Source organism: Tinamus guttatus, unplaced genomic scaffold (genome assembly GCF_059628265.1).
Source record: "Tinamus guttatus ecotype Peru unplaced genomic scaffold, ASM5962826v1 Tinamus_guttatus_pri_ptg000125l, whole genome shotgun sequence".
NCBI classification, from domain to species: domain Eukaryota; kingdom Metazoa; phylum Chordata; class Aves; order Tinamiformes; family Tinamidae; genus Tinamus; species Tinamus guttatus.
The window spans coordinates 1,230,691-1,519,048 of record NW_028288659.1 but is presented as its reverse complement, the minus strand read 5'-3'; the positions used below and the strand labels follow the sequence as shown (position 1 = coordinate 1,519,048).

The 288,358-nt window shown below is 44.9% G+C and overlaps 6 protein-coding genes across 6 annotated transcripts; 2 read left to right on the top strand and 4 right to left on the bottom strand.

Moving 5' to 3' along the window:
* The first annotated feature begins 2,637 nt into the window (after positions 1–2,637).
* On the top strand, positions 2,638–30,886 carry WASHC1 (WASH complex subunit 1). Its single transcript, XM_010225211.2, has 10 exons — positions 2,638–2,833; positions 20,729–20,840; positions 21,541–21,687; positions 26,555–26,691; positions 27,589–27,724; positions 28,175–28,379; positions 28,588–28,755; positions 29,085–29,243; positions 29,728–29,796; positions 30,398–30,886. Exons 1-10 carry the CDS (start codon positions 2,655–2,657, stop codon positions 30,547–30,549), a joined length of 1,464 nt encoding a protein of 487 aa, XP_010223513.2. The 5' UTR covers positions 2,638–2,654; the 3' UTR covers positions 30,550–30,886.
* Positions 30,887–32,014: 1,128 nt separating this feature from the next.
* On the bottom strand, positions 32,015–51,062 carry DDX11 (DEAD/H-box helicase 11). The gene is made up of 26 exons (XM_010225209.2): positions 50,931–51,062; positions 50,247–50,510; positions 49,769–49,855; positions 47,243–47,391; positions 46,042–46,087; positions 45,383–45,490; positions 44,750–44,837; positions 44,056–44,261; positions 43,172–43,324; positions 43,028–43,074; positions 42,168–42,247; positions 41,055–41,099; positions 40,874–40,941; positions 40,318–40,356; positions 39,733–39,853; positions 39,118–39,252; positions 38,524–38,636; positions 37,179–37,251; positions 36,826–36,929; positions 36,044–36,193; positions 34,086–34,154; positions 33,807–33,907; positions 33,302–33,386; positions 32,788–32,863; positions 32,451–32,605; positions 32,015–32,324 (listed from the first exon to the last, which is right to left on the bottom strand). Exons 1-26 carry the CDS (start codon positions 50,994–50,996, stop codon positions 32,295–32,297), a joined length of 2,658 nt encoding a protein of 885 aa, XP_010223511.2. The 5' UTR covers positions 50,997–51,062; the 3' UTR covers positions 32,015–32,294.
* A 1,438-nt stretch (positions 51,063–52,500) lies between these two features.
* LOC104577718 (uncharacterized) lies at positions 52,501–54,133 on the bottom strand. The gene has a single exon (XM_010225210.2). The coding sequence runs from the start codon at positions 54,062–54,064 to the stop codon at positions 52,538–52,540; it is 1,527 nt and encodes a 508-aa protein (XP_010223512.2). The 5' UTR covers positions 54,065–54,133; the 3' UTR covers positions 52,501–52,537.
* Positions 54,134–58,403: 4,270 nt separating this feature from the next.
* On the top strand, positions 58,404–63,525 carry LOC148595270 (uncharacterized). Its single transcript, XM_088521675.1, has 4 exons — positions 58,404–58,560; positions 61,764–61,973; positions 62,367–62,461; positions 63,025–63,525. Exons 1-4 carry the CDS (start codon positions 58,404–58,406, stop codon positions 63,523–63,525), a joined length of 963 nt encoding a protein of 320 aa, XP_088377801.1.
* A 39,545-nt stretch (positions 63,526–103,070) lies between these two features.
* OVCH1 (ovochymase 1) lies at positions 103,071–126,849 on the bottom strand. Its single transcript, XM_088521674.1, has 21 exons — positions 126,834–126,849; positions 122,565–122,696; positions 121,493–121,611; positions 120,436–120,533; positions 117,950–118,122; positions 117,653–117,748; positions 116,733–116,890; positions 115,597–115,789; positions 114,353–114,473; positions 113,544–113,677; positions 112,552–112,692; positions 112,224–112,354; positions 111,043–111,136; positions 109,235–109,363; positions 108,707–108,775; positions 108,080–108,260; positions 107,662–107,734; positions 106,759–106,951; positions 105,971–106,128; positions 104,988–105,144; positions 103,071–103,210 (listed from the first exon to the last, which is right to left on the bottom strand). The coding sequence occupies exons 1-21, from the start codon at positions 126,847–126,849 to the stop codon at positions 103,071–103,073; spliced, it is 2,706 nt and encodes a 901-aa protein (XP_088377800.1).
* A 1,765-nt stretch (positions 126,850–128,614) lies between these two features.
* Positions 128,615–259,242, bottom strand: TMTC1 (transmembrane O-mannosyltransferase targeting cadherins 1). The gene is made up of 20 exons (XM_088521558.1): positions 258,905–259,242; positions 247,956–248,133; positions 246,132–246,205; positions 244,753–244,929; positions 242,910–243,122; positions 207,322–207,403; positions 205,977–206,080; positions 193,579–193,768; positions 177,412–177,533; positions 166,916–167,080; positions 159,934–160,047; positions 146,568–146,711; positions 140,040–140,148; positions 135,620–135,722; positions 133,112–133,247; positions 132,696–132,840; positions 132,099–132,236; positions 131,567–131,689; positions 130,548–130,625; positions 128,615–129,882 (listed from the first exon to the last, which is right to left on the bottom strand). The coding sequence occupies exons 1-20, from the start codon at positions 259,240–259,242 to the stop codon at positions 129,742–129,744; spliced, it is 2,874 nt and encodes a 957-aa protein (XP_088377684.1). The 3' UTR covers positions 128,615–129,741.
* Positions 259,243–288,358: the final 29,116 nt, after the last annotated feature.

Here is a 288,358-nt window from a genome sequence, read left to right as displayed (position 1 = left end):
GTAGAGGTGGGAGCCTGGAGCTAGTGTGAGAGTCCTGTTGGGAGCCTGTGGAACTGCAGTTGCTGAACACCCAAAATGTAGCAGCACAAGCAGGAGCAACTTGGGCTTTTCCTGCTTTGCCCCACTAATGTGCATTCCTTTCTCTACAAGACAGCAGTGGCACCTGAGGGACAGTTTTTAGCTTCTGAGTGTTGGGGAATAAGCAGTTTGGTAGAAGGTAGGGCAGTGCTGTTTCGGGGTGTGAGCACCTGTCAGTTGGCTGCTGGCCTGAGGTTTGTTTAAGAAAAGTCACAGAGCCGGTTGGTGGGAATGTGGGAGACGATACTGGCCCTGCATCATCCTCATTTGGCCTCGAGAGGAAAAAGCCTCTCATGGCCTTCTCATGCCATGAGCCAGATTACAATGATTTTGCTGGCGAAGGTAGTTTAACGTGTCCTGTTCTTCTTACCCTTTCTTCCCACTCTGTTCCACAGCTGGACAGTTACAGATGTTTATGCAGCTGTGATAAATCAGGTCACTAAGTCCTCAGAAGGATCTGAGTTAAAAACAGGCATCCTGAAGACCAGCTGTATTGCTGCACCAGCAGGGTTGCGACCTGTGCCATGAGGATCGTGAGCTGGCTCTGCTGTGGAAGCCGAAGCCTCCTGTATCCGCACGCGCAGTGAGTCAGCCTGTTGCTTTGCTCCACTCTGTCAAGCAACAGGGTTCAAGCTAGGTTATGGTCAGCAGATCAAAAAATGCAGTCTCAGAATTAGATGTATTCCTTCTCAGATGCTTTACTTTCTATAGCATTCTCAGATGCATACTTTCTGTCTGCTGAATACTTGCAATCAAGAAATCTAATAATGTGCAAACACCACCATGAAAGACTATGGTCCTTGGCTGCCAGTGATGCATGAAGCGAATCAGAATAGGGTCTGGCTCTCCTACAGCAGTGCCAGGTCTTCTGTTGGCTGGGCTTGTTTTCCTGAGTAAGTCTCTTACCTGTGGAAAGGCTTCTAGGTTTCCTCTCCTCCCTTTCCCCCTCATATGACTCATTTCCAAAAGTAGGAAACACCTACGCAGTTCATTTACACAACATCTTTCCTAATCTGCTGTGGTAGGAAAAGCAGATCAGAAAGGACAAATTCAGAGTGGCCGAATGTTGTTATTGAACATGCAGGAATGGCTGTAGGCCATACTTGTGTTTTTTTGCAAAGCAGGATAGGGAATGTAAAGAACGTGCAAAGACTTTGTAATCTGTATAATCTTCACCTCTTAAACTGTTGTGTTGTGCCATAGTTACCTCTTCAGAGTGCTGCTATGTGAATTCCTGCAGTACAGACGTGTTTCTGCAGTCCTAGCAGCCCGCTCTGCGGCAGGGAGCACTGCTCCCTTATTAACAAGGGTCTGGGTACCTGGGGAGCCCCTTGCATGCAGGGCGCTCCCTGGGGTAGATCCTGTGAACCTCTGAATGCCAGCAGAGGCCATGTGCTGTATCCCGAGGTGTCTCTCCAGCTACAGTAGCTTTCTGATCCTGCTTAGTGTGCTTTTTTTCAGCCTGGGATGTCCTTATACTGATATTTAGCAGCCAGCTTGGTGAAACCCTGTAATGAGCAGTTGTCACTGATTCTTTTTGCAATGTGGGGTTGGGAGGGAGTTGTGTGGGCTTAATGGCAGAGTTGTGGTTGGAAAACTCTGTGGACACTCTGCTGTGGTCGTTAGATCAGGCTCTCCTAGCAGGAACACATTCATGAGTGCACAATTTTGAACAGACTCAGTGCTATTGATTTCTTCTCTCTTCCCTTCTCTGTGTGTGTGAAGTTTTGCTGTTATTACTACGAGCAAAATAAATGCAAGGACGGCAGGCTCTATGGGAACAGCTGAGGGATAGGTGAGCAGAACTGGCTGGCTGAAACATGAATGATGCCCAACCTTGGCCTGACTGGGGTGGGAGGAATAGTGTCATATATCCACCTGCATCTAGGAGTCCATATGTGGTTCCAGTTCACATGCTGAGTACAACTGAAAGATTGCAGTTATCCTTCAAGTTTTGTATGTGAAAAGATCCTAAAATGAGGTTTCTGTCAAGATAGTTGCTGGGGGAAAAATCCAGTCACCAGAAGAAATGAGCAGCTCCTGGGAGTCTGAGAGTGGACTGCTAGAATGGAGTAACCCTCATTAACCTACTTGGAGTAAGGACATGAATGTGCATGCGTGCCCTCTAATGTCACAGCTGCCCTTCTTGGAAGGGAGAAGTGGTTGTTCTTAGAGCAAAAGTGTGAAACAGGATGTCATGTTTCACTGTTGAATGACCTGAAATGTATCCATCTAGAGTATGAGGATGGAAGAAGGGACAGCGTGATCTCTGAAGAGTTTTATCACCATCTTGAACTAACTTTATTCCAAAGTGTCGTCGTTGTTTTCAGCGTGACACCGAGCTGAGATTTAAGTATCATGCTGCTTTGTTTCCCAAGAGCATTCATGTAAGCAAAACTTTCACGTCTCTGTAGCTGCCTGAAGTTTCTAGAAAATCCAGTATGTTAACTTTACTGCTCGTTTCTACCTATAACCTTCCTGATTCCATTGCAAATACTTTTCCAAAATAATGTGGGGAGCAGAAGGTTAAAGTCTGTAGGTAAACGCTGTAATAAACAGGAAGTGTGTTTGTTGTAATGACCTATTTGCTCTTTCTTTTAGGCAGGATGGCTACAGTGGCCCAGAAGCGCTTCCGGGAAGGGCAGACGTACTCGGTGCCCCTGATCCAGCCGGACTTGCGCAGGGAGGAAGCTGTTCAGCAGGTGGCGGATGCCCTGCAGTACCTGCAGAAGGTGTCGGCTGATATCTTCACCAGGTCTGCTGCCGTCGCGCTGGGGCGGGAGCCGGCTCCGAGCAGCTGGTAGTGGGAAGCAGAGTGGTGTGACAAGGCTGCTGCAAATAGAAATAATAGCGAACAATCTCTTCCTAACAGCAGCTACTTGATTATGTTTAACTTTGACAATACATGATCAAGTAAACTTTTAATTCGGTGGCGGGCTCTCATAGATCGCAGTAATATTTCAGCCATAGTTATACTCGCATCCTTCTTTTTCGCGTTTTAAGTGGGAGACTTTATTTATGGTATCTTGAAGATGTGTCTTTTCAAGTCATGGCACTTGAAGAAGTTGAGCAGAAAATGTCTCTCTGTTTTGATGTCTGGGGCTCAGAGAGTGGTTTGTCTTTAGGCTTTTTGTGTTTTGTGCTTTTTTTGTACACTGGGAGGCCTAAGTGCATGAGAGTGTCTCTTCTTCTCACTATGGTCTATTCAAAGTAATCTGTTCAGGAGCCCAGTCCAGTTTTGCCATTTCTTTCATACACTTTTGCTTCATATTTGGTCCATAAGACTGCCTATATAGCAGGTCAGGGCAATTCTTGTGGTTGCCTGAAAATGGTAGCAGGTAGCATGGTGCCTGTTTTCAACCCATGCCATGTTTGATATCCCTGAAATGGCTTGTAGGGAAAGAGGCGGTCAGCATTGTTTTTTCTCATAGACTTGTAAGCAAAAGCACTTGCCTTGGTTTCAGTGGGCATTGTGCCTGCCTAGAGTGATTTGTTTCAGTGTGAGCAGGGCCATGGCATTTTCTCCTTTGAGTCTTCTTAATGGCAATTAAAGTTCTTCAGTTTTTGATGATGAGGCCATTAAGAGCCTGCCCTAGAAAAAGGGTGGGCACTGAGGCTGAGCTCAGGTCATTGAGATAAAGTATTTTCATTGGAATAGGTTTTAGCTGGAGTCACAGACAAGGGCTCTATGTAGGCTGAATTGCCTTCAATATGAGGCCTCATTCTCTCATACACTTTTCAGTATAGGAATTCTTCTTGATCCAAGGCCAGGAGAAGGCTCTCTGGAGCTGCCAGAAGCATGTGGAAGGCACCCATGAGACTGGCTGGCATTGCTGTCCCTGTCCAAAATCCTCTTTGTGGGACAAATAAAGGTACAAACCAAGCAGGAGTGTTGCTTTCTTTCTGTCTATTTTTTTCCCCTCTCTTCTCCTCACTCGATGCTTTGTAAAGCAGCACCCTGTAATTTCCCTGGAGAGGCAGGCCTCCTATTTTGTATTCCAGTCATTCATGAAAGCTGAACACTGGCTGTGATGCTGTTCCCTCTCTCTTCAGTGCACTCATGACTTTTAATTACCAATTTTTTCCAACAACAGGGGAGGCTTCTTCGGGTTCTTTGTTTGCTTTGCCTTTCCTCCGAGGTCTCAGCTCTCTGATATAATTAATAACGATTTAGTAATTATGCCGGTGGCTGATTAAAAGTTCCATGACCTTGACTGTTCCAGGCCAATCAAGGGGAAAAGCTCTCAAGGTGAGAATTTTGCCATGTAATGAAGAGTGACCTTCTTTCTTCCCTTTCCCTGAGATAAGGCAGCTCTCTATCCCATTTCCAGGAAGGAGCAGCCTTATCTGGGGAACCAACTGTTCTGATCCTCAAAACAGTAGCTTGGAGTGCTGATGGAGAGGAAACTTGCTCCATATGGCAGACTCAGCTGAGTATGTCAAAACTATTACTTTGGCAATTCAAAGATGCAGATGTTTTTTGTAGGAAGAATTGGATAGGTGTTATGCTTTCAAGAGAGGCAGGCCAGTTTGTAAATTATTGAAGATAGAGGGAAGGATTCTTTCACTTCATGGAAAGAAGATTCTTTCAGTTACCAGGTTTCACCTTTCTTGTACAGTGAAGTAGGAGTTCTTAAAATGAAGCTTTCCATCCTGTGTGCAGGGGAGGTGAGCTCCTGCATTTTTTGTTTGGAAACCTGCCGAGGACAACTGTGGTATTGTTGTGGCAATAGAGAGAATATGCCCTGGACTGGTTAGTGGCCGTTCAGGAGAAAAAAAATACTGACAAGTGTCAGTGAATTCAGTCTTCTCAAAGAGACCCAAGAAAGACATCTTTCAGTTTGGGGTATTGGGAGAAAGAGGATAAGAAGTCCTTTTGTTTTTTTTTTTTTTTTTTTTGTTGTTGTTGTTGTTTGGCTTTTCCTTATTTTTCTTTCTTTCTTTTTTTATTTGTTTGTTTTCCTCCTGTATGGTGAGTTTGGGAAATAATGCACAATTTTTTGCCATTCTCTCTTCTTTCCAAATGCTCTCAAACAAGCCAACCTGATAGTCAGTTAAGCTTTGGACAAGTGCACAATGACCAGTTTAAACACTCTGTTAACGAGTAGTTTCTATTTGCTTCCTTAGACAGTATTTTCTGGCTGGGAACTTGCATTGGAATTATGCTGTGAATTTTGTCATGAAAACATTGTTGTAATATCTGCAACAGAGAGGTGATGGGTCAAGTTTTCTGCGAAGGCCCTTGGTTGGCTCTGTCTGAGGAGAGCTTTTGTTGCCAGGAGATGTTAATAACCTCTAACATGTCGGTGCAATGTTGAGCCTGTACACTGTTTCGTAATAGACTTGTGGAAAATTGCCTATCCAAGTTATCATCTAGTGTTAACAGCAGGACAAAGAAAACCGGTGCTTGGATTTGGAACGTTCTGACCAAAGTTGTCATTTCCTTTGCCTGTAATCCAACCACAAGTGGTTCAGCTTCTTGTTTGTGCTTCTCTTTTTCACTTTAATGAGGAGTTATGTTTTAATTTTTATTCACTATCTACTTGTCTAGAGTAATATTTTGAAAAACAGGTATTTCCTTCTCCCTTTTTTCCCCAAATTGATTCTAAATCAATTTCATGTTAGTTGTTTGAAAAGGGCCTTAATATTAAAGCAATATTTAAATGAGAGGCACATTTCTGAAAGCAGTAGTTAGAAAACAAAAGCGCTGCAGAATGCCTCGAAGCTTAGAGAGGATGTCAGGTGAATGTAGTCACTCCGAATAGAAGGGGTGACTGACTGGCTTCTAGAGCTGTTAGGGATGTTGAGGGCAGGAGCAGGGTTGAGATGTGAGTGGAAAGGGCTCTGCAGGGTGTATGCACTGCACAGAGCTTTGACATCCTTTGTATGGCAGTCTGGCCCAAAACTGAAAATGCAACCAGCAACTTAATAACTAGGTGCATGTGGGTATTCCTGCCTCATTTTAAGTTGCTAATGTAGTTACTCACACTGCTCAGTAGTGGAAATGGATGACTGAACATCTCTGTATGTTTGATTGAGGATGTCTATGAAATGTATTCAGTGTTTTATGGGAATTTCCAAAGAAGAGCCTCACAGTAAGCTGTATTTTGCACTTTGTGCACCATGGCTCTCGGGTGCAAATTCGATGCTTAGGGATGCTTGGCCACTGCATTACGTTTGCTCCTTTGCTAGCTGTAAGGATTTCATCTTAACGGTGACAGAGATGTCAAAAAGTCTTCACCTTGATGGGTCTCTATTTGGATGATTTCACCCCAGGAGGCTGGTTGTAGCAGAGGATAACAGTTTTTCTCAGATGCTTTTAGAGTGACAGGACTCCTCTTAAGCACTGCTCACCTGATGGTGCTTCAAAGATGTCCCATCTCAGAGAGGATGTTAGAACTAGTTCTAGTTTCAGATATCTGTCCTTACGGAATCTAAGAGAGGTCACTCATTTTTAGGAATAATGGGCAGAAAGGGTGAAGGAGTGGGTGGATGGTCTTCCAGGTGTAAGGACTCACAGCACGAGGAAACCAGGGTAAGGAATTTTGCCTTTGGATGTTGATTACTGTTGTAGAGGCTTTCAACTGTCTTTCAAGTAACGTGTTTTTTGTTGTTGTTGTTGTTTTAAATGTAACACAGGCTTCATTGGGAATCCTTCATTTGCTTTAGCTCTCATACTTGTCTGGAAACTAAGTTTGAGGTGGAACCTGAGAGAGATCATTGAACTTGTGGGAAGACTTTAAGAAGTGATATATGAGAGACATCACATAGGATAGTGTCTGTGGAAGGCTGGTGGCAATGGGCAGTAGCAAGCATCCCATTCCTTCAGGAAGAGGATGAGTGGTAATGAGTGTTTGCAGCAGTCCAGATATAAGACAGTTTCTGGATGCTGCTAAAATCCCCAAGCTTAAAATCTTTTGGGGTCTGAAATCCAGGTCCAGTTCAGCTGCCTTGGCAGCCCAGAGGAAGGGGAGTGCTCAGTTAAAGCTGTGACAGCTTAAAATGAAAAGGAAATAGTAAGAGAGAAGTGACCAAATGATATTGTCATTTTTTTAAAAAAAGATAGATTTTTAAAAATGAACAAAACAGTGGAGAGTTAGCAAGACAGGTTTCTTGCTCATCTCAGAAAGTGTTAAAATCTGTGTTTTGGATTTACAGAGACTAAATGCATCTTTTGAAGTAGAACAGAAAGCTAAATTTGTTTCTTCAAGGGAGATACTGCTTTTTGGCATTGTCATTGAAATGTAGTGGTGGTGACTTTAAGCCCTTGTTCTGAGTCTACTAGCAGCTCTTCAGCATCAGTTTCTTTTCTAGAGATCTGTTTATCTTTGAATCCCATTCCCCAAAATGGGGATGATCAATCTGTTCTGCCTTAAGTGATTAAAAGGCAGGCTTGAACTTGATAAGAGACTCACAGCCTTCTTTTTTTGCTAACAAGGCCTTCAGCATAGTTTCAAGTAAGCAATTTAAAGAAGTGATTGAAGTACTTCACCCTCAATATCCTCCTCCAAGCAGACTTAAAGTTGTCACACGTAATAGCAAGTCTGCAAATAGAGGTACATTTTAATGAATAACTAAAAGACTCGGTGCTAGCGTTAATACAGAATGTTGATGAAAGCTGGAGATGACTTTGCATTAGCTACAGAAGGTGTTCTTTTTGGGGAGAAAAGAGCTCTTTGTGCTTGATTCTATCTCTGAAAAGAAAATGATGGAATATTGTGTCCAGGCTGCTGAAGTGGCCATTCAGATGCAGAAAAGAAAACACAAGTCTTAGCCATATCCTCAATCACTAAAAATAAAATGGGTGGTTCAGGTGGTCATGCTAAACTGCTGATATATCAGTTTGCTCCAAATAGTAAAGAAGTGAAGCAAAATGCAGAAGTTACAGGAGAAGCATTTTCTCTCACTTTTTGAATTGGTCTAAAGACTCGTTAGAAAAAGGAGGCAGGGAACAATTTTTGACTTAATGGAGCTCTTGAAGACTTTCTTGACACTTAAAAGGCCTTTCATGGTTCTGAAAAGTCTAATGGAAACATGACAATTTCCAAGTACCATCCCTTTTTATCAATACAAAAGGCAAACTGTAAGGAGAGGGTCTGTGTAACTTTGTTCCGTATGTTTTTTAACTCTGGCAAGGTAGTCGCTTGTTTGTACCATGTGCCTTGGTGGCAAAAACTCAATTTTGAGTGACAGTTTCAGAGTTCCAAGGGATTCTTTTTCCCTGCTTCTTAAAAATGGGATAAGACAGACTCCTCAAGAAAAGCATGCAAGAGAATCAAAAGTAGGAAAAATGTAAGATGTAGCTAAGTACAGAAGAGTAATTCAGTAGCTGGAAAATTTCAAGTAGATTATGCAGTGAGGCCCGCGCTTGAGTCCAGCATTTGTTCCTTCATCCTTGGACAGCTATTTTTCTTTTTTCTTTTTTTTTTAAACTTTGGGGAGATGAAATTCATTCTACTGAGAAGTAAAATTTGCCATTTGAAGGATAAGCAAGTCTGAATTAGGGCTTGACTTTTGAGTTGTTCGGTTTATATCCTTTGAGTCACCAGCAAGGGAAAATCCTACCTTAGCTTCTAGAGGATTTGTTGTGGCAGTGTTGATCATTTGTAACAAGAATGGTGCAGACTACAACAGCATGAGTTGGATTTCCCAAAAAGATGTGTCCCAGAAGTAATAGTTGTAGCAAACTTAAAAATAAGTTCTTGATAGCATAGGAACTTCTTGCTGTGTTGATTCTGTTTGTGTAGCAAAACTATGCATCTTGAAGAAAAATCACTGATGAAAAATTCATTTAGTCCAATCACATGTAGTTCATATTGACTTTTTGACTTAATTTTCTTTGCTCTTTGTTTGTAGCAAGCTTTTCTATGCCTGTAGACTAAAATAGACTTCCTATCATCTATGCTCTCCCTATGTCATAGGAAAACCATTTAAAATGTTTAAAGAGTTCTGATTTTCATATGAGAGATGCTATCTGCAGTAACTAATGCAGCTTACTGTTCAAAGGCCATGTTCCAAAATGGAAAAGCCAGTTTCAAAACAATTTATGGAAATCAAACCTCAAGCAGGAGCAAATGTTAAATCCATAGTTGGAGGTGAGAAATAGTCAAATTGATGGCTTCCTTCACCAAAGATTAAATTAAAGCACAGTCAGTTTGAGGACTGAGCTGTGAGCAATTTGAAGGATAGGTCATTTTGTCTACACCCCACTGCTCTAAATTGGCTTAAACTTTCACGAGATTTCTCATAACAAGAAGTAGAGAGGTATAATTGCCCTTGCTGCTTTTGATTTGAGATGCGGCAACCCAGGAGGACCCCTGCTATAGGCAGGATGTAACACTCTGCCTTTTCAACTGATTTTTCAGTGTACAGTAGCCCGGAGTCCAAGTGGAGAGCAATAGTAGTGAAATACCCTTCTCTGAAGCGGAGCACAATGGGGCCTGAGCAAGCTGCTGAAAAGCCCTCCCAAGTCAGCTTTTCTGCATAGCAAGAACACTAAAAATCTTTTGAGAAGGAAGGGAAATAACTTGCCAGAGGTTGGAAATACTGGTGATCTGTCATCCTTAGCGCATGCCAGTAGGACCTGTTTTGGCCTTTGATGGGGCTTGCCTCAGTGAGAGGGTGATGGGACCGTGTAGAGGGACATTTATTTCAGAGGGCAGGAGACACTTGGGTTACAGTGTGTCTGTTTTGCCAGCAGTCCTGGTGCTGATTTCTCAGGTCAATGGGATGGCAAGAACTATCTCAAGTCTGGAGTGTGACTGGGCCTTAAGCACAGAAGTAGGACTGACCTCCATGCCGCATCTGTGAATAACTGATGCAAAGAGCACCCATGGCTGCTGTTCCTGTGCTGACTGGAATACACAAGTTTTAAAGGTCCTTCCCTGGCACGGTCCCACTGTTCTTATGCCTGGAAAAGCTGTGAGGAATTTCCCCTATCCCCTGTGCTCCAGTTGTCCCTGCCTATACCTGTCTCTGTATCTGTTCCTGAGAGCTTTCTCCAGGACTGGTCCAAGTGAAACTTGGAGCCTCCTGAAACTCTGTTCGTTGTGCAGCCAGGCAACCTTTCCTTCCTTGAGCTATTCCTGATAGCTGTGGGCTGGAAGCATCCAGATCCACTTGTGGGGAGATGAAATGGCTGAGATCTGGTCTAGCAGTGGGTTATTTCTATAAGCTGCTGAGCAGGAGTTTGCTGTTAACAAAGGTTTGGATAAGATATTAGCATGTTTTCCCTCCAGGCATCTCCTCACCAGCGCCCATCCCAAGTGGCTCTAACAATTACCCGTCTCTGATAATATCCAAGAAGAAGGCAATTTGACAGCAAGTCAGTGTGTGCTTCGCAGCAAAATAAACTTGTTTTAGGCTGTGGGTTTGGCCATACTGCCTGAACTGGCCCCAGTTCCCACTCACCTCAGCACAGTTGCCGTGTCATTCTTATACAAAGCGATAGTTCTATCTTCTCAACCAGCTTCCACTGCTGGACTCTCATGCATGTGCTAGAGTTCCTTTCTCTTCCCATGGATGAGTTTTGTCTGCTCAATCAGCCCTGGAGGAAGAGATGCAAAGAAGTCACTTTGTTTTACAGGCATGACTTCAATCAGGGATCTAATGTGGAGAAAACTGTCTGGAAAATAATACTGAGTGGCTTGAAATGTGTATTGCTTACTCCTCCCTATATAAATGGGAATGTGCGTGGGGGGAGAGCTGGGGGAAGAAGCAGGAGTGCCAAAGGTCTGTTCTTCACCCTTGGCTGGCAGATTATAAGCTCTTTCTCTCTGTGGTCCTTCCTTTTGACTAGATGTGATGCTGTCACTGGGCTTTTTCAGAGTGGGATAGGCTCAAGTTTGGGTATAAATGCAGCTGACAGTGAGGAACGGAGTAGCAGTTTTGGGGGCAGCAGATTCATTTGCAGGTAATAACAGAGGAGTCCCTCCACTCCCATCTACATTCTCCAGAAGATCATTTTTATTGAGGGAATCTACCATGCTATGTGACTGGGGAGAGGAGAGGATAAAAATACTTTTGGAGTTGAGGGTGACAGATTTAGGCATCAATTCTGTAGAAGAGAAAGCCCATCTGGACAGTGTATTACCTTTAGAGTTCAATGCCATTCTGTATTTATCCAAAAATATGATTCTCATTCTGGATTAGTACACATTTAAAAATGCATGTACCTGTTTCTATTTTACTTTCAGGACTTTCATTTTACATATGTCATAAAAGCTGACTAAGAAGTGTTAGATGGGCCCAAGAGGCGTAAGAGGACATTTCTCCTAAAAGAGAGGGTAAAGCTGTGGCGCTTCTGCTCTGTGTTTATACGGCAAGAAGAGCATCTCTCATTATCTATGGTTTATGTGCAACTTGCCAGTCCCTCTGATAGCTCAGCACCAGGTCTAGCCAGGAAGTTCATGGTCCCCATAGTTCAGTTGTCTGTTATTTTGACTGGGTCTCTTTGTTTCTGCTTAGGCCACAATACTTTTCAGAGGGGCATCCTGGAGTTTTTTACCAGTTCCAGACCCAAATTTAGACTTTGCCTGTAGTTTTTTTTTGAGAGAGAGAGTTAAAAGCTATGTTGTCCAGCCCTGCAAAACCCTGATTGGACTACTTTCTAGGGCATGGACAATTTAAAAGAAAAAATAAAACCTCAAAATCTTGCCTTTGTTATGCTTCGTGCTTATTCTGCTAGTTGGAGTGAGGATTAGCTGCTGCTGGAAGGCACAGTTGGTCTGGAAGAACATTTCTTACATGGTGTGTTACAAGGAGAGAAATGAGGCTTCTGCAAATTGGACCGAATTTAGGGTCTTGGCAGGTTGTGGAGGGGAACTCTCAGCATGGGGTAGGGAGCTGAAAAGTATTTTGTAGAGATTAGGTGTGGTGGTGTTGTGGAAGCAGTAGTGCTGTTCCCAATGGCTATTCCGGAATACTTCCAGAGTTGCTACCTGAGGAAGGTGACTTAAAATGGGTAGTGAAGAACGTGAATTTGTGTGTCTATAACCAGTGCTTGATTGCTAATGTGCCACAGACTGTGTCATTGAAATGCTAGGGCGGCTGCTAGTCCAAGCAGGAAGACGGCTGCTTTTTGATGCTTTTAGATGAATCCCTGCCTGGGCCCAAGTCTTTGAGTGGGAAGTAACTTGAAATGTCTCAAGAAAGTAAGGAAGTGCTGTAATCACTCAGAAAAGGTGCTGCATGGGGAAAATGTCACAGAGTTATTCGCTTGTTGAAGAAGCACTTATGTTCAAATTAGCTTGTTGATGGGCATATCATAGAAGGTGCCTTTTGAGATTTGAATGAGCACAACTGATCCTAGGAAAATAGGAGTAATGCAAAACAGCTCCCATTTATGAAGAGGAAATACTTGTGAAATGAAAAGATTCATCTGCATAAAATAAGAAAAGAAGTCTCTCTTTTACAAGGAAGAAGCTTTTTTTCCTGTGTTACCGGGATAACTTCAAATTTGAAGTTCAGTTGAGAAAGGGAAAAGATGTGGTTACCACGGAATCTTCTTACCTAGCAGAAAGCTGAGAAAGAGTTAATCTAATTTGTTTGGGCTTGTTTTCTTTGTGGGAAAATTTGGGGAGGATCTTGGTGGGGGAAAAAAGCACTGGCAGTCACAGGATAGTGAGAAGGATCACAGAGGCACTGCATGGCAAAGCTGGCATTGACAGAAGTATTTGAAGGAATAGTGGAGGCAATAGAAGAATTTTGGTAAAGAAGAAGTTGGGGTTGTGAGATGTTTATTGCTGCAGCAAATATGATGAGCAGAATTGCAGTGTTGACAGCAAACAAAATAAGCTGCATGCTCTGTGAGTCAACCTTTAAAAGCTACGTAGGTCCAAATATCTTATCAAATATCATGACAAACTCAGTAAGTCAGGGCGAAGTGAGGGAAGACCAGAAAGGGAGAGCCTTGCTAGGCAGTGGTAGTTAAGGAGGAAAGTAAGAGGTGAAATGTAGGCTTTCGTCCTCCTGAATATGCTATTTGAACAGTGTGGGGCAATGGTGTTATACAGACTCATTCCAGTTAACTACTTGCTCTGATCAGCGTGCTTACTGTTTGTGGCAGTGCTTGTTCTGATTAGTGGCGATGCATGGACTCAGAGCAGCTTCTGTGCTATGAGCCGCATTGAGGTAGGAAGCCTCCATCCCAAGGAGCAATTAGGAGCTCAGATCCCCTGCTGTGTTCAGCTTTGCTTTAGTGTGACCCATGTGGTAGAGTCTTTGGGAATGTTCATTAAATCAGCTGTTAACATGCTTACAAAAGTGGTTGCTGCTTACCTCAATCAAGAAAACTGATTTAAAATCTAGGCAGAGCTGGGAATGAAAAGGCCCTTCCTAGTCTTCTGCTGCAAAGCAACCTGTCCTCTTGTCCTGCACTGCTCAGTAGGTGTGGACTGCTTGCTGACAGGGGGAAAGGCATTGCAAGTGTCCTATCCTTCCACACTGGCATGTTGGGGCAGTAAGGTTGAAGTGAGGCAGAGGCTAAAAGGTCTGGGGTAGTTGCCTGGGCTCGTTTGTGCTTGGTCCCTTCATTTGCTACCTGCAGATAGCCCAGAAGATACAAGCTGGTGGCTCATTCTCTTCTGTCTCTTCCAATCCCACTTAGAGAAGGCATAGATTAAACGTTTAAATTCTGGCTGATGTGTCTCTTCTGACTCTTGCTGATGAGAATTATGGAGTTTAAGAGGAAAGTAATAACAAGTGTTGGTTGTGCAGAAACAACTACATAACAAGCTGCCCAAATGAAGCCTGGGTAGGCTTCACTCATTCATTCATAGGCTTCTTTTACACTTGGTGATCCAGAGGAAGACAAAAACCCTTAAGTGGCTCTCACTAACTCCATGTATCATTCTCTACAGGGTTGCCTGGATATTTCCCACTGCTTAAATTTCCATGACTATATGTACAATGCACATTTTCTGTTCTTTGCGGACAGGGAGAAAAAAAATGGGGCTGTTCTGAGCAATGAGCTGAAGAGAAGGAGCTCCTGAGAAGGAGCAAGAGTTTCTGTGCACGGTTGATTAAGGTTAAAAGGTGCCACAGCACCTTCTTAAGCCATTTGCTTGCATTTGACCCGCATTTGCAGTCTACAGATCGGAAATAAGTTGGTGATTTACTTGTGACAGCCTTACAGTATTCTGTCTGAACAGAAACAAGCCTTTCAATAGTGACTTAATCAACAGGCTTGTTTGTTTGTTTTTAACATGGCTACTCCCTGAAGCACTAATGTTTTGTAGTAATGAGTAGTCATGAGAGCTCTGCAAGGATGAGTTACAACTACACAGATGCACAAACCAGTTACTGTTACTTCAGCCATCTTCTGCCTAATATCTTGAGACTATTTCCATAGCTGTCTTTCTGAGGAACAGCTTCATAGTGACGTTCAGTATCTGTGTCCCCAATGCCGGTGGAAGACCTAGGAAGGTCACCTATGAGACTATAGAAATATTGGTAGGAGGAGTGTTTTATTTACCTTATACATCTTATAGGCCATCTTTCCCCAAAACTGCCTTCTTGAGGATGGAACTTACTGTGTTTATGTATCACAACACTGATCATAGAGAAGTAGTTTGACCAGAAGTAGCCTGTAAGGTTAAGCTACAGGATCTAATTCTGCAATTTGTTCACAAAGTCTTCCAAATTACCGTATACTTCTTCTAAATAAAAAAACACCTATTGGCTTTTAGATCAGTCAGTGGTGGGAGGGAAATAGAAAAGTTAAAAGAATACGTTGTTTGTGACCTTAAAATAGAAGCTGTTTTTCTGGGGAAGAGAACAGTGTTGCAGGGGATGTAGGGGAAGGTGTTGCAATGATGGTTCAAAATTGTAATAAAGTTAATTCACAGTGGTGGGAACACCTTGTAAAATAAGAGATTCATAATCAAAACGAAATTATTTTTGAGGGAGAACATGACCCCTGGAGAGTGATGCATAGCAGATCACGCTGAGGATAACCTCACAGCCTTGATCACCCTCCGATCTGAAAAGCAGTTCGGCATGGCAGGAGTGGGGCGGTATATGCATACTGAAACACCTGCAAATCAGACTCAAGGAGCAATCAAAGTGTGATAAACATTAATTAGTATAATACCCAAGTCCTTAATGGAGGAAGAAATGTTGATTATGCCTTCTCACTTGGGATTTCTTTCCATCAAGAAAGGTGTACGATGACAGTTTCTGATTACATTTACTCAAACATGAAATAAGACTTTAAAAACTGCTTAAATGTGGACGAGAGAGAAGAGCAGAAGGCAAACAAGTTGATTTGTGCTCAAGTGACTGAACTTGCTTGGCTTTTCATTAAAGCGTGCACTTTTGCTTTGTGTCTTTCAAACTTATGAGGTGAATTGTCATTTCGAACTGACTTTAAATGCTTCCCTGGATTGCTGTAATCTGCAGATGTCTTATCAGCTTTTCTTTTTCGCCTCCCCATCTTTATTGTAAGTTGCTGGTGGCTGCTGGGGTGGAGGTGGTGTCGGTGGGTGGCAAGTGGTGCTCAGGCTTCTGACAAACCATTTCTGACCATGCCAGTCACTGCTGCCGGCCTGCCACTGCGTGTAATGACATCTGTATGTGGTAAGGCTCTTGTAAAGCACACTCAAGTGTCTTATAAAATATTATCCTTTTTAGCCAGCCGGAATACACTTCGTCTAGCCTAGCTCTATGGGCCTGTTTTCACGTAATGAACTTGAGTCTTGAGTTATGGGCACCAGGGGTGGTGCACTGATATTTCCCTGTGACTTGAGCAGCTTGTGGAGCTGTAAAAGTTCATGGCCTTTCTCAAGAGGATTTTCACAAAACTTAAAAGCTGGAAAAGTTTGAGCTTTTCTCCTTCTATGCAGCATAAAGCCAGGAGAGAGCAGCCGCATGTGTGCAGGTCCCAGGAGAGAAGTATGTGGCGAAGGGACTCTAGCCTAGACTCTACAGGAGCCATGAACTCAGTCCCTTCTAATGCATACCTTCTGCAGTAAGGAAGGAAGTCAATAAAAGCACTTTTTAGAAAAAGGCAACTTGACTTTTAGGAGAAAAAAAAAAAAAGATTTACAGGACAAACTTTGCCCATGTACCTAGAACGACTATGAAATGTCTTAACTGCGTGAGCCTAAGCTGGGAGGAGACCAGAAACCTGACTTGGTATGTGTATACAGGCCTCTCATATAAGGAAAAAGTCATTTAATACCTCGGCTCCCTTCAGCTCCTTTATCCTCCTGTGCAACTTCATTTCTCATTCTGCCCTGTAATGTTCTTTCTCCTTGGCTGATCGCTTACTTTTGTGCTTCAGATGTGAAATTGAAGTTCTTTGGTATTCCAGAGAGGTCTGTTCCCCACCTCTGTCTCATGGCTTTCTCCTCCTCCTTGGTATGGAGTTCCTCTCGCACTCCCAGCCTCTCCTCTTCGGCCTGTGCTCCCCATTGCTTTGGGGAGATGGTCACGTTCAGCAGGGACAGCGAAGTGCCGTAGTTCCTGCATGCCGTGTTGTGGCCTCTAGCTAAATTCAGTTGTTCCTCAAGCTGCTCTGCTCAGCTCTTCTGGGAGTCCAGCAGCCTGCCTTTCCACCTACTCTGCTGATCTTGTCTGATCAAATATGGGTAATGAAAATATCGTGGAGTGTGGGTGTTTTTTTTTTTGGGGGGGGGGTGCATTTTACTGTGCTTGGAGACCCTTCCAGGAGTACAGTGCTGGCAGTCCACAGGCTGTATCTCATGCCCTGAGCACCTCAAGGCTTGTCCCTGTGGGATGAGGCAGCAATCATTTTCCCCCTGTGATCAGGCACACATACAGCACAGGAGCTCTCACAGTAACTAATGGTGAGGATTATCAGAGAAGTTGCAAGAAGGTAACGGGAGATGATCTGCTGCGTGGCTGCAGGTGGGGCAGAAGAAGCAGAGTTGCCAAGATGCCGATGCGGTAGGAGGAAATATTCCTGAGAATCCTGTGGGTGCTGCAAGGGCATCACCTCAAAGGGACAGGAGCTCAGGGTGGGAGGTGAGAGTGTGTTCGGAGAAATGAGATCTAAGCTGAGGGAGAGGCGGGGGGGAAAAGCCTTGGCAGCAAAAAAGAGATCAGAGCGGCAGAGAATTTGAAAGCTTGAGTCAAAGCAGCTGAAAGATTGGCTTTAATATCTGCATAAATTAAAAAAAAAAATCTGTGTGGATTTAAAGATAATCCACTCAATAGATTTAATCTACTGCATGCATTACTTGCCCAAAGAAAAGCATGGAGAGGGGAAGGCTAGCTTGGCCCTGGGCCTGGGGTTTGAAGGCCGGTGGTTTTGTGTCTTGCGGTCCCTCCACGCTCCGTCCCAAGCACGCACAGCGCCCAGGGTTGTCACTGCCGCCTGCTCCCTCGTGCAGCTCCCCAGTCACATTGAATCTGGCTGAAGGAGCTTCTCGAGCAGAAAAGAGCACCCAGAGCAAAACAGCCCCGTGATGACTAATAGGAGAGGCACAGGGTGGGTTCACATGCTAACGGCACTCCACGCTGTCTGAGCACAGGCATTCAGAGGTAGGCTCTGGTTTACGCTTATCCCTCCTGCCCTTCCTGCAAGTGTCTTTCAGGTAAAACCCCTTTATTAAACGGAGGCTGAAGTCTGAATGCAGCCCTGCCCCCAAAGCCCCTGAATTCCTTGGGAACAGGCCTCGCCATCCCTTCATGTTTCTTCTCGTTACAAACCCCAAGGTGACTGCTTGCCCTAAGTTGAGTTTCCAAAGCAGTAGAAATAGTGAAGTTGAAACACCCCTGAATACGAGTCTTTTTTTTTTAGTATATTATTCTTTTTTTCCAGTATCTGCATAGTACATTGTCCCTTCAAACTAACATGCATGGCAGTAATTTGAACTGTACATGCATAAGTCATTTTTTTTTAGGACCCTGTACACATGATGGGAATTTGGTGGATTAGTTGGATTGAGGGGACTTAATCATTTTTTTTTAGTTACCTTGGTCAGCAACAAATAGATTAATTTCTATGCTTGTGTGTATTCCTTCTGTGCTGTATGTCTGCGTTTATACCACCACAGGTGAAGGGTTTTGGCAGATCTCCTAAGCTTGCTAGGATTAGACCTGGCAAATCCTAGGGTAGGAAATCAAAGGAGAAAGTACATGGTGCTGCAGGGAATAGATGTAATGATTTGAAACACCTAAGCTAGTTCTGAACAGCTTCCCCTGCCTGTGCTGAGAGCAGTCTGGTTTGGGGTGAAAACAATCACTGATTTGGGGGAAAGTGAGGGAGGAAAGCATGGTACAGATGGATGAAGCTACATATGTCCTCCCTCTCTTCCCCTCCTCTGGTTGTAGCATTATTGATACAGCTAGGGCAGAGAGTAAAGGGTTAATTACACAGTAGTGGTCAGTCACAGCCTTTTTCTTTTTAGGGGATGCTTTTTTTTTTTTAAGAGTGATTGCAGCAAAGGTTAAATGAGCGGGATGTGCAGCCCTATGGGCTCGGAGGTGTCTTGCTCTGTGTTCTCCTCTGTTCCAGCCCTGTTCCTGGGGGTGCCCGGGGAGCTGTGACCCTGCTCCTCTCCCCAGCCAGGTGACCCTGGGTCTAGTAGGAGGGATGGGAAATGGAGAAGTGGTTGGGGTGACAGGTATCTGGGATCTTCACCCCTTCAGGATCTGGGGAGCAGAAGGTTATGAGCATCTCTAAAGCAGAAATCATCTGTAAACCAGCTTTTGCCACACTTCTATGTATTAAAGTAAGGAGACAATTTGGAACATGTCCCATGCCGCAGACATGCTGTGTTGGATCCTGACAAGACCATGGCAGAAGTGGGCAGTCTCAGAACGCTCTTGCCGGCCACTGACTAGCTCTGCCCTCAGTCTCCTTTGGCGCTTTGCAGGGCTGCTCACAGGGTTGCTCTTGGTGCGCAGGGTTTGGGGCCTGGTGCTCTGTTGTGATAGCTCCTTTGCTCTTCACAGCTGAGTGTGGGAGAAGAGGGGGTGCCACACGCTGAAGCAGTGGTGATTGCGTGGGATAAGAAAAGGAGCATTTGACCATCTCATTCCACCTGCTCAAATACTTGAGTTGGGGTGACTATCTAATTAACTTTTCCTTCTGGGAGAGAAAGTTGCATCATGCATTTGAGAACAAAAAGCAAAGCAGAAATAAAGATTTTTTTTTCTTTTTTGTTTTCTTTTTTTCTGCTCTTAAGAATGTAAAAATAGGCAGGGGCCCTCAGGAGCAGTGCTAAGAATAGTGTCAATCAATACAACAATGAAACGTAGAAAAGAGATGATTTGTGGGGAGGGAAAACTTGCTGGGGGGAACAGTTAGGAAAGACTTGCATCCTTTTGAAGTGTCTCTCACGTAGAACTAAGCAATGGGTTGACACTGTGGCACACAAAATCGCTGCAGACAAGTGCTAGGAAATGCGCACTGAAAGGAACAACTTAAACGATCCTGAGAGCCCATCAAGTGTGTAGGGACCTACCCTGCTAAGACAGAGGGAGGGTGTGGGAAGGGAATCATGAGCAGGCTTGTACTTACTGTTGGTACAAAGTACAAGCTGTTAGGATGTATTTAGAATGAAAGGATGGAGAAATGGAGAACACTGTGAGGTGGGATCACATGAAGTTCGTTTTTGCTCATCTCCCACTCTAAAAAGAGTGAAGTAGAACAGGTAACTTGCTCTTCTCTTGTATCCTTAAGAAAGGGCTCTTGTCTCCAGAGAGGGGGGAGCATGATTATAAACAAACAAGAGCTCTTATAGTTGGTCAGAGCAAGAAACTGTAACATTCTGAGGAAGCTCCAAGTGAATAGGGTGCTGCCACTTTTTTTTTTCCCACGCTACATACGATCAAAGAGGGCCCTTTAGTAGAGTCCCTTTTTTACTGTAATAGTGGATGTGTTGCACCAAGTGAAAACACTTAAAAAGACAGGTTTGGTACAGGTTGAAAATAGGAATCAAGGATCACTGCTGGTGTCAAATTGATTGCTAGAAGGAATTATACAGATAGAATAAAGAAAATGGGGGCTCAACTACTTCAAAGCAAAGAGAGACCTTTGAAATTTAAAGATAATACTTGCAATTGATTTTTACATGCACAAGGAGAGCCTCTGGAACTAATTCCTACAAAATGTTATTAAAGTGAGTACCAGCTCTTTGGATCGATCATACAGCTAAAATGTATTCTTTGCTGTTTTTATTAAGAGGGGTGAAGATTCAGAACAACTGTCAGTCTTTGAGTTTGGAGCTAGGGAGCACCTACGAGTTATGTGAGGGGAAGAAAGGTCCTTCCTGAGCAGGCAGCTCTGTAGTTAACCTGCTGTTGATGTCTGGACCTGGTGCCACCTTTTCCCAGATCACCTTTGTTAGAAATGCATTGGCAGATGATACTAGCTGTGCCCTTCTTGTTAGCAGTATACACAATGAGGTGTAGGGCTTGCAACTCTCCAACTTTCTCTGCCTTGCCTCAGACGGTGAGGGGAATGTTGTGCTGCCTGTCACTGGCTAAACCCCATTTCGTGAGAGAACAGAAAACTGTCCAGGCAACCAAGATAACAGTATCTTGACCGGTGCTAATCTTACCCTATGAAACAATGCAGACCACTGAGATTCATATCCTTGCCCTCAGGCCTGGACATTGGCTGTTGCATAAAACCTTAGGCCCTGGATTCTCACACTTAGGAAAGGTGCTTGCTCTGCAGGATCTCTCAGCGGGTGGAGGCCAGCCGGACACAGCTGCAGACCATCAGCGAGAGAGTCACGCTCGCCCAGGCAAAGATCGAGAAGATCAAGGGCAGCAAGAAGGCCATTAAGGTAGTGACCCAGCTAACAGCCTCTGGAGACTGCAGTCTCCCTTCCACCTCCTCTCTTTTCTTTTTGTGGGAACTCTGCAGAGAAGGTGCTTGTCTTTCCCGGTTGCACCCTGTTCACCTCTCTCTGCCTTGCCTTGCTGCTGAGCAGGAGCCATGATCGAGTCTTGGCAAACTGGTGACTTTTTAGATCTGTGAACTGCACATCTGCTTGACCTAAAAGGCCTATATAAATTGTCCAAAGAGCTTTTTGAGAGAAAGAGAAGGCATGTGCTGTGCTAAGCCAAACACACTCTCATTTCAGTCTCTTAACCTTTTGGCTATTGGCATGGAAGGTGCTTTTGGAGAGCCTTCCCTCAGTGCATGTTACTCCTGTTGAACCATGTAAAACTCTGGGGGAAATGCTCCTTTCCCCTTTCCTCCTCCATTTATTACAGTATCTACACTTAACTTCTTGTCAGTGGGAGTGTTTTTGCCTGTGACAACCTTTTCTAGAGGGAAGTTCTGGCACTTGGACTTTTAGAAGTGAGAGCCCCATGCATGGCCAGGTCCAGCCGTGCAGCCCTTGGCAGCCTCTTGACTCCAAAGCAAGGTGTCCATTCCTGCTTGCAGGCTGTATGCCTTCTTAGGCTCTTTGTACTTATGTAGCATAGGATTGCTTAGTTGTTGGGATTTGTTTTCAGTTTCTCCTTGTGTCCCTACAGGTATTTTCCAGTGCCAAGTATCCTGCCCCTGAACGCTTGCAGGAGTACAGCTCAATTTTTGCTGGTGCAGAGGACCCAGCTAAACAGAAATGGCCAAAACACAAGATTCAGAGCAAACACCGAATGCTGGATGAGAAATCGCTGCAGGTAAGGACCAGAACAGACCATGAGATGAATAAGTAAAGAAAAACTAAGAAGCTGTGAGTCTCTTGGATGAAGTAGACCAGGGCTTTAGGACATAGGCCAAGAGCAGAGTGTGTGTTGCATTTTCAATGTGACCTGCTGGGAGGTGTGTGAGAGTGGGCTGGAAAGCTTGCAGAGCTCCTGTGTTGAGACCTGTGTCAGAATAAGACCTTGGTTATGGGTTGACTAGTGGAGCTGGGTGCCTGTTGGCTGCTGAGTTATCAGGATAGATCCATTTTCCTAAACGTGGTGGTTTCCTGCAATTCCTGCTAGGGGCTGCTAGTGCCTCTTCTCAAGACTTTGCCTGTGCATAGCAAGGCAGCTGGGATCAGGCTGATACTCTTCTGAAAAGTAGTTTCTGAAGGTTCTGCTACACAGCAGCGATGAGAAGGGAAAAATAAAAATACTCGTGAGGAGAAAAAGGTGATACTGGAGCATTTTTCCTGTCTCAGAAAAGGATTTCACTCGGATAGCTGTTTCCAAGCTAAGCTTTGTGATACGTGGGGATGTAGGAAGGTCATTTTGCTTTTTTTACATCTTGTTTCTGCTTGCTTGTCCTGTGCCTTGCCTTCAGCAGTTGAAGGTAACAAGCCCTTCAGGTAAGGCCTGAAATTGTCACTACCCAACACATTTGGGGCTTCTAGGTGATCCCATAGCATGTGAATGTAACTGGTGTTGCTGAGGGAGGAGCTAAACTATTGAGTTCTCTTTTAGCCTATGGATTGAGTGACAGATTCCTCTTAAGATCTGAGAAGTAGTGAGCTTTGCAAGAGATGCTACCAAGGGACTCTCCAATTTGGGTCAGTGCTCCCTTACGAGGGTTGGAGGAAGGGGAGGAAGAGTCGTGTTCCAAAGATGCTGCGTGCCTGCAGTGCCAGGTGTAGCAGATGTGCTCTTCGTTGACATGATCAGCTGGATGACTTCCCTGCTTTCCACCCCTATAGAGACTTCCCATCTCATCCTTGTATGCCTTGGCCCAAAAATAAAGCTGCCTCTGAATAATTGATAGCACAAAACTTTCCTGAGTTTTAATGGAGTTGAGGCCTCTTTACAGTGAGGTAGTTATGAATATTTCAGTCAGGCCAGGAAAGTGGAGTCGCTGGCCAGATGGACAGCAGGCAGACTGCAGTGGAGGTTGTGCTTCTTGTGAGGCCTGGCGGTAGCCTGGGGCTCGGTCGCATGGGATCTGCTGCCACCCAGCTGGGACAGACCTGTTTCAGCTGTGCTGTTGGGCTGGTGGCCCCAGCCCCTCGGAGAGCCCGGGGAAGAAGTACCTGGGAGGAGGGTGGGCGAGGTGCTCTCCCTGCCGGAGCTGAAGGGCACAGACTGATGCACTTGCACAGTGAGGGCCTTGGGCTGCGGATCAGCTGGTGAGTAGTAGAGCCCCAAAATCCCAAAAGATGTTCACGTTCAAGTGCTCAGCTGTCTCTGTAGGCTCTTCCCACTCTTCTCTGCTCAGCCCGTCCTGCCCTTCACGACCAAAGCTGCCTTTGCCAAGGGGACTTACAAGCATCCCGTGGAGCCTGCAGAATTTCTCCCTCTCCTGCTATGACTGCTGTCTGGATTCTCCCTTGGGATTGGAGAGTTCCCTTGGGTCCCTGGCTTTGTCGACTTCTCCCTCCCCACTCAATTCATGCAAAGCTCTTGTTGCTCCTGCCTAGCTCACGCGCAGCGTCCCCGGGCGGGAGCGATGCCGCGGTGCCAGCGAGGGGCTGGCGGCTCCCCCGCGCCAGCAGTGTGTGAGCGCCGGCTCGCCAGCTCCGCGGGACCTGGGGCGGCCCAGCACTGACCTCCTTACGGGGGGACGGGCTGCTCCTGTCCGCAGCTGAGCAGGGAGCCTGATGCACCTTACAGTAATGAAATGTGGCAGAGGGAAGTCTCCTGTTTGCATTTAAGCTCTCCTCAATTATTCAGGGCTTTCAACCGAGCTCTCTGCCTGTTTTCACTTCTAACAAGGGCCTCTTTGCTGGGAGCAGTCACGGTGGCCTTTGCGCACACGCACATGGACAAACTCTGCTCATGTCAGTTAGAGAAGTGCTGCCTGTGCCAGATGCTCAGGGTTTCTGCTCTGGAGGGGCTGTGGCAGAGTTAGAGATGTATGTGGTGCTGTGATTCTGTTCATAAATGCTTCCCTTCCAGGATATTTTCCTTTCCCTCCAAACCATAAGCAAGTGAAAACTCGTCAGTTACACGATGTTTGGGCTGGTAAGACAAGCACTTGAGGATAAGAATCCCAGGAACACGGTCCTTATGGCAAGCCTGATTGACTTGCTTTGCACATTGCTGTGGCAGGAGGAGGGCTGTACTGAACTGCAAGTCAGCTCTGCTGGGCTTTTCAGATGCCGGATGCTGCCTTTGCAGGTGGGAGCTGTTCTTCAGGGCTGCAGCTGCCTCTCTGGAGGCTGGGAGAGGTGGGAAGCTTCCAGTGGGATATGGGAGACATGGTCCCCATCTCTGGGGTTTGGAAAAGCTCCAAGCAAAACTTGCAATCCATCACTGGAATAATCTGGATAGTCTTCTGAAATATTAAAGTGTCCTTATGAATTCTGCCTCTTTCAGAGTTCATGATGGGTCTGGGGAAGTTGAACCAGCTTTCTGGTACTTCCTAATCCTCAAGTGTCCGTATTACTCAGTGCTCTGAGTGGGAATGTCACCCAAACTCAAACAAGAGTGGATATTTAAATTTAAGAACCAAGGTGACTTCAATAAGAGACAAAGATTAAATATGTGTGTGTGTGTGTGTGTATAAGTGCCTGGAAATGTAGCACGTGTAAGTATGTGATCCTGGCAGTTGCTGAAGCACTAATTCTTTGAGGTGCTGAGTACTCGCAGCCCCCCATGACACCAGCATATAGAAGATGCTGAACCCTTGGCTTGGGACGTGTAGTGTCGCTAGTAGAAAGCACATTTCTGACTGTTACATTAACTTGTGGCACTCTCAGTTCTGTGATATTGATGGCACATGGCTATTCTGGTTTTCAAAACAGAAGCAGGTATTTGTGTAAGACTAGTACTTCAGTAACATTTATATGAGGGAAAAAAAAGATTATACTGAACCTTGTATACAGAGTAATACTTATGCTTAGTGCTTTTGTAGCTGCCTTAAATTAGTCTTGTAAGTAAACGTAGGTAATGGCTGGTGTCTCACTTAGTGGCATGCAGCCTTCCGGTACTAATTGAAATCTGCAAGGAGAGAATTAGAAAAAAAAATATGGCTCTAGGGCTAAGTGTGTGTGAACAATTCCAGCAAAAGTGTCAGTACTCCCTCATGCTTAAAAATTAAACATTAGGAAATGAATATTAATGATCAAAAGAATCATTATTTCTGAATCTTTGCCTCTGAAGTCTCTAAATAAAAATCTATGTATTTTTGGCTACTTGCTGCTGCTGCAAAACTTCAAGATGTTAATTTGAGTGTATTTTTCACAAGTTAGAACTCATTACTAAAACCAAAATCAAAACCTCCTCGGTCTTCTCTTATAGCACTTACGTTCGGAGCACCATACAGACTCTTGGTGGATTAGCTGAGCTGTGACTAAGCCACTTCCTAGGATCTCTGGCTGCCAAATACAAGCTGGAAATTTCAGTGAGCAGAAACTGCTGGTGTTGCTGAGGTACACTGTTAAACTGAACCAGCAGCACTGTCTCTGCTCCATTCCTGGTGCTGGTATGGGGAGAGTAGAGATGCTGGAAGTATGGAGGCAGTAGGAAGTGGTGGGTAGTGTTTGAAACAGCCCATTTGGTCATCACCTGGTGGTGGAAGAAAAGTGTAAAAGTGGACAGATCATCTCCGGAGTGCTCTGCTTTCTTGTGGTCTGGGAATTTATCACCTTGGAGCTGTGAGGCTGCTGCTTATCCCTGTTTCTCGGAGAAGAAAGCACAGAGGAACTGGGAACAGGCTGAGGAATGGAGCAGGTCTGGGATGACCCCCCTGGGGTCTGTGGTTTCTTATACTGTGAAGATCAGTCTGTCTCTGGGATTGGGAGCTAACTCTTCTCCTTCCTCTGGTGTGGTGCATAGAGCAAGATCTGTTGCGGGCACAGGGCAGCATCCCCCAGAGCATCTGGCAGCAGGTGCTGCTGCGCTAGCAGGATGGTCTGATCTGGGGTGACAGCTCCTGTGCTCTATAAAAGTCAAGCAGTTCAGATGTAATAAGTCCTTTTCTAAAGGGAGTTCTATATATTATGCATGAAGTTTTAGAACTGAGAGAGAGGAGATTTCAGTTCATTAGAGTTGAAAACTCCTGCAAATCCCTCAGGCTTTGCAGAGCCATCTGGCATGCGTTCTCCCCTGCACATTCCCGTCTGCCTGATCTTTGGTGGAGAGAGCATTCTTCCGACCTAACCTCTTTTTCTTTCACCTTTCCAGCATATCTCACAGGTGGGATCACGTCTCTAAAATATCTGTAGAAGGCAGAAAAAAGGGTGGCAATGTAGATGTTTGGGGGAGTCTTGGCTGCCGGTAAATGCTCTAGAATATCCCTCTTGGAGACACTGTGGCAAATGGCTTTGTAGGCTGAGATGCGGCATCTCCATCTCCGGCTGTAGAGCCTCCTTGGGTGTTTTGCTCTGGTGGATCCTTGCCAGGGGAGCAGCTGTTAAGGATGGCCCATCCATGGCACTGACCGCATGTGTCATGAGCAGGAAGCGTGGGGATTTGGCGTGCCTGTAGGACTGTGATGCTCTCTGTGTGCCCTTTGCTCACAGCGGGAGCAGGAGCAGTAGCATTTCCAGACCATGCAGTGTATCCAGCAGCATGGGCTGTGGTGGCTGGGGAGGGCTATTGCACTGCTTTGTTAGTCTCTTCCCACCTGTAATCTCTCTTCCTGCAGGAGAAGCTCAAGTACTTCCCTGTGTGCGTAAGCACCAAAGTTCACCAGGAGGATGATGCAGAAGAAGGTCTTGGCAGCCTCCCCAGGAACATCAGCTCCCTCAGCTCCCTGCTGCTCTTCAACACTACGGAGAACCTGTGAGAGATGGAGCAGCTCCTTGCTGCTCGCCCACCCCTGCACAGTTCAGAGGAGCGCTGCCCTGCCTTGGGACAGCAGTAGCTGCTTGCTTTCCCGAGACCTTGCATGCCGGGCTCCCGGCACAACAGGGTTTGCCACCTCTCCTCTGGCTTCTGGCTGGCAACCCTTTCCTTCTTTTCCCTTCCATCACTGGGTGGAAGGAGGTTTTTCTTGTCTGCATCTGTTCTCCACTCACCTGCTTCTCAGCTTTGTGCTTCCTGACTGTGATTTCCTCAATTTTCTCATTTTTTCCTGTCATCCTCCTATGTTTTTTTCCTGCCTAGAGAACTGCTGTCCTGCCCTTCTGTTTTTTACATGTCTGTCTAGATGTTGCACCCTCTCCTGATAGGTGGTAACTCTCAGGGGCGCTTTAATGGCCCCACTGCCACAATTGCAGATCCCCTTCCTGTTGGGCTTTGCCTCATGGTTCCTCCTCCTGCCTTTGCTGAAGAACTTCTTTGTGTTCATCCCCCTTGAGCCTTCACTTACGGAACCTCCTCTTCCTTCCCTTAGCCACAGTTTTCTCCTCCCACCCCATTTTTGCTGCTGTTCCTTCAACATCATGTCGCCAGGAGTGATTGGTGTCCTGGTGCAGGCGGATGGGACAGGCTTGTGCCAGGCAGAGGAGAAAGGGGTAGAGCTGGGGAGCGACGGCTGCACAGCTGGGCTGCAGCATGGAGGGGAGGTAGAGAGCTCTTGGCTATTGAGAGGAGAGGCAGAGCGAGGCCAGGATGTGCAAAGTGTAAGGGCCAGCCCTGTGCCGCCTCTGTGGGTGAGCCATTCACCTCCAGGGTTGCCTTGGCTATGCTTACTCTGGCCTTGCCTCTAGACATGGCATCGCTTCCTCTGTGCCCCAGGTACAAGAAGTATGTCTTCCTGGATCCTCTGGCTGGAGCAGTGACCAAGACCCATGTAGCTCTGGAAACGGAGACAGAAGAGAAGCTCTTTGATGCTCCTCTCTCCATCACCAAAAGGGGACAGCTGGACCGGCAGGTGAGATGTAGCTGTGGGGAAGGAGGGAAAGGATTGTGCTCAGCCCTGAGGGGAGAGGAGGGCTTCTGTGGGGTAGGGAGTGGAGAGAGCAGGTAGGGCAATTGCCCATCACAGGGCTGTGGGACATCTTGCTTGCCCAAGTAATCATGCCCAGTTTCTGTGCTTGAAGTCCTGGTCTGAGAGAGGGTGAGGCTTCCTTGCAGGAAACCAGGAAGATGGCTGCACCTCGCTGCCCCTGCAGCCTGTTCTGCAGGGGTGAGTTCAGGGCCTGGGGAGCTGGCCCAGGGCAAGAGCACAGGCCTGCAGGGCCACCTGAGGAGCCAGCCCTGCACCGAGGCACATTAGCCCAGCTCTTGACTGGCTCATGCCCTGCTGGCAACGCCCTGCTTGCTGCAAGGGAAAGCAGGTACCCAACTGCCACCTTGTCTTTTTGCTTTGGTTCTCCTTTAGGTGGCTGAAAATTACTTCTACGTGCCAGATTTGGGCCAGGTGCCTGAGATCGATGTGCCATCCTACCTGCCGGACCTGCCAGGCATTGCTGCAGATCTCATGTACAGCGCTGACCTGGGGCCCGGCATCGCACCGTCTGCCCCGGGCAGTGCTATTCCAGAGCTGCCCACCTTCCACACGGAGTCAGTGGAGCCTTTGCAGCCAGGTACTTCCTAGCCCACTTCCCAGGGCTCAGAGAAGAAGGAAGGAGCTCTGCCTGCTGTGAGAGATGCTGCCCAGGAGGGGAGCATTCTGCGCATTTCAAGTGCTGAAGACTGTTCCCCGCTGCTGCAGCAAGCTGCGGAACTCAGAGCTGAAGCTCCGGGTGCAGCATCCTCCGGGACTTGTCATATGTAACTTCCTTCCTCTTTCAGACCTTCAGGACGCTGGACTATTGCTGCCTCCGCCGCCACCACCGCCTCCGCCGCCACCCCTGGTCGTGCCCATGACGGTGCCTCCCCCGCCGCCCCTGCCGCAGCCCGCAGCCCCTGCTGAGGCGGGCTGGCCCGCGCGGGAGGAGAGCCATGACACGGTGCCCGCAGGTGAGCGAGCGCTGCGCGGTCCAGCCCCACTGCCGCGGTCCAGCCCCGCGCCTGACCGCCAGCCGCTCCTGTGGTGTCTGCTCCTGGGCCTGGCCGGCCGAGGAAGGTAGCCCTGCTCAGAGGGAAAGCCGATCCGGGGAGCTGCAGGCCTGCGGTTCCCGATGGCAGGGCTGCTCTAGGTCCATCACTGAGGGAGGTGCCTGTGCTATGCTCAGAGCTCCAGAGCAGAGGCAGGCAGGGTGCTGGAACAGTTTTTTCTGTGGGGATTTGGTTGGTCCCATAGCCTGTATGCAGCCCAGGGCTGATATCTGTCCTTCCTGTCGCTGCAGCTCTGGTGCAGGGAGCCCCAAAGGAGGTGGTGAACCCCTCGAGCGGGCGTGCCAGCCTCCTGGAGTCCATCCGCCAGGCTGGGGGCATCGGCAAAGCCAACCTCCGCAGCGTCAAGGAGAGGAAGCTGGAGAAGAAGAAGCAGAAGGAACAAGAACAAGGTGCCGAGGCTCTTGGTACAATCTACCTGGGAAGACTGGCAAGCCAGGAGCCAAAGGTTTTCCGGAGGGAACCCCTCTTGTCTCAGGGCATGGTTAGACATTTCACAGGTGCTGTGTGGAGACAGACGCTGAAAGGAGAGCTTGAGCGGAAACTTTGGTCCAAGAGGGCCTTGGTGCTGAGCTGGTTTGATTTAGGGAGCTCTTTGGGGTTACTGACCTAGTTGGTTTGGTAGGAACCTTTCCTGCTCCTGGACACATTTGATGCTTGGCTTTCCCCAGAGGGGTGCAGATACCCTGCAGTGCCTGGTGTTTCCCAAAGCGACACTGAGCTGTGGTGAGAAGAGGGGTTAGCACTGGGATGCAAAACTGGACGGTGCCATTGGTTCTTCACCCTGAAAGCAGTGCAGCAGAACACTCTCCCCTTAGTGCTGGGGTCAAGCTGACTCTCTTCCAGTCTGATTCATGGTATTTTGCTTTGTTTCAGTGAGAGCTACGGGACAAGGTGGAGACTTGATGTCAGATCTCTTTAACAAGCTGGTGCTGAGGCGCAAAGGTACTGTTTGGTGGAGTGGGCTGCTCCTCCCCTCTAACATCCCTCGGCATCTCTACCTGGATATCAGCTGCTGCTCTAGTCTGGGAACAGACACTTCCCCAGCCTCGTGTGCCTCATGGTGGCTGGGAGTGTCTTCACAGGGACATCAAGGGTATCCAAGTCAAATTAGGCTGGAGATACTAGAGTTTGTGCAGCCAAGGGGCTGTGAAAACTGCCATCGAGGGAGCTCATCGAGGGTGGTGAGAGAGGGACAGTAGCATCCTGCTGGGGGGGTGGCTCCTTTGTTCTTCAGGGCACCCATGTCACCCATGAAGCCCTGGGCAGCTCTCTGGTGCGTTTGGGCCTAGTGCTGCTCCCTCGGAGCACAACACGGAGTTGACCTGCCCTGCTGTGGGGCAGGAGGTTGTGCAGGTGGAGGTTTAGTTCAGCGAGCTCTCGGGTGGTGCTCTGGAGGAATTTAAGCTTGCTCTCAACTCTGTGTCCTGCCACCTGGGCGCTGAAGTAGCGGTTGGGCGAGGGGGAAAAACATGAGTCTTGCTGACCTTTCTTGTTCTGCAGTGCCCAAGTGTCACTCACTTGTGCTTTTCTTTCCCCGTCCCAGGTATTTCGGGGAAAGGGCCAGGAGCCTCAGGAAATCCTGACACTCCTGGAAGTCCTGCTGGTGCCTTTGCTCGTATGTCAGACTCGATACCACCCCTTCCACCCCCACAGCAGCCCCCAGGTGAGGAAGATGAGGATGACTGGGAATCGTAGATGTAGCAGTTGTGCATAATCTATCAGCGTGAGTCCCGTGACTCTTGAACTAAGGCACCTTTGAGACAGACCAGCCCCTGGAAATATCCCCTGGAGGGTGGGCACTGTCCTGGCAGAGGGACCCTGTCATTTCCTCTTAAAGCTGAGCGGGAGCAGCAGGAACGAACAGCTGCTGAACAGAGTTATCAAGGAGTGTTACTTCTGCTCTGGTTGCTCTTCCTCACCCCCAGCACTACATTCATCTCGTGCTGCTGCTCACAGGGGCTCAATAAATCCTGCCTTAGCTGCAGGGCAGCGAGGTGGCTTGTGCTCAGGAGATCCGAACTAGCATCTCTCCCGATTTAAGGGGCCTTCAGTCTTTCCTAATGTGATTGGTGACGACTGCAAGAGCAGCTCTTGCAGGCAAACAGCCTCTGCCTCATCTTTCTCCATGCTGTTTGCTTGGGTATTGCTGGGTGTGAATTGCTGAAGAGGAGAGCAGGCCATGGAGACTGAGTATGTGTGTTTATGTCCCTCTGCCCCTTCAGGGGAATGTGCCTCTCCCCTTAATTGTCTTTGTACTTGGCTTACCAGCAGTTCTTTGGTTGGTTTCTGAAAAAAAAATGCAATAAAACTGAAGAAAGCAGGGTCCTGGAGCCTTCTTTCTGGGAGGAGAAGGGTGCTCAGTTACATGTGGCTTAAGGGAGGGTCCAGCTGCCCCTTCCCCTCTCAGGCTGGGGCGAGGCAGAGCACCTGAAGCCAGGGGCTGTTTCCAGCAGGCATCGCCCACTGCTGCTGCTGCTTCCACCAGGGCTAAAGCAGTATTGGGCACTCAGAGGGGACTCAGTGCCCACTGAAGGTGGAGGAGGAGCAGCAGCAGCGTTTCACTGCCTGTGGGGCGGGTTCCTTAACCTGCCTTGTGGCTAATAAAAAGTATTTATTGTACTGAGAAGAGCCTCAAGAGGCAGCATCCAGCTCCTGAAATGACCAAGGAGACAAAGCAGCACTTGAAAATGTTTGGTACTGATGACTAAGAGTGGGGGATAGCCATAGGATGGCAACACTGCCCTCTACCACTGACCCAGGACTTAGGGAAGAACCTCAGGCCAGCTGCACTAAAAATAGAAGAATTACAATATTTTCCAGGGCAAGTTTACATTTTAACTCAAAAAGCCTGTGCCATAAGAAAGAGAGAAAAGATCATAATTCTATGATTAAGAAGGAGTAGAGGACAAGTGCTGCAGTGCATTGTGGCCATATCCTTGTTTCCCTTGAAAGGAGCCTGGCCTGAACTTATCAACTGCTGGAAGCAAGCTGGAGAGGATAGAAATGGTACACCAAGCTTGCTCATCTCCCTGGCCTGTTAATATAAAATTTTTGTGGAAAAGCTTTGCTTTCACTGGTCATCAAGCCCCTCCAATCTAGATGTTGAAGTTAAAAAGCAGCTGGGTTCCATCAAAATAATTGAAGCGTGTCCACACTTAGGTGTCTGGGTTGAAAATGTTTAATCAGTTTAAATGAAACTTGAACTGTTATAAACAACTTGGAGCCTGCTGCTGCCTTCACCAGTGTCCTTGCTGGTTATGGTGCTGAAGGTGCAGGTCTCACCACTGCAGTGCTCAGATACTGAACAAAAACCATCCACAAAGGAGGCAAAAGAAGAGATTCACAAAATCTCTGGTACAAAAAAGTAGCAAACAAACAGCTGTCCTTCAAAAGCAGTAGCTCACACGGAGTTGACCTACAAGCCCATCCTATGGTCTTCATCATGAAGTGTCCAACTTCCCTCGATGGAACTAAGAACAGAAGAAAACTGACAGTTTGATCCTGCCCTTACTTACCTAAGGGCTAATATGAGAGGCTAATATGAGTACTAAGGATAGTTTCCATAGCAGTACATGCGAAAAGGTACAAACTCTGACCTTTCTCAACTCTGCAAATGCTGATCCAAAGGCAGCTTTAACCTGGGTTCTCTCCTTGATCCACTGTGGCAGCTTATTAAAGATGGCAGGGCGTGCATACCTGTGGTCCAGGAGCAGGATGCTGGCAAAGTCCCGCTGGTGGCGAATGGCTCTCCCTAACAGTACCCAAGCACAGCAAACAAGCAGGCTCAGTCTCCGTTCTGTTCTCCAGCCAGTACAATTCCCCTCTTCCATGTCTTGAGGGACTATGTAATGCCTCCTTGCCCCCCACTCTCCTGCACCAGGGCAGGTGCATTTGTCCCCCCAGTGCTGGCCTGCCCCAGGAAGGACAGATTACCTATTGACTGGTTTACTGCCTTCATGCACAGGTTTTCAATCAGCACTCTGCTCGGGGCCTGGCCAGCAGCTCTTGGCTGGAACAGAAAAACACAGACAATGAGGCAGGTGTAAATCAGAGTGGAGACACAAATACTTTTATCCGTGCTGAGTGTGCAGGTAGCTACACAGCCCCAAAGTGGAGGCTAAGAAGGAACAGAGGAGAAGCTGCAGTTAGGAAACTTGTTTTGAGCATTCACAAAGAGGCAGCCCAGGGCCTTGAAGGCAGAACACTTGTCCCCAGCTGCCCAGACTCTTATAGTTGCCCAGCCAAGAGAAGTGATCCTGGCTTGCAGCCTCTGCTCCCCCTACCCCCTGTTCTGGGCTGAAGGGCCTTTGTACTTCAGCCTGTGGTGCTTCTGTACCTGTGCAGAATCCCTCAAGGCAACCCTAGGACTCCCATGCCAGGAAGGGCATCTAGTTTTGCTACTACAAAACAAAAGTGTAAGAAATGGAGGTCTAAGTCTCCTTTTTACCATTGTTTTGTCAAGCCAAGTCATTTTTTCCTGGAGCTCTGGAGCTTTAATGTTGGGGTAGGGCATGCCCACCATGATCACACACCTGCAAGGGTCAAGGAAAGATGCATTATTTAAATGTCCCCTGCTAGAGCACTTTGCCAACAGCAAGATAAATTAGAGAGGTCATTGCACCCCTGAAAGCCAGCCAGCCCTGAAAACCAAAGGCAGCAATAAAGCACAGCAGTTTGACAAGCACATACTGAACTGAAAGCTGCAGCGGGATTCTGGGTGCCAGGACAAGTTGTTATCCAGCACAGCAAGCCCAACTGCATTATTCTGGACAAGTCACTAAGCAGCAGTTCTACACAACCCAGCAGACCTGGTCCCATTAGCTTAGGCCTGGGCCAAAGAAGTCATGTGTTCCCCAGGGTTTTCTATCCACGCGAGTACCAATCCCTCCATCCTGCTTGGCCTCACAGCACCACAACCCCAGTGCCCACCTTAAAAGGAGTAGCCCTCTTACCTGCCCAGGTCATCAGAGAAGTTGATCCCTTCACTCATTTTCCCCCCAACTACAGAAAACAGCAGGGCTCCGGTCATTTGTCCTCCCCCATGGCTGCAGCGCTGCAGGACAGGAACCAACACATTCAGCCAGAACTGGGAAGACTTTGTGCTTCAGAAACACTGACACACACGGATGAGAACCCCCTTTTCTTCTTAAAGTCTTGTTTCCTTGTTAAAAATGACACTCCTAGAGGGAGCTGGGATGCTTCACTCCCAGCAGGCTGCTGCCTCTGCTTACCTTTATGCACTTGGCATATTCCACAAGAACCTGGTCCACCTGGTTGGCCTTTTTAGGCTCCTGAAAGATCTGTCAAAGGTGCAGTGTGTTAGTTGCAGCAATAGGAGCAAGCAGACTGAAAAATAACCCCAATGCTAATCCCATCCTATTAAACACCGCAGGGTGGTAAGATGGGGGAAGGACACACCCAGCCTTCCCACACAGCTTAGCCAGCACCCTGGAAAACCCTGCATGTCCATGCTGGCACCTTGCCCCTGGGCTCTGAAAGGAGCAGCAGCAGCAGCAGGAAACGTTCCCCTTGGTCTCAGGCAGGCTTGTCCAAGTCCATAAGAAGTTAAAAATCATCCTCATGCTGGAAGGCAGGAAAGTGCGATGGAGACTGTCTCCATCTAAGAGTAGAGATGTAGGGGGACCCTCTGGCTGCAAGATCTTTTGGGGACAGTGAAAAGATCAAACTTTGAATCACCAACTAATTGCAGGTAATAGTTCCCCTTGCCTGGTGAAACAATTAGCATTCTCTCTAGAGAAAGAAAATACACTGAATAATATTGCCTGGTATTCAATTTTTCAAGTTGCAGAAAACTCTGCAATTAACTGAGCTACTTTTTGATAGGTGCTGCATCTTGACCAAAATCACCTTTTTTTTCCCTCTAGTAAACAAGAAGTGCAACTTCTTTCCTATCTATGACAGTAAAGAACCCAAAAGATATGTTTCCCTTTGGTTAGCAAGAAGCAATATGAGTTTTAACGAGCCAGAATTAATCTTTCAGTAGGAAAAATAACTGTTAAATACAAACGTAAGCCAAGACCGTTTAACAGTAGCTATTTAAGCCTGTGGTTTAAATTAATCCTCCCTTTGTAATTTATATATAATCTCAGTGTGATCTCACCACAGCCACCTCCAGGAAGACTTTAACCTCCCTCCTCTTTGATATGATCTTGTGTGTAGGCAGCTGAAACTCATACTTGTTACGCTTCACCAGAGGCTTTGCTAACACACACTCAATTTGAAGGAGACTGCAAAGCCTGAACTAGAGCAAATCAGTATTGAAAAGCAGAGCAAGTTGCATGAATGTGACATAAACCCCTGGCAATGCTAGCTGGACCCTGACAGAATGCACCGTGAATGCTACTTGTACAAATATGCAGAAAAGCTGAACTGTGGTGATCCATCAAAAAACAAACATGCAAAGAAACAAACACACACAACAGGCAGATCCATGTGGCAGCATCAAGGCTGTGAAACATCTGGGAGTCTGCTCTCCTGAGCCATCTGGTAAGCTCTTTAGCTTCTGGTAAACAGAAGTCAACCTATAGCATCTGTGTTTCTATTTTTTTTTTCTGGTGCGTGATCCAAGATCTGCCCAAGACAACCAGGCTGCCTAAACTTCAATATCCAACGTTCAAATACTTGTGATGGCCACTACAAAGATTTCATGTTTGCAGGGACCTTTCTGTCTTTTCATAAGCCTCCCCCAGCTTGCACAGGGGTCACTGCTTCCACCTTGCGAGGGAGAAGATGGATCAGATACCTCAGTCAAGGTCACACAGGCAAGACCATAGTTCTCAACTCTGCACTTTCAGAGCCTGGGAAATAACAAAATCCCTGTAAGAGCCCAACTTAGACACTCTAAGGCACAGGGGAACAAGCCTGCAGGTTGTGAAAAGGGAAGTCTGTCTCCCTCCATGTCCACCACACAGTTTGTGCACTTAACAGAATCTATAGCAGCATTTAATCTAATCTAGGTCCCAGCTCAGTGATCAGCTGCCTGGGAAGCATCATTTATTCATTACTGGAGGGATTGGCTAGATAAACATCCACTCTGCTCTGCTGTGCAGAGTATGAGAACAGCTCAGTGAGAAAGGCCTGTAATGCAGAGATAATTGTGTGACTTGTGAAACCTCCATTTTGAAGTACCAACAATGTACCAAATACCTGCCCCTGGCTGCACCATTACCTTCTTTTTAGCTGCCAGGCGGGCAAGCAGCCCGGTCTGCTCCCAGCGCGCATACACGTGCCTCTCGTACTCGTAGGAAGGGAAGAAGCACACCACGCCGCCGGGGACCACGTTGCACACATTGCAAAGGATCCGGCCCGTCTCATCCATCTGCAAGCGAGACAAGAGCACAGAGCAGCTCACAGCAGCTCCAGCTAACGCTGCTCCAGTGCTGTGCCGGCCCACAAACACCTCTCCCCTTAGTCCTGCCCTGGAGAGAAAAATGCAGGAGATGTGCACAGCCTTACTGCTGGTAAGGAGTGGTCCCTCAGGGAAGGAATGATTATGTCCTTTGCCTAATGGCTGGGAACTGCCACCCTGGAACAGACCTGCTTGTTTGCTCTCCACATCTGGTGGGGACAGAGCAGACCGAGCATCCAGTGCCAGGCGCTTACTGGCCACCCCAGAAAGAAGAGAGGAATGAAGGAAATTGTGCAGAAACATCTGCCACCCGTCTCGCTGGCAGGCTGCACTCTGCAGGGCTGCACACTCCAGTGATAGAGCCCCCTTCAAAGCACGAAGCAGTCGGAGATCGCGCTCTGATCTCAGCACAGTTAACAGGAGACACTAGTCTCCCTAGTCTGCAATAGCAAGCACTGAGCGGGCAGGCAGCTCAAATTCCCCCTTGCTGCTCATCTTCCCTTCCTGTTGGCATCATGCCTGCCCTGAATCCCCCAGGTTGCCCCTCTCGTGGCTTTTGATGAGCATGCCTCTCAGACACAGGACGCAAACGGGAAACGCACCATTTGGGGCAGGTCTCTCGTCTGGTAGGTGAACTCCAGCTGCTGGCTGGAAGGGCCACTGCACAGGATCACGGGCAAAATGTTTTCTGGGGGAATCACATGACCTGGAGACAAAAAACGGGCAGCAGAGTCAGTGTCAACACTGCACACACGAATACAGGGAGCGGGACAGCTTCACCTGCACATGGCAACACGAGCCAAGCCGCAGTACACAAGCCACTCCGCTGCTGGTAGCTGTTCTCCAAGCCTGACACGGGAGCAGGACACTACCCACCAATTATGGCCGAGACCAAACAGCCACAGCAACACTCGCACCCACACTGCAAGATGATGGTGCCTCCCCTCACACTCACCGCAGGAGAACTCCACAATTCGCGCAGGGTCCACACCAGCACAGGACAGCAACTGCTCTCGGAAGTCAGACACCTACAGAAACAAGCCAAGGGGAGCTGGAGCAGCAGCATCCCCAGAGACACAGCCCCGGCAGCTCTGCTGCTGCCTCCAGCCCAGTATAGTGGCCGCTGGCACCGGTGGAGGGACGAAAGGCAGATCCATGCGCGGGGCATGCAAACCCAGGTAGGAGGTGTGTTGGAGAGCAGCAGCAGGAGGAGGAGGTGTGGAAATGCCCTGGGGCTGCTACCAAGCACAGGGCTCATCTGTCTGCCCTCGTGATCGCTGGCCCTGAGCTTGTGTTTTCCAGCCGCTCCAGCCGGATGACTGTGTGGAGCAGCAGGTAGCCATATCTTAGCACCTGCCCCAGGCAAGGCTCAGCCCCTGTCCCCCTGCGGCACTGCTCAGGCAGAGGCACAGCTCCGCTGGTGACAGGGCCTGCTCCCAAGACCCTGTGCATCCCAGCTTTGCTCCCTGCTGCTCAGGCAAGGGCCAGATTCCCAGGGGGGATCTTCAAGCGGGCCCAGGCAGAACAGGCAGTCTCAATGCAGGAGGCAGCTGCTGTTTCAGACTTGTTGTGATCCTGGGGCAGGTTCTGTGCCTGGAAACCATTCCCTCCTGGCCCATGACGCTCCAGTTAAGACCTCCCTTGGCCCAAGAACCAATAACCAGCTCTTGTAAATAGTGTACCAAGCACATCTTGGATTGCAGTGACATCCTTTGGGCTGTAGTCTGTTGGAACAGCAGTTTCACCAAAGAGCACCACTGTTCACCGAGACCCTGCACTTTGCTCCATCCAAAAGAACACAGAGGAGATTTCAGGATGTTCAAAAACAGGCATGGCTGAACTGCATCAGTGTAGCTAACTGGAATATCTGACACACCCCACAGCAACTGTACATGAGGGACACGCTCCCCAATATTCAAAAGCAGTGGGAAAAGGGCTGGAAGATGAAGAAATAGATCCTACCACCATGATAATATTGGAGCCCCAATCCATCTGAAAGATCCCCTAAGGCATGGTCCCTTTGGGACCCTTATCCCTTTAGAAGGTCAGAGACAGTCCTGACCAGCTGTCCGCTCGAGAAACTGCTTCAGCCAGGCTGACAAGGGCAGCCCCACCTTTTGCACAGCTAGGCAGGAAAACAGTAGCAAGCACATTAGAGGCTGCCTAAGAGAGGATTTTTTTTCCCCGCACATGCCACAAGAAGCGGATAGAAAAGCACATGCCAAGCCACTGTCTTTCCATGCTTGCTTGTGGATAGCGAGACCTGCCACAAGCTTCGAGTAGCGTCCGTGTCCCCTCACCGGCTGCATGGTGCCCCCAGCAATGATCACAGCTCGGCACTCTTTCACCACCTTGGCAAAGTGTACAGCTGGATTCAGCAAGAGGAATTTGAGGCTGCTCTGACCAACAGTACCTGCAGAAAGGAGAGAGAGAAAGAGAGAAAACAACTGAAACACACAGTCTGGGATCTATGGGATACGAGAGATTCCCTTCCTGCCCTGGGCACTCAGGCAGATCCCAGCCTCTCAAACTAGGACTTACTATTCAAACACTGCCAGGAACAGTAACAGGTAACAGTGAGCTGGAAGCTACTTTCTGCTTTCTAATCTTCCTGGAGCTGTAAAGATGCGCTAAGTTGCAAGACAAAAATCTACCTGCAAAGTGGGAGGAGATCTCTGTAGTTTTTGATTCCTAGCTCCAAAGCCCTTTTAAGGACTCCTGTGGGTTCACAGGAATCCTCACACAGAGTGAGCCAGCCGGATCCGCAGACCCTGCCCAGCATGCTGACAGCGCTGCAGACCCTCTGGACTCAGGATCACCTCCCCCACCATCAGGGTACACTCTGCTCACGAGGAGGACTACGTCACCTATCCACAGCTCTTCCATTCCAGTACCTTGCCTGTTGAGAATGACTCTGCCATCCTGATTTGCATTCGTCAGGGCTGAGAGAAATCCTTCAATCTGCATCAGCGGAGAGGCAGATCGGAGCTGGTCACTCTCAGCCTCTGCAGGAAGGCTCTGAGGAGGACCTGGCCAGAAGAGAGAAGGAGCAGGCAACATAAGCCACATTTTCAAGAGCAGGGAGGGCAGTAAGCACTAAATACAGGTGGGCCCTTTTCAGGAACATGATACATGATCTACACTTGCAGGTAGGGAACAAAGACCCAGTAATGAGGGAACCCAAGTTCTGTTTCATTGCTAATCAAGAAAAGGAAAATTTGGATTTTGTAGCTGGTATTGCCAAATGGGCTCAGGTCCCAGAGCCAGCTGATCACAGCACTGCAAAGCTTCAATTTGTGCAGTGTAAACACAGAATCACATAATCATTTGGGTTGGAAGGGACCTCAGGACTTCTATTCAAATATATAGTTGCCTACATTATCGAGTCAAATATATTTTACAAAACCTGTCTAGGGCAGCACCTGCAGTTTCTCTCACTTTTCCCATCTGCTTTCCCACTTTGCACACCCTTACTTAGTCCACAAGCCATGGAGGCTGTTAGAACTCACCCTCTTTATCAGACCCCTGCTGGAGGCTCAGAAGAAAGTTCTGCAAACCAGCCAACTTCTCCTTCTCTTTGTTGGTCTTCACAACCGTGGGCGCTCCATATCGCTCCACAAACCCAAAAAGCTGTCAAGCCGAAGTCAGAGATACTAAGAAACCAAGCAGCAGGAGTTGGATAGAATAAAAACAAGCTTGCTAGCCTGTCACAGATGAAGCTCCTTGATAGGTGTTCCCAAAGCAGCCAAATCAGAGCCTGTGAACACAGCCCAGACCTACCAGCCTTATTTTTGTTCACACACTGAATGAAAACCAAACCAAGCCTCTGATGTTGCTTCCTCCAGTGCCCTGAGGTTTACTGGGCTGGCAGGTTTGAGGCAAAGCTGCACAGAATTAGCCAGCATGGCATGCTGTGTGTTTCTCTGCAGTATAAGCAAAAGGTAACACACAGTGCTTTTGGCAAGACCCATTTTGCATGCAAAGTGGGGAGGAGAAGACAGACTCCCACCCCAGCTGCTGCATCTTCCGCTTCTGACACAACACGCGAAGTGGCACCTGAGCACTCTAGCGACTACCAAGCCCAGGAGCGGTACCTTCCTGCTGATGAGGCTCTTCTCACAGTAACGCTGAACCTGTCAGAGGAAGAGAGAAGCATTAATTGGCTTTGGGCATCCCTTCTCTGATCCTGCTGCCCTCGAGCCTTGACCAGCAAGGATATCACTTGCTGGTCTTGCTGAGCTCTTGCAGATAGGCGCCAGGCTCTTTGCGAGTGTTTCTGCCCAGACAACCCTTTACTATAAAGGGCATTTGCTTCCGGCGTAGGAGCCCATTGTGGTGAGGTATCGTGGCTGGAGCTTGGAGAAGTGGGTTGCTTGGAGGGTCTGGTTTCCTGACCTTCACGCTTTACAGCTTTGCTCTGCTGACAGAGACCCCTGCACATGTTCACTTAGTTGCTCCCCACTACCCCAAGGCCACCCACTCAGCTTTAGTGTGCTGCCATCCAGACAGCAGCAGGAGATCTAGACATGGAGGAAGTAGGGAGAAGCCACCAGAAAGCATATCCTGCCACGGGGACACACAATTTACTTCCAGCTCTCTCACAGCCTTCCTGATAACCACTGCCCTAGCAGAAGGCAACATTTGCAGTACCTTGAAGAGGTTGATATTGTCTATCTGGCTCTGAAACAGAAAGTCATTGATGGATTTTAGCTCAGTCCCTGCAAAAGAAGGGGTGGAAAAAAAATTAGCTCCTGAATCTGCATCCCCTCACTGCCCACGCCCCTGTTGCTACTTGGTAGCCAAACACCCCAGGTATTAACTCTGGTTTTACCTGTTTGTGGAATTGCCTGAGAGTTAGGATTTTGGTTCACATTACCTGTAACATACAAAATTGATTCAAGGAAGGCTTATGCCAAGTCTATTTTAAAATTAAGCAAGAGACTAACAACTGGCCTGAAAGGTGCATTGTGCCGGCACAGAAACAGGAGTTAACTATACCCCTGGATAAAGAGAAAACATCAGCCCCTGCTCAGTGTTTCTTTCCCCTGCGCGTTAGCCCTGCAGTGCAGGGCGAGTGCTCTGCCGCATCCTAAGAATCACCAGCTGCCTTCCTTCCATGGCAGGAGGCAGCAGGAAGGGGGGCTGCGTGCAAGCACTCGCACACTACAGTGCTCATGCTGCAAAGCTGCAGGGACAGGGACTGCAGCGTGGCCCTCGCCCCTCCTCAGTGCAGCACCGGCGAGCTGGGAGGTGCGTAGGCTGCCAACTGGTTGGGAAGAAGGGAAAGCCCGAGGACAGCTCTGCACACAGGCCCCGAGAGACAGAACAATATTAACGGCTGCCACTCACCGTGTTTTATGTCCTGGTGTTTAACACCCACCTCACATCTCATTTTTGCAGCCTCAGTCATGAAGCTGAACACAGGCTGCATTTTCTCATGAAAGCACTCAGTCAGGTGTGGGGAAGAAAGGGCTGGCAGGAGCAAGGGAGGAAAAATGGTGCACTCGGTAGAAGGGAACAGCCAGCCAGGAGACTCCTGCCCCAAACAGTTGCATTTCCCTTGGGTTAGGAGGAAGGACTTTACTCAAGAAAGGTCCTTTCTGCAGAGGAATGCCTGCCATTTGCAGAGGCCTTGCCACCTGATGACCCAGATTTATTCTGTGCCATTTTTATTCTGCCCTGATCACTGTCACATCTGCCATCTTCCTCAGCACCCACACCTCCATCATTTACTGCTCCTCAGTTTATCAAACCAAAGAGGGGTTCAGGCAGCCACATCCCAATGGTACAAAACAGACTGAGGAAAGAAATCACCAGTGTCCGAGCTTATCTGTGAGCAACAACAACTCCTTTTCACCTCTGCAGAGCAGGAACATAGCACTCTGAGGAAGCACCAGCTAGCTCTGAGTCTAAACACATCCGCAGAGACAGAACATTTTCTTACCTCCCAGCACAGACACAAACTGCTGCAGCAAATAAAGGATCTGTTTAATGTACATCAGGTTCTTTGCCTTTAGACGCTTCCTATGAAATGACAGGTATTAGATCACAGAACATCTTCAGGGACTAAGTCACACAGCTTCCTAAGCTGCAGAGACAATCACCTGAACTCCCCTTCATTTTAGGAAGACAGGAGCCAAGATTGACTTCTCCTAGGTTCACTCTCCCTATTTGTGACAGGGTACAGACCCCTGAATATCTTCATCATAGATCATCCTCCCTGTAGCCTGAGCACTTCACTGTTCCTACCACCACCCCTCTCCCTGCATATTAATTATGGTTTGCTTATTATATCAGCAGTGATGCCCTGAGTCCATGTTGTGATAATGTTACACAAATTCAAAGGTATTAGCAGTGAGCACAATAATCAGTTGCTGCAGGTATGACAATATGCAAGATCTGACCGCAGCCAAGATCCCACACAGCTTCCTCCTCCTCAGAGCTTACTCAGCACATGAAAAGCTAAGCACTACAAGGCACATGAAAGACTGGAGCTTTTGAAACTGGGTATCAGAAAACAGGAGTGATTAAGAGATACTGGGAAAGAAACTGAGAGGATAAGGGAAAGCCAGAATCCCCAGGGTATCCCCCTTTTTACTGCTTAACACCAGCCCTAGGAATCTGACTTAAGATGGGTTCTAGACAGAGATAATGAAGCCAGTAGCTCTTCATCTGCAAAAGCGTGAATGCAAATAACTTTCCACTGGGGAAAAAGCAAGAAAGGCCCTGCAGATAAGAGCAATAAGCTGTGGCATCCACGCTGCCTGCCACTGTTCTAGTGCTGTTTTCATCTGAGATCCTCACCTGTATCGTTCCATATACTGCAGCAGCTGGGAGTGGGCACAGCACAGCTACAAGAGCAAAGGAAGGCCGTGGCATTACAGAGGAGCCAAAAAAGGGCACTCTGCCAGATTTAGAGCTCAGCCAAGGTTAACAGACGTGACTCACCTGAGCACCGCTGACCTCCGCACTGTGGATACAAGTGATGGTGTCTATAAGGTTGTGGGCCTCGTCAATGATTACAACCTGGTCCTTCAGGCTGATCCCGGCAGCGCTCCTCGTGGCCTCGTGCAAGAGCATCTGATACGGCAGCACCACCAGCTGCGGGGCAAGCGCACCATACTCTGACTCACATTCTCGTCCTTACAAACATCGAGCGCTTACCAACCACATGTCCCTGCAGAGGCCAGTCACGTTATTTGCTCTTATTCCAGGTGGGAAAAGGAGGAAGAGACACGAGGGTGTGCGTTTGGAGAGACACACTGGGAGGTGAGCTGAATAGAAATGACTGTGCCAGAACAATACATGGACGGGGAGCCTGTTCAACCCTCAATGAATGACAGTAAGAAAAGCCCAGCAGCACAAGAGCAGGCTACACTCCTAACCTCCTTTGAAGCACTGAAAGGATGTCTTCTGGCAGAGAACCAAGTGAGGATGAAGAATAGTGGTATGTGCTAAGATCATTCCGGTGTACCAGTACTGCTTCACAATTTACTGAGCCATGCAGCTGCTTCAGCACGCTCAACTCACTACCAACTTCCAGCCTCCCTGCTAGCTCCAAGTGGCTGTTCTTTCCTTCATGAGTTTTCTCAGCAAAACTAGAGATGGCAAACATTCAGACTGCTTACAAACACCCAGAAAACCCACACCACGTGCTCTAGGTGTCCCTGCTTGAGCAGGAGTTGGAGTAGCTGATCTCTAGAGGTCCCTTCCAACCTCAACCATTCTGGGATTCTATGAACATTGGGCAACATAATATTGGAGGAAGAAGGCAACAGGTTTATTCTTGGAGACTCTGGCACTAGTACCCCCTGACAGCACATACACCTTACCTGAGCAGCAGGAATGGCGTATCGACTCCCATAATATGGGCACGCTTTTGTTTCCTTTCCCAAAGCCACCAACTGCTCGATATCTTTTACTTCCACTAGAATTTCATCACGGAGAAACTGCATTTGCTCATAGGAGTAAAACGGGCATACGGTGCGACTCACACGTCTCCTCTTCCCCTCCATCTCCTCTCCATCGCTTTTCTTATCTGACAGTGGAAATCAGAAGAAAGTCATGACCAATATACAAAACAACATAAAACAACTACTTTGAATCCTTACAGTTCATGGATTTCAAGGTAGGTCTTTCCATGCACTTTTTACCTATCATCTGTTTAAAGAGCATCCTTCAGTGACATTCCTATCCCTGCAGTGGTCGCTTCCGCTACCAGTTAGATTTAGACATGTGACATTTTCCCATATTTCTAGTACTACGTTGCAAAAACAACTTCCACTGCCTAAGTCCTGACAGACATAAGGCTCTCCAAACATACACAAGTCTCAGAGGATCTCTCCTATCCTGGAAGGACAAGAAAAGTAAAAGCACTAGTGACCTCTAGCTCTGTTTCTCCACCTTACCATTTTCAAGCTCCTGCCACTCTCCTGCTCAAGCTGACTGGCAGAGAGCACTCTCTCCAGACTCTCACACACACCTGCCTTACCCGCGATTGCTTTCCCAGGCTGAGCGCACTCATACCATGTTTGTTCTTCTGCATCTCCATGCAGCGGTCGTTGATGAGTTGGAGAGCCCCCAAGCGGCGCACGTCCTCATTCACACACAAGTTCTTAGGCATGCAAAGAGGGGAAGCAGTAGGTGGTTATTTAAAAGACAGTGCCCTCTGGGTTCCCTTTGCTGTAAAATAAAAGACTTTAAAGGAATCTAAGACTAGATTCCAAAATAGACAAGTCTGAATTACTGTGTACTAGCTGCTACAAATATGCTCCAATCCCATTTAAAAATTAACAAAGAGGAAAAATTGGAAAAAGTGCCTGAGAGCTCCCTGCTACCCAACAGCTTCTAAGAGCTGCTCACAGAAGCAATACCAAGAGAAAGAACACAAAGGACCTTCTCAGAGATTCAGAAATATGTAATCTTCTGTATCAGAGAGAAGACAGACTCTTGAATTTATGTTAAAGGATAAATGGTAAAAACACAGCTCAAAGAAGGCATATCATCCAGATCCGAGCAATGACTCATTTCTGCTTTAGTTTTGGGAAATGCAGGGAGCCTCTGAGATGTCTTGTGATCGTTACATCCACACACCTCCTAGCAAACTTTTTTATACAAGGTTAAGGTGCACGCTGGTTCTCCTGTGAACACCTCACATACCTGCCGGGATCCCAAGGAGACCAGCCGCGTGTCTTTGCCGAAAGGACTTTTCTGCACCTCGTGCACAAACTGAGATAGCTGCGAGTGGGTGCGGCTACAGTAGTAAATCTGCAGTGAGGAAAAATAAGGGGAGGATAAGAAGAACAGGAAAGCCAAATCCCCTTCTGACAGCCAATCCTGCAAGGAGGCAGGCCAGTACCTCAGCCAAGTTACCTTCCTCAAGCCCTCACAAACACTAGGGAAGGTCTATAGCTGAACAGCAGCTTACACCTGCCCAGATCATCTGGCCTATTCTTCCTGTTAATTCCCATGCATCTGGGCCTCTGTTTTGGTTTTCCCAGGGTCCCTATAACACAGTCCCTATAACAACAGCAAAGCACCATGGCAGAGTAATAAAAAAGTAATAATTCTAGCATTATGCTTTTACAGCAAGTCCCAGCAAACTTTCAGCTATGTTAGCAGCTGTTTTAGTGGCCAGTGCAGTGTAAAAGGAGATAGCAGCAGCAGTACTGCTTGCTGTTAACAAATTCAGCAGTTGTCAGTGCTAGTTTCCAAATCCCTCTAGCTGCATTATTTTGGGAAGGATGCATGGAAGCCATGATTCTGCTCACACATCTACGGATACACTACTCTCTCTGCCACTGTCGTCCTCATCTCACCTTAGTAACATGCTCCTCTTCCATATCATCATCATCTTCCTCCAGCCTAAAGAAAGTCCAAAGAGCATCCTTTTAACAGGTCACTGAAAGTTGGTTTAAAATGACATTTGGCAACAAGATAACAATCTCAAAAGAGATGGCTGTATCATCTCAAGAACTTCAGACCTTAACTCAAGAGATAAAATAAAAATTGAGCTCATATAAATACTACATGATCAAATCTAGCCTTATTCTTTAAAAATAAAAATGGAGGGCTGTGTGTTTAGCAACTTCAGGACTTCTTTTTTTTTTTTTTTAATAAATTTGGTGTTTCTGAGCCCCCAGCATTAGCTAATCAGTGTTATACAATTCTTTGGCGTGCTTATGTATTTATTTATTGGTTTTTCCCTTAGAGACAATATGCCACCCTCAAGCTATTGCATAAAGACAAGCTTCAGGAAGATGTTTAGTTGCCATACAATTCCTCAAAGGCAAAAGCAGCTTAATGTTTGATAACTGCTTCATTTATATGTAGTTTTAAGTATTTTTCAATTTGAGGCAGGAGGATCTGTCTTGAAAATGACACTAATTAGTAAATTTATGTTTTAAATGTATTTGACTGTTCCTGCTAAAATATGACTTCTGGATTTCTGCATAAAGCAAGAGGAACAACCACATACAAGATAGAAAAGCGTGCACATGGTCTTTATGCTGAAGCTCAGTTTTTAGAAATGTGAACATCTCTCCCTTTAGAATACCAACAGATGTCAATGTTAATCCTGAAGGAAATTCCTCTCATGCCCTGAGGAGTATTTTGTTTTTCTAATGTAAAAAATTTGATCTCAAGTCATTTACCCAGCAGCCAGAAGGTTTCTTCAAGGACCCAAGCCTGGGTGAAGGGAGGACACTGCTATGCATTTTAAGATGCACTTTCTCAGAAGACACTTCAGGTCACTGTGCTGTCAACACAAGGAAGATCCAGCCTAACAAAAGCATTTGGAATTGCACGCACTACAACAAAAATCTACTTTCCATGGCTCAAACGGGAAACTCCAGATCTGCACACTACACAGCCAGACTTCAGATCCAGGAGGACAAATACTCGGTAAAAGAATCCCAGAGAGGCACCCAAGGAAGTAATCACACCTAGAAACCCTGTAATTAAGGGAAGCCAAGCACAATACAAAAAGCAATGTGTTGGTATGGAAGTCCCCATCCTTACCCAGGTACCACTTTCTTCTCCTCATCACTCTCATATTCATCAAGAATCAGCTCCTCCTCGTTGTGATCCAGGCCATCTGCTCCTCCCCTTTCCAAAAGCACCTCCTTGCTGAGCTGAAGAAGGCGCTTTGTCTCCTCCTCCTCAGATCTCTGAAAGGAGCATGTGATCACGTTATTCCTTATTCAGAGGAAGAGGAAGCACTGACACCACTTATACCATGGACAGGTCAAAAGACAGCCAGCAGGACAAGCAAATGCATCAAGCTATTTAATGGCACAGAATGCAGCTGATACCAGTGGCCAAAATTTGCCCACATAGACGTACATGAAAGGGAAAGAAAACAAAACAAAACAAAAATCTGTTCAAAGGCCTACTGACCTCCTAACTCCTGAAATGGTAACAGGCATGCAATCGAGTAACCTATTCCTTGAAAAGACCAACAAAAGGACTGGGGAAAACATATCTAAAAAAGGCCCAACCTTGCAAACCTATAAGGAAATCATGAATAAATTTGTCCAAAGTTAGGTTAAGATCAGTAATTGTTTTAAATTGAGGAATTTAAGATTTCTCTTGCTGGTTCTCTTCCTAATTCTGTGGTTCCTATTCTAATACAGATCTTCCCCTCTACAAAAATTCTGTTGAACTGCTGAAGAACAAGTTTGCTGGTTAATTACTTTCTGCTAAAGAAGAGTTCTTTCATCAGTCTGAAAACAGTACCCTCCAGCTTCAACAAGTGCTCCTTTAGCATATTACTATGAAGAAAGGCAGCAAGCACTACAGAGCACATAAATCATTTATTTTCTCATATCTCTATACTGTTTCTCTCACCTGCTTTATCCCTTTTTATCATGCTCCTCATTCTCTTTTTAGAGCCAGAAGTTCTTTGTTCCATTTGTTTTTTATTTACCATGAGTGCTCCCTCAGTAAGTTTGCTGATGATACCAAACTGGGAGGAGTAGCCGATACCCCAGAGAGCTGCGCTGCCATCCAGAGGGACCTGGACAGACTGGACAACTGGGCAGTGAAAAACCTCATGCAATTCAAAGAGGTCAAGTGCAAGGTTCTGCACCTGGGGAGGAATAACCCCAGACACCAGTACAGGGTGGGGACCGACCTTCTGGAGAGCAGCTCTGCAGAGAGGGACCTGGGTGTCATGGTGGACGACAAGTTGACCATGAGGCAGCAGTGTGCCCTCGTGGCCAAGAAGGCCAATGGGATCCTGGGGTGCGTTAAGAAGAGCGTCTCCAGCAGGTCGAGGGAGGGGATCCTGCCCCTCTACTCAGCCCTGGTGAGGCCACATTTGGAGTATTGTGTCCAGCTCTGGGCCCCACAGTACAAGAGGGATGTGGAGCTGCTGGAGAGAGTCCAGCACAGGGCCACAAGGATGATCAGGGGCCTGGAACATCTGCCCTATGAGGAGAGGCTGAGGGAGCTGGGCCTGTTCAGCCTGGAGAAGAGAAGGCTGACAGGGGACTTCATCAGTGTCTATAAGTACCTCAAGGGAGGCAGTGAGGAGGATGGTGCTGGCCTCTTTTCCCTGGTGGCCACCAACAGAACTAGCGGTAATGGCCACAAACTGAAGCACCATAAGTTCCACAGGAACTTAAGGAAAAATTTCTTAACAGTGAGGGTGACAGAGCGCTGGAACAGGCTGCCCAGAGAGGTTGTGGAGTCTCTTTCTCTGGAGATCTTCCCTGTGCCACGTGCTCCAAGTGACCCCCCGTGCGCAGGGGGGTTGGACTAGATGACCTCTAGAGGTCCCTTCTAACCTTAAGCATTCTATGATTCTATGATTTACCTCTGAACCTTTGCCATTTCTGCTACATTCTTTTGACAGGATTCGACCAAAACTGAATGCAGCATGTCAAATGCAACACACTAGAAACTAAAAGCCTGACAGCCTAATAAGTCTGTCTGCTTGGCACCCTGAAGTGGATATTCCTGAGAAGTTTGATTCATAAACTTCTAAGAAGTTTTTGATTCATCAAAAAGCTCTTATATTTAAGAGTGTTGCAAGAGGTAATCCATCTAAATGAAAGAAAAAAAAAAAGTAGAAAAGAACACAGCTGTTCACTATTGGTGAGCAAAGTACAACCGAAGTCTGACTTGACTTTTTTCTTTTGGTCCACAATCTTAAATTTAATCCCAGATCTACAGGTTTTACTCTGGTTATACACAATCGGGTTCATGCATGCCCCAAGAGCTCTGAAAACCAGCTTTCAAAGAAACTCAGTATCAAAACCTTTGAAACAAAAGCAAAGGGATGAAAGTCTATCAGAATGCTTCCCATCTCCATCTAAAAACACAACCGTTGGCACAATATATTCTCTATACACAAATTGTTTTTCACATCTCAACTTTATAAAAAAAGAATCCAACCAGAAATCTGGAATAGAATCTAATACAAAGAGCTCCCTATATACTTTCATTTCATTTGGAAAATTCAAACTCAGTTTATGCACGCAGAAATGAAAAAGACTTGATACAACCAATACAGAAACTTTTAAGGTTTGTAGGACAACTCACTTTTCTCTTTGCTGTATATTTTAACTGCACATTATGGCGAATTTTCTCAAGTCGATCTTCTCGCTTTTTCCTCTTGATCTGCTCTTCCTAAAATAAAGGGAAAGCAAAGCAAGGATGAAATGGGTTTAATCCTAAAACTCGGGTATAATTACTAGTATAATCTCTAGTTCCCTAGAGATACAAAAAACAAGACACAAACAAACAAAAAAGAACAAACTACCCACTCTGAATCAAAACTGTCACTATGCAGTCCCTTTTTCCTTGCGTGCCTGCCTATTGCTCATCATGAAATTTACAGCAAGGTAGTTTCCTGTCTTATGGCATCCACACACACAGCAACATTCATCCTTTATAACTGAAACAGGACCTCGGCCATGGAAGACTGCATCACCTGTTTCTCCAGTTACCACCCATGGTATCTATCTCATCCTCACACTTTGCTATTTTCCCCTTCCCCTACAAAGGAGCATTTCTCAACCTTTAGTCTGTCCACCATATCTCGTTCTTCCTTCTTCTGCACAAACGCAGTAATCCAGTCTGGTTCCCCGGCTGAGCCTTTGCTGTCTGGACACCCAGGCTCCTCCAAAGTCCCCTTTGGAAGGGGCTCATCCAACGGCGTCAGCTTTTTCTCCTCCTGCCCATCGTGTTCAAGTGCTAGAAGCCGGGCCTCCTCCTGCTTCTTTTTTTCCTCAAAGTCTCTGAGCCAGGAGAGGGCTCCGCAGATAAGACTTAAAGACTTTCCCTGTCGTGGAAAACAAACAAGACAGTCATGCACAGCTGGAGCATTGACAGTCACACAGTAACACTCCTCCAAAGGAGATACATGTGGAGACAGCTCCAGTGTGGCGGGATCAAGTCAAGCCTATGTATGCAGGTACAGGAGAGTTCACATGTCATTGTGCTGCATTTCCCTTGTAAACGGCTTCTTCCCACTTTTCCCCTTTCACCTGTCCAGAGTGACACCAACGTTGACACCAACACGGGCACAGTCCTGCCACGAGCACCATGGAGGGGGCCAACCCGGAGCCCTTTGTGAAGCACCAGAGCCCCAGGTGCCCATGGCTCCTCTCCCCAGGCACCATCCCCAGCGGGGCCGCCCTCCCCGTCGACGCGCCCACCCAGCCGGGACCGGCACCCTCACACCATCCCCTCCACGGCTCACCGTGCCCGTGGGGCTCTCGAAGATGCCGACCTGGCCCTTCTCCAGGGCGCCGTACAGCGCCGCCATGAACCTCTCCTGGATCGCGTAGGGCGCGTAGGGGAAGGGGAAGCGCGCCCGGTGCGGCCCCTGAGCCGCGCCGCCCGCCGCCGGGCCGCCCGCGGCGTCCCCCGGGCCGCCCTCCGTGCCGGGCGCCGTCCTGTCCCCCGGGCCGCCCTCCGTCCTGCCCTCCATGCCGCGCGCCGCCGCTTCGAACAGGGCGCCCCGCAAGCGCCGCCCCGCTCGCGCGCCCGCCCCAACGGCGCCGCCGCGTCAGCGCCGCGGCGACAGCGGGCGGCGCCCGGCGGCCGCGCTGCCAATGGCGGCCGTTAGCGGCCGTTACGCCGACCGTTACTCGTGCGGACAAGGCCCCGGCTCGCTGCCGCCCAGCCTTCCCCCCCGTCCCGGGAGCCCCTCTCCACGCCAAACTCCGCCGAAAGAGGCTGACACCCCCGGCGCCGCCGTGTAACACATGAGGACAGGAAATCGGGTTATGCTGAGAAAAGAGGTTTTATTCAGTCTGGAAACACGTACCTAGGAGTAAAACAGCAATATAAAGAAGGCCTGTGTAATATATAGTCGTTAGGGTAGTAAGAAATGTAACTGCAGTAATTCCTAAATGTTACACTGAGCTTTGTACGTTAATACTCTACAAACAGTGAGCTGAAGACTACTCTATCATATAAAAGGGCTAGAAAATTGCAGACAATCTCTAGACTAGCACTAGTAAGCAACTCGTGGAGTGTACTCAATCTGACTAGGACATCTAGGGATTTTTGTTGTTGGAGTTGGTTTGTTTGTTGTTTTTGGTTAAAGAGGGTAAGGCCACCTTTTTGCCTGTGTTTTACTGATCTCCCAAGGTGTTTCACACCAGGGAAGACCAATTTTGATAAAGCTGCCAAACAGGCAGCATTCCAACCAAAAACGGAGTTTTTGTCCATGTTTTCAGGAGCAGGTCACATCCATTCTGTGTTACCAGGTACCATGTCCCGCAGATTCTGCACGTGGAGGTAGGAATCCATTGTCATTTGGAAAAGACATTGTCATTTGGAAAAGAGGAGGAAAAAAGACAGACAGACTGAGGTCCAGCTCCAAAGTGTCTGGCTCAAAGAACTGGAAGTACCTTTTCAAGCACTGTGTAAACTTTTTACATTCACAAAAAATAAGGTAACAAAAAGAGAGTTTCTAAGACTGCTACAGTGTCTTACAAGCCAAAGGTTTGAGTCGGAAGAAACCTGGATTTTTTTATTTTGATCTTTAGTTAAAAAGTCACTTTAAAAACCTAGTGTTCCACTTCCATTCTGCCACAGACTCACAATTCCCAAATTACCGAGAAATCCGTCCCTGTTCCTCCAGCTGTCAGCCATCTCCTCCTAAGCCCCCAGCACTCAGCTCTGAGTCCTAATTCACTGCTTCTGAAGCTCATAAAGGTTTCTCATACCATACCATGGGCATTAAACACCCAGCACTAATACCACAGCAACCCTGTCACCAACTAGTCCTTCTCCATTGTGGTACTCGTCACCTTCCTTTTTCCCAAAGTCTTCAACACAGCAGAAAATTATTCTGGATTATGGTAGAAGTGAGCGTGAACTGAGCGCTCTCCTGCCCGCTGCACATTTATGAGGTTTCTTGGCCACGTGGATTTTCAAATGCACTTTAAGTGTTGAGCTTTTCCGGAAGCTTTTCCCACACTCACTGCACTCGTAGGGCTTGGCTCCCGCATGGATCCTCAGGTGTGCACCGAGAGCTGAGCTGTGCCTGAAGGTTTTTCCACACTCCTCACACTTGTAGGGTCTCTCCCCTCGGTGGATCCTGAGGTGCACGTTGAGGGCCGAGCTCCGTCGGAAGCTGTCCCCACACTCCACGCAGATGTAGGGCCTCTCCTCTGCGTGCGTGCTCTGGTGTTTGATGAGCGTGGAGTGGTCGCTGCACCGCCGGCCGCACTCGGCGCACTGGTAAGGGGTGGGCAGCAGGCTGTCGTGGAACATGGGCAAGGCCTTTCCCACGTGGATCCGACGGTGAGTGGTAAGTGCCGAGCTCTGGCTAAAGCCCTTTCCGCACACAGGGCATTTGTAGGGCCTCTCGCCCGTGTGTGTCCTCATGTGGGTCACCAGCGAGGAGCTCTGGCGGAAGCTTTTCCCACACTCGGTACACTCATACGGTTTCTCTCCCGTGTGGATCCTCTGGTGCCGAATGATGGCTGAGCTGTCCCGGAAACGCTTCCCACACTCCTGGCACTTGTGGGGCTTCTCTCCAGTGTGGACTCTCCGGTGGATTATGAGAGAAGAGCGGTCACTGAAGCTTTTCTCACACCGTGGGCAACTGAACGGTTTCTCACCCTTGTGGCTTCGTTGATGAACAATGAGATGCGAGTTCTGGCTGAAGCTTTTCCCACATTCATTGCATTGGTAGTGCCTCTCCCCTGTGTGCGTCCGCTGGTGCCTGATCACATTGGACCTCTGGCTGAAGGTCTTTTCACACTCGTTGCACTGGTAGGGCTTCTCGCCTGTGTGGATGCGCTGGTGTTTGATGAGGTCCGAGTTTCGTGTGAAACTCTTCCCACACTCGGAGCAGCTGAAGGGTTTCTCTGCCAGGTGGATCCTCTGATGCTGGCTCAGGTACGAGCTTCGGCTGAAGCTCTTCCCACATTCAGGACACTCGTAGGTTTTCTCTCCCACCTGCTGAACCCAAATGGAGCCGTTCTCACTCACAGGTGGCTCTGGATTGTCCCCAGTGAGAATAACCTTGCTGATGTGTGCACTGCCACCATCCTTGCACTCCCAGACCTCTATCCCACAGGGACTTACTGATCCTTTTGTTCCTTTTCCAAAAGACAGGTCCATCCCATTTTCTGACCCCTGCTTGCAGTCTTGTCTTTGATGGGAGTCCTGAGAGGCATCTCCTGTGAGCCGTCTGGAGGACAGCAGATGCAGCTCTGCTTTCACAGGACTTTCCTGAAGGAGCTTGTCCTTTTTTGTGTCACTCATGGTCCTGACACCTGCTGCAGTGAGCAGAGGAACTAGCAGTAAATTATCCCCTCTGCTTCTCTGAGAGAGAAATCCAAAAGAGGCAACTGTCAGCGATCCGCTGCTCATCAGTCACCGTTTGCTAGTGCTGTAGGAACCAGGCCCTCAGTATTCTTCTCTGGGCAGAGCGAGGGATCTGAGACTGAGGAACGCGGAAAGGGAGAGAGGAAGAAAATATGAAACAGGAATGGATGGCTACTGCAGCACAGATTGCAAAGAGCATTCTCTATCATAAAGAGGCAACCGTAGAAACAAATCATGTCACTTGCTGTTCTCAAAATTGCCTCTCAACAACCTCCAGCATAACTATTTCTCTTACCACTTCCCATTATCTATGGCTGCTCTTCTTCCAGTATTCACATGTTTAATCGTGTAAGGAACCAGATGACATAATGGGGACATCTACACCTTCTAAATATATTATTTTCCTTCTTTTCAGGCACAGGCATTTTCCTTACTAAAAAAGCCCTAAGTATTCTACATCAAATTGTATCTAAATTTAATTTACAAAACAAATAGGCAACTGAGCAGTATGATCAACTGTTTTTATTGAGGAAGCATGGCAATGAACATTTAGACTGAAACATTTAGAGGCTCCTGGTTTTTATTATTTGTATTGGAAAACACAACTTGGAAATGAATCTTGGAATGCGACAGATGAGATAAACTGGATGGAGATTAGCAATGCTTACAGAGTTGGCAGTGAACCAGTTAACATGTCTATTTACTTGTGGCAGGTCAGAATATGAGATGAATACAGTAGGATAAGCCCCTCGGGTTTTGTTTTGAGTGGTTCGTTGACTTTGGGATACAACACCACATTGGCTACACTGATTTCCGAAGTTCCTTTTACAAAAATCAGGGCTGAAAACATTTGTAAGGCAAACAAATATATAGCCCTGGCCCAAGGAATGAAGCTTGAGGCAAATAACTGGCCAATAGAACATTAAACATACTATCAAAATGAAAAAGAAAAATAGCCATGTTTTAGTTATTTCCTTCTTCTAATATTCTAAGCATAGTGTTAATGCTGAAAAACACATGGGATTTGATTTCATTTCGGATAAGCTCCTTTGGAAAATATATTAGATTCCCAAAGACAGTGTGTTTGTGTTTTATCTTTATCATATCCTGCCCTATTAATCTTCCTGAAAGCAGGAAAATTAAAAGGGCCTATGTAGCATGGAAACAGAGGAAGCAGGATGAGTGCTTGTCAAAACACACAGCAAATTTTCAGCATTCAGCTCTTTTCTGTCCCAGTCATTCTCTATACTGGCCAAATCAATTCCTCACCTTGTGAGCAGCAGCTCTACTCCCTGAGTATTTAGCTGCTTCTGGCCACCAAGTTGTTTCCCCTCACTCCAAGCAGGAGGTTAAAGAGAAGACAGGGATGGCAGATCCTGATCAGAGGAAAGAAACAAATGTAATAAATAACAGTCATAGCAGCACTGCTGTAAATTGAGATTGCAAGAAAATATTTAGGAAACGGAATAAACATAGACCAGTGGAAAACAAAGCCCAAAAACAGGACTGAAGCCTAGCCTGGCCATAGCCACCAAAGGTCTGCCCTTGGTTGTGACAAGGCTCAGTTATTTGAGATACATCAGCAATCACATCTGAGACCTTGGCAACTCTATTGCATATGACAGGTACTACTCCGTGTGCAGCAGCCTCATCTCCCCAGCAGGACAGGAACTGGGGAGCTGATCTGTTGGAGTAGCGCCACATCTCTGTGCCATGGCAGGCAGGGCTAGCAGAGACATTCCTGCTCTGATACACAAGTAATTTTGCCTAAAAGCAGTTGCTTCTTCAAGGTCAGGGACATATCTGCCATGGCATCACAGCCCAGATCTGCTAACCAAGGCTATTGGGTTTGCTGCCCATCAGCATGCTCCCTTCTCACAAGCAGTTGGATGTTCCTCCTACTCCAATTCCAAACAAAAAAAGCCTCCCACTGAGTTCTACATGACAAAATATAAGTTACTCCAATCATTTTTTTTCTATCACTCCCTTTCCTACTGAACAGAGAACCTGATGCAGTTCTGTTCCACCGATAGAAGAAACATGCCCCTTCACAACTGCTCTGCTTTCTGAGTCTGTTTGGGGTCCTGTTTATTGCCTTTGCTGAGAGGATTTTGTGTGGTTAGTCTCTGCTCAGCCAGGTATTCATAGGTCTGGGGGAGAGAGTTGTATTCTATTCACACACGGTCAACAGCAATGGTCCAAAAGTAGAATTTCCCATCACTGCATTCCAGAAAAATAGCAATTTGACTGTCTCATTCCAGATTGAGTTTACAGGGCTGGCAGCAAGCCGGAAAAAACAAGACACACACACCTTCATATATACGAATGAGATGATTTACTCTGGTGTTTTGGAGAGCCAATATGCAATCCCATTTTTCAAGAATCTCTTCTCAGAGCAGAACTGTGCTGTATGAGAGTTGGTTTTATGGGATAGAAAGGGATTAGGTCACCTACATAGTTTTCACAGTAAAAGGTAGAAGCATTTTAAGATGCTGACAACCCAATGACTTCCAAACTCCTATAAGTGTACAGCTTAGAGACAGAAAACACTTAAAAACTGCATGTCTGCATATCACCTCTGCAATGGCCCTGTGCCATTTTAGTCACATGGATTCCCATCAGGCGGCCAGGAACATGGTAATTAAACACATGCAAAATTATTAATTGCAGAGTGTTTATGAAAGAAAAGTAAGCCAACATTCTTTCCTTTCAGAATGATACACTAACAAAACAGAATTTATCTTTTTTTCTAATTTTCAGGCAACCTTCGTTTTTGCAATACTTTAGGTAAATGGTATCCCTTTTTTTTGCACCACCAAGTTACTTGCTAAAACAGAGGACTGTAAGTAGAAGCTCTGTCTCTACCCATGGATGCCTTATAGGAAGGCAATATAGGCAATATCAAATGCCCTCTTGTTGGTAACTACCAGGTTGTTCACGTGATTCCTATGTTCCTGCTATAGGATGAGACAAGAACATGCGTGGGGCTCCAAGGAAGGTATCTCAATAGATTCGTAGGCCCTTCCAAAGATAGAGGAAAGATTTCCAGATCTGTGTATCGTTATTGGGGTAAAAGAAGCTCCCTGAAGAAACAGAAAACTGTTATTTTGGTGACTCTGCCTCCACCTGGAGTCATATCCTTCCTGCTCCCTGCTTCTCCTCCACAGAACTGAATGGAGGAGGCGGTGGCCAGGGAGTCGGTGAATGTCACCCCTTGGACAGAAGGACAAAAACATCCTTCTGATCCAGCACCCATCTGCTGCCTTTCACAAGCAGCTTTGAGCAAAGACACTAGAGCCCTAGTGTGATGAGCATTTAATGCTGACCAACAATTAGTGCTGTAAAGATGGAAAGCTGATACAGAAACTGCTTACTACATATAGACTCAAGGATACTGTGGGACATGCAATGTTAAGACACCACTAACCACTCTCTGCCCTATGACACCACTGAACAGCCACACAGGGACAACGTGCCAGTCTCCACAGTAGGAACGTGCTTATGAGGCCAAGTCGTGAGGAAACATCTTGGCTAATCAAACAACAGACCTAGTAAGGCCAAATGAGGGATGAGAGAGGTGACCTGTTGGCATTGGTAAGATGATGAGCCACCCCAAGCTCCTAAGGTGACAGGTAGAGGTTCTCCCACCAAGGGACTGGACTGCCCAATGAAGGTCACTGCAGTCAAGGACAGACAAGGCACAGAGAGCACAAACTTTAGCAAGGCAGAAGCACAAAGCAGTGGACATCAAACCTGGGAAACCAAATATCCTCTACGGAAGCTGCTGACATCAGGATTTCCCTGAGTTTGGGCCAGACTCTGTGTGCAACGAGCACGGCGCGGAGGCCGGTAGCGACAACTTATAAGCAAACCCCACTGCTGCTGAGCTGGACTGTGCCCAAACCCTGCCTCATATACTCAGTAGCTGTTTTCTTCCCTGCTGTGGCTTGTTTGGACTACCTGGTTCATACGTCACTTTTAACCCCTTCCTCCATGTAAAGCTTCTGCCTCTTGGAAGCCTCATTATTTTACTGGAGTATGGGAAAGTGCCACTTTTCTTGAGCATCCAGGGAGCTATTTATTTCCCTAGACTGGAGAGTGGGGGACCTAAGATGATATTTTATTCAGTTAAAATGATTAACAATATAATGCCTGAGAAAACAGAAGTTGTGCCCTTCTGCTGCCAGAGGTTACAGAGGAGAACGCAGAAGACATAGTCCTCCAAAATACAACCATCCTTTCCTGTGGCTAAAATGAAAAACAAGACCAAACTTCTGCCCTGTGTCTCTTCCTCCCCATTTCTGCTTCCTACAAACTCTGTTCTCCTGCCGGGTCTGGCCATACTCGCATGCTCCCAGCCATTCCTCCCCACCATCCCCAGTCTATGTCACTGCACCCTGGCACTTGGCTCACTGGCGGAGCAGACCGCCACTCTCCTGACCTCACCGGACACAACAGCTCCTCCAGCCAGCAAGGACCTCGTGGCTCCACGAACCTCTGCTCACTGAGTTTCTACACAGAAGAGCCAGTGAGGCTGCAAGGTGAGAAGAGCTGCATCCAGAGCAGGGAAGTCGCTCCCGCTGTGGCACGGCTTACAGTCTGGGTCCCCAACCATGAATCCAGTTTTCTGCTACCCGGATCTGCTAGGCACCATGAGCCAACGCCTGGACTCTGGGAAGTTTCTGCCAGCAAACGCTGTCCCAGCAACCAGGCCACAGAGCAGACGCTGCAGAAGCCTGGGCAGGAGGGGACAGCGGAACCAGGACACGCGGTGACGAGCTTGTGACATCACAGCCAGCGTGGGGACCCGCCGCTCTGCCCACCTTCTCCTGCCAGCTCCGCGCGGGCACGGCCGGCTGCTGGAGGAAGAGACATGACGGGATAGACAGGCAAGAGGAAAGCAGCGTTGTGGTCACACTGTCACACCTCCAACTGCTCGGCCTTCTGGCTCCATCACATACTGCACCTATGGCAGCAAGGTGCCATGTCAGCCACACGGGCTCTCCTGTTTTTTACTGGTAAGTGAGAAACGCCCCCGCTGCTCTTCTTAAAAATGAAGTTGTAAGAAGGGATGGCAGACCTGGCTGCTCTTTACCCTTTCCCTCCCAGAGCACCTCAGCTTTGGTGTTTAAGAGTCAAAAGGAAGGTACAAGGGGACCCTTGACCCCACAGATATGCCCAGCTTATCACACACTGTGTAGAGTACTGCCTCTCTGCCTGCAGTCTCTAAATCATTTAAATAGCAGCGAGTATTGGAGGAGGCAGTTGGCAAAATGGAGAAAGATACAGCAAGGAGCAGCAGTCTGGGAGAAAACTGGGCCAAGTAAGGAGACCAGCTGAATGAGAAAACAGAGAAGATTCAGAACTGGAAGTAACCGGGCAGAGGACAAGAGGTTGGTTCTGTAAAGACAGGAGACAAGAGAACAGACACAGCTCACTCAGAAACCAGACATGAGGGTAAGGCAGAGATTTGGATTTGAACCACAAGCTGGGAAGGGAAGGACTAGGTAGATGAACGAATGAGAAGGAGGAGGATGCTAGATAGGAGAGAAATCTGAGAGAGGACAGAAAGTATTAGAACATCATTTCAGCAGTCCAAAAACACCTGAAACACGAAAGCAAGCAAGCAAGCAGAAACACTTGCTTTGCAGTACCAGTTCAAATCTGCTCCTTAGATTGTTGGAAGGAGCAATTAAATATTATTTAATGCTCTAAGAAACCTCCTTGGCATTGTATCTGTCTTAGGGCTAAGGGCTTTCTTTCCTATCAGGACGAGATCTCTCTTCCCATTAATTAGCACGTCACTTAACACATTTAACCCTAAAAATGTGCAGTTCCTATCACAGAAGGGATTTATGGAAAGGTGAAAGCTTAGTCAAAGGATTTGAATAGAAGAGCTTCTTTACTGTGAGGGTGACACAGCCCTGGCACAGGCTGCCCAGAGAGGCTGTGGAGTCTCCTTCTCTGGAGATCTTCCAAACCCACCTGGATGCCACCCTGTGCCACGTGCTCTAGGTGTCCCTGCTGGAGCAGGGGGGTTGGACTAGATGATCTCTAGAGGCCCCTTCCAACCTCAAACAGCCTGTGATTCTATGATTCTGTGATCATTTTCCTTCTTTCAGCAATTCTCTACGTTACTTGGCCAAGTGTCGCATCCTCATCTAATATTGTCTCAAAGAGTGCTCCGTAACCTCAGTTAATCTTTCAACAGACAAAGATATTTGCTTTTCATTTGGTCCTGCTGCATCTACAGAAATACGGGTATCAGTAAGGCAAATTACATGGGGAAATTTTTAAGTTCATGACTTTTGAAGTTAAAAGTCTTAGGTTAAAAAGATTGCTATGGAGGTTACAAAATCAAACAGAATGCCTACAGCATGCCTAAATTGTAGGGTTTTTCTAACTTTATATTTGTTCCCCCTGTTTACAGGCATGGTAACACAGCTCTTGTTTTGAATACATGACATCACGTTTTTCACAAGGGTTGGCTTCTTCAATCCCAGGATGGACAATGTCTTTTTAATGAGCAACTAGTCAATATTTTATGTCACTCTTAGTGTGCAGTGTTTGATCCTATGATTTATTTACTGATCCCATCCAAAGTCTGCTCTACACAGAATGACTCATTTCCTCATGAACTTTTTCACATATTCTGTATTTCAGTGCTTCATAGCTATTAATTGTGATTAATTATAATAATTATTGTGACAATTGTAATTATATTATAGTGATTTTGCAAATGGTAAAACAAGGCAGAGAGGGATCAGACTTTCAGAATCTCAGTTTGAGATATCCCGGGCCTCTCTTCTCAGAGTACATATACTAATGTAGCACTTACTTGCTGTCCAAAATATAGCACATACAGACTCAAAAGGTGCAAGAGTTTGGCCTTCCTATAAGTAGCAACCCACAGGTTTAAAAAAAAAAAAAAAGGCATTAATAACACTGTGAGAAACTTGGCTTAATTGCTTGCTTACCAGTGAAGGCAGGAGTACAATCTACTTCTTGGAGGAATGTCCTCTTCCAGCATCTTCCTGTCTCAACCTTCCAAGCTGTGAAGAATGAGGCAGATGTCCTGAATACCTGCCTAGCCTGAAAAACTTTTATTTCCTGTCATAGCAGGTCCAATCTCTAACTGTAGGAGCTGAAAGTCCAATTAAAATAATAGTAAGTTGCCATGTCCTTAAAGAATATATAAAATGCATATGCACAAGCAGTCAAAACTAAAATTGCATATGTGACTTTTATACAGGCACATCTAACATCCAAGTGTTTGATTTTGCAGTATTTCAAAATGTTCTTTATGGGCAAGAATCTGCAGTAAGTTTTGCCCACGGGTTCAATGAACGCTGGGACTGCAGAAAGGGTCCACTCGTGTCCATTGGGGTGTCTGTTAATTCAAGCGTTCTGGACCCATTGCCTAGAGGAAGAGAATTTGCAGAGACAAAATTCTTGAAATGAAACCAACTCTTGTGTCCAGCCCCCACAGCAGAGCTACATTAGCAGTTCCACCCATGCCATCCAAGACCTTTCTTGTAGTTGAGGACTTCAGCCAAGCTCCAGTCATGTCACCAAAATACTACACTCTTTGACAGAAGCAGAGGAAGGAACAGTGTCACTCTCAGGTCTAGACCCCCATCATGAGCCAGTTACTGCATTTCCATGCTCATGCCTCCCACCTGTTCTGAGTGTGTCCTGGTCAGCGTTCCCTCCTCTCTCCACCTCCCTGCATTTTACTTTTCAGCAGTGCTCTCAGCCTGGGGCTACGCCGCCAGCCTCCAGGCCCACCAACAGGGAACACCGCTCTCTAATCACGAGTATCACCAGTTCTTCATGTCCCTTCGAGCTGCCCAGCGTGCCAGAGCTGCCTGCCTCATTCGCCTACTGTACGGTTGCCAGAACCCCCTGGTCCGGAGACTCGATGAGTACGAAAACCACGGAGTCATCCCTGAGGGTAAAACCGACCGTAACTCCTGTGGGCAGGCACGCAGCGGGGCTTGCACAGCCAGCACTAGACTTGATTGATCAGAGGACGAGGAGTTCCGCGAGCTGGTGCGAGGAGAGGGACAGAAGGCAATCCCATGGTCAGGGGGAAGCCAGCCACTCATGACTGTCCTCTTACACCTGCTCTCCAACAGGAGCCTCGTGTGTCCCTAGCGCCAGCCTCGTATTGCTGAGGGTCATGGAGATGACCAAGCAGCGATGCAGTTTCTCACTGAGGTTCAGGGAGGCACCTGGAGGCCATAGAGTTTTCATGGCAGGACGCAGATCATTCCATAGTGCTGAGGGCAGGTGTGAAGAACTGGAGTTTATTGCTTAATCTGTTTCATTATGTATTTATTTCTAGGACCCGTTTGCTCAGAAATGCCAGAATTTCCTTCCTTCACAGACTTCTGTTCCTTTTCCTTGTATCGCTGTACTAGGAAAATGTATTTCGTTAAGGTGAGTTATTTAACTATTTTCTGAAGACAAGAGTATGCCCTAGCAAAGACTGGGCAACAAAGAGAGCTCTGAGAATCAGGAAGTGGGAAAACAAAGGGTTAAAGAGAAAGGGAAGCTAGGGGAGAGCCATGGATAGCCTAGCCTTTTGCCAAGCACACTAATTTACAGAGGACCTGCAACCACTCGCCAAAAAGGAGACTTCAAGGAAGGAGAACTTCGAGGACTTCAAGAAAATGAACCTCTTGAGAGGTTCATTTAAGCTGTCATTCCCCAGCATGATGAGACAATCTAGGCTACTGCAGCAGAACAGGTCACTCGTACAGGCTAAAAGAGAAGGAGATTAAGAGGAGCACAGCTAGGATTTGCAAAAGATGATGTACAGGGAGACCTGACAAGGAGTGGAGATGAAGGTTTCTTTCCTCACCATACTGGGCCTGTGAGGAAGCCAGCATTTAGGGAATGGGAAAGAGAACAGTACAGGAAGCGCCAACCCTGCAGAAGAGAGGGATGGCTGGGCGCCTGCTCTCCGTGCCTCCCGCAGGGCTATGTTTTTTCCTCCACAGAGGACTGCCTGCCCAGGAGAGAGCAAAGCCGAGCTGAGAAGCACACAAGCCTTCAACAACCAGAGCACAAGCGGTGATGCTGCACTGCCCACAACAGGCTCCAGGCCACAGCCTGCTTTCCCCACACTTCCAAGAGCCGCCCAGCCAGCCCGCTCCATGGAAGTAGCTGTGATCTCCACCTCTTTATCTAAGGGTGCACTGCAGTCAAAGAGCACGCAGCTAAATCCTTCTGGCGCACATGTCCCGGGGATGGTGGTTAGTGGCCGAAAAAGAGGACAGCTGCCTACCAGTGACCTCCAGGACCTCTTCCTGAGGCTACAGGATATCCATGTGCAGCATTTGCTGCAGATGCTGAAGCGGTTGTTGAGCGTGGGAAAGGCGGTAGGGGAGGAGGAGCTGCAGGCTGCTGCCCTCAAGCTGCTGGAGGCCATGAACAACGTGAATGTGTCCCAGGACTCCGAGATGACCACCACTGAAACAGGACACGAAAGAAAGAATTGAGCAGCACAGGAGGATCAGTTCTGCAAATTGTCTGGTCAGATTCATGGACACAGGCTCAGAGGGAACATATGACATCAGAACTAGACAAGGAGTCCTCCTTTCTAGGCCTGTGGCATCACCAACGCTGCCAGTGCTCTCCCAGGCCAACAGTGTGCAATCAAGAGGAAAAGCCATCTGTTCTGAGTGCAAGGGAAAACCCAGGCATCTGAAATGGCACTGGTTTGGATTCAATTGTATTAAAGCTATTTTGTCCTCTTCCACACAAACTGCTCTGCTCCTGTTGTTTAATCTATTTCTGGCCAAGGCAAGATGGAGAAAAGTCATTTTGACTATGATAGGCTTGAACAACCACCACCAACTCTGTCGCCTGTGCAGACAGCTGGGCTTTCATCATACAGTGGTTATGTCAAGGGGTAGTTCTGGCCCTTCTTTGTCAAGTTTCTGTTTTACGGCATGAAGAGAATTATCTTCTTTGAAAAATAAATATATACACAAAAGCAGAACCAAACAAGGCGAAGGCTTTACCCCACAAGGAAACTGCTGATTTAGTGTTCTCCTTGCACTGCTGTTTGTACGTGGTTGTCACTTATTTCTGAAAGAGATGATATGAAACACACAGGATAAATACTCGTAGTAAGGCGCGCCTCTTGTCTCTATCAGAAAATGAGTAATTGAGGCTGATTTATGGGACCTTGGGCTCCAGTGCCATTCCTTTCATAAACACTGCATGTGTCTGTCACTACAACTCTATGAAGATACCTGATGCCAGCACTAGCTGCAAACAGCAGTGTGGAAACTCTTAGGGAACCAACTCTGATTTTCTCAATTTCCACAAAGAAGAGTCTTGAGCTCCCTCAAAGCTACTCTCAACTAGATTAGTCAGTTTTAGCTTTTGAGAGATCCTCGTCCAAGCCCAAATGCTCCATTCATCTTTCTTCTCACATGCTCTGTCCATAAACTATTTCCCAGAGGGCTGTGAGGGGAAGGAAACCAGACAGCCCTTCTAGGCTTTGTACCACACCAAGCATCTCCAGTGGAGAGGTCCGGAACATCCATGTTCCCTTCATGAGGTTTAAATGAAGCAGAAAATGCTTAGTGGGAAATAGACTCTGATCTTATATCCACTGAGGGAAGTCCTTAGAGGAAGGACATCTTCCATGTTTGTAACTTTTTTTTTTTTGGTGAGTAAAGAGTCAAAGATGGATAACACAGTATCTATGATTTCTCCCATCAGAAATGATGTGTCCCCAGCCTGCAAGAGAGACTAACGTTGGAGCGTGCACTGTTTAAATGAAAAAAAAAAAACAAATATATATATACATATATATATGAGGCAACAAAGATGACCTCAATACCGACCATTTCAAACAGATCCCATGATTTCTAAGGCGCAGACACGAGGGTGCGGGTCAAGAGGGACAGGACAAGACCGAAATACTGAGCTACGCTCCCGAATCCCCGAAGCACGGGTGCTGTCCCGGGAAGCGAGCCCCTTCTCGCGGCCACGCGCACGGAGCTGTGCGAGCACCCGCGGGGGGCGCGACACGACGCGACACGACACGACGCGCCCCACGGCGCGGGGGCTCCCGCCGCGGCCGCCCCCGCTCCGCTCCGCTCCGCTCCCCGCCGCCCCGGCCGCGGAGGAGGCCCGCGGGCCCCGCCGAGGCCCCGCTGCCGCCGCGGGGGACACGCAGCCCGCCCCGCTGCCGCGCGGCCCGGCGCTCAGCGGCTCCGCGGCCCGAGCAGCGGCAGCAGCAGGAGGTGGAGGCGGCAGGCGCGGAGCAGCCCCCGCCGCCCCCCGGCACTTACCGCGGCCATGTGCGCGGCGGCGGCGCTGGCGCTGGGCCCGGGGGGCGCCGGGCCGCGCGGGCGGGCGGGCGGCGGGGGCGGCGGGGAGGCGCCGCCGCCTCTCCCCGCCTCCCCGCCCGCAGCCCCCGCCCGGGAGCCAGGCGGGGGTCGAGGGCACGGGGCGAGCGCCGGGCCGGGCCCGCGCCTCGTGTGGCCCTGGGGGCCTCGGGACCCCCTCCGCGGGCGGCCCTTCCCCGAGCAGGGAGGTTGTTCCCCCAGGCTGCGCCCTTGGAGGGAAGGCTGAGCACAAGCAGCATGGCCCTCCTGCAAGGCCCCCGCGCGCAGCCCCGTCTGCCCTCAGCCGAGGGAGATGCGCCTCCCGTGGGGCACAGGGACCAAGGTGGCGACCAGAGTGCGGCTCCTCTGCCTTTTATTGCGCTGGTGCTGCCAAGGACCGGCGCAGAACCGCTGTGGTAACGCACACTTGAAGGGACATGGCGGGAAAGAAGTGTTCTCGCTCCGGTCTGCGTAGAAAGCGAATTATAAAAGTGCAGAATCGTCACTTGCTACCTGTGCTAATCAGTATTGCACACTAAGGCTGCTCAGGGCGTTTGCCCTGTGGTTTATGAGCCCATGTGCAGTTATCAGCTGCAGCCCCTCTGCCGCTGACCTGTCTGCTGGCTTGCCCTGCACCTGTGTGCTGCTTTCTGCTCTGTAGGGGCATGTATCCATGAGTATCCCATACCTAACCGCCTTGGATCTCATGCAGAACTGCCCGCTGAATTTTATATTGCATCAGAGCTTTATGAAAAATGCCTTTGATCAGCTTAAATACCCCTGAGAAAATCTCCATTCTTAAACTCAGAGTAAGGACGTGGTGGTCCTGTTGCTCTGGATACGTCCTGTCTCATTGCTCTTTAAACGTGGCTTCGGACGAAATCAGTTGCAGCAGTCATTGGCAGCTGCATCTCAGCACCCCGGTGCAGCAGGTCCCTCCCACAGAGCTTCCCAGGACGGACGCAGCGACCCTGCAGCTTGCACAGAAGCGAGGACTGCGAAAATGCAACACGGGCTGTCCCGCGCCTTAGCCCCACCAGGCTCCACCTCCTTCCCCACAGACACCGGTGTCCACGACCAAGTGTTAGCGCTCACTAAACCCAGTCCCCGATGAAGAGATTTCACTGCTCTTTTGGGCAAAGGAGGTTCCCGCATCTTTCCAACACCGTTTCTGACAGCAGTCCCTGAGGGGGTGAATATGCACCAGTCCCAGCTGACCTGTATTCGCCAGACCAAGGCACGATTGGTGACATCTTTATAACATTTCTGCTATCCATTCCCTACAGCAGAAACAGCTGTTTACATCAGGCAGAGCCGCTCTACACAGGGCTTTCAACAGCAGCTAATACAGCACTTTTTTAAAAAGCGCCTTTTGTGGTGCATCAGGCTCTTGCAGGTGTTTAGATGTCTCTGCTTTCCTTAGCTATTTTCTCTGCGTTGTGAGACACCCATAGCTGAGGAAAGTAAAGATAGCCATCAGACAGCAGAAAATGGCTTTGCTCTCATTCCTGCTGCCTTTATCACAAATCGGGTCTTATAATATTTTCTCCAACTCAGAGGCAAAGGCTATTAATTCCAGATAAAAGTGTATTACAGTTATCAACTCCACTGATTTTCTGTCTGCCTCAAGGTTAACAGCAACGGTAACTGTATTACACTATACTAATGGAGAAAAAAAAATAAAAAGGGAAAACTACCATTCTGGTTTAAACATAAAGGAAGCTGGAATTGAGGGGAAAAAGGTTAACAAGTTTTCGCTTCTTCTTTACTGTACAAAGACACCCTGGCCAGTCTCCTCAGACTGTATTTCATAAACACTCTCCAACACACATCCTCTAACCCTCCGTTTCCTTTTCTGAATCTCGATAGTAATAGGGTCACTGTTTTCCGATTTCCTTGGTGATGATCATCTTTGGAAGTCTCACACATCTTAAAGAGTATTTTCCATCAGTGAGGGACTCCAATCCCTAAAAAAATCCTCTCTGATAATTACAGGGATAAAAAAACAGCATGTGTCAGAAAGCAGCACCTTAAGTAATCCTGAAAACTCAGATGTGAAAATTAAACTGCTGACTCCCCATTCAATGAATACACCTTCACTAGCAAATTTCTGCTACTATTTTCTAACTACTGTTTCAGTTTTTCAAAGCAGACTGAAACAGAGTAAATCATTCCAGCTCCCTGTGAAATGGACTGCTTCGTGGCTAAAGTTGGCTTCAAATGACTGGAAATTGTACTTATTTGTTTGCCCATTAGGCACAGTCTTTCAAAGCAGACAAGATCTGAGTTTCTAATTTACAGGTAGCATATTACTTCAGAGGCTTTTAGGAAACCAGAAGATGTTGCCTTGGAGAGGCAACAGGGAACTCCGGTTTCTTTGCAGATAACTTTCAAAGAAAACAAAACATTTGAACATTCCGAAAAACACAGTGAAGTGTCTCTCAAAGATTTCTCTTTCCAAGAGCAATGTTTTGAGAACTGGGAGAAAGACAGGGTTATTTTTCCATGACTGCAAAACAAGATCTTTTTTTTTTTTTTTTTTTTTTTTTCATTTCCATTTCCATTTGTGTAGCAGAGGAGCTTCATTCCTTTCACAAATAACAGAAAAGTAAATCTCTGGCTTGCCTAGCTCTGTATTGAAAGCTTGCTGAGACAATCATATTCTACTACTCAGTGACCATGAATCTCTGATTATACAGGTGCCACTTGCCATCTAGACAGCAGTTACTCCTTCAAAACAACTAAATGGATGCCATTAAAGTCACACAGGTGGGAGAAAATGGTGTTAAAAGACGATGTGTGAACAGGAAAGCAGTAACCCCAAAGACGCATGATCCACTGTCAGGTGTAGGTCTGACTTGCAGAATTAATGATGCCTTCTGCAATTTTAAGATAGGATGAAAAGCAGTGGGTCTCAAATCGAAAGGTCCATCTAGTCAGGTGTGCCTTCGCTAGCAGGGGTCAGGAGGCTGTTTATGTAAAGAATACGATGCCTGAAAGTAACACCAAACCGTTCTCTGCCTTTGTGGTGAGGACACGGTCACTCCCTGCGTGGACTCACAAGTGTTTGGCCAGAGTGAGCACCAAGGCCTTTCTGCTCTGTCCGTTCTGAGAGCCCCTTCCAGCATCTGTCCTCAGTGGGGATCTCCTTCCTGATCCTCCTCGTCAGCTTCAACCATCATGTGAAACAAGTACCTTGAGAGAGATTTCACTGGTGGTGTCGAGGCGTCTGGAACATATATCCGTGCCTGAGTATTGGTTGCATTAGCACAGCTGAAAAGATACAGACTAATACGCGTTGCTTAAGAAAATACAAAGTTACTTTTAGCTGTTCTTTAAGTCTTTGAACCATATCTTCAAAAAATCAAAACACATGAGTTTCAAACATACAAATTCAAAACGTCACCTGAGTGGTTTTCATATTCCTTGACAAGCAGACATCAAGTAGAGCTTACTTGAGGGAAAGTGAATGCAAGTGTAATACAGTAGGTGAGCAAAATGGAAGTGCCAGTTGGCCTCTGTGCCCCAGTTTCTCTTGAGTCTGATCCTCTCAGACTAGTTTTCACCAATCCTCTTAATAATAGCCTATGCATCACACCTACCTTCACCATTTTTTAAACAGAAAACCAAATTGCCTTGTGATTTCTGGTATGATTCTTACAAAAAATAAATAATAAATAATAAATAAAAATAAAAACAAATAAAATATCATTAACTGCTTCAACGGCATGCATCTTGTCTTTTAGGAACTCCTGCTTATTCTGGCTGATCTCAAAGAGTTCTCAGACTTTACTTTCAGGGGGTAGTTCTGCAGGTTTCATCTCCGTAGTCTTATCTCCCAAGTTTGTCCTTCAGGAGTCTGTGCTCTGAAGGAATAAGAAGCAAGCTCCTTAACAGTCAGAGCTTTGTGAGTCCATGCAGCATCTTTTGTATGCAGACAGCATCTCCTTGCCCTCTGGTATCCTTGTTCACCATGAAATAATATGATTTTTGTCTAGCTTCATCTGTATTTATAGGCACCCAGATCAGTTCCATAGTACCAAGGCTGGTTCTCAGCCGCCTCTTAAAATAAAAGGAAATGGACCATGTTTTAAAGGCAGCCTTCCCAAGTTCAGTAGAACCTGGATTCAATCTGGTAGGTTTTTAAAGAAATCTTAAGTATCTTAATTCCATAAAACCATTCAGTCCTGGATATCTGGAACTGGATGCTACATGGCAGAATCCTTCCACATCGTACCTTGCAAATGGCTAAAAATCCTGTACTTTAGACCATGACTCATTACTCGGACCCTGCGGTCCTGCCCGTAGCAAATGCAGATATCATGTGTGCTATGACATGCTCTAATGATAGAGTCCCAATAGCACAACCACAGAGAAATACCAATAACAATCCAAAACTGCAATGGAGTTTCTGCTAGAAAAGCAGAGCATGAATGTATCTAAATGTATTTCAGTCCATGGCTGTAATGTGTCTTGGTGTATCTGCCTGAATTCTCTTCTTTTCTAGGTTGGTATTTTGAATAAATGGCCCCTTCTTACAATTTTGTGTATCTCTGAGTTTGTATTTAGCTGCTCCATGTACATATCTTGTGCTTTCCATTTAGATGTCCTGTACCCATAGGAGCCCGCTGAATTCTCTAAAGGATATCAGCTTTCAATGCCCTTTGCACTGCTATTATGTTACCTCCAAAGAACAGCCCATTCTCTACAGCAAACTCCAGTTTGAGTTGGTAATATGAGCTTGCCGTGTAATTCCCCAACTTCTTTACAGTGACAGCCCTAATGTTTTTTTTTTATAACATCTCATCTTTTACTGTGCCTCTGCAAATTTATTCCATGTTGCGCAGACCGAGCAATTCCCTTTTCTCATATTTATACGCGCTGTATTTCTGTGTTCCTTTTTCTTACATAAGTCATTTTTTTCAAATACAATATTGGGTCTTTGTTTCCAGCAGCTATAACAAACTAAATATATACCAGAAAATATAAGGACCAGGGCAAGGATAAATCTCTGTATTTAACTTGCTCAGATCTGTTCTCACTGCTCCTTGGAAGGAGGCAATGTCATCATCTTTACAGCCCTCTTGTTCACTTCATCTTTGGCACTGGCAGGAAAATAATGCCCAGGGATGCAAGCACTACATAGGGAAACTGGCAATGGGAAGGGTGAGAAATTATGCCAGAGGACAGACAAAAAATGCAATATTTGACAGGAAAAGTGCTGGGCATGGAGCAGGAAGAAGTGATAGCTGGAGGAGGAAGAGGAGCACCTGCTGGGATGAGCAGAGCAGCAGCAGGGAGGGAAGTGGGGAGGCACAAGTTGTGGAAGGAGTCCTGAGGAGCTGCGAAACACGAACCAAATCTCTGCTGCTGCCCCCAGCAAGAGCAGGGATCCCAGCTGCAAGAGCAGCAGGCTGCTCGCAGAGGTCCCTTCCAGCTGGCTCTGGAAGATTTGTTGCCTTCAGGCACTCACCAGGCAGCTGTTTCCACAGACTATGCATTTTGCTGCAGTATAACCCTGTACATCCTTCCTGGGGGCAGGCAGAGGAAGGGGAGTTAAACGTGCTCCTCAGAGGATTCACCCGACTCCGGGTCGTTCGCTCCAAACCCTCTCTTCCTTCTGCAGCACAAACATTTTCTCTTGGTTCCTTTAAGCTGATACCACCACACAGCGAACCCTGGAAATTTTGTCCTCAGGCCCCCCATATTCACGGAGGTCATACAGAAGCATAATCTTCCCACCTAAAGGCTGAAATTCTAGTGCAAAAACACAGATTTCAGACACAAAGCACTGAAGGAAAACCTTAAGTCTCACAGGAAAAAAATCCAAGAAGATAGAAGCCCTGTATTTCCATCCCTCACCACCAGCTGCTTTTAATGTTATCTTTTCCTTCAGCCAGATCCCCCTCCGGCATATAACTTCATATAGAGAAACGCTGGCCCCTCCAGAGTTAAAGCAGTGCCACATACTGAAGACAACAACTAGTACGTGAACAAGTAGAATTAGAGAAATGTGAAGGCTGAATCACGCAGATAGCCGGATTACTCTTTTTGAGACAAGTAACCATGAGCACAGTTGCACGTTCAGAAACACATTGCTTAATTACTACAGCTGAATAAGACAAGTGAATAAGACAAGTAGAAGGCGCTTGTGTCCCAGCTCTAAGAAAACAGTAATATTGCTGCTATGGAGGGCATCATTTATGAGAGAGGTTCTGTCTTTGATGTTTTCTGAAGGTAATACATACCATAGCCATACCATACTATGAGCATACTCATACATACCGTGAGCAAGCTCCTGAATTTTAAGCATCTAACCAACCATTTTTTCTGCTCAGGGAAGAAGTAATCTGTTTGGATAGCAAACACACCTAAATGGTCCAGGTCTCCCTTGCTCCAGGTCCAAAGTAATCTCATTTTGGAAATCTGGATAAAATCTGGAAGGGTCCCAGGACTGCAAGAAGAGTTCCCCTTACCTGTCTCAGTTCCTGTCACGTACTGGGGTCTCTCGGGTCTGTAAATGTCTATACAGTGTCTGATTTTATAGCAATGCTGTATGGATCCACTCCAGCCTCCAGGGTGAGAAGGTGGTATTTCAAGCACTGCTTTACCCTGGCCTTTGTCTTGAAACCACCCATTCTACATGACATTGCAGGCCAGGTAAGTACTTTATAAATAATAGAGTTAGTATCAGTGTAATTACTTGAAGCAGTATTAGCACAACCTGGTGCCAGATCAAACTTCATGTCCTGGTTGTTGTGATGACCATCCTAAGAACACTTTCCATCAAGAATTCTGTGAATGGTTTTTAAATACTGTATGCAGTATTCTAAAGCTGGTACTTTATCAAGTTGAATAGTTAACCTAGAAGTTTCTCCCTTACTTGTAATATCATTAATTAAGCCTCATGCATAGCTTGGTAAGACATTAATTATTTCACTGTCTTGGAACAAATCCATAAGTGTAAGGGGTTTACAGATATATTTGACAATATAGCCCCTATAAACTCCCAAGGTCAAAGTGGAATGAATCATTTTATTTTCTTATTAACACTTCAGATGTGCCTTATATATAGCATTGGATCCAGGCTGGATACAAAATTAAGGAAGACAAAATATTCCCTGCCTGAAACATGTAAGTAAAGACTCGAAGTCCACTGTACAGGTGGCAAAGCACAGTTAAAATCTGTGCGGTGATTTCCTGTGTGTGATACAGCCATTCATTAGGAATCTCTTGGCACTCTCCAAATTGCTGGGTTTGGTAAGTTTCATCCTCATAATTAAAACCATAGCCGCAGTTTTGTGCTCTCAGTACTGCAGGTGTATAGCCAGCTTTGCCTTTGCCATGCCAGCAGCAAGTGGAGGACGCATCTTTTTCTCCTTCTGTTTGACACCTGTGACATAGTGTCACTCATGTCCTGCTCAGATCTCAGAATACATCCCTTCTGATGCATTCCTAGGGGGAACCTAGGGGTATAAATCCTTCTGTTGGTTACCAATCCTATTCCAAGTTTTTGTCTTTGCAAAACGAAAGACACAGCTGGATCCCGGAGACTGTATGCATCCCAAGTTCTGACTGTGCTGTGCTGAGATTACTTAAAGCAAGACCTGTTGCTTAGTCAGGGACTCCACTAACTTTTTATCTGCATTTGGGCTTCATCCAACTCTGCAACATTTGATGGAAGGTTTGGTGGGATTCAAGGTCCTTTCCTGCCACAGTGAGCTTCTTTGCAATTGATATTCTGTTTATGAAGACTGGGATTCTAATTTTATGTTATAATCCTTCTAAAAATCTTTCCCAAATCCCTTTTCTTTCATTAAGAATAACATCCAGTTCAGCACTCCCCAATGGTAAAATTTAATTCCTGTTCACAACTTGCCCTGAGTCCAATGGATGTCTTGTGAGCAGTTTGGGTATGGTTTACTCCCATTTCATTTAGTTAGATCAAACCTTGCTGTTAGTATGGTCATTTTCTCTACTTTTATTACGGAACTCATCGAACATAACAGAGGAATTACAGTTCCTGCTGGGATTCTGTGATCACAGGGGTCTTTCTTACATTACTGTTCATTCAATTATTGCAATAATTTTAGTATAAGGTTTTATAAGCGCTTTAATAAGGTCCACCATATCCACCCATACAAGTACAGCTGGCAGCTTTAGGGAGCATTTCATCTGCATAATATAAAATGTTTTTTTTTCCCCAAGCCTGAAGAATATTCCTGTCACATAGCACCTGCCATTCCTGCACAATGGCATTTACTCTGTTATTTGAAGCATAGCATTGTCTGTAATGTGAAACTACAGAGTTCTTTCCAAGTTACAGAGTGTATCTCTTGTCTTTCAGGGCATTTTATAATCTTAAATCACCAAAGAGTGACACATGGGTTGATGGAAAAAATAGAATTGCAGCCCTGCAGTGTTCTAACTCTTATTTATATATACTACGGCATTCTTATTTTCTCCTCATAGTTATTCCAAGGCCTGTCTTTGATGGTTTACTGCCTGCTGGGTAATGGATCTCGTCTAATCAATTTTAGATTATTTTTCTCCATATTTACTCATATATTCCTTTACCGCCCTTTTAAACCAAAATCAATTTCGCTTTTGCCTCAGCTAGAGGTCCTGGCTGTGCAAGGCTGTATTCTTGATATTCGTTCCCGGAATCCAAATTAGAATCCCCCTAGTATTAATCCTGGCCTTAACCAGAGAAACAAATATACCTTCAGTTCTTTAGAGCACCTGGTCATGGCACTTTGCAACCATCTGTGATTAAGTTTGCAACTGCCATGTCTGCACCGAGATCCCAAACAACCCTGGGGCTCAGGTTTACAGCCCAAGCACCCTCAGTCTGCATTCACACGCAGTGTGCTCAGCCCATCCCCAGGTGCCCGTCAGTGCTAGTAATTTGGTACCTGATTAACATGTGCTGTACTAAGCCCAGCCGTGATTGTTTTCCAGTGTCTTCCTATGTCCATCATACACATATTCCCACCCTGCTTTTTCGTTGCACCACACAAGAGGAATGTATCATTCACTGAGGATTGGCGTTTACTCCACAGAAAGGGCACAGTGTCCTTCACTGCTGGGTGTCGTATTTAATTAAGCTCCTGATTCACAGTCCTATATGCCCTGCCACAGGAAGGCAGCAGCCTGGACATCCCCGGGTACGGGCATGACACAGTGCTGCAGATAGGTCTCACAGGATTTCCCCTTCATCCATGAAACACTGTGGTTCACGTAGCATAAAGCTGGAAAGGAAAAGGTCACAGAAGAGAGGAAAGGGACCTTGGCCTGTGGGGGATCAGGGCAGAAGAAGGGGAGAAGAATACATTTTTAATTGAATGGAAGAGAAATTTATTCTGAAAGGGGAGCCTGAGTTGAGAGGCACAGCACATTATATTCATGGTCTACCTTCACTGTGCTTTAACAGGGTTTTTCTCACTGAATGTGTGATGGAGATTGTACTGACTGATGGGAAATAATAAAGTCAGGCTTTCAGCTCCAGAGCACAAACACACTATAATTACCAACAACTATCTAGAGAATGGCAAGTGCTTTTTGTGAATTAAATATATAACTATATCCCAGCCAGCATTATTGCATACAAAATACCTCTTGGTATAATAGAAATACAGCTAGAGAAATATTTATTGTCATCCTCATGGTTTCTGGAAGGCTTCTGGGAAGCAGTGTTCACAGCAGGTTTGCTACCTAGAAATGAAAGCGAAGGACCTGAGCCCTGGCCCTGAGCCCAGCAGCGCAGCAGGGGCCGTGGGCTCTCTGGAGGACAGCTGAGCCCTCCCGAGCAGGGTCTGTGGGCATGTCACTGCTGTGAAGGTGGGAAGTGTGGGCCCGGTTTCATGGTGGTGAACATCTAATACCGAACTCCACGGAAGGACGAGTTGTTTGCAGGGTACGATTCCTGTCTCTGTTACAGCGCAAGCTGCCCCCATGCTCCCTCGTTTCTCTTCACAGGGCCTCTATCCATGCAGCTGTGATCCTTAACAATAATGGGGCACTACGTTTCTACGTTTTCTTTGGTCCTAAGAAGAATTAACATCACTTTTTTTTTTTTCCCTTTTTTTCATTTTTGCATGTGCAGAACTAGCATCCATTACGCTGGGCTCTCTGCCTCCTTTCTGTCCTTAATCTCTTCTTGCCTTGTTTCTGCTTACTTGCTCCACTAAAATGGCTGCTCTTGCTCACTGCTTCCCAGGGCCCCATTCTACTCATGTCTCCTTTGCCTCCTAATGGCATCAAATATTTTCATTTATGGCCTCCTTGTATTTTTGATCTTTGGGTTTTGCAAATCTTAGTTCCCTTCATGCTTTTCTGGTCACTCTATGGCTTCTTCTGAGTCAGCCTTCCCATCTCTCAATGCTGGGCTGTGGAGAAAATTAAGAGGTGTTTTAACATGCCCTCCATTTCCTAACAGAGTGTGGAAAGAATAGGAGCTGACCCTGTGGAAGCTGCTCAGGCCAAGCTGCTGTCACAGACACCAGGAGAGGAAAAGATGAGCTGTTTTACAGCAGCCAGGGACATCCAGGAAGGCTCTCTGGAATGTAACAAAATTCTGCAGGGTGCCTGTGAACACTGAGAGCCCTCAGGGAGCTTGCTGCCCATACAAAACCAAAAAAACGTAAGGAAAGAGGCTATAGACAGATTTGGAGGCAGATGCAGAAGTACGGGAAGCTGAAAGACTAGAAGCTAAATCTTGGTCCAGGCTCCCTACAAATATCTGCAAAATGTTATGCTCCTTCCCTTGGCCAGTTGATGCATGAAACGGGCATGCACAATATCTTCACATCAGCTCTGTTTTTCGGTGACTTAATATTCTCTTTCTTTCCCTCCCTGCTATTGGAGAGCTGACCCTATCCTCTGCAGTAGAACTTTCTATATGTGCAACCATTGCAGGCTTGCAGAGAGGCTCCTCCAGCAGTCACTGCTGGAGGCTGCCCCTGCTCCTGGAGGTGCACTGAGAAGAAGGTTATCTACAGAAACACTGTAAGTAACCTGTGCTGACGTGAAATAGGCAAGTTTTTCACGTCAGCAAAGAAAGTTGAATTTAGCACTAAAAAGCCCAATAGTAAGACAATTATTAAAAGCAAACTCATACTTAAGGTAGTTCTTCCCAATAGTTCTCAACTCTTCTTATTTATATTTACGGTTCTCTCAGCCGGAGGCAACAGATATACTTTAAGGTAGTCTCAAACTTACATATGGATTCTTACTAGTGGGACATGGTGATGTACATATCCCTGAGTGAATTGCATTCCCGCTTTAGAAGAGTGCCCTTTATTGGAGGTTGCAAATCTTTAGAAGAAACAAGAAAAACCTAAAAAAGAATAAGTTTAAGGTAACATCTTAAATATTACGAGCTTCTGAATGTCTCAGAACTGGAGTTCCTTCCAAAAGAAAGACAGTTTATCTTCTGCAGCAACAAAACTAAAAGAAATAACCAAAGGGTGAGGGAAAACAACACTGTTGTAAAAAAAAAGATGTATGAGAATCTATACATCAAAGCAAATGTAGAAAGAAATAACGCAGACTTGAGATAACAGCTGAGGAAAGAGGGAAAACCAAACGCCTTCGGAGCTCTGAAAAACAGGACAGCAGGGAGTCTCTTTATAAGTATGCAGTTAAACCCTGTTCTTATTCATCAACAAGTTAATGTAATAAATTATGGGAAATGCTTGGCATATTAGCACTGGAACAGGCTGCCCAGAGAGGTTGTAGAGTCTCCTTCTCTGGAGATCTTCAAAACCCGCTTGGATGCAGTCCTGTGTCACGTGCTCTAGGTGACCCTGCGTATGCAGGGGGGTTGGACTAGATGATCTCTAGAGGTCCCTTCCAACCCTAAGCATTCTATGATTCTATGATTCTATGATTTAGAAGGAAAGACACTTCTCAGTTCTTTGTCTCAGCTATCCATTAAGGTATGTGAATCTTGAGACAATGAAGAGGTGAGCTAGTGTAAAGGTGATAAAATGACTGATTTTCCACTGAACCTCCTTACCAACCATTAGACCAATCTGACTGACTGTAAAAACTGAGAGCTCCTTTTGGCCAGGCACTCTGTGATGTGACAGAGGACTCTCATTTCTCTCATTTGGGCAGTCAAGAAGAAGAGCTGCAAAGTGCCTTCAGAGGTGGCCATGCCTTTTGGAAACAGGTCTATTGGTTGGGGATGGTGCTAAAAGTACAGTGGCTTACCCTTAGAGTAGCCAGCCTTAAGAAAAAGTATTGTCATCTGTTCAAAATGAGTTCACAGAGTGGTAGTCTATCTCATCTAGTAATATCATCCTCAGATAGCTGAGCCTATGTCTGGGAAGCTGTTCAACAAGTTGAGCAAAGGGGGCAGAGGACCTGCATTGGTGGACAAGCAGCTCCTGGAAAATTCAAACAGAAAAAAGAAGTGTACAGAAGGTGGAAGAAGGGACAGGCCAATTAGTAGGAGTATAAGAATATTGTCTGAATAGATAGGGATGGGACTAGGAAAGCCTAGATCCATTTGGAGTTTAATCTATCAGCAAATGTTGAGGACAATAGGAAAGGCTTCTTTAAATACGTCAACATCAAAAGGAAGTGTAGGAGAAATATGCACCCACTACTGAATATGGCAGGGACTCTGGGGACAAAGAACACAGAAAAGGCAGAAATGATGAATGCCTTCTTTGCTTCAGTCTTTACTGCTAAGATCAGCCCTTGGGAATCCATTAAAACAACAGAGAAAGCCTGAAGAAAGGAGAACTTCCCCTTGGTGGCGGAGGATTGAGTTAGAGATCAGCTAACCAGATTTGACATCCACAAGTCCATAGACCCTGATGGGGTGCACACATGAGTGCTGAGGAAGCTGCTGGTATCATTCCTAGCCCACTCTCTACCATCTTTGAAAGGTCATGGTGATTAGAAGAGGTGCATGAGGACTGGTAGGAAGTTAATGTCACTCCAGTCTTCAAAAAGGGCAAGAAGGAGGACCCAGGGAACTGCAGGCCGGTCAGCCTGACCCTTGACATCAAGAAGAGTTATGGAACAGATCATCTTGAGGGTGATCACACAGTATGTGTGTGACAACCAGGAGACTGGGCCCAGCCAACATGGGTTCATGAAAGGCAAGTCTGCCTCACCAGCCTGATCTGCCTAGTGGATGAGGGAAAGCCTGTGAGCATGATCTACTTAAACTTCAGTAAGGCCTTTGACACAGCCTCCCACAGCTTTCTCCTGGAGAAGCTGGCAGCTCATGGCTTAGACAGATGTACTCTTCACTGAGTGAAGAACTGTCTGGATCGTGGGCCCAGAGAACGGTGGTGAATGGACTTAAATCCAGCTGGTGACCAGTCACAAGTGGTGTTCCCCAGGGCTGAGTGTTTGGGCTGGTTCTCTTTAATATCGTTATCAACGATCTGGATGAGGGGATTGAGTGCACCCTCAGCAAATTTGCAGATGACACCAAGTTGGGAGAAAGAGTAGATCTGCTTGAGGGTAGGATGGCTCTGCAGAGAGATCCAGATAGGCTGGATCAATGGGCTGAGAACAACCATATGAATTTCAATAAGGCCAAGTGCCGGGTCCCGCACTTTGCTCACAACCACCTCAAGCAGCACTACAGGCTTGAGGCAGAGTGACTGGATAGCTGTGCTGCAGAAAAGGATCTGGGTGTGTTGGTCAACAGCTGGTTGAACATGAGCCAGTCGTGTGCCCAGGTGGCCAAGAAGGCCAACGGCCTCCTGGCTTGTATCAGGAACAGTGCAGTCAGCAGGACGAGGGAAGTGATGGTTCCCCTGTACTCAGCGCAGGTCAGGCCGCACCTCCAACACTGTGTTCAGTTTTGGGCCTCTCACTGCAAGAAAGACACTGAGGTGCTGGAGCATGTGCAAAGGAGGGCAATGAAGCTGGTGAAGGAGCAAAAGCTCAGACCTTATGAGGAGCAGCTGAGGGAGCTAGGGTTATTTAGTCTAGAGAAAAGGAGCCTTGGGGGGAGAACTTATTGCTCTCTACAGCTGCCTGAAAGGGGGTTGTAGTGAGGTAGATCTCCCCTCCAAAATAACTACTGATAGGACAAGAGGAAATGGCCTCAAGTTTCACTAGAGGAGGTTCAGGTTGGGTATTAGGAAAAATATCTACATGGAAAGAGTAGTCAAACATTGGAACAGGCTGCCCAGGGAAGTGGTGGAGTCACTGTCCCTGGCCACGTAAGAAACACGTAGAAGAGGTGCTTAGGGACATGGTTTAGTAGGCCTGGTGTTGAAGGGTTTATGGTTAGACTTGATGATCTTGAAAGTCTTACGCAACCATAATGATACTATGATTCTATAACATGTAAGCCTTTCCCTCAGTTAGGATACTAACTTGGCTCTACAAGAAGTTCCATCATAATGTCAGCCAGTGACCCAGCCTCCAGAAGCTACAGTGACTTTATGTCCTTTGGACTGCAATTGATTAGGGATTGGATGACAAAGAGACAGCAAACACAAGCAGACAGAAAGACTAGGCTTGGATAACATTTGCTTCCCTTGGAAACCAGGTTTAAAACCACTCCGCATTGAGTGCACATTACCCTTCAGAGACATTCAGGTTTAGGCACAGTTTGGCCCAGTGCACAAGCTTCCCAGTGCTCTGCTCTGCATTTTACCAGGGACATCACGTCATTTCCCAGCACGTGCTGCAGCCCACTGGATGCGCACGCAGCATTTGGTACATAGCTAACACACCCCATCCTATTTGCAGGTCACTCTATCCCCCATTAACATTCCCACGACCAGAGTTAGGTTATAAAAACACCATCCAGTACCACTCACTCTCCATTTGTCAGTCTTCAGACAGTTTCAGCCCTTGCTGTTTTAGAACGACAAAGGTTTCTGTTATTGTGCTTGGAAGGTTTTTGGTCTCTGCGCAGCAGAGAGTGAGTGTAAACCCTTGCGTGCTTTCTAGATAAGGAGGTTTAAGGCATAAGTAAAGTTAGGAGCTGCTGGGGCACAGCAGCAGCCACGACCAAATCCTGTAAATGAGTCTGGCTGAAAAGAGAGGTTGTGATGAATAGGGTCTTGGCCAAGGCTTGAGAGCAGACAGGAGCATGGAGGGATTTCTGCTGCAGGGTTGCCAGGCTGGTGACTATTAGGCTTATTTCTAGCATAGGCAGGGTTTTGTCCCATGGATTTTTAGGCCACTGCAGAGACAGGGATGCTGCAGCAGTGGTGTGGAGGGAAGGGGCGTTGGAGGCAAAACCAGGACCCCGAGTGCTCAGGCAGGGTCTGAAGAGGGTCTCCATGAGGGCTCACCCAAACTGCTTGACTCACAGCACTGGGCTAAAGACTATTATAAAATACTGGCTTTCTACATGCATCATTAATAAATCAGGTTTTATAGGATGATTTTTGCTGTGCATTTGAAAGGCATCATATAATTTTAATAGCAGTGGTTCTGACAAAGGTTAAAACTTCTGTCCCTGCTGAAGAAAACATATTACAAACCTGATGACAGAGTTGGTAAGGCACTTGCTCTTTTCTAAGAAGCCAAAACAGACAGGAGCAAGGCTTTTACAGCACATTCCATATGTGCTTCATCCCTGACTGGCATGAACACTTTTGAAAAGGAACACAATTATTCTTTCAGATGTGGATGTGCAAAAGCAGATTGGACTGATTAGTTCTCAGAACACCACAATGCACTATCTAAATATGCCTAAGATAAGATCTTTAAGATTAAATAAATAAATAAGTTGCCACTAATTTGGCAGGCAGGCTCCATTTTTGCATGTCTCAAAATTACATCTACATTAGGATAAAGAACTTTTAAACAAGTCTTTAAACAAAACAGCACATTCACCACTGTCACCAATAAGGAAGTCAGCGTCGATGTTGTAAAGCAATTTAGTGGCACTTTAAAATCTAAGATGCAGAGGTGTTTTACAATCCACAGTACGTTTTGTTGCACTGAAGTATTAGCAGTGTTTATGCACTAGTGCTAACTGCAGTTTCCACAGAAATGCACATATGAGCCTTGAGGTTGTGAATCCATTGAATTCCCAGGAGATTTGAAAAACTATTTATAAGAAGTTTTTTTTTTTTTTAAAAAAAGAAATGTTCCATTTTTCTAAGAAAAGGGACCATCTGAAAACATCTAAATCCCAAGGAGCTATCTGCGCCTAACTGCTATGGGCAGTTGTTCACTGATGACATTTTCATGGTGATAAATTAAGATACAGAGAATACTATGCCAAACAAGGACTACAAGAATGGGATGATTCTTGGCCATTATTATCCTGGAGAATTACAAAAAGCTAATGCCAAAAAGTGCAGAGTTTGTTGTGCTGAAAGAATTAATCTTCTAAAAACAGGTAAGTGATTATTGCTGAAATGATCAGAATGGCTTCCTGAATCCCACACTTGAGAGGAAATTTCCCAAGGCTGCAGTACTCAGATGTGATGCTTTCAAGAAAGAATATGCAATGGGGAGGTTTCCATCACACGTCCCTGCAATGTCAGCACTTGCATATTCCAACAATTACCACATCTGCTTTTCCAGTGCCGTTCGTTAGTTACACCCTTGGGTCTCTTGGGAAATAAATTTAACAGAAACACTGCAGCCCTAGAACAGGAAGACACTCTTTCAAAATCTCTTCTATGGATAAGAAATGGACATTGTGTGTAACACGGCTTTTGGTTTAGTCTTTCAGGGATTACTGCTACGAAGTGTAATAGCGCAGTCTGTAATCCTGAACCAGCCCCAGTTGATGATATGCTTGGAGATAAGTTAACCTGAAAGCTTTGACTAGAGCTTAGACATTCTTCACTGTGTTATCTAGGCGACACCCATACATCAGAAAACATTTAAATTCCTCTTTTTACAAATATCCCCAAAATATTCAAAGTTTTGTAGCCATAAAGGAACACCACAGAATACCAATATTTCAGGGCCTTTTGCATCACTGTTAGATTGCCTATTTATCCAGAGGAAAAAGTATTAAAGCCAATATATTTGTTACCACTGCTTATGATTAACTATATTATACTCCTGAGCATAAGCATCCTACAGGCATTGCATTGCACTGGAATAATTTCAGATCAGAACCAACAGGTCTCATTTCTATTTTGGCAAGGTGGGCTTGAGCTGCGTCCCCAGCAAAATTCTGAAGCTTAAAAAATACCCAAAGCAATAAGCACAATTTTGATGGTGAAAATTATAGCTGCCTTAAACATCTATGTAGTCTGGATAGGATAGTCCTCCTTAATATATGGGATTCTCTGGGAACTATAGAAGCAGGACTGCTCTCTTGAAAAACTGCATTTGTGAAAGTAGCTTTTGGGAAGCTACTTTGTGAAGTAGCATTTGGGAAAGTAGCTTTGGAGACTGCTAAATGCTATTTTAAAATAACGAAGGTGTTTTAGGCTACGTCTTCAAAGATGTTTTCAGTAAGGGGATGCACCTACTGTAAAGACAATTTCAAGGAATCTTATAAGAAACACATCATGCCACAACACACTGGATACTTCTGAAACTCTCAGAAGAAAAACTGATACCTCTACTCTGCTGTGGATTAAAAGCTTGGAAGAAACTGTGAAGAAAGACAAAGAGGGCTCTCCTGAGGGGACAGGGATGGTTAAAGAAAGACGACGTTTCTCACTTCAGGGCTAATGAGTGTGCTAAATCTAAAATAGACATCTTGCAAATATCTCCCAAACAGACCAGCAAAGAGAAAAAGAAAAAAAAAGTGCATAGAGATCCTAGTAATCAAAAACACAGCAAAATTTAACTGCAGTTCAGTAATGCTCCCGTTATTTCACCTGCTGTTTTTAAGAGAAAATGTTTTATTACTCAGGCTTTTTATGGGGGTCCTTTTTTAGGGGTCTTGTCAGAAGCATGTTTCCTTAGGTAGTTAGATGGCTGCTACTAAATTGTTTAAGGCAGAACGGAATATAGCTTTCTTCTGTCAGGGGGATGAGCAGTTTTAAGAGGGTCATATATCTCTTTATGCAGCTGGACAGGTTTTCTTTTGCCAAGAGTAGACTTTAAAAAGTGTTGGCTGCTACATCATCTCATTTTATACCTAGAGATTGCTTTTTAAAAAGTATAAATGAGTAGCCAGCATAGAAGAACAAGTCAACCCTAAATTTAAAACTCCAGCTTGCAAAAACATTTAACTCCAGTACTGGAAATTTGTAAAAGTTTATTATTAGCTTACAGAAGGAATAGAATGGTGTAGATTGTATTTGGGTGAGCTGTGATTCTTTTGGTCTGGAATATGCTTTATCAAGGGAATGGGTATGATACAGATTCCTGTGGTGGACATAGGCTGTGGTTTCCAAGAAACGCAAGCAATGACGTCATGAGCTGCATGATAAAATGTCAATATCTGAGTAAAACACCTCCTGAACAAGTTCATCAGGATCTTCCTCACCAACAGGGTTGGAAACTTTTCCCTTTGGCCAAGTTTTTCTCACAGATTGGAAATGTTTGGGCCATTTGTCACTCAGCAGGCCCCATTCTGCTTCAGCAGCTCCACAAAACGCACTTCTCCTCACCTACAGAAAACAACAACAAATTCATAGGTTTTTCCTTCATTTGTGCGCTACATGGGACAACATGCAGCTTCTGTAAGAGATGTGGGGGTTTTTTTGTTGTTTTAAGCATGTTTCTCTTCCACAAGCTTTATTAGCAAGTTTTATTGTACCTGTCCTGCCATAGCAGCCTCAAGGCAGCAGCTCCCAGGAACACCCACCTGCCATGGGGGCTGAATATCTCCTGCTGCTTTTCCCCCTGTGCAGGTGCCATATTACAGGAACATAAATTCATGCTCATTCTAACAATAAAATGAGAAAAAAAAGAGGGCTCTGATGCTACACTTACACCTCTAGCACTTCAAAAATAATTTGAGAGGGAGTTCAATGCATCTTTAAATGCTTTAGTGAACCCAAGAATGTAGTCACTGGTTCCATTTTCAGAAGGATAAAAACAATAAAATTTCTTCATTGTATTTTAATTTGCACCTCACTGCAATAGTGCTAACCCTCCCTCGAAAAACCTTATCCCAGTGGCAGGACTTTGCTCAGGAAATCCATGATGTCCATTATCTAGGTCCCTTCTAGCCTTCCAGTCATGCTCCCAGATTGTCCAGATAAGTTTATTTTGTATCTGGCAATGAAGAAAACACTTTCTGTTTTACATGATCTCCTTCCTGCTCAGAAGGTGCAGCCCTGCCAACCCTTTCATTAAGCCAGATGTTTTATCCTTGCTGTTCCTATTTGCCATTCTGCTCTTTCTCAGAACACCACGCTGCTCACATCTTAGCGCACCACCTGCACAAAGGGCCAATGCAACTGGTTTTCCTGTGTGAGAAGGCTGAGGGAGGGATCATATCAGTGTGTATCAGAGGCAGTTTTATGTTGCTGACAGATTTTTGCCTCACCTAGCCAAGCACTGAATTTTCAGGAAACCAAATGCACCAGCAGTTCTCTCAGAGAATTTTTTATCTAAAGCACTATTAGACTTTGGCCATTTTTGAGCACTACTGTGAGAGATGCTAGCTGGGCACTGACACACCAAAGTGAGCCCTGGAACAAGAGGGAAGAAGCCTCCAGTGACTCTTCCATTAACCTGTTTTTGCTCATCTTAACTCTAGCTTCACGATGATCAAAGTTAGATTTTTTTTTTTTTTTTCTGAAAAATGCCTCTTAAAAAAATATTTTATTTCATTGTCCAGTAGGGGGAGGAAAAAGAGAGAAAATGGAAGAGAATTATTCTTGATTCTCTGAGGGTGAATACAATTTTTCTTTCATATCGGTATCAGGACCTCACAGCCTCGAGGCCACATTCTTATGCTCTCAAAAGTGCAATAATAGATGAAACCACATGCGATTCAGTTATTCCTTACATATTGTAACCACAGTGAAGATCATGCTACATTGCTCATATCAAGCAGTAAATCCAGCTGTAAACATCAGTGTCAGCTGAAATGTCACTGGGTGCAACTGATCCCAGCATAGGCTTCCATAAACCTAAAATTGTATTTGATACATTAAAATTGGCATGTCTTTAAATCTTTTTTGTTTCCCCCAGAAAGAGTATAAAAAGATCAGATGACACCCCCTGCTGCCATTCATAAAGACATTGCATGACGAAGGGAGGAGAAAGCACTCTTAGATCATTCCTTGCAGTAAATACCTCTGAACAGCTATTTTCCTTACTCAGGGAGTGGGTGTAGCCTTATCTTTCCTTCTGTACCTGCAGTTCAAAGTAAGAACTTGCAAAATATTCATAAGACAAGTAAGCTGATCTCACAAAGACTAAATTTGCAGAGACCATGCCTAGCATAGGGCCACCAATTCCAGTGCAGTTCCATCTACAAGTCATTTTTTTTCCTTAGCTATGTAGCAGCATATTACGAATGATGAATTTAATGGTGAAGGTTACTAATGAAAAATACAAGAAAAATGTCTTATCTAAAATGAAATCTTTCTTGTTTGTGTCCAAGTTCAAATACAGTTATTCCATTTGGCTCAGGCCAGAATAAGACGCAGTGTGAACAGAAGGTCGCACAGTTGTATCTAGCAGTATGAGCTACATCACACATCTTCATTAGTTCTTCCTCCTCCCCAGAATCCAGGCTTGCAGTTTTAATAGAGTTCTCTTCACAGGATACTATTTCTGGAAGCATATAAATGGCATACAGTCCTAAGCACATTTTCCAGAGATGAATGTATGGCACGTAAAAGCCAGTCAATCAATGAAATAGATTCTTCTGTATATAATTGCTTCATAAGTAGCTCTTTGGAAATTTTTTACACAGGCTTGAGTAGCTCTTGACTGAGGTGTCTGTGAAACTTATGCCTGAGGTTCGTAACTTGGCATGCACACTCATTTACGCTACATACCCTTTTCCAGATTGTGAAAAAAAACACACCTTTAAAAATCCTTCAATTGAAAATGGTTAAGAATAAATCACAAACATTCCTTCTCCTTGTTTTGCTATTTCAATGTGTCAAATTCTTCCCAGCCACTGATTACATTTTACTAAATTTGATGGCAGGTGAGAAAATATGTGTCGTACGTAATACAGGTAAAAACTGTGATACAGTGAGGAATACTCAAAGATTAATATAGGGCTTAAATGAACACAGTGACATAACCACATGGTGGCAGTAGAGTTGGAAAATGAGGAAACATTCACAAGAATACAGAAATTAAGAGTTAATGACCTAAACTGGAGCGGTTCTTAGTTGGAGTTACATGATTGCATGATCATCAAACCAGCATTGTGAGCCCCTCCATGACTGATACACTGAGCATCTGTTATACCATCACCAGCCAGGAGACAGGAGGCTCTGCGCCTCTCCACGACAAACACTTTATCACCTGCAGTATTGAAAAGTGAAATTGTTCTAAAGAGGGAAGGTAGATGTCTGAATTTATTGTGCGCCATGTGGCCATAAAGAGACATTTTCATTGCTGGGCCTCATATATTCTCTCAACACCCAGCAGCACCTAGAAGCGAGGCATAGACTTCAGTTGGAAACAGAGCAGCAAGAAAATGGGTACAAGAGAGGAAGATCTGCTAACGTTTCTGCATGTTCTCTGGAGGTACAGACACTTTATGAGGCACAGTCTGGCATGTGAGCAAGCAGGGTGACATGCCTCCATAAAGAAGTTGTCCCTGTTGCCTTTAGCTCTGGGAAATAAAAGCTCGTCTTGGACTCCCAGCTTGTGCAGGAGCCACAGAACAAGGTAGGACCTTGTTGAACTGACACTTTGCAGGACAAAAGGACCAGGCGGTTATTTCTCCAGCTCCTTGCACATACGTAAGCATGCTTGTTATCTGGGAAGCCTGTTTCAGCTCTCATGGATGAGGAATAAAGAAAAACGAGATCAATAAAAGCAGAGGCAGACATAAAAAAAAATATAGCAAATAAATAGTAGTCTTCTATACTAAAAATACCTGGCATCATTGGGTCTGTGGCATGTTTTAAAAAGTGGGCTCTGCTTTACATGTTACAGAGAGGCTAGTTGGATGCTTTCTTCTGCCCCACCACTATTAAAGGCTCTGATTGATAGCTAAAAAGGCAACTGGCAATCCTTCCTGCAGGGGACTGAGCATGTATTTACAGTCAGGTCATCGTCACCCCTGAGCAGATATACAAGGAGGGAGGTGGAGGCTACAGCACATACTTTCACAAAGACTGATGCCTTTACTTTGGTGCAAAAATGTGCTGAATTTGAGCCAAGCTAGAGACAGGACTAGCATGTCTTCTGGTGTCTTCTTTTCACAGGAACTGTGCTTTCTCAGGAACTGGCAGGATGAGGATGGTGACAATTAAGTAGTGCAACTTAATTCACCCATGTTTAAGCATTTTCACTTCCTGGTGAGACTGCAAGAACAGACTCTTCATGATTGGTTCCATTAGCAAAGATCCTACAAGGTGCTGTGTTTGCAGGGCAGTAAACTCCTTTTCTGATATGTGCAGGGCAAACAGTGTATCAACAGTGAAGGAAAGTGTTGGACACCAATTTCAGACTGTGTCTGACAGCAGTACCTTTGCATAAGACAGAGTATATCTCCTTCAGGAGATAGGAAAGCATGAGCATAACTCTCTATGGATTGGGACTGAGTGGTGAGATTAGCATTTAGGGCAGCTCTTTATCATGGAGGATATTAGAAACCAAATTCAGGTGTGCTCTGAAGTTGTCCTTAACTAGGTTTACTATCCATGGTTGGTGCAAGAAGGGAAGGAAATGGCAGCAGTTAGGATTTTTCAGAAACGTGTTGTAAACTGTATTCACTGGTCACCAATCGCAAGTCTCTAGGACTCAGTTCAAACTATTGACAGGATTAAAAAGTTTTCATATCCAACAGAAATGTCTATGTCCTCCTCTTCTGTCACCTTCTATTTTGTTTGCAATTCCAAGTGTGGAAACTGTCATGACTATAATGCATTGGGGTGCTCCTGAGACACACGGGTCCTGTTCTCAGCCTATGACACATATCCTCAGGCCTCTTCCCTTGGATTATTCACCCTACCTCTAATCCTCTCCCTTTCTAAGTACCAGATCTCCTATACAAATGCAAGTTAAATATAGTTTTGGTTGCATGTTGGAAGCATTTCTCTCGAAAGAGCAGGACAGAGCATGGTGGCACTTGCCAGGAGCCTGTAGATAGAATTTGCTGCAGCAAGCAGACAGCCAGTGATAACACACCTGATTCTGGAAGGAAATTCAAAGCATTTAAATCTAGTTCAGTTTGCCATCGTTGGTCAGGGACAGCAGCCACATCTCATCTAAATTACCACAGGCCAGAGCTTCCTTGTACATTAATGGAGGTGAGGGCATTTCTACCAGACACTGGCCAAGGAGAAGAAAGGATCTGGAAAGGAAGAGAAAAGCGCTTTGGAACCATAAAAAAAAAGGACAACAAGCATGGACACAGTTTAATGCAGCGCAAGTCAGGTAGCAATCCTGTAACTAAGTGATGTAAATTTTAAAAAGCATTTACTATGATAGAAGCTATTTCCTACCTACGCTATTCAAGCCCAAATACCTCCCTATGGACTTGCACATTATATAATCTTTTTTTTTTTTTTTTTTTCAGCAGACTGGAAAGAAGTTGGCATTTACTAAGCCAAAAGAGAACAACTGTTCTCTCAAAATCATACACAAAAATTATTTATGCATACCCTTGACATACATGAATTCCAGGACCTCCTCGTGACAGTACAGGCCTCACATACTTGCTCATAATTGGGGTTAGGGTTTGGAAAAGCAGAGAACATAGAGGCACCGCTGTAGTGGGTGTGGAAAGAGCCGCCCAAAAGAAGGTTAGCAGGGCAAGGAAAGCTCTGCCGGGAGCACTTTGGTCTTGATGAAATGCTAGTCAGCAGTAGATTCTTGCTCCTTTTTACAGGCATATGGCATTTAACGTGCCCATTCAGGAACAGTAGCCAAGTAACATTAAGTTCTTCTTGAGCAGCCCCAGCTAATTCCAAAATGGATTGCTCTGTAAAGGAAGGATAGCTCCTCTCAGACCGTGGAAATCATCCACCATCCATCGTTTAATAGAAATACTCTCTTGGTGTAGAGTTAAGCAGTTTAAAAAGTTGTCAGAGAAACTGTTAGGTAGTAAAAAAAGAATCATAGAGCAATTTAACCAGAGAAAAAAAATACATAAATAAAACATGCATCATTTCTCTCCCCAAATTTCTTGCACATCAGCAGTATTCAAAGAGGTGAGCCATAGCTATACTTGATCTAAAGTCAATTAAAAAGAGTTGGCTTTTACGTGTCCAATATTCGATTTGTACTTATGCACTTAAATCAGAAAAGAAGCAATTACAAATGATGCCAGTAAACCGAGAGATCAGAGTGCAACAAGCATAGATCAAATCCTGTATGAATCTGGAGAAGGAAAATAGCAACTGTTCCTTATTTGTGTGTGGGTGCATATTCTATTCTAAAGAAAATATACACAGAGAATTGGCTCTTGCAGGGGAAGCCTAGATGCTAGAACACAGTTTCCAGACAGTAAGGAGGAAAAAGCAGTATCTCATTTACTTTGCTTCAAGGACATACTGATCAACTTTTGAGTCTGCATGTTTTAATTAAGTCTCATAGAAATCTCTTTCTGAGAGCTTTTAGCCTATATACAAATGTGGCAGCCTACTTACAACATTAAAATGCAGAAATCTGAGCCAAAACATTAAGCGTGAGTGTGACGGATTTATTGGGTCATTTTCCACAGCTTACCACTTTTTCCATGTGACCTTCTCACCCAGGAATAGTTATTTGTTCAGACACTTCTTCGAAGTCTGTCAGTGCTATACAGCTCATTTTATTAAACTCCAACTGCCGATAACTGTTGAAAAGTTGTTTTACCAGCGTACTGGCCTGCTTTCTTTGGCTGATGCTGTTCTCGGACAAAAGGAAAGTATGCAAAACTTTCTTTGCTAGTTTTTCTTTAAAAGAAATTCATATCACTTATGTTTTAAACCTGCAGTTGCCAAACTTAAAAAAAAAAAAAAAAACTTTGCTTCTACATCCAACAATTTGTATTTCATGCTGAATTACTTCAAGCAAAGAGAAAAAATCCACAAGGCAGAATAAGTGAAACTGAATAACATGTCCATTGCAAGGGAGCAGAACATGTCTCTCTGACAGGAGATTCAACTTTAGGCAGATATTACTAACACTGGGACACTTCTAGAAGCACCAGGACATGCTGTATTTCTGGCTACACCAGAAATTTTAACAAGAATCTCATTTTAGAATCTTGTAGTCCCAGTTCTTTTGCTCCAAGAAACACTCATACAGAGTTCAAGCACATCTAGTAAGGCCAAGCATTATAAATGAACCTTGTTAAAGTCTGTTATTATGGAAACTACTCTTGGTGTTCTCTAATTATGGCACTCTCTATCTGCTTCTTCTTTCTCCCTCTTAAGTATCTCAGTGTCTCTTCTTTCAAAAAGCCCAAATCATTCTTAGCCATGCTCTTTCTTTTCCTCCATGTATATATTTATAAAATGAGAGCCAGGCTTCTTTGTAAAAAGCTGTGGGGAAGAAGAGTTCCTCTGTGGGAAAGTGGTGCCCCTCACACTGGGAGGCGCTGGGGGTTCTGCCTTTTCCTGACAGCAGTTACCTGACAGCTCTGCATCCACCAGACAGTACAAATGGAAAGAGCAGCAGTTATTGAGGGACAACCTAAATAGCAGGTACATCATAGACTTTTGCGAGTTTCAATGAGTGGGCTTTTTACCTCCCCAAAAATCTTTACAAAATGCAGCGCGCGTTTTCACAATAGAAAATCTCCATGGTCTGTGATACGGCACTAAATTACAAACCCGAAGCAGTTCTATTTATATAGCTGAAGATACATGCTCAAGAAGTTGCATCTTTGAGCCAAGACTCACACAGCATTTGCTGTCGTGATGGCAGAGCAGTTTTTTAAAGTGTTAGTTATAACGTGACAAGTCAGTCATCAGCAACAGCAGCCTGACAAAATACTGCAATTTACAGCTTCACTAGTTTGGGAAAAGTATTATTTTTGTAGAGATTGACTGGTGTTTTCTGAGTTGTGCTAGCATATTTGAGGTTTTCATTCCAGAAGGAGCATGAGGCTGGGAGAGAAAAAAGAAGGGCTTCTTTAAGCAACAGAGAGACTAATATTTGGTAAGGCAAAAGATTATTTGGGTAACTCTAAATTTATTAAACTATCTCTGAATGATAGGTAAATGGAATGGCATAAGGGCAGGCTGCAGTTCTTTCTTTAGTCATTTTTGGCAGCAGACCGTAGTCAAGTTCACTCTGGCCAGACAACAGCTGCAAAGCTCTTTCACCACAACACTCCTGTACTTCATATTTTCACATATTGAGAATGAAGTGGACTGCAACATATAGCAGAGATGAAGAGCAGCCTGCTATCTTCTGTTTAAAGGACAGATCCGTATGCAGGGCACAGTAATGCTGGCACCGCCGGACACAGATTAAGGCAGTGGAGTTGTTCTGGCTGGTAACTCAGTCATATGGCTTATAATGCTCGACCCTGTGAGTATATCTTCACAGACACTCTCCACTTCCAAGGCTAGCTCTTAACTACTACCTCAAGGAAACTTGAGATAGGAGTCAGATTAAGCCACCACTTTTCCCTCCTCCAAGAATTTTCTGTTTATTCAAACGTGTGTTTAAAAGCTCTCATTTCAAAAAGAAACTTCCAGCAAATGGAATTGTAAGTGTTAGTATAGCCTTGTCTCTCATATCAGAAAGGCCATGAGAGAGTTTGCCACAGATAATTTTCTTTGAAACACTCCCTAAGCTATCATTTACAATGTACGATCCGTGGCAGCAAATTCCACATCACTGCTTTGTCACCTCAGTAACATCAGCGGTAAAGCAGTCTATTCTATCTATCTGTGCTATAGAAAAGGCTTTTAAGAAATAATTTGCTTTTTGGTAAATGAGGTTATCTGAGATCAGCAGGTGGTACCAATTTTACATTGGACAACATGGAGGGGAGCAATCCTGACGGGCGCCCCCCCCTAGCCTGCCCTGTATCTGCTCTCGATGGCTCATACGTTCTCCCTCACGTCAGGTCAGGGTCCCCACTGCCATCTTCTGTAGTCCCCATCCTCCTGTGAAGCATCCTGTGCATGTGCTTTTTTGCTTTCGCTTCATCTGGAAAGCAAATTACTGCCACCAAATCTCCTGTGTCAGAAAGCAGAGTCGTGTCAGCAGCAGGCACAGAGTCTCAGTCCCTTGCTGTTCTAGCCTCTTATTTCACTGTGCTATCCACCCATGAATACGCAACGAGAAGAGCCCAAAAGAGATGAGCCAGAGCTTTAATAATGTATACGTGCTCTTGCCATGCTCTCTGGATGCCCAAGAGCCCTGTTTTAATGAGTCAAAAAAACCTGGCTTTCTCCTGCTATCAATGTCTGAGGCCACAGCATGGTCAGACCGAACACATTTTGAAGGCGATTTCTGAGAAGACGGGAGGGAAGAACCTCCAAAGAAGCACAGAGGGGCAGGATGGGGGGGGACGCTTTCTTCAGGCCAGCTTGCCTCGGATGTCACTCCCTGAGGGCAGAAACCTCCCGTCATCGGTGCATATAGATAAGCAGTTATTAGAAGGATTACAATATTTTCTTTGTGGGTATTATGAGCATGACATGGTGAGGTCCATATGTTTGTAGCTTCCTTATTCAACATTCTCTATTTGTTTACACCATCTCTGTTTTGATCTCATTTCCCCATTATTTAACATTTGTCTTCAGCTTTTCCCCTTTCCCTCCCACTTCCTGCCCCAAGCTGCGCATAACATAGATTGGGAAGAATAATTTATCTCAGCTGTTTTCAAGCTTTGCACTTTGTCACATAAAATCTAAATTGCATCCTGCAACAAAACATCCCCCTGCTAAGAATCTTCTGGGCGTTTCAGAAAAAAAGGTATAGGCAACATACAAGCATTTTCTCCAAATTTTAAGCCCTCACTACCTCAGACACGTTGCTGCTGACTGAGATGCACATCGTATTAGTGCTGCATGCACAAACTTTTATGGAAAAAAAAAAAAAGAGAGAGAGAGAGAAAGGACAGTTCTCCTGGGAAACCCACATTACTTTTGACCCGCTTACTTTAATGTTCATAGCACAGCTGTGACAGGTTGGGAGACAAGCAGAATAGGAAATCTTTGCTAACTTCCAGATAGAGTCTAATGAACACATATCTTGTTAAAATCACAGACAAGACTGCATTCAGAGATGCCTGTTCAAAGCCCACTGAAGACAGCAGAAGCATTCCTAGTTCTTATGCTCTGTTCTAACTGAAATATGCAAGCCTTCTCAAAGGCTTGCTGTTCTTTTTAGCCTTAGCATCCTTTAAGATATGTTATACAAAAAAATAATGCACCACCCACCACGAATCACACTGTCCCATGTCAAAGTTGTCTTATAAGCATTATCGCAACATAGCTGAATGCGGTTATACCTGGGCTCATGCAGGACCTGGCTCGAGCGGTTTCTGTGGTTCCAACATTGCAATACCTACTGCATATACAGCCCTCAATCATAGTGGGGTTATCCTCTGTGTTTGGCAACGAGTGTCTCTCTCCAACTATTCTATCCATCTGAGCACAGCGCAAGGAAGAAGCAGAACAAATAATACATTTTCAGCTTTCTTTTTTTCTTCTTTTTTAAGCGGAACACTGGCATGATTCAACAAACAGCAACCAGAGGCTAAAGTCCACTGTAACATTCACTGCCAGTGCTCATGCTCCAAGACTTAAAACATTATACAGGGCTGCCTCCAAAAACCTCAGTCCAGATGATCAGTGCTTTTTGTACTATGCCTATGGAGAGCTATAATTTTCACCTCTAAAGGTTTGCTACTGCTGCTGGAATTATCTAAAGGAGTCTGGAGGCAAGTCAGTTGCTCACCTTCCCAGGAAGCAGACTCTAACTTACTCTGAAGCTACTGATCTGGGCTGTGTAATGAGTTTAACGTAGCACTCAAGACCTCTACTGCAACTGGGGATGTCCACATGCAAGAAAATGAAGATCAACAGCAGTCCAGCCAGTGGGGTAGGTATCAGGGTTGTAATACAGCTCTCAGCTTCTTTCCTAAGCTCTCCCAGGACTGTGTATGTTGATTCCCTGGTGCACGTTAAAGCCCACACTCCCCCTTCACTGTCATGTTTGCCTGGACTAACAGAGGGTAAAATGAAGCTATGGGAAGGTTCAAGTAGTAGGACAGCAGCTCAGGCAGATAGCAGGAAACAGTGACCCCAGCGGTCAGGACCAACAAGATGTCTTAGAAATTGTCCTCACCTGCTGGCTAACCAGCCCTTCTAATGCTTTGGTGTGAGAAATCTCTGTCCACCTGAAGCGGCAGGGGCAGCTGTCACAACTCACTTCATCACCAAGAAAACCTCCACAGCAGCCTTGATCCTCCTACTGCAGACTGGCCAGCCTGGGCAAGGGCATTTCCACGACACGTTGGTTTGGCCATCCTGGGCTCCCTGTGCTGCACTTGCCTCAAGCCTGAGCACAGGGAATGGGTTTGCCACTCCAGATATATGTTTCTCTGGATGTAATTCTCCACTGTTAGTCTTTTTAAATTGCAGATAGCTTCATGCTCAAACACATATGACAAAAAAATGCATATATGTGCTATGCCAAAAATAAAGACCTTGACTAGTGCAGGTTGAGTGAGGTCTTGAACTTTCATCTCCCAAATTTGTACAAGATGGCCAGCATGTTAGAAATGGTTCTCTGTGGATTTTTCAGGAAGTCACATTCTGCAGGTGAGAAGCATTTCCTGAAACTTTCTTTTTATTAGTCCTAACTAATATTTATGAAGTGTTTTCATTACAGTAAGTGTGCATTTTCCAACACCAGGTCACTAAAGTGATCCCAGCCAGTTGCAGTAACAGTGAGTTATACTCAGTGCATAAATAACCTGTATCCCACACCTCCAGCTTGTGCTGCTCACAGGAGGTGCTAGCATGAGAAAAGGAAGAGGCAAACGCAGAAGTGAACAGCATTTACTGTCCTCAGGAACTGGCAGTGCAGAGGGAGAGACCAGGAGTGCAGTTGTAGCTATTGCCAAGTACAGTATGACACAGCCCCTATACTTATTATTTTCAGGGACAGACATTTTAATCCACGCTATTTTTTGCTCAAAGATCTTAGTGGATACCAAGACTACCACAGTTAGCTCTGAAATTCTCTAGAGGTAAGTCTTCAGTGACCTATGCAACTTCACTCACTGTACAGGTTGAAGAGCTGAAGCCTAGCTCATTGGTCAAATTATTCTTAGATCCTCTGTAAATGTGTATCTCTTTTGCTTTAGTGACATGAAATTAATAGCCAGTTCTCCAAATGTCTGTGTGGGGTTTGGAGAAGAGACAGCCAGACACAAATGATTCATAAAGTCAAGAAAATATTTCAAGCAATGCTTCATTATCCAAAGATCTCTATCCCCATATTGCCAGGGCAGCTTTGGTACTCCCAGCAGTACCCACTCAAACTGTATTTCTGCACACATAATGGGAAAAGTACTAAAATAAAAATGATTAAGGAAAGGGAGAAAAAAAAAATCTCAGTAGAAGTATCCTCTCAGATACATCCCTGGCTAGGTCTAGAGAGGAATACTAGAAGTCAAGAGCTGTTTGAGTCCAGGCTGCTTCTATCTAACATGCCCTGGGCAACAGACCTGCTCTCTCTCCTTGCAAGAGAAGCCTATTTATTTGGGCCATGCGGATTTTCAACTTCAGAGTGTGTTGCTCCCCTCCCTCCATCCATAATTGAAGGAGTGAAAGTCTGATGAATTTTCATGAGAGAAATTTAAATGCCAGAATGCGGTTCTGAAGCCTGATGCACTTGCCCAAAGCATGGACAAGCAGACACTCACTTAGACAACAAGGAGTGCAGGAGAGACAGGAAGAGAGGGGACAAGGGAAGGAGATTAAAATGATTCAGAATGGTAGGAACACAGAGCTGTTTGCTTCCATGAAATCAGGAGATTCCATCTGGACACTTCTTTACAGCTCTGAGTTTCTTTGATCTGAGATATCAAAGTGCTAGTTTGCTTAATGGTGCCAGGGTAGCGCTATACACAGAGGAAAGTGACTGCTTCTGTCATCAGCTGTACCCTTGTCTGGGAAGAAAGATATACAAAATTGAAGACTTCTTCGTATTATTATTCATGAAAACTTAGACCTCAATTAACTGCCTAGTTTCCTTTGTGTGAAGCAGAAGTATCAGCAGTGCCTGACAGCAACATCACCTACTAGAAGAAGAATCAGAAGACAAATTATAGTAGTAATAGAGCCTGTGGGGCAGGGGATGCTTTCTTATTATTATTTTGGTAGAAGGGTAGAATGACTTCCACATTCCTCACAAGGAATAAGTCACTTCCATGACTTTGGGCTCACTTACATAAGACTCTTGAAGAACTTTATACCAATGAGTTCTTGGATATTTTATGTTTCCACTCTATGCTGCCTGCTGCAAATGCAGAGGAGGTTTACATCCGTTCACTTTCCCAGCAGCTCCTTTGCCAGGGTGCAGAGGTATCTGCTCTCGCTCAGAACCAGAGAAAAAGCTTCCCTTTCCTTGGCCTCATTGCCATGTCCTGTGCCTCCAGTTTGGCACACAACTGCAGCCCTACACAGCAAGCTGCCATGCTCTGAGTTCAAACCTGGGAAAAAGCAACACAGACTCACTCATGTTGTTCCAAGTTAAAGCCATATCCCAAGTGATTGCATGTACTTGATTGCAACAGCCTTTCTAGGAAGGAAAAGACACTGAGCTGGCTAGAGTAGCTGCAAGTATTATCAGCAGACAGTCTAAGTCTATGGAAAAGCACCATGTAGAAGTCCTCATTTGTCTGCACAGGAATAGTTCCAGCTTCTGTTTCTCCCACTTCAGCATTAAGGTGAACCTATATCTAACTCTGCTTAGTAAAAGTCCTTTATACACCATCAAGTAGTCATGACAATTACACTTCCTTCAGTCCAAAGGTCCAGGAAATCAAGCTGAATGATAGATACTAATGGGGCTATAATTCTCCAGTGGCATCTGCAGCACAAAGCAAAGAACAAAGTCTCAGCAATGCCATGTTCTACCATTAGCTCTTTTTTCCCTAAAGATAACCATCAAAATGTGAGCAAAGGGAAAAGAGATTGTAATACCTATTAAAAAAGAAAAAGAAATTAATGATGAGATATTGGTCTGAACCTATTTCAGGTATATGATTCATTACTTCTGAAGCTAAGTTTTCAAACAGTTTAGAAGTCTCTGCTATCACCATGTGAATGGTGAAAGAGGAAGAAAAGGAAAAGGATGAAAAAAAAAAGACTTTTAATAACACAGTTGAGCACCACCATTTTTAATCCCTCCGTTACATTATGTTCAGGCTTATGACATGCTTCATAAGGAGAGCTCTGCCCTGAGGCATCAAATTGTTCGCTGGTTGTTGAAAAGAAGGTATTTATGCCACCCGGACCTGCTCCCTTTTCCTGAGTCTTTGAGAAACTTGCAGAGTTTTCTAAAACGCCCTGAAACACCTACGAATTTGTTAAAGATTACCTAGCAGATATTTGCAGATTTCACGCAATTGTCAATCTCAGGTTCTTGCATGAATCTAGTGAGATATCCTGGTGACTCCATCATTCCTTCCCAGTCTATAAGGACGACATTCTTGCATTGTAACAACCCTAACTTCACATCTTTAATGTCTCTTTTCTAGGCCTCTCCTTTCCTTTCTTTTTTTTTTTTTTTTTTTTTTTGGTCCTAGAAAGAGTCAGAATGTATAACATTAAATTTAGCTCTACTATTAAGTTTTAGATAGGCTTTCTTCAGAGCGTAGGATAATTAAATTGTGATGCAAGAATCTTGAAGTGTTCTTCTTAAGGTTCATCTGGAAAAATAGAGGCACGAGCAATTAGAAGACAAACTATTTTAAAAACCTACTATATAGTTTTTCTGTTATTAGTTAGTTTTCTGTTATGTTACACCTCACTCATCACAGATCTACAAAATATCTCAAAATTTTTTTTTGGCCATATTTCAAGCTTCAGCATCTTGCTTTCTCCTTCCCACATTTACCAATTTTATCCAGACTAGAGCTTAGGAGAGGTCTCTTTTTATACATGGTCAAAGAACATCTTCATGGAGACCTCTAGACAGCCACCAAAGCTACCTCCTCTACGTTCTTGAAGCTTCATTTGCTATACCTGTCCTGAAGAACTGCTAGACTACTAAGAAATTTGCTCCTGACCCTAAACTGTAAGGAGATTGGACAGGGAGCTTGTAGCATTAATCCCAACTCCACTCAGAGGTGTGTTCAGATGCTAAGCCTTCCAAATAGCTTTTAAATTGTTTTTGGGGGTTTGTGAATTTTCCAACCTTCTTTTCCACCATCCTACAATCAACCTCAAAGTTTTAACTCATGCTGATACTAAAGCCCAAGGACATATGTTGGGTTTCTCAGGGAAAGTCACCTGGTTGGGAGACAGTCACCTACTGACTTCCGCTGCTGGCTCCAAGAAATAAAAAGAAAGAAAGAAAGGAGTCAGGCTGTTTTTAGATGTTGGCATGGGAGTAGATATAAGAATATAGCTGAATATACCCACACTTGAAAAACTGCCAACCGTAACAAATGCCATTACATCACAGCCTTGTGTGGGTTCTGGAAGAAGCTCAAGGGAGCTACTGTTCCAAAAAAAAGTTTAGGTTAGGGCCATATTTCTGACAGTATTTTCCTCTGCCCTTCATACAAATAGTTAAGTGGTTATTCCCAGATATAATGGGCATAGTTTCTGAAAGTATTACGTATACTTTAAAAAATAAATTCTTGGAGGAGGATAGCTGTGAAGTATTCTAAGAACTCCTTACCCCATCTTCCATTTCCCTTCTCGGTCCTGCCTCAAAAAACTTGCATGCTATATTTAAGAATTTTTTTCAAGAAAAAAAAATAAGTGGATATGTATGTACACACATACACACGCCTAGCACCTTCCTTTGAAGACCATTTCCAAGAAAAATTGTTAATTTATTTGGTTATAAGAAAGTAGTGTTGTTCAAGTGTTTGTGGTCAGGGAAGTGGATATTTTTCTAGTCAAAGAACAATGATGATCATATATATAAACATTCTTCTAAAAGCAGAGGTTAGTTAAATTGACCTTCTTCCCTAGAGCATTAGCCCTCAGCACTTGTGTGAAGCAAGATAACAAGGGTCTACACAGACTAGCCCTTATGCAAAAAGTGTTCTCTGCAGAGGCAATGCTTAATTTTCAAAGCAGACAGAGAACAAGTTCCAGACCTTCAAATGTCTGCCCAGGAAAAAATGCTTCTGTGTAACTAACGTGTTCTATAGTCACAATAAATTACATGTCTACAAACAAAATGCAAGAGGGGAAGAGACACTTTCACATTAATGAACAGGAATACCATGAAAAGGATCATTTTCTCAAGGTGGAGACTATTAAGCACACTTAATAGAACATCTGCAAGATCCAGCCTTCACTCTTCTTCCCCATTACTTTCCTCTTTCCCCTTACTTCCCCACCCCATTTACATTTTGTGCCAATATATTCCCACTCATTCCTCTGCTGTAAAAGCTAATAATCTTTCCCTGCCCTTCTTAGTCTAACGCTACTAACCTTTCTTTGGTGTTGTTAATAAAACTCCTCCATACTTTGTTCTTTACCTCCACATAGAGGCCTCTGTTGAATGGGCTATGACAGCTTCAACACTTTATGGGAGAGTAGCTAAATCAGTACCTATCAGTTGTGCACACATAGATAGTGTTATTCTCCCTTCAATTCCAACACAGTGCAGTAAAGGGTTGATTTTATTGATGCATGCTATACAGTTGCACAATAGTGAAGAAAGCTGGTCTTTGAGGTGCCATTTCAGACAGCTGTACAAGTATGTTACTACCCTGCATCTTCTCTTCCACTTTTCCATCCCTCCTTGTGTAGCAGAGCTCTTCACAGAGCTTCTAGAAGATGAAGTAAGCAGCATTTGACCCCAGCACTTCAGCATGGCCCAGTTTCATCCATATGCACACCTGTGAAGATAAAGGCCTCCACAAAAACGCAATTTTAGAACAGCATTAAAGCTCTTGCCTTTAGTTTGCTTCAGCCTTCTCTTACTTCTGCAGGTTGTGCTCTTTTAGACCCACATTTCAGCAAGTAGGCTGGACCTCAGTGGGGTCTGAAGGAGCATGTGGGAAGGCTGTAGTGCTCTGCATAGAGAATACATCTTCTCATGCAAAAAGTCACACCCATACTCCCCAGACCTTAACATTGGGTCACTTGTTCCACTTCTAAAACTTAGGTAATACATATTGTCTTTGCACTTCACTGCAGTCAAAGACTTCTGGAGGCATGTGCGTGTGACAGGGGGGGCGGTCACTGAGTAAAAAGCTGCCAGTATAGGTCACAAGTCACTTGCATGAACAAGTCTCTTCCCTGAAGAGACTGGCTCTTCCCTGACTTGGCTGAATGCCACAGCTTAGCTCTACACAGCCTCTGCTGACACAGGAAGCAAGGGTGGTTAAGCCAATTTACACCTAGATAGCCCAGGCTCCGGGGTTTGACTCCAGGCTGCAACACAGAGCCATACAACTGAAAGAAAGCACTTTCTGAAATTAGTTGAAGCAAAAAAAAAAAATTCAAGGTCTGAATAGCTTCACATGTATTTTTTGTTCCCCAACACTTTTCTTCCTCTTTGGCTCTCTTCATAAATCCCAGGAAACTCCTCCTGACAGTTGAGTGGTGTTAGCATTGACAGATGCTTTGCTGTAGTCTTCATCATGCCCTTCAGAGGCAGTCAGAGCATCCGAGGGCTCTCGGCTTTCCACATATCCTGACAATGAAGTAACCGTGATAAAGCCCCTGGGCTCTTCTGATTCCACTTGTGACATGCATTCTGTGAACAAACACTCAGTTCAGTGATAAAAGCATCAACAGAAGTGAGCAAGAGCTTTCTACAAAGTCTGCCAGTTCTGCCCACGTTTGAAGGTAAATAAGATCAGCAGGAAATGAGGATTCAAGTCAGTGCCTGAAAATAGGCAGCAGGTTGGCCAAACATCCAGGCTAATACACCAGCCTAACTCAGGGGTTCTCAGTGCCAAGTCTGGAAAAAGTTTATATATATATGTTAACCTAGTGACAAGCCTTTGACAAGAGCTATGAAATAGTATAAAATATAGTATAAAATATCATGCTTTTGTCTGCACATTTTCCGGTTCTCTAGAAACACAGTAACAAAGCTGGGTTAGCCTACACACAGCATAGTCAGATTCGATACTAGTTAAATAAGAGAGCAAATCAACAGGGAAATATTTAGAAGCTGCTGAGTAGTTAAAGCAGTGCAGGAGGAGAGAAAACAAAATCACTGATGAGAACTGTGCGTCCCTTTAGTACCTAACACAATGGGGTTACTCGCCTCCCAAGGCAGCAATTTTAAAGTCACATCTTGTGTAGAACAGCTTTAATTCTGTGTAAGGATGATTCCTCCTGCACAAACATTTATGAGCTTTCTGCTATGATGAGGCACTGGCGTCTCTGTGTACCTGTGAAAGACGCCAGCAGCACAGAGTAAGATGAGAGCTGAACCCCTTGGCAGGTTGGCAATCCTCAAGTGCCAAATGGAAGATAGAGGAGCATTTTCTCCTTGAGTAGGTGCTATGGGATGCCACATAGCAGAGATGCGGCGAGTATCACAGTGTGCATGCAAGCATAGGTACTTGGCTGCTACACACACGCTCCATCCCTCCAGGAGGGACTGGGCCCTGCCCTTGAAGTTAGTGGAGAAAGGCAGAGCAGCCATAGGAAAGGATGGTAAAGCTGATCAGGTTGAGATATAATAGCTTTTCCCAGTTCGCTTTAAAAACCTGCTTGAGTGTTCTGGGTCATTTCCAACTGATGTCATTCCAGCACTTGGTGCTTTCCTCAGCTTTGACCTCACGCACCAGTGACCTGAGTCCATCAAGGTGGGAACCTGGGTGCATTTCCAAAGCTGCTACAAGCTCAGCACCACAGTGCTGTGCTCAGGTTGCTCTCAGTGCTTCTCCTCAGGAGAGCCCACATTGCATGCTAACCCTTACCAAATCTGCTTGCCGAATTGTGCAGTAACACACTTCCTCCTGAAGAGGAACAGATTGCTTTTTAAAGCCATAAGTGATAGTGCTCACTGTCTTGTCAGAGCTAGAGGGTACTTCAACCTTTCCATCACTTTTCATGCCTCACCCAGGACCTAGACTCACGCTAAATGCGAGCATAAACAGATCTTGAGTAAGTCCCAGTCCTGAGGACAGACGATTAAAGAAATAAATTATCACCTCATTTCATATATAGTAAGGTATAAGTAAAGGGGACAAGGGAACATATGCAAGGGCACAGGAAACCTGTACAGCAATGTTAGTAGATCCCTGTTATTCAGGGTGAGCCTGTTTCTAGTCACAACAGGGTCTCTTCTCTAGGCTACACTTTGTTCTTCCTCCCACCCCTCTCCCAGTGAATGGATCAAAACTCTGAGGGGGAGGAATGGGGACAGGGAAAGTGTTTTAAATCACACACTTCATTTGCACCATGATGTCTATGGTCTCACACTTGCTATCAGTCACCGTTCAGAGCTGCTCAAACCAAGTCAGCTCCTCCATTCTCTGCAAAGCAAGTGCTGCAGCCCCTTGTATGTGACTGCTACACGTGGTCCTACAGAGCCAAGGAGCTATCACCTGGTTCACATGCTTCTCTCCCAAAATTTGTGTACTTTGGGGGCAAACTTGTTGGCTGTTCCCATGCCGAGGTCCCGAGCCCATCATCGCTTCCCTGCAGTATGCTCTGTTCACCACCTGAAAAGGTACAATGTGTGCAGCCAACTTAACACATCTCACTGAGCAACATTCATTACGGCCAAGCATTTCCTGCAGTGCGAAGGCTATTTCGCTTGTACCAAAGTCAGATAGAGGAAACAATGGTCAGTACCTGCCTCAGAGCCTTCAGAGCTTTGAACCTTTTACGTGAAACTGCACATAAAGGGTTCATATGCAGTAGGTTCTGTAAATCCTTGTCACCACTGGCAAGGATTTACAGCTACAGAGCGCTGCAATTCCCCTGCACAAACTGCCTGATATACAGGAAATCCACAAAAGCTGTTACAGCTGACAGCCAGTGGTCAGCAGCCAGTTGCATTCGACTCAAGCAAATGGAAGAGATCTGCAGCCAGCTCTCAGCTTACTTGCAGAGATGATCTGGCTACTATACAAGTGATTAGATTTTTATGTGTTTTAGTTAACAGAAAGTTCTCATACTACTTAGTTCACACCTGTACTAACATAGTCTCACACTGACTTGAAAGTAAAGAATGACCTTGCAAGAAGAAAGAGTGAGATGACAGCAGTACAAAGCAGAAAAATTAATTCTCATCTGACTTGAGTGAATGAAGCATTATCCACACTATTCTTTACTATACACTTTAATTTCCTGTTCATAACTGTAACAGACTTTATTCAGGATACAGCAAAAAGCATATCCTTGTTACCAGAAACCCTCCATTTTCCATTAGCAGAAATATAATAAAATACAGGATGGGCAGGAATATGAAAACTCTGTCCAGGATTAGCTCTTTCCTTTCCCAAGAAAGGCTGTGGGACAAAGCTATTTACTAAAGAGAGAATTACATTCTTGGATGTATGAGAGTGTACATGCAGGCAAGGGGGAAGGATAAGGCTTTGGAAGACAAATATTTGGCATCAACTTTTCCTAGTGCAACTACTTTGAGCCAAAGTCCAAAGCTAAGCACTTTTTCAATAACAAGTCAGTTTATTTAACATGGGCAAAAAAAAAACAGACTCGAAGCAATTTGGAGGCTCTTTGGGATCTCTCGAAGAATATCCCCTCAGACTAAAGAAATTAAAGTGGTATGTTTATCCATTTACCAGTGAAACTACAGAACTAAATTACCCTTGCCCAGAGGAACTTCAGTAGGAATGAAACTGCTGAGAAAGAAACAGAGACAGGTAGTACAGAGAAGAGCATGACAGTGCTGAGGGTCATTTAAGCCACCTCAGTTTTGTTCCCTTGTTTCTGTAGATAAAGGTCACCAATTTAAGGAAATTAGTCTCTAGCGGACCTATCACTTCTGTGGGCAATGTCAGTCCCTATTTGCTACGAGCTATTATAAATTATTCGTTCTCTAGTGTTTTTTGGAGAAATTTATTCTACAGTGTGGCATTTATATCTAGATACATACAAGCACTAGTTCAGTTTATAGTGTTGTTTCAAATAGTTCTGTATATCAAAGTATAAATCAGATTGTAATTTGCAGCAGCAGCTTCTTTTCATTGAGAAAACTGTCCGAAGTTTAGCACTTCTGCCTCTTAAATTGAATATAAATACATGTGTTATGCTACTAAGAAGTCCCATTCCGATTTCCACCCACCTTTGTTTAGAAGAAATGGATGAGGAAGAAGACGACCGCTTCCTGCAGGAAAATTAGCAACACTGCCTGGATTTTTTCCTCATTTTTTTTCCAAAAAAAAGTCTTCCAGAAAAACAGCCCCAATGTACTCAAATTATTTTCTAGAGAGCTATTCAGGACATAGCTTGTTTAGACAAAAAATACCTCACCTTTCATGGTTAGTCTGATCCAATCCAGGAAAGTCCTCACCCTTGAGTAGACTCCTGGTTTCTTTGGTCTGGTACAGCCAGCTCCCCAGCTGGCAATGCCATGAAGAACAAATGGTCCATTTTCCTTGCTGCAAACCAAAGGGCCACCAGAACCACCCTAAGAAGCAGAGACCAGTGAACTTGGTTATTTTGTTGATCTCCAGAATGCTGTAAGCTAGAAGAGCAGTGACAGATCAGATGTGACAAGGAAGTCACTGCAAACCTCTGTGCAAAAGCAGGGTATATAGCTCCTGGCACAACTCATCCACGAGCTGAAATGAAGACACCAGTTTAAAGGCTTGGTCATCAGCAGGGCAGTGTGGAATAAAGACTGAGCACAGGCTGAAGAATTAAGAGCACTAGAGTCAATCATTTTATGGTATGTGTAATTTATCAGTCTGCCATAGAACTGCAATAACAAGAAGGATCTTTTTAAGCTTGACAATGCCTTGGTCAAAATTATTTTGCCTTTTATTTCCTTAGCTATTCTTACCTACCTGCATCACGATTTGTATAAAACCAACAGACATCATAGTAATTTTGCTTACTGTGAAAGGGTGTTAGAAGTGGTTGCAAGCAACCTACAATTAGGACATATCTCATTGAATTAAGAGAGAGGTTTCAGAAAGTGCAAGGCAGAACATCCTCTCCTTTACAGTTCTCAGAAATTGCCATCTAGAGAAACACTGAAACTGTGACCACAGATCTTAGTAAACAGCACTATGTCTTGCTTACAACTCCAGTAGAGAACAACTGCACCTACTGCTCTTGTGAGCACTGTCCATTCCATGAATAGACACCTCTTGGAGCTGTTCAATGTATAAGGTTTTCTCATCCTCCCCACTACCACCTCATCCCAGCCCTTCCCCCAGGGGATTTGCCAACATCTGAATGTAGATAGAAACAGACACTTTCCAGAGCACTCAGCTCTTGTTTCACCTCACCTGACAGGAGTCCTGCCCTCTAGCAAAGGCAAAACCTGCACAAAGCATCCTAGTTGTGATCCCTCCAGGGTGATTTAAGTAGTAGTTTCTCTCACAGGCTTCATTTTCAAGTACAGGAACTTGTGTCTGCTGCAGTCGCTTAGCTCGGCTCCCACCTGCTTGGAGAGTAAATTGACAACACACTTGTGCAGTACTTATACCATAAATGATTTGCAGCACTAGAAAGCTCTCCACTACAAATATCCAAAAGGATTCACCTAGAAGACAAATCTTCTGCTGTCCATTTCTAGAGCATATCAGATGCAACAAGACAACTTAATGAAGGGATTCAGTTTCATTCCAGATTATCCAAAACTTGTACTTATAGCTTACTCATAAGTCAGCTCTTCTAGTTACAGAACACATTTCCTCTTCCCCAGGACTGGTACTAGTATGGACCCTAACTGCAATCACTTGGCAAAAGGGGTTGCCATTACATCTCATCCAGGGCAGAATCTGATGCTCATTACTTTGCCACAGAAAACAACTAAACTCAAGGTCTAGTTCTGCAAATAGAAGCAAGTGCTTCATCTCTTCCAAGGCTTTCCATACAAGACAACTTGCACTCACTATGAATTCCTTGCATCCCCAAACAAATATTCCCTTTATTCACAAGTAGACACAAACCCACTGCATCTTAAAAAAAAAGAGCAATTACTAGGGTTAAGTACAAACAGATGAATAAAATTCAAGATGGAAAAGTATGTTCTTCTTGTAAGGGTCAAATAGGCAAAAATCAGAAGACTCACCTTCAGTGATTCCCCATCCAGACACCGCGCAGAGGGAAGAGGAAGATAAGGGCTCTGTTCTGTTGGGCAAACACACTGGCCTCACAGCAGTGCTGTACTCCACAGGAGTATCTAGTTGAACCAGGGCAATGTCAGAGTCATAGCTCACTGGGTCAAAATTGGGATGCACCACAATGGCTTTCACCCGCCTCCTCTGTAACAAGATCAGAGGGATTAGGTCAAAGAAGGAACAAGTGCCCTCCAAAGTGCTTTCTGAAGGAAAATGGAACAGAAGAAAGAAGAGTAAAACTAGTAAAGGCAGAGGAGCATAGATCCAACAACCAATTTTTAGGTCAGAGAAGAAAAATGTGTACATCATGAAAATAGTTCAGGAAAATAAAAATATGTGAGGACTAAATGAATCAACCACTTGTCAGTTCTTTTGGAGGGGAAATAAAAAAAGTGCTAGGACAGTTTACTTATATCCTGAGCCTAGAGGTACAACTATTACTGTGCAAACACAGCTAGGAAGATTTTCCAGAAGTCTAATGAGAAACCATTTTTGCTTCTTTTCTCACAGGTATTTCTTCCTTCTCATCCCTACGACGAGGGCATAGCCAGCAAATTTTTTTATGGACAGATATATTACTCAGCACAAAGACCAGACTGAGATCACTCAGTCATCTGCTAGGTATTTTAGCAATGATGAGGAGAGACAGATCTAAAACGTCTACAGTTTTCAGGCTAGCCCTGAGATCAGTCATGGGATTTCCTTTCTCAACCCTCAACATGCACTGTGTATCAGTTACTTTGTCCCGCTGTCAGCTCCATATTATCTATGCATACCAGATTCCTCCAAACAAACCTGTAACGGCAAAAGCAGTGCAGTCAGCATTTTTAAAAACAGCACTGCTTGTTTTTTACCTGTTCTGTCGACTCTCTCAGGGCTCTGTCATGGTCCCCTACTGTCACAGTCCAGTGCAAGGGTTTATTGGATCTGTGTAAAAAAAAAAAGCAAACACTGGAGCTACTTACGCTCAGCTCCCTTTTTCAGCAGTTGCAAACTTCCTGGCTCTTCTCTAATTAGTCACTTATTCCCAGAAATGCTGAGCAAGAGCTTCTCACCACAGCAAGTGCCTTACATCAGCTCTGCAATTAGAGCTGTAGCAGAGCCTGATAGTGCTATTAACTTTCATGTACAGAGTACAGACAAAACCCAGAGAGAATCAAAGAAAGGGCAGAGCAGAAACACAGTGGAGGAAGCAAAGATGGGAATGTAATCTACAGGTAAATCACACAGGGTCACAGGCTGCCCAGGACACCCTGGCCACACAACACTCACAGCCGCACGCAGCGGGCACTTGTCAGCAGCCACACGGGGCTCACAACAGCCCCATCACACTGGTAGTCCCCAAGGAGCTTCAAGGCCGCGTGCCAAGGCCAGCAGAGGGGACAGGCCTCTTCGCTCCCAGTAAGACGCTGGAACAGCCACCGGGGAGCAACCACAGGAAGTCCACAGGCACCTGCAAGACAGTTAGGACCTAACCGGCAACTTGTATTCAGGTCTCTTGTTTTGCTGGTCATCTTGCCTGGTGGATACAGCTAGACCAAAAAATGCAGGAGACACCGGATTTGTCTGCTCTGCCTGGAAGAGGTGGGAGAAGGAAATACAGGCAAAAATTTGAATCCTGGGGAGTTTAATGGTTCAGGGAGCAAGGGCCAGGACTGAAAGCAGGCATCGGCCATCCTCTCACCCTATGACAAATAGGAAGTGCATGCAGCCAGAAGGGACAGGAGCTGCTACACCTCCAGAGAAGTTGGGACATTTCCCCACTGGTTTTCTTCTGTATGTGATGTGCACAAAAGAGGACTTGAGGTCAGAAATCATCTATTTCATTGCAAAAAGCTGTCATAGATTAGAGGAAAGCTTCTAACAGCAGGTCAACTGAGCAGAATTTAATTTCTTTACCCAAGGCGCCATCTTCCAGAGGCAATGTTGGCACAGTAGTTGATCCTAAGTTTTCTCTTTCCACTTCTTCTAGAAAAGAAATAAGAGTCAGCTCTACCTGACCTGGATTAACAAGTTTGGCTTCTCATCCCCATACCCTACCCCTCAAAAATCCCCACTTGAAGGGAAGCCATCACCACCCCCCAGCAAGCACCAGCTGGCACACATTAATGAGATGAGGAGGCAATAACAGCCGACTCACTGCCAGGCTCAAGGCTCTTCTGTATAATGAGACTTTCAATGTGGGAAAAGCAGGTGTCTGACTGACAGAATTAACAAAGGATGCTCATTTCAGGTAACAGAAGTTAGTCATTTCTCAGAGAAAAAGCTTGATTCATCTCCCTTATTCAGAGCCACAAGCAACTATTATGTTTTAAAAATTACCCTGACAGACTGCAGCAGGATTAGCCTAAAAAAAAATTTGGGAGCCTAAAAATAGATGCAGGTGATGTAGACATTGTTGCACACAGCAAGCATCTCCCTACTAACCTGAATGAACAAAAGTGAGCCTGGCTCTGAATCCTCTGAAGCTGTTCTCCCCATCACTCTCAAAATGCACCAGCATTGTATTCTCAGGGCTCAGTAGGGGTTTAGGAAGGAAGAATCCACAGAGATTAGCTGTAGGAAGGAATAGGCTCTACTTAGGATGAAAAATAAGATCACTTAAGCACTTCTGGCTTTAGCTAATCTAGGCTTCCAAGAAGGAAAAAAAAAAAGAAGTAAATCTGGAAACTTCGTGACTTTCTAAAAGAACAAACTTTTCCAGTAGACACACTTGCAGATGTTCATTAGCTGCCTCCATAAGAAACCTCAAAACAGGAGTAGCTAAGATTAACGTGCTATAGCTATTCTACAGTACACAGAAGTAAACCTTGTTTTCACACAGTGGATTTAAAAGTACCCTCAGACAGTGGGAGCGCCCTCCATTGCACAAGAACTGCTCAGAGGACTATTTCCTGTCATTATCGGGTGCAAGCAGAACCTCTCCTGTATGAGGTACATGCAGAGAAGAGGACTTGCAGCACTTGCTGCATCCTCTGGAGAGCACTCGGCCTGCAGAGCATATGGGAGCTCTGTAATTGGAGCTGGACAGGAAGCTTGCAGTTTATTCCAGAAGAGTTTTCCTGTTAGAATCACAATTTCCTAAGGCAAAGTTGTGCTGGAAAGCATTGAGTAAAGTGCTTCAGGATGCTAGCAGTTTTCCCCTGAAAGATTCCAGATTCTCTGTCGTCAGCCTTCTTTCCCCATTTAAATATGTTCTCATTTCCAATGCAAAACAGATTTCTTTAAGAGACACCTAATGTTAATACTTATTGAGCACTTGGTAAACATGAAAAACAGTTACCACCACAACCCAGAGGAGAAACATCACTTGGTGGCAAACCCAGGACAACACAAGCCTGGTATTCAGCTTATTTTATGTAAAGGAAAGAGTACCAGTCCTTTGCCATCCTAATCTGTCTCGATTCACATGCCAGCCTGTGATGAGGCGGCCAAGGTGTGACTCAAGGGTCTTCTGAGCATCAGATTGCTTTTCACATTTAGAAAAAAAATGAACTCATCTACAGTGAGTGTAGTGCCTCCAAGGTCTTTCTTAAGAATCTGAAGTGTTGCAACATACTTCAGTTTGGTCCAAGCATGAAGAAAACTAGGAAACATAGTTCTCCTCAAGAAAGGAAGTTAGGAACACTTTTACTTATGCTACCTTAAAATTTTAATATTGATAAAATTAAAGTAATTTTAAAGTGAAGAACTGAAAAATATTTCCTTTCGAAAGTGTGGTAGTATGGTGCCCCAGGTTAGCAATTTTTCATTAGCAATATTCCAGCAGTGTTAGTTCAGCTCATGAAGAATTCATTTCCATTTCAGTGGAATTAGATACTAATTGGTAACAGTTCTTTCACTCTGCCTTTTCTTTAAAGTTTATCTTCAAAGCGACACCTAGGGTGGAGTTGCTCTTACCATCTCCTTAGAGAGCAAGGTGCAGCAGAACACTTGTGTGCTTTTTTGCTGGCCAGACAGCAGAATGAAACTATGGTCCTGTATCAGCCGTGCAATATCAGCCAGAGAGCCGCAGCTAAGTGCCACCTCCACCAGGACATGGGAACTCCTTTCCTGAGGGAACTCAACCATGGCCCCACATGCAGGACAGGAGCATCAAGGTTTCTGCAAGAAGCAATTGCCTTGCCCTTCCAGGGATACATCAGATGTCAAAATATTTCCTAGTAAGCGGTTATTAAAAAGTCCGTTTTTTTCCTTACCGTAAATTCTAATTTAAGACTGAAGTCAGTGCTTACCCAACTGGTTTTCTTCTTCTGCATCACTGTAAACAGTAACTGCATCATAAATACAGCTCGGACTCAGTTCAACAGCAAAGTCTTCAAATTCCAGCTGCAGAGAGCAAGCCAAAGGGACTCAGTGAGGTTCAAGTACTAACTGAAATACCTACTCTGGACTATCATTGAGAAGGGTAAAAACTGCATTTAGGAAAAATTTGGGCATCGTTTCCCTTGCTGAGAGGGCCACAGGTTGCACCCAGCCACTGTCTGCTAGAGACCTCGGCCAGACCATCCCAACTGCTCCCTCTGCCCAGGGCTACAGAGCAGGGATATGGAGGATGAAACAGGCCTAACCTTTTCCATAAAGGATTTCTCAGGTCATTCTTACCACATTATACTCTTACTCCATCTTTACTACAACACTCAATGCAATTGCAAAGAGTCTGTGTCCCATATGGAGCGCCCTTGCAAGAGCGCTTTGTTTTCAAGAGTCTGGGGGGAATAGGGAGGAGGTTTCCACCTTCCTTATTTTGCCATACAGCAAATTCTCCCATAAACACAGCAATGGCAACACAAGCAACAGGTCTGTATGCCAATGAACAGCCCTAGGTTCAGTATTTTTTTTCCACCGCTCAGCCAAGGCAGTAGAATAAAGATGCTGTTTTCAGCAATGCAGGAGGGCAACATGACTCTTGTCATAAGGTGGGACCAGTTCAATAGGATGCTTGCTGCACACAGCAATAGGCAGTAAAAAAGTAGAGGAAGGATTCTGGTACTGTAACTGGGAACTATCAGCACATAACTCATGTGCAACAAGAAGTAAACACCTCTATAAAGAGCTTAGTGGCTCTGACACTGACTGGAGGAAAAGGATGACTATGTTGCTTGCAGGATGATCCCTACCTTTCCCTTTCCAGCACAGGGTTTGAGGACTTCAAGACAAAGCTATCTGTAGATTAGATTGGTGCCTACAGATTTCAAGCGCTTAACAGAGTCATTAAGGAGCAGTTAAAGCAGCTCCATGCACCAACTCAGAAGCAATGCCTAATTGGCAAAATAAGCCCTGCAAAAAGTCAGTGACCTGGAAATCACAGTTTACAAGCCTGAACGTCACAGATGTTTCTGGCAGGATTTTATTGAACTGTTTCCCCGAATAGCTCTTAGTGCAGATGTTTAAGCACAGCTTCTCTTTTTATTACCTTTATGGTATTCTCTACTGGAGCCTCAATGAGCCAGTGGCACTTCGTGTTCCTGGGATACAGGCCAGGGTAATTAGCAGTATCAATCTTTCCCTCTTCCACTAGGATTGCCACACTCCCACAGCCTGAACCTACAAGCAAGGAAGGATACAAGGAAGATTTAACCCATGCCAACTGTACAGTATTTTTAATAAATCCACCTCAACAACTTGATTTTTAAGGCACTCAGGCACACTAAGGGGGTGTCTGAAGTGTCCCCCTTAAGACTACTCTCTTAAGGGGGACAGAAAGACTGTGAAAGGAGTTCCCAAAGCATAGTCAAGGTCACCTGCTTCAGATTCCTTAGGGATGGCCATGAAGGCAAACTCAAAACCACGGCCAGTATTGCCTCCATCAGAAACAAATGTGACAGTGGCTCTGTGTGACTCTATCAGCAGAGGGGCTGGTAGCACATCCCCACACATCTTACCTGAGGGAAGACACAAAGTCATGTTAAGGGTGGACAGAATATGCATTATTCAGACAAATCTTTGCGATGCATTGCACTAGATCCCATCAAGAAGGTCTCTTTTCACACTCAGAGACACACTGCTCTGCTTTAATTAGCTGAAAATACTTAGAGGCTATAGACGAAAAACTGGAGAAATTGGACTTTAACCAAAACAACCTCAGGAACTTCATGAAAGATGAATTGCATGGACTAGGGATTATCATTAGGCTATTATCAGCAAATAACCATTAACACTGAAGTACAGTGGAGAAGCAAACAATATTCACAAGAAACATTTAATCTGAGTTCAGAATCAACAGCACCTCAGAGGGAAAAGGCACTTTTTAGTCTCTTGTCTACATTTGCTGCATAGCTATATGCAGCAATACAGATATAGCAATCTATATTGCTGCATATAATCGAATTTGAGACAAACAACTAGCCTTGTGCACTGTGGCTCCAGCACACACAGCACTTGTTGGCTACACTAACACAGTGCAGCATCAGAAACACACCTGGGCAAGCACCAGCTGAGCACTCGATTTATTCTGATATCCAGAATTCAGGGAGACAAAGCAGATGGGGCACAGAGGATTTGTGCACAGCTGGGAGGCATTGAAACACTTTTTAGCCCACGACTTGTGCTGGATGGCAGCACAAGTATAAACATGTGCCTCAGTCCCCTTGCCTTGCTCCACTGGGGTGCCTCTCCACTCTGAGGATTGCAGTGCAAAATAAAAAGGGCCTCAAAGTGTGGCTAAATTTTCTACTATTTATGACAAACGATGGCAAGAGATTATACTCCATGATTCTCACTCCAAGGCACTTACTGATTAATTCTCTTGTACTTGAGTAGATGGACACGTAATCAGAGTCACACCCAAGCTGGCTCTCTACATCTAGTTTGGTGAAGTGTATCAAGATGATCTTCTCTTCTGGCACTGTTATATTCCAAATGCACAGGCTAGAAGCAAGCAATAGTAAAAGCACATATTTGCATGGCTTAGCTTTGCCCTTGGTCCCACCTTTTATTGGGAATCTCCGATGACTACCTTTCATGGTAGCACAGGCCACAAGCTGATGACTGATGTCACCAGCTTCACCTGGTAAAGTTCACAGGCTTCCCTCTTTACATAAGCTGTCTGGGAAGACGGTCGCCAATAGTAAAAGATTGCTGTGAAATTGCTCAGCACTAGTTGGGGACTGACATTTCCTTACAGTATCTCTGTGTTGTACAAAGGGCATCCTGCCAGTCCCGGCCTCCTCATTCCTGCATCCCTTGCAAGAGCTAAAAGCTTCTTAGTGTGAGCTGACATAGATATGATCAGACTACAAAGGATAAAGGATATAGCAGCTCTTGAGCCATGGTTTTGAGTGTGGCTCACGTAGAGTCTGCATTAAACAGATTGTGTCCTGCTGTCCTCAGGGATGTCCTTCCCAGCAAACAGAACAGGGGGATTTGCATAGCAGAGGACTCACATCCACTGTAATCTGGACACAGTTAATAGTTGTTCCCTGGCCAGCATCAGGCAAGCGACCAAGATCAGCCAGGAAGGCTTCTGAAAATGCTTTCTGCTGGAAAATGCTCCGATAGGTGCTTTGCAGAAAATCCAGCATTTGGCTACCGAAGCCAAGTTACCTGTTGTCAGGGTAATTATCCTGCAAAGACTGGGGATACTGAACACGACCATTTTCTCCAAAAACCGGTATGCCTTGGGAACTGCACTGAGTTGGCACAGGAAGAGGGCTTGGCACAGCAGCTGGTGAAAGAAAAACATCATAAGGGATACTTCAATACAAGCACTATCAGTCACAGCACAGCCTATGGCACTGTAATTGTTTCAAGTAAAACACTTAACATGCAGCTAAGAGAAGTTTCAGATGCTAACATACAATTTCTTCCCAAAGGCCTGTTTAAAACCCTCCTCCAAATCTCCTGTCTGACCAACACAGTTGGCCAGGCCTGCATTCACTTGCCTAAGAACTGAAAGAGCTGCCTCCAAATTTACTTTTAATTAAATTATTCCCTTCGTCTTTATGAGCATTTGATTTGTGTGAATCCTAGTAGTTCTGCTTTGCAAAGGCTAGCGCAGGCACTTTGTTTGTAGCCACATGGCTTCTACTCCTTGCAGCTATCGTTCCCAATTAAGGGACACATTCCCAGCTGCATACAGTCCCCTTTAGACAGCATTATCATTAAGAAGCCCTAGCAAAGCTGCAATAGGTCAGGTATTATAACCAACACCTCACCTTTGATGGCTATGATGGAATTTAATGACACTTTAATAACTTGTATTAGCACTACAATTATCTGCAGAGAAAAATACAAGTGTCCTGCAGGGAGTGGCTAGACCTGTGTCTCCGTATAAAAGGCACTTCTGATAAACCAGTAAAACCGATTCACTCAATCCAGCACACAGCTTCCCCTGCACGTTCAAAGCTCTATTTGATTAGGAGATAACCCCCCCAGTCAATCCTGTCTGCCGTTTCAGGAACGCAACAGCAGCTCAGCTTTCTAGCTGGCAAACACTCAAAGAGCTTTTATGAGAACAGGAGGGGTATTCACTGCTCAAGGGACACTTCTGAGCTAGGAGGATTGCATTCATCCAGAAAGAGGACAGTATGAGTAGCCTTCTGCTTTCCCCCCTCAGGGGATGTGAAGGTCAATGCTGCTATTATAACTGTCTTTCTGAAGGGGGAAGAACCTGTTCAGACCTTTGTTTCTACCATCCCAAATTCAGAAACTACTTGGCTACTTATGAAGTGGGTGGAAATGAAGCAGGACCACTGTGGAGAGAGGAGGGAAGGTAAAAATGGCAGGACAGTTTTCAAGCTCTAACATGAACATGTAGGAAAGAAAAGCCTCAAGGTACTCGCACCTACCAGCTGTCATGTGCTGAGCGATGAAGTCCACGAATGCCGCCACCCGGGAGAAGACACCTGGGGAGCCATGGGCCACGGCAAGCCTCTGTGGGGCATCCCAGCCCCTGGCACAGCCGACCCCCCAGGACACCACACCGGCCAAGGTCCAGGCACCGCTGGGTCTCATGCACGCAAGGGGGCCTCCAGAGTCACCCTGTTCATCCCATCAGGGAAGAAAAACACGTTATTCCCATGGCAGCAGCACGGGTCTTTGCTAGGGTTACCTGAAGGGCCACAGAGACCAGCACAACCTCATTCACATCTCCCCAGTCACCCAGGCCTGGCATTTTGCTGCTCATTGAGCTGCATCAAAGGATCTAAGGTATATAGGAGCTATGTTGCTTCACTCCTCTGAAGTGACTTGCAGTTTAGCCCCCTACCCCTTCCCACCACCAATCCCCTCTTCGAGTGTAATTTCAAAACAAGAACTATTCCACCAACATTAACTACAGCATAACTCTGCAAGTGTTCGCACAAGCTATGACAGGAGGTGGGGAGCATCTCAAGCTACTTCTTAGTACTAACAAAAGCATTCATGGAAGTACAACTGAAGCAGACTAGTGGCAGCACAGTAGGCAGCCTTTCCAGGGCACAGGCAAGACAAGACTACTGCTATGGGAAACAGCACAGGAGCACTGGTGTTGAGCAAGTGTTAATCTAACACTGCCACTAGTGAACAGATGTCCTAAGCTTGTCTTACTTCATGCAGTGGCACTTTCCACCACAGAAAAGGTGAGAAATTCCTTCTCAGCCTCCTGGTAGGACTGCCCATGGAGTGCCACCACTGAAGGTCCTTCCCAGTCCAAGCAGAGGCAGCGACACCTGCATGCTGGGACAGGGCTCCTCCTGTTCACAGTGCCCAGAACAGATCTGGGCGAGGGAGCAGATTCACTGCAGTTTCCTGCCCACATCAGCATTCCCACCAGCAAAAGTCTCCTCCTGCATTAGTTACCCTGAAGCTCCTTGCAGAGCCCTTGCTCAGCAGGGAGCTGGCAGCATTGCCAACACAGCCTTTTTCCTTTCTCCCAGGAGGAAGATTTGCTGGTCCCGCTCGGCAGGAGCACTCAGGCTGTGCGAGCGGCAGGGACAGGCCGTACCTGGCAGGCGTCCTTCCCGCCGTCGGGAAAGCCCGCACAGAGCACGGAGCCCCGCGGCGGCGCCGGCAGGTCCGCGTCCCTCAGCAGGGCCCCGCAGGTCTCGTAGTCGATGAGGGGCAGCTCCACCTCCTGCAGCACGGCCGCCGGCTCCCCAGCACCTGCGGGGCAGCAGGGCCACGTCCAGCACCCACGGCGGCTGCTGCCCTCTGCAAGGCGTCTCGCTCCACAGGAGGAGGGCGGCCACTGTCCCCCCCTGGGAGCCACGGCCAGCACCACGAACAGCTAACGAGCTCAGCGCCCAGTGCCTCCCCGAGGCATTTTGGGGCTGTTGAGGCGTCGCTGAACAAAGTCACAGAGCTCGGCAAGTAGATGTATTGCTTTGCTCTGAGCTAATGCAAAAAGAAGCATCTCTGAACAGGGTGAGAGCAGGACATCTCCTTGCTGGGGGGAATGGGTGGGAGGGAAGGAAGAAGGAAATGGCAGAAAGCTATGCTAAAGTTTCCAACTTCCTTGAGATCAGACAAAATTCAGACAAGTGCAATTTCTTTGAGGAAACAGCTTGCTCGTTTCTAGAGGATACAGTATAAAAGGCTGTATATATTTTAAGTATAAGGGAACTATTCTCCCATTTGCAGCTCCTTGCCAGGGCAGTTCTACTTGTGCAAAGTAGGCATGCATATGCACAGCATTAGCAATGGTTGCACTTTGCAGTAATGAACTCAAGATCTTACAGGGACAGGAGAACACTGATCTGCACATCCCTGCCAGGGCCAGTCCTCTGACAAGGAGAGGAGACCTTTAACTCTCCATCTGGCAAGAGTCACCTTTTCTAGTGTTGCTATTTCTGAAATAAAACATCTTCCTCCTTCACTGCCTATATTCCAGTAATGCTCCCCAGAAGACCCTGCCGTTTTACTCACCCTCTGACATTTTGCCCCAGCCGCTAGCCACGCACAGGGTCCCAGCCTCAAAGTCCTCATCTCTGTGGGGAAGGCAGATGGGGTGCACCTCATCCCCTGCGGAGGAAAGGATGCGCAGGTGAGCACACGAACCCACTGCTTCCAGCACCAAGTCTCACATGAGGATCAGCATCCCCCAAGCTGTGCTGATCCACTCGCAGGTATTTATGAAACAGCGATGCCAACTGAAACCAGCCGCCTTTAACTGAGTTCGTGGTGAGCTCGGGGAGCCGTGGGGACCCGCGGGGCCTGGCTCACCAGTGCGCGCCGGGCGCTGCAGCCGCAGCACCGCCACGTCGCGGTGCGGGTAGCGCCGCGCCTCGAAGCCCGGGTGCACGGCCACGCGCGAGACCGGGATGCTCTGCTCCTCGCGGTCCGCCTGCCGCAGGCGGCGCTCCCCCACCGTCACCACCAGCCGCCCCAGGAGCTTCCTGCAGGAAAGGGAGGCGTTAGGGAGGGAAGGGGCTGTTTTCCCCTCAAGCAGCATCAGTGCATGCACAGATCCCTGCCCAGATGCCAGCGTTCAAGCCCACAACCACCTCCCCCATCCTGGGGAACTTGCCCTCAGCGATGGGCTATTCCCCTGCCTCATATTAATTTTCTTAGCCGAAAGGATATACAGGTTTTGGTTCATCTGTTATTCATCAAACCACTATGCATAACCAAGAAGGGCAGAGCTATCAGGAGGCCAGGGAAAGTCTTAGAAGTTCTTTTTAGCCAGCTTTGCACAGGGGGAAAACATCAGCTACCTTTTATTCTGGGCCTCCCACAGCATCTGGTGTTACAGATACCCAAGATAGGAGATAAGAGCTGAGCCACAGGCTACCTGCAATCTGGGATGCTAAGAGTCACATGGGGAGCCCTAAAAGCAACAGGAATTGAAGACCAAAGTCATTTCAATCCCTTAAATCCTTTCTAATTTTGCTATCAAAGCATTTAGGAAATGAGCAGATGCCTACATTTCAGAGCTTTATAATGGTTTTAGGCAAATATGTGGTTTAAATTAATGCTAGACAATTATGGTTTTGTTGCATATTTTATAAGCAATATAATATCACAGCTAAACTTAGAGCAATCAAGCAGAACCAAAATACTCTTCAGATATTTCTTTTCCCAGTTCACAGGGAGATAACTATCCTATCAAAGCAGTAGCAACCAATAAATACACAGGGAGCAGATACCTGATTTATTACCCTCTTTGGACTTCAGCCACAGAGTGGGACAGTTCTGTGCCTAACAGATGCAAACTGGGTCCTTAGGAAGGCCATAACCTGGAACAGGGATTCTTTGTCCCCTATGGGAGGCAGGAGCACTACTCATCTTCACTTCCCTAGGCTGCATCTCCCATTAGAGCTTCACACAGCACACAAGCTGGTGGCTCTCTGGAGATCTTGGTGATCAGGGCCGGTTTAAAGGTCTGCCTGAACTGTTACAGAAACCAGACAAAATTCAAACCTGAAACCACCATCTCTCCCTTTCAGGCTACATTGATATGAGGATCCAGGAAAATCCAGTGCCCAGAAAACAGGTTCAGAGCCCATTCTGGTGATGCACAGCAATTTAATAGGAAGCACCTGCTTTGGGTCTCCTCTATAATCTCTGTGGAAATATACCCCTTCATAATCTCTAGTCTACACAATATACCACTGCACGATTTCAAGGGCTTTGAGGGGTACTGATGTTCATTCACACACTTTTATGACTGCCTACCCTGAGTTGTGGCACCAGAAGCATTTAATCATGGTATCTGCTTCCATACTGCTAGTAAATTAGGACTTATTTTTCCATCCTGAGGAAATCCTTCACCTCATTTTATGATCACTTCCAGGCGTAAGTAACAAACCCACTGAGGACACAGCTCAGTTTTAATCTCAGGAGCCTGTCTACCAGCACAGTGAACTATTCCCATGCTTGCCAGCAGTTTGACACCAGGATTGCCTGGCAGTGCAAAAAGCTGCAATAGATGGGAACATTATCAAGCAGCATTATTGCCATAACAGTTGAAAGTAAAAGCACTAGCTAATTTTGCAGTGAACAGAAAAATAAGGAGGTACCTCATTAGTTTGCACATAGAAGTTTTTTACACTATGGCAACTTTCATTATTCAACATCCATCCTTAAAAACGGTGCTCAAGTTCAGTAAGACACAGATGTGAAGCTGACTGATCTGCAGTTACATTATAACAGATTATAAAAGGGCTGGCAAAGTTGGCAGTTAAGGCTTTGTCTCTGCCCATTAAGAGGGCTTTAGCACAATTTGTAAAGCTGTTCTTGCATTTAAAATACAGAAGCCAATGTAACTGCCATGAGTAATAGGACATCTGCCAGGGCCGATTCTACTTTTCTTTTGTAAAGGCTTTTCCCTCTAGACTGTTTTTAGCTCAGACAGGTAGTTAATTCTTCAGGACACAACTCAGTGAGCAAAAAATTCACCTCATAATCCAGTCTTTTGACTGATCAAGGCATTTAAATTTTAATTACAAGCTGCCTGTGCAGGCACCCCTCTCCCTCATCTTTGGTTTGGTTCTGTGAGTGTTTCTCCCCAAGCAAGAGGGCACTGGTCGGAGACACCACTGAATCTGGAGTGACCACCACAGAGCTGCATTGTGCAAAGCTCTGGTCCCAATAGATCACGTGGGTCCCACGCGCTTCCTAATCAGGAAGCTGCACCGTGCTCGTGAGATGCCCTTATTGTATTGGAACCGTTTCCTATGAGAAGCTGAGAGTTAGGGGGACAGACTTACTGCTCCAGGTTGGCCACGCAGTGAGCTGCAGTGATAACCACATCTTCTCGGACTAGACTGCCACCACAGAAATGGAAAGGACCCAGTTTGAGGGACACCTTCAAAGAGAGTCAGGTACACTTTGAGATTAAGTAAGTCCTGTTTCCTCCCAAAACACTGAAGCGTCAAAGACCAGGCCAGCTCAGAAAAGCTTCATAACCATGCCTCGTCTTCCCAATATTCATGTGGAACTCCCAGCCAGGTGCAGCCCAGGAAGCCATTTCTCAGTTGTGGCTGACCCTCAACATGCATCTTCAGTCCTACCAGCACTGAAATCCTGGAGCTCCCCAAAATGGAGGCAACTAGACAGAGGTCTGGCTGCTGTGGAAACCTGCATGGCTTGATACTAGAAAGGGATCCAGGTGATCCGTCTTCCTAATCCCTGCACCTTTCCCTCTCCCCATCTGACCACCCCCTGCTCCCTCCAGCCTCTCACGCTGCTATCTGCGCACATTTCCAAACTGCTGCATGTATAAAGACAGGGTTTTGGCAAAAAGACAGCTAACACCATTTGCCACAGGTCTCAAGCTTAGCTCTGGCAACACTCAAGGAAGAAATACTTTTCTTGTGAAGGAAATGGCTAACAGCAGTTTCTTTCTGGATAGGCCCTGTCCTGCTAGGTTACTTCTAAATCACAGCCTCATTGTCATCACTCAGTTTTTTCACTACACAAATGCAAGTTGTTAGGGAAAGTAACATTCTTCCACAGCAGTGAACTGGAAAGGAGCCCTCATTTCCAGGTTCTGCACCTTAAAACCCAGCAGATGCTCAGCTGGCAAGTGTGTCACAAGCTCTGCGGCTCCACAAGCTCCCACCAGCCAGATATCTCACCTTCACCATTAAACCTGCTTAGGGGAGGCAGGGGGGATGTCAGAGTGGGGGAACTGGGCAGAAGGGACTTCTGGAACAGATCCCACCCTTAAGCAAGCAGAATACAACAGCTTGAGGAAAAAGTGGGAGTGCTGCTGCCTCTCTTCCTTTCCTGTCCAGCATAGGAACAGGGCACTGTAAGACAGACCTGCCAAGGCTGACCTCCGGGAACAGAGTCTCTCCCACCAACAATTCGAGAGAAGGAGCTAAGTGGTAGAAAATCCTCTGGGCTCTTCAGATCAATAGGACGAAGACCACATTTCAGGTCTGCATGAAAGAAATGAGAGTATTTTGCAGCGAGACAGCCTTGCACAAGCCCCAAAAGCACTATTTCAGACTTCAGGTTTTCCTGAAGGATGGGAAAGTGATAGGACACATCCCAGGTGTTACAGCTTTCCTGACTCCAGCCCAAGCTCCAAGCTGAAGGCAATTATGCAGAGTTTAAAAAAAAAAAAAAAAAAAGTACACAGAAAGTGAATGCCTTGATAAGAAGTTGATGTATGCAAAGCTGAGGTCTACTGTCAATTACTTTTATGAAGTGTGTACAGTCGTGAAGAAATTTAATTTAGATTTCATCCAGTAAACTAATTATTCCTAATAAAATGCAACCTGCAAAATTAAGTAGCAAGTGCAACAGATAAGAATGCCACCTGAGTGTATTCAAAATTTGTTATCTTCACACTCCCATATCTATAGAGTGCCCAGTGGCATTTAACAACCAAAGCCACTGGAGTCCTTGTGAAAGATCTCATCTGTGAATTGAGTCAACCCAGCACTTGGTCTTGGCTTGAGTCTGAAATGCATTGCAAGAAGACAGAGCTTTCTCACATTGCTCTTGGCACCAGTTGTGCCTCAGAAATGTAGATGATGAGCATGGGGAAAGTTTGACTTGGAGTGGAGGCTAGCCAGGGATGTTTGGGTCTGATTAAGTTTTAGATGCTTCAGTGAACTGTGCAATTTGAGATAAATTTGTTGCCATCCCATTTACATTTTCTGGAAAAAAAAACATAAATAAGAAAAAAAAAGCAATGCTCACACAGCAGGGAATAACACATACAGTTGATAGGCCTGCCAGATCACATGCTGGGCTGGGAAGGCAAAGGGTGCACTACCCCACTCCATCAGCTGCAGGACACGTTAATCATAGCAAAGAGCACTGCAAAGTGCTATTTTAAATACTTGTGGCAAAAAGAAGAGGAAATGACTGCAACTCCTCATACCGGGTGTCTTTTTCTCTAGGCTGGTCCGTTTGGAGAGAGGGGTAGTTCCAGGCTTCTGGCTCCTTTGCCAGGAAGAGGAGAGCTGCTCTCCCTCCGCTCCCTTCAGCAGGCTCCTGTCCAAAGCTGCCCCAGCTGAAATTGCACCGTTAGTTCACATTTCTCATGACAACAGGTAAATCGGTGGGGATCCCATGCCCCTTCCCAGGCAGCCCTGGGAGGCCTCCACACAACGTTGGTGTCAGCCACGCACAAGCAACAAAACACTGAGGACTCCAGAGGCATTCGCACTGCATTCACCCTGACATGAGCCTGGGTCAGCTCCACTGCAGTCACTTTGGATTAATAATGTTCATAAACAAGACAGCAGAGAAGAACAAGAGCCTGGCTCTCAAGCATCACCAGCTATCACACCACCACCCCTCACACCATCTTTTTGTCCCAGCTGGGCCAGTCCTTTTAATGATAGCTTTATTAAGAAGAAGTTGCCCTGAAGAGCACCATCCCTCTGCCCACTGTGACCTCTCTTTGCAGTGTGCCCTCTCTAGAGGGAACTATCCTTTCACAAGGCATAATTTCTCTTTCACCTAGAACTGTTCCTAGGAAAGAAGTTTATTTATTTGGTTGGAGTAAAGGCCAGAAAGGGAGTTAATATTTCAGCTTCACCAGGAAGAAGCACCAGAAGAACTCAAGAACATAGTGTCAGCAGCAAGACGCTGCTCATTGCTCTTCAAGATACTTCTGAGGTAACTGCTCCATGGTCACAATTATTTCTCTTCCTTTCATAGCCAAGGGAGCTCATTGCAGCAGAGCAGCCTATGGAGAACGACTCGCTCATCTCAGCGACCAGAACAAGTGCTCTGCCAAGCAGTGCATGGATGACAAGGGTAGGAAAGATTTCTCAGACAGCAATAACAAACTTCACTCAAATAACACGCTGGTTTGGGAGTCCTACTTGGCTGGCCCATTAGAGCAGCCGTGCCGCCCGTCACGGCCCCACACAAGAGCACGGCTGCCCACAGCCACCGCTCGGGGACTCACCGCACCACGGGAGAAGGGACGCGAGAAGGGGCACCAGCAGCACAGGGCACCCTGCTCCTGCCATGGTGCAGCAGCTCACACAGACACCACAGAGGCTCAGCCAGCCGGCACCCTCCAGCTGGGCCTGAGCCACCTACGCAGCCCTTTTAATTAACAAGGGGGCAATCAGTTTGGGCAGCTGCAGCGCTGCAGGTTGGAGAGGGTTGGAGGCTCTCAGGCTCCAACACTTGCTCTCAGCCCCACGCTGGTGCAGAGGGAGCCCCTGCAGCTGCTGTGAAACACGGTGGGGTTCAGCTTGGTTCCCGGCCCCGTGACCTCCTGGCGTGTCGCTCCCTGGGAGGAGAGCCCTGTGGAGCCGGGCAGCATGAGGCAGCCGGAGAGGACGGTTTCTCACGGACGTGTTTATAAGCTACAGCACACGGATGAAATCCATTTGGTGTTTTCAACAGGCAGCACCACTACCCACGCGTTGCATGAGCAGGTAAGGCATGGAGCTGCCCTCGCTTTGGCTCTGGAATTGCACAGCTCTCCAGGCGCTCTGGGACTGATGGATACAGAGGGGCTCTGGGGCTTATCCACGGCCAGCGAAACGGGTCCCAGGATCCAGCCGCCCTCCCGGCCACAGCCCCTTCTGTACCCGTTGCACCTCGGCCCGCAGACCTAAGCTTCACTGGGTTAGCTGCCAGCCCCGCCACGTGCAGACCAGCGTAACCTCGCTAACGTTTGAGCAGTTGCTTTTCCCCGTGGTTACACTTTGGTATTCACGGAACTGTCCCACAAGATTGCACGTGCCAATGGCATCGCAGTAATTTTCCGCAGCCTCCCCTTGGCCATATACTGACTCAAAGAGCGTTTCTTTTGCAGGCTTTGCAGTCGCCTTGTCCCTTCCTCCGCTCTCCACTGGTGACAGTGCCCCAGGCAGTGCAGGCTGGAGCCTGCCAGCTCTTGCTGAGCTTTGCTCCATAGCCCTAGAAAGGTGCTACCTTGCCTAAGTACCCTGCAGTGCCAAAGAGGGTACACCGAGGCATCAAAAGCAGAAGCAGCAGAAGAAAGCACACAGGGCCAAAATCTCCCCACTTTTGTGTTTATTATTATTATTATTATTATTATTATTACTATTATTATTATCTCTGGGGAGGTAACTGGTAGGCAGTGGTCCCGGGGAGCTGCTGAGCCCTGTCCAGCCTGTCTGGGTTTGCTGCACCACAGTTTGTCCCTGCTGGCACTACCTGCCTCCAAGCCTGATGGCAGGGCCACCGATGGGAATGCCCCCTCTCCTGTGCTAATAAAAATGACAAAATCCAACCCTTGCCAAGATTTATTTGCCACTGAGGTGGTTGCGGTTCATCAGCCTGCTCAAACAACAGAGACAGTTGGCTCTGGCTGTGTTCATCCATCTTCTGCTGACAGGAAAAAACCTGCTGCCGAATGTTGAAGCTTGTTGGATGCGTTTCCTACAGATGTGCAACCCTCATAGGAAGAACCCCTAACAGACCACACGGTCAAATCCTCAAGACTGCGTTAAGCACCAGCCCTCATCCCTTCTCATGCTCAAGCTCCCCCAAAATGCCTACTCTACTATATTTTATATGGCCAGACTCCAATACATGTGCTGTAGAGTTGCTCCTATGTGAGTAATCATTTGAATTCCTTGGGCAATAAAGCACAAGTCAACTGGAGTGAGAATCCTTGGCCCTTCCATCTCCAGAAGCATCTATTCCTGGTTGGTCGTAAGGAACCGACTTAACTCATGGCCAACAGAACAGAACTAGACACATCAGGTATTTTTCTGAGTTTTTATATAAAATAGACATTTACATACATTTTTTTCTTTTGCAAAGACTTCGAGCATAACTCCTTTACACGAAATCTATCCATAAATCCCACAGTGAAAAAGCAAAGACTTTGAAAATTCCATACATCCAGCTGTTGCTAAGTGTGAATTTACTTTGGGAAGATTTCAAATACATGGGCTGTTTTCTTGTTTTCGTGTTTTTTTTTTCCCAACTGATTAAAAAAATAGTTATCGAAATAAGAACCATATGAAGAACAGCCAATGCAAAACCTCCCACGCGATAGGAACACGCAGCGTGACATCTACTTCAGGCAGAGGTTTCCACAGTAATATACTTGCAGAAGCCAAAGCCTTTCCAGAGGATACCACTGGGGCTATTTCCCAGAAAAGAACTTTCAGCAAGTCAGTACAAACATGGCAAGGAAATTCTGCACAAAGTTATCAAGATTATCTCACACAACTTTGCCACTTTGAGACACTAGTGAATGCCAAGCACGTTTTTCTTTCTTTTTTTTTTTTTTCCTGATGGGTTTAAATGTACATGAAAGCAAAATGAGACATTTTAGAACTGCTGCAAGAAACTGCATATTTGGGGAAAAAAAACTTTAAGGGCTAAATTCTTCCAAAGATTGTACACAATTTCATGTGTAAAAAACAGAAATTGAACACATGGTCAATTTAATACACAGAACAGTTTGAGGAGACTTAAGCACACGCCAACTGCTTCACCGAGTTGGAGAACAAGTGGGGAAAAAGAGCGTACAATTAGCCTTACATAAATTGTGCTGCTCATTAAAACTAGGATGCAAACAAGCGTCGTTCACTGAAGAGGGCTGCCCGTATTTGGCCTGCCTTCCACAAACGTTGAGAAGCCTTTGCCACGTGCCAGGTATGCTCAGGCTCCCCTGCAAGCCGGGCTCTGCATTTGGGATTGCTTGACATGGTGTGAGACACACACCTGTGTGTGCACTCCCCATCCTCATCCACACTGCTGGAGTAAAGGCTGTTTTCGCCGCTGCGTTCACTCCCCGGCAGGCCAAAACAACTTGCCTGCACATTTTTAGGAAAATCTAGTCCAAACGATCTACGAGAGACATAAAATGTCCCTCCTTGCATCATTCACCTTGAGAGATGGAAAAGGAATGGAAGCAAGGAAGGAATGGATGCAGGACACGAAAATAAAATACATCAGCTGAAATTATTATTCATAAGGAAAGGAAAAAGCAACACAGTTGCTTTGTTTTTCATTTACAGTTGAAATGCATAGTGATTACACGAGAGTCCTGTCTAACCAACTCTGTGTTAATTCTCCACTTCAATATTGCTGAGCATCCATACAAGCGCTGAGGTTCAGCCAATGCCGCGCAGACACAGCATGAACCCCACCACCACTTCGTGGAATATCAGCCATTTATTAACCTGCAATCTCTGCTAACCATGCATGAACACCATGCCGTTGGCAGAAACCCATGTGTTTACAATGCGGGGTGTGATGAACTGTGCAATGCTAAAGAAAGATACCATTTCCTATGATTAATTAGGATAATATCCAGCTTATCACAAGGTTAGTCACCTATTTATCTTCACAATAACGTTCCCTTCTGGTGGAGGTAACCCCTTTCATACTAAAGTACATTGTTCTCATCCACAGTAAACTTTTCACAAGGTTAATGTCCTGAACAAACATTGCATTTTAGCATGGAAGCCAGTGCGACACGGAGTGAGCTCAAATCTTCACAAGGATTTAACTGCTTTGGTAGCTTGTGGCCTGAGTTGTTCTCCAAATACTCCGCCAGTCTGCAGACTGCCGTCCTGCATAGATATGGTCTATAAAGTGCTGGATTAGGAATGTGGGATTCATTAAAGACCCCTCCCCTCCCCATAACTCCTGTAAACCCAGCTCACAATGTGGAGACTCCACCTTTCAGCATATAACCACAATGCAGGTTAGCTGGGCCTATCTCCATGGATATGTTACCTGCCTAATTCCAGACGAACACATGACAAGCCTTCCTGCTACACAGCCTTCCTCAAAGGACCGATGGCCCCCTACATTCTTCTGCAGGTAAGAAAGCCAGGCAAAAAAAAAAAAAAAAAAAGTAATTCTTTTCCAGGAGCGTGGAGGGACACCTAAAAGCCGTATTATATATTTACATGTGCATCGGTTTTAGCAGGTCGGGATGGCTTTGACTGGACTCCGGGACAAGAACGAGATCACCAATGGTACTAGGTGTCTCAGGAAAGACAAACGCAACTTTACGTCAAAACTGAAAACAAAAAAACAAGTTATCTCCCTCCCACAGCACTGCTATAAAAAATACATCTGCTTTTATATTTGAAAAAATATTTTCCATTGGCCGCAACTTCAAGCCATACCAGTGTATGGCTAGTAGAATATACAGTCTGTATTTACCATGCCTTTTTGAGACTAAGCTTACAGCTCACGGACCTTCTGAAATGAGCCGTTGCCCTCCTCTCTGATGAGGCCTTGGCCTTCTCCCTGCATGTGTGGGGTCTGCCCCAAACACAGCTCCGCCGCAGCCGGGCTCGTCCCCATAGAGCAGCCTCGGGCCTTCCTGGGAAGAGGCCGCAAGCTCTGAGTGAGAGCGACGGCCCTCCTGCTGCCCCCCTTCCTCATGGAGAGACCCTCATGGGGAAGCTGCGGTGCCCAAGTCGCAACCAGCAAAACTTCCCTGCAGTTCGGCCCAGCGCGGGCCCCTCCGAACACCGGCGCCGTGAACCCCCTACGCTCGGCAGGGCCCTCAGGGAACGGCAGCTCCCGGAGGCCCCCGGACCTGCACGAGGGCAGCACGGCGCTAACCCCAGCTCTCCCTGGCAGGACCGCACCGCGGGCTGCTGTTCTGCTGGAACGAGGCAAGGTCAAGCCCAAGTATCACAAGCTCTATGGTGGTTTCCTCCTCCAAGCTGGTGACCTACCAGCTGCGCAAGCCGAGAGGCACTATCCCACCAACCCCTCATGTTTTTTGTGCAAACCCAGCTGGAGCCAGCAAAAGTGCTGTTCTTGCAATGACAGGTTGGTCTACCATGCTTTACAGGCATATGCTTTAGAAATACCATCTGAGCAAATTATTCAAGCATGCCTCGGGGGTGCTGCATTTGGTTACAATACGAGTCACTGCCCAGCCACGTGGTCAGCTGTGAAGGACACTGGCCAATTCTCATAAAAGAGAGAAAATATATTAATTATTTGTTTATAAGTTAAATAAATAAAGCTCAAAAATGAAATCCTCAGTTCTGAAGAGAATTCATTTCCCCACTTCAGCATTTAAAAATATAGATTTATGACTGAGCAGCTATAGCTCATTTTCTGCATCTCTTGGGGGAGGAGGTGAGAACACTTTGACAACGTGTTTTATCAGTGTTATCACCATGATAAATGGGCTTTGTCCCTGCACACCCATAAAAAATCCTCTTTAGTACCTTTCCAGCCTACCAAATCTTCCCTAATCTCTTCGTGGCTTTACTTTACCTCCTGTGTTGATCACATTAGTTGGGCTTTTTTGTTTATTCATTTGTTTTTTACTGGGGACTAGACAGGAGGACAAATAATTCCAGAGCTCCGCATTGCTTTTTGATGTTTCTAGGTTTTTTACGGAGTAATAATTATTTGGCCTGGAGGGAGAGAGCAAAGGGTAAAGCCATGTGATATTTGACAATACTGCTATCATGAACCTGAATTATTAACAAATTACTATCTAATGAGTAAAACATTCAGCTGCAGTTTTCCCTCACAGAATCATTAGTCCTAATTGTAGAATCATCCTTCTAAGGTGATACCCAGACACTACTTTCCCTTTCTTTAGGATCACTTTCAAGTCACAAGCTGCAGAAGTGGCCACCGTTTCCACAACATTAACCCCTTGGAGCCCTTTTATATGACCACTACGTCTGTCTTCCTAGCTCAGAAGGGCCTGGCAGCACTTTCAATAAAGCCCCTTAGTGGTACTTCATGAGGACTAGGTGAGTCTACGTTGAGTAACAAGAGGTGCTACTTTGCCCTCATGGCAGCAGATGAGTACTTTCTCTCCACAGCTTCCCCAGCAATAACCATGATATTGAAGGTACATGTCCCACCCACACTACTTGTGTGACTAAGATGGGTTCAACCTAAACATGAATCCTGACTACAAGGAGGTTTTCATTGGTTCTCCAGTATGTTCCACATGAGCTGAGTGTCTCCTGTAACTTTGGTCAAACAAGCATGCATCCAGAATTTGCCCTCCATAATTCTGCCTCATATCTAAGTTCCTTCAGTGTCACTTTTAGGCTTCCACCACACACTTCTCCAAGAATCATAAGTTCCTTTCCACTGGTGACTGAATGCTATGTCTGATCTTTCTCCTGGACTTCCTGTAACCTCTTCTCTAATCGATCCAATTTGGCCAGATTCTCCTTCAGCAACTTGCTGTTTGGAACCAGCTGTAAAGCTTTTTCATAGTAGTTACGGGCAGGGACGTAGTTCCCCTAGAAGAAAAAAGAGAAATGACAGATCTCATTCACATAGAAAGGACCATTGCTTGAGAATGGTGAACACAGTTACACAAAGGAAGAAGAACTTTTAAAACTTGAAATTATTTGGAACACTTCTTTATGAGACGAATCACACCCATGGCAAAAAAACAGCTAGTTTTATTCATAGATAGAACAGCTTAGGGTCATCACACACTGTGACTGTTAGGCTAAAGAAGTCAAAAAAAAAAAAGGATAATCATGTATTTCCATAGAATCATGTCAATATTCTACATCAGACAGACATCTTCATTAAGTGAGCTAGGTAGAGAGGAATCTTAAAATTTCACTCATGGGGACATTTCTCTAAGGCAGATCAACAAATCTATCTGGAAGACTTTAGAGATGGACAGGTTGCTTGTCCCCTTAAAATGTGGATTTAAATTACAGGATATATACTCCCAAGCAACCTAGTAGGGAAATTCTAGCTAGGGCTGAAATAGGTTTTCTTCCTTTATGGACATCCAGGATCAAATACGTCCAAATATTTGGACAAACATGTTGTGGTCTCTTACTGTCCACAAATATGCAGCTCTTGGCAGTCTAAGGCAAGTTTAGCTTTCTGTCCTGAGCAGCAGTCTTTGCAGTTGTCAGCTTAAGGAAAAGCAAAATTTTCAGACCTTGATATGTTCAATGCCTCCCATGTTCATCCAGGCTTGTGCTTGATCTGAGTTGAACTCCACAGCTTTTTTATAGCTCTAAAAAAACATGATTTTTTTTTAGGTTAGAAGTCTGAATCTTCAGTCAAAACTAGTTAAAAGAAGAGATCTCTGCAGCCATTTAAAACATAGTTTCAATTTCTTCTTTATAGAATATACATGTTGAAATTCACTCTTTTTAGTAGAGATGACACATTGTACTTTTTCCCCACTGAGTTCATCTCACCAGCTTTGCCATGCCCGCTGCATCACATGAGGAACCACATCACATCTGCAACCCTGCCCCTGCTGCCGGGCACGTGGGGGTGTTCTGCATGTCAAGGACATTCCCACCACCAAGTGTCTGCCTCCCACAAGCAGTGTGTGGGCTGGGATGCTCCTTATTTGCAAGGCTTAAATCTGGAGCTGGCTGCAGACCTGTGGTACAGCCACCACAGTGGATGCTTCACAAGCATTTGGGGGCAGTGCAATTCCTCCCCATTGCTTCTGTCTATACAGAAGAAGAAGCAACAAGAACCTTCTGGACTCTGACAAATAGCACCATTTTTATGCTACCACAACAGAAGAGGATTCAGGCCAGTATTAGACATGTCTGTGGAGTCACATGGAGTTGGTCACTGTTAGCAAGAAGGGATGGGGATGGATGGATGGACCAAGACTCCAGTCAGTATGACAAGGCCTTGGCTTCTCCACGGTCTCACCATGACTCTGTCATTAACTTCTCAAGACAGGGTGCTATATTTCCATATACTGATAGGAAAGGCAGAAGTGAGGAGCTGAAAACAATCCTCTAATGAGAAAAAAACAGTTGTAACTAACTCTGACAAAAATATCACTGCGCCATGGCTTTAGCTGTACTTTTGGTGAACTAAGAAGTTCCTGAAGTCAATACCCATGGCACATACAGCATAGAATATTAGCTGCAAAAAGTTAACTCCATTCTTGAACCCATAAATCTTTTGCACTCAGAGCACTCATACCTCAAAAGCCTTGTCAAGAAGATTCTGTTCCCTTAGCTGGTTTCCTTTAGTGAAAAACAGCTCTGATATGACTTTTGGATCCTTTGGTTTTAGCTGAAGAGCTTTATCTATAACTTCAAGTGCCTGTGAAAAAGCAAGAGGATTTGTATTATTGTATACTACTCCTATCTCCTTCTCATGCTCAACCCACCACGAGGATCTCCCAGCACAGAAGCCCGAGTAACAAGAAGTCATCTCTGCATTCTCTCATTTGCTCAAATTGTTATCACATTTGGAAATGAGAGTTTCAGATGTTTTTGGCTGATGTGCTGTGAGGCTGACAGCAGTAAGAGCAGTAAAAACTCACAACCTTTAAAATTAACACTTCTTAGCTTTAGTCATTACCCAGATAAACAAAAGGGTTTAGAAAAAACCAAGCCTGCTGCATGTGTGCTAAGGCACACACACATACGTCTCTGGAGAGGCAGAGTATAAAATTCAACCCGAGATCTGTATGTGAGCCCTTGGGACACCAGCACAGATTGCTCTGTACCTTAGCATAGTGCTCCTGCTTGCTGTAGACTGCTGACAGAAGGCGGTAGCACTCTAGACACTCGGCATCTTCGTAGAGGATGTGGTTCGTCATCTTCTCAGCTTCCTTTGTCCGTCCCATCATTGCTAAAACCTGGGCCTAGAGATCCACATTATGAAAGATTACAATTTTTAAAGACTCAGCTGCCTTAAATACACCATGTTGTACCCCAGAGAACAGTCCTGGCCTCCTGCTTTGCGGCAAGGCAGGGGGCTAGCAGCCCTGAGCCAATGCTCATCCCGGAAAGCCAGCAAGCCCAGCTGTAACCCTTCCGAGCGAGCAACGGGCAGGTCGGATTTGATCCGTGACAGGGCCTGCTCAGCTGGAAAGGTGGGGGCTGACACACAGGGTCTGAGGTCAGGAGGGTGTGAGGAGGAAACAGGAGAGATGTTTGCTTGATGGCTAGCATGGATACATGCTCTGTCTGTTTTTTGCAGAGCTTCAGCCCAGGGTAATTTTCACGCTAACACTGGCCATCCACTGGGCCTCACTGGCCATCCCTTTCCAAAGCAGTAGTATATCATGACCCTGCCCCAACCATGCTAGTCCTGAACTCACCAGCGCCAGTCGAATCTCTCTATTTGAAGGCTGCAGTGACACGGCTTCCCTATAAACCTGCAAAGCTTCTTCATACTTCCCAGTGTTGTAGTACAGAGCTCCAAGTGGGGACAGGATTTCAGCTTTCCGGGATACCTTCAATGCCCTGAATATTGGTGGGGGAAAAAAAAAAAAAGAGAGATGTTTCCAGGTAATTTAGGGATCAAAACAAAAGAGCAAAGGGCACTCCTATTAAACAGCCAGCTAAGCACCGGAAAACCCAATTCCGAATGGATGGAGACAGGGAGAAAAAAACACAAACGCCACGCTGGCAGCCTGAAATGTCACCTAAATTTTTAATGAAGCCTTTGAGCAAGGACAAGCCCATAGGTCCTTGGGGGCAAGGGAAACACCAGTCTCACAGCTCAGGTTCCTACCTTTTGTACCAGGTTTCAGCCTCTTTGTTCTGCCCCAGAGAGCGGTAAAGCCTGCCCAGGTTCACCATGGCCACGTGGTGGTTTGGGCTCTGGTGGATGGCGTGTCTGTAGTGGGACACGGCCCTCTCGGGAGCCCCTGCACAGGAAAAGAGCCGGTTAGCTGATGCCTCAAGAAAATCATCTCAACTTCAGCATGCAGTGATGCTTTGGATTCTTTCAGCTCCTGCTCGATGCTTGTGAAGTGAGTGACAGTAACCAGCTAATTCCTACTTCGGTGCAATAAATCCAGGGCAGCAGGTGCCTAGGATGCCTCCTTTGGAGCCTACTGGAAACATCTCCGTGTTCCGGAGGAGCCATTGGGTGGCACTGCTCCACTGCAAGAAAACATCTACCTGTGCAAGGTCCTGCAGCCCATGACATCACCAAACCCGCAACAAAACACAGCCCTGCAAAAGACCTCGGAAGCCTGTAACAACAGTGCCTGCATTTTTAGGAAATGCCAGGGTCCACTCTGAATTGAAGAAAGGTGCCAACAGCTATGCCAGAGGCCTTAAGTTCTACTTATATGAGTACATTTTTGTTTAACTAAATAATAATGTCCTCCTGAAGGATGTTAGAGTGCTTTCCTCAGGCATAGCCTACCAAATACATTAATGCGCACCCTTTAAAGTCCCGACATTTCAGCATGGTTTTAGCCACAATGTTGATTTAACTAGTTTGCATACTTTAGGCCAGATATTTCTGTTGAAAACTGACACTCACGGAGCTTTGTCGACCAGCGAAACCTTAAGACTATCAGTATTTTTGAAGTCAAATCAAATTTATAGTGTACTTAATTGCATTTTTTAGCTGGAAAAAAGAGAACTTGAAAACGGTCTGTACTTGGTGGCGCACTGAACATATGTTGCTGAATTTCTATTTTTGCAGCATTTCAGATTTAGTTTGATTTTTTTAGTTTGATTACCTCCGCAACATAAAAGTAACATTAACATGTCTCAGTCTTCCCTCTGAAGGAGAGAAGAGAGAAGTCTGTAAGAAAACTCGGAAACACTTAGGATTTGAAAGGCCAACAACGTATCTTTCAAGGTAGGATTCTTTAAAATACCCAGCAGCAACCTCACTCAGCTCCTGCTGCTGAGCAGACAGATGTTTTTGAAAGTTGTATCTACAAAACATGCTGGGAAGCAGCTGGGCATGCACCTAAGCCAGTGCCTCAGCTGTTAAACACATGGGGGTAACACAGGTCATTAAGGGAGGCACAACAAGAACCTAGTTGTATGTAGGACTATGCAGTAAAAAACAAAACCCCAAAATAGTTTTCACTTTGGCAGGATACACAAGTGAAAAAATCAAGTGGGGTACACTAGAGCAGAATAAATAATTTTGGTAAGAACACAGCAGTTTAGTTGGGTTGGGAAGCCGAAAGCAGCAGTATCAGAGTGGAATTACAGACCTTTTATTAATAAGTTTGAATTTGGGCTGGATGGAAATGTAGAATCTTCATCTGTCCCTAACACCATGTTTCCTTTTTCTAATTACACATATTCACAATTTTGGCTTCTTCTTTGTTTCACATTTGTAGCACAGAAGAAGGATGGCCGAGCATCAGCTCGGAGGTAGGACACCACCCACAGAGGGATGGACACTGCTCTTTGGCACTGCCCTCTTCCCCAGCATCGCCAGAGCCCGGAGCTGTGTGACAGGGGCAGACTTGGTGGCAGCAGTGCTCACTAAGCCTGCAAAGCTTCATCAGTGGCTCTCAGCTCTGTTCTGGAGGGATGTGGGTAAAGGAATAGTTGGTTTCTACTAGTAGTTTCTCCATTCAAACTTGGACTTGCTTATAAAGTTGTCATTGAAAGTGGCAATTACAGCATGTTTTAATTTATTTTTACTATTATTATGTGAATGCCAGGAAGTGCCTGAGTCCTTGGAAGCTGGATGGGAACCAGCAGCCCAGCAGAGAAAGGCTTTGTATTTCATTATGGAGCCCCTGAGAAATCAATTCACCCCACAGGATCTTAGGTTTTGTTTTCACGGATGATTTTGGTTTAAAAGCCATGTTTGTTTTACAGCAGTGGCACGCAGCCCTCACAGTCAAAGAGCTGCTTTGTCACCAAGCAGAGCAGCAAGTGCCCCAACGACCATAATGATCCGTTCGTGTGTCTGGGATGTTGTTTGACGTGGCCAGGCTTTCCTGGAGAAACGGCAGCGCTGTCGGGATGCCGTCTAGCTCAGCTCAAAGGCGGCGACTGCCTGTGCTAATACGGTGAGTAAGGCCGCAGGAAAGGCAAGAGCCTGAATGCCACTGCCACCCGGCGACTGCTTTGACTGCACATGTCAGCACACTGCGCCACCTCAGCAGAGCACGGGTATTCGTTTCTAGGCCACGGTGGAAGCATGCCCACAGCTCTGGAATATTCTGGCAATCTCTTTAAAGTGTACTGCTAAATAAAACAAACCAAAGCAAGTAAGTCAGAGAGAGAAAAGCCCTCGCTTCATCTCACTCACCTGTATCAACCAAGAAAACGCCATAGTTGTTATGCAGGTCTGAGCTCTCCGGGCAATTCTCTATGCCGGCCTTATAAACCTCCTCCGCTTCTTCGAGGCGTTCCTTAAAACAGAAGGATATGACTTAGCTGTGGCAGAAACAGGGTCGGCATCAGCTGCTGGCCTGCATGTACTGGAACACCTCAGGGGCCACCTCCTGCACCTCAGGGGCCACCTCCCTCGCTGGCAGTAGCCGTGACCTCGGGGAGGCCCAAATTACAACCCCTGCCTGGATGTGATTAGATCAGATCCTGCTATCTGGTGCCCCACAGCAGTTCTGACCATTTTTATCCATATGTTGGCAATTGGAGCTACCTGCAAAGCACTAAAAACAGTTGGAAAAGGTTACTTTTCAAGTGGCTTGTGTCCACAAGGACAAACAAGGAGCAAAAGCCTGGGGACAACTGGGGGAGAGAGCGAGCTAGTGCAGGGAATGGGGGAAGGAGGAGGAGGATTAGTGGCAAAGAGGAAGCGGGGCAAAACAGAGAGATCCAGATTAAAAGCAGGTTTTGTCAACGTGTGAGATGTAGCTCACTGGGACTGCCTGGATGCCACTGGCCTGATTTTCAGATGTGCTGAGTCTTTGCATGTTGCACGGATTTCCACGAGGTTTGAAGGTGCCGAGAGCTCCTGGACAACCCCCATGGCCTCTTCCCAAAGCCCTGGGCAACACTGGCCACTGGGCTCTGCTGATGTAGGCTTGGGACACCCAGAGAAATCTCACGGCTGGGAGGCAAATCCACAGTGAAACGAAGGAGATGTCAGTGTTGCCACTAACCCAGACCTGCAGAGGAGCTGGGCTTCGAGCCCAGAATATCTTCTAGAAGGACCCCACACACCAGGCGAGATGAAGACATCTTCTAGCAGCCAGGGCAGGCCTTGAAAAAAACTTTTCTCAGGTGACTTTGTTAATTCTCTGTGGGAAACAGACCTGATGTTGCTGTTTATCCCAGCTCTGACTCCTCCTTGCCTCAAAACCTGCAAATCTCAGAGCATGCTGGGCTCTCTCCAGATTTAAGAGGTGCACCTGAGAGCAGCATGTGGTCTGTAGCTGTTTAAATGCATGGGCTCCTTCCTCATGTCCTATTTCAGAACAGCTGGGATTAACAGTATTTGAAGACTATGACTTGATGGAAGCAAATGGTTTGTCGCAGTTAAATGCTTTCACATTTATACGATAAAGGTCAGCCAGCAGAAAAGATAGTGTGTGATAAAACACAGAAACACATTTTTAAGAAGTGCTTAAATTTGGACGTTTCGGCTAAATTCATAAGGATTTATCATCATTAGTCTGCGGGGTCAGGAAAAGTGTAGTAGTCATCAGAACTGACTAACACGATGAGCAGCTTTCTCAGAAAATATCTGTGTCAGAAAGACATTAACAGAATATTTTCAGAGATGTCCCTCTTGATTTCTTCTCCTCTAAGTATAATTTTCACCTGCAATACGTGGCTTTGCATGCATGCATGAGAGTTTCCTGCATTTAATTTACTGGTCTTAAATCCTATCCTCAAAAAAAAGAAGTGCAAACTGGATTAGCAATATCCTAAGTAAAAGTACTCGCGCTCACTGCACGTAGCATTAGGTACTTTCATCATTGGCACACTGCATATGAATTTGTAAAACACTTTTTTTTTTTTTTGGCATCTAACATCCTGACCTTGCATGCAGCAGGCTCCAAGCACGGACGGGAATGATTTCTCCAACCAAGTGTTTCTGTTGCGTTCAGTCAGGAATTAAGAAGGATGTGCCAGAGCTTTCTCCCTCACAGCCTGGCCTCTCCTCAGGAGAAATGCAGTAAGATAACCAAGGCTTGATTCTCATTAACACTTAATAATGTCACTTCCGGACCTTCATGAAACATTTATCAAGCTCACAAAAGTCAGAAGGCTGCCTTAAAAATGTATGAGATTTTTATGATTTAAAGAAAAAATTATGCATCTGAAGAACTCTGGGGTTTTTAAGTCTGCTTTTTATATGGCTGTTTTTCAGTCTGGGTAAGTCTGAGTCACATCTGCAGGGTTTCCTCTGCAGCTAGGTTAAAACACTTCTTTCTCTTTGGGTATGCTGACGTTCTTACAAAAAAAAATTAAATATACACACACACACACACTTGACTCCAGAAGCAAGAACTTGAAAATGCCATCAAGCAGCTTGAGATGGCTGACGAAACTTAAAAGCAGGTAAGAAGATATACTCAAGAAAGTCAGAGCAAGGCCAAGGGAACCAAGTGTTGTTACTGGAGCGTGAAACTAGCAAACAAAAATGTTTGACTTCTGATATAAGCAGCACCAAAATGGCAACAGACTGTCATGGAACACAACCACACACCGTGACTGAGTTATGAGATCAAGGAGAGAAAGCAGGGAGGGACAAACACGTACAACAGGCAAACTGTTCTGTACAGTGTGTTGTTCTTTTTCCCCAAGTCTGTTCTGGTTTCAGAATCAAATATCAAGGGGAGAAAAGGGCAACTATACTGAGTTACAGGCTAATTCCCCGGAGCATGAGGAATTCCTGGCATGGCATTTTTCACAACTAGAGAGGAAAAGGAACCATGCACTGGCTCTCAGACACTGGGCAGGACCAACAAGGCAAGCAGGACACTGCTCCACGGGGTCTCTTCCACCTGCCTCCTCCCTTCGCAGCCTTAGCCCGGCGCTGGGGGAACAGAAGTTTGTCGCACTCGTGGTCACTTCATGCGAGTTATTTAAACGTGCAGCTTCCAGCACTTCAGCCCCTTTTCCATCTCATTTCCAGGGGAAGGAACTAGTTCACGTTCCCTTCCTCAAAGCTGGTTAATGCAGCCGCTGGGATGACTGTGCCCGGCAGCGGGGAGCGCTGCAGAGGTGTGAGCAGAACTCGGGGCTACGAGCAGAAGGAAAACCAGCTCTGTAAACCAAGCAACTTGTCCCTGCTATGGCTGAGCACAAGATGCTGCCACAAGCCTGCAGGAAATTGTTATTTTCTGAGGAAACTGTAAGAATTCTATCTTTTTTTCTTCCCCTTCCACTCACTCAAGCCTCAAGAGGATGAACAAACTACACCTAAGCGTAGGTGAATTATTGCTGGACTTACTAACAACATTTGCTTTGGGCAGCTGGCCTTGGGACTCTATTATGTTTTTATTGCACTGTTGACCTTATGACTGATGGTTCTAATTAATTACTTCAATTAGTATTAAAACCACGTATTACTGTGGAGAGCTCATTTCCTATACTTGCAGGGGACTTCATTAAATGGTTGATTCAAATCACAGATCTCACTGAGTGAGTTTTTTTCTTTCATCTGCTATATTTCTAGATTTCTGCAGCTGTACATCTGATAATATTTGAAAGTCACTTAAAAGACAAGAGCACAACCCCTTTCAGTAACCCATATTTATCAGAGGTGGATTTTGTGGAGGGCCCCTTATCATTAAAGAAGCCAGAATAAACCAGAGTTAAGACCTTTGCTTACAGTCTGGCCAACACTAAATTACCTCCCTTTTGGGAGAGGTTTTCACTAATTCTGCTAACTGGACTAGTGGAAGGTGATATTTCCTGAGGCCCAGACAGGTGGATGCAGCACGACCCAGTCCTGGCAGTCTCCAAATGTGCACTCACACTTCACGGTTTGAACTCAAACATTTTGTGTCTCCATTTCCGTGTTCTTCAGTGGGAACAGCAATAGTTCACCTCACAGGGGACTCGCAGAAATAAATTACATAACATACGGTGAGTACTAAGGGACCAGAATAATAAGCAGGGGGAAAAAGCCCAAGAGGAAACGAGTAATCCTGCCTCCAGAGCACAGTCTGGACGGTGCGCAGTAAATAAGACCTAGGGCCACATATTGAACAATGAGATTAAATAAAATATCGAACAGCTGCTCATAATGAGCCCCATCCAGCAAGTGAACCTTCCCATTTCCAATACGTGATCATCTACCTGAGTAATTAAGAGCTGCATCCTAATGCACATACGCAAAGGGCTCGGTTCAGGCTGCAGAGCCAACCTTATTTCAGATATTTCCTAACCTTGGAGTATTTTATTTTAAAATTTTCGTGGTATTTATGCGTGTAACGGGAGGAAGGGCTCCCATTTCTGCTGTCAAACACTTAAGTACACTATAATAACAGATCAAGCCCTTGCTAAAGACATGGGGAGCTGCAAAATGGATATTTACTCACAACTTTAATAGCATTTCAAAGCCACGCTAAGGTGGGTGCAATTACTCAGCGAGTTGCCTCCTATGGTGAAGAAGTCAGCTCTAGAGCAGCTCAGAAGACGTCTCCAGACCACGCTCAGTGCCCACGTGCAAGGCCAGGGCGCTCCTAAGGCACCCGGCCACGGCCTCACGCGCACAGGGACCAGGAGCTTTTACGGATGAGACCCGTTACCTTCTCGGCCAGCAGGGAAGCCAGGCTGGAGTAAGCGTCTGCGAACTCCGGGCCGTACTTAATGGAGTCCCTCAGCAGGATTATGGCCTCCTCCTTCTTCCCCTGGGACCTGCATGACAAAAAATACAGGAAATAATTAAATTTAAAAAAAAAGGAAGGAGAAAGAAAAGTTCCTTTAATAGATGGTCACCCACTGATTAACTACTTTAAAGAAATGTGAAATATCCTGTCTTGTCCTTTTCAGCAAAGGCTAAATTATTAACTCACATCTTCTCTCCATGATTCCACTAATCAGCACTGCCCAAGCCCGGGCAATTCCCTTGGCCCTTCTTGGAGCGTAGGGCACTGCAGGCAAGGGTTGAAGTCCCTGGGTACCTGCTAAATTTTATATGCTGGCCCAGGCACTTTCCACACACAGGTTTTTAAAGTCCCTGGAGCAGCACCTAGGCGCCCTGCAGTGATTCCCCATTTCTGACTGGAGCAGAAGGGACCTGCCCGGGCTGGGCTGCTGGTGACTGTCGCGTTGGTCATGATCCTAGTAAAGGCAAAACACCCCCCAAAACGGTACATTCCCCAAAACCACACGCCAAAGAGCAAACATTCTGCCTTATCCATCCAGTCGGGACTTAAGGACATGTAAAGGACAAGCCAGGCAAAGGGCCTGAAAGCATTAAGTGCATTTGCTGAAAACATGGCAGAGCGTGTTGCTAGAGAAGGAGTGCTGTTATATATCAAGACTTATGTCTTGGTTAAATTTCATTAGTCCATGCTTCAGATCTTAATGATTATGAGCAGGGATATCTGAGGGATGGCTACCATAAGGAGCTGCAATTCTCCCCAACTTATTCCACTTATTTTGTTTTTGCCTTGGGAAAAGGAGAAGGTTTCCCCAGCAAACATCTAAGGATGATTATTGGAGCTACAATTTCCTTGGAAAAAGTAATTTCGCAGACAAAAATCTAAAGATGCTTATTTTGACAGGAACAACATTTTCACATTTTCCTTGTGCTGTGTATACAAAAAAAGAAAAATGAATAGCACAGCTTTCAAAAGGCAACAAGGGGCTCTGGCACACAGAAAATATGGGAGCACCTTGCTGCTTTTGCCTTGGATTTCATCTGAACAACAGGATCAGGTAACCATATCTTGTTTATAAAGAGCAAATTTCAGCTGATAATATATGTGGCTTTGCAGATTTTTTCCTTTTCTAGTTATATAACTGGAAGGATGTTTTGCCTGTGCATTAAGCTAAGTAAAACCAGTTGTGCTAGTCTTTTCCTTCTTCAGTGCTGCTCCGTATAAATTACCCAAGTGAAACAAAAACAAATAAAGGACCACTTTTCCTCTACACTAATTAAAGATCAGCTAGCTTGTCAATTTACAAAACTTTTGGATCCCTTGGCTGGAGTTTCATGACACATTTTCATAAATCAAAACCAGATGACTGCTTTAAAAAGGCATCGATGTTTGGCAAAAATGTAGGAAATGCCAGCTACAAAAATAAAAGGATTAAGAGATCCACTCGGCAGCACTAAAAGTTCCCATTAACCACAAGTATGTGCTCTGCACACAGGGCAACCCTCTTAACTGCTCCTTTTTTTTTTTTTTTCTAAATGGCTTTTTTGTTTGTTTGTTTGTTTGTTTGACCCAATAACGATGTTTTTCTCCTGAAAGTAGGGGTAGAGGGAGAAAGATTATGGCATCTTTTTTTACCCAACAGACTGAATTATATTAAAATAAGCAGACCCAACAGTTTCTAAGAGGGCTCAGGCCTGCAAGATACCGAGGGCTCTGGCCAAGCACTTAAACACATACTTAAATTTTATGCATGCAAGTTGAGAATTAATTACTGGTTGAAGTGCTTTCCTGGAGCAAGGCCAGCATAATCAGCACTTTGCAGGATCGAGGCCATGGCCCATATAAATCTGATGTAATCTGGGAGAGCACAGAGCACTGGGAGACCAGTGCGATACACTAATTTACCATGAATTGGGTATCTGCAGCAGGAAGAGCTGGGTAATACAGGCCTTCACTATGAGAGAGAGAGAGGAACAAATTCACCTGACAGGAGGAGTCTGTGATCACTTACTCCCCATTTTTCCCCAAATTACTTTGCCTTACAATGTCCTCTCCTGATTCCCGCTGCCACTCATGCCCCCAGCTTTCCTCTCAGCTATCATGTTCCAGGAGCATGTAAGGAATGGCTCTTCCCACCAGGAGCATCTCTTCCTTAATTCTGCAAGGGACCCTCAGACTGAGAAACACCAGCTAGAGGTCTGTGCACGGCTGTTAGCACTGGAGCAAAGGATTGGAAGAGCAGCCTGGGAAGCAGTGTCCTTGTGCGCTTTTTCACTCTCAAGATGATTTGTCCTACTTTGTTAAGTTAGTCCTTACCGCAGGTAAGCCAGAAACACAGAACTCAGTAGGGGCCCCATAACTATTCTGATCATCTGATTTTGCTTTCCTGTCATCCAACTACACCTATCCGAAAGTAAACCTGCTTGACTCCTTCTGTTAAAAACAATTATTTAATTCAGATTATTTAATTCCTTTGGCATTTATTTACACCATGTGGATGACACCAAATTGGCAGGAGCAAGCGCTATGCTGAAGGCAGTGCTGCTATTCAGAAGGACCAGCACAGGCTGGAGAAACAGACTCAAAAGAAAACCACAAAGTTTGACCAAAGCAAAGGCAGGTCCTACGCCTGGGGTGGGATAACCCCCAGGACAGACTGGGGCTGGCTAGAAAGTAGCCAGATGGTTGAGGGAGGTGATCTCCCCTCTACTCAACACGTGGGAGACCACAACTGGAGAAACGTCTCACCTTGGGCTGCCCATTCTAGGAAAGCCACGGACATCCTGGAGGAAGCCCAGTGGAGGGCCGCCAAGAGGGACCACCGCCAAAACAGTCCGTCCTGTGACTAGAGGAGTTTGCTAAACTTGAATTAGATCACGCTAGCAAATGCGCTCAACACCTTGTGTGTTGCTCTACATTCACTACAAAGTCCTCTGATTAAACACAATATGTCAGTGAATACTTTTTCTAGACATTTCCCTTGAAGCAATGCAGTCTTAACATACTCAGTGCATGTAAGAGTTACGAGGTTTTCCTTCATAAGAACTGCTGTACTGAGTATTAAGAGTATTTTACATATGGATAGACACAGTGCAGCAAAGAATAAGTTCCCTCCCATCCTTTCTGCAATAGCAAGCTGAGATCCTAAATATTTACATCAAATGCTCATAATATTGTATTTCTTGTCTCTTTACAGAATATCCCACAGGCTATAAATTTATGTGAGGTATTCTGAATGATTCATATATATCTCAGTTTTTCAAGTTGTATCTATCTCGGCAAAACTAAATGTATATATGAGCTAAATATTTACATAATATGAAGCTTAAAAACAAAACTAAACAAAGCAGCATCGGATTACTTTGTGTCACTGATCACAGACTAAAAAAGGGGAGAAGGTGATTCTTCCATTGTAGATAGACCATTCATTCGGGTCTTTTTGTTTAAGAAATCTGCCTACGTTGTGTAATTATAAACTGTCCAGTATTTATGTAAGGCAAGAAAATCATGACATGCAACTTATTTTACAATATGTAAACAAAATCAGGGGCTTATTCTATCGTTATCATGCAGGGCTTCCTGACAACATTCATCTTCTGGCACCAAGCTATTTTCATTATGTGCAAACAGAAAATGAAAACATTTTTTTATCTAGGTCTTCCACAAGGATGGGGAAAAAAAAAAAAAAAAACCTAAAGATTCCACCCTGAGCTTTCCAAAACTTTCTTTCTTTCTTTCTTTTTTTTTTAATGCAAGCTTAAATCATAAGGAACAGCTGCTTGAAAAGACAGCCTATTTCCACAGAATAATGAGAGGCAGATTCCCACATGGGAAGAGCAAACCCATCCTTCCAAAATCCCTGAGTTTCCCTTTCTCAAACCTCATAGGTAGTGAAATTTAATATTTGCAATCAAATTTTCACACTAAAAACTGAAATAGATATGGAACTCTACAAAATAAGCGTCTGAATTCCCCATTCCAGACAGTTTCATTACATGTCCTCACATAAGTAATGTTGTTATTGCACATGCCTTAAGTACTGCAGAGCTGGCTCTCCCAATCTATTCCATGTATAGTCACTGAAACAACTGTAAAGAGGACAGAAAATGCTTTTAGGCCTTGACCTCTTATCCTTTCTAAGGCCATAATTTTAAAAACTGAAACACCCTTCACAATGCCTCATAGCACAGCCAGAAAGTAATATCAGCTTGTAATATTCTGCATACCTTCATTGTTTCTTAACTTATATGCATTTAGGGTCTGCAGAATACCAGCTGCCCTATATACACAGCATGGAACCAGTCTCTCCTTCCAGCAGATCACAGCTTTGGTGCATGCTCCACATTAGGTTGAATAAAAAGGTAATTTGGAGAGCTAGGTACAAAATGGACACAAAGTCACAGTCAGGGTGAGTTTGGAATCTCCATCTAGTTTCCATTTAGTCCTCTTGCGAGTCACCTAAAGCTGTAGCACGGCAGATGTTCCCTGTGAATTTGTCTTATGATCCAGGAAACGTGCAGGAAACCAGACCTGAGAGAAGGGCTAACGCTTAAGGGGAGACATCCCTGCAGGATGCGACCGCACAGCACTTGGTGTCCAGGTGTGCTAATCCCTCCACCAAGGACTCTGTGCAGTTTTGTAGGTTTTTTTCTAAAGGAGGGAGATGAAGACACCTGGTTTCCATTACAGTTAATACTATTAGTGTGTCCAGATGCAATAGGTTGCCTTTGAAGCCCCCAAAAGATTGAAATAATAGTATTGAGTGGGTGTAGAAAAAGCTGGGGGTGACACCTGAGTGCATTTGTTTAAGAGTGCAGCAGAAATGAGTATCGCACACCTTTACGTACAGCTCTACATGGCATTACAGAAGGATGAAGAGTGTACACAATCTGATGGGACACCCAGTATCTTAAATGTCACCTTAGGAAAAGCATGATGTTTTGCACACAGTATAAACAGCAGTTCTAGGGGAATTTCCCAGGTGCTTCTGGTGTGCTTTGCAGGCTCAACAAATCTGCCCATCTGCTGGGTTGCAAGAGCCCACCAGACTGAAGTGCTACCGACACAGGATGTCCTGCTGATCCTTCTGGATTCTGTCCTTAGTATTAATATGTTGTACCAAAAAAAAAATATATATATATATATATATGCAGAGAATAAAGCTAAGGCAAACGTGATGGATTAAAAGGACAATATATATGTTTAAACTACCTTGCCTTTCAGGATTAATTTCAGGCAATCCAACCTGATGAATAATACAAACACATTCCATCTCTCTTGTAATAAGTCTGTCTTTACCATTTTCCTTTTTCTGTATTTCCAGTAAAGCATTAGCCTATTTTTTATTTGAGGGTTACTCATCTGCCATATTTTAACTCAACAATCACAGTTACTTGTAATGTTATACATTAGCCAACAGGCTAGATAGACCTTCAGCAAACTGCTTAATGTCTTTCATATAAACTCACAATGAAAGTGACTTTTGAGAACCAGAGAGATCAAGTATGTTTTGATGAGATAGTGTCATGTTAGAACCAGCCCAACATTAAAGATAGACCTACCATAAAAGGTTTTCTAGAGAACTATTACAAGCAACATTCCTCTAAAAAATAGGTGCAGTCTATATCAGCAAAAATGTACTTTCACTGCTGCAGTCTACATTTTCTCTAGCAAAATAAGATGAATGGACAAAATCAGAGGTTGTTTTTACTTTTGCCTTTGCAGAAGACTAGTGCAGGAACAGAATTTTTTTTTTTTTGATTGCATCTCTAGGTCATATGACAAAGACTGTTACATATACCTGACTTCAGAAATAGTTACTCAAACTAATTTGCATGATTATGATTGTCTAATATTGTCCTTGTTACACAAAGGCAATCTAAATAATGATGAGTCAAATTATGAGCTGATTAATTCATGTTCTAACTGGGTAGAGTACCAACGCAGGGATGTAAGCCTACCTTCCTCTCAAGTCCATACCATCTCCTCTCCCACAGAGATGAACCATATCCTGCTCTGAGCATCTCAGATATAGGTGTTTATGCCTAAACTACACATCTGACCTTCCTTTTTCAGCTAATGATGAGAAACTGGAACATCAAGAGAGACTTTCCTTATTCATTAGGTCTGCAACAGACGATTCTCTTTGAATGGCATGAGTTGCTCTCCTCAAAAGGCTTCCCACTGAGGTGAGAATCTCAAGTGGCCGGTTTTGTTTTAGGTATCCCGGTTTTTGATGCCTATGTTGGAGCAGGTGAACTCCCTGAAGTTTAAGCACAATGGCAAGCAACACCTGAAATGACCTGGCAGACAGATGATGAGCATCCAAACTAAGCCTTGTTTCTGCACTGGCAGTCTTGGCTGCCAATAAGATCATTTCCTGATCAGCTGGGAAAAAACCCTTTCTTGGTGATCTGCATAGAGAGAACATGAATTCTGTGTTCAACTTACTTGAGCAGGTTGCCGAGATTGAACAGCGCACGGTTGTGCTGCGGGTTTAACTGGAGGGCCCGTCTATAATAGTCCTTTGCTTCCACCACGTCTTTGGTCAATGTCCCCAGGTTGTTGAGAGCACTTGCATGACGAGGATACAGCCTGCAAAAATGGAAATATCCAGTCATGGGCACTGCCAAACAAAGCTCACGTCGCTCAACCCTCCACCACTGCAGTTCTACACTCAATAAAGGGAAAGACACTCTTCCCCAGGCTTTCCACCAGACAACACTAGAGGTGGAAATGATCAGGGTTAGATTTAGCATCATAAAAGGATGAAAACTGAAGTTCATTATGACACCCATGAAATAAACACACTGTAGCAGCCCACGGAAATTACAGTCAAGTTGGGAGGCTATGTAAGCAGATATGTTCTGGTATGAAACAGTGCACAGTGGTTCTCCCTCTGAAGTCCTCCAGATGATCATTTTAATCATAATAGGGAGGAAGTTGTGAAGATGGTCAAGGCTTCAGTTTGAGAAGATCCAGTCTCAAAACCCGCTGCCTCTGTAGATTTTCTCTTTGGACCACAACAAATCATTTGACTTTTCTGTGCTTTAGGTCTCTATTTGTAAAATATCAATAACAGCTTTGTAATTCATTGGGAATTGATAGGGATAATGATGTTCAAAGTAGCTGGCTATGACAGCCCAAAGTACGGCTTGAAGAGAGGCAATTAACGTAGGCAGAAGAGATTAAGGCTCTACAGCTCAGTCTGACTCTTAAATTTAAGACCGCTCTTAATCTAAGTCTTCCCATGGGGATTTTACCTGCAGTTTTTCATTATGTCAGTTCAGCTCTGGGATCTTCTGTACTTAAGTACCATGAAAAAATCAGCATTTTAAACATCATTGCAACATTGGCCTCAGTCACATTACAGCTCCACAGCACATAAGTGATTCTGGCAGGGGTCTGATCTGGGGTGAGGATGGGAATGTGTATGTCCCCTGAGAGAAGGGGACATGCTCTGATAACGAACTTGGAGTGTTTTTACAAATAAATAAGAAAGGAGTCCCCAGATTTTTTCTCTGACCCACACCAAGCCTAGAAGACAAGTATTGGGCCACAGAATTGAGAAGAGGATGTTCAAAGAGGTGGCTTTTTTTAAAAAAAATGTAGCCTATTTTAACAAAAGATAAATGTAATGACCACCTTGCATAGTAACTAAAAATAATTAAAAAACAACCGCTACAATGCCAACAGCCCCCATGCAGAGCTAACATCCCCTTTGCAGAGGTAACACTTCTGCTGCAGGCACTCAGGGGCAGTGCAAGCTGCTGCCTTAAGCACTGGTGCTCTCCAGTCGCACAACTGTTCACCCAGCAGCATCTTCACTGCTCACTGGGTGGTCCCCAGACAGCAACACTTTTCATCCCTGAGGCTGCTCAGCGAGGCCTGACGAGGCCTTCCCACAGGAAGAGCAAGGGAAAGGACAAAATTTGCTTGGTCTTCGCTGAGTGGAATGTATCAGTATGTGGGACCTTGGCCAGGATGTTGACTGAAGAAGGTCCCATCAATCTTAGGGCAAATAACTGAGGGCTCAGCCTTTTTGGTATTTCTTCTGTTTAAAAGGTTTTGAAATTATATTTTTGAGCCTCTTTTTTCTTTTGGCTATGACAGAAGCATGTATTACTTTTTATCAGTACTTACATATAACAAAAAAAATCTAATAATCTGGAACAAAGGAGCGTGAGTTATGAATGGCCAGAAGTATTTCAGATAATTCTTGGGAAAGTCAAAAACAGATTAACATTTTACAGCCCTGAACCTGATATTTTTGCTCTTAAACTTTCAGAAATTAATTCTCCTCCTGGCTATTAGTTTTCCCGTGACATTTTAGGCACAGGGGATTTGCTTGAACTGTTTTGGAAAGGAATGAAAACTCAATTAAGATTACAAGAGAGAACTGATTTCACCTTTACAGTGCAGAATTCTGACCAGCAGTTCCATAAATACAGTACTGAGCCCAGTGCTAAAACCTCTTGACAGGAAATCATAGGATGCAAATACATCTCCCATGTATCCTTGTGTTTTAGATTTACTTATTATGTCTCATTGCCCTTTCCAAGAAACCTAAGCGAGAAACCAGAACCTCAGCTAGCACAAATTGTCAGCTTAAACCAGCTTAGCATCTGGCCTGAAGAATTTACGACATTTGCAGTTTTATACATCCAAACACATGTTAAGAGAAAATCCTAAACACTGAGATAAGACAGTGGCATTGGGCTTTTGAGCTGGGCTTCAGTTCCTTATGATCTTATTTGGAATATGACTTTCCTACGGCAGTAGGGGAAGGGCCATGTGAATGACTGCAGGCCAGCTCAGGGAATGGTTCCTTTTCTTACTTAATATGATCTTGACCAGGACTAGCGGCCTTACTCCATCTACCTTCTCTTCATGCATACCCACTGCAGTTGTTAGCAGCTTTCTGGGCATAAAAATGTAGTAGAACAAAGTCTCATGGCCAGATTTACAGAACATCATAAAACTAACCACAGATAACTAATTAAAGCAACGTTTACCAAAGAACTCTCAAAGCATTTCTAAAAAAAAAAAAAAAAAATGTAGATATACCAGTTGTAAATTCCTTTGCACCCTTTTTGCTGTATGTTGCAGTATGTCACAATTTCTAATTCCAACGAAAGGAAGCATGTGCATGTACTTTTACTGGGAGGTTTCTGCTGTTTTTCAAGACTCTTGGAATCCAACCCAAAAGGTTTCCCATTGCTACCTAGCTTACCTTGACTGTAGGCTCTCTGATGCAAAGGTTCCCTCTTCCCCTGTGTATTCATTTCTTGGAAAAGTCAAAAACAGATTACCTGGAAAGGATAGCTCTGGCTAACCTAGAGTCCCTTCCTGCCACAATAATAATACTACTCAGAACCCAGACCTTGTTTTACGAAAAGCTGAGACATTCTGAGATGAAAAAAATAAAAATAAAATAAAAAGTGGTTAAAAGGTATATATTGTTTTATAACTTTTCTTAAGAAGCAGTACTTTCCATGTGGACACATGCAGAGCTGCATTTTCCTTGCCACCACCATTGATAATGGTAACAGTCTGCAGGCAATATTCTTCTTGTCATGTATCTGATTAGGTAGAAATTCCTCTAGGCTTCACCTAATCAAATGCAAGTGTTGCATTATTTATGAAAGAAAGCTGAATTTCATTAAACCTCCACAAGAAGCAGTGTATTTACAAAATACATTTCTCCCCTATTTTAGAAATCAGAAGAATTTTCTTTAAGAATCTGCTTTCACAGGCGTCTACGAAAGTCCTGAAATGGCACAAATTAAGAAATAAAAAAAAAATCCAACCCTTAAAAGTATATTTAAATCAGGCTGGGCTTTCATTTCTAAAGCGAAGACAAGCGGGACGTTTCCTTGCTGCACAATGAATAATTCAAATGATTCCTTCAGCGCTGTTGCTGCGATTGTCAGAATAAATCTCAGCAGGTTTCCCTTTAACTACCACAGGTATACACTGCACAAAACCCCTCTTAGTAATTATGCCCACTTCTTTTAAGCTAGCAAAACTCTCCCTAACACCACTGAACAAAAGCCGTATTGACTTGCTCAGTCGAGAAATCTCCAGTTGCACAAGAAGACACGAGGCATAAAACACACACTCATCGAAATGCTGATGACCATTTACTGTCTCGTTTTAGCTTAATGCTCTTACTACCTGAAGCACTAATTTAGGGAAAAAAAAAAAAAAAGTTAAGGGGTTTGCTTGTTGGCAATATATCCATACTATGAGAAAAATCCTGAGAAAAGGAGGGAATTTGTTGTCATGGAAACAAGTTATAGCACCCCAAGCACTTTAATTCTTTTAATTCTGACATGGGGAAGCCACTTCAGCCACTGGCAAGCTCAGTTCACAGCCTTCAGGAGCAGCTCTTGATGCAGTGCCCGACGTGTTGAGGGGACAAACGCTACTGGTGCCACAACTCGCCCCTCGAGGCCGCGTCCCACGGGCGCCGCGCAGCCGCCCCGGCATCGAGGCCGCGTGGGAAGCGCCTGGAGCACCGCGATTCGGGGACGCTCGTGGCCTGCTACAGCCACACGGCCAAAGGGGTTTTGGCAAGGAAGGCCAGAGCCTGCTCTCTGATGTGGGACATGAGGGAAGAGCAGCTCCAGACATGGTTAACCCAAAGGCCACAGCATGGAAGGCAAAAGCTGCCCACGTCACCTCATACAACATCCCAAGAGACTCCAAGTGTACCCATTCTTGCTAGAGGGAAAAAGCAGCAGCTTACTCAACAGCAAAGATCTGGCATGCATGACTTTACAACTTCTTTCTTTTTTTTTTCCTTTTTTACCTTAATGCATTTTTGATTAAGGAATGCATTTAAACTTAGCACTCGCAAGGAACTTTTCACCTCCGAGGCAGCTGTGATTAATTATCACCGCTGGGTGTCTATGAGAAAACAGGCTGCGCAACCTCCTCGCTGGTAAAGGGAGAAGAGAGGCTGAAGAGGCCCACGATGGACCCCGTCTCCCCATTCCCCCCCACGATGGACCCCGTCTCCCCACTCCCCTATCCTGTGGGACACCTCCCTGCAGCAGCTCCTGATCCTCCCGGCGCTCGTGGGATCCCGCTGCAACGCCCGGGGCCTGCGAGGCACACACTGACTTCAGACGCCTTAAACGCGCCGTAAGAGTGAGGCCTTAATTACACGAGCCTAATTACTTGCTGGCGGGATGGCAATTTGTTTTTAAGACACGTTTTGCCCCGTGCCAACACATGCCGTAGTATTTTACTGGCATCGTTTTGCCAACAAAACGCTACAGGAACGCTACATGAATAATGCTTCATCTGTGCCAAATTTTCATACCAGCCCCGTTATATTTACTCCAGGACATCATTTCAATCCAATTTTCCGAATTTAATATTACATCATGCTGATTTTCACATGTTTACGTAAGCTCTCCATAAAGCTCTACGCGAGGCTGATATAAAACCTGACTTGACGCGTTTCTGGGAGCCGTCATTCCCCTGGGGAACACTCCTGTGCCCACAACGCCCAAACGCTGCTCTAGGTGATGTGGAGACCTGCTGGTCGTAGAGCCGGAGCCTTCCTCGGAAAGGCCTCTCTCCTGCTTGTGGCATCGCAACTCTCTCCCCGAAGGGAGAGACCATCCTGGGTCCTGCTCTACCCTAATACCAAAGGAAGCATCCACAGGGCACGAGCGGGAAGAAAAGGGGAGCTGCATATAATCTGTAAATTGAGAAAAGCCACACGAAATCTTTAAGCCTGGCATTTGTGAAAAAAGGCATATCCAGAAGCATGACGTTATAAAAACAAGCCTCTGGCATATTAAGCAATATTACAATTTATGAATTTTCATTAAATCTTCAAACTCGGGCTAGGTGAAAGCTGCGGATTTAAGAGTCGAAGAAAAAAAAAAGAAAAAGGATTTCATGTTTAACTATGTTAAAAGCTAAACATAAATAAAAAGCTAAAACCCCTCCTGCTGAACTCTCATATTGCAATGTTGAGGCAACGTGGGGTTATCAGAGCTGGGTTGCCTACTTACACTCTCACATAAAGAATTTATGTGGGATCTGTATAAACCCTGAAAATCCCCAAAATCACGTGGATCCAACAAAGGACTATTATGGCACAATATGCCTGACTTGCAGAGACAGAGACCAGCTCAGGCCTCTCTGTAGAGCCTAGAGGAACTAGAGGAATACAGCAGCACTCAGGAGTCTATGGGCCAAGTTTGGCAGCCAAACACGAGCTGAAGATATCTTGTCTAAGAAGATGGGACAAAATCATGCCCGTCCTCCCGCAGAGATCACAGGTCCAGCAGGAAGCCACAGCCAAGCCCCATGGGGCTTTGGTCACAGCCATCTCTGCGCTGATTGCCTCAGCTTCCTACATAAACCAGAGCAGCCTCATTCCAGCACTGCCCAAATTGCTCCAAGGCCCAATGCCAATGTCTGGAGACAAGCAGAATGCCTCAACTTCTTCCGCCAAGGGTTCACGGAAAGTCACAAGTTAACCCTCTCCTGAGAGAGATGCTCACTGGAAATCTTTTTTTTTTTTTTTTTCCCTGCCACCCCTTGGTAAGGATAGGAGAAGGCAAATCTCTGATTATTATTGTTTGACAACATTAATTAGTGGTACCTGGTCATGCCTTAAAGGGTAACAGAGCATTGGACTTAGTGCTCAAGCTGGTCCAAAATGAAAAGTAGGCTTGAACGTTGGCTAAATACACCCCAAGTTTCTATCTATGTAGCCCACGTGAAATCAAGACAGACCTCTCACCTGAAGAGAACAGGACCTTTGTGGCTTCATTAGGGAAACATCTTCTACTGCCCAGATTTTTAGCATCAATCCCCAGGAAGTAAGTATATTTATTTCACTGCAGACACATTGGGAACGATGACACAGTGTCTCAGGAAGATTAATAAGCAGTAATTCTTGCAGCTGTTGGGAATCCCCACCAAGAAGATGTGTTTGAAAACTTAACAAGATCCTAAAAGAGAGCGTAAAAGGACCTACTTCCAAGGTAGAAGCCTCAGTGTAGGAAGAGATCCTGCCTGTGAATACCGCTGTCCAGAGGAGAGCTATACAACAGTCCATCCCAGCAGGAATACGCATTTTCTATTACTGTTACATGACATATGCCCTGCTTTGGCACCAGGGCTCATGGCTCCACTTACACCAGTTTCATTTTAAGGAAAGAAAATCTTGGATCTTGACTGGTATTCGATCAATACAAAACAAAACGACTGAGCAAAGGTGGAATAGCAGGCAGGGATTTCTGTTTTGTAGAGCACAGTTTCAACAATAAATTACACAGGGTGAGGTAACTTGGCTGTTATCCCACGCACTGTGTTAGAGTCTGTTAAGTCTCTAATTCAAATTATTGGGCACCCTTTTCAACCACCTGATATTATTAAATCACTCAGTGATTTTATCTCACTTCAGGACAGCCACCGCACACATACACGAGAGAGCCAAATGCCCACTGTCAGAGCGTGGTTTAGAGGAACACAGTGGGAAGATGTTCCCAACAAACAAACTCTCTCGAGTTTGCAACATCCACTAACACGGGCTGTTGTGTTAGTCTCTCTGAGGACGCTTCATCAATGCCTAAGCAGAGGGACTGCTTCAAGAGCCCGACCTAAGCGACCCAAGCGCCATAAGGGCACTCAAGGCTTCGGGAGCAAACGCAGTGCTGGCAATCGCAGCAGAGCAGCAGCGCACATTTTTGACTCACTGTAAAAGCAGGCTAACAAACGGTGCTGGTATTTTAATTCTTTCCAGAAATAAATCACAGATGGTATTCAAGGCCACCTGCAGTCCACGCTGAGAGGCATTTTCAAGGCACACACAGAGACACACACGCACACACAAAGGGCTATACGAACACAATTTTTTTTACTGCATGGAGAGTGCAATTTAACCAAATTTAAACAACCCCAGATACTGTTGATTTAAGATATATAAAAACCCAGTGGGTAGGTGTGTGGGAAAACTTAGCGAGAAACCTGAGCCTCCCTTATAGGCATTAGGGTTATATTTCTAAGTGCAGTGGGGGAGAAAGAGCTGCCTAGCTTGCTACTTTTCTACCCATTGCACTGATGTTATGAACCACTATTTTTTCAGTGAGAGATATGGATATGGTACTCGCTGTACTTGCTCCTTCTTCAGCTCTTATCTGGCCTGTGTTTGAGTCCTGTGTATACATACACAAAATCTTGTGACACTTTTTGATGTCACAAGCCGGTATTTCCCATTTCCATGCAGCCAGCAGTGCCTGAGCCAGGCGGGAGCCACAAGGAAAGCCAGTCCAAGGGCTCCCATGTGCAGCCCTGAGGTTTCCTTCACCCTCAGATACCATAAGGGAGGATGGAAGTTTTGCACAGACCCGCTAACGGGCAAGCTGATCCCTTCCCTGTTCTGCTGGGTTAGCAGAGTTTGGCAGGGAAAGCCCAAAGCAGCTACGTGACTGTGAACATACAGATGCGCACATACACACGCACTTCAAATGCAGAAGGATGCATTTACGTTCACAAACTCACAGTACTACATATCGCAGGTACTTCTGCAGTACTCTACACACTATCAAATCCTACATTGGTGGTCAAAGCCAGATCCCACCCTTGTGAACTGACACTGCCTTTGGAAGGGCAGCACTCCAGGGAGCAGCTCCAGCTCCAGCCCCGGCCCGAGGTGTTCCCTCCCTCCTGGACCAGTTTGCTGCTTTCGTTCTTTCCAGCACTTTCCTTTTTAAAGCTCCCCCAATCCCAGGCCATTTTTGAGAGCTGATAACTAGAAAGGAAAAAAAAAAAAAGACAGTTATAAAGAAGTAATTCAGTTATGACAAAACCATTCTGGATCATTTGATGGTTATAATAATATCTGCCTTCACCCAGATAACTTTCTCCTCCACTACCAGCTTACAGACTACATTCTACTGATGCTTTTTAATTAAGAGTCAAGCTGTCAATCTATATATTTTTATGTCTAAAAATGCAAACATGAAATTTTAACTACTGATCTTTTTGCACGGCAGAGAAATGCGGCTTGGATGGCACAGGATTATATTTATTCACCCAATTCCATCAAGAAATCTAGCAACTTCCTTCAGACCCACCTTCTGTTTGCTCCCATTGATCTGAGATTCCTGGGAAGCATGATCCTGGCAACAAAAATGGCATGTCTAAGACCTGTTTTCTGCAGTGCCAGCCACGGAAATACAGAAAGTAGGATGCAGGCATTTCGGGAATTAAAATTTGAATGAGTTCATCTGTAGCAGGGAAAGTGATATTTTTCCTTTCATTGCTGGAAGTGTTATTAAAGAGAGAACCATTTGTTGGTCAAATGGTTTTTAAGGCTCTGCTGTTTTCTCTCTCTGCATGTCAGCTTATATACATTCCTCAGCAGCAAAAAAACAGGCTCAACAGCAAAATCGAATATAAGAGCTAAGGGGACGTGGCGGAGGAAAAAACAATAACACAAAAGCTTTGCAGCTATCCCTACTACCAACAAGGTCTTCATTAGCACATCATAGATATTCTTCATATTTGTGCAAGGTTGTATGATCTCATATTCTTACTCACAAACATGAGGGTGCTGAAATAAGCTTTATTTCAGATAAAACTAGCAATATTTGATCTCAAGCAACAGGAGGTTCTCTGAAGTCCCTAGCAACTGCAGCAACTTTGCAGCAGGAGCAGCAAGAACTTTAAGGCAAGGTTTCAGAGTAGTCATGGTCAAATCAGATCTCAGAGTACTTGTTGCCTTTATTTTTTGCAAATATATATGTATGTGTCTTTCAGGGTCACTGCTATATGTTAGACAAACCACCTAGGCAGTCTAATCCAGCAGTGTGTTTTTATTCTTTTGCTGATAGTAAGCTAAAAGGTTTACAAACCATCAGTACAATTCCAGAATGCCAGCTGTTCATAAACCTGGTTTATGGATAACTCATTTTGCATCTCCAGGGGGCTGTGATTCCATTTTTTTTATGAACCTGACATACAGAATACAGAAGAGGCTTGTTCCCATATATATACACACAGAGAACTTTCTTTTCTATTCATTCCTCCCCCTTCCAACCGAAATGATGACGTTCTCTCTTTTTCATTCCATTTCATTTTTCATTTCCCCACTCTTAGAAAACATAATTAGATTACACTCTAATTATCCAAACCTGGCTAAGTCAGGATGTTGCCGTCTGCTGGGGTAAGTAATGAATTTTCCAAAGGGCCACCTGAAATTATTCTCAAACACCAGCAACGTATCAACGGTGGTGCACGAGATCAATTGCTGAGTTCCCCATGGAAACCTGCCCTGCAGTTATACTTTCAGAAGAAACATATTCCTCTCCTCCACCATTTATCTGCCGTGACGTTAATGGAGATACACCAACACAGGCCATATTGCCTGCAAAATGCAGGCAATGGGAACAAGTGATTAAATCATTGAGGATCAGGCTTCCTGGGATCTAGTCTCAAATGCTGTTATTTCACTGTGTAAGCTACGCGTGCTTCAACGTCTTTTCACAGAACTGCAGCTTTAGTATCACCTGCCTGCTTCCCTGGAGCAAGAGGTTGCTTAACTACACGGCCACATGGCAACTGACACTTTTGGCAGACGAGCGGCAAGTGGAAATGCGTTATTATGTTGGTGGAACGGTAATTGCAAGCAGTTAAAACCGCCAAGTATGTACTGACAAGATCGCTTCTGTTTAGCAAACAGGTAAACTCATTCATCAGAGGTCTAGCAGACCCACGTTACAATTTGGCACAAGCTTCAGAGGCAAGCTGAAATGATTAACGAGCCATCAGCCGCGCGCCTCAGACCGAGCAGGTACTGGGCAAGGGGCTCTCCCTCTCCTACCTCCCAGTGGCTCACGGGGGGCTGTGGCAGCAGCCCACTGCTTTATCGACTCCCTGTCATTATTAATTCCTTATAGATCTGCCCTCCTGCTCCTTAACGTGCACTAGGCAGATGCAGCATTTTGGTCCCCCCTACTTCTCACGGTGCTGCCGCCTGGCTGCTGCCCCTCTGGATTAACTCACACGGCCCGCGGTGCGGGGAGCGCTGATCTACCAAGGCAGCCTGTGCCTGGCGGTGCCACCCCGGGGCAATGTCAGGGGGCTTCTTCCTTTTGCACCTGAGCTGCTGATGGTCTCCTCAGCAATGGAAACCCGTGGAGAGAGTGGTCCTTCAGCTTCCCTGTCGTTCTTGTGTGTGCACGTCAGTCCGGTGGCCAAAAATATCCCAAAGGGATTTCGATGATACAGGGTATTACAGCCACTACTTCCTTCCTTCCAATCACAGTCTAATTAGTCTTCAATCTCCAGTCTTCAATCAGAGCAGCAACTGAAAAGCTCAAATCTGTGACTCTCTGCGAACAGTCTGGGTGTAAAATTGTTTTTTGTCTGCAGTATCAGCCAAGGGTCTTGTACGTTGCCTAACCCACATCCATCACCTCCTCCTTTGCTTCATAGCCAGCATGTATAGGCACCTAATGCACGTTTTAAGGCCTAGGTACGAAACCCAGACATTTCAGAAGGCCAATGCCTGGGGGAAATGTCTGGCATGCATTTCTCAACAGGAACCTGTGGGGCACTTTCTACCTGCTACTTATTACTTGCTATATGGGCTCCAGCAGCCTGTGATCGGGATGCAAAGAAAGGGTAAAAATGGGGAAAGCACAGCCCAGAGATGAGGTGGTGGGACCAGGTAACACTGGTTTCCAGTGCCAGAGCCAGAGGCTTGCTCTATGGAAGAGCCATGTAATCCTGGAATGACTGAAGCAACTGCAAAACGGCCCAGTGCCACGGGAACATGGACCACCTGGAAGCACTCAGTTCTGGGCGACTCAAAGCCCTGACTTGACTTTGGATGCTCTATAAACAGTATCGCAGGCACAAACTGTGTAACCTAGCAAGTTTCAGAAATGTTTGCAATCAGCTCTCAAAACGGAGGCATTCATAACTGAAACACTGCAGAGCAGAAGACAGCACTACCGCTATAGTAAAAGGGGGATGCTGAGTTAGAGAAGAGCAAATCTTTTGCTAGCGAATCCCCTTTGCACCGGGAGAGGCTCTGCCAGTAGGAGTAGAAAGCTGATAAAATACTCCATGTACTAACAAGTTCACTATAAGGCTTGGATAAAATTCGCTTTTCTTTCAACTTGCGGTGACCTTTTCTGGTAAACTGGGGAAGGTTCGGAGCAGAGTTACAGGAGGGATTAGAGGACTGCAAAAACTTGGATAACACTGAAAATGCCAGCAACTTTCTGTGTCAAACAGCAGGCTAAGAGAGGGCCTGATCACTGTGTGGAAAATGGTTTTGAAAATGCGCTCATCATTGTGGCATTTAAAGGTATAAACAAACTGACTGGAAGTTGATGCTGAACAAAATCAGACTAAAAATAAAGGACATTCTCAAGAGCCAGGGTAATTAACCTTTAGGACAGTTTACTGATGGTTGTGCTGTTTTTCCATTCCTGGAAACATTAACAAATTGGATGGAAGTTTTCCTAAATCATTTCCTAAATGTACATTTAGGAAAGAGAAAACAGAACAGGATGCTGCTCAAAAAAGCTAAAAAGCACTTTGACCCATTTCACTCTCCTCCCAGCTTACCTGCGTGACTAAGGAGCCCCTCGAGAGCCAAGGGCATAATCCTGTCAGTTGGCCAGAGGACCAAACATGGATATAATTTCTGAAGTTTCCTCCTAGGTACGTCAGGAAGGAATATTTCCAACTGGTATTTGCTGCACCATTTTGTTCCAAACTCTGGCCTAGCTGTCAGAGCCACTTTTTGCTTTTTCTGTCCTTTCCACATCTGCTTTTCTTTTCCTGATATTCTGTGTCCCCTTCACTCCTGCTTTCTCGCGCTGGCCCCACGCCGCTGCTCTCTTTTCTTGCGCTCCTTCACCTGAAGGGCTCATCCCTTCTCCCAGCTCCACGGGACCGATACGGAGCGATAACGCAGCAGGACGGCGGCTGCGGGGGAACCGCGGGGGCCCAGCTCACCGCGAGCTGCCTCTCCCGCCAGCAGGGCTGGGAACACACCGAGCTAAGGAGGAGAGGGCATCTTGCAGGTTCACAACCCCCAGCTCCTCCTCTCTGCCCCAGAAGCACAACAGAAAAGCTTGGTCCCTACCTACAGCTATCATGGAACAGCACACTCTGTCATACGTGACACTTGGGCCAGGAGATGCTGCACATCAGGGCCTGATCTTAGCCCCAAGTTTACCACGTAGCCTTGAGCCCTTCCCCTTTCTGCTTCCATTTCCTCTGTTACAGAACTACAGCAATGATATATATTCAGCTCCTACACAGGAGCATTTTCGGGATCAATTACTTAGCGTTCATGCAAAGCTCTGTGGACAGCAGCCTCAATACAAGTAGTAAGTACTATTATTATTACTCTGCTTTAGATGGTTACAGCATTGGCATTTTCCAGGCATGCACCATTAACAACTTACCAAGATAAATGGCCCAGGAACCCGAAAATACATTTACGACAACTACCTGCTGCTTACCAGCATTCATTCAGCCAAATAAACGACCCTTCATTTCTCAGTGCATAGCTACAGTAACGCTTCTATCTCATATATTCAAGTGTGCACACAAGCACATGCACACACACAGAGCTGGAGGGAAGCCAGGCTACCTCATTTAATGACATACGAGCCAAACAACATTCCCAGCCTCCAAAACCTGCGCTGGGAGCAAGGGAGCGAGGAGCACGCAAGTCGCCGTGTGCCGTGCCAGGAGGAGCTGCATAAATCACAGGCTGGAAAGCGCAGCTGGAGAACGACCAGGCCTTCAGAGAACTTACTTGAGAGCAGTTTTGTAGTGGTAGATCGCTTCAACGTTACGTCCCTGGTCCTTCAGAAAATTGGCATAGTTGTAGTGCACCTTGGCGTTATGGGGTAGAGTCTTCACTCCTGAGCTGCAAATGGGAACAGAAGCAGGAATAGGTCAGCCAGGCAGGTTACCCCCTCCTCCCTGAGATCTTTCTTCTTCTGGTCATTGGATCTCTCCAAAGAAAAATTTGCTGCTCATTAGCTGTCGTTCACTCATGCTAACAGAACTAATGTTACAAAGCCCAGCTTGCCCCACGCGTGCCAGCTGTGCAATGCACTGGCTATCCTTGTGCTCCCAGCGGGACACAAACACGGGGCGGCAGCTCACCTCCGCTCTCACCACCACAGACCCTCTGCTCCCCTCCTGTGACCAGATGTGACCAAAGTCTGGATGATTAAACTGCAAGGCCCTAAAAAGCCTCCTACCTAGAAGGCGAGCATGTACAGCTTTCAAAAATGTAGTCATAACAAGCTCCCTTATCTCTGCCTCTGCTGGAACTGGAGCATCATGAAGTTCTTCAGGAAAATCTTGGGGAGAAGGTATCTTTTCCATGTGTGTCAGGCACTAGAGGGGATGCATAGCTTACTCTGACCCCTGAGTGAGTGCTTCTGCCCCGCACTGAGCAGAGTACACCCAGGAGGTTCTTCAGGGTCTCTGGTCCCAGTTTACCCTAAGTTACAAGTCATATGCTCTCACATTACAAAATATGACTGTGGCCATGTTGCTATACGACCACTCCATCCCTCTTCTTGCCCTTCTAGCCATGTAGACTGAGCTGGGTATTTGAAATTAATGAGGGCATAAAATAATTTGAAAAAAAAAAAAAGGAGGAAGAAGAACTAGCAAATGCTTGATAACTTAATTGAGAGCACAGAAAGCAGGCTATGCCTTGCAAAGCTAGAGAAAATTCTGTTCTGCAGCTAGAGACAGACAAAAAATCTCAGGAGCACATACACCATGGAAACATTTCCTCTGCAAGAACCCCAGGAGGCTGCTGCTCCATTTAACGGGGGAATACTTTCCAGCATATAAACAGGGACTCTCCAGGGTAATAGGAAATATGTCTGCATGAGCTTGTTTCTGCAAATCCAGAGGAAGCCCCATGGCTTGTTCCCAGGGCACGGGCAGGTTCCTGCTAGCGGCTGCCTTCTTTCCTCCAAGCCCGTTGCCTCAGCTAGGAACTGCAGGCACCAGGAAATTCTCCTGTTTTTTGCCTTGCCTTGTTTACCTCTGCTACTAAGCTTTGGTGGGCAATGAAGAAGGTAACCGAGAAGGGTCACCCAGAGCCTTTGTGGAGCAACGTGGACCGCAAAGGGGCTGGCAAGGGAGAGGAGCATGGCCACGGCTGCTGAAAACCTTTTTCAGGGATTTCATTGGAAAAAAAAGAAAGGAGGGGGTGTGGAGAGAGCCATGGCATCTGCCTGGTTATGTGCAGCCAGCAGGATCGAGCGTCGCTCACGGCTGCTTGCAGGAGGCTGCCCACGGCCACCGCCGGCCCACGCAGGTTAGGAATATACCTTGCACTTGGCCTCCTAATCACCAGGTATTTCTAAGTTGCTTACTGGGAGCACTGCAGGAACAAGACATTTTGTGACTAATCGCTGAATTAAATCACTTAATTGATGCTATTCTTAAGAGAATGATTTTCTCTATTAGTTTTCACAAAGATATACGGCACCAGCAGCAAGTAATGTGTGACTGCTACGGCTGTGTTAATTTCCACTGGCCTTGGGAGCTATTAACTACACACTTGCAAGCTCTGGGCATTACTGGAATATTAATTCTTGTACAGAAAGGCTTTCATTACAGCAGCGTGTTATAGGCACAGACACAGCCTCAGAGCTGCTGCTCTCTCAGAGCCATGTGCAACGAGCTGTCGGCTCTGTTGTAGCCCCTGCTGAAACAGAGCAAACGGAGTTAATGGTGAGCAGCACTACACACGCACAAGCATGACAATCCCAATGAGACTCAGCGTTAACAGGAAGACGCATATTTTTAAATATTTTAATTTTTGACAGTACCCCTTTAAGTAGAACGTTATTAATCCCGCCAGTCCCGTTTATTAAAAATGTGCTAATAAAGATTCTTCTTTCATTCTGTGTGCTTTTGTGGCAGTGGACAGCGGCACTGGAAAGACAGAAATTGCTTCAGTTTGGGGCTTTTACATGCTCTCTCTCCTGCTCCACTCCAGTCACATTCCCTGACCTATTTATTCTTCTCATGGGGGATTTGTGTCTGACTTTGCAAATACACACATTAATGCCTGATGTAAACTGCTTGGAGTATCTGCACTAGCAGCTGTAACAGCACACACAGCACTGGATTTTTAGGAGGGTTTAGGTAAACACTTCAGCTAATTGATTCTTGACCAGCTGAGCACACTGCTAGCTCATGGCCAGGGCAAGCAAAAATATCCATAAGGAAAGCCAAGCGGGAAAGGGTGGAGCGCCAATAACAATGCAGAACACAATGGCTTTCCATTCCTGCTTCCCGCAAGCCCCTAGCCTCTCAAAACCTCCGTCTGTTTTTCCAACAGGCTTTTCCAAGCCCTCCCGTTTCCCCCCTGCCCAGCCCGGCACACACGTGCCCTTCCGCAACGCCGCGGCGCCGAGCTCGCTCCAGCTGAGGACGCACGTCACTTCTCAGGAGCGTTTCCTTCCCTCTGGACTCCGATGACAGCACTCAGAGACAGAAATGAAAAGTAAATGCCAACCATTTTACGTAACACTTCCTCTCCATGGAAAAGCAAAAGCCTAGCAGTCATTATGCAGAGAAGTAAAATACCACTGGCACTTCCAACCTCAAATGTCATCATTACTCAAATCCACTTAAGACGGGAAAAATCTCCAGGCATCCTCTCTGCTATGTCCCTACGCACAGGTTCTGCTCTGTGAAGGGATTGGTGTGGGGCAGAGAGGTTGTTGATTTTTGGTGATTTCTGTATGAAAGAAAGCTCAGTTTACAAGGAAATGAGGCCACTCCTGCCTCAATATGAGCCCTGGGAGACTGATGGGATCTCCTCAGCTTTGGGAATCATTAGTTCCAATAACGGTTCTCTACAGCAAATTATTCTCTCAATGACACAAACAACTGCTTTCCTTGGCCTCCTACCCTTGTACTGACTTTCCAAGATATCAGTGTTGGAACTTATTAAACTATTCTATAGAAGATGCCCAAAATGTAATAAGTCAAGCTCTTCTCTGCTGAGTTGGCTTTCAGAATTAACAAGGGAACACAGAAAGTAGGTGCCGTCTTTGCAGGGTATTTTTTTCCTGTTTTTCCTTTTTTTTTTTTTTTTTTTTTTTTGCAGATTACTAAAGTCTGCAAGCCTGGCTTGGGGAGGAAGTCTACTAAGAGAGCGCCACAATCACCCAGTTCCTTTGCAGGTTACAACTCTGCTTTCAGCTACTGTCACAAATGTGGGCAGTACTCAGACACCCTGTCGGAGCAGGACCAAATGTGGCAGCTCCACAGCCCTTGGAAAGGGCAGGACATGGGATACAGCGCTGAGCCCGCAGCCCTCTCTCTGGTTCCCCTGCTCAAGCCCCTGCTTTGAGATTTTAACACTGATTATGGTGGGGCCTAACCTCCTGGCTTGTGTATTCGCTGTGCAGGACAGTTCCTTAAATACTCCACAATAAATTTGTAACTGCCAACATGCTGAGTATGGAAACGTCTCCTGGAGCAGCGTGGGAAAACCGTGTGTGACAGAGCAGGTCTCAGCCACGGGCAGGGGAGTCTAGAGAGATCAACACCGAAAAAAAATACATGCAAGGAAATACAGGAATGAAATGTAGCTGATAAGGAAATAAACTGAGAGGGGGAGGACAAAAGCATTAGTTAAAACAGCAACCGGGGAGAGAAAGAAGGAAGAACTAACATTTTCCTAATACACACTTAAAAAAAAAAAAAAGTAAACACATGGAGACTACCAAGTAGGTTGATTTATGTCTCCTTTCCCCCTTACAGATTTGTTCTGGGTTTCCTTATTATTTCCTCCCATATTTCTTTGCCATTTCTTATCTCCTCCTCCTGCTCCGTCCCTTCTAATTCATAGCTTCTCCATCCACTTCTCCCCACTTTCCTCCTCTCCACAGCATCCTATGTAGATCCTCCTACTCCTGCCCGGAGAGGAAATCTCCCACTCCTGGCACTGCGTTACCTTCTTGCTCTACCTGTCTCCTTTTGCGTTTCCCAACCACCACCAAGAACAGCCCAACCACATTAAAGACTCACACTAGATGCATACTGCCCACCAAAGAAAATTTTAGAAGGACAGCAAGAAGGACAAAGTGTTTTAAAAGCACGGTAAAGGAGGTGAAGGGAAATGAAGAACGCTGTTTAAAAAGGGAAAGTCACAGCTAAGGAAGGAAAGCAGAAACGAACATAATCTTTGGCAAGTTAAACATAAACCTTAATCAGGCAGAGCAAAGGAGATTTGAGGAACGACTCGCTGAAGACAAAGCTAATAATAAAATACATCAGACAGAGGAAACCTGCCAAAGATCCCCTAAGGCCAATAAACGAAGGAGGTCTAAAAGAAGTGCTTAAAGAAAAAAAGGCCACCGCAGAAAAGCTAAATTATTTGTCAGACTATGTGTACCAGAGGGGTGCTCACTGCAGAAGAACTGAAGGATACACCCACCCTGGAGCCTCTCTTTCAAAAAGGATTCCAGGGTAATGAAGGCTGGCCCACGAAATTCAATTCTGATACATCCGTGTATCAGTGAAAATGTGCACTCTACATCTGCAGAGGGAATGATGTCTGCAAACCAGACATTTCCACTGAAGATAAACATATTGGAATTATTGTCGAAAGCTCTGTGAAAACACTGCTCAGTGCTCAGAGTGGTCAGAATAGGCAAGTGGGAGGTTCAGAATTACTAGGAAAAGAGTAGAAGGCAAAACAGACAACACTTTTCTGCGGAAATCTCTTGAAATGTGCATGTGATTCTGGTCCCCTTTACCAAAAGGACAGATCAAAGTTTGAGAGGGTACAGACAAGAGTGACAAAAAAAAAAAAAAAAAAAAAAGGACCACGAATGCAAAACAATCTGGAGATTCAAACTGGCAAAGAAGAGGCAGCTCTGGGCAAGGGCTTGGGGGAGAGTCTGGAGTACAAAAGCCCAACAGGGACAGGAAACGTGACAAGCTGATGGCCATTCCCTGGCCAGTCAAACCACCAAAGGGAATGGCAAATCCCAGGAGCCGGGGATGCTAAACAAGCTCACGAGGCAGAGGGCTCACAACATGCAAAGAAAGGGAAGTCTTATTTTGCCTGCTCTGTAATTTAATGGCGGAATGCAGAGCGCAGGATGCCAAAACTAAAAATAGACTGAAAAAAGGTAGTCAGAGACAGCAATGGAAGGGAAGTCCACCCGTGGTTGATAAATCCAAAATAAATAAGCAAATAAATAGCAAGTAACTCCAGATTAAACTACAGGTTAGAGGACAGGAGGGTCACATCCCTACTTGCCCTGTTCTTGTGTGACTTCTCTTGGCATCTGCTGCTCGTCACTCTCGGGAGCGACGCAGGAGCTCACCCACCTTCTCACATTCTTCTCAAAAAGTCAGAGCAAATCCCTGTGCCCCAGGAGGCCCCCACATCTCCCCGGCCTCCCTGCTCATGGCAGCAGGGCCAGACGGGGCCAGAGGGAGCCGCAGCCACCTGCGGCGGGACGGGGGCTGCGAGCAGGAAGGTTTCGCTCTCCGGCCTCACGTTCATCTGCTTCGCAGATGTCCAACCAACGTGGAACAGAGGCAGGATGGAAACAAGGCTGGTCACATCCAGCTCCAGTGACTTTTTGACCCGTGACAGGCCCTGCTGTAGCCGCTGTCACCCCAGGAGTGCTCCTCAGCAGCCGCAGCTCCTTCCATCTGCTCCACTTCAGCTTCACCTTCATGCAGGTGACCAGAGCCCCACGCAATGCAGCACCAGGGGATGCTGCAACGGGGCGTGTGGAACTGCCATCCTCCCACCCCGCTTCCTAAAGAGCTTTCCAGCTTGGAAGGCCATCCTGCTTTCTCCTGAATGGCTCCTTTCCAGCTCTTTTCTTCAAAGCGAGCACAGGGCAAGCCAGGAGCAGCAGCCACCATGGCTGCCACGGGTTAAAGAGCAAACACCGCTGCAGCGGGCAGGCAGTGAATCACGCCAGACGCAAGAAACCCTTTTTCCAGGTTTTCCAAACAAATCCCACTACCAGAGCTCCAGCCACTTCAACAGCACATCCCAAAGACTGAAGGTGCCTATGAAAAGTAATTTCATACTCTTTAGTGCCGAGTAAATTAAACTTTGCTCTGGCCAATAGCTTAGAAAATAAGAGCTGAGCAACCGGTGTGCGATCACCTGTGTTGCTGCAATCACCTCACAACTAGACAACTGCTGAAAGCAGCTGGAGGCAAATGCAATGTGCTTGCTAGCAAAACAGAAAGCGAAACGATCTGCGTCAATGCAAAAATATATAAATGAGCTTGCAAAGAGAGCTGTTTGGCAAAGAGTAATCAAATAAAATGAAATATGGCACATTAAGTTGGGCACCTCATGGCATTTCATTTTTGCCATTAAGAGCATCGCTAAGGAAAATTCAATATGCTCCATGGTGTTACTACAGTGTTCTGCAGAGCTGCAGTGAAACTCTGCTGCGTCTTTAATATGGGGAAAGCGTTACATTATTGGTGAATCGACAGGGCTGAAGTTACTTAAAAACAGAGCGTCTTAAAAATGCTATAGCCAGAATCAAGGCACATAAAGTGCTATTCCAGGTTTTGCACAATTGCTTCAGAAGGCAGAAAGTAGGTGTTATTTCTTAATAATCCAAATGCTAATCACAACAACACGTTAACAGCAGGATTACTCCTATTGCTAACGTAAAGTATTTATTCCGCATAACAAACCAGTGCAGCTTATTTTAAACAAGAGAAAAAATGAGAGCGGTCACTGTGGTCACTCATACCTGAAGAGGGATTCTCTCGACAACCAGATTTCATTCTGTCTCACGGTCTTCCAAGAGAATAGCAGCAGCAGCAAAGCAAAGAGAGTCGGAAGAGTAATTCTCCATTTATCCAACCATGCAGAGAGCTTTCTTAGGCCATGGACAAAAAGAATGCAGTACCCCATACTGGAGGGAAAAAAAAAACAAAAAAGGAAAGGCGACAAAAAGTTATTCTGGTCATTCTGGACAAATTCAGTTTTTTATTTATTTAGCAATTACATTTGGGGGGGGGACTAATTATATTTCCCGGGGTAATAAACTCAACAGCATTTTTCCTCAAGTCACTCCGCAATTTCCAAATTAATCTAAATGATATACCCAGATGCCACAAAGTGCAGGGGCGTACATCCTACCAGGCAGTACCAGGATGGCAGCTCACGCTCTGCTGCGTGCACGGCAGCCGCCTTTCCAGCAGGAAGCTAGAAGCAGTAATATTCAGCGGTGCTAAAGCAGCACACGCCGGACAGCACCGGGGCGCAGTGCTCGGGGTGCTGAGCGGGGAACATCCCGCTGCCATCCCGAGCCTCCAGGTGCTCCGTGCTGGTGCACGGCCGCCTGGCACCGGGCAGTGCCTGTGCTGCCCACGCGGGACGCTAGGCAAGTACGGACAGAGGGGACAATCCAGGGAAAACATCACTTCGAGGGCTCATTCAAAGCTTTTTCGGTATTTTCCTCCCTTTTTCAGAACTCACATAGTGTCGTTTTGTTCTCCATAAATTCTTTTGCACGCATGTTTATTGCACCTACATTAATTGCAAGCAGGCATTTAAAGCTACAAATTGATGCTGGTGCCAAACAAGCCACCCTTTTTATAGCTATTGAACTCTGCTTTAAATCCTCTGAAAAGCTAATCTCGGTAATAAGCACTCCCTTTCCAATAAGAAATGCCTCAAAAAAACCTGCAGACTGTTTTCACTCTGTTATTTTGCCTTTCAGCAATTCAATCCTTCCCTTGGAGTTAATTACCTGACATAAACATCATTTGATTGCTCTAACACAAAGTTTTCAAAGGAAGCCCCCCACACCTTCAGTTTTTAAGGACAGGCCTTTTCAAAGGGAATGGTCCATGTGGCCAGAAAACAAAACAAGGCAAACGTTAGTACCTTGGTATTTACACCCAACGCTGCCCCAGCCCTGGGCAACTTCTGCCTTAGCAGCCCTGCTCAACATGCCTGTCCGGCACAGCCACTGCTGCATTACAGCTCATCCAGCCACTGCAAAAGTTTAAGATTAAGGAGCAATGCTAAAAGGACCGAGCTGAAGCACGGCTTACACTTTAGGAAGTTTTGCTGGAGGCAAATGGGACAAAATGAGGACGGAGCCGTAGCTGCACATCACTTATAAGCTAAGTACGACAGAGTTAATGTACCCATGCTATGGAGTGCACAGAAAGAAAGGGAAGAAGAGACGGATCAGTAAATGGAAGGTAGGTAAACACTTTTATTTTCAGATACAGCCTAAATTTGTCTTCAAACTTCAGACAATAATTTCCTGTCACTGATGATGAAAAAGAGGTAGGGAAAGACAAGGCCGTATCATCTTGCAAGGGACATGCCAGCAGAGGTGCCAGGTACAGCTGCATCCCTTTGCAAGGCTTCTTTTACAACAGGGTTATTTAAACCCTCTCACTGGCAGACGTGAAGGGGCGACATTCCTGTCTGCAGGGCTTTCCCAGACCAAGGACTCCAGCACCACTCTGTGCACTCCCGTGTCCCCAGCTGCCGGGAGAGCGTGTGCATGTGCACGACTTCGGTGCCACAGACTCTCTGCAGCTCCCCCAGACTGACTGCAGCGAGCCGCTTCTGCACCGCTGCGAGACTCGCTTCTGTTCTGATGGAGTCAGGCAAATGGACTCTACGCAGAACAAAACACAGAAGCATTCATACCAGTGTGTTGTGCATCCACCAAAAAATGTTACTACTCTGGTTTCATGTTCCCCTAATTCCATACTCCCTCATAGCCTACAACCCACTTGCTTCACACTAGATGAAATGCTCCTGGTACAGGAATTAACTTCAATATTGAAACCATACAATTGGGAAACAATAAAGCACCACTCTTGTTATAATGGAGTCGCTGCAATGGAAATCTGCCCTGACATTCACTTGACCTGGACAAACAGGGATTACAAATCCCACGAACAGTGTAGGTGGGAATTCTGTCACTGGCGGAGGGAAATGGGAAGAAGAGAACCTGCAAATTTTACCTGCTTTCTTCAGGGGAAGAGGCTGATGACACCCTGCTGTGTGTGGATGTGCCCACCTGCATATTCAATCGCAGTAAGTTTTCAACCATTTCTGTCAGAGGGTGGAAGACTTCCGGATAATGAAATTCCCATACTATCCCAGCAGTAAGTGGGGAGGCAGAGGAGCACCCCAGCCGGGCTGTACTGAGGGATGGCCAGGGAGGATGTCCCATCTCTCCACACAGGTGACTGCCACAACAGCTGGGGAACCCCAGAAAACGGCAAGGAAAACGTCAGTAAGAACTTCTACCATCACAGACCCTGCAGTGCTCCACCAGAGGAAACAAATTCTTTGCATTTCACTTGCTCCAGACCTCACAGAGCTTCAAATACAGGAAACTGTTTGAAGCTTCCCTGAGTTTTGGCAAGCCTGTAGCAGCCCAGGCACAACTGAGTGGGTAGGACGTGTACAGGTGAGATTGCATTTACCTCATCAAAGGAACTTAGCCAGTGTCTAAAGACACTTACTATGTGGTTAGCTCTGCCATGGCCCTGTCATTACCTCCAAATACACGGAGGAACGTTTCAAATGCATCAACCCTTCTTCTACGCGTGCTGGGGGACTCCATTCTATACTAAACCTCAGAGCTGCCTGCTAAGAGAACAGCTGTTTTCACATGTGTTTAAGAAAAAATAGAAACGACTCAAAAGCACCTTTCATCAAAGAGCCAGTTTCCACCTAAACGATTTACTCCATGAACTCCAGTCTGGGCACCTTTGGGGCTACCAGCCGGTGCCTCCGTGGCTGTAGGGTTGTGGCTTGGGAGGGCTGGTTGACTCGAGCTCTTCCTAGGGAGCGGAGGAGGTCATCTCTCTTAGCAGGCTCTTCTGCAGGCCACTATAATGCCGTGCAAAGCACAGGCTTTTCTAAAATACTTCACAGCCAAAATGGAAAACAAGCAAAGTCCCCAGCCCACTACCACTTCTGTTTTCTTTGAAATCCACTTTCTACTAGATTACTGTAAAACTGCTAGATATTCTTTTCTTTTGTGGAATAAGCAACAGCCTGCTGCAGCAACTGTTTCCCACTGTGAAAAATCCGTGGCCATTTGGCCCCAGGATCAGCTGCGAAGCAGGACCCAAGGACCAGGCAGACAGTTTAACAAGTTAACAGCCTTTCCGTGGGCTCACGACGAGACCGCTCCGTAGCCGCAGCAGCAGCCTTGGCAGAAAGTCAATGACCCTGCAGGAGAGCTCACACAAAAGCTTCCTGCTTGGCACACGGACCGACAGGCCGATACTTTCATGATTTCTCGAGTTTTTGACTACTGTAATAAAGCGGTACCTTAGGAATGTCCTGAATTACAATGAAGGCTGAGACTGTGCTTGGTAGGCGAACTCTGCACCCCGTATACAAATATTTCTAGCAGAGCGCTCACATACAGAGCTGGGGAATGATGAATTTTCATCTATAATCCCCGCAGTTTGTTAATATAATTCCACCTGCAAGCAAGCGAAGTGAGAGGAGGCACAAACAGATGGGAACGAGGTGGCACAAAGTCTCCATTTCCCATGGAGTACTCTGCATTAAAACAAGACTCTCAAAACGAGAACCAGGCAGCAGATATATTTGCAAATACTGCTTCAGTAATTAGACCACAAATTCAGCCTTGTCTTTGGCCATTATGCCTCCTTTCACAAGCCAAAGATTCTACTGATGCTTAAACACGCTTCCTCTCTCCCTGCTTGGATCAGGCTTCTCATTTTTCATTAAAAGTTAAAAGAGGCTTTGCTGCATTTGGTGACGGTGTCTCGTCTAAAACATGCTATGGTTGTTGCTGCAGCCCCTGACTATCAGGATGTTCTGATACAGCAACCTGCCCACATGCCTACGCCCCCAACCATCTTACCTCCTCAGAAAAGTGCTTAGGGATCTACTGCTGAAGCAGCCTCCTTAAAACTGAAGTGGTTTTTAGCATTTTGCAAGTTGGGATTTTGCAAACTACCGCTCCCTCCCAATGGAAGTGTGCGGGCAGAGCAGACCAAGAGCTTTAATTTGGAGGTGCTGCTCAAGCTGCTTCCCAGCCCTCACAGTGCTCCACAGCAACTGCCCTGCTCACTGCACAGCAGTACTAGCTATTTCTTATCAACTCAGGTAAGGTTGTAAACCAAGGAGTTAAAAAAGGGTGACAGCAACTCCGCAAAAAAGCTGCCCTCCTTCGGTTTTTTAATGGTTATTTGGAGGATGTCAAAACTTGTCAAGTCATTTTCTTTTTTTCGCTTTTCTTTTCGAACAGGCCTAATCTCAATTGCATGCAGACAAACTTGGAGTAAATCCACTGTTTTCAAAGCAGTTACTCCAGATTTCAGCCGGCTCAATCAAGATAAGAGCCTAGATGCATGCATATCAGGCAGGAAAAAAGCTGTCTGAAAGCAGCCTGTCAAAGCGTGAAAGAAATACTGCCTCGTTTAGGGGCTGTTAATGCAACAAAAGAGATTATCTCAAAACTATACTGAGACCAGAAAACACTCCAGGCTTTGACATTTCGCCCCGGAGGCTCTTTCTGCGCTGCAAACCTTGCTCTTGATTTCCAGCACTTATTTAAGAACGACTCCCCTTCCCCTTGTAAAGCTAACCCTTACTTTCAAGCCGCTCTGAGGCACATTTAACCCCTGCATGCATCACGTCAGCGCAAACTTTGCTGCTGCTGCCCTTCGGGGAGAGGCACTTTGCGAATCTGCTGCCAGACTCTTAACGGGGAGCACAACCGTCCCCTCCTCCGCCTCTTTCTGAAGGCCCCCACAAGCTTCCCAGGCCCAGGCCCACACGCAGGGCACCAGGAGCAACACATGCAGCCCTCGGGATCAAAGCTGAGCCACGGTCACCTGCAATGAAGCTGGCAGGCAGGGCTCCTGCTGCAGGGGAAAAGCTTTCTGGGCAGATTATCCCTGATGAGCTAAGTGGCTCTGCTTGCACTGCTCTAATGGAGGGTAACTGATTGCAAAAGGAGCACTTGGCCTGACGTTCAGGTTTTCAAAGACATCGGGATTCAGTGGTCAGCAGGCAGCATAGAGCCCCGGGATGACAAAGAAGCCCCATGGCTTAGAAATGCCCGCGTAGTAACAAAGTAGTGGGCAGCAAGCATGCTTTACCTTCCATGGGTCTGCTGAATAAACATCTAATTTCCACCAGAACCAAGAGGCCTTTTACTGGTCTGCAAATGCAGAGAGAACCATTAACGGGCAGAATATATCTAATTTGAAGGGTACCTCTGGGGTAGTGTTCGTTTGTCCTCTGCTCTAAATTAAAAGCTATGCAGGTCTATATTAAAGACAGGCTGACATGATCGGTTAAGTCATCAAAGTGATTTACATCCACAAGCAATGTGCCCCTCTATGCAAAACACAATGTAATCAGAGAAAATCCAGGGAGCCTTTGATTCCTTATTAGAGAGAAAATATGGACTAGGGATGAATGATTTAGCTAACCTTCAAATGGCGATTTGACATTTGGACACACTTTCCTTTGCTCCCTTCCAATGTAAGTCATGTGATGAAAGAATTCACTTCGTTACAGCCTTTGAGTCCAAGACTTCGCTTTGAACGGATTCCTGCCTGAAATACTTCCAGGTAATACAAATCCTTTCTCGCTTTTGATTACTGTACACATTTCAGAAAGAAAACATTGCTAATAAAGGAAAAATCCCATATAATTCCACAGGGATTCCACTGAAATTTCCTAAAACGTTATATACTTTAATAGGGAAATGTCTATATAACTTAGTTTTAATTAAAATACTATGACTTATGGAATTCTACAGTAGGTGTATAATTTTCCATTCAGTTCTATATCCAAAAACTTCATGTAAGAAATCATTTTCTATTAAATTTCACAAGGCATTTTCTTAAGGGAACCATATTATCCTGTACATGAGAATTCCTCTTTAAATTAACATGGCCAAGCAGATTATTTCCACAAGATGATATTAACTTATTAATTTTCGAAAGCAGTATTCTTACACAGCTGTATTATTTTCAAGAGCACGATAAATGCATTTGTTTTTTTCCTTTAACCTAATCTATCACAATGAAATCAGAAATCCAGGATGCTCATAATCAACACAAATGTACACTTTTCCTGAATCAATTGAACATGGCCAAAATGCAGCTTGCTTTTCAAAAGCACATTTTAAACCTAGTTAAAATAACCCAAGGCCACAGTGTAGACCAAACACACCACGAGCTAATCTTTTTCAACTTTGCAGAATTGCTTCGTCTTTTATTCCTACACCTCTATCGCCTTGTGCCAAAATATCTGCCACTAGCCTCCCAGCACTTCTTGCTTGCATTAACAGGGGATGGCTGCTTTGACTTCTCTGAAGTGTTCGATACGGCTGAGGAGGCCTTGAAAATACTTAACATCACATAATTAATCTCGGAGAAAAGGAAGAAAATGGGGAGCAAAAAACGTGCTCCCAGAGGAGAGAAGAACCAGCTAAGCCCCATCCTCAACTGGCTGCCTCAGAAGTAAAGGGGACTTCTGCTCAGGGGTATTTGCATTCATGAAAATTCCAAAATTCTATTATCCATCAGGTTCCTTCTTTTTTTTTCCCCCAATTACAAAAGTTAATAACATATGGAATTGCACTAATTGGACTGAACACATTGCCACGAAGAATCAAAAACCTGCTCCACATAAAGGCAAAAAAATTTACATGTTCCCAATTTTTTTATGGCTTATGAAAAGTTTTAACATGATTATATGAACTTCTTGAAAAAAATAAGACTTTTTTTTTTTCCAGATTCTAACTTTCTTGAGGTTTTTAAGACAGACGCTGGGCAAAAAATCACACTGCATAAAATAGGATCTCATCCCTCGGTACTAAAGATTAGAGATCCAACATCAACTTCTGGCAAAGTCAAGGGTTGGAGAAAGTGAGGAGCTGGTGAAAAAAGAATGACAGCAACCCCTAATTTTCTCATCTAGGAAAAAAATAACTGTGCACTCTCCATGACTGCAATACGTACCGCAATGAGATAGCTATAAAGATCATGCAGGGGTTGCCTACTGCTTTAAGCAAGGTGGTTCTCCATGTCAAAAATAAACCACACAGCAATGTTTTGGTTGTGGAAACAACTTATGGCACCCAACTACAAGAGCGTGGCCCAGGCAGGGTCCACTGATACCAGAGTTGTTATAAAAGATGAGGAAAGCCTAGAAATCGCTCACCTAGAGAAGGTTCAGTCCAATGAGTTAAAGAGCAGCCCTGGCTCTGCTGGTGACAGTGGCGCAGACAAACTGTGGCTGGACCACGGGAAGCACCAGGAGGTTGGCATTGCCTGTCCAGTTTTACCATGCGAGGGACAACACATTTAAGGTCAGCCAAATCACTCATGGCTTAAAGTAACTGGACACACAGGGCTGTTCTACATTAAAAGCAAGCAAACAAAAGCCCCTAGGGTATCTGGGGTGTTCTGAGCAGTATTATCAAATAGCTAGTACTTATAATTACACCTAGCTTTCAAAGGGAGAAAAACATCCCATGGTTTGGATCTTTTTGCTGATCCAGCTATTTATTTCAATGACTCTTTGGAACACTGCAGCCCCATGGAGCTCTATCCTGCTCACCCCTCCCAAGATACATATTTCACACCTCCACCCCTTCCATGGAATAAGTTTTCTCCTCTTTGGAATCAACAACAAAAATTAAATAAAAAAAAGACAAAAAAATTAACTACCTTTGAAAAGAGATAAGAGATAATTAAGAGATTAACTATCCTTGAAACCCCCAAAAGAAAACTAAATACAAGAAATATTTTCTACAAACATTTCTGTTTAGCCAAAGCCAATTAGAGGAAATATTCAACCACTTTGACTTAGCTTACATCCAGTCCCCTGAGGCACAGCTTCAGACAGAGGAGGGTTTGTTCCAAACGCACATCAGCTTCCAGAAAGGCTGACCCAGACATATAATTAGACACTGAGCAAAGGCTCATTTCTTGTTCCTTCCCATTTACAACATCTTCTACATAAATCCTTGGGTCCTCACTTACCTTCTCTGGAAAACAAAACGCTTGACATTTTGCCCAGGTAACTACTGAGCAAAACTCAATCAGGACTCCATGCTGTGACCCACATCTGCAGTACGTGCAACCTAACAGCCACACAGGCTGATAAAAGACTAATATTTTAGGATAGGAACTAACAGTGATGAATGCTCAAAAAAGCCCGCGCCACGTGTTATGTTGAACTCAGAGGTCATAAGGAGAGCTCATGGTTTAGCAACCCTCTGCACCAAGAGCTCGGTGCTCCAGCCACCCCCCCGGCAGGGCTGTGTGGGAGCAGCCCATGGGCCGGACTCCTTTTCCCTCTCCCAGCTGCCCACTAGCCAGGGAAGGGCAAAACGCAGCCCTGCCAGGCAGGACACGCGTGGCCTGAGCACACAACGAGACCGAGGGGCTCTGACCCACACCTACCCCACAGAAATCGTTTCTCCAGAGCAGTAAGAACCTCATTGCTTCTCGTTGCCTCAGTTTCCCTATCTGAGAGAAAGGAGCTAATTAGCTATTAGCCAATTAGCTACTGTGTAGGTCATGCATTTGCAAAGCCCTCAGGCAGCTGAAGAGCATTATATGAACTATATGCACACGTGTTAACGCTGATTAATTTTCTGTGGGCACACATATCCTTTTTTCTTCTTCACTGCCCCTCCTCTCATTTTATCAGCAGTCTCATCTGGAGGAGGACGGGGAACTGCTGACAGCTGAAGTATTTTCCGCAGTTGTTGTTCTGAGATTCAGAAACGCAACCACTCAACGCAGCCCTGCGTTCAGCCGCCTGTTTCCTTAATAGCTTTGCGCTTTCATGTGTCTCCTCATTTTCTGTTACATGAATTTAAAGCAATCTGAATCCCAAGTTAATTTGAAATGATGCAGGATCCATTAGTTGTGGGTTTCATTTGCAAAACGGGGCGACAGCTTTCACTCACTTTCAGGCTTCTTCTCAAACGTGAGCAGGGCTCGTGATGTGAATAGAGTCAGTAGGACTTGATCCAAAACGCAAGTCAGTATATAACAGAGCACTGGGGTAGAGCTGAACCGCATAAGAAGGGAGCAATAAATGTAACAACTGCTACTCAGCCTGAGCTTTACTGCTGCAGGCAGTCGTTTTGTGACAGTGCCTATATAAATGACATTAAGAATAGGCAAAAGGCTTTGCAAAAGGTGGCCTACAAGAGCTTTTTCGCTAGGGCTTGGGGGCTTGCCTTTTCTGAGGAATTCGATTTAAACGCTGTTAAATAAAGGTATGGTTTCAGTCACCATAAAGCAATGCAAGGTGGAATTTAGGACTCTGCCTTGTTCACAGCTGCACAAGTGCAGCTCTCACTGGAGAGGGTAGGAGGTGGCTCCCCAGCTGCAGGTAGGAATGGGTCTTCCCACCTGAGGAAGCCAAGCAGGAAATCACATTCCTGGCTAGAAAAAAAATGGGCAGTTGCCTGGCACGTCCTTGATGAATATAACAGCCACTTCTGTCTCAGGTCTGGATACAGCAGAGATGTCAAAAATAACACTTTGAAGCTGCATTTCCAATAAAAACAACTGGAAGCACGCAGCTTTGAAGACACAATTGCTAGAGGCTTTAAAAACAACAGAAATTTTGGGGGGAAAGTCTGAGAGCTGGAGGAGCGGATGGGTTTTCCTCATACCCTTCACTAACTGCAAAACTGTCACTCCTAAACACGGATGCAGTCAATAGCGCACAGGCAGGAAGCCACGTGCATGTTCCACGTCTTAAGTCAGCAGACCTTAAAGATACCAATACTGTCGTCTTTGTTTTCACCAGCCACCTAACAGAGTGGGAAAGCTCAGCAACCACTATAAAAATACAGCAGGTTAACCCTCTAGACACTGCCTTTTCAGTAAACACATCAGACAATTTAAGTTCATAATGCCTCCGAGAGAAAGAGTAAGCTGGATAAAAGGACAATCCATAAGAAAGAACACCTCATCACTATATTGAGCTGTTTCAAGCACATCAAAATATCTGTGTTAAAAAAATGAACGGAATTTGGCTAGCTTTCCATCTGCCAAGCAGTCTGCTCTCAACTGACTATAAAATTTCTCATGCAATTGCACTAAAACTCAAAAGCAGAGAGCATGCTGACTAACCATATAATGTTTGACGCATTGTAAAAGGGAAAAAGTAATCTTTCCTGCTTTTAGAAAATGTGATGGGAGTCTCATTAGAAAGGAATTCAATTTCAATAGTTACCTCGGCATGTAAAGGACTCGTTCTGCCACCACAAATCCCACCCTGAAGAAGAGGTTGCTGGCTGGGATGAATGGGAAAACCAGGAACAATAAGCCAACCAAAACTTCTTTGTGTTCCAGTTTCTGTAATAACACAAAATTAAACAAATTTCAACTAAAAAAAGAGTCCAATTTATTTCACCTCTATGTTTCCCCTTTTATTTTTGGATTCTTATTCATAAAATAAGCAACTCTAATGCTTCATCTATGTATTCACTTCAAAGAATAAATTATTCCAAGATATTGTTCTTCCATATTTATACACTGTGTGTGTTCTGCGCTTCTGATATACCCAGAATGTAAATAAGCATTAACCACAGCATGAATTATTATTCTTGGCATCTTCTCCAAGGTCAGCCCTTCTCTAGGCAGATGTCCTTAGATGTCACATGTACTACCTCAGACATACCCCATATTGGTATACATCAGTATACAATAGTGTGAATGTATATATTAACATGTCTACCACAGCAAGGCTGTATGTAAATATACAAGTGCACATCACATACGCACAGATTGCTATGTCCAATCCTAAATGTTTATAACCGAGCAAAAGGAGTTCAATCAATCATGTTTTCTGTAAAGAAAACTAGCCCTAAATGGCACATCAGTGCAGTCACTTTATCCTTCTGGAGACAGTATCTAAACTTTAAATGATACTTTCTCACACAAGATGTCCGTAGCCAACACAGAGCTGAAAATCTGAGATATACTCTATACTAACATTTAAAGTCTTTCATTTGGGCTCCTGTTTAATGGTGGCTTGCTATCCGAGGAGAAATCAAAATGCCACATGCAGTGCAAAACAACTGTTATTTGCACGGCCAACACCAAAAACATCAAGACCTTGTAATCAACAGCAGCCTCCATTTCCTGACATGGGGAGACCAAAACCTTCCTAGGCACGTTTAGCTTCACTGCCAGCTCCAGTCCAAGAACTTGAATCAGTTGACGCTTCTCTTGAACTATATGGATATAATCAAGCTAACAGAGATACCCCTCATTTAAAAACACCCAGGTTAGATTTCTTGAGGTGAAAGTATGGCATTTAGGTCTGTTAAATCACCCAGCTGGACAGGTGTGCTTTTTTGCCCTGTCCTGTAATACCACGGTCCAATTAGCCGCTGCAGTTCCATCCTACATTCATTTACACAAGTGTAGCATTGTCACATTTAGAAACAGATGCAAACAGAGTCACTTAATGGCTGTAGTATTTTCTAATTGGTTTGGGCAACTTCTCAACTTTGGAGAGCAAATTGAGTTCCAAAGCTTTTGCTGGAGGGATGTAAAAAGCAGAAATGTCGAACAAGATTTTTTGATAGAGAAATGGAGTCTAATCAATCATGAAGGACTAAATTCTGCTCTCAGTTGAAGTACTACAACTTGTTTTGTTTCTTCACACCTAGAGATGGTGAGTAACTGCTTGCATAGTTAGTCTTGCAGTTCTGAAATCTCAGTATAAAAACATATGAATCCTATTTTGTGAAAAGGACGATAAATTTTTGGATGGTTACAAAAATGCACTTGTACACATTTTCAGACTAACATGGCATAGTGCCATTTATCAACCTACTCCAGCTACAGGACTGAATCATTTACACACGACAAGCGTATCTACTGAGGGCAAGATCTGCCTTCTCCACCTAAAAGTTGGGGCATGTGGCATGAACTCAGTACCTCATCCGCCTCCATTGTGAGAGGCACAAAGCACATCGGCCAGGTCACGAAGCATCTGACGTGACTGAGATGGGGGGATATATCACACTCCCACTAAAGGGGGTCTCTGCCATGACTCCAAGGGATGCTACATTTAGGTGGTTCTGACGGCGTCCACTCATAGTGCATAGCTCCAGCAAGGTGAGTGAAAAGAGTACCGTGGTGGGATCTTTTTGGTTGTGCCTCAGCTTTCACACAAGCAAGAATGACAAGTAATGCTCAAATATGACAGCAGTGGTACAGCATGTCTCACAACCACGTAGCAATACCTTTTACTACAGACTCCAATATCAGTTTGCAATTATCAGGGTTAGCCTGCTCAGCAAACGCTCTTTGAAGAAGAGATACCAGCACAAAAGCATGAATTGTGCCGGGGGCCATTTAGAAGGAGGGAGAAAAAATAAATCGAACTGCATCTTAGCGAAAAAGCAAAAGCAGAGGATGAGTCTGCATGATACAAACACTTACCACCGAGGGAAAATAAAGTTGGAAAATGTTTTGACCAAAACAACCATGTTTTTGAGTTCAACTTTTCAAGCAGCACCATTTACTCAGAGATAGACAGGTATCCACACAGTCGCACAGCAGAGAGGTGATGCACTGTGCATTTGCCCACAGGAAGGAAGAACCTTCCCCTCTAGTAGAGGCACCAGACCATACGTAGTGTTTGGAAACCCGGAAATAAATAAAGACCTGGTGTCACTTTAGAAGGGAGTCTTCCTACCTTCACTGAACTGCAGGGTGCGGAAAAAAAAAGGTGCAAAGACTTCGCTGGTCAAAGAGGAAATAAGGCAGAGAGGGACACAGAACCTCCGGACTTCTTTAGAAATACCTGCTTTGTGAAACTCCACGACTGCATATTTCTACTATCTCCCTCTCCACTATGTTGAATAAGTTACCAGAGCCTTTCTGCAGTCACAAGGGGAAACTAAAATGAACTATCCTCAGAGCTGGAAAAAAAAAAATCCATAAAAAGCTGATGAGAAGAGGTGCCCTGTAATGGTCACTTTGGCTGGTAATTACAATAGAAAACTGAATAGAAAATTGAATAGAAATGAAAAAAATAGTTCCAACGATGAATGCACATTATGAATTCCTGCTTAATCCCGAATTTGCCTTCCATCTAGCTCTGGACATATAACCCATTTCTCACCTGTCTCCTGGCGCTGCCTTCCCACCTCCTCTGCCCTAATTATGGTGCCACCCCGGAGCCTGGGGGGCACCAGAAGCTCTGCTGGGCCGCAGGGCGAAACGCTCTCCATCCCCAGGGCACCCTCTTGCTTTTAACCGAACCAGCCCCACGAAGCAGTCCCATGACAGCCTGACCGAACGCGGGAGGAAAGCAGAACAAAACAGGCACATCAAACAGGGGGAAAAAAGGGAAAACATGGAGTTAGCTTGGCCTGAGTAAGAAGAACGTTGCTGCCGGCCTCCTGCGCGTCCCTGAAGGGCCACAGCTGCAGCCCTCCCCTCCGCATGTCCCGGCGGCCGTGCAGGCCGGAGAGCAGCTCCAGCACCTGCAACATTCCCTGTCGCAGGCTCGGGAATGCCGCGTGGCTGCAGAGCTCCCTATCCCTGACACCATCTGCCCACCGAGGCAGCGCTGGGAAAGGCAGCGCAGGCCGAAAACGCAACCGCGGAGCACCGAAAGGATCCTCCATAACCCTGGTGGGACCCTCCATAACCTTAGACCGCTGAAACGAACGACAAAAAGCCTCCCAGGGTACGGTTTTCTCCGTTATTTTTTCCCTTATAAAAACTGACTTAGCAGAATTCTCCCTTTTTTTCTCCCTTGCCCAGGAGGGGCTGATACACTTACCGATGAGCGGGCAAGCAAGGCAGGATGGGGCAAGAACATCAGGGGTGGCCCTGTATATCCTTAGAAACAGCGGATTTAGAAGCAGGATCTTCCACTGAAGGCAAACAACAGGAGATGTCCTCCAGACATCTTTTTAAATTAAAAATAAAAATATATATTGGGAACATTTGCCTCATCGGAGGCCACTTAGAGGCAGCTGAGCAAAGATGGCAGAAGCAGATTCTTCCAGATACCCAGAGTAATAGCGAGAGTCTTTGAAGAATGATAGGTAATTTTGTCTTTTTTTCCTTCCTTTAAAATGCAAACATTAGGGCTAGACATTTCAGATGTCTTCATTCCTTTTACAGAGAAGCAGTTCTTTTTCGCTTAGCAGTGCTTTCTTTTGGAAACATAAAACTTACCTACCAGTCAAAGAGGTCTCTGACAAAAGGCACCTTTGAATTAACCTCTGAATGATTCCTTTTGTTAATGGCAAACCAACCCAAATTAAATTAGCATTCTCATTCCGTTTGGGAGGAAGGAAGGGGGAAATTCGCATCTACGATTGATTACAAGTAGACCTTCATTATACTGTAACTAAAAAAAAAAAATCAATAAAGAAAATATTTTAAATGTGCTACTTTTCATACACTTAGCAAAGAACTAAAGCATATCACTCCTTTCCCCAACGGCAAGACCAAAAAAAAATAGACACGCTATTTCAAACAAAATAGCAAAGAATTCTGAGTTACTCTGAGGCCAAAAATACATCAACACTGCAATAAATCTCATAAATTGCTTGCTTGGCAATTTGGGGAAAAAGGAAGAAAGTCTTAAGTTTACAACTGAGAGAGATATTCCAATACTGCGTACAGGATATATCCCTGGGCTACAAGTAACTATTTGCTGACTACTGTTGGATGACAAGGGCTTCCTACAAGCCAGAGCCCACAAATGAATACTGCAGGACATATGCAGATTACCTTGACCTAACTGTTGTAACTTAGGGACCTGCAAAAGCATGCTGAAAATTCTCCACCTTTCCCATCGAGAAAGCTCTGTCCGAAACACCAGCGTCGCGAAGTGCTGCGCTGTCGTGGCCGGACTCGTGTCCGCGTCCCATCGCTTGGCCCAGGCAGCACGTCCAAGGGCCGACTCTCCAGGGAGGGGAGCCGTGAGGACACCCTGCTCCCAGCAGGACACACCTGCAGCTCTGAGAAGGCAGCACCTGGGCCAGCAAACCCCAGGAAGCAGAGTCCCATGACAGCTTGGCGAGTTTCCCATGGGATTTATACATGGTTGCCTGTTAGATAGGAAGGCAGCCATCGAATGGATTCAGTTTCTTCATTTGCCAGTTTTTCTGGTGAATGAGGCAAGTGTCACTTCCCTACCGTGTAGAGCCAGGAGCTCCACAGAGTAAACACCTCCTCCTAACCAGTGCAGAAGTCATCCTGCGCCGCTGAGCCACGGACGGTCCATTACAGCCAGGGAGTTTCATGCTTGGAACATCTGCCTGCCAGCACAGCGGAGCCCCTGTCCAGGAAAGCTGTTTGTGCATGACTGCGTAATAGCGATAAACACTTGCAGGCTTGGGACCTAAGTGTGTTGTCCATCAAGGGAGAGAGGGAGACTCAAAGAGTCTACATCACTATCTGTAGCCCGCAGAGAGCGAGACGGAGAGGACTGTAACTCTTTGGTTTATTCCTAGCGCCCATTTGCGCAGTCCCTTAGCACGGGCTGCACACGGACTTAACTCCATTAGTGCTATCGCATCAGTCACTCACGGAGTCACGAGCAGCGGGGGGAGCAGCTCAAATGCATCTGCAAATCTCCACACTTGACCTCTCCACATCACAACACCGTGGACAAAAGGGACGGTACAGAGATATGTCAAGCCTTTGCATTCACACAGATGGTGCAAAGCAAAGCAGCTGATTAGGGGTCAACCCTGGAGATGTGTTCCTCGATGGGAAGGATTCTCCACCTGCCCAGCTCTGCCGCCTGTGCTCGGCCTGGCTCAGTGTCCTGCCTTAAACACCCGACTCCCACAAAAACCACCACAAATGCATTAGGCACTGCAGTACCTCAGCAATTGTAGTCTTTCCTCTCACCCCCAAAATCGGCACCTTCAGTAGCACCAGCTGCTTGAATACCAGGCTTAGCAAGTTACTGTCTTCCTAAAATAACTCAGTTTTCCTCGGCGATCATCTAGTGCTGATAAAATCACCCATAGTTACTAGTGACTAGAATTAGACAAATGTGATGCTTCACACGTGGTCCAAGCCATCAAGATTTTCAATGCTATTTTGAGCATCCCTACTGGCTGCTTATTAGCTACCTGACCTGTGGGTCCCATTTCTAACGTTCAACAGCAACAAAAGCTGCTTTCAAGTTCAGCAGCAGCACATACTCAGGAGCTGCAGTACGGGCAAACACACACCAGTGAGATCCAGAAGGTATCACTGGCTTCCTAATCAGGGATTATCTCCAGAGAAATCATTGGCACAGATGACCCTAATGAGATCGTTCACTTTCTGCTTCCAGAAAGAAGGGAGACTTGGTCTCCACCGTTGGGCAAAACAGAGCCTGTTTTTCAGAAATGCTGAAAGTGCCTAAAAATTCTGCTTTCATCAATGGGAACTACGGATGCTCAGCAGCTCTGGAAATCAGGCTCTCGGTGGAAATCAGGCTCTCGGTTATGGAATTAAAAAAAGAGAGTCAGCCTTTTCAAATTCCATAACCCAATGCAAGGCGTGGACATGAATTCTCCCAATATTTCAATTTTTATTTGAATATCTTAACGGACATTTTTGACATTATCTTTTTTAATCTTTTATCTATTATCTTTTTTAATCTTTTATCTATTATCTTTTTTCTCAGTGTACATCAGCTACCCATTCACTCACCTGTGAATTTACAGTATTTATTATCGAAGTTACTAAAAGTCCCTGAAGATGTGAGCTAATTTTCCTAATCCTTAATCCGTGCAGTCTCTAATTCCACTTCACAAGCTGATTTGAACAAGATGCAGGAGCACTTGCACCTTTAAAGCAGAAGTAGAACATTCCAAGAGGAAACAGGAAAGTAAATAAATTGCTCCAGGAATTAGAAAAAATGCCTTTCACCTTGTGGCTGATTTTTCCCTTTCGTTCTGTGACTGCAGGCTGCTTCACTACGCTTAAAAAGAAGGAAAAATTTAAGCACGTGCACGCTGGTTGTGGTTTGTACAGCATCGTTTTTGGAAAAGCAACTCTCTGCTCACAGTGGGGCTTGCCTGTAAAATGTTAGCACTGAACAAAAGGATCCTAATTAAAATCACGCAGCATTTTGGCGCCCTAATGCACAACCCAAGCCAACTAAGAGCAGCCAGCAGCATTATCTGCCTGAGCTCTGAGTTTCATAGTTCTCACTCCTCTCCTTCTCACCCTGCTACTGCACCACTCCAAAGTCTGTAAGTTCAGGTGAGCCTTCAAATATTCCCCTCTTGAGAAGATGAAATCAGTAGCAAGAAATACATATGTATAATATGTATATGTGTATATATATATATTCATTGTAAGCCCATTTGGTGAGGCGCCGAATTTCTTCCTGGTAAGGAAAATCAGCAGACTCCCCTCAGCTGTGGTGGCATTTGCTCAGAGTACCACGCTTAAAACCTTTAAATTCAAGTGGCTACCAAGAAAAAGCCAAGCCCTACGCACAGCGCTCTTCTCCAGGCGCAGGGTTTGCTTTCTCAGCGCAGGTTGGCAGGCGCACCCAGCCAGCCCACGGAAGGTTTCTTGTCTTGCTGGAGTTTTTTGGCTGACAGCGCAAGCGCCCAGGGAAGGCTTTGGTGTTTTTTCCATACGCAGCTGCTCAGCTTGCAGCGCTGCACAAAGGAGAAACTCAGCTAGCAAGGCACGCGGAGTGCCTGCAAGGGCCTCCCCCTTCCTTCAGCTTTTACTAAACAGAGTCTTTCTGGCTTATTACTCTCTCCCTGAAGCAAACATTAACAGCAGCAGCACAGAAGAAACCCTCGCTGCTAAGGATTAAGAACATCAGTACTGACCTTCTCTGTGTGCAAGGAATTCAAGTGGGCCCTCAGGAAAATGAAAGCGGGATTTATTTTAAATGGACCTTTTATGAAAATGACTGTGCTTTCCAGCTCGTCAGATGTACTCAGTCGATAAATAGCCTTATTCACCTTGCAATGTCTTTGAAGCAGGTATATTGTTCTGGAAGTGTTGTGGCATATGAATTCGGCTAGGCATACTTTTTAACTAGCTGTTACTACTGTGGAATATTATAAAAGGCAATTGTTCCCCAGAAAGGTCTATACACAGTGATTTATTAATGAAATGTCAAAACCTGGGAAACCAGGCAAAGGTCTCAGGAGTGCAGGGTAAAGTAAATAGCATGACAGAATACATATAATGGATGCTAGCAAAAAGAACAGGGGCAGGCACGCAAAGGGAAGACACAAATATGTTCCCTCCTTGTGATGTTATTAAACACTGACAGCCAAGAAACACAGTCTGTGAGGGACTGAGGAATGTGCTTAGATGAGCTCCGTACATACAAACCACGGGGTAAGCGGCAACATGATGCCAGTTACAGCAGGAATTAAAAGCCATAATAATTTGGCATAAATTGCCTCGACGTGGCTAAGGAGCACTCTGCAGAGAAACATTAAGAAGCAGCATTAGACCAAAATTAGATCTGAAGTAAAAACAAACAAACAAACATAGTGAATAGAAGACCATAATAGTATTTACCTCAGTTGCATATAACAGTTATCACCTGAAGATCATCATAGCTTCATATGTAGCTACAGTACATAGGTATGTTGTATACAACAGCAAAACACATTCTTTTTCTTTTTCTTTTTTAAAAAAGAGGACACTAAAGGTTATCTTTTTCTAATCTAAAACATAAGTAACATTCCCTCCTCAGACAGGAACAAATCGCTGCACATCACTGTTTAATCCTGCAGATCAAATAGACTGTGCTGTGAAGTGCCACTTGGTAGCACTGGTCGGGAGTCTGGGGGCAAAATGAGGGCTGAGCGAAACGAAGTGTATTAAATTCCTTCACAGCAGCCAGGTATAAGAGCCACAGTGTTGCAGGAGTTTCCCGGATCTACCTTGCTCTGAAGGACTCCCTTACACATATGTCTTGGTTTTTCCAGTCAGCCCTGTCCTGACCATGGCAGGGCTACTCTCCCATGAGTTTTGACACCATATGGAAAGTGGAATCTGATCCATCAAGTGCTCTGTATAGCTGTACATAAATTCACAACTACAGGACTAACTGCATTTTAATCACACTGGTAATTAAGCAGCGACCTAAAAATGCCATATAGAGTAGTGTTTCAAACATCCAAAGACTCTTCCTTTCAGGCTCACTGAATTATTATGCCATGTCAAAGAAAGAGTTGTCACCCTGACAATATGCCAAGAATTGTCTCCCTCCCACTGTTTCTCCAGGTACTCACTGTTTGCCCCAGGACAGAAAGGCAGTGCTTATTATAAGCCCTTGGTCACCCTGGTCGCCACCTGAAGCATCAGAGTGATTATTTGTTTGGCTCTGTAACTGGCTTGACGGTTTTGCCATCTACCTGGTCTCCAAACTGGAAAGGAGACTCAAGTCATTCCTTGTAGCTGAGGTTGTCTTTGAGCACAAATAAAATAATAAAATCCCTTCCTTTTTTTTCCTAATAATTTTCCTAATAATTATTGTCTCTCTGGGATGTAGGCATTTACAATGTTCCCTGATTTCTGATTGAGACTGCACCACAGAGTAAGCCAGACCAAACGCATGCTGAATAGCCAAGTCTCTAAAGATTTCCAGGAGATGCTTAAAACCAGACTGCAACTTTGCCCCGTTAGTCACTGGAAAAATCTCGGACAAAATCTTGGATAGTGGAGAGCTCCTTCACTCTCACAGCAGAGGCTGCTGACCGTGTGACAAGGAGCTGGCCTTCTCCTTCGTCCCGATGGCATCTGGAAGACTAACTATCATGTGTGCCAGGGAGCCGCGCGCGGGGCACATGCCCCTTCCCTCCCCTTTGGTCGATAAGCAAGAGCGATTAGCACCACGCACGCAAAAGAAGGGGACCTGCACTGGCACCCAAGGATGGAAGGTGCACGATGGGGTTAATAACAACTGGAGGTTAATAGTGAAGGTTGCATACAAGGAATTAATAATGCGATTTATCAAGCCGCTTCCTCATTAAGCCAGAAGGAGAACGATGAAAACACACAAAGAGGATGAGGAGTGGGCTTTACGCCTCTAGCCAATAACAAACCAGACAGCTGCCTTTTCTATTTCTGGAACTTTCAGCATAAATTTCTGCCAGATCTAATACACAGACATATTCCAAGCAAAGCACTTGTGGGTAGAAACCCTGCACTTTCTCTTCTCCCACTGAGGTCTAATAATATTCAGAAAATGAAATGGAACAAGAAACCTTCATGCCTTAGATGTCCTTTATCAGCACCACGCATACATGCCAACGGGGCTATTACCCTAATCACAAGTGTCAACAACAAATTAGACCTGCTTAAAATTCAGTGGCAACAAAGGCAGAAATCCAATACACGCATTCTCTAATTACATTCCATGTTATATATTCTGGAAGTGGAGGCACACACACCCCACCTATTGCCACCGACCATCAATTCAGTGTTCACTGCACAAGTGAATTTTGCCAAAACCATTCATATTCCATTTTACAGGCGGCAGAAAAGAAAATGTTAGCACCAACCCGAATGAATATATGACTTGGCGTCCTCTCTTAGCCTAAACACTCAGAGGAAAGGCACACAAACTGTTTGTCTGTTCACACTGAAACCATTCCTTAGAAAACTGCGAGCTACCACTACTAGGTTGGACTTTGTTTTGAAAAAAGAATGGAGAGAAAGTGGCAGCTAAGATAGTTCTGTGCATTTGCTTCAATAAGACAGCAGAACATTATACATGACATGGAAGGTGAGAAACCACTTGATGCTGCCTACAAACTGCAGAAGCCACAAGCTGTCGAGGACGGGACAGAGGATGGTCTCTCTGTGCCCATGTGGCACCACCAGCTCCATGGGTCACACCAAGTTTGCTGGGGGCTGCTGAGCTGAAGCCAGTTGAAGTTATTGGTCCAAACTGTGTGATGGTTCTGCTTTTACCTTGTTCAGGAACCAAAGCACATCACCTGGGATCCAATTGTGCTGTGCTTGGGGTTTTCAGGCATAAGCACAAGGGAATTGAAAAGATGGATTTCAAAGCATCCCGTAAGTACGTGCTTGGAGACTGCAATTTACTTTGCTTAACACAACATTAACAGTGATTAGAAGAGAGAAGTGAATTTATTCTCACCAAAATTTAGAAGTTGCAGTTTCGAGTCAAACAGAGCTATTCATAAACCCTTTTTCTTGAACAAAGAACAGGAAGGAAAGAAAATGTGATAGTGAATTTTGACAAAAGAAACAATTTATTTACCCAGAGGAATTCTTCTGAATTGTCATTTTATTCAAAATAAAATAACACACACACAAAAAAAATGGATTATTCCAAAAGACTTTTTTTCCAGTAAACCCGCAACATTAATCTTCCACATAGGACCAATTCTTAAAACACAGGAAGAAATAGAGAGCAAGAAAACTGAAACTTCAAAGAAAATGGGACAAGGCTTTTCAGAAGTGCTCAGTGCTGGGCTAATGAGAATTTTATCATTAACCTCCCCAAGAATAGGATTAGGTCTAAGACAAACATTTTGGAATATCTCTAGCAGTGAGTACTGAAAGCAGGAGGAATGAAAGATGATGCAGGTAGAACTAGTGAATACCTAATAAGGTATTTTTCCGTATTTCCCATATAGCAACTGTCAACGTATAACCTAAATTAATGACTCTGCAGCCTCCAACTGGTTTTGTTCACTTTCTGTCTCTTATCAGGAGCACAGAGAAGATTGTCAGGGTAAATTGAAGCCAGCACACGACCTGCACATCTTAGCATAACATAAGTATTAAAAAAGCTGTCACCCCCTTTCATATTTTTTGGCTGAATGAGCCATTTGTTTAAGAAAGAGAATTTTTTGTAGTATTTGAAAAGTTTTTACCAATTCCCTACCTAAAGACACTTCCAAAACACAATTGCAGAAGGAAAAGTTTTCAGCTCTCGATAATCTACGAAGATGCCCTCTGCATAAATCCATACTGATCTCTTAGTCCCCACAAGTCTAGCATAACCTCACTTTCTTTTTTGCAATAAAATTAATGATGGATCTGAAATGCTGAATTGTGAAGCTAGATTGAAAGAGTATAATATTGATGCTAAACAACACTTTCCAAACCATTTCAGACTTCCAGCATTCCATTATTTATGTGATGTCAAATCTTCTCATTTAGACATATCCAAGATTTAGGTTCTGTGGGGTTTCTGAAGGCCAGTGGTCATGCTGTGAGCAAGCCAGATAAGGGCAGAAGGGCGCCAGGCCTAGCTGAAAGGGTGGAAGGACTGCTGACTAAGAGATAAGGAGATCTTGCGGAGAGTCAGATAAGGAGGCAAAGAGTTGAGACAAACAAGTAGAGGGGGACGGTCGTTAAATGTGAGGACACGTGGGCACTGTTAGTTAGCCTCTGTTAGTTAGCCTATCACACTGTATAGTTAGACGCATGGACGCGGGGTCTTGACCAATCATTGTAAAGAAGCGCTCGCGTGTACGGGGAAATCTTGCATAGAATTTCGTTGACGCAAATAAGAGCTAACCTATCCTGAGCTCAAGCTTTGCAATATGCATGAACCTAATTAAGCTATGTATAAAAGTGCACACTGAGTGTTCAATAAACGAGTCTTGTCGATGACCATATGGTGTCGCAGTCTCCCTTTCTCCTACAAATGGTGACCCCGACGTGATACAACGAAGGGCAATCCTCTCTCGGACAGAAAAGAAATCGGGAGAAGGACGCACCACGGTGGAGAAAGTAGGAGTTGGGTCCTCTGCAGCCAGGACGGTGCAAATCCGCCGAGCAAACGCTGGAAGGACGGCACCCCCGAAGATCATATAGATGGTTTCGGGCCATACGCGCCACCGGAGCCTGGAGAGCTGCAACAGCGCGCTGACGTCAGGAATGGATAGGCAAGTGGCGTATGAATTATTTACCCGTACCTTACAACAATGTAACGTACAGGGAATTGACTTAAAGAAAGAATTACCGGGATTGTGGAAGTTCTACGGAAATTTGGTGAATAGGCTCGTGCAATCCCTGGAGCAAGCTACTGATGAACAGGCCCTCTGCAAGCTTTTGATCTGGTGCAGAGAGAATGGGTTCAAAGCCAAGCCCCACCTAGTACTCAAATCCGATGTGAAAGCAAAAAGCAAAGTGGCCGCCGGAGTCACGGCAGCCTTTGCAAGCACTTCAGGACCGGGACCACCACGCCACCGACAACCGCTGGTGTTTGGAGATCCATCGCCAAAACCCCCCGACCTGCACCTGCAGCACCTGCACCATCTGCGCCCCCACTTCCGGACCCCCTGTCGAGCCTGAGGAACAGCCCGGCTGGGTCCAGGACTTGTTGAATCGCCTTGAAAAATTAGAGAAGGGGGCCGGGGAAGAGAAGGCGAATGAGATCAAGGAGACTGACGTTGCTGATGGCTTGACAACAGCCAGGGGGGAGGTGCAGGGGAATTTGATCTGTCTTTTAAAGTGGGGGTTGAAGAATTGTAATGCTTTAAGTGAGGACAGAAACCGTTATTAGGGCTATTATTTCTGTTTGCTATGTTCGTCTGTATTATGTGTTGTGTGCTTTGTATAATGATGCTGACACGAGGTATGGTTGAAAGGAGGAAATTTGTATGATCTGTAGAGTCATAATGGGATCTTGAGAAAGAAGATGTTTGCCTGCCCGGGAACTGCAAACATCCTCTAAACTAGTTTGAAGGTCAAACACCTGAGAGGGAGGAAGATGAGGAAGGCAGGAGCCTCAGACTGACGGCTGGGACCGCTTTCTGATATGCGCACCTGCGCACCCAGGAGGGAAGGTTATGTGACTGAAGGCGGAGTTTGTCCGCCCCCCAGTCTGCCTGCTGGCACGTACTGGCCCTACGTGGCAGGATGCACCGGGCTTAAACAGAGTGCAGAGAGAGGGGGGGTGAGACTCCTAATACTGAGATCCACGTTGTCTCCGCGGGGACGCCCGCCGAGTTAGGAGCCTGTCAGCAACCCTCTAATCTGCCAACTCGAGAAGATGTTCAGTCTCAGTATCCTGCCGACAAGTATTACCTCAAGAGTAGTTATTCATACATTGCTTATTAAAGATGCTTTCGCCTGAATAGAGGCTCGCAGTAGCCACATTGTTTTGGGTGATTATTGCCAAATCCCAAGCCCATTCGCACCTAATTGGCGACAAGGATCGGCTTTGGCAATTGAGACAGTGGAACTCACTAGCGAAGTGCACAGCTACGTGAGGTCGTGCCACTCGACAGAAACTATGTTTTTGCTGTTTGTATGTGTAGTCTTTAGATCTTTATTGTATAATATATATCAGCAGAGAGGACTGACTAAGTCCTATTATTAGCACACGGTCATGGTTGCGAGGAACTAGAGGGAATGTGCTGTATGAACCTTTCTGATCATTCAAATTCCATACATAAGCAATTGGAACAATTGACACATTTACAGCACGATACAGGATTCGGCCTTGACAACTGGATAAAAGGTCTCGATTTGGGCCCATGGCTAACATCAATTGTGCAACACTTAATTACCATAGGGATTGTGTTTATTGCAATTTTGCTTCTTGTACCATGTATCTTTAAATGCTTGCAAAACATGCTTACGCGAATAGTTAATCAAGAGTGGAATACAAGCTTAGTAGCCCAAAAAGAAAACGGGGGAAGTGTAGAGAGCATTGTTCAAACCTGGTTAATGGAAAAAGGACATAGCCAGGCAGAGCTGATACGGAGGGCTTAAGTAAGACAAAGGACAGAGTTTCCTTGAGATAAAGAAGTTGATGCAGCTGCACAAAACAAAGGCAAACAGGAACCGGTTTGATACCGGAAGAATGAAGAACCAAAAGCTGAAATACTGGCTACAAAACAAAACAAAAACAAAAACAAAAATTTTTTAAATTTTTTGATTTATAGATATTGGAACCAGATGGGTGCCAGCGAAATGGGTGAGACCTTGGCTGGAAGCAAACGCGCCTAGATCAGATGTAGCAGGCAAGCAACCAGTACCCTAGCTGTGGAAAGTGTGAGCCTGCAGAAGGAAAACATGGGAGGAAGAAGTGTTACTGTTGTTATTAGCTGTATGTTGTAGCTTTTAGGAGGTAGTATTGCTTTTAACGCTATTATAGGGGTTAATGCTGCTTTTAGCGCTAATGGATATGTTATGCTTTTTAGGCAGATTGTTAATTATAACCAAATCAAGAGTTGTTGGCTTTGTGGAACAGCAGATCAACTCGATGCACCGGTGTTAGGTATTAAGTGTTGGGATGGTGTTGTTGATCCTATGTTGCATTCTACTAGTTGTGCCTTGCTTATTGAAATGTGTATCAAATATGATTGAGAATGCTGTAAAGAAGGTTTGGCTGGCTACAATCACTGAGCAAAACGGGTTTGATGATTCCACTAATCTTGTGCATTTTGGTGGTCGTTCCCTGCCTGATTAAGTGTCTGAGACAGACAGTAGACAAGGCGATCAAAGACATATTTTGGGTGAACCATCAAGAATTCTGGCTTGCTCAAAAACAAGAAAGGGGAATTGTGGGGTTTCTGAAGGCCAGTGGTCATGCTGTGAGCAAGCCAGATAAGGGCAGAAGGGCGCCAGGCCTAGCTGAAAGGGTGGAAGGACTGCTGACTAAGAGATAAGGAGATCTTGCGGAGAGTCAGATAAGGAGGCAAAGAGTTGAGACAAACAAGTAGAGGGGGACGGTCGTTAAATGTGAGGACACGTGGGCACTGTTAGTTAGCCTCTGTTAGTTAGCCTATCACACTGTATAGTTAGACGCATGGACGCGGGGTCTTGACCAATCATTGTAAAGAAGCGCTCGCGTGTACGGGGAAATCTTGCATAGAATTTCGTTGACGCAAATAAGAGCTAACCTATCCTGAGCTCAAGCTTTGCAATATGCATGAACCTAATTAAGCTATGTATAAAAGTGCACACTGAGTGTTCAATAAACGAGTCTTGTCGATGACCATATGGTGTCGCAGTCTCCCTTTCTCCTACAAGGTTCTAGCAAACACAGTAAAGCTATGGACATAATAATTGATTTCATTTTCAAACAGCTCTGCAGATGATGGTTCACAGTCCCATTTGAAGCAAGAGACAAAGAGTCTATTGACTGTGAGGGAGACTGAAACTTCCAACTAACTTCACTGGGATTTGGATCATTAACAGTAATTGAATGCAGGATCCGAAGCCAAGTTTTGCCCTCAAATCAGACCAATTAGAGATCAAGACATTCAGTCAGTGGGAAATTCTCGTCTGCTAAGTTTGCCTATTTGAGTTGTGTGGGTGTATTTTTCATCTCACTCCAATTTATTTGGGAGAAAATCCTATCTCACTAACCATTTCCTCTGAAGATTAAGGAACAAAAGATTCTGAACAACACACTCTGCTGCACGTTTTCCAGTGTTACCTTGAATGCAGCTACACAGTGCAGGCTGAGGAGCGCCAGCACCAGCGCCAGGAAGACTGTGGCTAAGTTCCTTGCATCCCAGACAGTCTCGATCAGAGGGATACTGCCCACTTGCCAGTCATAGCACAGAGTTATGGGTGCCAGCAGGAGCCATGCGTTGAAGGCCAGAAGATAGGAGTAAGTTAGAAACCTGTGAAAGAAAACAGGTAGGTAACACATGGAAGGACTGCCCGCTCCATGAAACATTTTCCTTATGCTGAGGACAGAGCTGAGTTCATACTGACAGAGACTTTTCAATTACTACTTATTAGACAGGAAACTCAGAAAAAAAGTACTATGTGCAAACTGGCAATGCCATATACCTCTCTGTCGCTGAGACACAGAGGGGGTCACTTCAATAACTGTCATTTAAAAAAATGTCACAAGATCGGTGATATTTCTGTGGTTTCTTTGGTTTTGGAAGGTCTAACAAAATATCATCTCTCTGTTGAATGATAGATTTAGATGTGACCTTCTAACAGCGGCAATTCTAAATTAATAGAATTAATCAGGTACGTACATGTATCAATCTGATACACATTACAAAGCACAGCTCTAGCAACACAAAATAACCCTGTACCTGGATTTAACTTACCATTTTGGATTACTCCCATGTGCACAATATTGAGCAATTAAACTCAGACCTCTCTGTCTTTTCTCTTTGCATCCTGGCACAGACAGAAAACACAGAACAAGGCAGGCACAGGCTGATTCTTGGCTGATCCCATGATGGCTTATTAGGGCTGGGGACAGCTTCCATGACACGTCGACAAAAGGGTGGGGGGGAGGAGGGAGCTGTCTAAATTGTTGTAATCTTCATTAATTGGTATTCCCAATGGAGAGGAAATTAATAGGGAATGGAGATGGGGAGCCATGCTGACCTCTGGGAAGTACGCAGGGCTTTCAGAAGTTTGAATAAAAACAGCATGTGTGCAACTGCATTAAAGAGAAAAAGAAGAAAAACGAAAAAGGAAAAAAAACATTCTCTCCACCTCCATTTTGCTGCTTGGCACCTATTTGACAGGAAGAACATCCTCCTCAAACCACACTTAAAAGTTTGAATGCACTTTCATGCCAGCAGCTGAGATTATTCCAGCAGCCTCAAAGCCTACCAAGCAGAACTGCAGTAGCCTTAGAGTAGACAACTCCTTCCTTGCTTTGCTAATGGAAAAAGGCAAATTGCACACAGCACCAGGAAGGGAAACTCCAACAGAGATGAACTGGCACCTATCCTGCACAGGATTTCTTCCATCTAAGCTTGTTTTGGCTGGGTTATCACAGACAGTTACCATGGTACCTTTACCAGCTTTATTAAAATGGTAACGCAGGACCCCAGGAGACACAGAGGTATTTTTATCTAGAAGGTTGTTTCATTTGCCATTTCTGTGCTGACTTCTCTGGCATGAAAGCCCTTACTCAACAGCATTCACAACACTGTAATATATTTGTGGCCGAAGGGCTAAGATATTGTAGCTAAATGTGATTTTATGCAGGCAGGATGGAATTCAGGTCTTTGACAAGATAAAGGCCTGAAATTTTTTGAAACATTTCTAATAATGACCAAGAGTTAGGGTATCAATCTCCCTTCTCACCTGAAAAACAACCATCCCCAGCAGCACAGTGCCCTAACAACAGGGAGACTTAAAGAGCCCAAATGTTTCACTGAAAACAGTGGGGGAAAAGGCACATATCTCTGTTTCCTCCCAAATCTTTCTAAGTTCATAGTTCTGATGGGAAGTAGAAAATTCCCAGATTTCCAAGATTTTGAACTGTTTGGCACATTTCATTTCCACTCTTCCTTTTTTCTTCTCCCCTAATCTCCACCCAGAGAGTGCTACACAAGCCAAAACAAGGAGAAAATACACTTTATTTCTTAACTGAAAAATTGATTAAAAGACTAGTTCCTTTGAAGGAAGCATCTATCCAAAATGTAATCTAATTCTACTCAAAATCTTCTTAGAATTTTGACTGCATGCTATTTATAACAACAAAAAAATGCCTTTCGTAGTCACCAAGCCAACCTTCTCAGAAACACATCAGCACCCAAATCTGACATAGCTTAATCGTGTTCACTCGTGATGCTACGTGTGGTATGGCCATGACTCTGCTAGGCTACAAAACAGAACAGAATTACATATCAGTCTTAATATAATGTCTGGAATAGGTTGACAGCATTTACTTACTTCACTTAAAAGGCAAACCATGATCCCTTTGTAGTTTTAAAATGAAAAGATGAAAAATATTTTGGCATGTAATATTGTGACAAGTGCATATATTAGCATTTTCAAAAGCACTTAGTTTTGTAATTGATGTCTTAGGAGAGCTCAGTTTATTTTGATTAAATGCTCCTTCATGCACTTGTATTTTCAATATGCATCTCAACATATATTCCACATGGAAGATGTAAAACAAACCACATCAGAAACCCTCTTCTACTTACTTTGGCTATTGAGCTTCCACGCAGGAAGAAACAAGAAAATTTTTGGAACCCTGAATATTGCAGTATTTCTATAAAGGCAGACCAATCACTTTTCTTCATCTTCACTGATAAAACAGGAGTTCATAAATCTTTATGCAGCACAGAATAAACAATTTGCTGCTCTAGCAAATTGAGTCAGGTTAACAAATTTTAAAAGGAATTTTGGACGAGTGAGTTTGTTGGTCTTAAGGCATTTCGCATTGACGGAAGGTCAGTTCACACTGCTGAAAATGGGAACCTGGCTGTGGGACAGACACCCATCAGGAAAGGTTTGTAAACAAGGCTGTCTTCTCCTGCGCTTTTAGGGTTTTCATCTTCCTCAGGAGCAATGTGCACAACTCACTGTCAGAGGCAGGTCCCAGAATAATGGACAATTGTGTTACATTCTGGCAATAATTAACATCTGAAATGTGCTCTGCCAGCAGCAGCGAGCTCTTTTAAAGCCCATGACATCCGTTACTGTCTATGTGCAGTCAACTGGCTCACATCTCCAGACATCCTCCTGGAGGACCCTTGGCCACGTCTCTCATTGTCAAGCCTGAAAGTGCTCGCTGAACTTGCACGCTCTAAAAGCAGACACCGAAGGAGGGTCCAACAGGGATCTACCCCATTTTAGCAGCCTTTTGAAGCTGCAAGGCAGACATCAGTGACCTCTAATCCAGTAAGAACTCGGACATGCTTTCAGCTTTGGAAACCTGTTCGTGAATGAGACCAACATTTGTACAAAACAAAGCACTGGAAAACTATCACTATAAAGGTACTACAACTAAAGTAGAGAAAGAAACAGGTGGCTAATAATAGTTACTGACCCTTCTGTGCTGCTTTTTACTTAGGGATCTCAGAAGTATGTGGTCTTCTTTTACATCCACCACTGTGGCTCTTGTAACACAAGGCTGACTAAACAGAACAGTAAATGCAGGTGAAACTTTAGAAAAATAATCTCTATAAAGCAGGGAAATAACTTGCAAATTTTGAAAAGATGTGAAGATTCATGGAATCATTCCAGAAGTTAATTACATTTCAGAGCCCTACCTGTAAACAGCAACAAAAGTGTTTTATTTTAATTAGTTGTTTAAGTGAATTACATTTTGAATTAATGATTTTCTCTGTATTGCTGTTCCTGCGGCTGGAATTCCACGTGAGAAAAATGCCTGTTTATAATATCTCTCTCTATCCGTTAATCCCAGACAAGACAGTATGACTGGTGATGTGATTGGAAGGATTTGCCTCTTAATTGGCAATCAGTTTTCCCCCAGGCTAGTTTACAGCATTTGCATTACAGCAGAGTCATCCTTTATTTGCAAATTGAACATGAAAATCCAAGTTTCCGCAGGTGTCAAATGTTTCTCCTCCAGTCTCAGAATCTCCAGCATGTTCATAAAACACAACTACCCCTTGAGCGAGCAGGTGTTGTCATGGCAATGCAGTTTGTTTAGCTTTAGTTTTTTTAGTTGAAATGTACTGTTGCATGCTTTATTTGTGATAAATACAGGATGACTCATACATGAAGACTGTTGGAGAAAACAGTGTTACGATTCTGCCATCAGAATTGATTACTTCTAGTGCAAAAATGAAATATAAAAGGGTGCTACTTAAAGCCATAAGCAATATGACATAAAAATACTTGAGGGATTGCCTGTTACCCTTTACTGTAATAGAGACTAATGAGCTTGGCAAAGCCCTCAGCACAGCTAACCCAGACAATCAGAACACATAAGAACTGTGATGCAAGCTAAAACATTATGAGATTTATAGAAATCTATCAGGAGTTTAATTTGCTTTCTGATTTTGGAGCATTTTAAGCTCTTCATTTTTTTTTTCTTCCCCAGCTCACAAGAATCTGCACTATAGATTTACTTCCAAAATTGCTACATGAGTGAGGACAAGACTCAGACCATGTCCTCAGACAGTGATGCTATTCTCCCTCTACACATGCAGAGGTAGGTGGTATGTGCAACCTACCATCTACTCCATTCCCCAAGAGCCAGGGCAGCGTTGCACGATCCTGACAAATAACAGGGTTCCCACGTTAAGCCTTGAAGCCTCAGGGCATAGGGACCTATGTATGGAAAATCTCCCTCTACCAGGAATTTCAGTAAGATCTAGAAGACAGGCGGTAAATATGCAGCTAAATTGGTATTTGGGGAAAAAAAAAAGAAGTTGTCTGAAGAAAGGATGATCTGAAGCACAAGCAGGAAGAAGTTTTCTGCCTTTTCAGAAATCATGAAATTTGTTAATGCTCTTCTATGAAAAAGTCCTGTGCATTCATGAGGTGCTGGAGGAGGTTTCAGTTACTTGTAATGGCAAGATTTCCTTTATTAGGAAAAAGAGTTTCTTACTTGCATTAACAACTGAACTCATTGTAGCTCAGGGCTCTCTTCGTCTTCTCAAAGCCCCAAAAACCAAGTGTGTTTGATGAGCCACTTCACAACAAAGTCCTCCTAGAACACATGCTGCTGCAGTTATAACCAGGTGGTGTTATTTAAGGGTATCTCTTGGAATTGTATGTATTTGTGCTTCCCGGGGGAGCTGCCAGTCCAGTCATACCTTTACACAAGAGTTTATTTTCCTGATCTGTATGTCGTCAGCCTAAACATTTTCTTTTCACAGACTGAAGAGAAAATCATACTGTGCCTATCCAGTGCAATCTGTGAAGTAGGACGACACATAAAATGGTAACGACAAACTAATTCCCATTTAACATCCAAACGGAAGTATCAGTTAGACGGAAAACACTCCTAACCGATAAAAGTGTCCGTGTATTCTCTTTCATCAAAACTTCTACATCCAAGGGAAAAGAGCTACCAGTCAGTTGAGGACAGGAGTAAGAAGTGTAAAAAGACACTAATAAACAGAGAGCTGCAACCTGCTGAATAGTAAGAAAGATAACCTCATTGGAAAGTGTGTTTGCATGCAACAGGGGCACATAGGGCATAGGAAAAGGCAGAAAATATTGTCCTTTAGCCTGCAGAGCTCTGATGTGGTGGATGGCTGTTTCTTAGTGGTTTCAACACTGTGGCTAACAATCTGAAAAATACCCAATTCCTGAAGAGCAATACTTTCAAAGCACCTGTGCCTTCCAATGAAACCTGAGCCCGTTGTCCAAATAGCAATACTGGAAAACCTGAGATTGATCTCGTTCTGTTTTTCTCTGCAAAACCCTGAAGTGTTGTGGGTGAGAGCATCCCTTGTGACCAAACATGATTCTCAGCTCACCGCCGACACAGCGTGCTCCAGGAGACACTCACACCGAGCTTCCAGCCCCAACCACCCCTGGGCGACCGCTGCCAAAAGGGTCTCACGAGGCAGCAGGGGATAGGGGTCCTCTGGACAGCAGCTGAGATACTGATTGTCACTGATCCTCGGGAAATTAAAAACCAGACTCATAAACCTGCCATGGTAACACTTCTGGAAATAGTCCGCTGTGTCCCCAGAGAGGTAAGTGCCCCGAGCTCATTAAAACTGCCTGACGCACTGATCTCCAAGCAGGACCGTACCTGGGCTTGTTCATGAAGCCACGAAACCCCAGCTAAGGGAGATGCTCAAATTTTTCACATGGTCCTGGGAAAAGCAGGTTCCTCTAGGAACAGAAAGCTACTGTGGGGTGGTCTTTGCTTTGTAATATCATCTTTCAAAGTGGCTGGTGCTGAGCTGCCTCTTGGTATATCATTCCCCTTGAGGTTACAACCGGGATGATTAAGCATATTGCTTAGAAAACAGTCACCCATCTCTGTGAAAAGGAATATATATCGCTTTTTATGTATGAGCATTTCTTCATCTTTCTGATGGACTGAATTCTCATTTACTTGATTACAACAGTGAAGGTATGTAGAAAGACACTTTTACAGAGGGAACAGTTCGACAAGAGGAGACTGCAATCTCAAGGCAGTCTTATTGGAAATACATTAATTATTTAAGTAGTGACAACACAAATAACACTGCCTCATGACGAGAAAAAATGGGCCTAGGGACGTCGCACAAGGCAAATATCAGAAGGAATTACTGCAATTTGATTCCCCAAAAAAAACCTTAAAAATACTTATTTTCTTAGTTGGAAATTGACAGGATTTAATCTCTTTTTCACACACCTTGAGACATGCTACACACTGGGCTTGGCTTTTTTTTTTTCTTGTCTTACCACGGTGTTAGTAATATAATCTGTTTATTCAGAGGCCTCCCGCCTTCCCCCCACCTCAAGAATGGCAGCATAAAGAAACGTTGTGCAAAACGTCTGAGGCATGACAGCCCGCTGCTCAACACTTACAACACTCTAGCTGCACTTCAGTATGCTGTTTACATAAAGCTGGGTAGCTCTCAAAACCTTCCTAATTACTTTCTTCTTCAATTTTCATTAAATTCAAGCAGAATTGTTGCAGCAGAAGTTAGTTATTGCTTCCTATATTGCAGTATCTTAGCCAGAACAGATTTGGGGTTGGTAGATCTGCCTGGTTTTAAGGCAGGTCATGGGAGAAAAGAAAAGATACTTCCTTCTGTAGTGTACAACAGATTGTATGGACAGGCTCTACTGGCAGTGTTTAAGAATAGCAGGATTCCCAACACTTCCACTGCTGCCTCAGCTGTGGAGTGGAGTGATGGGCAGATTTCTTCTTCCCAGCGTCCTCTTGGCAGGCAACATAGTCAAGACACACAGAACGTGGCTTTCATTTATCTTACTACAAGTTTTAAGGTATTTGGCAAAATTAGAGAATTCAGTACCTCACAGAGACTGCTGCATTCATATTCTGCCTGCTAATGTACTTATTTGCATCCCTGTTCATTTTTAATTGCAATTACAGAAATCTAATGAAGATTTTGAACAGATTATGAACTCCTTTAAAGACTGAAAGATTTGAAAACATACCTACTTCTAATGATTAAACAAATCAACTTTCTGCCCATGTTAGAGTGGAAATTTGTGCTTTCCAAAACCAGAGAGGATTGGATTTGTGTCACACTGAACACATGTTCATTTGCTAAGGCCAAACTGGGCCATACGTAAGGGCTGCCTAGGCCAGGTTTCTCTCTGCGGCAGTGAGCAAAAGTGAGTGTGATACAAAGCATGTAAGAACAGGGTAAGAACACAAAACTTTTTGGCAGTTTCTAGCTAGCAGGATATCTCTCAGTTGGATGTGGTTTCTGCCTGTTTAGTAGCCTGGATTTCTCTCTTGGACTCGGTGAATCTCTCTTTGAGCCTGTATTGCTATATTGAGCCTGATGTGCTTTCAGCACATCTACAGCATCCTGCAGGAAGGAGTTCCAGAGCTCAATCACCTGTTGCATACAGAACCACCTCCTTTGGCTTGTTTTGAACCTGTTTGTTAGATTCCTCTGATTCACCTTAATTTCCGTACTGGAGAAAAAAAAATATCCAAGTGAATCAATACTGCCCTCCACCATGCAGTCACAGATATGTAGACCTCTCCCTTACACCCTCAATTGTCTAATTTACACTTCAGGCATTATACATGCTGACAAAATCTGACCTCGTTAGCAAACGTATTTTTCAAACCCAACCATATCTTATATCTATCTCTAATCTTAACTTGCCATCCTTAAAACAAACCACACCTGTATACTTCATCAGTCCACATGGAAACTTGGCAGGAGTTACCAGTACTTTGTTTTCATCCCATGTTAGCCAAAACCCTGACTGCCAGACCAAACTTCATGCATTTCACAGCAACAATCCCAGATTTCCAAGATATTTTTGTTTGTTTGTTTTGTTTTGTTTTTAATCCCATTTGCTGTCACCAGCATTCCTCCTAGTCCCACAGACTTGGCGAAGTCTTGTAATACCTTCTCAAGCCTGTTGAAAACCAGGATATGCACAATAACCACATTTCCAGCTCAATGCAAATAAAAAGGCTTTTACTTGCAAGCAGCAACTCCAGCTTGTGCCCTGTGTAATCTACAGAGAGTTAGAGAAACAACTCCCTTGCTGCCCAGGCACTAACCCTGATTTTAGAGATAGCTCAGGAATCGGTAACCACCCCGGGAGTCCCCTAGTCAATTCTGACCTTTCTTTTGGTTTCATGGAGTTTCTTCCTTCTGGCAATGAAGTGACATTTTCAGCCTCCAAGCAGAGATCGATTTGAAGCCATTTGTCCTCACTAACCCCAGACTACATCCGGAATTGAAGGAAGTGCAGGACTTGGCACTAAGCTTCTCTCTTCCACACCTCAGCCTCCTAAATCCTAAAACAAACTGCAGTTAACACCCTAGCTTTGCATTTAGTGCTGTGTCCTAATTGCTGTCTCCAAACTCACTAAGAGCCTCTCACACCAACTTTTCACATCCTACTGCTTCACACACCCGTGACTGAAGAACATGTGCTGCTTAGCAGTTTCTCCTAGGCTGGAAGATAAGCAAAAACTCCCCTGATTCCCACGAAAACCTGGGTAAATGACTACACATATTATCACAGGCGTGGATACTCACAGTCTCCTCAAGCCTTGATGTCCTAGCACCTCACCTAGTGCCACCACCAACCCAGTGGCCAGTACACTGTATCAGATACAAATCCACCATCAGGCAGTATACTTAGTGACAGCACATCTTATCTTTGGTCCATGGAAATAAGAGGTTTGAAAACGAATCTTTCTTCAGCCTCTCTCTTCTGTACGCCTGATGTGAATGCCAGACCTGAACCTCAGCCTGCCTTTCCATCTGGCCAGACACACAGACTTTCCTGAAAACTAGGCCAATGTCATTCAACCTTGCTGGCTTCAGCTGACATCTGCTACAGTCACACAGAGTGGTGTAATGTTAGTTCTGCAGCAAACGTTTTGTCTCTGACCACGGTAAGATGCAGCCCCTATTCCCCTAACTAACAGCCAGCTCTATCCCCCATTCTTCCGAGAGCTCTCAGGTAGCAGTTACGGTTTGAGCAAAAAGGTGAGGAGGAAAAAACCTTGCTGCTGAGGTAAGGGCTATGGCCAGAGGATGGATCGTGGGCTGTTAGCATAGAGACAGTCACTACAGCACTGCCCACCTCACAGGAATCAGCACTCACCTGGGCGGCTCTAACTCTGCTTTTGCCCCAACTCCCCACACATTTTGCAAAAATTTGCCACCCAGAGCGGTCCAGAACCTTACACTGAAGTGTCATCCATATAGAGGAATGTGTCCTCCCCTAGTTCTGTGAGACTGGTGAGAGAGCAATAGAGAACAGCCCTCTGGTCCCTGTTTCCTTATTTGCAGATGGATCCTGCAGGCCTAGCATGAAGACTGATGCTGCCAGCCTAGATGCACCTGCTCTGGGGCAGTCAGTGGGTCATTGACTATTTTGAAGCCAAAGATTATTGCTTGGGTTCAGGAAAGAAGGAACTGCTTAGAAAGATTAGCTTGCCAGCACATGGATGCTACAGCCTTCAGATAACATGCAGTAATTTTTTTGGCTGCAGCTCAGGGTAATGGATGGGTTAAGGTTTTGTTCAGGAAAACAAGAATTGGAACAGATTCTGCAGGCCCTACAGACATAGGATGAAGGCTCACGCCAGCAGACTACGGCTGTGGAGAACAGGAGCTGAAGGCCCAGCTTCTTTCTAGAGTCTAAAGACCCAGACAACAAGGACCTACTGAAGGGCCTCCTGCAGGTCAGTGTCCAGACCCACAGCAGGTACTGAACAGAGGCAACAGTTGTTCAGGCCTTGAAAACACAAATAGGTCTTAATGGCCCTGACCAACCAGGAGGACTTGGGACCTCCACTCACCGTGTGTTGCTCCAGCAGCCCTGGTGTTGGCTGGACGCTGTGGCCACACTGTAGCCTTGTCACCAGCCCTGCCTTTGGCGCCATCTCTTCACAGGATGCTCTGGATCATCCCGGGCCAGATTCATCCCCTTGCTGTGGCTGGGGCAGCTAACAAACCCCACCACTATGCCCTGCTCTGCCCCTGTGTTCAGCCCCGTGGGGCTGAGCCCCTTCATGAGGGCTTGGCCTGCACAGGGATCTCCCTTTCCCCCTAACTCAGAGCCAGCCCTACCTCTTCTGCGAGCTGCTGAGCCAAGTGAAGCCGTTCCTGCTCCTGGCGGCAGAGCTCACCTATGGTTTGTGCATGCAGCAAGCAGGAGGCTTCGCAGGATTCGGACACAAAACTAATCTTCAGCTCCTGCTGTCAGGACCCATACCCAAACATTAGCCATGATAGGTTCAGGCTAGTTTATGAGAATAGGAACTGACAAGCTAAATGGATGTGTGGAGATTAGAAAGCCATAAAATGGCCGGAATCAGGACTTTCTGAAAGTTTTTGGTGGGAGAAGAGGGAAGATAGATGCTTCTGGATCAATTGGCTAAAGTGAGGGTTAGGATCACGCTCAGCAGGAGTGGAAGAGCTGGGCTTACAGCGGGATTTGAGGATGCCTTGAGAGCTGTAATAGTGGTTATTGCTGGCAAGGGGAAATGACCGTCTGGAGCAGGGAGGAGTTGCTGGACTGCAGGTGATGCCCACGTTACTGCTGGCACCGGGGAGCAGCTCGACCGCGGTGTTCCCACCTGCCTTCGTAAGGCTCATAAAGTCCACAGTGCTGATGGTGAAAACAGTCACTGCTCAACGCCCCAAAAATGGCTCAGCTTTTGCATTTAGGGATCTTCTCCTATCATTATGAAATGTAACAAGTCAAACACACAAAGACATCTGCAGAGAAAGAAGAATCAGCCCCTTATAACTTGATGACCCCCATCTTAGCATAAATACATCAAAAACTGACAACAGTAAACCCTTCACACTGCGCCACAAGGAGCCCGGTATTAATTTCTCCACTGGAAATGCTGTACACACATCAGAGCTTTTCAAATCAAACATCATGTTTCCTGAAAGCAGTTGGAGCTTTCATGGTAATAGGAGCTGTTGTCACATTATCATAAGGATCTCCCAAAAGATATCCGGTCTGGCTTTGCAGCAGATGCTGAATAAGAATTTCATGATCTAAAATTGTGTCTCAACTGCACTGCTTCAATTAGGAGCCAGCAAGGCCAGAAAGCAGCACAGAGGAGGACTGCTCTTTTTTTCACTGAGGCATCAGAAAACACCTCCAGAAACCTCTGAAATGTCTTTCCCCAGTCTAGTAACAAACCAAAGCAATCATTTATTCACCTGCCTTATCTTAAAAGCAAGTCAACTTCTTACCACTCTCTGGGAGCACTCCCCTGGTTAGACCTGGAGGGAAGGGTGTCACTTGGTAAACCACAACTACCATTGCCTTGCTGGTCTGGCCCAGCAGAGCCAGAGGACCACGGCACTAACCTGACCATACACTGGCTACCAGGGAAGGAAAAAGTCATTTTGCAGAATGTAATCATCTGTTTCTCTCTCTAAAAAATACTGATAAAATACCAAAATGAAAATATTGCTAATGCAAATGTCAAGATTGTTATTTTTGTTTAATCCCTGGAAACCCATTGTACTCTCAGTTTGAACTGCATTGGACAGCATCAGTAATAAACAACAATTAGTCATCAATATTCCACCAAGAGGCATGGTCGCCCCCCTCTTGTACAAGCTTCACCTGAACCAGTTCAAAGACTGAACACTTGTGTCTCATATCTCAGGAGGAATCAGTTTTAAGGTTTGAGATTAGGCCTTTGTTACTGGGTTTTCTAGTTCTGTGCTCAAAAAATTAAATTACATGCTTTGGGCTTTGCATAAAAATAAACCCACAGTTTTCAGTAAGCAAGAATATATAAGATAATTCTAGAAGAACTGGAGCATGCTTTATGGTTCAAATAATGTTGATCACTGTTTTAGACAACACGGTAAGATGAAATTAAGTCAACACAACAAAACAAGTTCTCATTCGCTGTCTGTAAAGCATTTTAGCTTAGGAAAAAAGTAATGTTGAGACTACACCTTCGAAAAGATGTTTTGATTAGTGGCACTGTACCTTGTCAGTAAATATGGCGAGAATGAAGCTGGATTGTCCTGCTCTGAAAACATTGGCATAGATCCTCCCATTATCCAGAGGCGGAAATACAAAATGAGAATCACCTTAAAAGAAGAATATCTAGTTTAATAATAGGCTACAGAAGAATTAAGGCCTCCAGCACTTTTTTATAGCTCTCTTATTTATGACTTGACAACCACTAGCTGACTTGCATCTGAGCAAGATTAAGTAAAACTTCAATTTTGCAACCCAAATTCCAAAGCCAAAATTCAACCCTGGGATCCTTGTTCATCCTTCTTGACCCTCCGAGTCTGTTCAGAAGGGGACGTGGCAGTGTGCAGGGCTCACCTGGCCGGCAGGGCGAGTGGGCTATCCAGGGAAGAAGAGCCTACCTTCGAGTTCCCAGGCCTGTGCACTCTCTGGCAGTGCTGCCCCATTTCCACCCCATACACACTTTGCTATAGCACAGAGTGCAGGAGAGCTTTGGAACAAACCTCCCCCTAGCAGGCGGCCTCTCAACATCATATTGAAATTCCGAGTATCCAAGTGATGAACATCCCAGTTCTCAACACAGACAGCATGCTAGCTTGTCCCCATCCCATTCATGTGCACATTACTAACAGGAACTGGCACATCAAGGCCACCCACAGCACATAAATTTTGAAGGACAAATCTGTCACCCTGTTGTGGTTCTGACTACAGAGCTCTGCTATCACCCTCTACTGAAATAAAGGGGGGAAAGCTGGACCGGCATCTTAAAAACCACCATTATTCACTCATGTTGGCATAGCTCTAAGGACAAGCTCCACTGATGTTTCTCATACAGTGTAACCCTAGACACTGGAAGGACTTCTGCTGGCTGGCACTTCACCACCTTCCTGGGAACCACTGGTCACTGCAAGATGAACAAGAGGATCTGGCCTATGGAGGAACACAGGGAGATGCACACCCAGTGGGATCCTGCTGGTGTCCATATTTTCCTCCTGGAGTGCCCCAAGCACTAGGTATTTGAAGGCAGAGCTTTTCTGGTGACTCTCTGTGAGCCTGCCTTGAAACTAGCAGCATGCCACTGAAAAGTCAGTATTTGCCAGTCAGCTCAGTGCTTTTATCACCTTATACTTGCAGATGGTTACAGAGTTATAACCCCTAATAAATTTTAAGAAAATTTGGACTGAAAACTCAATATCACAATAATCTTGTGTCTGTCCAGCTGAAATTTTCTAGACTAGCTCCCAAGACTAAGCTGTGCGCTAAGACCTACCACTGCAGCTCTCTGGCTCATGTGAGACGATGCTCACTCTAGGCACACGTGCACAAATACAAGGCCAACTCCATTCATACTTACATAGCTTATCACCAAAGCAGCTCTCTTTAAAAATGGCCTTGCAGTATACAAGAAATTCTGGTTGTTATTTGCAGTCAGGTAGCTGAAATATAAGAAAACAAGTATTTATTGAAATGCTTTGGACAAATAACTCGTTTCTCAAATTGGAAAAAAAAATCACCTGTGCATTGTTTAAACCACCCTAAACTAACTTGCTATTAGCAATTATTGACACTTTTATTCTTTAAATCCCCTTCCATGTGACTTAATTATACTTGTAAAATACTGAAAACATTTCAAATAATGCATATCATACCTCCATTTTTTAACATCATTTAACTTGTTAATCCTTACAAAAACTCAAGTATATGTCTCTTAAGATTGCTGGCTCTGATCTCCCAGAAAAACATACTGAGACACATTTTTAAAAGGTCACCCAAACAGAGCAATTCCATTTCAAGCCTTGATTAAAGCACAAAAATTCCTTGTTCCCAGCTCTCTACTCAGTCTCTAGAGAAGGGAAGAATTATTAAAATTGAACTTACTTACTTTAAGCATTTTTCCCCTCAATGTATATTCTACACACCTAAATTGCAGTAAAAGTCAGCCGGCAGAGTGCAACAATTATTAACAGCAGTAAGTCAGACACTGGTAGCTTGTTGTTCTAAAAGCATTTGTGAAAACCATCCTGTTTCTTAAGGAGTACAATTAAAATATTTTTGAAATATGTAGGTTTGGCTCTAGATGTAGTTTAATATAGGGTAAAAGCACTTCTCAAATATAACAAATGACACCATTCCTATGAGATTAATTCTGTTGTAATTGCACTTGTAGAGAACATTACAGTTTTTGTCATTGTATAGCAAGTGATAAGAAACAAAAATAAAGAAGTAAATACAGAAAAAGATGGTAAGATGACAAGAAAGCAGAGAAAAAATATTTTAATCCAAGAGAAACAGGACAACTGTTGAAAAACTGACAAGTAATTTTAAGAAGTTATAAGTAACAAGCAAACAAAATAAATATAAAACTGAAGTATTTGTAGGTTCCTCTGTGTAACATACAGACAGTAGAAGTCATCTATCCTGGCATAGTCCATTTATATGGACAGAATGAATCACAACAACTTGCACACAAGTTAGCTCTGCAAGCATGAAAGCGCCATGCATTTTTTTCCTGAACATCTAACACACAAAATACATCTTTTTTCCTCTCCACAATCCTCAAAACAGTCTGTCATCTGACCACTTCTACCCCTTTAGTCCTTAGGGAAAAAAAAGCTTCCTAAGGTTGCCAAGAATCCTTAATATCTGGTGCTCTGTTCAAAATTTCTATAGTAGGAAGCTGGCAATTCTGGTCACCATGGAAAGACAGCAAAGATTATGCTGCAAACAAAGTATTAGCAGCAAAGCCAGCACAAAAAGGGGTAGAATTTAACAAGAAGCATGTCTGGGGGTGCCCTCTAGAAAATAACTGCTTTTCAGAAAACTTCTTTAGGTGTCACACCTAAAACTCAGTAACCAAACCACATATTGTATGGAAAGACAAATGACCTTAGGTCTTTGGTGTCTACTTATTTACAAATGTTGACATTTAAGCACAGAATCTAACTTAAATGTCAGACTAATCTTCAAGGGCTGAACTCTGCAAAGTGCAAAGTTTTTGAGCTCCCACTGATTTTAATCAGGCTCCAGCAAGTACAAGCAAGATGAACCTAAGTGTTCAGCTTTCAGTCTCCATGAAAGGTCAGGTTGGCCTTCAAGTGCTTGCCATGGCCCTGCTCCAAAACCCACCCGAGCCAAAGGGAAAGACTCTCAGCGACTTTAATAGCATTTGGATCAAACCCTGGTCTTTTGTTCCCTATTGGAACGTTTTATGAAACCCAACCCCCTTGCAAATTTTGGTAAGAACAGAAGTGTTAGGTTGCATTTTGTTTGTATTTTTACGGGTGGAGGAAGGGGACTGCCCACTGTTATCCCTATTGCCTGACTCTTTCTGTTACAGGGAACCTGTTTTGCTTGTAGTTTTGACAAACTGCAACACTTAGGGCAGAACTTTTCCATTGCAAATAGTTGCTGGGGAGGGCGAGGGAGAGCGAGGGAGTAGGGAGAGCCAGAACAGCTCAGATTTTTCTGAGACTTTATTTAGAGAAAGAGTCTGGCAACCTGGCTGAGTCTGGCAACCTTGTCCTTGAGAATCTGTGTATACCAGCTCCATGCCTTGGTCCAGTGAGAGACTTAGGAAGCTGCCATCATCTCAGGGCCATGTCTTTTGGCACCCTCCAGAAGAGCCACCCACATTCACAGAAATCATAAGTCCCCAAGAAGCGACTGCAGGGGTGGGGAGGGGAGAGGCAATTTGCAATTTGCATCAAAGATGTTCGAGTGGGAACAACTGCTGGAGGCAATACACTATTTGAAGAGGAAGCAATTCAGTGAGGAAGGCTAAGCTTCATTTCAGACTGCTGATGCTGAGGAAACTGCTTCTGTGCTTCGGGGCTTGTAAAAAAAAAGGACCCTGATCTAGATGTGCAGAGAGCGACCGGGCACCCTCACCACTGCCAGCTCTTTGCTCTCCATCAAGCCTGGCCTGAGGAGAAAATTAAAGACAGAAAAAATGTAAATGGAAGGCAATAGCTCTTTCATCCTTGGCAGGGAAGTGCAGAAAAGCATCCTCTTTACACATTCTGATTTTCCCTTTTTTTGGTCTGCCTAGGAATAGCTAAATTGCTTGCAGCATTTTCACACCTTCCTCCCTGAAGTACCGTGCTATGTATGTTACCAAACAAATTTCAAGGCACCAGTTCATCTACAAGCCAAAGTTAATTTCAAAATCGTAACTCATCCCTCACAGTTCTAAGTTGTGTAGAGGTAGCATAATTAAGACAAAAGAGGAGAAAGAAAAATTAAAAAACAAAACAAAACAAAACTCTACCTTGATGCTAACTGCAGATCACTGCCTGACCAGCAGCAAGTACAAGGGCACCAGAATGGAGGGGAAAGATAACTGGGAATGGGCCAAGCAAACTGAGTACCCTGAGCTTTGTGATGTGTCCTGCCAATGCTTTTACCACTTGGCAGCTTCAGTCAAGAAACGTTCCTTCCCATGGCCATTCAATCAAGAAGCAAACGCTTTGCATCTCAAGGAAGCTGCTGCTCAAAGTTTATCTGGAAACCAGGGAAGATAGCTTTGCTCATTGCTTGTAATCCAGCTGTTTGCCTTTACGAAGTCCCTTGCAGGTCTGGTTCTGCGCAGCTGTGAGCGGGGAAGTCCCCAGCGTTTTCGCGATGGGAACCTCAACGTGAGCGCGCCGGGTCTACAGCGCGAGCATGGAGCAGAGCCGCGCGTCGCTGGCTACTCGCTCCCTTGGAACGGCCTTGCAGGAACACTCCCTAAAGCAGCCCGAGGCACAGCTAGCAATAAATCCAAGGAACGCTTAGGAACGGCGGGATTTCTCTTGCGCCGCGCGAGCGGAGGCCCAGGCAGGTGCTTGGCAGCTCTGGCTTCCTGCGGAGCGGGGCTCGTCCTGAAGCCCGTCACACCACGGGAGCGCACGCAGGGGTCGCAGTGGAAGGCAGCAGGGTAGGTGGCCCAGTAAAACTCGCGGCCGTGCCGTTTCCAGGAATGTAAACTTTGCCGGGACCAGATGGACTCCGTGTTATTCACAACAATCTCCTCCAAGGAGCAGACAGCTGTTTTAATTTGCCTTCAGTGCTGACAGCATCTCGGCCAGCCGAGAGCAGGACAGCTCCTCGGCCGCAGTTAATTGCCATGATTTTGGCTCTTCCGAACCCGTATCAGCAGCACATTTACTTATCCCAGGCTGCAGCAGTCTCAGTTTTGGTATAAAACGTGAACATTCCTCTTCTCTTCAAAAGCTTTCTCGGGAAAGGCAAGCAGACACCCACGATGGATAACTCCCCCCAAGGAATCTCAAACAACCCCGTGAGAGCAGAAGGAGCTCAGGTGCTTCGAGAAGTTGTTTGCCTGGGTTGCTCCCCCACACCAAAATCACTGCTCCCACTTCTATCCTGCTGTAAGAATCAGATCCAGGTAAATGCTGGTGTTGGAAATAACACTTCCCAAACCGTAATATTATGGAAAAACATTAAAAGAATCAGTTCAAAGCTGTTAATTTACTCTTAATGATCAATAACAGTAAGAGAACCTCTAATCAAGACATATTTAAACCTGAAATGGGCTATTTCTGGTTAATTTCAAAATGTTAGATCATGGTTAGTTACACATCTACATCCAAAGCAGTTAAACACACTCCCCTTTGGGGAATGCGAAATTTTTCCAGGAGCTATACTTTGTCTGTGGAGAACATCCTTAATTTTCCTACTTGCAAATGATTTCCTTTTCACTTATTCCTTCTTGAGGACACCTACCAAGGACTGTGCCACATACGCGTCAGGGAGAAAACAAGAGCTGAATCCATCATGGAGCATAAAAAAGGAAAAGAAGGAAAAACAATGCATTCCAGACATGTCTGGATTTTTAACTTGCTTAAAGTATCTGTCAGTGCAAGGGAATAGAATACGAGTCATAGCTACAGTCATAGCTCTGCAAGTGAGAAGGAAGAAAAGCCCTCCTGCTTCCTCCTTGTGAGGAGTCTTGACATTCCCTGCAGCATAACCGCGGTGTCCTTGCCCGGATCTCCCCGGAGAGCCTCAAATGCAGGTACCGCTACCCACGCAGACACACGTGCATGGGCACGCAAGCAGGAAGCTGCAGCACTGATGCTTTGAAGGGCCAAGGAAGGATTTTATGACAGTCACGAGGGCCTTAAATGATTTGCACTGCTAATGGCACACACTTTTCACACCCATTTTCAGATGCGAGCCCAAGTTTTGCATTCTTGCCTTCTGTAGGATTCTCAGGGGTAGTGGTGCAGAGAGTAACTACATCAGCACATACACTAGAGAAGAACCCACTTATGGCCATTTTATGTTCCTTTAGACAACACGTACCTTTTCCTGTGCAGTGTGCACGCAGAGGGGAGAACAACTGCAGGGAAAAGGCAATAGGAAAAGCGAGAGGCACAGTCAGGGAATAGGAGGGGAGAGTGAGGAAAGGAGGGTAGGAAGGAAGAAAGAACAGCAGAATACCCTTAACAGATCAGAGATGTGACCAAGAAGATGAGAAAGGGCTTCCCTTCATACCAGACATTCCTCTGACGCGACAGGCAGACAAGGTGGAGCAGGGCTAACAGGAAAAATACGACCTCATCAAAGCACAGCCACCTTCCGCCAGATCGCAGGAAACCAAAGCGCAGCGCTTGCAATTTAAAACTTGCATTGATTTTACCCATTTTATTTCCCCTGCATCACACGCACCCGAGGCACCGAAATCCCCATGCGGCTGGTGATTCCCCCACCCTATGGCAACTAAGGGCTTGTGCAGAGCTATTTCAAACAGCGGTGTTAGAAGCACCGGTGGTAGCGAGGCGCAGGCTTTGGCAGCTCCACGTGCCCTGTTGTAGGCCCCTGTTTCCAGATACTTCTTGTGACAAGAAGCCTGTTCGTTTTGACAATTCGCATTCAGGCTGAAAGTTTTCCCTGCTCAGAGCCTGTGTCAAGCCGAATCTGTTTAGCTAAAAAACCTGGGCTGTTTCTGAGAAAGCAGAGAGAAAATGGTTGTTTTGCCTGTACTAACAAAGTCTTGTGACCAAGAGAAAACTCGAGTAGTTCCACACTTAGGGGCAGGGATCTGAAATGCTGCAGAGGGCCTGCAGGTGCTCCTGGCAGTGACAGCTCCGCATGCAGGCACAGCACAAGGCACCAGGGAAACTCTCCATCTGCACAGCTCGCTCAGGGCTTCTGTCGCTTCTCCGAGATCCCTAGCACGGACTAGCAGGAGTCTGCAGGAACAGCATCACACTCTCCTGCAATTGCTCCCAGCAAAGCAACGGACATAGGAGACTTTCTCACCCACAGGGCTGGTATCAAATCTGGAGGAAATCCTGGGTTCAGACTGCAGAGGGCTGAACACTTGAAAGAACAAGTGAACAAGAAAGGAAGGGATGGCAGGCACTAGGAAAACAGGGATAGGGGCAAAGAGAAGCCAGGACTAGAGAGAAAGGAAGAGAAAGATGGAGATACAGGCAGGTATTCAGACATCTGTTGCTGCCGAAGATGCAGCAGCAGTAACCACGAAATGCGCTGCCGCCGGAGCGCGGCTGGCCGCGCGCCCAGCGAGCAGCCCGGAGCGGCGGCGCCGGCAGCAGGACGCAGCCCGCCCTCCCCACAGCGCCTGAGCCTGGGAAAGCTGCTGCGCTGCTGCCTCCCCGCTCCGGCACGCGCGGAGGGACCCGGAATCGCGGCGGATACCCGGGACTCCTACGGACCAGCTGCCTCGGCGTCTGTGTGGAGAGAGGGGAGCTGGCAGTCCTCGAGTACGGCCTTCCTCGAGTACGGTGTGCCTCCTTGCACAGTACCTGGGCTCTCTGCTCTCTCTCGTGGCAAACAACTAGGTTACTCACTGGCTTTCCACTCAACGGGAGGACATTACCCTCCCGCGGTGCACAAGGCTCCATTCTTCTTAATGGAAATAATTTAGGTGTCCCTGTGAAGCAAGTGGCACAGTAATAAATTTACCAAAAAAAAAAAAAAAAAAGACGTGGAGGGCTGCTGGCTGCATTACTTTGCATTACTTTGACGCTCTCCATAAAGAAGTGCATCATGTCAGTAAGCATAAACCTTGGTCCAAGTATTCAGCTTGGACCAGGAATGACAGAAACGAACTGTGCTGACTTAAAACTTTGTACATGGAATTAGGGAACAGGGCTTTCTGCTGCTGTCTTTCCTGTCCTGGGAAGCCAGTCAGTAAACTTAAAAAAAAAATAGATAAATAAAAAGAGAGAAATGGCAGAAGTTTTCAAAAGAATAGGAGGAAGAAATCCCCTTCACCAGTAAAGGGTGTCCGGGCAAGAGTGAAGAACAGGGACAGATCTGCAGTCCCTTTGTAGTGAGCCGCCTCACTACACAGACACACAGCCAAGACACACCTCCCAAAGCAGGAAATCATAGAGAGCATTTCCAACAACGGTGAACTGTCCGGGATGCAAACTGAGTCACATACACACAAAAAATCAAGTAAAGAAGGGAAAAAAATAAAAAAGAAAAAAAAAGGAAAAAGAAAAAATAAAGGGCACTAACGTATTTTGGCAGTCTAGTAACTCCCCGTGGACCAACACATGGCACCGCACAGGTGACCGTCAACCAGCAAATGCGGCAGTAGGTGAGTAGCAGGAACATATTGCACCAGAGAAGATGTGCAGTGCAGGATGTGTCTGTCCTGGCCACCACTACCAGACAACACAGGGAGCAGACGAGGCAGAGGAGAAGAAGAAAGGACCAGCACCTTCCGCATTGAGCAGCCCTGGGAACAGTGCCAAGAGCCAACAGTCAGCACAAGGGTGGGCACGGGTCAAGCGGTCCCAAGCCACAGAGTTCCTGAAATAGCTCCTTAAAGAGTGCAGATAATTTACTGGTCCGGCTAAAGGGCTGGAGTTGAGGCAGGGTGGGAAGAACGGAAACCTCTCAGCTCAGCCTTGCGCCCTTTCACTCAGGGTGAACACTTGATTATTAAAAACATTATGTTTGCCAAACTGAATTACATTTTTCAAGTCTCTTTTTTTGGGTTGACCCCCAAGGATAACATCTTGCAACACTTCTAGAGTCAAATAATGTTTTAGCTTTTTTTGGCAAGCACTCCTGTTAAACCAAGGGAACCTGGCAAGCCAAAGGCTGGTTTCAGAAGGAGGCTTTGGCATGATTCACCGTGAAGTGAAGGGAAATAAGTGCCTTAACTCCCTGTGAATATAGTCTGAAAGAAATACTGCTTTATTTCAGAAATGGTTAGTTTTATTTTTTTTTAACTCTTCCATAATTTACTTGTAATCTGAAACTACTTGTCGAATTCGGCTGGAACTCACATTTTTCATTTAACTGGAGCAGGAAAAAACCCCACCCATGCCAAGTCTGCATCCTGGAGTTGCAGAAAACGGTATGGAAGGAGCCGGGGTTAGCACGCCGCAGGGATGGGGCGGAGGGACGGTGGGCCTTCAGGACAGCAAAGCAGAGAGCAGAGGACACGGGAGTTAGCAGGGTTAAAGTCCTTGGCCAATTTATGGACATCTAGAACCAAACAGCAAGTGATAAAGAGAGAGCGAGTGAGAGCACATGACCGGAGTAAATTAAGGGGACATTCAGGAGGCATTTGTCAGCCTTCCCTCCTTCTCCTCCCTTGGCTGACTTTGCCTTGGGGCAGTAAGCTCTACAGGATGGGGATGCTCTTGGGGAAGCAGAGAGAGAAAACCTGGCACTATGTGGACACGTCCGTGCAAGAGCTAGCACACAGAGCATTACTGCAGCAGTTACTTGTAAAACTGCTCATGAAGACAGACAGGCTCGCATGAATTCTCCCGAAGAGTCTCTAAATTAAAAGGGGTATAATCGATTCATTAGCACCAAGAGTTTTATCAAATTCACATGGCGATGGCTGTGGTTTCAGTCCAGACTAACTGTTCAAAGCACTGGTGGCAGAGATACTAAATTCAACTAGTTGCACTGTCCTAAAACTGAAGTTTGGCCCATTTTCCACAAATGCTTTCCATCAAAATGAAACCCACATACCACCTATTTAAAAAGCAGTTTACTAGATGTCAATGCTAAATACTTTGGGAAAAAGGTACTTCCCTTCCGGAAAAATCCTAATCTGACAGTTCGATCTAGCATGCCCCTTTGCTTCTGTCAGATTAAATAAAGCAATCTCTAAATATGTCTCAGCCATGTCTAAACACACAAAAAAAAGTCAGAAAACTTCCGCACTCCTTTCTTGTTAGGAAACTATGTTATTTTTAACAGCCTCAAAAATAGCTCAGTCTTTTTAAGTATGAATGACACAAGCCTGTTAGCAATACAGAGAAGAAGAAAAATAGTTCATTCTTCCGAGATGGTATCCTCTCAGTAAAACTTTTTGATGTTTGCAATCAAATGCAACTCAGTGCCAAAGTTAAACTGCATCACAGAAAGAATCTGGAAAAAAAAAAAAAAACAATTCAAAAATTGGCAGCAAATGACTTCTTTTGTCAGCAGCCCTGCAAGTAAATTTTGCCTGTGCTATTACTGTTGGCATGAGGCACCAAACAATGCACTTCCAACAACTTTCATTCTTGTCACTTTCCCACTCAGTCATACAGACACAAATTATTACATTCTCCAATTTAAAAAAAAATATTCCTTCATCACAGACACAGTTCTGTTATGACAGGTTTTGTTTCTAAAAAATAAGTATTAAAATCTACAATAGCCCATAAAGATCAGTGGCTAGCTTTGACCAGATCTCCTTTGCAAAAGCTTTAAAAAGCTCCTTTAAATATCATCTAAATAGATAATAAATGGTGAAAAGCCAAAAATCACATAAAAGAACAATTCCGAAACTTGGCAGAATTAGAAAAAATAATTACATTTTGTCCTATTTTCACCACAGTTCAGTCTCATCTATTGCCAGAAAAACAAGGCTGCTAATATTCCAGATTTGATTTAGTCACTAAAATCTTTTGAACTATTATTTCAATTTACTTTGAACTGCATTGGCAACCTTCAAGGATAAGTAATAGCAAGAAAACCACGTCATTTTGTAGTCTCCTACCTCTACAGAAGTGTGTTTAAATTCTGACATTTAAAAGCCCAGCAATCATGAAAGATCCTGCTCAATTGCTCACAAGAAAGTTTACAGGATGTTGCACGTAGCCAAAAGCACAAGTAATTTCTGCCATGGGGATTTTGCAACAGCCTATAAGGCCTCCTCCAAAATTTTCCAGGGATGGGACTGCAGCTGACACTGAGGAAACATTCCCAGAACGTTCCCACACAACTGATGCCTTTCTTTTCCAGAAAACGGACGCTGGAACGGGGCAAATGCGAGGAAATGCTTCCTTAAGGGTGGCCAGTGTGTGGCTTCCTTACCCTCCAGCATTGCCATGGCGTGGGCCACCCCGCTAGGCTGCGGCCAGCGTAAGGAGGTCACCTCGGACACCCACTGCGCGTGTCCGCGCCGCCGGGGAACATCTCCGCTGGCTGCACAAAGGGGATCCTCAGGCACGATGCCTATCCGAAAAGGGAGCCGAAAGGAGACGGTGGCACTCGCCCAGGGGCAGCCTTCTGAAGGGCCAAGATGTGCTGAGGGAGCCTCCCGAGCAGCTCGGCTGCGCGCGGGCAAGGAGTTGCTGGACACCAGGGGAGGAGCTGTGAAGTCCCTCGCCGGACTGCCCCGCGGTGTGGGCTCCGCTAGGCCGTGACGGGACTGGGACAGAAATGATGCGGATGCCCAGACAACAAGCTGAAGCTGATGGAGGGGAGGAAAGGCGAGAAGTAACATTTGAGCTACCACAATCATGCCTACCTGTTTTTAAGGCCTAGACAGCGTCAAATAGGCACAGGCAGTCACATAGGTCAGGCAGGTGCTGCAATGGGACTGTGTGGACGTGGGTTTGGACACGGATCCCAGTCTTGGCGCTCAGCCAAGAAGGACATGCCAGCCGTGACAAGGACAAGCCATGGTGGGGCTGCTGCCATCTCACGGGCCTGGTGCTCCAGGATGGAGCAAGGCCCAGTGTGTGGACTGGGCTATGGAGCAGCCGAGAGAGGCGCCGGCACCAAGACCCAGAGGGGCCGGCGCTCCACAGGGTGATCCGCAGCGGCGGGAGCAGCCCAGGGCAGCCCCATGGACACGGCTGGGACCCTGCTAGGGCACTGCCACGGAAGAACAGCTTCTTCTTTTTCTTTTCTTTCTCCCTTTTAATATTCGTACCGCATTTGTTCGATCCTATCATTAAACATAACAAATAGGCTCTTGTTGAATAATTTAAAAAAATGCATCAGCCACTGTGGGTTATATTGCCAACCAAGACAGGATTCAGGGAGCTGATGTGATTTCCTTATCTGAGTTATTGACTAAATGTTACATGGGTAATGTAGCAATCAGAATTGTTATTCCACAAATATTCTGTGAGAAATAAGGATTTGCTCCTAGTGCCAATCACACATACTTAAAATGCAATTAAACAGTGAAGCCCACAAGCTAAACAACAACAAATCACAGAAACTTGAGCTGCGGAGAAAAAAAGAAAAAAAATGAATATTTTAAAACATAATTCAAAAATGGAAGTGCCAATACAAGCTGTTTGTTTATAAAACATAGCAAAAACTTTTAGATGAAATGTATATGTATTATTTATACACAGGGAAAAGGGTCTTTTCCCAGAATACTTCTTGGTAGGAAAATCTTTCTAAAACAGCAATGTTTTCATTGCTTCAGCTTCAACTTATTCCAAAAACTCTTTTTCCTCCCACTGTTTTTGTGCTTTTTATTTGAAGTTTTTAAAGGGGTAAAATGGATGGGAAGAGGGACAAGAAACATTCTGGAATTAACTGTGAATAACTTGCCCTCATACCCTAAGGAATGAAGATTATTTTGAGAAAAGTAGAAGAATTTAAGAATAATACCAAACAAAGGTATTGATTTAGTACCTCAGTTTCATCATCAGAATTAAAACGAAAGAAATTGAAGGAAGCAGCATCCGTCACTGCAGGATATCAGGCTGACAGTGACTCAATGTCTGGAGGCAAAACCCACACCAACGGGACACCGGGGGCTGCTCCCGCAGGTACGGCGAGCCCGTAGGGGTTATTACGATACACGCTGAGCAGAGAAGCACTAAGTTTACCTCAGGTGGCTGCCGCTCATCAAAGCTTCCTCCAGAGAGCACAAACTTGGGTCTGAGCACACCTCGCTTGAGGAAAGCTGTGCTTCACTTTTGTTTCCTCGAATTGATAGCTCAGGGCTACAGCCGGAGAACAGAAAAGGGCACTTTCCACAAAGGCCCCAAAGAGAAGAATCTTACAAGATGGGCGGAGGGAACCAAGTCAGAGTGTTGGTGAACATACTCTGCCTCAGGCAACTTAATAAAACTCGTATCAAGAAGTCACTATAAATCACCTGCATGAGTTTGAAGTCTTGACCAAACCACACGTGGCACATTACTCCACAAGCTGGTCATCTCGGGTAAAAAGAAAAGCTGTGATAGATTCACTGGTACCCATTATAGAGCAATAACCCACTGTAGTGTCCCCCACACACAATTCTTTTATTTTCTTTTCTTTTTCTTTTTTTTTTTCCTTTTTTTTTAAGCTGTAATGAGCTTGCTTTAATGCTTGATTGGAGCCAGAAGTCTCCACTTCTTGTGTGCCCTTTGCAAACGGCCACCTGACAAGAGGCCAGAGTGAGTCTCCAGAATTAGGACAGAGACGTTGAAACACACAGAGGCAAATTGATCCAATCGATCCACAGGAGAGCTGAGAAGCACATGGTCCTCGGAGACCTTTATTTTTTCAATCTGCAACGAAAGGGCCTGGCAGTAAACTGCAGAGAGCCAGTTTTACAAGCTGGGAGGGAAATGATTATAGAAGTGTAGCAGTTCAGGGATCTTCCAGCTGGTTTAAATGATTTGGCTTCCTTATGACCATACTCAAGGAAAAGAAAAGAAAAACAACAACAAAACTTTCCTGAAGGTCAGCCATGAGCGCTATAAGCATGGCATGAACCAAAGCTCCTAATTCATTCTCAAACATTTAATTTGGAGAGCTGGAGAAGGCAGGGAGGAAAAGGGAGATAGAGAGAGGGAAGTTATTGCATCCATATGTAGATGTGGATTAAGGAAGCAGGCCGTCTCTTGTAGTTTTTCACAAAAATGAGCAATATCAAGGGAGGAAACCCAGCAACGACCTTTACCCAGGGCTCCTCTGACCACAGCAGACAGGCACTCAGGTGAGATGTAAATTCAGGACTCCCCACTCCTCAGAAAAAAAAAAAAAAAAACTAATTTTAACCCATTCAGCCCTGTCTCAAAATAAGGCTTTTACTGTTGGGTGAAACAGCACCTCCAGAAGAGAACAAGAGCTGATTCTTTGCTTAATTAGTTAAATTTTCCCTTTATGTTACACAGATATTATATATGCCGTACTGATAGTTTCACAGGAAAGAAGTGAAATTTCCAAAAGGCTTTTACAGAATGGAAACATTTGTTTCAGTTGAACTTCTTTGGTTATTTCGAGCTGGATTTGAAAACAACTTTGCCTGCCCCGAGCAGCAGTTTTGCAAGGTCTATAGGAAAAGGCAGCAGAGTTGCCTGGGCCACCTCCCAGCAATCCAGGCTGGTGGGAGCAGGGGCAGCCTCTTAGGCATTGCCTCTTTTTACCTTGTCGCTGGAAAATGAGCCACTACACTTCAGTCGAACACTTCTTCTATACTGCTCATTTAGAAAATGCCTGAAATAGGCACAGTGCCTGAGAAAGGCGTTTTCTTTATTTTTGTTTTGTTTTTTTGCAGATGGTTAGGGTTAGTGCAAAAATATTCTGGTTCAATCAGCACTTTTTAGTATTTCCATTTTTTTTTTCCTTTTAATGAGGACAAACCTAACAAATATTTCTTGCTCCGCTGGCAGTGCAGGGGGCTCTGCCGGCTCCCTCCCTGCCCCAGGGCCAGCGGGCAGCCCTCTGCTTTGGCTCCGCGCTGCCACGGCCCCTGCTCCCTGCTGGCAGCTCCCGTGCTGGCCGCAAACCCAGCGAGCTCCCCCCGCTGCCGCTCACGGGCTCGGGAAGGGGATTAGCAGCCTGGCAGCCACCTCCCCGCACGCAGCACGGCCAAGCTGGCCGCCCCGGGGCTCTTCAGGCCCTTTACCCATTGCCTGAGCACGGAGCGAGGCTTACGGGCACCTCCACGGTTTTGACCAAGCTCACACCCGACACAAATAACAACAGCAACGTCCCCCCTGGTTAAAGGAGCGGATGCTGAAACCCCACACGCTCAATCCCACTTTCTGCCAGCAGCAGCCCCTCACTGAGTTCATGGCAGGAATCGTGCCTCCTTTGCACTTCTTTATCATTATATTTTTAAAGCAAGCGACGCTTGGTTGACGGCAGCACCTAATGGAGGGTGAGACAACTCCACCGGGTGCTGTTTGCCCATGCCCAGTCAGCACAGACAAGTTTTGCCAAGGGAAAGGAGCCCCTCTAGACACCTCTGCTGGTTGAGGAGAGAAAAGGAGAGGTGAAATGCAGAGCTACCCTTTCCCCCGAATCTCTCCTTAGACCCTCTTTCTCTCCATTGACTCCAGACGAAGCTGACCTCCCTCGGTCCAAAAGTTCCCCTAAAATCCACGCTGTCCAGGCACAGCCCAGCAACAAGTTTTGCTGGCTCTAATAATTAGGGCTACTGATCGAACAGAAGAACTTTTGGGTCTGGTATTTAATGGGCAAAAGAGCACAAGATGCCATAGCCTTCCTGGCAGTCCTGTCCTTGAGCTCCAAGTGACTGATGCCAGCTTGGATGGGGAAATTATGCTGCAGAGGCTCAAAAAGCAGAGGGCTAGCTCTGCATCCGCTGCTCTGCGTGCCAAAGCGCCAGATCCACAAGTGGAGCAGCGCCCACCATCTCACTCCAGCAGCAGCGCACAGACAGACTGTCTCTTGACAGGAAATAACAACATTAAAAATAATGTTGATATGGTAACGCATGTTTAAAGCCAGTAATGACAAGGCCAGAGGAGAGCTGCTGCACAGCCCCAAGTAAGTGCCAGCTGCTCTTGCAGCGCCTTGGCAAAGACAACCCTGGAAAAAACAAGGTGGGGAATATCTGCTTTATGGTTTGCAGATTGTCTGTGTCAGTGTGCTCATACCTCAGTCCTCTGCCCTGGCCAAGACCCAGAGGCCAGAAGCTACTGAGATGCTGAACTGGGAGCCGCACATCTCTGGTATGAGAGGAGAGCTCCTGGTTGCTTTATACAGAAGTACGTGATATCTAACCTTGAAGTCCTCAAATTGCTTCACAGCCAGTTCCTGAAGCAAGCGTGTAAAATGTAGAACCAGTTCCAAAATGAGGCTGTTTCACAGGAGCTGCAAATGTGACTCCCAGCATTTTTAACACAACACTTCAGGTTCCCTTGTTTGCACGAATGCATTTCGTAAGCAGTCACTTCAGCCAAACATGAAAACAAACAAACAAACAAAAAACGCAATCCTAAAAACACCAAAAAGCAACACCCTAAGGAGGAAAATGATGTTTTAAAAAGCCTCATCCAAGAGGTGTTTTTGGGGGGGCCTTCTCAATACATGCCATCATACAAGGTTTGCAAGACTGTTTCACAGCTCTGCAGCATTTGTCATTTCTGCACTGCATGTCCCTCCCTGTTCCTCGACAGCTCTGTGCTGGTGGAGGCACCGCAGGTGCCCTGGCTGCCTGGCACGCTGCAACAGCCTCCTGTTGGCACCCTACAAACCTCTGTTACATTTGGGTTTGACGTGATGAATTCAGTAATTCATCCCTTTTGTCCCACTATTGAATTTATGACTCAACCTCATGGTACCATCTGGAGCAGAGACTGGTTTCAAAGCATTAATATCAGTGATGAACAGAGTTGGGATGCAAAGCCATGGTGTCAAATACGGGGGATGCAGCTTGGATCTTCATCCCACTTTGGACTGACAGCAATACAGAGGTTATTCTGGTATCTGTTACTTTTTTATTCTGCAGAAAAACATGCACCCCAGAAAATTTATGAAGAATTGTCAAATTTCAAAGTTTCCTTTTGATTTCCGTATACAGAAATCAAAAGCAAAAGGAAAGGCCAAACAAGAATGCGTTTTGGGGGAAGTAAAACAGCGTAAAATGAACATTGTTGCTAAGATTTCAGCGGGGATGACTCCCAACTCCAGGAAGAAACATACCTCATTTATTAAAATTTTTGTGGTTACAAGTTTAGAGATTTTCACAATATAGGAGTCAAAGATAAGCCTTTATATATATATCTTTTTTTTACCCATCTATTTTTAACCCTAGAAGCCTGCAAGAGTCTTTTTTTTTCCCCCCTCTCTCTAGACTCTGGAAGGCATACGCTTTTCTCCAGGAGTCTGAACTGCTGCCAAAATTGCACTGCTATCCAAGGATCTTAACACACATTGCAACAGCATTAATTAAAACTCACACAGCAAGGAGAAGGGGGTAAGGATGGACCCTGGTTTCACAGCAAGGAAAATTGAAGAAAAGGCACAAAAAGATCTGACAACACACCAACTGTCGCAGAGAAAACCAACTGGGAGGGCAGAGAGGTAGGGATGGAAGCGCAGAACTCAGCATTTTATCTCCTAGTCAGTGCTTTTCCTAGACGATGCTTCCACTGTGCAAAATTAGGTTGCTTTGGTTTCAAAACAGGCATTAAAGAGGCAGATCTCCTACTCCTGGCCTTCTCTTGCTTCCTCACCACACCTACACAATTGCCACACCAAAATATACCATCCGCATCATGCGAAACAAAGCAGTTGCTAATTATTATATCTCATTATAGTTATGCCTCATCTGTACCTCTTTCAAGATTTATCAGAATCATTATTTCTGTCTGCAGCACAATTTCCCACTCAAGTGTGGGAAAACAAAGGCAACAGCTATTTAAAGGCAATTTGCAAGATGGTCTATATGTATTAATTTCTTACAGTCCTCTGGGAATGTTTTCTTACATGAGGTACCTAATCCATAAATACACATCCATTTGGTTAACAAATTTATGGATTAAAAAGAAAGAGTAGAACTAAACTGACAATTTAATTTCTGCTGAATAGCACACATTTATGACTTCATACTGGATAAACACCACTTCTTCAGGGTGAATTTATACTAGGAAAGCCATCAACGCGTTCCAACAACATGGTAGGGCTATAATAAGGGCCCTACCTATCAGGCATTATTTGTTGGTTTGGGCATAGTGGCTTCCATTAAAAATAACAATAAAAGCCTCTCAGTACGCAGTAACAGATCAGTAGTTTTGAAAACTGAAAGAACAGCCTGAAAAGCTGAGAGTCCAACAGCAAAATGACAAGGACCTCAAGCAGGCAACAGGTTAAGGTGCAAGATGCCCTTGAACGAGATAGCAGGACCCAGCACAGAATACAAGAAGCCCCCGTTTAAAAGGCCGACACACGTTTTGAGCAGAGGTCCTTTTGATGTGGACAATGTAGAGCTACAAGAGCACTGGGAGAAGGAGGGACAAAGAAAGCGGAGGAAATGAAGGCACATAGTATCTAGCTTCCTAGCCACTTAGGCTCTCATCTGTTCTCTTTTTCCTAACATAAATAGCTCCATATAAAAGACTTCACTGAACCAGGCAAATAGAAAAGCTAAAAAAGAAATCTGAACCCCCTCATACTCACACGTTTTCAGCTCTTTTTCAGAGCAGGATTCCCTGGCATCTGCATGTGGAGCCCTTCACATGCCTGGCACCAAGGGCACCACCACACATTCAACCTCGCGCTAAGCCCACAGGCCCTATTTTGATACGGAAAAGAGCATTTTAAGACCAAATTGGTTTCCAAAAACAAAGCAATTCACCTTCCACAGTCTGCCGAGGCGAAGGGAGGGGAAAGACAACATTCCTGCCTCCGTCTGCAGGAAATTAAAAGTTACCCGAGCGCTGGGAGGTGTCGAGAAGCCTTAGTTTCTTCTCGATGCCAATACTGAAAGGTGTCAAATGCCTTCTTCAGCTCACACTGCTGTCAAAGGATGGTGAGGGAGCTGACCACCACACATCTGAGCTCATGCTTGGTTCATCTGGGCTCCTTCACACCAAAAACACTTCAGATCACTAATTTATGCAGTTTTGAGTTGTTTCCTCTTCCTCATCTCACTTAGAGCACTTTTACACTAGTGTGCAACAAGGCATAAGTGTGAGCTTCCATCTTAAATAATTCTGCTTCATTTTCCATGTTCTCCAGTTGCCAGCACATAGCACAATGGTCTCTATTGCTTCACTCACCAATAAAGGGATACTGGTAGTATATTTCTTATCAAATGCATTTCCAGTTGCTGATTTTTAATTTTCTACACTTTCTCAAAATGGCTGCAAGTCAGAATGAAAAGCATGGAGTTATTGAAGCTGCTGAGATTTTCATGGCATTTGACCAAAAGAAATAAATAAAAATAAAATTAAAAGTAAACATTCCAAACATACCCTTCTCATCTACAAAAGTGAAGGCAGTTTCTCTGGAGAGTCTCAGCCCTTTCACTACACAAAGTTTGCACAGAAAATCCCAGCAAGAATGGCAATTTCCCCTCTCCAGCACTTACGAAATAAAGACCTGCTGTTAGGTTATCCTGCTGCAACACCAGTTCTGTATCTGGTTTGACGCCTCTAGCTTATCATGCATGTGTTCACATACATTTAAACACAAAGGCACACAAATGAAAGAAGAAAAGCCAGAAAAAAAGATGCACACATGCTGAAAGACAACATCAACACAAGAATAAGTAGGAAGAAATTGGCCACTGTGGCACTTGGACTGGAGAAAGCAAGCTTCCTAGGCAAACTTCTTATGTTGTGGGACAGCCTTCCAAAGATAGCCATGGAGATCATCCAAGTGGACTCAAGAAAGTTTATGACTGGGATTAGATAATTGCCTTTTGATGGTAACAGAGGACTGTGTTTGATAAGCTCAGTAGTCTCTGGCCATCTCACATTCATTTGACAAAGGAGGAGGCAGAAGTTATCATCTGCGGATTATCTTCTGGGTCAGACCGTATATGTCTCTTTCTGCTCAAGGCACAGCAACTCCCATCAGACAAGCTATTGAAGGAAATAAGCATTAACAGGCTGGAAAAGGCTCTTAACATTAATGTTCAAAAATACACCACGACTAATTTAAGGAGGTTGGAAGAATCCTGCAGAAGCCAGCTTGTACATGGTGCATGACCACAAGCAGGCTTAGAGAGCCAGTACTGCTTACCCACCCCGTTCACTAAGCTTACAGGAGACTGGCTCTTGTTGTGGGAATACCGGAGATGGGGAAACCTCAGTGAAACCTCTACTGAATTCAAACAGAGCCACAGTCATCAACACCAGCTGTTCAGCTGCACTGACCCAGTAATCACCACGATTATGTGTCCCAGTTACTGCAGGACTCTGCTGGAGGGATTAGCAGGTCGTGATCATCACACTAAGCTCTACTCAAAAAAGCATTAAATGTGAGGACTAGATGCTCAAAATCATTTCCTGCTCAAGTACCTCAGTTTTGGGGAGTCTGAGACAAGTCAAGTCTCTCCTAACTGGCAGAGGACTCTTAATGCTTCGAACACCACAAAAGGAATCAAGCATCCCAGAGCAGTCCTTAGGCTGCCATGTGGACTCACTCAAGAGCCCTGCAACTTGATCCATTCAAAAACTAAAGTCTTGCTCTAATGTAACTTGGGGGACAAACATAAAATATTGAAATCCCAGAACTCCTGAGTTCCCAAAAGCCTCCTCCCCGTCCCAGCAGAATTACCACCAGGTAGCCAGTAACACACTTCAGCATGCTCTGAGCATGACCACAAGTTAGTAACATCAAACTCTGGATAAAGCCAGACAGACATTGTACGTGATGATGCAAAACACCTCTCTTGATTCTGATATGGACACAGCTCCATTTTTTCATGCTGATTCTCACGTATGTGCTTGCCTTTTTTAACGAAGGTATTAGACCTTACATCTGATCCGATTAGATCTGCCACCTATGAAAATATAAACTGACAATTTGTAGCTAGAAAGTACCTTTAGAAATTATCCTGGAATTCTTGCTCAACTTTACCATATTTGAAGTCGTAATTCTTTCCATACAAGCATGCACTTCATTACTTGGTAATGGAGCAGTAATTGCTCTTCAGTTATATAAGCTGCACCTCTAATTTGTAAGAGATTTCTGAAGAGATAATGACAAGTGCTTAAAAATGAATACAAAAGAATAAGAAAGTTAGAATATAAGAGATAATGGTATCTGTGGAACAGTCTGATAACTGGGCCACAGTCTCGGCTCTTTTAAAGTAACTGTGTTGGTGATCTTGATGATCTCGTGTTGCACCTGAAACCCTGAATCTGCTGGCAAATTAACCATATTACCTTATGCATTAATCTGACTAAATCTCACAAATGATACATCATCAACATAGATCAATACTTGACTATCCTGATTTCCCGAGCACTTCCTATGCAGTATTGCAGGTAAGGGAGAGAGCAATTCAGTAGCAGCCATTTTCACCCTCTCAGTTATTCCTCCTGATTAGGAAACATTGCAAGTGTGAAATAAAGACATCTTGTTTCTAAAACCGGACTGAATAAAAACCCACTATATTGTGAGGTTGAGTCTTCTGTAAGAAAGGATGATCTACCCAGATTTTCTCCAACACCCTTTTCTCCACCTTCGTTACGGTGATCAAGGGCTCAGTACAGCATTTTAAAGACGGTGCCTTCACTCACATCACCCTTCCAGACAAAATGTCAAATCCAGACCCCGAGCACTCGCATGTGTTGATTCCACAGCAATGCTCACAAGATTAAGAGCAGTGCCCCGTCCAAATGTCAGCTGTGTGTGCAGATGCAGTACCAAGGCCACCTCGTATGAATAATTTTCCAATTAAGACTGAAACACTGTTTTGCTAGCAACCTGCAAACACATGGGAAGATCTCATATTTGCCCCCACAGGAACTGATCATCAAAGATATGCTAATTTTACTCTAATCTACTTGTTTTACTCTGCAAAGTATTTGTTTTTACATTATGCAAATTTTATGCTGCAAAAAATCACTGCATTTTGCTGTTATGAAGCAGTCCTGTGTGACATCCACAGAAAAAAAAGTCTAAAAAATTAGTAATTACTCAGGCAGCCTGCTTCACCTGCTCGGAGCTCCTTAACATTGCAGGTATGTTATTAGCAGGACCCAAGCTACCTAATACGAAACTGGTCCAGATATGAGTATATGAGCTTCATTACAGCAGTGACTTCTGGTAGACATCTTCCTAGTGAGCTGTCTATTGGGAAGAAGGACAAAATGCAGCTATCACAGAATGCAAAACTTTCAGCCAGGAAAGAACTGTTTAATATAGTAGAAGAAAAAATATATACCATAATGAGATGCAGCATGCAGAGATGAATTTAGATAAATCGGGCCAGAAATGGGCACATGAGTATTCACCAAAGAATACCTCAGATATGCCATCACATCAAGTCTTCAAAGTCAGGGCTGCGCTGCCTCCCTGACAGATGTGCTATAGCTCAAAGTGAAATTCAGGCTTAATGCAGTAATTCCTCGATGATGCTCTGCCTCTTGCACCATGTTCTAACTCATATTAGATGATCACAGGATTTGGAAATTTTCCGTGACAGTTCTAATAACAGTCAAACTGCCTTTGAGCCGTTGTCGCTCTGCACAACACTGAGAAGCAGCCGAGCTGCGTTGACACCTTTGTACCCGCTGCCCGTGGCATTTTCCCCCCATAGAAACTGCCCGAGAGCTGGGGACAGAGCCATGCTGGACAGCTGGCACTCAGCTACCAAATTCAGTCCCTCATTCCTGTGCTGCTAAAAGCTCTGTGTACCTTGCTGGGGTAGCTTCCTCACAAAATATCATCCGTTTGAAAGAAAGACATGTCTAATCCTCATTTCTTAGGGGGCAGTTACTGCATTACGGTCTTTATAAAAGAATAACTAAGCAATTTAAAAAGTGTTAACCCTGGAAGCAATCTCAAAAGATCAGCTGTGGCCCAACAAACTTTAAAGATGATCATTTTTAATTTAATTTAAAGTTGAGCACTGTTGTGCAATAATGGCAGAGATGAAAGACTATTAGGGAATAATCTTGTTTGTGGATCAGTGAACTCAGAAAATTGCCAAGGCACCGTGAAACATATTCCTTACGCACACCTCATAATTAACTGCTTGCTCTGTGGAGAAAGGATGCTGCACTGTTAAAATCATCTTTGTTATGAGAAAGCTGTTCATTTGGACTGAGTTGTCACTGAGAGCTTTTATTAGGATTTGGCATTTCTGAGCTCCTAGGTAAGAGCACCTTAAATCCATCAGAATGGTAATGAAGCAGATGACCAAGTGTAAGGAAGGGCCTTTGGAAAGCCTTTGGACTACAGCAAAAGCACAGTTTTTGCGTGGAAAGAAACGGCTTCCTCCCTTCCTTAATACCCAGGTGCCATCTAAGAACCCTTTTTCTTTTTTAATGCAACTGAAAGAAGAAAATAATCTTCTCTTAATTAATGCACATTGAAAAGCGCTTTTGGTGGAGTCAAGAGGCCAAATCAGATCAAAGTAAGTAACACAATAAATTGTGACATGAGAGCCCTGGGATAGCAGCTATCATGGCCTGAACCATCTAGATCCTCGTACTCAAACACAACAAACACTGACACTTTCAGTGTGTAGGATGGGGAGCGGGAGAGACCATGGGCTCTAAATTTTCAGCAGAGAGAGAAATTGTCAGTTTACTGAAAGAATGGAAGATTGTTGGCATGGTAGATTTGCCTAAGATTTGGGAAATCCAAGACTAAGTATCTGCTTCTTCCCAGATTTCCAATTTTCCTCCTTTTGCTTTACCAAGATATTGCTTCTCCCCGCCCGATCTGCCAGGGCGCAAACACACCCGGAGCTGAGCAGACTTGTGCACTGCAGATCCTGTGCAGCCAGGATACCAGCTGCAATACAACAAACAAATAAATAACGAAAAATAAACGAAGCAAGAGACTCTGAGGTGCCATAAATCAGCACTGAAAACGCAGCTTGTGGATAGCGTAAGGATCTGGCACATTTAGAAAGAAGCAGAACAGAAACCACAGGCAATAACACACTGATTAAAACTCCAACATGCCCCTGCAATGCTGTGTGTTGTTCTGAGGTCTCCCGTTCTTCTGTTCAATTTCCAAAGGATTTAACAGAATTCACGAAGGTACAGAAAAGAATAAGGTGGCTCACCAGACATGTGTAACTGCTTTTACACAAGAAGTTACTTAACAGCATCTCAAGTGCAGAAAAAAATAGAGTGTATATAAGGATATTCCATAATAATGAATGGTTTGGGGAAATGAACCAGAATAATTATGTTCTACTTCTTATAATACGAAGGCAAAGAGCACCAGATGAAATTATTAGGTGTCACGTTTCAAGAAAAGATAAAGACTTCTTCATACTTTGTGTCTTTGTGTAATTAAACTGTGGAACTCTTTGCTACAAGATGTTGTCAGAAAAGGGGAAAAAATGAGGTTCTAAAAGTGGGATTAGGCAACTAAGCAGGCCTATTGAGATATCGAGAGCTTTAAATACAGTCTTCCAGATGAAGTTTCAGGGACCCTAACCCATTGGCTGGAAGATGTTCAGAGTGTATGGTGAGCAGCCCCTTTTCATGTTCTCTCCTTTTTTTTTTTTTTCCACTTTCTTTAAGCATCTAATAGGAACTAGAGTCAGAAAACAGATACTAAGGCTGGACAGTATAGGGCAAAATAGTTTGACATAATGTTGCCATTCCCACATTCTTCAAGTTGAATATACTCCTGTGAGTTTAACTGACAAACCCCAGTGGAAAGTCTACTTTTTTCTTAAGAAATACCAGGCAAAAATTCATATATTCATATTCATGCATAGCACCAGAGCAAATGCATGAGAAAATGCTCTATGGGTGAAAAGCTACCCCTTACCTCCAGAAGTTTATATGGATGGCAATGGATGAAGGTTTGGTTTTCCATGTTCAGTAATTCCATCATGGAAACACCACTCAGGATGGGGCCAAGCTCATCTTGGTGGTGGCCAGTGGCAGGACAAGGAGCAACGGGTATAACTTAAAACACAGGACATTCCATCTCCATGTGAGGAAGAACTTCCTTACTGTGAGGGCGACAGAGCCCTGGAACAGGCTGCCCAGAGAGGCTGTGGAGTCTCCTTCTCTGGAGATCATCAAAACCCACCTGGATGCCACCCTGTGCCATGTGCTCTAGGTGTCCCTGCTGGAGCAGCGAGGTTGGACTAGGTGATCTCTAGAGGTCCCTTCCAACCTCAGCTGTTCTGTGATTCTGTGATCTGCAAGGTAATGACAGTGAATCCACAATACATCAGCCAAGATGAGCAAAGGAATGCTGCTCTGTATAGAAGAGGCTAGAAAGACTGGCATTAACAGTGATTTAGGTCACATATTAGGTAACAGCTTTCTGAAGATGCCAATTTCTAATGCTTATATCAAAAATGCTTGTACTCTTTAATGCTTCATCTTCTGAAATATGTATGTGTGTGACTTAAATTTAACATTGGAGAGAAGGGAGGAGAAAAGGAAGAAGAATAATAAACAAAATGAGCTTATTAACCAAATACAAGAGGAACATTTCTACTTAAAACCTTTACAGATAACTCCCAGGCACAGCAGTGATATAAACTGGTGTCATGCACAGACCAGGCAGAGACTATTGTTAAATGCAATTAAATCAAGTGGTGTCAAAATATGGCAGGAGAACCAAAGGCAATAATTTTACAGAGCTTTGTCTCCACAGAAATTCCTCGCATGGTTTTGCAAGTACAGGATGTTTTATGGCACTGCAGAATCACACAAAATTGCTTATAAGGGAGGAAAATAGAGGCAATGTTCCCTTTCCCTTCCATCCCCAACTGATAATTACTCTTCTCCTGAGCTTTCTGTCAGACTGAACAATCAGTCTAGTCCTTTTCTCCCTGGAAAATAGAAAAAAAAAGGACTTTATTTTTCCCCTTTCTTATTTTCCTTAAATAAACAGCTCTGTGGAGAGGGATTTGGGAGTTCTGGTGGACAAGCTAACCCTGAGGCAGCAGAGGGCCCTTGTGGCCAAGGAGTGGCCATGGAGCGTTGCCAGCAGGTCGAGGAGGGGATCCTGCCCCTCTGCTCAGCCCTGGTGAGGCCGCACCTGGAGTATTGGGTGCAGTTCTGGGCTCCCCAGGACAAGAAGGACATGGAGCTTCTAGAGAGGGTCCAGCGCAGAGCGACAAAGATGATTAAGGGACTGGAGCATCTCTCGTATGAGGAAAGACTAAGTGAGCTGGGCCTGTTTAGCCTGGAGAAGAGAAGACTGAGAGGAGATTTATCAACAGGTACAAGTACCTGAGGGGAGAATGTAGGGAGGATGGGACCAAACTCTCCTCGGTAATGGCCTGTGACAGGACAAGGGATAACGGGTACAAGTTGAAACCCGGGAAGTTCCATCTCCCTATGAGGAAGAACTTCTTTACTGTGAGGGTGACAGAGCCCTGGCATAGGCTGCCCAGAGAGCCTGTGGAGTCTCCTTCTCTGGAGATCTTCCAAACCCGCCTGGATGCCACCCTGTGCCATGTGCTCTAGGTGTCCCTGCTGGAGCAGGGGGGGTTGGACGAGATGATCTCCAGAGGCCCCTTCCAACCTCAGTCATCCTGTGATTCTGTGAGTCTGTGTACTAGTTCAACCGAAGTACAACCACGGTTAGTTTCAAAGCACAAATTTTATGCTTGGTATTTCCTTACTCTATGGTTGATTTGCAAAGACAAGGAATTAACAGGTCATACAAGGACATAGTTTAGCAGGCCTTAGCCCAGAGCCACAGCACAGTAGATCTATGGCAAACACACTGGACTGACCTTATAACAAAAGCTTTAAACAGAGAAAGCAACTGCATTATCCAGATGGTAAAAGGATGATACTTTCTTAATATAACCAAACCTATCTCTTAAGAAAAGAGGGTAAAAAAATAATAATAACTACAACATATTTTAATGGCACATTTTTTTTGAAGACGCCTCATGAGCAGTCATGGCAGGTAATGATAATTCGTAAGGCAAAGCACAGCGCTGCCAGATGCTGAGAGACCCATCAGGCTTGGAAAGCAAACAACTGATAGCAGCCTTCCAACAGCCAAAGTGCAAGCACTGTCTTTCAAGGCTCACTTTGGACATTATCTGAATTTCAACACGGATGTTTGGGAATGTGGAATGCATCTACAAGCATCCCTTCTACCCTACAGCTTCCTGGACATTCCCAATCCAGAAACTGCTGAAAATACTGAGAAAAAAATGCAGTTCAGAAATCTGCTGTTTGGTAAGAAATGGGTGTTCCAGCATTTCCAAGCCAACTACAGAACTAAGGTTTCTAATGCTTTAGTTGGAAAACGATACTGAGATAGGATACTTAGAAATGTGAACACAGATTTACTGCTACTTTTTTTTAGATCAAGATGAAGTTTACAGTCAGTCATCTTGGAAAGCATACACAGCGGATGGGATGACATTAAGCACGCTAAAAAACTATTTTTTAAAACCAAATCTTAAATCCCAACAGCTATTTCTTATTAAAGATTTAAGTAACACGTAACGCAACTGTAGCCCTCTGCCTAAAGTCACATTTGATGAGACTCATGTTTTTTGAGCAAATGATTGCTATTATCAGCCTGTGAAAACCTAAAGCTGTGTAGCCTAGTGCTAAGAGTCTGTTGTCCCTCACTGAATAAACACTGCCAGGTTCACAAAGGAAACACGGACCAGCTCAGAAAGCATCAGTCATTTATGAGGCAGAAAGTTACAGGTGGATCCTTCACTCCTGAGAACAGCCTAAAAGTTTCCACTAGATGTCCAAAAGCATCTATACGCCAAAGACGGAAGGGAGAAAAATGCATAACTACAAAAGGTCTAGGAAAGTATCTGGGCATGGGCATCATCTATCTTAGCTTGTTGTTTTTTTCCTTATTTTCTGGGTGACAGAAATACCATTCTGTGTCCTACTTACCCAGATTTACTGCTGGAGAGAGACCTGGGCAAACCATCCTATTGAAGCTTTCCTATTTCTCAGCCACTGGTTTACAGGACTTTCAGAGAAAGCCAGGTCATGCTGCCGCTTCAAACACCAGTTTAATGCGACTGCTGCGAGCTGTGAATACACAGGCAGCCCCCAAAGCTAATGGAATGAACAGCCTCCTGTGAGTCAGCTCTGGGACACCCAGTCTGCACCTACAAATTAGGGATTTCCAATTAGCAGCACTAGGAGCACAGCACAGCACTGCACAGCGAAGTGACTGCAACCACAGGCTTTAAATGCAACATCTATTAAAGGAAGAAAAGCAAACCCACTCTCTCTGCACATGAATGAGTAACAGATCAACAACATTCAGAAGACAACATAAAAACAAAAACAGCAGCTGACTTTTTCCTCCTCAGCCTGTTTTGCTCAGTTTAATTCTTTGTCCCAGGCATGTTTTCCACTTAGGAATTCACAAAAACGGATTTTCATGGACTAAATGAAAGAAGATTAGATCTTTTACACACTAAGAAGACTTTTCTAAAAAATAGCTAGCACATGGTAAGTCATCATCAACTAAGAAAAGTCACATAAACTCAGTCTTGCTCCTTTGTTTTGACATTTAATGCACACAAGGCCAAACTACTTCAGTTTATTTGCTGCTTACTGAAATAAGCAGGGCCTCCTCAACACTGTCACACACTAATGATCCAGAGGTTATTATTTACTTTCTACTTCCTCCTTGGAAGGAGTTAAAAAAAGAAAAGGAGTTTTTATTCTGTATTGTAAGATAACAATAATAATTAAAAAAAATAGCAGCTAAAATGATCTAACAGAGGAAGTCAAATTATAAAATGAGCTTCTTATACACCAGCAACTGCAGGCACAAGTACTGACTCTTGCATATACAAATAAATCAACACCTTAAACAACTGTGGCTCTGTGTCCCACCAAGCACCACAGCAGAGCAGGCTCCTGGTTTTCACATGGCTCTCCATGCTCTCCTCCTTGGACCAAGGCAACAAGCAAAGGGAAATTTCCTAATTTAGATACAGAACAGAGGAGATTGAACCTGCAACGCCAGAAAAGAAAGGTCAAAAGAAAACTGGGAAAGGCTGTAAGGACACAAGGAAGAGAAGAGATGATGGCAGGCTGGCATAGACAGGGTAGGGCAACAAGCTGGAGATGGGGAGGAAGGGGCCACAAGAAAAAGTTGCACAAACCTGTGCAATTTTTTTCCCCTCAGACTGGAAGGGAACCCTACAGCATTGTGCCTCCGTGATAAGTAAATACCTAGGGGGAAGTCTCCCATCTCCTCGGCCGCTGGCTCCCAGCGAGCGCTTCCTGCAGCTGCCGCGGCCTGGTCGGCTCCAGCGGCCGCCGCCGGCGCGGAGGAGCTCGCGGCATCGCGCCCACAACTCGCACGCACGCGGCTCCCCGCTGCGACGCGTCTGCTTATTCACTCGCCTTGTTTTGAAAAACCAGGAAGTTGCACACACACAAACCATGCCAAAAGCACTTTAAAGACTACAGATTGAAGCAACAAACTGCGAGGAAATACCAGCACTAAGTAGTTTGTACACATCAAAATTATCGAGAAGAAAATAATCTGTTTTAGGACAGGACTTGATTAGCATGAAGTAAATAGGGCATGGGGCCATGCTCTCAACAAGGAAGAAACAAAATATTGAAGAGCTGCTCATTAAGTGAGCACCATCCGTTCTGGGCACTGAATAGACCGAGTAGATCATGGGGGGAGGAAGTTGTCTAATCATGTAATTAAAGTCTGTCACAATATATATACACACAAGAGACCCCAGATTAAATCATGTATTTCTTACCTGGCAGATGCATGATTTTGCAACCCTAACAATGTCTTAACATGTCCCTTTCTATGTGTGCAGGCAACGTTAAGTCACTGTCATACCAAAGGGCTGCTATCACTAAACAAATTTTCCTCAGTAAGCAATGACCTGAGCTCCTTGCGCTGAAGAAGCACTTGCAGATTGCCAAGATTAAGGCACATAATGCCACAAGTATGCCCAAGAGAGACAGTCCTTGACTTTAGAAATATACAGTCTTAAAACAACAATCACAGCACACAACTGGAGGTGGAAAGGAAGCAGCACTGTGCCTCATGTTCCATCATGCACGATGGGAACAGAGAGATTAAATTATTTTTCCAAGATCACAGTAGGAGTCTGATGACAGCCACTGACTAGCACATAAATCGCAGGGTGAATCCCATACTTCAGCCATAAGGGCATCCTTCTCTCACACATTTTTGGACTTTGACAGAAGTGCCGGTGGCCTCAGGTGACAAATACACATCATCGACAGCAGGCAAAGGACAGGAACAAGACCACATGTTATTGGTATGAACATTTCTTAAAAGGTAAGGAAACAACATGAACTTGTGCTAGAGCTCAGTCACACCATAAAAAGAGGTCTAAAGAATTGATTTTAGAGATAAGTAACCACCCAGTTACCTCTGCAGTACTGCTCCCCAAAAGGGGAAGAACTGCCCACCTAACTTAAACTTACTAAATAATAAGGATGGCAGGGCCTTAGCAACCCTGCTACAATTAAAAGCTCCAGTGCCATATGCCCGCTTACTTTCCCACAGCAAAGAATCCTCCTGACTGCCAGACGCCCTGACCTTTTCCACCACAGACTGGACACTCAGCTAGGTCACTGTCTTGGAATTTCTCCATCTACTGTTGCTTTGACACTTGCAAAGTCCTAGATCCCGTCCTCACTATTCAGCTGCTGCACAGGGCCTGTTAGATGCCTAGTGTCAAGTATTCAGGTTTTTCTTCTATTGCACGTTTGCCTCTGACCAAAATATTAATAAATTAGTAATAGCTAAATAGTTAAAATAGTTTTGTTGGAGGTATGCAGTGCCTTGTAAGCTCTACTATGTATATGGATGCAATCACCACTGACCTTCAGGAAATGTGAAAACAACAAAGAATGACTTACTGCAACTTAAGGAAGCTATAAGAAACCTAACAGAAAATGTACTCTTAGTACTTCTATTAATCAGTAAGGGCTTTTCTGTGTTCCACTTCTAACTCATGGAGTTTTACACTCTGAGTCACAGCTTGCTACAAATCACAGGACAAATTTTGGACACGGTAAAGTGAAAGATGGAAATCCAGTATCCATTCAGTTCTGCCTGTATCGGTTATGAATCCAGCAGGTATCACTACAGAAAGCTGAAAAGGGAAGCATTAGACATGCAGCTGCTTACTTTTCAAACAGGAATTTCACGTTAAAGCAGAATCATGCTAAAAGTTGTTATTTGGGGGTGAAAAAATATTACTGCTACATGAAGATTGTAAATAGAAGTCCCTGTAGCCACCCATGAGCCACCAAATCAACATGGAGCGATTGCTACCCTGTTGTACCTCATATGCAACAGGACTCCAGCTCTTCCTTCCTGTTGGAGAACAGCATCTGCTTCAGTTCAAAGCCAGAAAGCACACGCTGTGCTGGGACACAGGGGAGATACACTATGACCTCGACATAACTTTTCTCTTGGCACATCAATCTCGTGGCCAGTGCAGCCCTCTCTGGAATGCATCCCGCTCTCTGGACTGTTTCCATTTTCCTCTCTCTGCTACTGCAAGAGGAAACAACATTGCTGCCGGTTTAGTCATCTGAACTTGTTTTCCCCCTGTTATAACCTAATGGATTTCACTGAATTTGGACCAAAGAAGTGTTTTGTTCCTACATGCAGCAAGGCTGCAACATAGCGAGCTTGCTTACTCTCACACATACAGGGATTTAAAGTGAGGGTGTTGGGTGTAGCTCCAAATATGCCTGCTTCTTCTCCCATTTTGTCAGCTGGCAAAATAAAATAGATTGAAAAAAACAAATAAGTAAAGTAAGCAACAGTTCATGTACATGGAAAATAACAGCACTGTGCACAAGTCACCTAGTTAATTCTAAGGGAAGAATCTCACCAGCTAAAACACCAATAGCATACATAGTAAAACGGAGTTTCTGGACCACCAAAAGCAATCACAGATTTGAGTTTCAAAAGCATCCAAGATACTAAGGAGTCTTGTTTTTCAAGAACAACTGCAGTTTCGGTGCTGGGTTTGCCACAGATTAATTTACAACACCTGAAGCCACCAGGGTCGCTGAATGGTAGGAGGGAGAGCTCAAGGGGAGGACAGCATTTTGCAATGATCAGTGCGAGGCACGAATTGTATGAGACACGACACAGCTACAGTTGCACTGGCCTTGAAAGAAAAAAAATGCGTCAAGAAGCAGATGGCAATTTCCAGCTACCAGTGGGTGAAAGAAATCAAAAGAGAAGGACGGATAATAACTGTGGACACAACTTGCACAAGCAGCTGTGACGACTTGTTGCTTTACATGCCTGATTCTTGCTAAAAGCCTTTGTGGATCTAGCAAACTATTGCTGGGGTGCACAAAGAGGTATTAGTACTGATACCACTGCTTAATAGGACACATATAAGCACAATCTCATATATGTTCATGTGTAGCATCCGAGGGAAAGTATGGAAGCCCTAGGTCTAACCTAAACAAGTTAGATACTTCTCATGGAAATCCCCATGTTGTATTCCCAACTTGTGTCATATGAGAGAGCATATGGTCACTACGGCCTCTGGAGGCCCTAAAACCAAAAACTTTGAGTAACAGATAAAACTCACGAGAGATCCTAGTTAACTCCTTTCAGTAGTATATGCCAGAAACCCCCAAAATTGCAATAAATTATGGTGAGAAGACCTACACTTTCTTTCAGACTAGCTCATCCTTCACTACTGAATACACAGAGAACTGCAGCCCACAGATTCCCTGGATGGGCGAAGATAAGAGTAAATGACAATAAATAACAGAAATCTCTCTGCACCAAGACTTTACATAACTAGCTGTAGTTGCTGCTAATTAGAATGATTCCCATAACTCCTCGATTACATTTTCCTGCATTTTTGTTAGCTCTAGTGGCAGGATACATACTAAATTATGGAAAGCTAATTGATGAGATTTATAATTACTTATGAGGACAGACTAAGCAGTAAACAGCTATTTTCTTTAAATAAACAGCTTACATCTAGCAACCTGGTGCATTAAATAAGGTTCTTGAAACTACATGGTTTTGTCCAGTCTGCTGTCCAACTTCTGAGTCTTTGAAATGTATAAAATATTTCCCCTCCTTTTGCTGTGGAAAAGACAAAATTGAGTAATTAATTTTGTATGTTGGACAGCAATTTCTATATTTTCCTCCCATCTGTTATCGGATATAACAAGGATTCACTTTTTAAAAAAAAAAAATGGACTGTGTTTTAATAGAGCAAATGTATTATGTGCTACCTAATTCATGTCACATACTGTGCCAATACCAACTAGAGAAAGACTGTGTATGGAAAGTGGTTAAACTATTTTAATCCATCTTGTGACAGGACTCAGCAAATGGAAGGAAGAGAAAGACCACAGGCACGACTGCGTAGAGCTCACAGGCCACCATTTGATATGAATGTAATTTTGAGAGTCAATAGAGCTGTGGCACTTGTAATTCTGCTATCCCATACAACTGCAAGCCCTCTTCACTTTGATTAATAACTGAGCAGATCTCTTCAAATTGTAAAACTTGTGGCAGCAATTTTTTACAGTGACTAGTAAACTTCAACATTAGGCTAGCAGGCACTGGCCAAATTGTTCAAGCTCTCTACATCTGTTATTTCATGAACATAGTCACACCCCAACAAGAAGATGTTATCTGGCCTTACACTGCCTTCAGAGGAAACAAGAATTTGGAGCAAGGCAAATACCAGCAAAGAAGGTTGCCAAGAGTGTCCTAGAGAAGTTTCTTTTAAAAATAAGATTACATTAGGGAGTGGTAACATTACTCATATCAGCTGAAAGAATAAATGTCTTGTGATAAAACAGCCCATTTTAGTTCCCTCTCTCAACTAGCTTGGTTTTTGCAGTCGTACTAAAAGATGCATTTGGACAGCCCCCAGAGATGTTTCTAATGAGGCTTATGATAAACACAGCAAGATAATTCTTATTTAATGAATATGACAGCCAGAAGACAGCTTAGCTACAGCAGCAACACAGCAAGTAAAAAAAAAACTAAAAGCATTTCAGTTATATTTTGTCATAATTTGGCAAATCCTAAATGCAAATATCTACAGTGTTAGAGCACATGAGGAAGAAATGACCGTAAACCCAGTGGGCCTGATCTTCTTTGCCATCAGGCTAGCTTGACCACTTCTACCAAGGCCATGTCACTACAGGGTGGCTCCACCACCCTGCTGCTCCCTTCTCCATCCTGTCAAAGAATTAGTCCAGGGCAATGCAGAGTAAGGCCCTGAGAAGCCAAAACTCCATGTATGGCCCTCATGAGGACCACTAATATCAAGGTCAGGACTACCTCCTGTAAGGTATAGAAGCAGCATAGGAGAAGGAATTTTTTTACGGAGAGTGTGTGCATATGACTATTAGAGGAAACCCCAGCACAACTTTGGGACACACTGTGTTAGAGCAGCACATATAAACCTTTTCCCATGCTTTCTTCTCAAGCATAACTACCACATGAAGGTACCAGAAGTAGTCTTTCCTCTCCACCACCAAGAGTCAAGCCAAACGCACTTCGGGCATCTCGCAAAGAGCCATCACACAATAGGCAGTTGTACTTACTTTGCACAGAATCAGTTGATTCAGAGTAGCTTACACCATGAGAGCTCCTTTTCAAAAAGAACATAGTTATGTGCATGCAGAGCTTCATTTGCAATGTGCAGAAGCCTTTTAAAACACTGAAGAAGCCGCTGAAAAAAAACAAATGCCAGTTGGCCGCCTGGACAAGTTCCCCCGAGGCCGTTCCACGTGCACAGTCATTGCAATGCAACATTGGCAGCCTCTCCTCGAGAAGTTGGGAAACCAGAGGCTTTCCTTGGTGTGAAAAAAGAAAGGTCCCAAAAGGGGGAGTCTGGGACAAACATAAAGCAAAGCCAGGGAAAGAAGGAGTAGGGTAAAGAGAAGGGAGAGGGGTAAATGAAACAAGGAATGAGAAGATGGAGCAAGCCAGAAGACATTTTTCATATGGACACCCTCCATTATAATATCTGTCATGGAAAAAGGAAACAACTACAAATCATAGAGATTAAAAAAAAAACTTCCAAAGAAGTAGGGAGAGAACGAAGGTCAGGAACAGCCACTGCTCCACTGACTAAGCTCAAATTACTCCTAGAATAATGATCAGATACTAAAATTAAGAGGCAAGATATTAAAAGATGCATTTAGACAGCCCATCCTGGCCTGGAATATCAGAAAGAACTGCTGTCACCCAGGCTTATCTAATTACTCTATTCGTTTGGGGATATAGGAAAAAAATTAAATTAAAAAAAAAAAATAGAAGCTGCTTCCAAATGCCAAATGAGTCTCAGTGCTGGAGCAGCTGGCACTCAGCCACTCTGAAAAGTCTTGACCTCCTCTTCACTTTTCTGTCATGGGTTCCCACACACAGATGCAGCAGCCTCAGCAAAGCCACTCAGTTCCTTGTTAAAAACAAAACCAAAAACTAAAATAAAATAAAATAAAATAAAGTAAAATAAAATAACAAAATAAAACAAAACAAAATAAAACAAAATAAAACAAAACAAAATAAAACAAACGATACTCGAGTCAGACTAATGAAACAAAATATACGGGCCATCATTTTGCAGCTTGGAAGTTCTTGAGTGTGTTGAACCATTTAACTACATAGAGACAAAGCATATTTCATGATCTGACAAGTAATAGGTAGGTTTCATATAACAGGCTATATACAATCAATATTGATGCAGCAAGAAAATTATTTAAAAAGAACAAAATAAAGAAATCACTGAATTGTTTAGTAAGGAATATTATGTAGGAGGTAAAACATCTTAGACTTTCCTAGGCCTCTATATGGGGCCTGTTCAGGTGCCAACTGTTCCACGAACTGTAGATAAGGAACTGCAATAGATAATCTGTAGCTAAAGAGCTGCAAGAGATAATCTCTGATTTATTCAGGGAACTTTCACCAAGGAACAGGTAGTGTGGAGCAACTCACAGTCACAGGTCTCCAACTGAAATCATAACTGTTTTGTAATTAAAACCAAAAACGAGCAGCAAAGCTTTCTGCTGATTCTAAAAGCTGACATATTTTTCACGGAGACAGCAGCACTTCAACCTGCAGATATCGCCACCCTGCAGTATGGTGTGTCTAGAAGGAGGAATAACTGAAGCTCATCAGCTTGCTGGAGTTAGGTGGCTCTTCAAAAACTGAATAATGTGAAATACTTGAAGACACTCAAAACAGACAATGAGGACATCACTTGGATATCAACAGTGAACTGTGCTTTTCGAAGGAAGGAACTCCATCAGAAAGAGAATGGCTCCGGAAAAGAAACCCAAAAAGGACACGGATTCCTCCAGAGACATATTGACAAAATCCTTGTTAGGTTTCAGAGAGAACTCCAGAAGGTCTCAGTGTGATGGCAGTATGGCCAGAACACTTTGATTCTGCATTCATTAGGCTTTGGGTAAGTGCTTGTTGTCAAGAAGCTGCCTTGGATGTGTTTTTTTTTTTTTTTTTTGAAAAGGCAGTGCAGTATAAAATTATTTCCTTCCAAATATCTGTAGCTATTACACCTACCTGTACATCCTGCAGGTTGACTGCACTTCCCACTTGGGTTAAATTCACATGCCAGTTTCACACAGTCTCTCAGGGAGCCTCAGAGTTAGAGAAAGACACCGTGACCTCCAGCCAAGCCTGAGAGCCAAGCGAGAAGAAAGGCCATTGCCCAGCCCCAGGCAGGCTGGGCAGGGGCCACAGGGCAGCTCGTGCACGGTCACCGTTACAAGACCTGGGCAAATCAAATGTTCCTGAATGCGCAAAATACCAAGTAGGAGACAATTAAAAAAAAAAGAAGGAAAGGAAAAGGGAGCGGCTGGTAGCCGGCAGTACCTGCGAATGGCCCACATGGCTCTGCTGGGCACGGAGAGGCCGCCGGAGCGCGGCTCGCCGGGCGCCGCGGCGTGGCAGGAGTTCCAGGCGCCGCGGTGGGCAAAGCCCCGCTGGTGCTTCCCGTTCTCGCGGGCCGACGCAGGCGCCGGCGGCGAGGCCGACGGGGCGGCCGCGGGCTGCCGGGCAGGCCTCTGGTGCATCCCTCCGTTCCTCCTGACCACACGGGGGATCCAGCAGGGAGGGGAAGGAGGGAGAAAGAAGAGAGGCTGGTTAGCGTCTCGTCTTTACTTCACGGGTTTACTCATCCAAAGCACTGCGTGCTAGGCAACCAGCACACCTGACTTCAGCCAGTTTTTTATTTACTCCAAAACATGAAGCCTCTATGTGCTGGAAAGACAGAATTTATCGGTTTCTAACTAGAGACCAGAAGAGGAGCCCTCTGGTGCAAAAGGTGCTCTCCAAAGCCCAGCGTGACGGGGAGAGGAGTGTGGAAGAACCCACTGTAATTCTAAACTGGTCCATTTCTGCACCAAAAAAGTAGTTTTCTGCCTTGTTTAAACAATATCAACGAAAAAAGAATCTGGAAAAATGACAGGCTGGAGGAAGGAACTGAAGGACATGAGGTTTAGCAGCACACAGAAGGCTGCATGTTTTCTGTTGCCCCTTAAAAATGAACCATAAAATCTTGAGCACCACAAATAGATAGCAAAGCGCGTGATACACACCATTAGCGCGGATATTTAGAGCCAGCACATCTGGACCACAGAGCCTTACTCCTGCAAGCTAAATACACTGCTAAGGCTGGGCTACTGGATGTCACTGAAGCAAGGAAAAGCCTTGAAGAGGCTGCTAGAACGTGACCCTAAGGAGAGGGAGATACTGAGAGGAGGCACAGAAAGGAGGAATGCACAGGGTTTCCCCTGACTAATTAGAATTTCTGTTACCTTCGGTCAGTCAGACAGCTCCTGGAACACCTGTAAGCCTGACGCTCTGTAAACATGAGCACGAGTGTCCTGGCAGTTAGGCCCCGGAAAATTCCTCACTGGCCACTTGCCCACTGTTTACATGATTAGGAATTATTTATCTAGCCAGACCAGAAAAAATCCTCTCCCAATCTGTTTTCCCTGCCCTCCAATTGCTGCTGCTGCAAAAGGAGCTAGAGGCAGAGGCCTGAGTTTTGGTCCAAACCCTGCTAGGATCCGGAGGGAAGACAGGGCACACAGAAAGCAGGCATAATTACTCCTGAGACTAAGCGGGTGAGTGATACAGTCTTGACAGTATTTGATTTTTCCTCCAGTGACTGCTGATAGTTACTAATTATTCCAGTTATTCCAAAACTGACTGGATACCTCCCCTTTTTTTATATAGGGACAGAAATGATCAAACTCAATTTTACTACTACATTCCTATCATGTTTTGATGACTCTCGTCGTGACTGAATAATTACGTAGATACTGCTAATGGAAGACTTTAAGTTACAGGATTTCTTAGATGTTGATGCCTTCAGTGAAAAGTCATAGGGAAAAGTTGTCAGACTTACCGGAGCTCTCCGTAAGTGAGAAACATTTAATAATCTGGTCTGCTTATCCAGCAAAAGTATCAGGCAGGGACAAAGTAACAAAAAGATGTATAGAATATGTATATAACAAAAAGGTATATAGAATAGGTATATAACAAAAAGGTCTATAAAATGAAATCTTGATGTCTTCCAAATTTGTCAAACATGCCATGTAATTCAGCAGGGTAAGACTATGTCCCACTGTGCTATATAAAAACAGTAATATATTTTGTACCTACAGGTGGTAACACTTGAAAACAGCAGCAAATATAGAAAGTGACTTACAGTTTGAGTCCATTGCAGGACAGGGAAAAGAAGTCGTAAACCAAGCACACGCCAAACACGGTGACTCCGGTTTCTTTCACCAGCATTGCACACGTCCCAAGAAATAAACTAAGCAGCAAAAAGAATGGGGAGGCAGTGGGAGGGAAATGTTCCCCAACATAAAGCTGATCCACGCTCCTGAAAAACAGATGTGAGATAAACTCTTCAACTATTAGTTTCATATTTACTGCATTCACACAAATACTGAGGCACTTTTCCTTAATTTCTTAAGGCTATGATAATAAGTGATGTGAATAATCTACTGTTCACAGAGAAATGAAAGAAAAGTTTTAGGCACTAAGGCATAATTAACAGAGATGCAACAAGATTCTGAGAAGGAAAAAAACAAGCAAAGAAGAGGAAGGCAGAATAAGTAGAAAGACAGAAGGGACAGAAAAACAGCTGCTTTCCATCATATAGAACACACGTGCTTAGATTTACTTATGTGGCAATATGCACCATACAAGTAAAAATCCCTTTATCCCACTCGTGCTTCTCTTGGTTAGATGTGTCCTAATCATTACAAAACTCATCACTAAACTGTATGAGAAGGAAGAAGTAAAGAAAGAAAAGGAAAGAATCAAAGACAAACAAAAACAAAGTAACAAACCCCACAGGGGTGACAAGCAATTTTCCTCCTTTGAAACCTTCTGATAAACAGTGTTAGAGATATACATATATATGTATGGGGGGGAGGTGTATATATATATATGTATATATATCTCTAACACCCTAGGAAGGGTATAAGGGGCATTATTTTTCCATGCAACCATGTTGACACTGTGCAATTCCTAAATGAAGTAACTCTATGAAAGGATCTGAAATGCCATGTACCACATTAAAGCTACATCTTAATTTATACCTTTTCAGGTACAGTTTTAGGATGCATACCAGTGAACAGAACAGTGGTTTTGAACTGAAAAGAACCACTGTGATAACCCTCATGTTCTCACAGTTCTGACGAGACAGGATATTTCAGAGTCCCATAGTCACAACATGTATTTTGAAAGCAGATGTGTTACTGTTCTTCACTCCAGGCATATAATTTGCCTTTAGTTGAAACATTTCTTTATAATTTTAGGTCTAGCTCCACAAACCTGTCTGGTGCATCGCCAGTTAAAAATATCAGCAGACAAGGGCATCTCAAACATTGGGTTCTCTTCTCGTGTTTGTTCAGTTTTACAAGCAATACTTATTTGGCACGCGAGGGGAAGCGGGAACCAGAGCACTTCAACACACTACAGTACTGGGCAAAGCAACTCTGTCAATGTTAACCAAAACTGACAGATTATTCTCGTCAAGCCAGAGCATCTCATCATATAACAAACTTAGATCCATACCTATTATAGGAGAGAAAAGCCAACAGAAAGAGTAGGCAGGCCAAGACATCTGCTCTGCCTACAATACCTGTTACCTAAGAGGAAGAGAAGCACACAGATGTAAAAGCAGGCATTAAAAAGACAGCTATATTCAGTATCTGTTGCAATGATTCATGCCAACTGGTTGTAGCAAGGGTTATTTTTTTTTAAGTGTTATCTTCCCTCATATTGAAACATTACTTGGCTAGTGTAGGATATGCTGTTTTGTCTGCTGCATTTCCCCCTTGATAAAACAAACGAGTAATCCAACAATTAAGTCATTCTTTATGCTATTTTTAAGATACTAATAAAATTACACAGAGCGATTCCATTTGGGAAAGAATCTGTTTTTATTTTACATAGTAAGGCTCAAATGAGATACGTCTTAACTCCCAGAACTGAGATATGTTAAAGACTATGAAAGAACAAGTCTTTGGAGTAGATGTAGGATATAGGAAAGACTTACTAATTAATATTTTAACAAACTTCTCATTAAAAAGTAATAGAGTGCTATATAATTTATTCTTCCTGTATTTTTTCTGAACTATCTATTTTAGGAGAGTTTGTCTTGCTACTAATTGATGAATTCTTTTATGTAAGAAATATAATACTGAACAAGAACATATAGACATTCTTATTACGAAATATTTCAATATTTCATGTCGTAAAGATTTAGAAGTTGTACACAGAGCAAACAAAAGGCCCTTTGAAATTTTGCCTCTTTTGAGATTACACAATTAAGCTATCCTCAGCGCTCTGGCATTTGCTTTAACCTTTTTAAGTTCTGACATAGACAAAAACAAATTCAAAGGGTGCCTCTTCTGAAACCTCCCATGTGTTATAACGCTGTATTATCCAAAGGACTCTTGCTGATTAATTCACACAAGACAGTGCAGGGAGTAACTGTAAAGCTCAGGGCTTTTCCTTATTTAGGTAATCTCTCCTCAAAAGTTCTCAGCCAGGGGAGTCATTTCACTCACTAATTTAAAAAGGATTGTAACAAGACACTATGATGGCAGTAGTGTCTTAGGTTAAAAATGCATTTATTTTTAAAGGAGAGATAGCTAGACATCACATGTTCTTTTCAGAGACAGTAAGACTCTCCTTTATCTACAAAAGTAACTCTCAAAGCTACTAACAGACTGTACTTTTGGAATGACTAAGTCTTCGAATATTTTCTTCTAATAAAAAGAATAAAGAATAAAAAGATAATACAAAATTAAAATATAAACAGATATAATAAAAAGAAAAGAGCCCTATATGAGCTATTGCACTGTAAACTTGCCATGTTTTGTATTAAACTAACAGCTTTTTCGGAGGATAATATTCCTAGCTTTTAATTGAGAGCAATATAAATTAATCCATGGGTCATATCACATCTAAGCGATCTTGTCCACAATACACACTAATGCTCCCCTTGCTTTTTCTCCCTTAAACTGAGGACTACGGAGACAGAGTCAAGGCGTGAAACACTGTCTCAGCAGGAGCTGGCTGCCTCACCAAGCGCTTCGGTTTGAAGAGACAGTTGGACTCTGCACTTTTGTCATCCAAATAACTGCCCATTCCCTCCTAGCATCACTGATGGGGACTGTCGACTAGAATTTAGCACCAGAGCAGAGAAATGGCAAGTATTAATACACTCCTTTTTTTTTTTCAGTGATTCCTAACAATTATTTAAAATAGAGCATGCTTTCACCTTTGACTCTCTAAGCAAATATCACATGTTCCACATTCTGTAAGTTTCCAAGTTTGTTTGTTTTTTTTTATAGTATACATATATTTTTAGCCTCTCTGTCACATACTTACAGCCTCGGTGTGAATGGGATGCACAGCAAAGAGCAGTGCTGTGACAAAAGCAAGGCGACAGTCCTTGAACACGGCTTTGTCACAAGTGTACATCAGCACAAGAGTCACCAGACAGTGTAAAATTACATTCACTGCGTGGAAGTAGAAGGGGTTCATTCCAGCCAATAATATGTTTAGCCTGTAAGAAAACAAAATAGAACCATAACTCGACCTTGTAACGGCAGGACAACTTTCAAATACTCCGTCTTCCTTTTTTTGCCTTGTTTGCAGTCTTCTAATGCAAGTGCTCTTAAACTAATTAGGGAAAATTACTCTGAACTACTGGTTTATCTGATTAAAAAGAAACCACTTCCCCAGTTCTCCTTTTAAAATACGTGGCTGAATTTGGCAAACTCCACGACACGGAGATGGGAGAGGCTCGTGCCGTCCCATTGAGTTTACTGCCGTTAAGCTATATTTGTGCTTCTGTGGCAGGCAATAACACAGCCCAGTGTTAGAAGCGCCGCACTTGTCCTACTTGTCCTATTTCTCTGCTGGCACCTCGCGCAGCAGCTTCAGCCACGTGGCAGCTTTACAACGCGGGTAGTTATTTTCTGCCATGGAATAGATGGTTTGCTCGTGAACACCAAGGATTCAGCAGAGCGCTGGAGCATATGCCTGAAGTTACAGGCACATTTATTCCCGTTTAACTTTCTAAACACTTTCACGTACTGAAGGCTAAGCATTTATCTAAGTGCTTTACTGAAATCGGGTCTATGCAACCAAGCTGCTTTAATAGTCAGCATCAGTTTTACGGTAAGTACAGCGATGACTTAGGCTGGCTAACATCTCTTCAGGCTCAATCTTGATGAGACAATTAGGGTTCATTATTTGTGGCTGCCATAAGAAGAAAATAAACAAGTAACTGTTACAACATTTAATCCACAACATGCATTCACACATTTTTGTGGTCGCTGTTTTTTACAGCCAACTTGCTTAACAGCTGCTGACAGGCTTTGCTTTAGGAGCAGTGGAAGATAACTTGTCTCTTTTAGAATTAACCACAGCTGTATATTGGGACAAATCTCTATATACTTGAAGTCTCTACATAAGGAAGACTTCATATACGAACACAGAAATTGGGACTATTAATGCTAAAGCACGCTTAAAAGAAAAATAAATACAACCAGTAAAGAAGATCAATGCAATTATTTGGCATGTAGATTTAAGCACCTAGGAGGAATAGCAACCCCTCCTCCCGTTGTTACTTGGGTTTCAGCTTTGCCCCGATGCACGTGGTTCAGCGGCAGTGCCGCTGAGTGGTTGCCACTCCGCAAACAGCCCCATTTTTGCAAGCCCACGGAGGTCCGTGAGGGCCGGACAACATTTGCTCTTTACAAACACAGGAGTCTCGCTGTGCGCTCCGGTTGTTCCCCTGCAGTATCTGCGGAGGCAATAGCTGGAAGTGGCGGAACTTGGGGGAAGCGCCGTTTTAGCGAGACTTGGCCTTTCATGTGGAAGCACAGGTTGACGCAACTGCATTGACAAGACATCAGTCTGCATGATTCAAGAATATTTGAAGGGTTTTTATTATTATTATTTGCCTTTTCTCCTGCAAACCACTCCAGCTCTGCAGCACACATCACTTTCCCTCATTTCTACCAGAACCAGATCGTAAAAACACGACAAATGACAGGAACAGATGCCCAGGCAAAGCTTCAGCTATAAATACGCCGCAGCAGCGGGAACCCCCAGGCCTAAATCTTGGTTTCAGAGCACCCCTCTGGGGTGAGGGGGCAGCACAGGCCACCCTGCCCAAAAAGGGGTCAAGCTGCTCCAAATGACACTCTAAACAAAATTCTCATCCGGAGGCACCCGCAGATGTGCACAGCAGCAAGGACCACCTGCAAGACCAGTTCACAGCAGTGAGGGCTGCCAGCAAGACCAGTTCTTGATACAAACTAATTGTTTCTGGCTGTAAATCAGCTGGATCATGTAAATCATCTGTCTACCTGGATCATGTCCGAACATCACTTCCCATCTGGCAAAAGAGGCCTAAGAGCAAGAATCAGGACCTCATAGGAAGTCACCCCTCCTGTGACCCTCCCCTCAGCTCTCCCCATGAGGGCAGCGAACCCAAAGGTGGGCTGTGCTCTTCATGCCCCTTCTTGGCCTCTAAGAGGCCAGAATTTCCTCTTGCAAAGTACTAACAGCTATGTAAAAGCACCAGCCTCGCCACACGGCTTTTCCCCCGTGTATTCTTTTTAAGTAAAAGCAGAGCGAAACACTAACAAAACACAAACTGAACACCGTTGTGATATTAGAACAGGCCTTCTGGCAGCAGAGAGCAAAACCTGTGCACGAGCATGCCCCTGTGTGTGTTTTGAGTACATCCTTGGTGGTCCGTAACCATTAAATGCGAATGTGTGCAGGTGCCACATTCGCAGCAGTCTTTTTTTTCTTTCTTTTTTTTTTTTTTCTTTTTGCTGCGGCAGCTCTTTGTCATAAGAAATTAGGGCAAATGGCAATGAAGGAAACATTCCTTTGTCCTGAAACAATCCCAGGAGAATGATTGTGAAATGTTAACAGTGACTGAGTTTATTATACGGCAAACAGTGGTGAGCAAATCTAGGGCTCCAAGCAGCTCTAATCCGAGTCACAAGGATGTCACCAAGCTCCCCAGCACCCTCAGCCACCCCAAGGGAAAAAAGGCAGCGTGTTATGGAAAGTCAAATTCACTCCAAAGCAGAGCAGCAATAAAGCTCGTTCTGCACAGAGCAGTGAGGTTATTTGCAGTAAGCAAATCAACCAAAAAGACCCATCCCTTCTTAAATTTTAATACCCTTGCAGAGATGCAACCTTTGCTATGTTTATCGGTATCAATGTTGTTAGCAGAGTCTTGCAGTAGCAACACACAGTTATGGCTCAGCAAACAGAGCAGGAAGAATGGAGACAGGAATATCAAAATTAGCCATCAATAAGAAGTGGCAATTCTCCAATACAGTGTTCATAGCACTCTGCCATGGAAGGGACATTTGCTGATATTCTCTGAACTGGCCCACAGGTGCCCAAAAGGCACCAAAGCTATTATCTTCTCTAACATGCAGCAAGAGAACCTTAGCCATTTCTGTACGAAGAGTGTAACATCCATGTGTATTGAAGCACGACCTGTTAGAAAGATAGAAACATTGCAGCCTTGGAAGAGAGCTCAACTAGGAAAACACATGCTTTGGGCTGACCAGACTTCCTGAACTGTCTGTCAAGCCAGAAAGGTGCCTGCAAATAGTAACCTAACTCTACGAATGAAACAAGTGACCACAGTCGTAGGAGGAGCTCATGTGTGGGTCTAGGGGAGGGCAAGACACCTGAATGGGTCCTTCCTGCCTCTGCAGCAAAAGCTTAGAAACGGTTGAAGTAACTGGCAACACAGCATATGATCCTTCACTGCCTGGCACAAGTGTTTTACAGTGCAGTTAAATAGGAAAGAAATTGCAGATAAAAACTGCACCCACGTGCATGGTTGCATCCTGTAGTCAGAAAGCATCCCTGGAGGGAAACAGTGTGGTAGGGCTGCAGGGAAGTGGAGAATGCAAAGGTCCTCAAAAGCCCCCGGGGAAAAGCATGGAAGAGCAAGGATACCAAGGAACAGTCTCTCGATGCTAGGAAATATCTCAGGCATTTTCCATTACAGCTGCATCACCTAAACCATCATCAGTAGAAAAAAAAACATCAGAAACAAGAGCAAGGAGCACTGTGCCCCTCTGGAGAAATGAGCTGTGGCAGCACCACGGTTTGCAGCATCACACCCAAGCCCAGCACTGCCAAAACTACCTACCAAAGCAGGAGATATACCAAGAGAAGAGGTGCAGGCCTTACCACAGGAAGGCTTGCAGTTTGTTAAGGCTAAGAAAAGATGACTTTTATACGCATGCCCCACTAAGCACTTCCCCTGTATCCGCAGAGCTGAAGCTGCGGCGTTTGCAGAGCTGGACTCTGCACTCATCTACTCTTGAGCAAAGGGCATCAACTCTTCCTTCAGACAAGTCACACAGGGACACATGCCCTTGGGTTTTCACCTAAAAAGCCCTGGAAACCAATGAGATTCACCAACTTCACCCTCACAGAGCCAGAACCAAAGGGGACCATGCCGCAAGAGTAAGGGCTCACAAGCCAAATCCATTTTTAAAACCCAGAGCCAGTTTTGTTATATAATCACCAGCACCCCAGGCCCCAATATACTGCTTTTTATCCACTAATGCGCACAAAGACTCATTCAACCTTTTATAAGACCTCTTATGATTTAATAGTACTGTAAACCATAATTGGAGAGTTTCTCTTTTTATAGACCTTGTTATTATCCTTGGGCAGCTCTTGTTTAGCGTAATCTGTTTTATTATTTTCAACAGACTAACAAAAACAAAACATGTTATGAAATAGAAATGCTCAGCATAATAATGATAATCTGTTACAGCGAGTAACACTTAATGGAAATGCTCAGAGCATCCCACACCTCATAAAAACCCCACCGTTTTTACAGAGGCAGGCTCACACACAGATTTATATGAGTTAAACTAATGCACGACGATCAGTTAAGCTTCCTGTGATCCTCCATTCCTTTTACGATTGTGTGATATGTATGTCAAAGAAAAAGTTTATGTAAACTAATGCAAGATTTCAGAGCACGGTGGGATCTTCTAATAGTCTCCATGGATGCATCTGTTGTGCACTGGGAAAATGAGCATTTGTGCTCCAAAAATGGCCCAGCTGCAGCAGTGACAACAATGGTTACATTTCTATATGGAAACTACTCAAAGATTAATGAAAAATCTATAGCAGTAAAAAGAAAATAAGCCCCATTTGCACCAATGTTTAGATGACGGCTAGCACAAGCACAGCAAAGCTCTCCTGGTGTAGCAGTACTTTGGGCTGGCAGCCTTTTCACAGGACAGCAGCATGTGGTTTTATGAATATGCCAGAATTAAATAGCAAATGAGGCTTAAATTGTTTGTTACTTAATCATATGATGGGGATGGATAAGAAGACAGAGGCGTGTCAACTCCCAGGCTAGGGTAATTCCCTTAGAGCACGAGAGTCATCACTTGCAAGAGCACCCATCTACTAAGGGCTGGGACCGCAAGCTGCTTATGGCTTTCCAGCATGGTTAGGAAAAGAAAAAAGAAATCACAACTAGACTGAGAAGGGACAGCACCTTGGAAATGGCAAATATGTTAGAAATTTCTAGTGAAACACTAGAAAGTGTGTTTTGATGAGCACTCCATGCTAAGGATATTGAATGTCTTTCTTACTCACATGGCCAGCTTTAGATTTGTCTCCATTAAAAGGCTCTAGAAAAATAATAATAATAAAAAAGCCAGACCACTGTGCCAAGCTGACAAACCCAGGTGTCATTTTAGCCACGCTGTGAACAAAGAACAGTTTGTCTTAAAAATTTATCTTAAACATCGTCTCTGCAACAGCAATACGATGAAGGAAATTACCATCTCTCAAAGCTTTTTGCCATCCAACTCCTGACGAGAAGGTCCTGAATAGCTCCACACCGATGGGGAGTTTCCCAAAGTACAGACGGAGTAAAATACATCCCAGGGTTTAATAGCGATGTGAGTGAATGACTTGGAGGCTTTAACCCATCCAGCTGTCCTCTTTCAAGCATGTACAGAGTAAGAAATGATTCGTATTCAAGAAGCCAGCTAGGACAGTTGTTCATTAGGAATGGAAAACACTAACAAAAATCCAGCCCTGAGGTGGAAGAAAGGCTTTGAGGCACACGCACCCTCTCCCAGATCTCAAGCAGCAGCAAAAATGGTCTGTTGTTGGTCAGGAGGAAGACTTACGTTTCCAGAAACGTGTCCATATATATTCCAATGAAAAGCAATGGGTTCTTTTCACAATCCTCATCTTGCTTCTAACTTTAGCCCATCATGGCTCTAACAATCCTATATCAATTCCATGGTAGGTATTACGGTATCAGTATGGAGAGTGATTGCTATTGCTAGGGTAGAAATATTAGACTAAGCTATAGAGAAGAAATACTGACATAATCTTAAATGTTGTGATATTGCCCTAATATAGATGTACAGAGAGAAGAGAACACTTGTGCGTTGTGCATTTAACCTGACATATTATAGCTCCCTATATTACCTTGTGATGTCAAACTGTAATACAACATTATATCAAGAACAAATAAAATCTAAGGTCTCTTTCTTCTTCCTCTGCCTTTTTTTTTAAGCTCCCTGCCCTTGAAATTTGTGGCATCGATACAGTTGGAAAAAAAACAGAAGGATCAACTGTAAGCAGCTAGATAGATCAGAAGGATGTCAGTGAATTATTGAACTAATCCTCCTTTTGGCTGTATATTTACATCTAACCCAAGCTCGCAGTCACTTAAGGCTTTGATCCAAACCCACCAGGAGTTTTACATTAGGCTCGCAGCGCCCACACAGAATACTGAACTGTGGCTGAACGATAGCATTTATTTCCTAACCATGTGTGTTATCCAAACCATCCCTGATTAGTTGCCTCTGCCAGCTGAGCCGGCGGGTCATCCATTCTGCAGTGAATGGGCGAGCACAGACCCAATTTCCTTCTTTTTTCTTTCTTTCTCTTTTATTTAAAGAGCAATTGGAGTACTGCCAGGATGGTTCTGCAAGCCGACCGCGTGCAGGTCACTGGCAGGACTTGTGGTACGACCGGGGGAGAGTTAATTTCCCCCAGGCACAGAGGTCACCCAGCCCCTCTCCTTCCCGGAGCCTCAGGAACCAAGATGGCCACCCACCAGGCCGAGCACCCCTGGATCGCCCATTCGTACCCTTTTCCTCACAGATCCAAGCCAACTTCCAGCAAACGGTGACTTCCACCTCCTGAAAGTTGGGGCAGTGGTGCCTCTTTGCCCAGCACCATCCTCCCTAGTCCTTGTAATCACTGTGTGGCCTAAACTTGTTCCAACCTTCTCCTTTTCCCCCAGTCTTTTGGCTCTCATGAGCTGTCGTTTGGGGTCAGGAGCGTCTCTCTCATTGACATCTGTCTTCTGCCGGGCTGGGACCCAGTACCTCCAACCCAGGATGAGAGGGGCCATGTGGGCCTGGCTTCCGCTCTCCTTGGATCTTCATTCTCCCCACCTGGAAAACCAGGAGGCTGAGCTCTAATGAAGAGTCTTTAAAATCCAGTGTTCGGAGCTTTCAATAGGGTTTCCTCTCAAAATTCCCCATCACTGCAAACCTCCAGGTTTGCAAAACCTTCCATGTTGACTACATCAAACCCCAATTATCTGAGCTTTTTGTGTGTGTGTGTGTGTGATGAAAATCGAGCTAAACGGGGATTGAAAGGGAAGGAGAACGAGAACACCTAGCAGAATTAGGGCAGTAATGCTAAGGGTTTCACCTTCTGCTTCAACAGTTGAGTAATATTTTTGCAAAACCACCGGAGCCAGGGAATAACTTAAGGTCTATGAAGGGAATAAATGATTTACAGAAGTCTCGTTATTGGAAACAAGATGTAAGCCAGAAAGCACCTCCTTTAAATATAAAAAGTGCAGTGAATTACAGAACTGTAACAGTTTCTTTTTCTTGCTCTTAACATTTTATATGTAAGTCACCAAGAAATAGTATATGCTGAGTACCAAATGCTTTCTTCTTCCTTAAAAGAGAAGTATATCAAATTGCTTCTCCGAGTAGAAAATCGCTGCTGCAGGTTAACAGCTAAGTGACAGCACTGGATAGGGCATACAGTTACATTTTTCCTAAGGACTAAACAACCCCATTCCCTCTCATTCCAAATCCTTCACAGATGGGAATTTGTAGCAATTACCAGAGAAATGTTTGCAAAACAACTGGTTTTAACTGTTCCTTAGCTTATGGGCTGTAAGAAAGAAGGTGACAGAAATTCCAACAAGCAAATTCAACTGAAGAATTCATGTTCACGAGAAGGGTTTTCTTTTTCTTCTGATACTCAGATACTCACGCCCACACAAAAAAGAATGCAGGAGTTCTGTGAATATTTAAGTTCTGCTTAATGGTTTTAGTAACACGGGCTACTCATATTTTCCTCTCAACATTCATACCAACACATCCTGTGTGAATATTGTCAAATACTCCAGCCCTTTTCACTGTTTGGCTCCAGAGCACTAGTCTGTTGGAACAAGGACTGTCATTGAAGATTTCCAATAACGGAGGCATGCAGAGCTACTCTTACAGAATTTCAGCAATGTCTCCTAAAGAATTTTTTGACAGGCTGATGATAATTTTCTTTTTTAATTGAGATCACTTCCAGAATATGTAGAATATGTAATATATGTTCAGTCAAATGAAAAGTCCCCAGGGCAAGTCCTTCTTATCTTCACAGGCATAAAGAACAGCAGAGATGAAGACAGCGTTTCGGAAGACTGATGGATCTGTGATATAACGTTTCAGCCCACCCTTCACATCTGTTCTGTACAGGCAGTTTGGAGATCACCCAGATTCTGAGTCTTATTACAGCAAGAATCAAAGCAATGAAAATTGCATGCCACAGCAGCACAATTGCCAGTCAAGTATAAAGAATCTTACAACTATTAAAATGCATTGGTTTTAACCTGTCAAAGTTAGCAGCAGAAAGTAAAAGGAGGAGAAAAAAAAAAGAGAGAGAGAGCAGAATGGCTCGGTCCCTGCTCCTCATTTTCAGCAAGATCCTGCACTGCACGCATCACACCATTTTCTTAAGTTTCTTAAATGGATGTGCTAATCTCTACCAAGAGTATTAACGTTCCTTTCAGTTTTGTTAAAAGGCCACTTCTGTGGAGCATTTTACAGCCTGCAGGGTAAATCCTTCCTCTGCCTGTAGAGCACGACCAGCAACATCACACGGGGCAGGCAGGGGCCAGCAGCTCGGGCCAGCAGAACGTAGCTCAGCCACGAGCTCAGCTCCCTGTGCGTTATTGGGGAGCGCTGGGCTTGGGCGATCCTCTCCATCCAGGTCTTCTTTGGATGCCCTCCTGGTAGGAATGAGAGAGGGGAGAAAGCAGCAGGCTCGAAGAATATTTAGGACCTGGTGGAAACGGTCTTCCTTTGCAGGCAGGGATCAGGAAGATAAATGATTCCTTCCTTATCCCAAACATGATGCCAGCCAGCGAGCAACAGGCTAAGGTGCTGACCCAGATTTTATCTGTATGCTTAGGTTCAGTTACTGTAAGCACTTGAGGATGAAGTCTTGTTCACAGAATTAGTCTCACTGATTTTATAAAGGTCTGGATGAAGACAGCACTTCAGTCTACACACACACACATTTTTTTTGGAAATAGTAAAAGCAAAGTCAGTTCAGAGTTAGGACATGCCAAATGTGAATTAAAGCACATAGTTTCCACTGCATTATTAAGTTTCCACTTAATTATTAAAGTTTAAGATTCTTCTGCTAATTTGCACAAGATAACCTCACCCCTGCAACCTGAGCTCTGAGGCTGAACCCAGCACCAACACAGCGGGCACGGGTGATATATGCAGGTCCATTCCCCTCTCCAATTACCCACAGCAGATTAATCCGACCGCACCAACTATGTGGCTGGATGGATGCACGATGGAGAAGACATTCTGTGTGTGCCCAGCTAGCTCTGCCGCTCACTGCCTCTTTCCCTCTCTCTGCTCTTTGCAGAGATCTGCTTGGAACATTTTTAAGGAGGATGTATACGACCAGTCCAGCTTGCAAGTATTTGTGTGGTCAGTGGCTTAGCTTTGCTGGGCTATGCCATCCACTGACTCCTGCTTCCCTGGGTAGCAGGGTGTCGATAGCTGGTGTGCCCCAAGGCTGCCTTGAACAGCAGGAGGGGCGGCAGCTGCTCCGTGGGAGTACCAAAGGGATGCTGCATTTCCCCAAACTCATCCTGCCTTAAAGAAAACTGCTATTTTCAGGCAGCCACTCATGTTATTTATGAGTATCAGGTATTTTAATGAACAGCAACTCAAAGCAAAGAGTCTATCAGGTTCTTGGCACCAGGAGCACCTCCTCGTGCTGCACGTCCTGCTCCCTATGCAACTCGCTCCTTCGCCTGCCGCGGGTTGGTCATGGGCATCTTCACTGCGCGCCTACAGGGAAAACCCATGTGCTAAGGGCACCCTGTGCCTCTGCACCCGGCTGCACCGCTCCTGAGCGCGGCCCTGCTCACGCAAATGATTTTTACACACTGGAATAGGATAAACGTCGAGCATCGCTAGCATTTCAGCGGAGCACAGCAAGGGCAGAGCGGGCTAGAGCAAGGGTGACACGCTCGCTGCACGAACTGCACGGTAACAACGGGGCTGCAACAGCGTCTCCTCCCTGCAAGAGAGCAAGGCCTGGGCTTTCCTTGCAGGACTAGCGAGGGCAGCTGCCAGTTACTTTGCAGCTCTTCCTTTTCCAGCGAAACTCCTCAGCTCCTCTGTGCGCTGCACACAGGGAACATCCGAAAGCAGCCGCGGCCAACTGGAAACTCAGCAAGTGACACGAGAGACCTGCAGCTGCCGGGCTGGCTGTGAGAAACAACACGGCATCCTCGAGGCGGACCCGGGAGCCTAACGATGGAAAAGACCGGGAAGAACAACTGTGGGTCTGCTTTGAAAGAGCCGCCGGGAAGTTTGAGCATCATCGTTTAAGGGCAGCGAAAAGTCTCGGCGATGAACGGAGGGATGAGCAGGAGGAGGAAGCGGAGGGGAATTCAGCACGAACACCCTCCCCAGCTAGCAGAGCTTGCAGAAATTCTCCCTTCCAGCTCCCAATTCTCCCTTGCAGCCCCCGAGTCCCCCTTGCAGCCCCCGCCGCGCCACCTCCCCGCGGCGGGCGCGGAAGCGGCAGCTCCCTCGGGCCGGGCGCTCCTCCGTGCCGAGCCCGCGGGCCGGGGTGCCCGCCCGGGACGGCGCTTCCCGGCAGAAATGCTGAATCACGGAGCCGGGGCACGGAGCCCCGCGCGGCCGGGGAGCCGTCGGGGCGCGGAGGGCAGCGGCACTTACTTGAAGGAGAGCACGCAGAGGGGCCGGTAGGACTTGTGGCTCGTGTTCTCGGCCATGCGCTTGCCCCAGAAGTCGTTGGCGAAGGCGGCGGCCACGGGCGCGCCCGCCCGCACGTCCGGGTTGTTCACGATGGCCCAAACATCGTCGTGCACGAACTCGCCCCTCAGGGAGTTGCCGTAGCAGAGGGCGCAGACCCCGGCCAGCACCAGCCCCGGCACCAGCACCGGTACCGGTCCCGGCGCCCGGGCCCCGCCGCCCCCGGAGCAGCCCGCGGCGGGCGGCGGCGGCGGCGCCGCTCGGTCCCGGCTGCGGGAGCCCCGCGCCGAGGCGCTCACCATGGCCGGGCCGCGCCGGGCGCTCCGGGGCGCTGCTCCGGCACCAGCACCGGCACCGGCAGCGGTACCGGCAGCGGCGCGGCGCGGGGGGACCGCGGCGGCCGCATGGCGCGGCGCGGGCAGCGGGACCGGCCGCGCGCGCTCTGCCGAGCCGCGGCCGGCCCGGCTGCGAATAAACAGCAGCCGCCTCCCCTCGCCATCCCTCCTCCTCCTCCTCCTCCTCCCCTCGCCATCCCTCCTCCTCCTCCCTCCGCCTCCCCCCCGCACGCATGCTCCTTGCGGCGCCGGCACCCCCCGCACCTCGGCCCGGGGCCGAAGCGCCGCCTCGACGGGGCCGCTGCCGCCGCGGCCGGTCCCTCTGCAGCGCGGCCACCCCCGCCCCGCGCGGGGCTCTGCCTCCCCCGGCCACCCCCGTCACGGCCGGCCCGGCCCGGCCCGGCCCGGCCCGCCGCGTCCCTCCGCGCTGCACTCACCTGCGAGCGCGCCGCGCAGCATCCACGCTGCTCCCCGGCACCCACAGCATCCACGCTGCTCCCCGGCATCCACGCTACTCCCCGGCATCCACAGCATCCACGCTGCTCCCCGGCACCCACAGCATCCACGCTGCTCCCCGGCACCCACAGCATCCACGCTGCTCCCCGGCATCCACACTGCTCCACAGCATCCATGCTGCTCCCCAGCTTCCCTGGCATCCCTGCTGCTCCCTGGCATCCACAGCATCCACTCAGCTCCACAGCTTCCTTTCTGCTCCTCGCTTCCATCCTGCTCCTCACTTCCACGCTGCTCCCTGCTTCCACACTGCTTCCCAGTATCCACGCTGCTCCCCAGCATCCACGGCATCCATTCAGCTCCACAGCTTCTACGCTGCTCCCTGGCATCCACACTGCTCCACAGCATCCACAGTTTCCACACTGCTCCCCACATACACAGCATCTGCTCAACTCCCTGTATTCACATTGCTCCCCGGCATCCACGCTGCTCCACAGCATCCACGGCATCCATTCAGCTCCACAGCTTCTACACTGCTCCCCAGCATCCACACAGCTCCACAGCTTCCACGCTGCTCCACAGTCTCCACAGCATCCACACAACTCCACATCTATGCAGCTCCACAGCCCCCACAGCATCCATGCCACTCCATGACATCCACACCGCTGCATGGCATCCACACTGCCCTATCACACCCACAGCATCCATGCTGCTCCATAGGATCCACAGTGCTCTGTGGCATCTGCACTGCTCCATAGCATCCACACTGCAGCTGCATCCATCCCAAGCAGTGTGGATGCCATGCCCTGCATGTCCAGAAGGCGTTTTGAGGCCATGGAATTTGTTTTCCCTACTTTGGTCCATCACATGTGCTCTCCTTCCAAAATCACCCGAAAGCCGCCTCTTCCAAAGCAGTATTTCAAGAATACGTGTTGGAGCCCATCCTCTCCCACGTAGCTCCTTGCTTATCTTAGCGACTCCCAGGAACTCTCGCCCAAGGAAAGGTCTTGTTCAGTTAAACTGTTCAGTCACATATAAAGGTTACGCAGCCGTGGCGCTCTCAGGAAACAGAAAAAAACAAGAAACCTATCAATCTTTTCACCATTCAAATAAACCCACTTTTTATAACCTAATAAAGAAATAACACTGCTTGACCAAGAAGCTTAGATTAAGTTAGGTGAATGCATATACTGGATATGGCATGATCTGAATTTGTTTCTGGAAATGAAAAAATACCCTGAGCATGGGTGAGTTCACCCATGAGCTTGTGCAAGCCAACTTGCTGAGGATGCATGTGTGTCGGGGGGAAAGGGAGCAGAGGAAGTATGATGAGTTCTTGTATGCTGTCCAGAGCAATCCTCCTCCAGGAATGTTTGCTTTCCCCAGAATATTTGGCATTTTGAGCAAGCTGGATTTTTTGTTTGTTAGTTTTGTTTTTGTTTGTTTTCCAAATGCCAAAGAAAGAAAACAGGCTTTTCAGCTGCCCTTTCATAATAGCTAAGAATAACAGTTAACTAGGGCAGCATGTTTATATCCAGGACAGGATAAAACTCCAGCAGAAGCAAGGCCATCACTCAAACTTGCCTCTAAGTGGAATTTTAGCAGCCGGCTCCCCGGAGTTTCCCCCAGCATGGGAAACTATTTGTTATGGTGTATTGGTATTCATTACCACCAAAGTCTTCAGGCTTGAGAACATAAAGCTAGACTCCAATGTATATGCATAGGCACATAAATGGAAAGCAGCCTGATACCCAGAGGCATTGAAATACTGAAGCCAGCGAGTGCCCAGCCTCTCTGGAAACAAAGTCACTCTTCCTGAGCTGCCTAAAAGGTCAAATTGGAAATTTTGTTGACATAAATTTAAATGTTGGTAGTTACTGGGGGGGGGGGGGGAACGTAAAATTGGCAAAAGCAAGAAACAGCTTAAAAGATTTAAAGGTTGAAAGTGCCTTGCAGTAGAATCCAAGTAATGTTTGAAATCTTAAATTAGTCTACCAAGCAAAATCTACAAATGGAATGAGCAATAAGGGGTCTAACTAGTCTTAGGGGCAAAGTGACTGAGTGGGGACCAGGCAACATAAATGACTTTTGTTAGTGTTGTTGCAATATCCTCAAATCCAAATTACCCAGCAAAACAACTGGACCTTGGCAGACTGATCCTCCAAAAAGGTCCCCACATCTCATCTCCAGCACAGACCAGAGTCAGATTGTCACTTTCCTCCCCCAAGCAGGAATCTAAAAGAGATGCAGTAACGCTCTAGTTCTCCACAGAGGACGACCTCCTGTTCTCAACACCATGACCCGCTGAAATACAGCCACATGGTCCGTCCCTTTCCATCCACATTACCTCATCATTCATTAGTCACTGACATAGGCTTTGGATTAATTGTGGATGTTATTTCTAGAATTCCAGACCAACTATTAAGAAACTATCAAGAAAACCCAAGAATTTAGAGAGTAGAAAAATGCACATCCAGAACTGTTGCATAGTAGGTCCTAAGTCTGTGATACAAGCACCCATATAAGTGGGGAGGAAGAGAAAAGAAGAGTCTCGTGAAGGGATGGTTCATTCCAAAACTTCCTTGCCACTCCCAAAAATAGCAGGTCTAATAAGAAGTATTCCCTGCTCTAAGAGCAAGCCTTGATTCTTTCTCTGCACATAAAGTAGCCATGTCATCACTTCTGAAATTTAAAGCAATTTAGCTTCCCCAAAAGCATATTTGAGTTATGGAATCATGTGTGTAGCTTAAGCGCTTTAGTTATTTGACTTTTTACTTTGTATTTGATTTACAAGTTTCATGCCAGCTACATGAAAAGATTGTTAACAAACGACTGTTAAGACTAGCGAGACCTTGGAGCTAATTATGTGCAATGCTCACAAAACTTGCTCTGCTAATTGGGCAGAGCTCATTACTCCTCAAATAAAATGTGTAGCCTCCACTGAGTAAACCATAAGTCAGGGTGTACAAGGCAGTATGCACATTTGAAGTGTTATGTTTCAAAGTGTTAAAAACTAATTGATCTGGTATTAGCTGAAGATAGCAACAGCTCAAAGGGAGTGAGAACTAGACTAGAGGACTAGAGGAAATGGCCGGAAACTGAAACATCAAAAATTCCATAGGAACTTAAGGAAAAATTTCTTAACAGTGAGGGTGACAGAGCACTGGAACAGGCTGCCCAGAGAGGTTGTGGAGTCTCCTTCTCTGGAGATCTTCAAAACCCGCTTGGATGCAGTCCTGTGCCACGTGCTCTAGGTGTCCCTGCGTATGCAGGGGGGTTGGACTAGATGATCTCTAGAGGTCCCTTCCAACCCTAAGCATTCTATGATTCTATGATTCTATGATTCTATGAGAACCAGCAAAAGTTTTGAGTTTAAAGCTTAAACATGGAGTTCTGAACAGTTTAGCTTTGCTTTGAATGATTAAAGCACAAGAATGCGGTAAATACAATTTAAAAATTAAGTTACCATATGGTCATAGCTAAAAGTAAAATTCAAAGTAGCACATGTAAACAGTTTCTTGCTGTCTGAGCAAATAATTTTACACTTAAACTAAGCCTTTTGGTAACCAATACAACTGATTTGTGCTTGTAGTCAGTTACTGAAGAGTTTTGCAATTCATTTCAATAGCCCCAGGATAAAACTGTATCTTCAATGCATATAATCCTTGGTTGATAGATTTTGTTCATATGGTAAAAAATAACAACAACAAAAGAACGCTAAAGAATAAGCCAACCACCATGTCCTGGCATCTATTGAAGGAAATTTCCATCTTAAATGAAGGGATGTTGCAAAAGCTGAAACCGAGTCTAGCATTTTTACCCAGTGCGCCTTCTGGATTGGAAGAGCTATTGAGAGAGACAGCCATCCACGTGAGCTAGACTTCCTCCAAGCCTTTCAGTGCGGCATCATTTGGTTTAAACTTGGAATTTAAACTCTGGAGCCCTGCAGCAGAGGCTGAAATGAATATCTCTACTGGATGAGCTAAGTAAATCCTCATTATGGTGCTTTTCTCTTTTTAGGAAACCAATTTGTTTCTGAATCTGTTTAGTCTACAAAAAGTTTATCCTTAGCAGATTCTTTTTGAAGCCCAGACAAGGTTCTTAGGTTCTAGCTTGCTCTTTAAGTGGTGGCCAAGAACCTAAAGCACAGGCATGAGAGAAAACCTAAAGACAGGCATGAGAGAAAACCTTTTGACCTTAGTATCTCTGTTCTGGCCCTGTGATCCTTAGGAGACAGAGAAGTAGAAAATCCTCACATTGACCTTGCATTTCCAATAGGGATGTAGTATTTCAAGTTCAATGCATCACACCATAGTAAACCTTCTGCCTGTGGCAATTGCAGACAAATATCAGTCTTGAGAATTCAAATTAGTTTTCACACATTAATAGCAACAAGAAAATATCAGGTGATACAAACTCCTTGGCAGATCCCTGTGGACGCACATCCCCGTCACCAACACATATGCTAAGCAACATAGAATCCTCTGTGACCCATTTTTAGAGCCATTCCTCACCTGTTTCATATGCTTGTATAAAGTGAGAGGTTTCACACTGAGAAAAGCTTGCCATAGTTGTTACTGGATTAGGGGGAATCTCTTTTTAAGCTCACATGACAAATGTATTTTCTGCCTTTGAAGAGACCCAGTTCAAGCCTTAGTCTATGGTCAGGATTGTAGCCGCCCTGATGGACAGAACAACCACGATTAACAGGAGGGAGAGGCATGGAGCAAACTGACATGAGGCGAGTTGGATTTGTCATTTGCAGTTTAAAGGTCAGGGACAAAAGAAAGGGGGTAAAATTCCCAGTGATGGGAATAATGGAATCCTTCATATACAAAATAAATGAAGAATATGGCGCAGCCCACTGAAGTATTTCACTCTAGTGGATTCAATTGTCAGCTGAGGGGATTAGTATTTTTCCTGTGCATTTGTGGGCGTTTGATTTCTTCAGGATGCTTTGCTTTGCATCCTGAAGAAAAGGAGAAAAAAGCACTGCAGAAATTTTCCAAAGTCAAATGAGTTCTCAGCCACCCTCTTGTCTGAAAGATCTTTTTAACAACACCAGAGCAAGGAAAAAATGCAGTGTGTAGGGCCTGAGCCATAAGAGTTGTCACTTACGTCATGCGTCTATTTAATGTTGATCAGGTATAACACAGTCTAAGCTGGATTTTTATGAACTTCATGGAAACCAGATAATGGCTCAGAACCACAAAAATGAAAAAAATCAACTCAGAACAGTCTCTTTTTTTTGTCTGAACAAATCAGGGACTCTCAGATGGCCCGATATTTTTTTCCTTTGCAATGCCTGGGATGTATTTTTATGGTACCTGGAAGGATGTTTCTGAGTACGTGCAGCTCAAATGAATGTGATGCTGTTTGATCTGGAGCTCTTGATGGAAAAAAGTTGTTTTAAAAGGACAGCTTTCTCAAGAAATGAACATTAGGAAATTGGACACCAGTAGGACATGTTTCAGAAGTACAAATGCTACCCAAATCTCATACTGTCACTGGAAATTGCTGAGGTTTTGTTAGGCACCTGTCGTGCATTATTTCAGAAACCTTATGTTTCCTACAAGATGATTCAAGGACACATGAAAGTTGCACCGTGGCTGTAAAGTTGGCTGTTGAACTTGTTAAGAGTGCTGGAGTCAAATATAACATAAGAAAGATTTGGTTCAGACACAGCTCTCCGGTTGACATGTGGAGGTTGGAATTGACACCACTGTTGTGTGGAGCCTTTGGATTCTGAAGAAGAATCTGATTTCAGTGGGAGAAAGTAGGCATTTTTATCTGAGGACTGATCTGGATCAGTTTAAATTTACTCTATATTCAGACTTCAGAATTAATTGGCTGTGTATTCCTCAGCATAATCATCTCTTGGAAGCTTTCATATTGAAATAATCAGAGAGGTTAAAGACACCTAGTTTGTTTCTTATTCTTGTTCAGTTGGTTTTGTTCTATGGGCATCTCTAAGCTGGAACTCAGTAGCAGCTATGCCCTAAGAGTGACTGACTGATTCATAACATCTTTCTATCGTGTCTAGTTTCCATTGAAATCTCTGCATGTTGTCTGATAAAATCAGATAACCAGATAAAATTAGAAAATCTCTACACTTATGCACTGACTACCAAGCAAGCTCAATTTCATCATGTTGAAGTAGAAGCCAGTAGGTAGAATTGTCTTTCTTGCCTTTCTTCAGTTTTTTAATGTTTGGGTTTAAGATGTAAAAATTATGAATATATAAATCTGCACCAAGTTAAGTCGAGACTGTTCTCTGCGTGATAATGTATTCATATCACTGTGATTAGCAACAGCCAAAATAAATTTTAATAATAATATTAAAATCTATAGTGTAGAACAAGCCATATGGAGTCCCCGTAATTTGAAGGTGAAAGCTTCCATAAAAGCTAGCAAGAAAGCAAAATGTCATATTCCTTCACAGGTGACTTTTGGGGATTTTATTTCTGCAGGCAGATACGGTTTTATTTTACCATGCTCAGCTTTGCAGTAATGATATTGAACAAACACTCCTGATAAAACAACAAATCGAGCAGCCACTCTGGACACTGCCTGTTCTCATAGAGCTCTTAAACCAAGGTGCATAGAGCAGCTCTAGCTGCTTTAAAACAAAGGTACGTTTTCAGGCACAATTAAAACAGCCCCGTCCACTAGCTGGGAAGCTCTTACTCAGGCCTGCTTTTCACCTCAGTCATCACCATGCTGTTCTCACCAGATGACTGAGAGTCAAAGACAGCCAATAGTTCAGCCAAAATCAAAGCAATAAAGCTTTCGGTACGGCTTTTCAAATGAAACAAATAATGTGCATCAGAACCCTAGCCCATCCACGGGAATGTGAATTGGTCTGGTCATTGGTCCAAGAAAGAAATTACAGCACATAAGAAATCAAATTCTATTAAGCAAAACAGCCCTGCAATTCAGTGTCAAGTTCAGGAGGTGAGAGGGGAAAGAAGCAGACAAGAATTATTGGAATACCTTTCAATGATCCCTTCCCTCTCTTTTCTTTCCATAGACCATGTGTCAGAGGGAACTGGAGGAAGGAGAAATTGGATCTTCTTTACAGTGCAGTGGTCCATGCTCTTCCGCACTCATCTGCACTCCTGCGAGCCTGTGGTGAATGGGAAAAATATGTTGCAATACTGCAGGTATTTTCGATAGAAATACTGAGGCTGATCTGAATGGAAAATGAACAGGATTACTCCAGTGTGGGAGCAGAAGGAGGAAAGGCAGAAGAAGCACTGTGAGAATGGCAGGGGCTGATGGCACCTGGAGCAGCAGTCAGCCTCACACAGGCTCTCGTGGAGCTTTCCTACCTCATTATTAGCAACATGGCAAATGGCATTGCTACATGCTGCTGGCAATATTAGAGTTATGAATGGTATTTACTAACAATATATACCTTTTTGCCCTAATTAATTCAAACCCTTTGGCCTACCTGAAAAGGTATGGAAAGAAATCTGCGCTTTTTCTCTTTTTCCCCCGAAACAAATACATATGTAGAGGCTTAGGGTCATCAGTTCCTTGTGTTAACAGGAACCATAGGGCTGTCTTACTTTAGAGCCTGGGAACAGCCTCTCTCCAGGAAGATGGGTCTATCGTGTTTTCTGATGCCCACCCGCACTCCATCCATGTGCTACGGCTGACTTCTGCTCCTGCTTGACTCCACTCAATCTCTCTTCTCAGTTGGTAGGAGTATGTAACTTTTGAATTTCTATTGTCTACCAATTTCAAGCCTGTATTACTGAGATCTGTCTAGTGTGGAGTTCAAAAAATCTCTTATTTTTTTCCTGCAGTTTAGAGGCTATATATGCTGAGACAGAGCTTTCCTGGAAGCTGCTTGGAGGCTAATGGATGAGCCTCCACAAGACCCAAAGCTTCTGCATGCAAAAGCCAACTTTCTGCAGTACAAACAAGCAAACAAACAAAAAATTAGTAACAAAAATAACTCAGCAAACTGCAATACTCCTCTGTATTCTTAATTCTCTCTTAGGAAAAGTTGGAGGAAAAAAGTGATAATTACACAGGAGTGAGCATCCCTTGTACCACTACTGCTTAAACAGACCAAGGATAAAAATGATAAAAGAAAATAAGAGCATGCACTGAGCGTGCTCTGAAAAGCTTTAGACAAGTCTCACAGAGTCCCCCACTTTGTCATTTGGTAATTGATAATACAGTTATCTCTGTATTTACAAAGTTTGACAGTTGTGAAGAATAGATAAATCATGAAGACTAGGGTTAGTCTTCCTGGCATGAGGCTGATGTCTGCCATGGGAAATTAATCCCATCTAAGCTACAGTGAGCTGAGCTGCTGAGTTTGTATTTGTGGCACTGAGACCATTTAAACTCACTACTGGTCTATAAACTGTTATTAGTCAGACCTGACAGTAGGTTGTATCTTGGTGAAAAGAAGAGCCTATGGATCATGATCCTTTAAATAAAGACTTATAAAAATGATATTAAATGAGCTATTTTTCCTAAATCCACATTCCAAGGTATTTGGGAGAGATGAATAGAGTAATAGTGGGGGGTTCTTTTTGAGAAGGGGGATTAGAAGGTCCCAGGGCACTTTGTCACTGAAATAACCACATATGTCAGCTAAATTGGCAGAGCTATTATATTCTGTTACTAGAAAGAGTTCCTCAGATGCTGAGGTCTTGGATATCTCCCAAAAGATTTGCTCTCTGGACAGTTAAGTGAAATAAAATTTGGGAAAAAAAAATAGTTCACAGCCAGAGCTAGTATTTTAATTTCTGTGAATATCCCATGGTTTGAAATGTTGATGTGAAAAGAATGGCTTGTAAGGGGTGACTTGACAGGAATCACATTTTAATTTCCTTTGTAAAATTTTGCAGGCCTCTCTCTCTCCAGTGGTCACCTCACTCTTGCTGCCTTTTGGGGAGTCCTCGCATCATCCCTATGAAAGGAAGATAGCCCGAGGGGGAGGGGGCTTCTTGTTATTTTGCAAGATGCAGTCAGAGAATCTCATTACATTTTTTAATTTGTTTAGCTGGCTTCTAACTTTTCAGACTCCTGTCATAGCATAAAACTGACTGATGAATGACAAAGCAGCACTAGATTTGTCTAAGCTGTAATATGAGCTCCCAAGGCTGGAAACAATAAAATGCAATTTTCTGAGAAATGAGATTTTATGAAAGACATGCTAGGCCTGACTTCACCACACCTTCTAATTTTGTTAGCTGCAGCACAGCAACTGGATTTTGCTACAGTTTTTATCATGAGGAACCCTCTGCTCCCATAGGTAGGGAGCATTTTCTGGATGGCTCAAGGTCACTTAGGAAGAGAGCTGGAGACTTGCTCTGCACATATGTGAGCCAGCGTCATGACACAGCCAGGACTCATGCAGAATGGTTTGTAGGAGACAAGAACCTCAGATGAATTGAAAGGGAGCCTCACCCATTCCACACTGACCTTCCTGGCCGCCTTATTGGGAGCAAATCCTCCCTTTCCACCTCCCAGGAGTGCATCTTTAACAGACTGTGGGCTGGAAAGAGCAGAGCACGCCTATCATCAGAATCCAGCTTTCAACTATCAGTGTCACATCCTAGTTCTGGAAACTGAGTGAGGAGATGCTCCCTGCCCCAGTCTGGGCGGGGGGAAAGAGGCCGAGAACGAAACCATGAGCTTCACCACCGAATAACCTGAAGCGACAGAAGCGACAGAAGCCCAGGAAGGCTAAGAGCTCTGGCCAGGGTTACCAAGGAAATCTGACAGGAAACACAAGCGGGGCTGAAAGCAGATCTCCAATTACTCAGCCAGCTTCAGAGCTGGTGTAGCTGACCAGGGAGAGGAAAGAGCTGTGGAAGGTCCCTGTCCTGGAGCTCACCAGGGTGGGGAGGAGGAGGAGAAGGGGCAGCAGCGCACATGGGGCCTCTGGGAATCGCTGCCCTTGCAGACCCGGCTGGTTTCTCTGCTCTGAGGCCTGTGACGGTGTCCGGGAGAGACTGGAACAAGGTCTCCCCTCATCTTTCAGAAATTTTTCAGAGAGGCTTTCCCAGACTTGGCACTCTGGGATTTTGAAATAGGATTGTGGACATTTCTTAAGAGGCATCAGCATCCTGGGCTTTTCCACTGTTGACCTTGTGACGTATTTTTCAAAAAATCAACCTCACAGGAAAAAAAACCCTAATTGGGAATATGACAGGATTTCACATCACAGCATCCGGCAGCAGAACCGAGCTCGTATCAGAGTCTGAAAAGCAGGAATGCAAATGTCCTTACAGTGACAGCATAGGAGAATTTGTTTTGTTTTTGAATAAATGATTGATAGTATAAAGGCAGCTGGAGGAACAGGTCAAACACAGCTAATGAAAAAAGTAGACCCAGTCGTCATCCTGTTATATCACTTGCTAATAGAGTAGTGTTTAGCAATCACTTGTGTGTTGTAAACCCTAAGGTTATCAGCAGCGTGACTGCAGAGAGCTGTTTAGAATTCAGCCAGCATCTGGGATTAAAACCCATCAGTTTAGACAAAAACATGCACTCTGCATAGGTGCATGACATAGCCTATTATTATTATTAATATAGTCATAGTCATAATAAATCACTTTTTGAGTGTGTTTGTTATTCAGGAGGAAACTTAATTATAATTTCCAAACTGGCAGCATTTGATTTAGTTTTTGTTATCTCTGAAATGTTATAATTAGTTCCCAAGCTGCAACTCCTGCAAAATCTCTTACTCGTTGTGGGAAGGAGATATCATGTTACAGCTGCAGCCATTGCTCTCTGTGGCAAGATAGCTTTCCCTTGAGAATATTATTTGTTTTAAGTATAAAAATGCAAAACAAGTAAAATTGTTTTGTATAAAAGAAAGAGGAATGTTTGGAATGCACTTCCTAGGGATTCTGCCGTCTCACGGGTGAAGTGCCTTTAGTGAAAGGAGCTCTCTAGTGTTCATTTTTAATACTGCAGCTCAGGAATAAGGTGCTGTGAGAACAAAACCTAGTAAAATAAGTATGCAAAGCAAATACAAGGCCTAGAAATAGTCTTTTAGGTGCTCAATACTAATGTGCAACTTGCCAAGTGCTACTTAAATGTCATTATAATCCAAACGAACTCTGTACTCTGAAGTTATAAAGTGCAGGGGCAGGCATCTCCCTTTCATTCACACTTAATCTTTCTCAATCTGTTGTTGAAGGAAAATTTTGTAGCATTTACAGAGTAACTCCTGCTTGGTCTGTGGAGTGAGAATGTGTGTGCATGTTTGCCAAAAATCAGGCCATTAAAAAAACAGAGAGACTTAAAAATGTGCTCCAGAACCTGTCATTTGGGGATCTATGCGCACATATATGCAATGGTCTGAGGTAGTATATGTAGTACAAGCAAATGCCTAATGCAGCTGCTATCATTTCATGGATGCACCTGAACAGGTTGAATTTCCTCATGCCAGTAAAACAAGCCCCTGGTCACTAATCCTAAAAAGCAAATCATGAAATAGATGTGGGGATAGTGCCATACAAAGGCAGATAGATCATCTTTCTAAAAGGAAGACCTTAACATTTTAATTAGCAGTTATTATATAGGTTTGAGCGGTGCTGGAATAACAGTGTATTGCCTTTATATTGCTTTTAATGATGGTGCTTTGTTTTTTCAACAGGTTAGCGATGAACTCTCCAAGGCTGATAAAAATGAACTAAAAAGTCTGTTTGGTTATCACTGGAGATCACAGATGGAGAATAATGACTTGACAAATTGTCGAGCTGAGATTATCTGCAAATATTATGAGAGAAACTGGGAACTTTTATAAAATATACCATCATTTTAAATGGTGTTTTGCTATTATGGTGCATCCCTTGTGGATGCTGTAGTTTAATATGGCAAGTATGAAAAATGATGCCATAGATGAAGCCTTGCCACTACAAAGCACCATCTTGTGTTTCCTATGCTCTACTTCCCACAGCAAGACCTGGAGTAAAAACTAAATTAAGATGGAATCATTAACTAAAAGTGTTTCAAAGGCAAAAATCCCACGCTCAGCAAAGCTGCTCACCTTCAATCCCTGCAAACAACGTGGTGGTGGATTTCCTGAAGGTTATCACGAGCCAGAAGTTAAAACCTTTAGATGTCTTCTCAGCCATTTGTTCTCCTCCCATGATTGACCTTCATTTGCTGAGCTTAGATCACTGAAAAGCAATAGTTATAGTAGCAGAAAAAATAACTATACGAACACAAGCCACAAAAAACAAAGAATCCTGCCAGATTTGGGTCAGTCACGACAGTACCAGTTTTCCCTCTGCTTGGCATTGCAGCGATCACGCTTGGTAGATGCAAAACCTACCAGGTGCTTTAGTGTGCCTGAGCACCATATGGATATCTTGAAATACAAGAAGCACATTTCCCTTTATTCTTGCAAACCTCCAGGCACTGTGGCAATTGCTTGACCATTCCTGTGGCTTTTTTTTTTTTTCCAGAAACTGTTGATATTTTCAGACCAGAAACCTAAAGCAAAATCTTGTTTCTTGCCTCCTCCAAAAAACCTCTGGGAAAAAAAAAAAAGTCCTTCCATGCTTAATCTCATAAATGTACATCTCCTTTTCATCAAGATTCAATTTAGGAAAGACTATAAAGAACAACCGCTCCAAGCTCCTGAAAAAGTGCAGGCTGAAGAACTGCATTACAGAAAAGCCCATGACTAATCTGAGTTTGATTTGCAGTGTTGGGTCTGTGGATGAGAGGGCAGTTCACAGAGTCCCACAACCATTTGTCAGGTGAAACCTGGTAATTTACATTGCATCATCTTCAAAATGCTAAATCTGAAGACCTGTAAACTGCATTCTAACAAGAAAAATGAAGACACAAGTCAGGGCAGCACAGGAAGCACATGGTTTCATGCTTCATTTCTGAAGTTAAACATAGAAGAGACACACAGAAGCATCTGCTGAGCTGGTCTGGATCAGCTCAAGAGTGCCTGCACCCAAAAACAAGCCAGACATACATGAAATCAGGCAAATCTCAGTGACACCAGGTCATATTTCCATCCCAAACTGATAACAAATACTGGATTAGCAGCAAATATATCTGACAAGAAAAGAAGAAAAGCAGAAGTCTCACCTGCCCTTTGCAACATGAGGTTTCTAAATATCAGACAGCTGGGAAAAGTATGTACTGAACCGTTGGGGCTTTCATTTCTCTTTTTCTGTCTCCATGCTTACAGAAAAGAAAGGTCAGATTAGATGAAGATTTGCAAGCGGGGAACAAGATTGCTGTTCCGCAAATAGTTTCAATCCAGTGAGATAAACCTTTATATAATGAAAAATTTAAGACTCTGGGGTGCCTATAGCATCTACGTGAGATGGCTGGACATCAGTGGAAACTCCAGAGATCAAACCAGACTTTTTGCAGTGCCATTGACCACACAGAAGAAATGCCTTAACTTGGTTCACATGAAGGGCATCCAGAAAAAGAATTATTGGGACTATAGAAATAATGAGAAGTGTCCATCCTGCTCTCAGCTCAGCTGTAGGACTTATTACTCAGCGGGGCACAGTATTAACTCCATGTTGGCTGTCTGCCTTGTGGAGCCATGCGAGATGTCTCTGCCCCATGATTCCCAAGGCAGGAAACATTTGCAGATTCGTAACCTCTGCCTCTGCACTCACTGTGTGACACGACACTTCAGAAAGGGGATTTACACTCTTTTGCGAAACATCATCCCAATGCACTGCTGCACAAATCACCCCCATACACACACACACACACACACACCCAACATGCAACTCCAGCAAAACCTAAAACAAGTACAGATGTAATGTAATTTCTGCTGGCCAGGAGGCCACTTTACAGTGTAGGAATGATCTGAATAAAAAATGGTAGCATCAGCTAGCACCTTGGGAAAGCAGTGATCAAGTTAAAAAACTCATTTCCCAGTTAAAAATAATAAAAATAAATAAATAAATACATAAGTCCAACTAGCTGGTGGAAATGCATGTTCTCTCCAAAGAATTAGGAAGGGTTTTCCTTGGCAATGAACTAGGCAATATTAGGACACTCTTCAAAGCCTTTGGCCAGAGCCTTTCAAGCGTGCCTATCTTTTCCAGGACTCTCATCTGGAGTTTCTAGGGCTAGCCAAGGTGTCATGCTTGGTCCCATAAGGTCCTCAGGAGGCCTCCCATAGCCTCTAGCACAGCAGTGGCAGCAGTTTTCCTACTGTAGGATGGCAGGGGATGTCAAAAGGCAACAGATCTGGCCCTGCTGCGAGGGCTGGTGTCAACAGTGAGTCATCCGGCTGTCTCTGCTGCTAATTAGCCTTTCTCTCTGGTCCTTATAAATATTGATGAACTTCAAAGCATCAAAAGAACCAAATACCAGGCAGCTGTTTGAGGGGCAATCACTTCAGTTCTGGATTGAAAAAATAAAGAGAGGCAGACGGACAGGGGAGCAGCTGAGATGAGCCAAGGCAGCGTTCTCCCTCACTTGAAAAAAATGTGATTTACTCATACACTTCAATTCACCCCAGGGCTTCCAGTATCCACATCCTATGTCCACAGATCTCTGCTAATTGGATAGGAAATACGTGGCCTGCCTCCTCTATAAAAATCTACTCTGAACTGGGATGCTTCCCAGCTCATTTTAATAAATCGTTACTGTAACTCAATTCTTTTGCTGCATATTTCTGCAATAAAATCTATATCATTGACTTATTAGCCTTCTTTCACTTTGTCTTGCTTTTGAACTTGTCTTTCTTGCCATTCCAGGAGACTTTCATCTGCTTTAAATCGCTAATTTAAATTAGCTTCTTTTTTCTTGTCCTCATCCTCCTCATTCTGTCCAATCCAACCGACCCACTTGCAGTTCCAGAGAGTGTCCTCTCACCCTGACACGAGTGACCATCTCAGCTGGTTCCCATCACAGAGCTGTCCCAGTGCCTCCTCCATCCCTCCTCGAGAGTCATTTCTACCACCTCACCAATACTTGACTTTTTGACATTATTACTTCCAAGTAGCCAGCCGATCAACTCACTTATTGACACAGCAGAACCCCTTTGCTTGAGCACACTGCAAAAGTTAGCACAATACCAGCAGAATAGCAGTGATTGCTCAAGCAAAAGACCCTGCCCCACAGCTTTGCCATAGTCCCTACAAGAAGGTGCAACGTGGAACTGCGCTGCCCTAAGGACCATCAGCCTGTGAAGGTCTCGTAGCGAGGGCACGTGGTCCCCTTTAAACACTTGTGCTGGGTGGTGTGAGAAAGTCAAGATAGGCAGTTTTCCAAAACCCCTCTCAGCTGCAATTTCTCTTTTGTGCAGGAATATATGAGGGGGAAAGCCTTGAACTGATACTCACATTTCTTTGAGGTCTGAAAAAAGGCGAGTGCTGGGAAGGCCCTTAACCAGCTGGGCTGGCAGTGGAGTTACCAGCCAGGTAGGCTGCCAGCTAGAGCCATCTCAAAGCAAATGGGGCTGCCTCAAAAACAGCTCAAAGGCTCAATAACATTATTCACAATGGACAGGCAGTGCTGTTATTATAACTGATATTTTTTATTACTCATTTTGCTACCTTACCCAAAAGATGTTCCTCCACAGTTCTTCATGGGAGCTTGCCAGTGTTCCCCTCAGACTGCATCCTTCAGGACATGCCAGTTAAACAAGGAGCAGGACTCCGGTGCAAAAGGGGAGACTCAATGTGGACAAGACTCCATCCTGTATTGGCATGAGGCACTGAAATCCCAGTTTTCTGGATTTGGAAGTGATGTTTCTGTAACCTCAGTGTGATGGTTCCTAGTCAGAAATTTCAGCCTTCAGCAAGCTTTATCTACAAATTTAGGGGTCTGAACAGAAATTAGTTTTTTTGTTTGTTTGTTTATTTTTAACTACCAAAGTCAGAATTATATATAGGAGAAGAAACATTTTCCGGACAGTTTCACTAGCAAAAGCTATGAGGCAGGCAGGCATTGTGAAGTTACACCCCCATGGTGCAAACAATTTGCCCAGTGACCATAAATAAGGTTGTGGATGCAGCTGGGAGAAGAACCTGGGAGTTCCTACCCGCACTTTTAAATGCCACTCGGTCAAAAACTTCCATTGTTTAGCTTCATTTCACTTTAACAGAGATCCTGTCAATCCTACTGTCTGCAGATAATCGGACTGGTCTTAAGAGTGATGTTTTGGAAAAATGGCATCAAGCTAAACGACAAAGGAGAGGTAAATGAACTGACAAGCTGGACAGGATCTGGGTCAGATAACAGAGGCTAGACATTGAAAGTTTTCCTTGCTCTTTCAAAGACATAAAGCAGAATCTTATTTTGTCCTTCTTCAGTAACCTCCTTTAAAACTTTTTTTTTAATTTATTACAGTTTTTAAAGTGAGAATCCTTTGTCTCTCACCTTGTCAAAGGTATAAGGAAAAACAGTAGGATCAGTTTTATGCTGACACTTAGCTGGTTTCAGATTCAAAACAGATTGAGATAAAGCTCTCTTGCAGATCTTCAAGCTCAACTTTAAACATGCACATAGGAAAATTAACATTAAAGAGAATCCTTAAACTGCAATTACTTGGGAGATGCAAAGCATGAAAAATTCAAATGGCTCTCAGTCCCTGACTCAGTTAAAATATACAGATCAGTATTACTATCTGGTTGCAATACTTTCAGAGACATGGAAATACGGAGGCTTCACCCTGCTCCCAGTTAACTGAAAATTTGTACTAAAATGCAGCCAAAAAAAAAAAAAACACCAGATAGGTGTCCAGAACATTTCTCACTAGAATTTCCATTTCCATTAGATTGTGATCTTCCTCGGGCCTTATGAGGGAGCAAGAAAATACTTCAGTTTGCAGATGAGCTTGAGAGACATGTGTCAAGGCACTGTACGATCATTGGTAATGTACCATTTATACTGGAATTGAAACTGCAACTGCTGTTCCACATTACTATAAAGTCAAAATGTATTATATCAGATAAAAGAGAAATAAAATCTTGGTATTTTTTATTACAACATAAAGGTGGTTTTGTCAAAAGAGGCACTGGTGAAAGTATCATTTAAATTCTAAGAACAGAGAATAGGAATATCTTTTTTTCCCATTAATTACAAAAGGCGCATTCTGAATTCACAGAGCACTTGAGTGAGCTAGCACTACATCACGCAGCATTTCAGCGCTGCCTTGGTCTGAGATCAGAACGTCCTTGCTCTGCAAAAGCGCAGCAGAATACGCAGTTAGTGGGAAAGGCCTCCTGAAAATTTGCCCACAGAAGGCCCTAGGTTGACTTGGATTTCTCCAAGCAAATTCACAGGCTTTATAACAGAAGCAAAAGAGACAAAGCTGTCTTCTCCTCTCTCCTTCCGAGCAGACTAGCTATTTTTAAGGAAAATTGCAAGAATGAGAAAGGCTTATGGCCACTATAACAGCCCACGTGGAAGCACAGGCCAGAGCAGATCCCAGGGACTTTAGCCTCAAATCTCTGTCAGTAAGAGCTAAAGGAATGACCTTATTAGTTGACAGCAACAGCAAAAGCTTGTTTTCCCTGTGAATCATCAGCTAGGGGAGCTGGGCCGAACATACTTGGCAAAACAACCTGCTCTCAGTGCAGTAACACACTGCAGCTGCATTGCCCTTCCTTGCATTACTAGCTTCAGGTTTCTTTTTTCTTCCACGTTCATTCAAAGCTGCTGGGCAGGGTCTGAAGGAAGCCTAACGCAGTAGTCATGAGAGTGACCTTTTCTGTATTACAGCCAGGATGGACGGTGACCAAAATGAGTAGCCGTGAGGGGGACTAGCGCCAGCACCTCCTGGGCATGCTCATTTCAAAGAGCCTGTGCTCTCCTCCCTTCTCTCAGGAAAACAGACTCTGGCAACTTGCTTTTTAATTGCCTTGGTAAGTGGCAGATCATCAGATACAGACGAGAACTGCGGAACAGCCACCTGCCTGGTGCCTGTGGCAGAAAGCAATCACCACCTTCTCCTCCTACAGTAGCTTGAAGGTGTCCCCACCATCTGCCCAGCAGCCATCCTCATCTGCCCCTCACTAACAGGCCTTGTCCCTTCAGCTGGGCCAGGGCCGTTAATGTGACATTTGGCACCAGTGAGGGGGTGGAAATGCTTTGCAGGGGCGCAGGAGCGCACGGCTGGGCCCGCGAGGGCTCCCTGGGAACCTCCAAGCAGCTCTGCAGGCCGCTTCCAGTGGCCACGTGCTCTTTTTTCAGCTCTTCATGATCCCCTCCACGGGAATCACGGTCATAGCTACTCTTTGTGGGACAAAGTGAAGGAGTGGGAACAGGAGGGATATATTTTTTTTCTCCCAAACCAGTCTTGGGAATCAAATGGCAATTACGGTTACAAGGCAAAATGAACATACCTCATAAGAGGTGTGTACTTCAGAAGCAGCCTTACAGTGCTCAGAGGGAAAGGGTCACATCAGGACTACACACACAATGCAGAGCTCAGCACACACAGGCATGTTCACAGGATCGGGACTACAGAAGATGCGGGCCATAAATATTTCCTTTCTAAGATACTACAAACAACTGTATAACTTGAATATCTAACAGTCTGATAGAAAAATCTGATGACCAAATTCAAGGCCACTCAGTGGGACAGAAGCACAGAATAACATAGAGGACATTAAGTCCAACCTCCTGCTCAAAGCAGGGTTATCTGTCATCCCAGTTCTCCACCTCCTGGTCCCTCTGCACAGCAGCCTTGTCTTGCTGCACATCCACTATTTGTGGTATATGAAAAAAATAAATGGGGAGCAACTTCATGAAGGGTGCAATAGTCAACTTAATGGCAGTGTACAAACTAAAAGCAGATCAGAGCTCACAACTAGCTTTAGTCTTCCTCCCCGTGAAAAACACCTGTGTGCTGCTGCCCTTCACAGGGTAGCTGATGCCCTTAGTTTTGAAGATGAAGCCCAAGGACAGTGGGGCTTACAGAGAAAGCTTACAAAATTCCTCTGAGGGATTTAGCAAGGACTAGTAGAATTAAGGTGCTTTTTTATCTCTTTCTCCAGTATCAGAAATCAAAATTATTAGCATCAGCCCAATGCATGAAGCACATCATCTAATCTGGGGGAAAAAAAAAAAAAAAAAAAGATGCACTTTCCTATGACCTTAGCTCAGTCATATAGGTCAGGCAGCAAAAATGAGCTGCTTAAAATAACATCTAAGCTGAGCTTCACTGCTCCCCTACATAGGCATTTGTCTACAGAGAAAAACTGTATTTCCTCTTCAGAGGTGCTTACTGATTCAAATAAAAGGACAATAGCTAAATAGCAACAAGCAAGAATTAAAGGAAAGATAATGCTGTTTCTTAGTCATGTCGAATTTAAATGTCTATTGCTCAGACCAAAGGGGAAAATGGCTCCTCTCCATCAACTGTGCTGACATGAAAATTTGTATGTTTTTCATCTTGTTTTTACTTTTGCCCACACAGCAGTAACTTTTATTTGGCCCATTTAGATTGCCTATCATGGCACATCGACACACCATGCAGTAAATCTCAGCAAATCAATTATAAAGCCATTAGAAAACATTATACATTAGAAAATGTACGCTTAGAAAAATCCAAAGAAAATTAAGAGAAATTTACCAGCTGTGAAGGAAATAAGTACAGTTTCCCATATTCAGACTAGAATGGCTAGAAAAGGAAATGGAAGGTCCTGTTTTCACTGGAACTAATGGTCTTCTCCTCTTCCACAATGGCCTTCTGTGAACCAGGAGACCAGCGCAATTTCCTTTGATTTCAGTGGGTTTTTTTTTGGATTGAGATCCATCAAACAGACGTGCCTGAATTGTCCATGACAAGGAATGTTATTACAACTACACCAAGGGAGCTAAACTAATCATGCTTCCTGCTTACCTCCCCAAAGAGGTGCTATGGTTGAGTTTGAGGAGCATAACAAACAAGAAAATAAGAACTCGGAGAAAGGGAGCTCAAAGACACCTTCACCTCTAGGCCTCAACCCACACAAATCTAATAGGGTTGGAAAACGCAGTGGACTTACAATCCAGAGCATCAACAACTTCCTGAACATCTCACTCTAGGGTGTGGGGGATGGATGAATTTTATGACTTCCTTGTGAAGACTTCTGGTCTGTGGAAACAGGTTGTTCAACTCATTGACAGTGTGTGGAAAGGAACGGATAGGAAAGGGAGAAAGTCAAGGACAATAACTGCATTGAGAGAGAGGGGGGGAGAGAAAATAGGCAGGACATGGAAGAAAAGCAATTGGAACTTCAAAGAACAGCTGCTTCATAAAGCAAAGGGGACGGGGAAACATTGTACAAAGAAACAGCACATAGAAAGAGATCTTTCTTAGCCTAGTAAACACATGCCCAGCCTGAAATTGGAGATACATGGCATTGCACCTCACTGTCCTTACTTTCTCTCTCTCTTTTCTAGTAGAGGATGCAGATCTCGGTGAGGGAATCATCCAGAAAGGACTGCAGGGATCAGCAATTGCTCCTGCTCAGAGCTTGCAGGCTCTAGAAATGGAGCAGGGTGGCTGAGGAATCACTGCCCTTCACTGCTGCAGTCCATGGCAGAGGCCATCAGCCAGCACTTTGAGGGGCAACTGCTCCGCATCCCTCTCCTACTCTTTCCCATGGCCATTGAGCTGAACAGGACAGGGAAACCCAGCACTCTCAGAAGCAAGATCACAGCTCTTCCTGAACTCAAAATGGAGTAGACACATCCCTCTATATGCCAGCAACACTGTATAGCATGGGTTAGGACTAATTTTATCACTACAAAGGCAATTTCGTCTCCCTTGGAATGCCAGAGTATGTACAAATAGTTTCCACCAATAAATAAAATAAAATAAAAACATAAAAAACTATAATAAAAATCTAAGCTGCATGCAAACAAAAATGTTGTCTTTGGAGAATTCCACTAACAAGTTCTTACCAGCACTGAGCAAAGGAAATGATGCCACAGTCATAATCTTCAGTGACCAAGTGCACGGAAGAGTCAGATGGGATTTGTGAACCCCCTTCTCTGCACTTGAGGCCTTTAGTGGCCTTGCTATGCTCTGTAAAGGCAAAGAAAGAGTTCTTGTGATCTCCATTTTGTGAGACAGGACAATACTGCAGTCACAAAGCCCCATGAAGCCCCCTGGAAGCCTTGCACTGTCTTTTGAGGCAGTTCTTAATATCCAGCTGCTACATTCCTATGGTAGAAAACAGTGCTTCTTTTGGAGTCAGGACTGGGTGGTTTTCCTCTGCTCTTTATTCTTCAATGTTTCCTCGTAATAATCCTTTTGTACATGGCCATTTCATCTTTTCTCAGGTTCTTGCTTCCTTGAGTCTACTTGCAACTAATCTACCTTGCTTCCAAAAGAGTGTCTCATTCTCTCCAGAGGGCAACCTAACCTGTTTGTTTTGTCATTTCCACGCAATGAGCCATTAAATCCAGAAAAAAAAAAGTCTATATAGTAGAAAGTCCCTGAAGTGATGGCTGCTAAATGGCTGCCTTAAGGATACCTTTTCTTCCAGTTTAGCTGATAGGACCGTTTAATCCCTTAGCTGCAATGTACACCATACAAGCACCGTTGGCTTGTTAACCCTAGGATAGAAGAATAATCAGCCTAACTACAGAGAAATGACATATATTGGCCTGTCAGATATTTCTCTTCCTCCATAACTCATTTTCTTACCAAAAAAAAAAAAAGTGTCAAAATGGAAACCAAAGCCTGTGATTATATCCCAGGGCCAATGAACTTGAGCTCACTTAACCTCTAAATCTGCCAGGGTGCATGGTGTTCCCTCCGCTAGTTGAAGGCCACTCGCTTTGCTTGGTCTTGGCCTGACAGCCACCCAGAAGGATCTAAGCAAGAGGCTGAAGCTCGGTTAAGTAGATGTTTTGCTTCACTCTGAAATAAATACAGCAAGATGAGTTGGCGACGAAGAGAGTCGATTTGTCTCAGGCCCCTGTAAAATTCCAGGCTGTGTTCTCAGTAATATGATCAGATCTGGGGCTAGATGATCAGCTTTGGCAGTTTTAATAGAGTCTGTCTGCCAGTACGATAATTGCAAGCACAAGCAACATCTGAATATAATAATAATGATGATGATAAAAAGTAATGTTACCATGGCCCACACCCACTGGGATGTCTCATTTTTGCTTTGGCTTCGGGATAAAGGATGATGAGGATGTTTGGATCAACAGCTTCATTTCAGCCTGTGTTTCTGATAAGTCTGTCACCACATTTGTTTCTGGAAAACATTAAACGCAACATAGAGCTCATTCCTATATGATGTACAAGCAGCTTGTTTTTCTCATTTCACCACAAGTCTTATTTATATATACACTGCAAATAGATTGATACCACACACAGAGTATATCCATAGGGTCTGACTTTCCACAGTGTTATATCAGCTTTACAACCTTGTAATTCCACACTTTAATGAGTTTTACCAGAATAAAGCTGGTTCCTAAAGATAGAGGATATATTAAGAACTTCCACATATTATTTGTATACCCACTCAGAAACAGCATAGGCAGACACCTGGCACAGATGACAACAGTTAAATTTGCTTAATACCTTATTTTATAAGACTCTGGTTTCAGCCACTCGTAACTCTGCCAAACTCTCAGTGTTCAGGCAGAAATTTTCCATCTAACATGCTTGCCTCAGGCTAAGCATTTCCAGACAGTTGCAGGAAAAGTAGTGGGATGAAGCAAAGGAAAACCACACTGTTTTCCCAGTGTCGATAAATCTCTTCAATTTCTGAAGCAATGATGGAGAACTCTGACAGGAAGTCATATGTTGTAACCCAGAGATGGGCTTGCTGCTACCCTGGAAATCTGTCCACAATTGGCCATGAAGAAGTATCTGAATGCAAGCAGAAGCATGCATCTGCTTTGCATTGGCACCTGAGTTACCCGAATGTGCTTGCACTGGCACATCCCACCTGTAAAGGCAGATCTCTGTGCTCAGAAACACATGTAGCAAGCCCAGTGTGGGCATTTATAGGTCATTTACAAGGTCATTTACGTGTGTGTTTGCAGCACCTGCTGCTCTGCAGGCTTCAACTAATGGGAGGCCAACTGCATTCGGATGCTATAGGCAAGCAGCAAACTTTAGCGAAGGCCAAAAAGGGGAATGAAAAAACTGCACTGAATTAGTTTGCTTTGTAAACTAGTGACAGTGCCCTGGCCAGCACTGCAAAGAACCCACTGAGATGGTAACATCTATTGTCTTAGCCTAGGCAAGACCGGTCTGATTTCAGTTACTTCATCCATAAAAGCAGAAAACATTGCAGAACAATGTCCTTGTTAGCGCATAAGCAGTCATTAGTCAGCATAGAATCAGAAAAAAAAACAAAGTTAGACCAGACCTCTGCCACGGCGACCTCAAAGTGCACTAGCAAGCAGAAAGCCCTTTTCCCAGTTGGTCATCCCTGGAGGGATGTAGGCAGTCTGTGAATGTACTTTTCCACAAGAACCAGTACCAAACCCCTGACTCTTCCTCATCTGAAGAATTCCCTGGCAAAGAGCATGGAGCACCTCCTTCTCATGGTCAGATGTACCAAATGGAGGTTTAAAAACCCTTTAAACTAGTGTTTTACAGTGTATCCACAGCACATCCATCCCATGCCCTCAGAACATGCCCATATATATGTGTATATGTATAAATATGTATCTTTTTCACTGTTTGACACAACTCTACAGACTACCTGCTGGCCCTTTACTGAGGTCACTGACAGTTTTGGACTGCAGACCACCCTGGCAGAGAGAACAACCTTTTAGTATTTTTGCTATGCACTCTCTTAACTCAAGTGGAGGTCTCTGCTAAACCTCAGTCTAAACACCTCAGGCATTCTGTTGACCTCTGTGAAAGCACGTATGATTCCATATGGTGGGAAAAGTGGTTGCTCCATTTTTTTTTTCCATTTTGCTTCTAAGACCAAGTGTAGAGAATGATTCACAAAACTGCACTAAGAGAATATTAAGGTTGCAGAATCAAGCACCTGTGAGTCAGGAACTGCCAGAATTAAGGTTTTAGTCACATAAAAGAAAGATCTAAATAATTATTTATGTTTTAGAGCCAAAACATGCTCTCTGAAAGACAAGCTAGATAAACACAAATAAAAGAATGAGGTCACTTTGTTTGAGAACAGCTTCTTAAAACACAAATTTCTGTCCAGACCATTTCCTTCTTCTCTCCTTTCCTCCCTAAACTCCTGCCAAACTGCAGGTTTAGCATGAAGATTTCAAAAAAGGTTAACAGTTGAAAGGTAAGAAAAATTTGGGCTTCAGAGGCGATTTTTTTAGGCTGTTTCAAAGAGCTATAGTGTAAACTGAGTACCTTAAATTCACCACATTAAAATGCAGCAGCACTATAAAATTCTTCCTGTAATTTTTCTTCCTCTATAAAAATGACATCCACCCTGTGGTAGGTCTGCTAAAATTAAGGGTTAAACTCATCAGATTGAAATCTTCATTCCACAAAAGGTGGAGGGGAAGAAAAAAAAAAAGAAAAGATTTCAGGATTAGTCTGTTCAGAATTGTGCAAACAATCCCAAATTTCCCTGTACTTCTCTATCATCGCAGACATCCCAAATTAAGTCCTTCATTTGTTAACTCTCAGTAAAGGAAAAGCATTTTCCATAAACCTAAGGAAGGGGGCTTGCTCCCAGCGGAAGGGAAACCTCACCAGGCCGAGATGCATTCAGCTCAGAGGAGGCTGGAGAGCAATCGCTGAGCCACGTGGCTTGCCCTGGCTCAGAAGGTCACCAGCCACACGGGGCATTGCCCAAGTGTCACCACAGTGTCCACCTGCCACCTGCAGCACAGTCCACATGGGCAATTAGTAAAGGAAATCCCAGGTAAAAGGGAAACACGTGCTGTCATTCCCACCTGTCAAGTTCTGCCTTTCCCTGGTGAAAATTATGCTTTTTTTGTAAAGAGCGCTTAACCTCTAGAACTGCAGACACGGGTGGAATCAAGGTCGCAGCTCTGGAGAAGGGCCAGCAAAGTTCAAAGCTCCTTGTTGGGAAATCAAAGCAGCTCTGACAAGCGTTGACCTAAAACTTATGAGGTCCTGATTCTAGAAGTGTATGTTTGGGATATAAAAAAGTAACGATTACACCACCCACAATGTTTATTCCTTTCTTACATACAGAGCTTCGGGCTAGTATGTTGAAATCCAAAACAATCTGAGCAGCTTCTTTCGATAGGATTTACAGCATTCCTAAAATGACATTTAGTGTCCCAGTTTGCAGTCAAGCATACCATTCACCAAGTCACCTGCCTCTATACATGTCAGTACGGGTTGGGTTCAAACCTGGCTTATCTATAACTCAAAGGTATTCCTGTCCTTTTGGTTGCTGCCTGTTTACAGGAAGGTTTCGTGGCACACAGCACTCAGAAAGTCAAATTGGAAAAAATAGAAACGAAAGTTAAAAGTGTGATTTATCTTGCTCGGAAGCACTAGCAAGGAGCACGTGGAATCTGTATTCCCGCAGAGATGCGGGGCTGCCCACAGAGTAAATCAGCGCTGGCCATGCAATCAGCTGCCCTTGCGAGAAGCGCCACGAGTCACTCACCCAAGTGAAGAGCAGCACATTGCCAGGTGGGACAGCAGAAGGCCTTCGGTTTTCACATCTGGAGCCTTTGAGCCTTTTACAAAACATCAGAGCTACTTGCAAGGCCTCTGGCTGGGTACAGGGGCTCTTCTCTGGTGCAGGTGCTGCAAAGAGACAGCCAAACCAGCCATGGCCACTGGAGGAGAACCACGTGTGGGAGGCAGGATGACAGAGCCAGCTCAGGACAGTCCTGTGCTGTTGTGTTCAGACTGCACATGGGCCTTAGGACAGTCCAGAAGGTGCATCTCCAATCGCCTCTACACGAGCTGGGTGGGATGAAAGCAGCACTTGAAGGCAGTGCTCTGCCCAGGAGCACCTGCAGCTGCATTGGCTCCAGCACTGGTTGTATAAACCACCCTTAACTCGGGCTAGATGCTTAGGTAGCTATACGAGAAATACAAAATAATCTAGGTTGAATGCACTTCTGCCATGTCTAGTTCAGCCTTCTGGTCAACACGGGGCCAACCAGATGAGGTTGCTCAGAGTCCTGTCTCTGTTCATTAGGATAAAACAGCCACTGCCACGGCTTCTCTATTGCCTCTCTAATCACCGAGAAGCATCCCCAGGGTGCCTGCTCCACCTACAGAACATTTCTCCCATTGTCTTCGGGTCAGAATCTTGTTGCGAAGCAGAAACCATAAGTTTCCCAGTACTCTGCATAACCTCATATCGCCCTGGTAATCTATTTGTTAGTGTGAAACTTGGCAACAACCTGCTTTAAATGGAAGAGAAGCAGGTATGATGTTTCTGTGGGGTCTTGTCGCACCCAGGAACCTGGGAACTGAGGCATGCTGAGAAATGTGGAGCATCCCCAAATACTTCATGTGAGCAAGTAGTTCAACAAACCTTATATATATATATATATACACACACACACATACACACCCCTAGGATATAACAGACATTGCCATGCTTTAATGAAGTTCTCTTCCACTTGGCAGAGTGCACCAGCACTGAGCTGAAAGAAACACTTCCAACCTAGATTTAAATGTTTTGCTATCTAAACGTATCTGATATCTTTCTACAGCCATCATCAAGTATCACCATCATCCTCCAAGACTGCAAAAGAAAAGGAAGCTAAGTCTAAACCTGTTAAGCCCATCAGTAAATCAGTTCCAACCTGATCTAAAAATTAGTTTTCTGAGAAAGACAAATTAGCAAATCAGTGACACATGGACCCAAAATTATTTTGATAACTTAGCTGAGCTTGACCTGATCTTCTTCAAGATTCTCAGTACTAGGAAAATAAAAAGCTCTATGTACATCATTCCTGAAGCTCAGGGGATGAGAGATCATACATACCTAAAATACCAAGGCATGACTTTGGCACATAACTGGAAATATTTTTGGTTGCTCTGTGCCCCAGAGAGGTTTACAAATGGTTGCAGCCAGCTCTTGAAGGCATTTCTCTACAAATTGGCTCTTCCTACATGGAGAGTACAGCCCTGCAGGCAAAGCCTGCATCATGGCATATCAATTGCAAAAATGAATTCTGTTTGGCACCAAAAAGATGAGAAGTTTCCTTTGAACACATGGGAGGAAGGAAGCACAGATCTGCAGAATCACCTGAATTCCAGCACACAGTGTGGAAATGTCCCATGCTAGTGACAATCCTTATGCAAAGACAAGCTTATCGTAGGTGAGACTTCCCATTCTTTCTGCAAGTGAATGGAATGACATGGCTGGCGAGGATGCTGTTGTACATCAGGATCCGCAAAGCAGCTTGCTTCCTACAAGTAAGTTTTTGCCACTCTGAATAAAAACAATCCATCATTCCCCCAAACAAATAAAAACAGAGCCAAATGCCAAATACAGGTAGAAGCAGGAGGAAGAACTGTCACAAGCTGCTAGCTAAGGCCTTTCACAAAGCTGCCAAAAGGGATGTTGCATGGAGGTTACCACATCAAAATCACGTATGTAGCGATCTAGAGCTTTCAGCCCTCAAAAGCTGTTTTCTTGGAGGCTCATTGGCTTGGAGAATCAAGTTGATGGCAGATGTCAAAGCATTTCTTTTTTCTTCAATCTGACTGGCATGCCTGCTCTGGCAGCAGCAACGTGGAAACACTTCAACAAAGTAGAAAATAAACCTCTTTATTCTAAAAGTGTTAAGATCTGAAATATTAGTGACCCATACAATGGTACAGCCGAGCTCAGCTATATTACCTCAGTCAGAACTGTAAGTATTCAGGTTTTGCAGCTGTAGTAGTTATTGCTCTGGGATGGTGTGAGTGGAGTTACTGACTGGTTTGGTGCAGCATGGCCATTTTCTGAAGCATCATCTTCCCCAAAACTTCTCACTGTGCTCAGCCTTGTGGGTAGCTATTTGAGTAATAGCAGCTCTCTGCAAGAAGACAGAGAAGATAGCCTTGGCCCGGGAGGTATTCGGCGCTGTCTGTCATGGTGAAAATCCCTGGGTTCCAGTGGGCATTAAACCATGCTGTTTGAGAAATGACAGAGAGAGATTACAGGCTCAGAGAGAGATTATAGAGCAGTCAACCCCTTAAAGCCAAGCAGGAAGCCTATGGGGAGCCCTTGATCCGTGCCCCGCTGAAGGAGCCTGCCTGAAGAGCAGCACAAGGGGAAGCCTTATTCTACATGGGCTCTGGCTGCACTAGCAGCTCTGCGTCTTCTGCATAAACTTGCATGGAACTGTGTGCCTCCCTCGGCTCCACTGCTGCATTTTTACCTAGCTCATCGCACATCCTGGTCTCTCCTGCCTGGCTTTCCAGTATATCCATAAAGAAATAACACTTCTGTATCTCTCACTGATGGATCGTTGACTGGAAAGAAGCAAAAGCGTTATGGCAAAGCTCGAAAGTAGAAGGCACAGCTTTGCTGGATACACATCTTTGTACTAAGGTTAAGCAAATACTTTCAGGGTCAGTAGTGTGCCTCCACTTTCCTTGCAGTTAACACAGCCAAAGAAAGTGACTGTTGATGCTTTCCTCAACCTTCCAGAAACCATATTCCCCTAATGTAGCACCTTTTCCTTTGCTAATAGGCTTTACCATTTTGGAAGAGTTTGAAAAGATTCACTTCTTGGAAGCCTCCAGAGATGTCTCCATTTATCTGCTTCC

Excerpts from the sequence above, each read along its gene's own strand:
- OVCH1 (XM_088521674.1), bottom strand. Across the intron at positions 118,123-120,435 it reads TGCGTGGCCAACCTGGAGCA|GAAGCTCCTGGGGCGGCTGG; the intron begins GTAAGTCTGTCC and ends CCTTTCCTGCAG. Across the intron at positions 112,355-112,551 it reads CCCTAAGGAATCTGAAGCAG|GTTCAGGCTGTGGGAGTGTG; the intron begins GTGACCTTGACT and ends CCTTGCTTGTAG.
- WASHC1 (XM_010225211.2), top strand. The coding sequence starts at position 2,655 with ATGACCTATTTGCTCTTTCTTTTAGGCAGGATGGCTACAGTGGCCCAG. Across the intron at positions 28,756-29,084 it reads CCATGACACGGTGCCCGCAG|CTCTGGTGCAGGGAGCCCCA; the intron begins GTGAGCGAGCGC and ends CTGTCGCTGCAG. Across the intron at positions 29,797-30,397 it reads GCTGGTGCTGAGGCGCAAAG|GTATTTCGGGGAAAGGGCCA; the intron begins GTACTGTTTGGT and ends TCCCCGTCCCAG.
- LOC104577718 (XM_010225210.2), bottom strand. The coding sequence starts at position 54,064 with ATGAGCAGCGGATCGCTGACAGTTGCCTCTTTTGGATTTCTCTCTCAG.
- DDX11 (XM_010225209.2), bottom strand. The coding sequence starts at position 50,996 with ATGGCGGCGCTGTACGGCGCCCTGGAGAAGGGCCAGGTCGGCATCTTC. Across the intron at positions 44,838-45,382 it reads TCTCCTTGGGATCCCGGCAG|AACTTGTGTGTGAATGAGGA; the intron begins GTATGTGAGGTG and ends TGCATGCCTAAG. Across the intron at positions 32,325-32,450 it reads CATTTGCAGAGTTGAGAAAG|TTCCATCGAGGGAAGTTGGA; the intron begins GTCAGAGTTTGT and ends TTCTGTTCTTAG.
- LOC148595270 (XM_088521675.1), top strand. The coding sequence starts at position 58,404 with ATGTCACTGCACCCTGGCACTTGGCTCACTGGCGGAGCAGACCGCCAC. Across the intron at positions 58,561-61,763 it reads AGAGCCAGTGAGGCTGCAAG|CAGTGCTCTCAGCCTGGGGC; the intron begins GTGAGAAGAGCT and ends TTTACTTTTCAG. Across the intron at positions 61,974-62,366 it reads CCACGGAGTCATCCCTGAGG|GACCCGTTTGCTCAGAAATG; the intron begins GTAAAACCGACC and ends ATTTATTTCTAG.
- TMTC1 (XM_088521558.1), bottom strand. The coding sequence starts at position 259,242 with ATGGTGAGCGCCTCGGCGCGGGGCTCCCGCAGCCGGGACCGAGCGGCG. Across the intron at positions 177,534-193,578 it reads ACTGTGTAGCTGCATTCAAG|AAACTGGAACACAAAGAAGT; the intron begins GTAACACTGGAA and ends GTGTTATTACAG. Across the intron at positions 130,626-131,566 it reads TTCTTGACAAGGCTTTTGAG|AGCTATAAAAAAGCTGTGGA; the intron begins GTATGAGTGCTC and ends ATGTTTTTTTAG.